This window comes from Somniosus microcephalus, chromosome 33 (assembly GCF_052327205.1).
Source record: "Somniosus microcephalus isolate GS21.2 chromosome 33, FLI_Smic_1.0, whole genome shotgun sequence".
Lineage (NCBI taxonomy): Eukaryota > Metazoa > Chordata > Chondrichthyes > Squaliformes > Somniosidae > Somniosus > Somniosus microcephalus.
In genome coordinates, this window is record NC_141019.1 from 20963566 (window position 1) to 21251923 (window position 288358).

Genomic DNA, 288358 nt, shown 5'->3' on the forward strand with positions numbered 1-288358 from the left:
TTTTTATATTTTTCGCTAATTTGTGCTCATATTCCATTTTCCCTTTTATCAATTTATTGGTCACCCTTTGCTGATTTCTAAAAAGATCCCAATCCTCAGGCTGACCGCTTTTTCTGGCAACTTTATAAGCTTCCTCCTTTGACTTAATACTAACTTTAATTTCTTTTGTTAGCCATGGTTGGATCACTTTTCCTTTTGGGTTTTTATGCCATAGAGGACTATATGTTTGTTGCAAATGATGCATTATTTCCTTGAATGTTAGCCATTGTATGTCCACCTTGATACCTTTTAGTGTAGTCTCCCAAATCTATTCCAATTGCACACCCCTCCCTACTGTCCCTGTTACACATACTTCTTCATTATAAGGCTCTCAGTTACAGAATCATAGAATGGTTACAGCACAGAAGGCGGCCATTCGGCCTGTCGAGCCCGTGCCGGCTCTCTGCAAGAGCACTTCAGCTAGTCCCGCTCCCCCGCCCTTTCCTCGTGACCCTGCAAATTTTTTTCCTTCAGGTACTTATCCAACTCCCTTTTGAAAGCCACAATTGAGTCTGCCTCCCCCACCCTCTCAGGCAGTGCATTCCAGATCCTAACCACTCGCTGCGTAAAGAAGTTTTTCCTCATGTCGCCTTTGGTTCTTCTGCCAATCACCTTAAATCTGTGTCCTCTGGTTCTTGACCCTTCCGCCAACGGGAACAGTTTCTCTCTCTCTACTCTGTCTAGACCCCTCATGATTTTGAACACCTCGATCAAATCTCCTCTCAACCTTCTCTGCTCCAAGGAGAACAACCCCAGCTTCTCCAGTCTATCCACATAACTGAAATCCCTCATCCCTGGAATCATTCTTGTAAATCTTATCTACAGTCTCTCTAAGGCCTTCACAGCCTTCCTAAAGTGCGGTGCCCAGAATTGGACACAATACTCCAGTTGAGGCCGAGCCAGTATTTTATACAGGTTCATCATAACTTCCTTGCTTTTGTACTCTATACCTCTATTTATGAAGCCCAGGATCCCATATGTCTTTTTAACCACTTTCTCAACCTGCCCTGCCACCTTCAACGATTTGTGCACATATACCCCCAGGTCTCTCTGTTCATCCACCCACTTTAGGATTGTACCCTTTAGTTTATATTGCCTCTCCTCGTGCTTCCTACCAAATATATCAGTTTGCACTTTTCTGTGTTAAATTTCATCTGCCACGTGTCCGCCCATTCCACCAGCCTGTCTATGTCTTCTTGAAGTCTATCAATATCCCCCTCACTGTTCACTATACTTCCAAGTTTTGTGTCATCTGCAAATTTTGAAATTGTGCCCTGTACACCCAAGTCCAAGTCATTAATATATACCAAGAAAAGCAGTGGTCCTAGTACCGACCCCTGGGGAACCCCACTGTATACCGTCCTCCAATCTGAATGATCCCCTTTTATATATAAGAAACTGCTCCACAGTATAAATGATAGCAGTAGACCTGCAAATGGTATGGCACAACAGTCACGTTGTCAATAAGCTGGTAAGTACTTTGTTTGCAACTCCTGGCCAAAGTTGGAAAGTAACTTGGCCATCTGGTCCTCTGCTAAAGACGTCATTGCTGTTAAACGGACGGTCAGAAAGGTTGGGATAAGAACTCAAGTGCAATATCCACTCCCCAGTGCAAGGATCAGTAAGCTGGGTAGAATAGTCAGCAGCATGTAGGCATAGAGGTAGGCTGTGATAGTGGTAAGGGTTAAATTGGATTAAACCACACCCTGGACATACAAAAATGCAAGACGAAGAAGCTAAGTGAACGATGGTATGAAAATGGAAAGTTAATTGCTGGACAGGCGCCCAAGTGCCCGGTAAGAGGTGTGGAGTGTGTGAGTGAAGAATAGGCCTCAATGTAATAAATATCTAGAGACAAGGACGCAAAAATTCTGAGGGCCAACCTTTGTTGATCGTGCATGTGAAATGTCTGGAGAACAATAAACAGATATCATTAATGAGTATGTGCGGGGGGCAGGGGAGTGGTCTGCGTGACCACCAACGTGCTTACATATTAATCCTACCTACTTCTGCACGTGATAGGAAACTAACACAATGCTCACCTTAGCCATACAGCACACTAAAGAACTCTTAAGCATTTTTGATGACACTACCATGACTGGTCAAAGAACAGAGTTCACGAGGCCCGATCAGTTCATTGCTTGTGATTAGTAGTGACGGCAAGCTGATAAGCACGGGGATGTGCTGGGTTTGTATTAGTGTTTATAAATAAAGATTATTAATCAGATGTCTCTCTCTCGTGAGTCCATGGGCTCAATTTTAACTCAGCCGTCAGGTGGGCTTTGAGGCGTGTGGGGGGTTAAAATCGCAGAACCTGGAGGTCGGGACCCCCTCCGCCTGGTTCCTGACACCTAGCCATTTTAACCCAGGCGTGTCTGATGGTCCTGAATCAGTCCCGCCTGCAACAGGCGGGACTGGCCTTTAGGGCCCTTAAACAGTACTGATTGGCCTTTATAATCCCATTTTAATAGGCCCTTACCTGTTTAACCCTTTTCCCATGTAAAACGCGCCTGGTGGGGATCATGCCTATGAAACCTGGTGTGAGCACTATTGGCTTGCTGACTATCAGCTGCAGGTCAACCATTAAAGAGGAGATTTGATCAGTCATCATTTGCAGGTGGCAGGACTTTGTTGTCTCAGGTCTGGGGCAACTTTTACCAGGCTTAACCACACCTGTGGAAGGTTGGAGCCGCACACACTTCTCCAGTGTGACCTCCTGCGAAACCCCTCTCGCCACCTTCACTCAGCGCTTCCTCAACGGAGGCATATACCAGAAGCATGGGAGCCATTTATTTCCTTCCCTTCTGGGCATTAGATGAGCTCGAACACCAGCCGCGGCACCAGCAGAACTAGGAACAACAGCAGCAGCAACAGGAGCGCCAGGCTGCTGCTCACCCACCTGAAGCTGCACAGGCCAGAAGTGGCCAGCGCTTGGAAGTGGCTTGAGAGCACCTTGCTGCACATCAGGGGGCCATGGGGACCTGTATCTGCACTGGCAGTCCTACTCAGAAGGACTTCCATGAAGGTCTGGTTTCTCTGTTCAATAGATGCCCATCGCTCCTCAAGAGATGTCATTCTATTATGAGCACTCACCATGTTTTCCATACCCTGGCGACTTATCTCCTCCATGGAGGTTGCCATCCTTTCCATGGTGATGCGTTCATGCGCCAATGACTCCACAAAGGCTCTGCTCATGGTCGCTATGGACTCCTCCATTCGCTCCACACTCACATCGACCCTGGAGGCAAAACCTGCCAGAGACTCCTGCATCTGTGCATGGAGTTCCAGCCCCGCTGATCTTATGGATGGACCCAGAGGCAGAGGGACGACATGCAGCTGAGCCGAGCTGGCAGAGTCCTGCGCCCTCCGACTAGCACTCTCCACTGCTGTCCCTGTCTCCACAATCTGCTGATGCTTACTTGTGAGCTGTGATACACCAGGTGACAACACTACTCTATGTCCCGATGGTCCCACCGAGGTGTGAGTGTCTGCGCTGGTGCTGGGTGCGCTTAATTTTGCTGACGCTGTGCCCTCAGAGGTTGCAGATTCCTCTGAGGAGTCTGGAAGCTCAGGCTCTTCCTCCTGGACAGTGGGGACAGGGGCTCTCGATGGTCTTGTGGGGGAGTAAAGGAAAGAGTTAGAGATGTGAGGTGAAGGTTACATGCACATTGCATATTGCAGATGATCATAGGTCCATCTGTTATAGCTTCAGAATCATTATCAGCGACTCATGCAATGTCAATGAGAGAGATGGAAAACTATTCTGTCATCAGCTTGCTGTGATGCACCCGTCTGTCCATCCCCCACTTGCGCCTCATCCTCCAGTCCTACGATCTCCAGGACCGCCTCCTCCCAGGGGGTGAGGCGGGCTACTGATGGTGGCCCTCCTCCTGTCCTCGCTCGTTCTCTTTTATTGTGAGCTCTCTTTTCCTGCAATGAGGGAGACAAGTGGAGTTTGAGTGAGAATGAAGGAGTGAGTGTAGAGAATCCATTGCATAGATGCTTAGAAGGAGACAAAGATGGAGTGAGGTGGCAAGACCAAGGGCCCTCCCTGTGTGTTGTCAGTTGTTTTCATAGCATCAGAGTGATAGGGAGTGTGAGGGCTGCATAGTCGAATAGTTATGTGAATGTGAGCATAGAGAGAGAGGGAATGGGTAAGGGTGCATGGATGTCAGTGTCAAGTGGGATGTGGAGGAAGAGATTGCTAAAGCTGAGTGCTGGTGAGGAGAGGCAATGGAGATCAGATTGAGAGTGATGGGAACTTCATACTTGCTTTTCCAGTGTGCTGAAGGTCATGAAATCTCTTCCTGCACTGTCTCCAGGTTCTGCGGGTAGCCGACAAGGAGTTGACCTCCTCTGCCACTTGCAGCCACGCAGCCTTTGTCTGCTGGGGAGGCATCTTCCTCCCTGATGAAGGGAAGAGCACCTCCTTGTGAGCTCTTGCTCCCTCCACTAAGGCCTGCAGGGCAACGTCGTCAAAACGGGGTGCAGACCTCGGTCTTTCACTTGCCATTCTGCTTCCAGCTCAGTGTATCAGCAAATGCCAAAAGGTTGGCAGCCTGCAGAAGAAGCGAGGCTTGTTGCAGACCCTAAATGCAGCAGCAATAATGACGTCATATTATGCGACTTTCTGACTGGAAATACTCATTTGCCAAGGGTTCCCACACACTGGAAATCAATTGGCCAATTGAGTTAAAATTGCATCAATCTCACACACCCATTTAGATTCGTGTGGGAAACACCAAATTCGGGGAACCTGCCAATTCCCCGCACCGGAGTTAAAATCGACCCCCATGTGCCTGTATCAACGTGAAGGATAAGAAATATCCTGAACCTAACACCCAGTGAGTGTTGGCAGGCTATTGAATCTATAATTGCTGAACCAGATCTGATCTTCACCTAACATCTCGCACGTACACTTCTCAGCAGGGTCACTGGATAGTGACCAGGAGCAGAAATCCTGGCTGTTCTTTCACGCCCTTCACAATTTATTATTTTAACTATTGCTGCTGTTTAAAACAAATACAATTTCACAGGTACAATGTCCTATCTCTTTCTCGTATCTAAAGATCACAATTTCAAAAAGAAATGAATATACTCAGTGAAGATCTCAGAACAAATAGCTGCAATAGCCACTAAATACCAGTCAGTGGTGCTGCTGAATTTCGCTGTTCTCAGAAACCCGCCCAGCCGGATTCTAAATCCCCCCAAAACTTGTATTCTCATCTGTGTGCACCTTAAATTTCATAATCAATTCAGTGAAACATGAAAATTATAGGCAAGCAAAATACAGAATCCCCAGGACATAGTTAATGGCCTCAAGCTCCCCTGACAGGGAGAAGCAGTATAATTATGGCAACAGGTTCGAACAGCATGGGGGATTAGAAGCCTCAACCACTGTCACAGTTGAGATGAGCTAATTCAGCACAGACCCAGGAATCAAACCGTTGATCTTCTGGTCGGTATGGCTCAATATGCGCTGTACTGGCTTTTGCCAACTAAAGGGGAGGAGGAGGAGGAGGAGGTGTGCGGGGGGGGGGGGCATCGTTTTGACAATGTGAAGTTGAATGAGTTAAGAGAAAAAAAATAACTCCAAGGCTGTAACGAAACCCCTCGAGATATCGTGAAAACTCATTCATTAAAACACCGCTAATTACATATGCAGGAGGTCCCAATAAAGCCAGAACGCCAGCTCGGGAGGAACTGCACATCCTGTTCAATTTGTCAGCTGGCCGACTTTGCTATTTCTCTCATCCTACACCCAAATATTTACGTGCTGGGTGATTTGGAATGGAAGCAGTCTGTGCCTGATTGACCATCAGAAGGATAAAGCTGCACGATTATTTTTTCAATAAAGGCAACACTGGTGGATCATTCAGTATTTTCAATGTGAAAGAGGAACTTGCTCTGTGTGTGTGTATGTGCGCAGGGAGGTGAATAGGGTCATTTTTGTATCCGCCTTTTCAGTTATTCCACTGCCAAGTATTTTGTTCTGAAACAAAGCTCCCCTACCTAATAGCAGAAAGCTTCCTTTAAACCACCAGCCCACAGGGATGCTAATCTCCGCTGATTCAATGGAGCTACTCGCTGTTAGGCGAGTGGCACTTGGGAGACTTCCTGACCCATAATGTCAGGTTTCCATGAGGCTCCAGGAGGGAATTAAAAGGAAGGTCTCCCCAATCTTCAGGTTCCAAGAGTCAGAGAAAAACAAATCGAAGTAGGAGGAGGGTGGAGTTTAGAGGAACTCGCCACTCCCTACAAAAAGAAGTAATTTCCTGTACTAATAGAGTACAAGACTGGTCGCGGGTAGGGAAATTCAGATTCACAATTGTTATGCCCAATGGCTCATATGTGGAAGGGAAGCGGGGTAGATAGATTTTTCCTCTACTTCTCCTGAAGGTGCTGCCTTCTTGCAGGGTTCCATGGGTATCAGCGACTTTTCAGTACCTCATCCGAGTTGCCATCCTTCAAGTGGCAGCCTAGGTAGTGAGAGTCAACAGTCTGTCTGACCATGGGAGGCATCACAGCAGAACCCAATCTTGTCCGCTAACATCCACTTTCCACCAGGAGTCAATGGATATTTCCCCTCTGTAGCCCAAGTACACTAAGGCCAATTGTAATGTTCTGACTGCCACCCAGGCTGTGATTAGCTAACTTGGCACAAACCAAGGATTCAACCTGGGCCCTTCTTGGTCTCTATAGTTCAGTACCACAACCAAGCAGTGCTTTTACTCACTGAACCATTCATGGAGTTCTACACTTTAAAAAAGAGTTAAGTGTGGTTTCCATGCTCATTTGGACCAAACTAGAGTAGGTTGTGCTGGTTATAATCTGCATCTGGACAAAATATGATATTGCGATAGAACAGCAAACAAAAAGGTTTCTTCTTTAAATTTCCATCAACATCCCATCTTACCACCAATGTAAGAAGATGTTTCTCCATCAACACGAATTATCCAGGTTTCATATATGTAGGAGATTGTCCTACATTTACTGTAATACTGCAGCAAGCATCAGCTTGGCTCAGTTGGTAGTACTCTTACCTCTGAAGAGAAGGTTTTGGGTACAAAGTCTAGTCATGTCCCTGCAATACCGAGGGAGTGCTGCTTTGTTGGCAGAGCAGTCTTTCAGACGAAATGTTAAGTTAAAGTCCTGCCTACTGGTTTGGGATGGATGGAAAAGATCCCATCAGAAGCTCTTTGAAGAGCAAAGCGTTGTCATGGCCAGCTCTCAAACTACACATACCAGCTAGTCATTCAACCCATTTTCTGTTTGTGGGGCCTTGCTGCACTAGTGTGTTTGGATAAGGTACAAGTTAAATACATTCTGACTGGAGTAAAGGGGATCTGTTAAAGACTGGAGTTCCATAGACAAAGGGGTTAGAGCACAAATAACGATTTATAAAAAGGCAGATGATAAATATAGAGGGTATAATACAGAAAAAATGAAAAATATATAAAAAGTATAGCTAGCAACCAAAATGGGAGAATAGGAGGGCCAAGACGGTATATGAACAAAGACGGACAGTCAATATAAAGGGAAGTAACAAGGGATTTTTATAGACACACAAGTAACAGGATAGTTAAAGAAGGGATGGCACCCAGTATGATTTGGACAGGTTGGGTGATTGGGCAGATGCAGTATAATGTGGATAAATGCAAGGTTATCCACTTTGGTGGCAAAAACAGGAAGACAGATTATTATCTGAATGGCAATAGATTGGGAAAAGGGGCAGTGCAACAAGACCTGGGTGTCCTTGTGCACCAGTCGCTGAAGGTAAGCATGCAGGTGTAGCAGGCGGTTAAGAAGACAAATGGTATGTTGGCCTTCATAGCGAGAGGATTCGAGTACAGGAGCAAGGATGTCTTGCTGCAGTTGTACAGGGCCTTGGTGAGACCACATCTTGAGTATTGTGTGCAGTTTTGGTCGCCTTATCGGAGGAAGGATGTTCTTGCCATGGAGGGAGTGCAGCGAAGATTCACCAGGCTGATACCTGGGATGGCAGGAATGACGTATGAAGAGAGATTGGGTCGATTGGGCTTGTACTCGTTGGAGTTTAGAAGAATGAGCGGGGATCTCATTGAAACTTATAAAATTCTAACAGGACTAGACAGACTAGATGCAGGAAGGATGTTCCCAATGGCGGGGGAGTCCAGAACCAGGGGTCACAGTCTAAAGATAAGGGGTAAGCCATTTAGGACTGAGATGAGGAGGAATTTCTTCACCCAGAGAGTGGTGAACCTGTGGAATTCTCTACCACAGAAGGCAGTTGAGGCCAATTCATGAAATATATTCAAGAAGGAGTTGGATATATTTCTTAAGGCTAAAGGGATCAAGGGATATGGGGAGAAAGCAGGGACAGGGTACTGAATTTGGATGATCAGCCATGATCTCATTAAATGGCGGAACAGGCTCGAGGGGCCGAATGGTCTACTCCTGCTCCTATCTTCTATGTTTCTATGTAAGAGATGAAAGGGGCCATCTTGTTATACTATACTTGAGAGTCAGGGAGTGGCAGAAATGCTTAAAAAAAGAGGCAAAATACTTGTTATGAGGAAGGTTAAGATGGCACTGTAGGTATACTGGGGGAGAATGTGGAAGAGCCTCTATTGGAAATATTCAAAAGCTATCAAAAAAGTTAATAGGACTGAAAGTAGCTAAGTCACCAAGCCTACACGAGATGCATACCATAATATTGGTGCAGATCGCAAAAGCGTGCACCAAAACAGAAATTATGCCAAAAGACCAGAGGATAGCAGATGTTACACCCCCGTTCAAGAAAGAGTAAAGAGATAAGGCAGAAAATTATAGACTAGTTAGTCTTAAGTCAGTTGTGGGCAAACTGCGAAGGATTTGTAAATTGCAAGTCATGCTTGACCTATTTACAGGAAACGCTCGCTTTACCGGCACCCAAACAACCGGAAATCTCGGTTAACCGGCAAAATTCAGGAGTAGGTTCAGTTAAGTTTTTCTTCATATTAGTGGCCGTTTCTTGATTCTTGGCTGTGTAATCGGGGGTTTCTGCACTTGTTGCTAAGCAACAGGGACGCTTGGTCTGTGGCCGGGGTTCTTGCAGCTGTTGCTAAGCAACAGGAAAGCCTGGATGTGTTGCTGTGTACGGAGCTCTCGTACCTTTTAACTATAACTCTCTGTAATCCGGACTTTTTGATAAACCGGCACCATGCCGGTCCCGTCGGTGCCGGATAAAAAAGAGTTTCCTGTAATTGAATGATTTGAGTAAATTACAGGAGTGTATAAAGGGAATATGATGGGAGTTGCCTATGTGGATTTCCAGAAGGCATTTGATAAGGTACTATACAAGAGACTTCTCAAAATTAAAGCACAAGGTAGTAAAGGAAATTTAGCTACATGTATAGAGAGATGGCAAAAAGACAGAAAGCAGAGAGTAGGGATAAATGAATGTTTTATTGATTAGCAGGATGTAGGTAGTAGTGCGCGCCAAGGATGTGTGCTGTGACCGCTTCTGTTTTCCATTTATATAAATGATTTGGACAGAAGTTCAAGGGGAATGAAATCAAAGGATTGCTGATGAAACCAAATTGAGATGCATGACAAACTGTGAGGAGGAATGTAGATTACAGGAGGGAAGAAACATGTTTGCAGAGAGGAGATAGGAGGTCAACTGCAGAGAACTATGAAGTACTACATTTTGGGGAAAAAAAGTGAAAGGCAAATTGTCCCAAACAAGACAGAGAGATCTAGGAGTGCAGATACAAGGGGGGGGGGGGGGGAAATTGGGTTGCTTTGTGCCTCCCGTTAGCACCCTTAGGGCACTAACCGGGCGCAAAGCAACTAGTGCCCGGGCGCAGCGCCGCCCACACCTCCCGTGAAATTCAGCGGGAGGTTAGCGGCGGCGCTAACCGGTAGCGCCCCACGCCGCTGGCGATGACCTCATCGCCATGCACAGCACCCCGGCCGCGATCTTCGGGAGCGCCCCCTGACTTACCGCTGGACGCTATGTTCGTCAGTGTCAGGGGGGCCTACCCACGGCCGGGGAGGTGCAATTTAAAGGCGAGGTGCGGGGCGGCCATTTTTGTTGCTGGCCGCCTGCCAGCACCTGCCTGCACTCCCGTCCCCGGCCTCCTCAACGCCCCCCCCCCCCTCCACGGAGTGCCGGCTGCGCTCCAAGAACCCGGCACTTCTCTCGAGTGCCGGGCTCTTTTGCCAGCACTCCCGATCACCGGGTTGCGCTGCGCAAGGCCCCTCCCCTTTAAGAAGGGGAGGAAGGCCTGCAATACCGCGGCGCGACAGTAGCACCCGGGCGAACAGGTACAGCAAAGGTTTAGTAGAACACCACGATTAAGAGGTTCTAATTATTTTTTAAAAGTCTCAAAAATTGGAGCTTTTTTCGAATGGAACAAAAAAAAGTTAAGGGTGGGAATCTAACAGAGGTTTGGAAAATTATGAAATGTTTTGAGAGGGTTGTGGTGATTATTCTTGTTTTGTAAGAAGCATTATAATTGGTTGCCTGTTTCCTGCCTTGAGAGATATGCTGTAAACTCATTGGTAGTTGATGTCATGTGATTTGTGGTGGCCATCTTAAATTCAGTTCTCTACAGCCTTGGTTGGGACTGGGTGTTGAAGATGTGCAGCTGGGTTTTTAAGGTTAATAAAGCCTAGATTTAGAAAGGCAAATCTACTCTTTATTTCAAGGGTAAATCGACTTCTTCTGGGACAAAGGGAAGCACTGGGTCTCTGCCGCGGTTCTGAGTCTCCCGCTTAGGGAGGGCGGTCAGGTGCTGGTGTGCCTTCGCACCCGGGCGGCGACTTTCCGTCTTCGGACCCTGCAGAGATACCTGTACGTGGAGAATCCTCCTCGATGGTGTGCGCTGGCGACGTATTTCTTCCGCCAGCTACACGGCCTCAACTACAACACGCAGCTCCTGTTTGTGGAATTGGGCCGTACGCGTGCCTACCTGCGGGAGCTGTCTGTCTTCTACCAGGAACTGCTATGGGTCTGGAACAGCGTCGCCTCCAGGCGGAGTTCTCCCCTGTCAGGAGTGGCGGCTCTCCTTTGGGAGCCGCTGCTCAGGTATCCGCACCTCCGCAACCGCTGGGTCGGGTGGCTGGCGGAGGGCAGGGCTGTGCCTGGTAAGGTGACCAGGGTCGGGGACCTGCTCGATGGCGGAGGGGCGGGCTGGATGGCGCCGGAGGAGTTGGCGCGGCGCCTGTCCTGGGCCAACGTCCGGCTCGCGGCCAAAGCCGTCGAGACGCTGAAAACGGCACTGGGCCCCGACTCCACTAGGTGTATCGAGGAGGCTCAAGCACGTGGGGCGATCCCATCCAAACTGACCCCCGTTCAGATGGAATTCCTCATCGGCGCGCGGCCCCGAAACCCCTCTCGGGAACCGGCGCCTCACAACTTGAGCTGTCTCGGGGAAATGCCCTCCGTGCCTTTTAGTTGTGCGCGGAGGGGTTTCCTGTACGGGCTGCTCCTGCACACTCTCCACTTTGTCATCTTCGCCTGCCGACCGTACTGGCGTGCCATCCTGCCGTCCGGAGGAGGCGGAGGTCCCCAATGGAGGGCTCTCTATGCGGGAGTCCTCCCTTTATCTATTGGGGACTTGGCCTGGAGGGTGCTGCACGGAGCAGTCCCATGCAATAAGATTTTAAGTAAGTTCACGGACTCCCAGGCGACTTACCATTTTTGCGGCCTAGAGGAGTCCGTGTTCCATATCTATACTGAATGTGAGAGGTTGCAGCCCCTGTTCCATCATTTGAAAGGGCTGTTCCTCGACTTTTGGCTGCACTTCAGTCCCACGCTCTTGATCTACGGCCACCCGGTGTGAAGGGGAGAGGGCGGGTCGGAGGACCTCCTCATAGGACTGCTCCTGGGCCTGGCCAAAGTGGCCATTAATAGATCCAGGCAGCAGGCGGTCGTTCAGCCCGATTGCCTGCCTCTCTTCCGCGGCTATGTTCGCGCCTGGGTGGCCCTGGAGATGGAGCACGCAGTGTCCGCCGGCACACTTGAGACCTTCTGAGACCGGTGGGCGTCGGGGGGACTGGAGTGCATCATCACCCCGGCCACTGTGATTTTAATTAAATTTGATAAATTAAAAAAATTAATCGTGTTTTTTAAGCTTCTTTACAGTCCACTTGTTCGGTCGGGAGAGCGAGAGGCTCCTCTCGGCGATGCAGAGAGCCCTGCAGATGGAGAAGAATGTCGGCCAGAGTATGTGACTTTGTACAGAGAGCCGAGACTTGAGCTCTGTAAATGTCATTCACTGTAAAAATGTTCAAATTTTAAATTAAAAAAAATGAAAGATTGTTTCCATTGATTGCCAAATTGCTAACAGGTAGAGGATTAGCACAAGAGCAACGAAGGGGGAAGTTAGAAGGATTTTTTTTCCCCCCGCACAGAAGATTATTAAAACATGGAATGCTTTACTAAAAGAAAGTTGCTATGGAGGCAGAGACTTTAACATGGGACTGGATAAGTATTTGAAAAAATATAAAAGGATATGGGAAAGGGAAGGGGAATGGGATTAAGAGTAGATATCTCTAGTTAAAGAGCCAGCACCAGCACATAGACGATGGGCTGAATGTCCCTCCTTCTGTACTGTAGTTTCTACACTTCTGCCTCGAGAAAAACCTGAGAGCAGGTTCTATTTTACACAGGCCTGTATAAACACAGAGCCAAGCACGCCTGGCCCCACAGGGACACAATCAAGTGCCTCCCATTAAAGTTAAGACACCACAAATATTTGGACAGAAAATTAGCCTACCCAAACTAATTTTTTTTTTTAATTAAAAAGTAAAATTGACAAATGAAATCAAAACAGTACAAACGTTTAGTTTAGGGCACGTACAGGACTTAAGTCCTGGCTTGTCCGGATACTCTGCCATCTATTTGCATTATAGGAATGACGAAAGAACCAGAAGTTAGTCGACACTAATATTTCCCATTATAAGGGCCATAGACAGAATCATGGAGGTTTACGGCCCAGAAGGAAGCCATTCAGCCCATCGGGTCTGTGCCAATCTTTCCAGATTGTCAATTCAGTGCTACATTGTGAGCTTATGCTTGGCAGGAACTGGGCTGAGATTGCCCAAAATCATGTCACGAAGGATCCTTGCAGCCAGCAGACTTTCATCCTGGGCCAGACTTAGCCCAGACCCAAAAGGTGAAAGGAGATCTTACTTGTACGCCATTGTGCGATCACATGATAATTCCCATGATAAATGCAAATATAGTGCAACACAATAAGCAAATAGTTAATTCATTTGAATCAAAGGGTTATTTATCATCTTACTTTATTAAAAGTGCACACAAATAGGTTATTTTTTAATAGTTTGTTTATATACAACATCAGTATGCTGACAGAAGCTTTTGCTCCTGGGTGGGACAGTGTCATACTTCTGCACAGAATTCTGGCTCATTTAAACAGAAAAAGCTTGTGGTTTATTTAGGATCGCAAATTCAGAATGTCAGGACACAGCGACAGAGCACAAGCAAGCAAATGAGGTCTCCCCCACCAGGAACAGGAACAGGCAGCCACCACAGCAAAGGCTGGCAAAATGAAGTTACCGGCCTGACAATGCACTGCAAGAAGGAGAAGCAATAGCTACAGATGGGCAAGTGGCATCATCCCACTGACAAACTCCAGGAAGGAGAAGCAACCATGTCCTCTAGTTGGCAAAATAAATACAAGTGCAGTATTACACAGGACAGCACCACATGATGCAAATTGTTTGGCACAGAGGATTGGGCTTGCGGGGGAACTAATCAAAATGTAATAGTTTGGTTTTCAACAGGGCAATATTCCACTGACTATTTCTACCACTAATGCACTCTGGTGTGTGATTTTAAAACAAAGTTTGCTGCTAGCAACCAGAGGCAAATACAAATTATTTTAGCAGTGAAACATGAAACAGACCTGCACGTATTTTATTCAAGGTCTTAACATTTGCACATTATCCTTTTTGGACAATCAAAAGCAAATGCAGGAAGTCCCAGATATCTGCATTCATTCTTAGACTATTGTAGTTAACAGTCATCACAGTGGGTGGACAATATATCATAGCCCTCATCTTAGTAAGGATCAGGAAGGGCATTCCAGCCTTACTGCAATCTTCCTGTTGGAAACCCTACTTTACATAGCTTGTGTTTAGAATGTCAGCTGTAAACTGTGAAGGCGCTTCAGCTTCTTCCTCACAAAATGCCCATTTCTCAGATCCACATTTGATGCATCATGTTGCAGGTTGTAGCTGCCCTTTATAGACGTACTCTAGGGCAGTGGCGATGGTCCTCATGTCCATCTCAATACTTCTTGCCCAGTTCTCCACATCACCAATTTCCTGCAGGGAAAACAAATATTCAGCAAGATCAGACAAAAATCAACATCCACTTGCTGCTACCTCTTGGCTGCTCAAGTCCGGGATTTTTTAACCTATTACACCCTTTATCCTTACAGAGCCCAATTCAATTTTATCTCGATAGAACGTCAATCAGCTGTCATCGATGGCCCTCTAAAAATAAATATTTGTGCAGCCAGTTTTTGACCATCTTCCACAGATGCCAGCCTTCCAGCAAGAACTTGCATTTATACAGCCCCTTTCACATCCTCAGGATTTCCCAAAGTACTTCACAGTGAATGAATTACTTTTGTTATGTCGGCAAATGCAGCAGCCAATTTGCGCACAGCAAGTTCCAACAAACAGTTGACATACTTGTTTTGGTTGAGGGATAAATATTGACCAGGACACCGGGGAGAACTTCCCTGCTCTTCTTCCAAATAGTGCCATGGGATCTTTTACGTCCACCCGAGAGAGCAGACCGGGTTTCAGTCTAACATCTCATCCGAAAGGCAGCACCTCCGACAGTGCAGCGCTTCCTCAGCACTGCACTGGAGTGTCAGCCTGGATTATGTGCTCAAGTCCCTGGAGTGCGACTTGAACCCACGACCTTCTGACTCGGAGGCGAGAGTGCAAACACTGAGCAAAGCGGACACTTAACTCAGGTGGCCGTTTTGCCGTGCGAGCCAGGACAGTTAATTTTGGCAAGATATTTGACAATAGGAGGGATCATAGCCAAGCCCAATCCTGTCCTCACACTAGAACTTTCCAACAGGGGTTACTTGATACCAATCAAGAACAGGAATTCTGGCAGATTATCTGCTCCCTAGCCTGGGGTACCGAGGCAACCCCAAATAATGTCTGGGAATCAAACCTGGGACATTCCAGTCTGTCTGGCTTAACATTACAGCAGGTAGTATCTCTACTCACGAGGCCATTGGACAGCTAACTACGTAAAAATTGGTGTTGGTGTTTATCTGCCACTCGATCAGTAGTCCTAATCCCATGGTCCTGCCCTGCTTCCAGATCCCTTCATTTAATTTTCCTTCAACCACCTCTTTAACCTATTCTTAAATGTTGACCTGGTCTCTGCTTCAATCACCAACTCTGGTAGTGAATTCCACAGCCTCACAATCTGTGTAAAACAGCATCTCCTGCGCTCGGTCCTAAATCACTTACATTTAATCTTATATCCAAGTCCCCTTGTTCTTGACCCCATAACAACTGGAAACAGTGGGGGTAATTTTAACCCCAAAAACAGGTGGGGTCGGGTCAGGAAGGGAAGCAAAAAAATGTAAAAAAATTTCAAACACGATCCCAATCCACCTCGAACCAACCCACTTCCGGTTTTAATGGAGGCAGGACGGGAGGCATGCGACCAAACAGCTCTCAGGAGACGGGTCAGTCGTTTAAAGCTTTTAAGGAGACTGCGTGCCTCCATTTTAACAAGGTTTCTATTTTTAACTACTGTCGAATGGGTTTCCCTGGCCTCGGGAAACCCAGCAGCTAAAAGGTGAGCAGGGCTGGATCCATACGGTAAGTGCCTTTCCAGCACTGCTTGTGGGCCAGGAGGAGCAGGAGTGTTTCCCCCCAGCCCCCCAAGCTGACCCTGTAAATCCCCCCCCACCACCGTTGAACTCCCTGCGATCTCCGACCAACCCAATCACGCTCTACTCCCCCCGCGATCACCGACCCCCGCCCCCCAACATCACTAAACCTACCTCCTCCTGGGCTGCAGCCTTGTGTTGCAGCCTTCCCCATCAGACAGGCAGCCAAGCCTGTCAATCAGGCTGGCTTTCAGGCAGAGAACCCGAGGGGGGGGGGGGGGGGGGGGGTGGGGAGGGAAATAAACTCAAGACACGCCCTGGAGTTAAAACTCCACGCCGTACGGGGAAACCTGCACTCCCTCCCCCGCTCCGAAACCATGCCCTGGTACATATCGGGGCCAGTCTTTTCTATCTACCTTATCTCATCCCTTCATAATTTTAAACATCTCTATCAAATCACTCTGTAATCAAATCAAATCAATTTTATTTGCCATATGTATTACTACAATGGAATGTTTTTACTCCCCGATCACTTCCACAATAGGCTGTGGGAGCTCAGAGGCACGTCGCTATTCTACAGCGCCATGTTCAGTAAAAGTCAATTCAATTGCGTCCAATGGCAGTGGGAACGCGATGTCCATCAGCCGCTCCGTCTCCGCGGACTCCTCCTCCCTGTTGCCGGCTCCACAATATGGTGTCCTTCTTCTCACGCTCACCGCCTGGCCTCAGGTCTCCATGCCCGGCTCTCCCTCCTTCCCCTCGAACTGCGAGCTTCCCGCACTGTCGCCGGTTCAAATTTGCAATGGCCCGGGGCCTGCCTCTCATGCTCACGTCCGGCCTCCAACCGCCATGCCCGGCTCCCCTCCTCCTAGTCCAAAACAGAAATTCATGACGAGGAGCTGCCGGGCGACGTGCCGAAGCGGGTCTTCGTGGCTGCTGCTGCCGCTTCCCGCTGCTGCCGCTTCCCGCTGCTGCGCTGCCTCCACCCAACTCGCCGAACACATCGCTCCGGCATCGGGAGCGGGCGGCGCAGGCCGTCCGAAGCAGGAGAGCGCTTAGCTCCGGACCGCCTCGGTCGCCATCTTGAATCGAACAACAAATCGAACGTAATCGCCTCTGTTCTAGCGAGTAATGCCCAATTTTTCCAAGTCTTCCTTTGTACTTGCGTTTAGTCACACCAGACAGCATCCTAGTGAATCTGGACTGTACCCCCTCTATTGTCTCATCATCCTTCCTATAGTGTGGAGCCCAGAACTGCACACAATACGCCAACTGTAAATGGTTTAAGGTGCAGGTGAGAATTAGTATTTGTCTTTTTGAATCGTGTTGTTTCCACTGCCCACCTCCTGTGGCAGAGAAAACAGATGGGTAGGTGACCTGCTCCCAGTCCTCTTTGTGATCTAGGCAAGAGTGATGGCCCACCACCTGATTTTCTGCCCTGCTTATATGGAAATGTCTGGATTAGATTCAGCAGATAATGTGGCTGGATTGGGCAATTAAGCAGAATGAGGATTGCATCTGCATTCCACCAGCCTCTTGCACTATGCTTTGCTGCTCAATATGCTGTTCCACCACATCTCTCTGAGTATTCACTGGCTAAAGGCCATGGAGGAGGTACAGGTGAGATGTAACGGTGAATCAATCTAAAACCTTAAGACTACAGTTGAGCCTGGCAATAACAGGAAATTGGTGATCTGGCTCTTTATATCCCATTTATACTATGGAGGGGTGTGTTTGAAAGAACATCTAGTACAGAAAAACTTTATTGGCTAGGGTGTGTCAGGTATCAGGTTTTGTGCTATTTATCTGACCGTCACATGGCTGCACGATGCAGCTGTTAGATTAAGCAAGCCGTTAAGCCAGTGTGTAAAAGGATTTTTTTTAAAAATCACAGCTCACCAAGTGGATCAAAACCCCGACTGGGTTGTCAATGGACATGGTATTTTATATTCTTTTTATTGCTGTTATTGTACTAATTGGTGCAACTTTAAGGACAAGATTAGTGCCAAGAACATGGGAACAGGAGTAGGCTATTCAGCCTCTCGAGCCTGCTCCTCCATTCAATGAGATCATGAATGATCTGCGACCTAACTCCATATACCTGCCTTTGGACAATATCCCTTAATACCTTTGGTTAACAAAAAGCTATCAATCTCAGATTTAAAATTAACAATTGACCCAGCATCAATTGCCATTCGCGGAAGAGTTCCAAACTTTGGAAACACAGTGTTCCCTAATTTCACTCCTGAAAGGTCTGGCTCTAATTTTTAGACGATGCCCCCTGGTCCTAGAATCCCCAACCAGCGGAAATAGTTTCTCTCTATCGACCCTCTGTTCCCCTTAATGTCTTGAAAACTTCAATCAGATCACCCCTTAACCTTCTAAACGTTAGGGAATACGACCCTAATTTTGTGTATGTGGGCACTGATGCCCCAACACTTGCTATCTAGGCTCACGCAGGAAGAATGGCAGTTGGACGAGATATCGGAGGGCTATCTGCCCCTTTGGAATTGTACCCCAGTGTCTTCAGCAGAAAGAGGGAAGAAAACAGATTCAAAAGCCTGAGCAACTATCAGAAGCAAGAGACTTCCATCTCATCTGCGGAGCTTGATTCAGTCAGGATCACAGACCTAGAAGCGTCAGCTTGGCTTAGTGGTAACCGCTCGTCTTGGGGGTAGATTTTAACCCACTCCTGCCCGGCAAGAACGGTGTGGGGAGGATGTTAAAGCAGGGGAGGGGTGCGGAGTTGTCCAGCCACATTCCCGCCCCCTACCATCTTTACTTACCTTAATTCAGGCACGGGAAGGAAGGACACACGACAGGCGGGGACCTACTTTACATTGGAAAATTGTGGCCCAATGGCATCATCAGTGCTGCAACGCCATTTAGACTTCTGGATTGGGGAGGTCCGCACGAGGCCAAGCCAGACAGCAGAGCCAGAGAGTGGCCAGAAGAGGCCATGATTAAGTTCTGTGGAATCCTTGTGGGATTCATGAGGTGCAGGAATGTTTCCCCCCGCCCGCCTCCAGATCCCGCAAGGACTCCCCAGCCCTGGCCAGGCCTCTCCCTCCCAGCGCGGCATCGAGTTCCAAAGCCCCCGCCCAGCGTTAATTTTATTAAGTGTTCACTTGGGTCCTGACATCCTCGGGCACCCGACCCAATACTTGCTCCTGCCCAACCAGCCCAGCCGGTTTTGGGTGGAGACTGTCCTGGATTATATAAAGGAGTCCCAGGAGTTAAAATGTCCCGGGTCTCACGCTGAACTCCCTGTGGGGGTTTCCTTCCCGCTCCGCACCGCCACCCACCGGCAGTTACCATCTGCAAGATGCACTGCAGCAACTCGCCAAGGCTTCTTCGGCAGCACCTCCCAAACCCGTGACCTCTTCCACCTAGAAGGACAAGGGCAGCAGGCGCATGGGAACACCACCACCTCCAAGTCACACACTATCCTGACTTGGAAGTATATCGCCGATCCTTCATCGTCGCTGGGTCAAAATCCTGGAACTCCCTCCCTAACAGCACTGTGGGAGCACCTTCACCACACGGACTGCAGCGGTTCAAGAAGGCGGCTCACCACCACCTTCTCAAGGGCAACTAGGGATGGGCAATAAATGCTGGCCTTGTCAGTGACGCCCACATCCCATAAAAAAAAAACGAATAAAAAAAAAACCTTTTGAAGCCAGAACGCAGTGGGTTCAAGCCCCACTGTCAGAGGTGCCGTCTTTCGGATGAGATGTTAAACTGAAACCTGATCAGTCTTTAAAAAGATCCCAAGGCGCCAATGGAAGAGGAGCAGGGAGTTCGCTCAGTCTCCTGGTCAACACTTATGCAATCAACACCACCTAAAGTAGATTAGCTGGTCATTTATCTTTGCCCTTTGTGGGACCTCAGTGTGTGCAAATTTGGCTGCTGTGTTAACATACTTAACAACAGTGACTGCACTTCAAAAGTCATTCATTGGCGGTTAAGTGCTTTAGGACATGACAGGTATTCTATAAATGCAAATTCTTTATTTTTTTCACTCTGACACCCAGGCCTTAAGGCTCCATTCTAAAGATAGCCCCAATAACAAAACTTAATAGGTCATAGCTGCAGATTGCTTGTGGAAGGGCTGAATTACAGCTTCAGAAAAGGGGAAAAGGCCCTGGTTTCAGCCACTTCGTTATTCGAATTCCATGGGAATGAGTTGATGAGAATTGATCCTCAATATAGGAACAAGTTTTCCAAATGGAAATCCTAATCTTTCCGGGTGTCTCATTGGTGCAACTGAGACATACACTAGGAGATTCTACATCAAACTGTTTCCTGGTTGAAGGGTCAGTAACCAGAGGACACAGATTTAAGGTGATTGACAAAAGAACCAGAGGCGACATGAGGAAAAACTTTTTTACGCAGCGAGTGGTTAGGATTTGGAATGCACTGCCTGATGGGGCGGTGGAGACAGATTCAATAGCAGCTTTCAAAAGGGAATTGGATAAATACTTGAAGGAGAAAAAATTGCAGAGATATGGGGAAAGAGCGGGGGAGTGGGACTGACTGGATTGCTCTTCGAAAAAGTCTCCTTCTGTGCTGTACTGTTCTATGGGGCACGTGAGACCTTTTGAAAAACTGCTGGATGAACAGAATTGAGGATTTAAAGGATAACTACAGATCTGTGGAGCATAATGGTTCATGAAACAGTGCAAGTGATATAGATCAAGCCAAAAACATAAGATTGCATCACTTACACATCACATTGCGACAAAAATGGCACCTGGCTCTCCTGCCTCCCTGAACAAACACTGCGGTGCCTCTTTTAAACACGTAATACAAGATGGCTACAGTCAAAACTGGATTTGCCAGGATCACGGTATCATTGATTTTATTTCTCTCCACAAGCCAGCAGATGGTGCTCAGTGCTGCATTAATTCAATGCTGCTCACTGAAGAGGTTTATCATTTTTCCCTCTATCTAGTTTTCTGTCCTTCTCCCCTGAAGCAGACTGACCCATGCTGGGGTTCAGTTCGAGAGTACCCGACTGCCCCCTGGAGTTAGGGTCGCCAACCCTCCAGGATTGGCCCGAAGTCTCCAAGAATTGAAGATTAATCTCCACGACACTGCTGGGAGCGACCCGGGAGAAAAATCCATAAGCATTAAAAAAAAAAGTGCCTTTTCATTTTCTTTGAACACTTCTGTTAATTAGTTATAAAAATATTGGCAGTGAAAAAAGGCTGTTTGGACAGTCAAGAGTCATCCAATTAGGTAACAGAGTGTCTTTTCGCTTTCCCATTTGCATGGGGAGGCGGGGGGGGGGGGGGCGCCGTGAGGACGGGCGTGTTAGGTGACTAATGGGAGCGTTTTTTTTAAAATTAGTTCCGGGATGTGGGCATCGCTGGCAAGGCCGGCATTTATTGCCCATCCCTAGTTGCCCCTTGAGAAGGTGGTGGTGAGCCTCCTTCTTGAACCACTGCAGTCCGTGTGGTGAAGGTACTCCCACAGTGCTGTTAGGGAGGGAGTTCCAGGATTTTGACCCAGCGACGATGAAGGATCGGCCGATATACTTCTAAGTCAGGATGGTGTGTGACTTGGAGGGGAACTTGGAGGTGGTGGTGTTCCCATGCACCTGCTGCCCTTGTCCTTCTAGGTGGAAGAGGTCGTGGGTTTGGGAGGTGCTGCCGAAGAAGCCTTGGCGAGTTGCTGCAGTGCATCTTGTAGATGGTACACACTGCAGCCACGGTGCGCCGGTGGTGGAGGGAGTGAATGTTTAAGGTGGTGGATGAGGTGCCAATCAAGTGGGCTGCTTTGTCCTGGATGGTGTTGAGCTTCTTGAGTGTTGTTGGAGCTGCACTCATCTAGGCAAGTGGAGAGTATTCCATCACACTCCTTACTTGTGCCTTGTAGATGGTGGAAAGGCTTTGGGGAGTCAGGAGGCGAGACACTCGCCGCAGAATACCCAGCCTCTGACCTGCTCTTGTTGCCACAGTATTTATGTGGCTGGTCCAGTTAAGTTTCTGGTCAATGGTGACCCCCAGGATGTTGATGGTGGGGGATTTGGTGATGGTAATGTGGGGGGCGTGGGGTGGTTGGAGGCCGGAGGACATGTGTTGAAACTGCCAGGAAGACATTCAACCAGAGTTGACACCCCTACCCCGGAGTACATCAAACAAGTGGCTATTCTGTGTGTGTGAGCCTAGACAGTTAGTGTCAATAGACTGTTTAATCATAGGGGGCATCCCAACATCCCAGAGCTTCCTTGCCTGTACTGCTCATGACTGCACCATGCAGCACATTTGCCAACTGAGCAACTGGGGAAAGCCTCAATTAAAAAGATTTTTAACCTTACAATGAAGACTATACTCGTAAAGCTGAAAATTCAACGTGTCTTTCTGCGCTGTTATTAATCTGAGTCTTTCCAATTTGGGGGAAAAAAAAATCACAAAATAGCTGCAAAAAAGCGACCCGAAGTGATCAACATTCTAAAATACAAAGAAAACATAAGAACTACAGCACTTTTATGAATTCATCGCATCAGGAGTCTGTTTTTACCTCAATGTGGTGCAGAAATACTACCGAATGATCAAATAGTCAATGTTATCACTTCCCAGTTTTTTCCGAAAAATTGTAACTTAATTTATTATTTTGACGTGTCCTTTTTAAAGTGTTGCTTTCCTGGATAAATGATTTACAAATAATGGTTTGCAAGCTGCAAAAAATGTCATTCACATTAAAATATCTTCCTAGGGGCTGTCAACGCTGGCTTTTTACTTGCAGAGTTGCAGTGTTCTGGCAGGTGATGGGTTACTGAAGCCACATCATCCTGAACAATCTCACTTATTAAATCACTATGATTGGTAGAGTGAAATCTTATAAATATTTGATCACTTCAAGTTAGGACAGCAGGTTGGAAGATTCCAAAGTAAATATCAACACCCCAATGATATATCGAGCTATATTTTCCACAGGAAAAAAAGCAGCCCTCCTGAAATGCGATTAGTGAACAAGGACCGAGTAGCTGAAGGTAAAGGCTGTTTATCCAGTTGCTTGAGCAGCAGCTGGGGAGCTGAAAATAATTATAGCGTCTATTGTAAGTCAGGCCTCTTAAGAGATGGATCGCCTTAACACCCACAGGTGTGGGCTCTGCTCGGAGGCAAACAGCATGCTTGTGTTGTCCCACTGCAGTGGAACATTTGTGAGGAGAACATTTGCAGTGAGATGTCATGAACGACTTCGGAAGTGGCCAGAACGCACAACAGAGTGATGGACATCTTGTTGAAATGCATCATCAGATGGACTTGTATACAATATTAAAATTAAAATAATACCTTCCTCCTCCACAACCAAATGCCATGTGCCAGCAAGAGGAGCCGACTGTGCTTTGATAGTGGCATTTCACAAAAAGTCTACCTGAAGTGGGGAAGGGAAGCATTCTACCCATTACCAGCAGTGTGGGTAGCATCAAAAAATAGATTTACCTGGCAGATGTTACAACCATCACAGAGGGGCAAGGTACTAAAAGAGCAGTGAATATGCCACCCAGTAGAATATTCAGTCCACCACAGACAAAGCATTCCAAGTTGCTGACTACCGTATATCTCTACTGATGGAAATTGAACTCCCTGACATGGGACATCAGTGGAGATAGTCATTAACCTGGGGTAATTAAATGATTATGTTGTTCCAGACTGAAGGCCGCAAGAGTCTCTCTGACAGCTGTTGGAAAGATATAGTAGCTCATTATTTCAAGGTTTAACATTTCCTGAGTGACTACAGTCAAAGCAGGTTTGGCAATAGGCCAGAAATCAGATACACTTAATTCCCTGTTCCCACAATTAGAAGCCAAATGTGTAAATTAAGCCGACTCCCTCCCCAACAAGGAAAATGAAAATGACAAAAAGCACATTTTGCACATCAGGTTCAGTCATGGTACAGTGTGTTCACATAGTGCTTACAGGGTCACACATTGATAGCACACACCAAAGTTTCCATCCAGTGCGCTAGCAATCTTGTACAGGCTTGGGCAGCACTGGGCACAGAGGTAGTAGAAACACTTGGTTGTGAATCATAGCTCAGCTCAGTGGGCAGCACGCTCACACAAGTCAGCAGGTTGTGGGTTCAAGGCCCCCCTCCAGGACTCGAGTGTCAGCTTAGATTATGTGCTCCAGTGCAGTACTGAGGGAGTGCAGCACTGTCAGAGGTGCCACCTTTTGGATAAGGCATTAAGCCAAAGTCCCAACTACAGGAAACTCTTTGGTATCTGGCACCGACGGGACCGGCGTGTTGCCGGTTGATCAAAAATTCCGGATGACGGAGAAGGTTATCTACCGAGGCTATTTTTAAACAAAGAAAAATTAAAAAATCAAGAAATGTGCAGTATACAGTAATTGGGTACTCACCTACAGAATGTTGTGTTAAATGGATGGTGGAAGATGCTTGATTAAGTACAGTACTGCCAGTTGATGGTAATGCAATGCAATGACTACCAGCAGCGTGGGAGACACACAGTACCCCTGTAAAATGGTGGATCAGAAGAGACTACCGGCAGCGCGGGAGAGTCAGACTCCTGTTATTGAGGTGTTCTGACTTCCGACAGCGCCAAGAAGCCGAGTAGTGGCAGTTTGGAGAACTACCCCCACTGACTCTCCCGCGGTGGCCGAGTTACTCGGACTCAGCAACATTGCTGGTTATTGAGGTGTTGTTTTCGGAGTGAGAATTTTGCCGGTTAATAGAGAATTCCGGATATTTAGGTGCCGTTTAAACGAGAGTTTCCTGTACTTGCGCAGGTGGAGAAGAGTTCCCACGGCGCTACTCGAGCAAGAATAGGGAGTACTCCTGGTGTCCTGGCCAACATTTATCCCTCAACCAACACCACCAAAACAGATTAACTGGTCATGCGTTTCATTGCTGTTGATGGGATCTTGCTGTGTGCAAATTGGCTGCCACTTTTACCTAAATAACAACAGTGACAGCATTTCAGGAGAAATCCACTGGCTGTGAAGTGCTTTGGGACTTTCTAAGAACATGGTAAGGCCCAATACAAATACAAGTTCTTTCTTTCACAGCCCCCCGCTGCTCCAACTGTACAAGTTTCATTTAAGATTCTGCTCAAAAGGTCAACTCTCTGGATTGAACTGTGACGGGATTAAATCTAAATGTTTGGAAAAAATAAAACGGCCCTAGCTAGTTTGAATTGAATTTGATTGAAAATCAGCTTATAAAAGAATCGTTTTCCTTTTTTTTTTTTTTTTTTTTTTTTTTGAGGGGGGGGGGGGGGGGGAAGAAAGAGAAGAGAAGGGGTAGAAAAATTGAGCCGAGAGGAACAGCGTACATTTTATGTCACAAATCATCACATGTAACTAATGTGACAAAGACAAAAAGCATTCTGCAAGATGTTAGTTTTAAAAGTACGTTTAAAAACACAATCAAGGTGATTAACAAGTTTTGGGATACATCAGGGCCTTCCACTGTTCCAATTTACCTTTAGCGCCTGGTTGAAGTTGTCCACCATACCAAGCCACTGCTGTGTCTGTTTGGCAAACTGGGCGGCCTGGATCTGCAGAGTTTTTACTTCATTATCCAGTTTCCGCTGATTCACATAAGCCTGCGCCACTCTGAAAGGGAGACAGCAACATATCAATCAGCATGCTTGCAGAGGTGATAAATGGCTGGTTACTTATGCAGCCAAGTAAATGGCAAAATACGCTCTTACGAACAATTTTATCACAATTGTAATGAAGTATTTATCTCACTGAACATTCTGAATCTATGATTTTGCTTAAATAAAGTACAGCGAACTTGCACGGCTCTTTTTTAAATGTACGTGCTCATGCAATCATTGCATTCTTCAAGAACACTTCCCTCCCCTGTGTAATCTACCATCGAGACAAACAAGGGCAGCAATGTTGTGGGAACACCATCTCCTCCATGTTCTCCTCTAAGTCACACAGCGGCCTGGCTTGGACATATTTTGCTTTTCCTTCATCATCGCTGGGCCAGTATCCTGGAATTCCTTACCCAACACCATCATGGGGGCACCATCATAAAAGGATCGCAGCGGTTTAAGGAGAAGGCTCACCACCACTTTCTCAGGGCAACTGGGGAAGCGCAATAAAAGCAACCTTTCCAGTGCCACCCAAACAGTTCAACAAAAAAAAAATCTGCTCCAGATAAAGGGACCCCCACCCCAAACCAAATTGAATTCTCACCCAAACAGGTCACTATTCCCATTCCCCTTGCGTTATAACCAAGTGCACCCAATCAGGACATTCCTTTACAGAAGGTGCTTTCAATGGTGCTATCGGGGTCTGGCACTGGGTTTAAATATATACAGGAAACTCTCGTTTAAACGGCACCTAAATATCCGGAATTCTCCATTAACTGGCAAAATTCTCACTCCGAAAACAACACCTCAATAACCGGCAATGTTGCCAAGTCCGAGTCTCCCGTGGTGGCCGAGTTAGTCAGTGGGGGTAGTTCTCCAAACTGCCACTACTTGGCTTCTAGGCGCTGTCGAAAGTCGGAACACCTCAATACCCCTGTAACAGGAGTCTGACTCTCCCGCGCTGCCGGTAGTCTCTTCTGATCCGCCATTTTACAGGGGTACTGTGTGTCTCCCACGCTGCTGGTAGTCATTGCATTGCATTACCCTCAACTGGCAGTACTGTACTTAATCAAGCATCTTCCACCATCCATTTAACACAACATTCTGTGGGTGAGTACCCAATTACTGTATACTGCACATTTCTTGATTTTTTAATTTTTCTTTGTTAAATATAGCCTCGGTAGATAACCCTCTCCATTATCCGGAATTTTTGATCAACCGGCAACACGCCGGTCCCGTCGGTGCCGGATACCAAAGAGTTTCCTGTATTGCCATCAATATTTAACAGCAGAAACCCTGACTGTAAATAAGCTCCACGTGATTTTGGTGTTCCAAGATGGGCAAACTCAACCCCCCTTTGCAGAGTCACCGCCACTGCCAACATTGGAGCGAACGCTGTAAATATAAAAGGGGAGGGGGGGGGCACTTCTGCTGTGTGAGAAGCAAAGAGCCTCCTCGAGGTGGTATGTGTCCGCTCCTCCAGGAGCACCAGTACCTCTGGCAGCAGCTGCTGGCACAAGACATCATCTTGCTTGGCTAAGCACACAACCTGTCTATACAGGCTGAGCATTGCGGTTTTCACATTGTTGGGCAGTACAGGTATTGAGGTGAAGGCCCAACTTCTGAAAATAAAAGCCTTGCGCTGCTGTTTGCGTGTTGCCGCCGGTGCTGTAGAATCCACCCACCGTGTAAACAACAACATGCATTCATATACAGTAGCACCTTTAACATAGTAAAAATCCCAAGGCGCTTCACAGGAGTGTTATCAAACATAAATTTGACACCGAGCCACATAAGGAGATATTAGGACAGGTGACTAAAAGCTTGGTCAAAGAGATAGGTTTTAAGAAGCGTCTTAAAGGTGGAGAGAGGTAGAGAGGCGGAGAGGTTTAGGGAGAGAATTCCAGAGCTTAGGGCCCAGGCAGCTGAAGGCACGGCCGCCAATAGTGGAGCGATTAAAATCAGGGATTCTCGAGGCCAGAATTGGAGGAGCGCAGAGATCTCGGGAGGGATATGATGAGGTGTATTGCAGAATCACTCCTCAGTGAAGTGAAGCGGTTCTGCAGTGTACAGGGGGCATAAGGTTGAACTGGATTTGGAGAAGGTTCGAATAATCCATTTGAGGATTAAACAGTTAACAACAATTCAAATCAAGCGACAAGCAATCCACCTCCAGAATGAAATACAACCAACAAATCAGCACTAATGGCGATGCGCAATAAGAAACAGCTGACAAAACGTCATTCCAATTAACGGGCTTAAACTGCAGTATGTGTACAATTATACCAGTCATACTTCTCGGCTGTGTTGTCCCCCCATAGTCAAACAGCCTGCCAGCACTCACTGCCAAGGCTCTTGCGTGTGGAATGATTCGCGCATGGGGAACTGTGCCCCAGCATGAGTCAGTCCTTTCAAGAGAAGAGGCGAGAAATTAGGAGAGAAAACGAGAGTCCTCATCCAAGCAGAATATTTCTACCAGTATTTATGATTCTCATGCTCACACATTGGATATTATCAATTCCCCAATTTCCCCAAATGATGTGTGTGTGTGCTGACAAATATTTTGCACTTAACTTTCTTGCAAATTCAGTAAATAAGCAATGGTTCTGCTTCAATGTTTAAGTTACTTTTTTCTCCTCCTTTCAATCGCCCCTCCCTCAATTTTATCTTCGGAAGGTGACGAGATAAAAATTATTTTGGATTTCTGCTTTCCAAGGCAAAATATTAAAATGCAAAATACTTCTAATGCAGGTGAAAATTTAAGAACCGTGTCACTTATTTTCCAGGGTTACTATCTCAGAAACCCTGAAGCGGTGGCATCTACTGTGACTCAAATCAGCAGGCGGCTGTACCGTGGGACATGATTAGTTCAGTGCCAGAGGCAGCCACTTCTTAACAATGTCAGCTTGTGAACGTGACTTGGGTAAACTTAGGCAGCAATGGGGAAGCTGGAAGGCATATGAACTGATGTGATGACGTGCGACATTTTAATTACGATTGCCAGAGGCTCTCAGACCGCCACCAGATTCGATAGTTTATACCTAATCAAAAAGCTTTGGTAAACTTGCATCATAACTCTCTAAATACTCAACCACATGCCCAGTTTTCAAAATTTGCCAATAAGTTTGCTAAATGATAAACAGCCAATCAAATATTCTAGCATCACAGTACAGGAAACTCTTTGGTATCCGGCACCGACGGGACCGGCGTGTTGCCGGTTGATCAAAAATTCCGGATGACGGAGAGGGTTATCGACCGAGACTATTTTTAACAAAGAATTTTTTTTTTAAATCAAGAAATGTGCAGTATACAGTAATTGGGTACTCACCTACAGAATGTTGTGTTAAATGGATGGTGGAAGATGCTTGATTAAGTACAGTACTGCCAGTTGAGGGTAATGCAATGCAATGACTACCAGCAGCGTGGGAGACACACAGTACCCCTGTAAAATAGCGGATCAGAAGAGACTCCCGGCAGCGCGGGAGAGTTAGACTCCCGTTACAGGGGTATTGAGGTGTTGTATTCGGAGTGAGAATTTTGCCGGTTAATAGAGAATTCCGGATATTTAGGTGCCGTTTAAACGAGAGTTTCTTGTACATAAATCAGCGAACTACCAGTCTGATGAAAGTGAGGAACTGAAAGAAATCAGTATTTGTAGGGAAATGGTGTTAGGGAAATTGACGGGATTGAAGGCCGATAAATCCCCAGGGCCTGATAATCTACATCCTAGGGTAATTAAGGAAGTGGCCCTAGAAATAGTAGATGTATTGCTGATCATCTTCCAACATTCGATAGAATCTGGAACAGTTCCCATGGATTGGAGGGTAGCTAATGTTACCCCACTATTCAAAAAGGTGGGAGAGAGAAAACAGGGAATTATAAGCCTGACATTGGTGGTGGGGAAAATGCTAGAGTCCATTATAAAAGATGTAATAGCAGAGCACTTGGAAAACAGTGACAGGATCGGACGAAGTCAACATGGATTTACAAAAGGTAAATCGTGCTTGACTAATCTACTGGAATTTTTTGAGGATGTAACTGGTAAAATAGATAAGGGAGAACCAGTGGATGTGGTGTATTTGGACTTTCAAAAGGCTTTCGATGAGGTCCCACATAAGAGATTAGCGTGTAAAGTTAAGGCACATGGGATTGGGGGCAAGGTATTGACTTGGATAGAGAACTGGTTGGCAGACAGAAAGCAAAGAGTTGGAATAAACGGGTCTTTTTCCGAGTGGCAGTCAGTGACTAATGGGGTACCGCAGGGATCGGTTCTTGGACCCCAGCTATTCACAATATATATTAATGATCTAGACAAAGGAACTAGATGTAATATCTCCAAGTTTGCAGACGACACAAAGCTGGGCGGGCGTGTGTGCTGTGAGGAGGATGCTGAGAAACTCCAGTATGATTTGGACAGGTTGGGTGATTGGGCAGAAGCATGGCAGATGCAATATAACGTAGATAAATGCGAGGTTATCCACTTTGGTGGCAAAAACAGGAAGGCAGATTATCTGAATGGCAATAGATTGGGAAAAGGGGAAGTGCAACGAGACCTGGGTGTCCTTGTGCACCAGTCGCTGAAGGTAAGCATGCAGGTGCAGCAGGCGGTTAAGGCGGCAAATGGTATGTTGACCTTTGTAGCAAGAGGGTTTGAGTACGGGAACAAGGATGTCTTGCTGCAGTTGTACAGGGCCTTGGTGAGACCACACCTTGAGTATTGTGTGCAGTTTTGGTCGCCTTATCTGAGGAAGGATGTTCTTGCTGTGGAGGGAGTGCAGCGAAGATTCACCAGGCTGATACCTGGGATGGCAGGAATGACGTATGAGGAGAGATTGGGTCAATTGGGCTTATACTCGTTGGAGTTTAGAAGAATGAGAGGGGATCTCATTGAAACTTATAAAATTCTGACAGGACTGGACAGACTAGATGCAGAAAGGATGTTCCCAATGGTCGGGGAGTCCAGAACCAGGGGTCACAGTTTAAAGATAAGGGGTAAGCCATTTAGGACAGAGATGAGGAGGGATTTCTTCACCCAGAGGTGAACCTGTGGAATTCTCTACCACAGAAGGCAGTTGAGGTCAATTCATTAAATATATTCAAGGAGTTGTTGGATATATTTCTTAAGGCTAAAGGTACTGAATTTGGATGATCTGCTATGATCTCATTGAATGGCGGAGCAGGCTCGAGGGGCCGAATGGCCTACTCCTGCTCCTATCTTCTATGTTTCTATGCAACATGAAAAAAGGCTCCAAAGCCCAGGGACAGATGGTCATTGTCCAAGTGCTAAGAGAGAGGATTTGTGAGGCACTGACAATCATTATCAGGAAGTCACTGGGCACTGGGGAGGTACCAGTAGATTTGAAACAGGCCAACGTGGTGCCCATACTCAGAAAAAGATGACAAAAAGACACACGCAACTACAGACCCATTAGTCTCACTTCCAATGCCATGTAAAATAGAGGAACTGATCAGGAGAAAGCTTGCGGTCAACTTGGATTCAGAAGGCGATGATCTTGCCTTACCAACCTCCTTGACTTCTTTTGAGGAAGTGACAACCCAAGTGGACAGCCCCATGTTGTACGATAGCAAAATACTGCGGATGCTGGAAATCTGAAATAACAACAGAAAATGCTGGAAAAACTCAGCAGGCCAGGCAACAGCCGTGGAGAAAATAGAGTCAACGTTTCGGGTCAAAACCCTTTGTCAAGACTTGGAAAGAGAATTGTGGGAAAAAGTGGAATCAGTTGTTCCATTACATCTTCAAACAAGAGTCACCATTACTGATGTGAAATGACTTCTTTGTTGAGGTTACGGAGATGCTTGCTTTGGAAGTCAGTCACACAACACTGAGCCATTGTGTTAACGGCACTATAAATTGTTCCCTTTATGAAAGAGCCCAGGATTACTTGGTAGCCAGTTTGTGTTATGCAAAAGTGGTCAATCACAGACAACACTAGACTTCGGAGGCGAGCAGCTGTATTTTTTTATCTTTTCAGTCAGCAGATTATTGCAGTGCCTGACATGGCTGTGCTGTTTTCTCAACAAGGTCAGTCATTTCAAACAGACGAGGATAAAAAAAAAAGAAAAACGGTCATTCTTGGGCTCAAAGCAATACTTTGCAAAAATCCAAGGAAGTAAAAAGGGTTCATCTCAGTAGAAAGGTCACGTAAGTTGGTTAAGACAATGGGCCTGAATTTGCAGTCGGAGGCTTCCCGCGGGGAAATGCCTCCAATCCGCAAATAAAGTCCTCGTCTACCTTCTGCCTCAGGATCCATGGAGACTGCCGCTCCTGGGCCTCTATGCGTAGACATGTGTAGAGGCCCAGGTATCCCAGAGGCGCAGGCGGTTCGCAAGCGCCCCTGGGATCACGTGGGCCGGCCCAACCAATAAAAAGGGGATCCCCATTCATGGTTATAGGGATTCCATTTTCGTACGGAATCCCCATAAGCATGAATGGGGATCACATAAAAAACGTTTACATACCAAAGAAATTTTAAAAATTTACATTTAAAATTAATTAAAATACAATTTCATTAAATATTTAATTAAAAAAGTAAATGTTTTAAAGGGGCTAAAAATAACCTGAACTTATTTTACAGGTTTTTTTATGTTTAAATAATTTTTTTAAAAATTTGGGGGAAAATTTGGGTTCTTTTGCGCCTCCTGTTAGCGCCCTAAGAGGGCACTAACGGAGCACAAAGCAACGAGCGCCCGGGCGCGGCGGCGCCCACGCAATTCAGCGGGAGGTTGGCGCCGGTGGTAACTGGTAGCGCCCCGTGGCGCTGCGCCGCCGGCGATGACTTCATCGCCATGCGCAGCGCCCCGGCCGCAATCTTCGGGAGCGCCCCCTGACTTACCGTCGGACGCTATGTCCGACGGGGTCAAGGGGGCCTACCTGCGGCCGGGAAGGTGCTATTTAAAGGCGAGGTGCGGGGCGGCCATTTTTGTTGCTGGCCGCCTGAGCACCCCTACCCCCTGCCGTGTGGTGCCGGCTGCACTCCATAAGCCCGGCACTTCCCGAGTGCCGAGCTCTTTTGCCGGCATTCCCGATCCCCGGGGGCCCAGCTGGGCCCCGGGTCACGCTGCGCAAGGCCCCTCCCCTTTAAGAAGGGGAGGAAGGCCTGCAATACCGCGGCGTGGCACGTAGCGCTGTGATATTGACTCGCAGTGCCCCAAGAGGGATGCGGGGCGCTTCCAGTAGCGCCCCGCTTCCCTCTTGGGGCGTAGCCACACATGTTCCGGCGCGGGGGTGCTAATTTTTCCGGGGTCCTAAAATAGCGCCCGGACGAAGTTAGTGCCCCAAATGGGGCACTACTCAATCTTTAGCCCAATATGTTTTATGTTCATTTAAACTTTTACGCTGGTAAAAGCAGGCATTTGCTGGGCAGTAGTTAGTCAAATAGCCCAACTCTCCGCCCGCGAATATCCATTTCCCGGAGATGCGGATGATCTGTCAAGAACTTGCGGGGTCCTTACGGGCACGTACACACCACGTAGGCACTCGTAAGGCCCCGGAAAATCCGGGGTCAATGATTGGAGGAAGAACTTGAGGGCAAGCCTGGAGTTCAAGTCGCTCAACACTTGGTGAAATCCTCATCAAAAAGACTGCATGTTCAGCTCCCAGGACTACCCTTCACGTCATCTCATTTGCTTTGGCTGGGGAGGAGGGTGCAGGGGGCAGAAGTGGGAGGAAATAAAAAAGTGCGAGGGAGGAAGGAAAGAAGAGTGGGTGGGAGAGATTCTGTAAAGGGATAGAAAACCATCAGAAGCAGTGGTGCAGGAATCAATGATACAGGAAAAAGTAGGATGGTGGTCCTACTGAGGGAGTTTGAGGAATTTGGCTTCAGATCGAGGTGCAAGACCTTGTAGATATCAGGATGATCCTGGTGCCGTGCACTGGACCAGTTAGGCAGACACAGATTAGATAGGTCAATGTGTGGCCAGACAGATGGCGTAGGAAAGAAGATTTTAGATTCCCAAGATATGGAGATACATTCTGAAGGAAGGGGAAGCTGTTTAGATGGGATGGCCTTCATCTAAATTTGATTGGTAGCAATGTTCTTACAGAGGAGGGTAAATACAGCAGTGTGGAAGGATTTAAACTTATTAGCCCCGGGAGAAGGATACAAACAGAACCAACCAACAAGAAAATAAAGGAAGGAATTTAAAGGTTAAATAAGAGATCTGCAAAGGACAGGCTTAAACATAATTGGGTTGAATTTCCTGATAAACTAGCATAACTGGGCCAGACAGGGGAGCAAAACCGAGCGGCGAGCCATTTTGCTGCTCCCCCATCACCGGACGGCACTTCTGGAACTTTTGCTCCAGAAGCAACACTGACCACACAATAAACCCACCCAAATGATGGGAATACATCATGCATTGTACAGGAAACTCTATTATCCGGCACCGGCGTAGTGCCGGTTTATCAAAAAGTCCGGATTACAGAGAGGTATAGTTAAAAGGTACAAGAGCTCCGTGCACAGCAACAAATCCAGGCTTCCCTGTTGCTTAGCAACATGTGCAGGAACTCCGGCCACAGACCAAGCGTCCCTGTTGCTTAGCAACAAGTGCACGAACCCCGGTTACACAGCCACAGATCCAGGAACTGCCACTAATATGAAGTAAAACTTACCTGAACCTACTCCTGAATTTTGCCGGTTAACAGAGATTTCCGGTTATTTAGGTGCCGGTAAATCGAGAGTTTCCTGTATTGCCAGTCATTTGCACCTTAGCAAAACTGGGCATGAAGAGTGCATGCATGTTCCTGGCAGCTCGTGTTGTTATGGGCCGGTTAAATTTTACAGGTAAGTTTTTACTAATGCAATAAATCAATGGCACTAGTCAGAGGAGAATGAAATTAAAAAATCTTTATCCGCCAATGTTAGCTATGCTATGGTAGGTGCTTCAGCAATTTCCCCTCCCCATCCCACCCAGGGGCAGCATAAATGGCCTCGGCACCTGCTCAAGTTTATAATTACCGAGCCTAGAAAAGCCAGGGTTAGGGATACAGGCATGAGGTGGACGGAAGTCCCTCACCACCAAAGATCAACGGCCATCATTTGCAGCAACGATTGAATTTTAGGCTGGGAACTACATTGCAGTCTCCGAAACATTGTTAACCCTAATAGATTGTACCTGACTAACGTCCTTGACCTTTCTGAGGAAGCGACATCCTAAATGGATGTCAAACAAAAAAAAAACAAAAAAAATCATACATCGTCTACCAAAGATTTCCAGAAACCATTTAATATGGTTCCAGGTGAAAGGCTCCACACAAGCCTGAGGCAATGGATAGCAGACATAAAACATGGAGATGGATGAGGAATTGGCTGACGCAGAAGCAGCAGCAAGTAGTAGGGCAGCAAAGGTCAGGCTGAGATGTACTTCGTGGAATGCCTCAGGAATTGGTGCCGAGATCCCCCCCACTGTCTCTGATCGAGAAAATGACCTGAATTCAGAAACACAATGCGAGTTGGCCTAATTTGCTGAGAACATCAAATGGGGAGGGAAAGCAGTGGAGTTTCAGCAAGTAGCTCAGCAGTTTCAGAAGGACCCAGACAATATTTGTAAGTGGGCAAAATTATGGCAAATGAAATTCAATGCAGATAAATGTAAGGTCTTACATACTGGAAGAAAAATGGCAGACATATTTCCATAATGAATGGTGTTGAACTACACAGAAGTTACAATATGGAAGCAGGCCATTTGGCCCAATCAGTCCATATCCTCCACACGAGCAAAGAGTCCTAATCACATTTACCCACCCTATTCCCACACCCTTTCATCCACCTATCCAATCTGATCTTGAATGTTGAAATCGTTTCTGCCCCAACCACTAATCCTGGAAGTGAATTCCACAGCCTCACAACTTTGTGTGTAAAGAAGTCCCTCTTGCTCTCTGTCCTAGATCTCTTGCATTTAATCCGAGCGAATCTGCAATGTATCCTCCCAAAGCCTCAATATCCTTCCTATACTGTGGAGCAAGGGAAGTGGCGGAGAGAGATCCAGGAGTAATAGTAAACACTGTCCATGTCATAGAAACATAGAAGATAGGAGCAGGAGTAGGCCATTCGGCCCTTCGAGCCTGCTCCGCCATTCAACAAGATCATGGCTGATCATCCAAACCCTAGCACCCGGTCCCTACACCGACAGCCATCCCACCCAAGCCCTGTCCCCGTAACCCCGTGTATTTAATCCCCCCTGTCACGTATTTAATCCCCCCTGTCATGTCACTGCAGAGCCCCAATTAACAAAGTAAACAGAATGCGGAGCTACATTGCCAAATCTGTAGCCAAAGGCTGAGGCAGTCAGGCTGACGCTGTATGGTGCTCTAGTCACGTCGCACTTTGAATACTGTATCCAGTTCTGGCCATTGAGGCACAAAAGGAATATGCAAGCTCTGGGAACAGAACACACACATGCTAGGCAATGAGGTAGCAGCCACTGAAATGAATGGAATGGCATTCCACAATGACACAATGTGGGTAAACGTCACCACCCAGTGTAGCACTAAGCCACACAAACCAGAAAATCACAAGTTTGATCCCCTTGTCTGCACTGAGTTAGCTGAGCTCAGGCGGGGGTGATAATTGGGAGGGGGGGGGGGGCGCACAGAAAGAGGCGAGAACACCAACCAGGATTCCCGCTTCCGATTGCCATCCTGCTGGAAAGTGAACTTGTGCGAGAGCAGTGTTGGGCGCAGCTGTGATGGCCCCCCACAGCTGAATAGCCACCTGACACTCGCGAAGCTCGCACATGGAAAGACCCCTTAAGTGAGGCAGCAAGGTGTACCCCGCACCCAGGTCGGTGTACCCCGCACCCAGGTCAGTGTTACCCCAGTACCCAGGTCAGTGTTACCCCAGTACCCAGGTCAGTGTTACCCCAGTACCCAGGTCAGTGTACCCCAGTACACAGGTCAGTGTACCCCGCACCCAGGTCAGTGTTACCCCAGTACCCAGGTCAGTGTTACCCCAGTACCCAGGTCAGTGTACCCCAGTACACAGGTCAGTGTACCCCGCACCCAGGTCAGTGTTACCCCAGTACCCAGGTCAGTGTTACCCCAGTACCCAGGTCAGTGTTACCCCAGTACCCAGGTCAGTGTACCCCAGTACACAGGTCAGTGTACCCCGCACCCAGGTCAGTGTTACCCCAGTACCCAGGTCAGTGTTACCCCAGTACCCAGGTCAGTGTTACCCCAGTACCCAGGTCGGTGTACCCCAGTACACAGGTCGGTGTACCCCGCACCCAGGTCGGTGTACCCCGCACCCAGGTCGGTGTACCCCGCACCCAGGTCGGTGTACCCCGCACCCAGGTCGGTGTACCCCGCACCCAGGTCGGTGTACCCCGCACCCAGGTCGGTGTACCCCGCACCCAGGTCGGTGTACCCCGCACCCAGGTCGGTGTACCCCGCACCCAGGTCGGTGTACCCCGCACCCAGGTCGGTGTACCCCGCACCCAGGTCAGTGTTACCCCAGTACCCAGGTCAGTGTTACCCCAGTACCCAGGTCAGTGTACCCCAGTACACAGGTCAGTGTTACCCCAGTACCCAGGTCAGTGTTACCCCAGTACCCAGGTCAGTGTACCCCAGTACCCAGGTCAGTGTTACCCCAGTACCCAGGTCAGTGTTACCCCAGTACCCAGGTCAGTGTTACCCCAGTACCCAGGTCAGTGTACCCCAGTACCCAGGTCAGTGTACCCCGCACCCAGGTCAGTGTACCCCGCACCCAGGTCAGTGTACCCCAGCACCCAGGTCAGTGTACCCCAGCACACAGGTCGGTGTTACCCCAGCACCCAGGTCGGTGTTACCCCAGCACCCAGGTCGGTGTTACCCCAGCACCCAGGTCGGTGTTACCCCAGCACCCAGGTCGGTGTACCCCGCACCCAGGTCGGTGTACCCCGCACCCAGGTCGGTGTACCCCGCACCCAGGTCGGTGTACCCCAGTACCCAGGTCGGTGTACCCCAGTACCCAGGTCGGTGTACCCCGCACCCAGGTCGGTGTACCCCGCACCCAGGTCGGTGTACCCCGCACCCAGGTCGGTGTACCCCGCACCCAGGTCGGTGTACCCCGCACCCAGGTCGGTGTACCCCGCACCCAGGTCGGTGTACCCCGCACCCAGGTCGGTGTACCCCGCACCCAGGTCGGTGTACCCCGCACCCAGGTCGGTGTACCCCGCACCCAGGTCGGTGTACCCCGCACCCAGGTCGGTGTACCCCGCACCCAGGTCGGTGTACCCCGCACCCAGGTCGGTGTACCCCGCACCCAGGTCGGTGTACCCCGCACCCAGGTCGGTGTACCCCGCACCCAGGTCGGTGTACCCCGCACCCAGGTCGGTGTACCCCGCACCCAGGTCGGTGTACCCCGCACCCAGGTCGGTGTTACCCCAGTACCCAGGTCGGTGTTACCCCAGTACCCAGGTCGGTGTACCCCAGTACCCAGGTCGGTGTTACCCCAGTACCCAGGTCGGTGTACCCCAGTACCCAGGTCGGTGTACCCCAGTACCCAGGTCGGTGTACCCCAGTACGCAGGTCGGTGTACCCCAGTACGCAGGTCGGTGTACCCCAGTACGCAGGTCGGTGTACCCCAGTACGCAGGTCAGTGTACCCCAGTACGCAGGTCAGTGTACCCCAGTACGCAGGTCAGTGTACCCCAGTACGCAGGTCAGTGTACCCCAGTACGCAGGTCAGTGTACCCCAGTACGCAGGTCAGTGTACCCCAGTACCCAGGTCAGTGTACCCCAGTACCCAGGTCAGTGTACCCAGCACCCAGGTCAGTGTACCCAGCACCCAGGTCAGTGTACCCAGCACCCAGGTCAGTGTACCCAGCACCCAGGTCAGTGTACCCCAGTACCCAGGTCAGTGTACCCAGCACCCAGGTCAGTGTACCCCAGTACCCAGGTCAGTGTACCCCAGTACCCAGGTCAGTGTACCCCAGCACCCAGGTCAGTGTACCCCAGCACCCAGGTCAGTGTACCCCAGTACCCAGGTCAGTGTACCCCAGTACCCAGGTCAGTGTACCCCAGTACCCAGGTCAGTGTACCCCAGCACCCAGGTCAGTGTACCCAGCACCCAGGTCAGTGTACCCCAGTACCCAGGTCAGTGTTACCCCAGCAACAGTCAGCGCCTTCAGAGAGGTGAAAAGTGGGACAAAAATAAAATGAAAAAACATAGCCCTGTATTTCTCCTCAGTCCAGATTTGTGAAATTATATACAATAATAATCAGCATTGTCTGTACTACTTGATGGCGCCTGGGACACTCTGACATACTCTATTCCCATGAATGTTTCAACCAAATTTGCTGTAATGACCAAACCAGATGTTTGTCACACAAGAACCAAGATTGCTAACAACATTTCACATTAGATAATTCAGCTTGCAGCACAAAACAAAAAGGCTGTGTGTTCTGGTAGAATCACGCTTTTTTTTTATATAAAGGAGCAATGCACAACTGTGAAGAACACAATTAATTTGGCTGCCAATTATTCTTCCTTGTTACAGTAATTCAACTGGACTCTTCTAATGCTCCGTGTCCTTTCAAAATCTGCATGGCTTCAGTCACACAACATCTGCCAAAGCATCTTTGTAGATTCGGTTCTGCACAACATTATTTTTTTTTTCAAATTGAGAAATCTAGTTGAAGCACAAGGCCTATAATGCAGGACACCAGCCAAGTTGAAAGGAGCTGCATATATGTTTAGAATCTAGGATTTATGAAGTACAATAAAAGTATCTGACTTTCGGATGAGACGTTAAACCGAGGCCCCGTCTGCCCTCTCAGTTGGATACAAAGGGGTCGATTTTCAGTGTGCCGTGAGGCGGGCTTTTAGGCGTGCGGGGGGGCAAAAATCCCGAATTCGTGGGTCCCGACACCATCCCGCCCAAAACCCGCCTCCATGTAAGTTTCAAAGGAGGCGGGTACCCGCCCTGCACTGGGACCCGCCGACCCGAGGCGGGAAGGGATTAGTGCCAATTAACTGCCTGTTAACAGGTAGTTAACAGGCAGTTTTTAGCCTAATCCCTATTTTGAGGGGCGTCGTGTGGGATTCCCGACGGCTCCAAACCACGCCAAGTTAGAGGAGTCGGGTCGTCGGGTTGAAGGGCTTGGAGGGGTCGCGATGTCGGTGTTCAGGTGAGTGATGTGTGCATGAGTGCAAAGGTAAGTGTGTTTGATGTGTGTAAAGAAGTTTAAATTACCTGTACTTACCTTTACAGCCTTCCTTCCTCTAGGTTTCGGGAGTCCATCATTCAGCCGGCACAGAAAGCAGAATGGCTGCGATCTGTCAAAAGTGACATCCTACAGCTTTCGATTTCTAACTGAGTCTGTGTAGAAGGACTCAGGTTAGAAATAAGACGGTCAGTGTTTGACAGCTTCAAACAGCTGTGAAACACTGATATTTCATCTGTCAACACGTCTTGACAGATGAAATTTCAGTCTGTGACGTCACCTGTTGCCGGGTGGCCCTTAATTGGCCTCCTGAGCCCGCTGGGCGGGCTCAACAAGGTCAATCAAGGGAAAATCGCGTGGATTGGCCGCATCTCGATGGAGGCGGGACGACAACCCGAAAGTTGTAGTCCCGCCTCCTTCCCGACTTCTGGAGGAAAATCCAGTCCAAAATAACCCGTGACACCATTCAAAGAAGAGCAGGAGTGTTCTCCCCGGTGTCCTGGCCAATATTTATCCCAAAATCAACATCACGAAAACAGATTATCTGGTCCTCATCAATACATTGCTGTTTGTGGGAGCTTGCAGTGCGCTAGTGACTACACTTCAAAAGTACTTCATTGGCTGTAAAGCGCTTTGAGACGTCCTGAGGTCGTGAAAGGCACCATATAAGTACAAGTTCTTTTTTTCTTTACAAGTCTCAAAAATGTATAGAATAGTTAACAATTCATTGCTTTGTACAGGAAACTTTGTGCTATCCGGCACCGACGGGACCGAGCTGCTGCCATTCCCTCAAAACTGCCGGACTCTCCAGAGCTAATTTTGAAACATACGGAGATTTTCATCTCCGTATGAATCAACAAACCCTGTTGCTTAGCAACAGCCTCTAAACAGTCGGCAAGCGTCTCTGTAGCGTCTCTAGCTGAAGCTGTTGCTTAGCTACAGACGTTGCAGAGCTTGACTGTTCAAAAAAAGCAAAGAAAAGAAACGAAAAGAATAAAAAACGGCTCCTGATTTTTGCCGGTGGCTCGAGCTTGCCGGACGGTTCGCCTCCGGATAACACAAAGTTTCCTGTATTTTGAAATCATCCGACGACCAATTCTTTTTCCCCATTTCTTTGTACTCCGTGTCAGCATTGAGCACACTCAGTTCAGGTACAGCAGAGTCAAACGCACAGTAAATGCTCCCTCTACTTACTGCCCAAACCAGATGTTCCAGCTTAATACCAACCTCAGATAGGACACTGCCTACTGCACCAATAGGACACCATTCTGATGTCCCACAGTGACCACCCTGAAGAAAGGAGGAAGATTGCTAATTTAGTATCAATTGGTATGCAGTTTTCTGCTGTGGGCCTGTGCCAACTGGGGACAGGACTGAGGCTCTCCAACTTCATTTCTTGCAGGACTTTTGTGACCAGCAGCAAAAGGAGACTATTATTTCCAAGACTCGAATGTAAACCCAGTTCAGTTCAGTTCTATTTTATTTGCCATATGTAACCAGTACAAGTACAATTACAATGGAACGCGTCAGCTATACATACAGCACCGCATTCAGAGAGTCAATACAATGGCTTCCCGTGGCAGTGGGAGCACGATGTCCCTCAGCCGCTCCGTCCTCCTCGTCACCGCGGCCTCCTCCTCACTGTTGCCGGCTCCACGTGTGGTGGCCTGCTTCTCCCGCTCACGATCCGACCTCTGGCCGCTATGCCCGGCTCCCCTCCTCCCAGTCGGACTGCGAGCTTCCCGCCATGGAGCTGCCGGCCGACGTGCTGCAGCGAGTCGTCGTGGCTGCTGCTCGTTGCGCTGCGCTGCCTCCGCCCGACTCGCCGAACACATCGTCGGGATGTGAATGCTCCAGTCGCCGCGGCCTCCTCCTCACTGTCGCCGGCTCCACGGTCCGACGGCCCGGGGCCTGCTTCTCCCTCTCACGGTTCGGCCTCTGGCCGCCATGCTTGGCTCCCCTCCTCCCAGTCGGAATTCCTTCCTGCCGGAGGAGCTGCCGGTAAAAAAAAAACCTGCACCATCCAATCCCTCTAATATTTACAGAATTAGTACATCATTGAACACAGGAAAAATGTGCAGGTTACAATAATGTAAACCTTGACTGCCAATGACCAGATGACTCACGCCCATGCTCAACATACACACAGACTCAAAGGTCTTTAAAAACCTGAACAAAGGTGGGATTTATGCATCAGGTACGGTGTATCAATTATTTCCCAGTCTTTTGCTGATGAGAAAGGGAAATAGAGCACTAGCAGTCTCAAATACCTTCAGGTCGAACATCATTATCATTTGCTACGCTTTCAGCCATGCCACATCACCTTTGGTGCACTCAGCATGCTCACTACCTCCCAGAAAGAAAAATCTCAAGCATAGCACCAACGATGCATCATTAAGGAACAATTAGCTTGCAGCAGGCTTCGGGCAATTATTCAATCTCTGGTCTCTCCTGCTGTTCAGGAGACTGCCTGAGCGTCACTCCTGTAGTTTCTTAACCCATCAGGACTACTTGATGGAATTAATGGTTCAAATCTTGCTGCAAATGATCTGATTCACTTACAAAAAGTCTAAGAAGAAAGGGGCATTGGAACTAATACAGCTGACATATATTTCGAGGCACCGTCTTGATGAACAAATTCACCACAGTGATTACTCTGCAGGCCACTTCTGTTTCTTAGATTAGTCACGTGCTTAGATTAGAGTAGGATGTTTTAATGTGCTGATAGTTGGGGGAGGGAGAGAGAAAAAGGGAAGAAAGAGAAGGGAAGTGAAATTTGGTTCAACTCAGCTGCCAACAGTTGATAATGGAGCAGGATTAACTGAAAAAGAAAGTGGGCACAGGTTCCTGTAATGGTTTGTGGGATAAATGAGCCTAGGTCGTGTGGACCAGAAGGTCTAAGATTCAGTCACCAGTCTGTGCTCAGTTAGCTGATAACACACAGTGCAGTAATAAGAGCACTACAATTGGGTTGAGCACCCCAAGGCTAGGAAGAACCAACCAGGGTACCCTGCTCCCGAATGCTATCCTGTGACCATCCCTGGAAAGTGCACGTGTGAATGTCACTGGAGGTCAGGATCGGGCTCTTTGATACCCTTCAGGGTTGAATGGGCCTATGGATACTCAGGGGGGTAGATTTTCCCCAGTGCCGACTTCAGGCAGCCAGAGTGTGCCCACCAGCCACCCGATAGTCCGGGCAGGAGGCCCGATCCATTTTGAGGGCTGCGCCTCATTGGTATCCGGCTGGTGGCCTACAGGTGGAAAACGAGTGCCCTGGGGCAGCCCGCTGACTCTGGGTCACCGCAATATCAGGCAATACGGCCAGCATCCAGGTCGGAAGAAGGTAGGTCCCGTGGGGGGAAGAGAGGAACCCGGTGCGACAACAGCCCTGGCTGGTTTTTGTGGCGCATTCCTGATCCTCCCGGCCCCACAAAAATGCAGTAAAAAAAAAAAAAATGTACCTGTGGGCTCCTCTTCGGTTGGACCGCCAGCTGGCACAGGGCAGAGCCTGCGGTGCCCACACTCCACCCAGTACTGCTTTAAAATGGCAAACGGAGTCCTATGAGCATTATAGGACCCCGGTTTGCATATTAAAAGGGCCTAGCGCCCAAGGGTAGGATTGCAGCGGCCACAGCGACAGTGCGAACGTCATACCCCACCATTTTCGGGGTACAGGCCTCAAACATCTAGCCCTCAATGTCGGGTCTTGAGCATGAAGACTGGCCGTGTAAATAAAGTGCTGGAGGGCAGCCAGTGCCCATGGAAGGGTTAATGCCTTTGTGAAAGGAAGGGGAGGGAAAGCAGAACAAAAATTGGAGAGACGAAAAGCAAGTTTTCACAGAGTAGATTGTCTGACAGGGACAGGGTGATAGTAAGCAGCTCTCGTGGAAGAAAAATTTATAGTTTTAAAGGATATACTTGCCATAGAGGGAGTGCAGCGAAGGTTCACCAGACTGATTCCTGGGATGGCAGGACTGTCGTATGAGAAGAGAGTGGGTCGACTAGGCCTGTATTCACTAGAGTTTAGAAGAATGAGAGGAGATCTCATTGAAACGTATAAAATTCTGACAGGGCTAGACAGACTGGATGCAGGGAGGATGTTTCCCCTGGCTGGGGGGTCTAGAACGAGGGGTCACAGTCTCAGGATACGGGGTAGGATATTTAGGACTGAGATGAGGAGACATTTCTTCACTCAGAGGATGGTGAACCTGTGGAATTCTCTACCACAGAAGGCTGTGGAGGCCAAGTCACTGAATATATTTAAGAAGGAGATAGATAGATTTCTAGACACAAAAGGCATCAAGGGGTATGGGGAGAGAGCGGGAAAATGGTATTGAGATAGAGGATCAGCCGTGATCATATTGAATGGCGGAGCAGGCTTGAATGGCCGAATGGCCTACTCCTGCTCCTATTTTTCTATTAAACAAAAATCACAGAGGATAGACGGCACTTTTTTTAAACGAGAGAAAAGCCTAGATTTGAATTCCTTTCCTGCAGATGTTTGCTATTTTTCACATGGGATTTCTTTTGTTGTACCACTCACACAATTCAAGCCATAAGGTCAGCGACAATGGTGAGTAACCCTGTTTTTAATCAATTTGTCCCATAGCAACTGACAGAATGGAGAGAGAACACTAAATCTTGGGCACGTTTGTATACATGGTTGTTATACAGGAAACTTTGGTTTATCCGGAGGTTAACTGTCCGGAATGCTCGATCCACCGGCAAAATTCAGGAGTCGGTTCAGTAAGTTTTTTTTCTTTTCGTTGCTTTTTTTTTTCCCACCAGTCAGGCTCTGCAAGGTCTAGCTAAAGCTGTTGCTTAGCTAGAGACGCTTGCAAGCTACGGCCGACTGTTTAGAAGCTGTTGCTAAGCAACAGGGTTTGTTGCTAGATACGGCGCTCAAAAGCGGCGTATGTTTTAACATTAGCGCTGGTTTGTCCGGCAGTTTTGATGGGACGGCAACAGCTCGGTCCCGTCGGTGTCGGATATCACAAAGTTTCCTGTAATAAACATTATAATCCCAGTACTTGCAGATGGCATATTGGCTAGGATAACTCAAAGTGAACTATCTTAAACATAGTTCCTTTCTACAAATTGGGTCTTAGTTGCTGAAAAGGGAAATATCCAGTAACAACTTGTATTTATACACCGCCTTTAATGTAGTAAAACGTCCCAAGGTGCTTTACAGGAGCGTAGTCAAGCAAAATTTGACATGGAGATGAGAGATTAGGACAGGTGACCAAAAGCTTGGTCAAAGAGGCAGGTTTTAAGGAGTACCTTAAAGGAGGAGAGAGTGGCGGAGAGGTTTAGGGAGGGAATTCCAAAGCTTAGGACCCAGGCAGCTGAAGGCACGGCCGCCAATAGTGGAGTGAAGGAAAATCGGGGATGCGCAAGAGGCCAGAATTGGAGGAGAGCAGAGATCTCGGAGGGTTGTGGGGCTGGAGGAGGTTGGAGAGATAGGGAGGGGCGAGGCCACGGAGGGATTTCAACACAAGGATGAGAATTCTACAATCAAGGCATTGCCTAACTGGGGGGCCAATGTAGGTCAGCGAGCACAGGGGTGATGGGTGAGCGAGACCGGGTGTGAGTTAGGACACGGGGGCAGCGAGCACAGGGGTGATGGGTGAGCAAGACCGGGTGTGAGTTAGGACACGGGGGCAGCGAGCACAGGGGTGATGGGTGAGCGAGACCGGGTGTGAGTTAGGACACGGGGGCAGCGAGCACAGGGGTGATGGGTGAACGGGACTGGGTGTGAGTTAGGACACGGGGCAGTGAGCACAGGGGTGATGGGTGAGCAAGACCGGGTGTGAGTTAGGACACGGGGGCAGCGAGCACAGGGGTGATGGGTGAGCAAGACCGGGTGTGAGTTAGGACACGGGGGCAGCGAGCACAGGGGTGATGGGTGAGCAAGACCGGGTGTGAGTTAGGACACGGGGGCAGCGAGCACAGGGGTGATGGGTGAGCGAGACCGGGTGTGAGTTAGGACACGGGGGCAGCGAGCACAGGGGTGATGGGTGAACGGGACTGGGTGTGAGTTAGGACACGGGGGCAGCGAGCACAGGGGTGATGGGTGAACGGGACTGGGTGTGAGTTAGGACACGGGGCAGTGAGCACAGGGGTGATGGGTGAGCGAGACCGGGTGTGAGTTAGGACACGGGGGCAGCAGAGATGTGGATGAGCTCAAGTTTAGAGAGGGTAGTAGATGGGAGCACCACCTTCACTCCTTCCAGTTTTTGCCCTGGACTTAAAGACTTCCCCATCCCCACCCCAGCTTGCCCCATCCACCTTCCCCTCTCAATCCTAGTCCTTTGTCCAACTCTCACAGCACCCCCAGCTTTCCCCCATCCCCACCACCCGCTTGCCCTCTGCTTCCTGGTTCCCCCCCCCCCCGGCACTGCTCTCACTCCCAAAGCTTTTCCCAGCCACGACGACTGCCACCCCCCTCATCCCTCGTCAGTCGACTGATCTTCGCCAGCATCCCAGTACTGAGCCAGGAAACAACAGTTTTGCTTTGAAAAGAATTCAAGTGAGGTAACAATGCTGGGAAATACATTAGAAGTGCAATGAGCGCGTTGAAAACTACATTGGCAGTCTCTCAGCTCAGTGCTGGCAAACCAGGGAATAGAACTAGAGATGGCAAGGGAGCCCGTGACACCAAGATTAGGCAGATCGGTCCGGTAAAGGGCCGGCAACAAGGCAGAATGAATTTGAGTTTACATAGCTCCTTTCATGTCCTAGGATGTCCCAAAAACGATTCACAGCCAATTAAGTACTTTTGAAGTGTGGTCAGGGTGGAATGTAGGTAAACACAGTAACCAAATTGCGCACAGCAAGGTCCCACAATCAGGAATGTCAGAAATGACCAGATAATCTGTTTTTGTGATGTTACTTGAGGGATAGATGTTGGCCAAACACAGGGGGCACTCCCTTGCTCTTCTAGTGCCATGGGATCATTTACACCCACCTGAGGGAGTGTCGCAGATCCCGGCCCAGGGATAGCTGGAATCAGGCGCAGGATTCCCAAGTGGCAGGAGGCTGGTGAATAGGAGGCAGTAGGCTCAATCCCAATCCTTCACAGAGAGGCCGAACACCTGTAGTTCTATATTATTTTAATAAGCCGGCTCAAGGGTGGTAGATGGCGAGTGGCAGGCAGTGGCAAATAAAAGTAAATGATATATAAAGATAGTTTGCGGGACGAGGAAAAGAAAAGGAAAAAAATAACTAAGTAAAACTCATCTGACTGTTGGAGGTGGGGGGGGGGGGGGGGAAAAAAGACCAAAAAATGCAATTACCTGCGGTACCACCTCGAGGAATGCACCTGGGAGATGGAGTTTGGAGGAGCAGCAGTACCATTGAATGCTGGGAGAACTGAAAGGCAAGTCGAATGGAAGGCAAACAAAGCTTATACAGGAAACTTTCTGGTATCCGGCACTGACGGGACCGAGCTGGTGCCGTTAGATCAAAACTGCCGTATAAACCAGCGCTAATGTTGAAACATACGGAGATTTTCAGCTCCGTGAGAATCAACAAACCCTGTCGCGTAGCAACAGCTTCAAAACAGTTGGCTGCAGCTGCAAGCGTCTCTAGCTGAAGCTGTTGCTTAGCTACAGGCCTTGCAGAGCCTGACTGGGGAAAAAAAAAGCAACGAGAAGTAAAAAAACTTATAGAAAACGGCTCCTGAATTTTGCCGGTATATAGAGCTTTCTGGACTTTTAACCTCCGGTTAAACGAAAGTTTCCTGTAGTTTAAAAGTAATATCCAGGTGTGACAAATTCGTGACACAAGAAGTGAAAACAGGAAGTGCATGCTCGATCAGCCATGATCGCATTGAATGGCGGAGCAGGCTCGAGGGGCCGAATGGCCTACTCCTGCTCCTATCTTCTATGTTTCTATGCTAGACACAAGACTTAATATACTGATGCTAAAAATTAATTTAAGTCGATAGTTTTGTTTAAAAAAAAGAAACAATGATGGGTTTATTAATTCTTTGTGGTTTGGTTTCATTGCAGCTCGATTAGTCTATTTAGTGTGGTACGGGTTTAGGATAGTTGTACTTTGAACATTCCTTTCAAGTGACTAACTCCTTTCTTGAAGGCACTGATTGAGCTGGGCACCTGCCACCCTGATGTATCTCGCTCAATTGGCACGGAGGTATTTAGCTAACCCAGCATAAAGCTGGGGCACCTGGGACCTTCTGGTATGTACGGCACAGTTACTCACTTCCTTTAACACTGAGTCATCAAGGAAGCCTCTGAAGTGAATACTTCCAGCAATTAAAATGCAATGTAACGTCATGTCCATGAAAGCCGTTTCAATAAAAATATCCTGTATCTAACTCAGGTTAAAATGCACCACAAAGCACACATTTCAACCACCCCAAACCATTCAAAGGCTGGGATTGTTCAGTGCCAAGTGGGGAAAAAAAAATATTCCTCAGCATTGCCTTCGATCTTGAGAACAGATTTCTCAAAACTCACTAGATTTCCTGCATCAGACAAATAAGCAGTCCAAGGTTTACTTCTGGGGCAAGGAGGGAAAAAGAATAGATTGAGATGGCAGTGAACAATTTCTTTACAATCATTATTTTATACATGGGGGAGAAATTGGGTTGAGGCGCCTGGGCGCTCATTTTTGCGCAGCGTTCGGAGCATTAACGAACGTCAGAAATTCAGTTTCAGCGCCCCTAGAGGGAGACGGGGCGAGGCTCGAGGCGCTCCGCGTCCCTCTTGGGGCGCTGAAACTGAATATCGCAGTGCAACGTGCCGCAGCGTACTGCAGGCCTTCCTCCCATTGTTAAGGGGGAGGGGCCTGCAACAGCGCGATCCCTGATCGCGAGTGCCGGCAAAAGAGCCCAGCACCGAGGAGAAGTGCCGGGCTCTCGGGAAACAGCCGGCAATGCCGCGGGGGGGGGGGGGGGGGGGGCGGTGGTGTCAGGAGGCCGGGGACGGAGGTGCTGGCAGGCGGCCGAAAAAGGCAGCCGCCCCGCACCTCCACCTTAACTTGCACCACTGCCGGCACAGCAAGGCCCCGTGAACCGGGCGCGGGTAGCGAACGGCGCTACAGCGCCGTTCGCTACCAAATATCGCGATCGGGGCGCTGCGCACACCGATGACGTCATCGGTGGCGGCACAGCGCAACAGCCTAACGCCACCATTAGCACCCCCGCTGAATATCGCAGGAGGCGCGGCCAGTGGCGCTACAGCCACTGACTGCCCTCTTTAGGCGATAATAGGTGGTGCTACTCACCCAATTTCTCCCCCATAATCTTTCTTTGGAAATTGCTGCTTGGACACCGTTTTGATAATCTGCAAGTGTGAGGGGCTGGAGAGTGAAATATTGAACCCATGAGCATAATGGTGGAAGGGTGAGATTAATATTGTTCACAACTTGCAGCAAAATCACAAACAGCAAACATAGGAGATCTGGAGGAAAGTATGAAGAGAAATAAACACCAACACTAGAACAGCGGCTAATGCTGGAGATGGAACAGATTTTAAGCGGGTGCAGAGGCAGGGAGAGGGGGAGGGGAAGAACGAACACAAGGGAAGGTCTGTGATAGGGTGGAAGGCAGGAGAGATTAAATGTTGCAAATGGGGATGGCAGAATCATCAACAGCTGCCGCCTGAAAAAATAGGGGGCAGAGGTTATGGTCTGAAATTGTTGAACTCAATGTTGAGTCCAGAAGGCTGTAAAGTGCCTAATCAAAAGGTGAGGTGCTGTTCCTCGAGCTTACATTGAGCTTCATTGGAACAGTGTAAGAGGCCGAAGACAGAGAGGTCAGAGTGGGAGTGGAGTGGAGTGGAGAATTACAAGCGACCGGAAGCTCGGGGTCACCCTTACAGACTAAAACTGAGGTGTTTCCGCAAAGCGGTCACCCAATCTGCATTTGGTCTCCCCAATGTAGAGGAGACCGCATCGTGAGCAGCGAATGCAGTATACTAAATTGCAAGAAGTACAAGTGCATCGCTGTTTCACCTGGAAGGGGTGTTTGGGGCCCTGGGCAGTGGGAAGGGAGGAGGTAAAAGGGCAGATGCCACCTCCGGCGTGATCCCACCACCAAACACATCTTCCCCTCCCCTCCCCTTTCAGCATTCAGCAACACCCTGATCCACTCCTCAATCACCCCCAACAGCCCTTCCCCTTCGCCTGGCACGTTCCCGTGCAATCGCAGGAGATGCAACACCTGCCCTTTTACCTCCTCCCTTCCCAGCCCAGCCCAGCACTTGTAGACTATACCCCAGCAGGAGTCAGTGCCTGAGGGGAGGGGGAGTGCATACATGTGGCATTTATTTTGAGTTTCTTCACAGCTTTTCATTTTAGATATCAATTAGTATTACAGAAGTAATGGGAACAGCAATTTAAGTTCTATGAGGGGGTGGGGATAATAGTTATGCAAATTAGATACTTCCTGAAATGGTGAAAGTAAATTAAAGTAATGATAACATTTAGACATAACGGGGCCGATTTTCTTAGTCCCGAGGAGGCGGGTATGGAGGCGGGACTGCCGGGAAAATGGCAGAATTTGGGGGCGGGTGGCAAACCCGCCCCCATGCCATCTTCCCAGGAGGCGGGTAGCCGTCCCGCGCCGGGTCCCGTCTCCTTGGAGGCGGGAAGGGATTAAAGCCTATTAACTGCCTGTTAACAGGTAGTTAACAGGCAGAAAAATAGGATTATCCCCTTTTTGCCCTCACAAGTGTGGGCTTCCCAACGGCTCCAAAACCCGCCAGCTCAGCGAGGCGAGTAGGGGGTCTGCGGGGGCGGTGCAAAAGTGTGGTGTGAAGGTAAGTAATGGATGCAAGAGTGTAGAGGCGAGTATCTGAGGTAAGTCCCAAGTGTTTTTAAAAGTGCACTTACCTTTGTTTCTTCCTGCAGGCTTCAGTCGGTTTGTATACGGAGAGTCTCACACCTCCATGTTGCAGATGAGAGATGGCCGTTGCATTCTCATACGCAAACATCTCATTTCTGTAAAAGAGCTGTCAAACGATGACAGTTCATCTGTCAAAAATTTGACAGATGACACGTCATATGTTGACGTGCTCTGCAACCGGCTTTCCCTTAATTGGCCTGCTAAGCCCGCTGGGCGGGCTTAACAAGGTCAATCAAGGGAAAATAGCGTGGGTTGGCCACAACTCGATGGGAGGCGGGACTGAAACCCGACAAGTGGGAGTCCCGCCTCCAATGCACCTCCATTCACAAAATCGCCGCCAACATTTTTCCTAATCAAGAGAATGTGACATTCAATTAGGTACCAAATTGTAAGTTGTCATTTTCCCTTCCCAAAAGAAAGCTTGGGGACCCCATCTCCAAGCATTCACCAATGCTGCTCTATAGTTTGTCACTAAGATGGTCATGAGAACTCTGGAAATCTGCTGCTTCTCATTTCTTCCCCAACCACCTTCCTGTGAAAGTATCTGGCTTTTGCGTGGCACATTCCCCGTGGCAACAGAATTGCGACCAGCAACTCATTACAACAACTTGCATTTGTATAGCGCCTTGGACGTAGGGAAACGTCCCGAGGCGCTTCACAAAAGAGTAATCATACAAAAATTGACACGTGGAGAATTGCATTCTTTCAATGTACTGCCCCTCACCTGTATGGTTTTTAAAAAGGAATATACTTCAGGAGAAGACCTTGAATGGTTTTCTCCATGAGTATGTTTGGAATATATACTCCTGTATCTCAGTTTTAAAAAAAGACTGCACCACACGGTGACTGGCCTCCAGATCAGGATTGCCATCTTTATCACTTAGCCTCTACTCCCAGTATCCCTCCCCCATGGTCACACAGCATAAAAAAATCACCTCCAAAAGGATCAAATATCAGAGGTGAATGACTCAACTACTGAAATATTCTAGATGTTAGAAAGAGGCGTTTAAGATAAAAATACTGAGGCTGCTGAATTTAAAACATTCCAAATATATTTTCTCACTGATTCCACAATTTATTGTTTGCCTTCTCTATCATCCCTGTCAAGACTGCTCGTCATTTTGATCAGCACTGACCTTGCAGTGATAGCAAGAAACCCTCAAAACGGAAAAATCAGGACTGTCTGAGAACAGAAATTCAAGACATTCACACACTCTAATCACAATCCTGTGCAGATAAAGATGGATCACCTCTAGAAACTGTTCCACCTGCTTTATTTCATAAGGGGGGGGGGCATGGTGGCATAGTGGTTAGCACTGTTGCCTCACAGCGCCAGGGACCCGGGTTCAAATCTGGCCTCGGGCGACTGTCTGTGTGGAGTTTGCACATTCTCCCTGTGTCTGCGTGGGTTTCCTCCCACAGTCCAAAGATGTGCGGGTTAGGTTGATTTGGCTATGACAAATTGACCCTTAGTGTTAGGGGATTAAATACGTGGGGTTACGGGGATAGGGTGGGATATGTGTCGGTGCAGGCTCGATGGGCCGAAATGGCCTCTATCTGCATTGTGGGGATTCTGTGATTTCGCTCATCCCACTTCATCTCCAACTGTAGAGTACTTTGTGGGCATCTTTCAACAGGTTTCCTCATTTTATAGTTGCAACAACTTTCTTGCTCACTTTAGCAGCCGGAGGAACATATATAGGCCTAGAAATTCAGGGGCGCCAAGCTCGCCTGGGCACCGGAATTACCGCTCCGGACGGAGCCGCTTGCGCCAGCCCGATATTCAGTTTCAGCGCCCCAAACGGAAGCGGGGCGCTGCTCGAGGCGCCCCGCGTCCCTCTTGGGGCACTGCAACTGAATATCGCAGCGCAACGTTCCTCCCCTTCTTAAAGGGGGGGGGCCTGCACCAGCGCGATCGGAGATCGCGAGTGCCGGCAAAAGAGCCCGGCACCGAGAAGTGCCGGGCTCTTGGGACACAGTCGGCACTGCCCGGGGGGGCTCAGGAGGCCGGGGACGGCGGCGCGAGGAGGTGCTGGCAGGTGGCCAGCAATAAAAATGGCTGCCCCGCATCTCCCCTTTAATTAGCGCCACTACCGCCGCAGGTAGGCCCCCCCTGAACCGGTTGCAAATTGCGACTGGCGCTACAGCGGAGGGCGCGACCAAATATCGCGATCGGGGCGCTGCCCACACCAATGACGTCATCGGCGGCGGCGCAGCACTACAGGCTAACGCCGCCATTAGCGCCCCGCTAAATTTTGCGGGAGGCGTGACCAGTGGCGCTAAACCCACTAAGTGCCCTTTTTGGGCGCTAACTGGTGGCGCAGCCCACCGAATTTCTAGGCCATAATCTATAGACACATGAAAGGTGTTGGTACCTCTCAGGGTGTGAATGTTAATTCTTTACTTCGCAGTGCGTCACATGTAATGTTTTGTCTCCACCCTTGAAAGGTTTATGTAAACATACTCACATTTTAAAAGCTCCAGATGTGCTCCAGTGGTGTCCATCCTTGAAGGACATGCCCTTCCCAGCATGGCACCCGACATGCCTAGTCTGTTTTCAGACCAACTGTGAGCAAGTTTTATTTTTGCCATCAATCTATATAACAATGTGTAATATAGTGCAACATACATTAAATGGGTATAACATAGCAGGAAGAAAATCACATGAGGTAGAGATACCCAGGTGAAAGGAAAGGGGGAAAATACTTCTGGAACTTTAATAGAGGGGTTCAAAATCATGAGAGGTTTTGATAGGGTAAATAAGGAGGAATTGTTTCCACTGGCGAGTTGGGGTCATTAACCAGAGGACACAGATTTAAGATAATTGGCAAAAGAACCAGAGGGGAGATCAGGAGAAATCTACAGGAAACTCTTTTATCCGGCACCGATGGGACCGGCGTGGTGCCGGTTGGTCAAAAAGTCCGGATTACAGAGAGGTATACTTACCAAGGTGGGAGAGCCCCGTACACGGCCACAGGTGCAGGAGTCCCGGTTACACGGCCACAGGTGCAGGAGCCCCGGTTACACGGCACTTGTGCAGGAGTCCCGGTTACACGGCCACAGGTGCAGGAGCCCCGGTTACACGGCACTTGTGCAGGAGTCCCGGTTACACGGCCACAGGTGCAGGAGCCCCGGTTACACGGCACTTGTGCAGGAGTCCCGGTTACACGGCCACAGGTGCAGGAGCCCCGGTTACACGGCACTTGTGCAGGAGTCCCGGTTACACGGCCACAGGTGCAGGAGCCCCGGTTACACGGCACTTGTGCAGGAGCCCCGGTTACACGGCACTTGTGCAGGAGTCCCGGTTACACGGCCACAGGTGCAGGAGCCCCGGTTACACGGCACTTGTGCAGGAGTCCCGGTTACACGGCCACAGGTGCAGGAGCCCCGGTTACACGGCACTTGTGCAGGAGTCCCGGTTACACGGCCACAGGTGCAGGAGCCCCGGTTACACGGCACTTGTGCAGGAGCCCCGGTTACACGGCACTTGTGCAGGAGTCCCGGTTACACGGCCACAGGTGCAGGAGCCCCGGTTACACGGCACTTGTGCAGGAGTCCCGGTTACACGGCCACAGGTGCAGGAGCCCCGGTTACACGGCACTTGTGCAGGAGTCCCGGTTACACGGCCACAGGTGCAGGAGCCCCGGTTACACGGCACTTGTGCAGGAGTCCCGGTTACACGGCCACAGGTGCAGGAGCCCCGGTTACACGGCCACTAATATATACAGGAAACTTTCGATTTACCGGCACCTAAATAACCGAAAATCTCGGTTAACCGGCAAAATTCAGGAGTAGGTTCCGGTAAGTTTTGCTTCATATTGTACTTGCCTTCCTCGATCTGTTGCTGTGCAAGGGTGTGGCTGCAGCTGTTGCTAAGCTACAGAGACGCTTGGAACTTGTGGCCATTGTTCTGAACCTGTTAGCAACAGGTTTGTTGCTTTTTACGGAGCGCTCAGCTCCGTATCTTTTACTATAGCTTTCGGTTATCCGGAATTTTTGATGAACCGGCACCACGTCGGTGCCGGATAAAAAAAAGTTTCCTGTAGTAAAACTTACCTGAACCTACTCCTGAATTTTGCCGGTTAAGAGAGATTTCCGGATATTTAGGTGCCGGTTAAAAAAGAGAGTTTCCTGTAATTGGATATATAACAATTTGCATTGATATAGCACCTTTAATGCAGTAAAATGTCCCAAGATGCTTCACAGGAGCGTTATCAAACAAAATTTGAGACCACACAAGGAGAAATTAGGGCAGGTGACCAAAGGCTTAAGTCAAAGAGGTAGGTTTTAAGGAGCGTCTTAAAGGAGGAGAGCGAGGTAGAGAGGTTTAGGGAGGGAATTCCAGAGCTTAGGGCCCAGGCAACTGAAGGCATGGCCACCAATGGTGGAGCGATGAAACTCGGGGATGTGCAAGAGACCAGAGGAGGAAGAAGTAAAGAATGGAAATGAAGAATTTAAAACTGCGGAGCCTTTTATTTGACAACTTAGCAAATCTAATATTTTTGGTCACTTGAGCACAACAACTACTGAGAGATATGAGCCCTCCCGGTCGAACTGCAGAAAATGAGGTTCAAACAAAATTGAACAAAGGACTCTTTCCAAAAGGAATCACAGAATGTTTCCATTCCAAGATTCTCAACAATACCATTTCTGCTGCTGGCTGATAAGCATGCCAAACCAATTACTGTATTCTGCTCCAAGCCATTTCTATCTGGAAAATGTACGCACAAACACATGCATGTACACAATTGGGTAGTCTAAACATCTCTGGTCAGCAACTGGCACAACTGCACATAAAATAAGAGATAACAAATTGACTGAAAAAGATTTGACTTGTATTTTGTTGAATACATTTTTGTCTCTTTCCCTCCTCCTATGCCCCACTCAACCCCATTTGGGAGGACCGGGTGGTCCAGCTCAGGGATATCATTAATGCCAAGTACTGTTGAACCCTGAGCATTACAATCACGCAAGGAAGTAAAGTAGGCAAACGCTAGGTGAAACTCCAATGTGGATTTGGATCAACAGCCCAGGTTTGAGCAGACTATCCTGAAATTTCTAAAATGGAAGTCAGATACTTGTATTCTTTTAAATAAAAGTACAATTTTCCTCCACGTACGCCTGTGTTTTGTGAACATGCATTACTGCATTACGGAGATTCTTAAGGTTTTTGATGAAGTTCACCAACAACAAACATCAGAACTCAAACTATAATCTCAAACCCTCCCTTGCCTCTGCCCCACCCTAGCACAGATATTCAAGTTGAGCAGAAAAGGCGAAGTTCACTTAAATATGTTAGCAATTTTAGATTCTCCTCTAATAAGCAATATTACTCATAGTTATGGCCATTGTTGCCCATTTAACGTACTCCAGCAATATTACTCATCATTGAATCGCAATTACAAGATACATCTATTTTTAAACTTCCTTCCTGAAACAAAAGTCAGAACAAAGGTTCGAGTCTACATCTGGACAGGCAGATAAAACAGTTGACTCTAGATAAATGGGTCTCCATCCAAGTGTCGTTTCGGTTGCCTTGAGAAGAAACAGGATTCTTTTAGTTGGCGACAACAGATATCCAAACTTCAGTTCTACACAGGAAAGTTTGAATGTAGGCTGCTGGTTGTTCCTTTAACCCTTACAGCACCAGACACATAAATCACTTTTTTTTAAAAAAAAAGAACTTTTCAAGGTGAAGGACACCAGTCCTGAGGAATGGAAATTCCTTCCACATCTTGCAACCGCTCTAGTTCGGTGTATCATGGTTTAGATGCAAGGTGAAGCTCTACTCAGCTCCTTTGAGGAAAGAACTCCCTCCTACACCAGTGTGACATTTCGATTTTCCACACCATCCATGTCGCTTCATTTTGTTTACCAATTTTCCTTAACAGTTTTTTCTCCTCTACTGAAGGAGTAGACTCCGAGCTGGGGCAGTGATCTACGGGTGCCAGTCGCCCTCCAGTATCTCATCCAAGTGGCTATTATTTATGTGTGGACTGCAACAGTGAGAGTTGGAGGGCTACTTGGCTGTAGGGGAGCCTGATCCTATACTCTGCCCAGCATTGTCACGCGTGTGCTTCCAGCAGGAATCTTTGGATAGGAATCAGGAGTGGAAGCCCTGGCCGACTGCCCTCCCTAATCCAGTCAAACCCCTACCTCCACTCCTAATGAGAGTAGCTAATTAGTGCCAGAGATTTAATCAGGGACCTTCCTAGTTTGTATGGCTCAGCTACTCGCTCACTGAGCTCTCGGGACAATCATACGTCTTTGTTGAGGCAATCTGAAGTATTAACTTGTGTGTACAGGAAACTCTCGATTTACCGGCACCTAAATAACCGGAAATCTCTGTTAACCGGCAAAATTCAGGAGTAGGTTCAGGTAAGTTTTACTTCATATTAGTGGCAGTTCCTGGATCTGTGGCTGTGTAACTGGGGTTCGTGCACTTGTTGCTAAGCAACAGGGACGCTTGGTCTGTGGCCGGAGTTCCTGCACATGTTGCTAAGCAACAGGGAAGCCTGGATTTGTTGCTGTGTACGGAGCTCTCGTACCTTTAACTATACCTCTCTGTAATCCGGACTTTTTGATAAACCGGCACCACACCGGTCCCGTTGGTGCCGGATAATAAAGAGTTTCCTGTAGTTTTGTGCTATGGTTCAGTACCCAATAGGAGCTGGGCTGAACTGACCAAATTTATTTCACGTCGAACCTTTAGAAGCTGCAGAACAAGGAAACATTCATACTGTCCTTCTAAGGCACAGCTCAACGCAGGTGCCAGTGCTACAGGACAACGTTCTGACTCACTGCACCTCACTCACTCTTTCCATACAGATTCCTGTTTATTCACGAGAATAAGGATTAAAATGCTAGTCACTGCATTTGTTGCACCAATAGTATGCTTGTTTATCCAGTATCCCATATATTCAATCATCCAAAGACTGTTTGTGCTCCAGTTAGTTCTGCCACAATGTCATTATCACATTTAGTAATCATGCATCACAAATTTACAAAGCACGCTAAAATACCGAGGAGCGTTTCTTCATTCTGACTCACCTAATCCAGTATAAGTTGTGGGAGCCTGAATAGATTCCTCCGATTTGCCTTACAGCTTTGGCATGGGTAGTAACACTAACTCCAACAGCAGCGCTGCGAGGTAAAACAGGCAAGGTAGCGGTCTCCAGAGATGCCAAGAATAAACCAAGGCAGCTTTTACTGGTGCTTCTGGAGGCGGCAGCAACACCAGCGGTAAACATAATTGCCGCTGGCAAGCGCCATTCTTCTGGCTGCTGCTGGGCTGAATGCTCAGCTCACGCACATAAGCCAGTGATGAGCTTTTCCTGTCACTGGGCTGCATGGGCCTTCTCCAGCCACTGGGAAGGTCTGGTGGGAAGAAACTTGCCACTGGTTTGTCTGGTGTACTAGTTCTGTGAAATCAGCCTACAAAATGTATGCAGCGTATTCCACAGCACCAGAAAGCAGAGAAAAAAAAGACTTCTCACAACCTCAGGATGTCCCAAAGCGCTTTACGGCCAATTAAGTACTTTTTGGAGTGTAGTCACTGTTGTAATGTAGGAAACGCAGCAGCCAATTTGCGCACAGCAAGCTCCCACAACCAGCAATGTGATAATGACCAGATAATCATAGAAAGTTACAGTACGGAAGGAGGCCATTTCGGCCCATTGTGTCCGCACCGGCCAACAAAGAGCTATCCAGCCTAATCCCACTTCCCAGCTCTTGGTCTGTAGCCCTGCAGGTTAGAGCATCCCAAGTGCACATCCAAGTACTTTTTAAATGTGGTTAGAGTTCCTGCCTCTACCACCCTTTCAGGCAGTGAGTTCCAGACCACCACAACCCTGTGTGTGAAGAAATTTCCCCTCAAATCCTTCCACCAATTACTTTAAATCTGTGCCCCCTGGTTATTGACCTCTCTGCTAAGGGAAATAGGTCCTTTCTATCCACTCTATCTGGGCCCCTCATAATTTTATACACCTCAATAAGGTCTCCCCTCAGCCTCCTCTGTTCCAAAGAAAACAGACCCAGCCTATCCAGTCTTTCCTCATAGCTAAGATTCTCTACTCCCGGCAACATCCTTGTAAATCTCCTCTGTACCCTCTCTAGTGCAATCACATCTTTCCTGTTTTAGTGATGTTGGTTGAGGGATAAATATTGACCAGGACACCGGGGAGAACGCCCCTGCTCTTCCTCAAAATAGTGCCATAGAATCTTTTACGTCCAGAGAGAGCAGACAGGGCCTTGGTTTAACGTCTCATCTGAAAGACGGCACCTCCGACAGTGCAGCACTCCCTCAGCACTGCACTGGAGTGTCAGCCTAGATTGTTGTTCTAACTCAGAGGCGACGGTGTGACCAACTGATCCACGGCTAACACGGTCTCTATGTGACTGAATTGCTTCTATTTGAGGAGGCTCCGTAATTAGATTTTTTAAAAAGCATTGAGTTGATGGTTCAAATATTATTTACAGCATTGGAGAACTTGCTGCGAAAATTTCACCCCACCCCTCGCAATCATTGAAGCTTTCATCATTCATTACAGATGCCATTGTCAGCACGCTGCCTCATTTTACAAATCGATTCAGTAACCAAGTGATTAAGTAAGGGACTGTACTGATACTGCAAATTGCTCATTTTTGTGTATACAATGCACTTTGATCAAAGTATAAAAGCTGAGCAAACTAGTTCCGTATTTATCAAGATGCAACTGAATGGCTTACAATAAGTACCAGATGCTAGTTCATTACAGACGCATGGTGCAAGTAATTATAGTCGGAGTTCAAAGGGTCCATATACAGGGTGAAAAACACATGGCAGATTCAAAAAAATATACGCATCATTCAGACTATTATTAGAGGTGGAATCCATTGGTACATAAATTAAAACAAAACTTGTTTTTTTCCAACAACAAAAATGTTCAGTCACAGAATAAAACTGAAAATGTAATTGGACACTTCTGAAACAAAAAAAATCGTAGAAAGTATTGCTGTATTAGGAACAATTACTGGGCAAGGTCCAGCAGGCAGAAGTGACATTTCAGAGAGTTACTTATAAATTTGTGAATTGTGACTTTCAACCAACGACACATTTCCCGGAGCTGGGGAAAATACAGAAATGCTGGTCTGCGTACTGTCGGGGTCCTCTCTCTGTACAGTGACCATGAAAGAAAGACAGACTTGCATTTCTATAACGCCTTTCACGGCCACCGGACGTCCCAAAGCGCTTTACAGTCAATGAAGTACTTTTTGAAGTGGAGTCACTGTTGTAATGTAGGAAACGCGGCAGCTAATTTGCACACAGCAAGATCCCACAAACAGCAATGTGATAATGACCAGATCATCTGTTTTTTTGTTATGTTGATTGAGGGATAAATATTGGCCAGGACACTGGGGATAACTCCCCTGCTCTTCTTCCAAATAGTGCCATGGGATCATTTATGTTCACCTGAGAGAGCAGACGGGGCCTCGGTTTAACATCTCATCCGAAAGACGGCACCGCCGACAGTGCAGCATTCCCACAGTACTGCACTGGGAGTGTCAGCCTAGCTTTATGTGCTCAAGTCCCTGGAGTGGGACTTGAACCCACAACCTTCTGGCTCAAAGGCGAGTGTGCTACCAACTGAGCCACAGTTGACACTATGCCCAACAAGCACTGGCCTTGGGTCCTCTGGGACTGGGAGGCTAGTCATGGTTATTGTGGTCTCCCAGACTGCAGTCCCAAAGGAGTCACGCCAAGTTTGCTTTTGCCTTTCGCACATCTGCAACAAGCACTCAGCTCGAAGAATATGTAGCTGTCTGACCAGAGAAGAGTACACCGAGATTGCTCGATGTGCTGCACAGCTTCAGGAAGAAGCAGCCTGCTTGTATTGTTAGGCCAATGTGCCCTGCCGCCATCCTACAAACATCAATTTGTGAAGCGCGTAACCCCTCAGGTGGAGTTGGCTGTAAATGGTAACCCTCATGCCATTCAAAAATCCATCTTTGAATCAGGTCACAGAATGGGAATTATCACTGCAGTACCCGAACAACAACTTGCATTTATATAGCAGCTTTAACGTAGTATAACATCCCAAGGCGTTATCAAACAAAATTTGACACCAAGCCACGTAAGGTGATATATGGACAGTTGACAAAAAGCTTGGTCAAAGAGGTAGGTTTTAAGGAGCGTCTTAAAGGAGGAGAGAGAAGTGTAGAGGCGGAGAAGTTTAGGGAGGGAATTCCAGAGCTTCGGGCCCCAGGCAGCTGAAGGCACGGCCGCCAATGGTGGAGCGATGAAAATCGGGGATGCGCAAGAGGTCAGAATTGGAGGAGCGCAGAGATCGCGGAGGGCTGGAGGAGGTTCCATTAATGAGCTCTTCTGATGGCTCAGGTAAATGCGCAATTGGCGCTTGTGGAACTGTACCTCAGAAAAGTACTGGCTTCAGGAGATGAGTGAAGAAAATCCTACATTCATGGTTTTGCTTTCCATTTATATGCTGTGGTCTAAGGGTTGGCAAGATAGGCTGAATGCATTTTTAAAAATTAAGTTATCTTGGGTAATATCCATGTCAAAATAAATTTGGAATTTTTGCATTTCCTCCTACTGCTATATAAAAAAATCTGACTTGTCAGATATGTGAAAACGTCCCTCCCTGAACCTTCTGTGGATAGTCTCCACTATTGAGCATGCTGTTTGAAATCATTCAATATTGCGCCTTGAAAATGGATTTGATCAATTGGTAATCCCTATGGATGTTCAAATAGGATACTTCTAGAGCAATCTTGTATCTATCGAAGGAAGGAGGGCCTGAAATACGTGCAACATGATTCAGTAGAACGACTGCGCCATATCAATAAGGCCTAAACGGCACACCCAGTCCCTGGGAGAAACACTTCTTTTAAAGCATTGTGTACTGCGCTCCTTGCAGTCTTGTTATTTGTCGTCCACATTCCACTCCCATTAGCCATCTCAGGCGAATGCCAATATAAACCAACATGAATGGACTAGGTGGACGCAGGCGGTCAGAGAATGCCCTTCCGATTTCCAGTACGCTACTTACACTTCCCACAAAAAAAGTGTCAAATCACAACGAGTGAAGTTTAAAAGATTACCCCGTTTCAAATGTTTCAGATTCAGAGACATGACAACAAAGCATTCAAGATATTTTAGGCTTTATTAATTTATTATTTTGCTTGGCATGATACTTCGTGTAGAGAAGATTTGCTTGATTTGTTTTTTATGGAGGAACAGTTCAAATCTGGAACATAAATCACATGAGAGTCACAGAAGCCCCTTGTGAAACATGCTTAGCATCTGCACCTCAGAACCAACAGCGATCTTTTCCCATTTATTTTAAGATATGGTCTTGGGATTAACAAAGTTTGTTCAGCTGCATACTTACAAGCTAAAGCGCAGCAAATAAAAAAAAAACAATTTCTCTGCTATTAGCTATAGTCATGTACTGTATTGTAATGTATTAATATTTACATACTAAAATTCCCCAACTCCAATGTTCTGCGCTCCTTTCCTGAAGGTGACTATTCTTGTTGGGCAGGAACATTTCACCAGTTCTCGACACCCAGGTACTGTACATTAAAAGCGCTATATAAATGCAAGTTGTTGTTGTCGGACAGAGTCAAACATTGCAGGGACAGGGCTAAAGGTACAAAAGCGGTGAGGGGGCTGAGCACCACTTCTTAAATTCCACGTCAAGTACCGTTGCTGGGTTGCAATTCTCCAGTGTCTCCCACAAACGTCTATTCTTCACGTGTTGAGTCAGAACAATGAGAGTCAAAAGACCGTTGCTAAAGCCTCACAGCTAAGCTCGATCCTGTCCTTACCCAACGTCCACCCGTGCTGCTGCACACTTTCCAGCAATAGTCACCAGATAGTAAGAACCCTGGCTGTACTTTGCAAGCCCAGGGTCATTGAGCCCACCTGTCATGCCCCCTCTGAGATTAGCCGACTCAGCAGAGAGCCAGGGCATTAAACCTTGCACATCCTGGTCTACATGGCCCAATACTCCAGGTGGTGTAGTTACTCACTCAGCCAAGCATTGAATCTACAGTGAAAGGAGATCTGCTTCTTGCATCTTATTTTAAAATTTGAAAAAAAGGATAGTTCAATAGGAGGACACCACGAGTTTATGATGTCCCTGTTAATTAGGAAGCTTTTTCTAAGGAACATCAGCTCCAATGTCAGGCGAACCCTTGCTCTCGTCTTCCACAAGGATTGTGGAAGGGTTTAATGTCCAGTTTAAAACATGGTTCCTCTGCCATTATAGTGTTCCCCCACTGCACTGTGGTGCAAGTTCATCTTGGATCCAATGCACTGGGATCTGAATGCTATTAAATATTAGCTTGTTGGAATATTAACTGGCATTTTTTTCCCCCCCAACATCTGGACCTTACTCAGGCGAGTTGGAATGACTAGAAAGATTCATCCACCATTTCAGGTGATGATTTTGCAGTTCCTTTCAAGACCACAACTGCACTGGTCTGGAAATTAAGCAGTCCAGATCTAGCAGTCTCCGGTAGATAATTTGGGACTGTGGGGCAGGGTTCTTTCCCATAGCATTGAAGAATACTATTTGACACGGTGACCAAAGACAGTTATTAATGGTGCAAATGAAGGTGGCAGCAGGCAAGCTAGAGCACCTTGTGTGAATGTTGGAGAGGGAAAGTGTGTGTGTGTGTGTGTGTGTGTGTGTGTGTGTGTGTGTGTGTGTGAGAGAGAGGGCGAGAGGGGGCAAGAGAGAGGGCGAGAGAGAGAGCGCGCGAGAGCGAGACAGTGTGAAAAAGAGAAAGGGGAAAGAAAATTAAAAATCTGTTGCGATTTTGATAGACCAAAAAAAGGGTCATCATGACCATCATGGTTTATGAATACCAGACAAAAAGAACAATCCCAGCCACATAACTTCAGAATTTTCACTGTCTCCCAAGATAATTTAGCGATATAGGAAGGAAGAGCGCAAAAGAGACTGCATAAAACAAAATTCAAGTATAGAGTTCAACTTCAGTGCAATTTTTAAAAACCACTAGTTCTATTCAGTAAACTAATGGTTAATTTTGTATGTTTTAAGAGGCTGACAGCTGTTGTATTATCCTGTAGTTCATTAGTGACTGAACACGGGATCTTTGAGACATTACGACGACATTCCCGGAGTTTAATAATCCACGCCACCCTCAGCTTCGCTTTTCCTAGCTCCAACTTCGGTTAGTCTGAGGCGGGACAAGACCGGCACCAGTTGTGGGATACCTGGTGTCCAAGAGTACAGTCAGGGTGGGCTGAAACTAAGTTGAAATGACTAAAGCAAGCTCAGTCCAGCTCAACCAAACTGACCCCCCAGCCCAAATACCCTGTAGCCAAGTTCAAAATAGTGCTGAACAAGTGAAATGTTGGCTCTGTTTAATGTTCTTTCCTCCGATGTAGGTTTGGATTTCTTGTTGGACAGAGAGATGTACCAGGTTACACAAAGCCTGAAACCCCAGTTCAGTCTTAATCACACTGGCCAAGTTCATGAGTTTGATTTGGCAGCTCTATTATCTGGTGGTCTGTGTCGAACAGTATTATAGCATTAGTTCATATGCATTGTATAGATAGATAAATGCATGAGGGAGAAAGGAATAGACGGCTATGCTGATGAGATGAAGAGGGGTGGGAGGAGGCTCGTGTGGAGCATAAACACTGGCACGGACCAGTTGGGCCGAATGGCCTGTTTGTGCTGTAGACGTGATGTTATCTTATCTGAGGAAGGATGTTCTTGCCATGGAGGGAGTGCAGCGAAGATTCACCAGGCTGATACCTGGGATGGCAGGAATGACGTATGAGGAGAGATTGGGTCGTTTGGGCTTCTACTCGCTGGAGTTTAGAAGAATGAAAGGGGATCTCATTGAAACTTATAAAATTCTGACAGGACTAGACAGACTAGATGCAGGAAGGATGTTCCCGATGGCGGGGGAGTCCAGAACCAGGGGTCACAGTCTAAGGATAAGGGGTAGGCCATTTAGGACAGAGATGAGGAGGAATTTCTTCACCCAGAGAGTGGTGAACCTGTGGAATTCTCTACCACAGAAGGCAGTAGAGGCCAATTCATTAAATATATTCAAGAAGGAGTTGGATATATTTCTGAAGGCTAAGGGGATCAAGGGGTATGGGGAGAAAGCAGGGACAGGGTACTGAATTTGGATGATCAGCCATGATCTCATTGAATGGCGGAACAGGCTCGAGGGGCCGAATGGCCTCCTCCTGCTCCTATCTTCTATGTTTCTATGTAATTCTATGTATCCATGTAATTCTATGTATCCATATCAAAGAGAATAAAACCTGATGAGTATTTTACAAGCCTTGTAAAAACCGGAGGGGTTTGTAGGATAGAACAAACTATTAGTGAAGTAACAAAAACTGCAAATGTTGGAATTAAGTAAAAACAGAAATGGTGGCAATACACAGCAGGTCCATCCAGCAGCTGCTTCGAGAAACGACAGGCTCGCGTCCCAGGTAAAGACCCTTCCTCAGGACTGAACATCTTCATGGGAAATACGAGCTGATCCTTTTTCTTTCAGATGTGGCAGATCTTGTGTAAACACAGAAAATGTTGGAAATATACACAAGAGTGAAGATTAAGCTGTTTATACAGTCATCTGAATCCCCAAGAGCACGACACAGTCCAGCAGCTAAAGTTCCCACATTTCTCTCTCCCATTTGAGCTTTCTAGTCACCAGACGATGGGAAGAGAGGATACGGCGGAAAAATAAATGGAAGTATGTGCATATATGGATACACACAGGAGGTTAATAGATAACGGGCAGTGAGACACATGACAGGAATTGAATGAAGGGGTCAGATGACAGCATAAATCACAGGGGCAAAACTTGAGCTCATAATGAAGCCTTGTCACTGTGATCTTACATTGAGAGGGAATTTAAAAGTATATACATTTTCCACAATACATGACAGTCACAATATATTCTGAAATATCATGGTTATTGGTAAATGACAATTATAATTCTTATAAAAACATCAATTTGATAGCAATGTCTGACAGGAAACAAAATTGATGCAGATTGTACACACCTCTGCTGCATTATGATCTTGTAAAGTCCAGTGCAAAAGGCACACCTCCAAAGTGCTACTATTAATTGTAAATCTGGGGGTGCAAACAAGGTTTCTCTACATAGAAACATAGAAGATAGGAGTAGGCCATTCGGCCCCTCGAGCCTGCTCCGCCATTCAATGCGATCATGGCTGATCATCCAAACCCTAGCACCCGGTCCCTGCACCGACAGCCATCCCACCGAAGCCCTATCCCCGTAACCCCGCGTATTTAATCCCCCTAACACTAAGGGTCAATTTATCATAGCCAATCAACCTAACCCGCACATCTTTGGACTGTGGGAGGAAACCGGAGCACCCGGGAGAAAACCCACGCAAACACGGGGAGAATGTGCAAACTCCACACAGACAGTCACCCGAGGCCGGATTTGAACCCGGGTCCCTGGCGCTGTGAGGCAACAGTGCTAACCACTATGCCACCGTGTTGCCCTCTGCATAAAAACGTATCGATGAGATCTGAATGCTGGCGGGACTTGGAAAACAAAACGGAGATAAACTCTTAAACCAGTAGCTAATACATTCACGCTACCCCAGCTGATTGTTCACAAGGGTCACTGGACAAACAAGACACATTCTAGTACTTCTATGTATTTCATTTATACTATGATCGCAGTTATTAATTCTCATTAGTTAGGAGTAACGCACTGCTTTATATCAATAGCTATAAATACTGGATCGACCGTGGCAACACGAGCACAGGCGCTAGCCTACCAGCCCCTCGAGTATGTTACAAGCCTTGCTTCCCATCTAATTCTCGTGCCTCTTTTCCTGAATGTACAGATTCACACTATGGTTTCAGACAATGACAACCCACCGCGGTTTGAACCCAGTGGCCATTTTTAACATGCAAGCCCAGATGGGGAGTATTGTTCAGCTATTCCACAGTGGGCGAATCATAGCAGAGACTGATCACGCGATCGCTGGATTCCCACATATGCACACATTCGGGCAGAGGTCCCTGAACAACACACACAATAAGATTCCTGATTTTCCACTTCTTAGCCCAGAGGCATTGAGACCAACTGTAGCACCCCCAACTGCTGCACTGTTCGAGATGAGCTAACTCAGCCAGACTGGGGATCAACTCAGGATCTTTTGATCTGTATGCTTTAAGACTACATAAGGAGTTTGATCACTGCAGTAGCAAATCGAAATGTTATTTTTATGATGGACTGCATTTTCAACAATGACTTTTATTTATATAGCACCTTTTTTTTTTTTTTTTATTCGTTCATGGGATGTGGGTGTCGCTGGCAAGGCCAGCATTTATTGCCCATCCCTAATTGTCCTTGAGAAAGTGGTGGTTAGCCGCCTTCTTGAACCGCTGCAGTCCGTGTGGTGAGGGTGCTCCCACAGTGCTGTTAGGGAGGGAGTTCCAGGATTTTGACCCAGCGACGATGAAGGATCGGCGATATACTTCCAAGTCAGGATGGTGTGTGTGACTTGGAGGGGTACTTGGAGGTGATGGTGTTCCCATGCACCTGCTGCCCTTGTCCTTCTAGGTGGAAGAGGTCGCGGGTTTGGAAGGTGCTGCCAAAGCAGCCTTGGCGAGTTGCTGCAGTGCATCTTGTAGATGGTACACACTGCAGCCAAGGTGCGCCGGTGGTGGAGGGAGTGAATGTTTAAGGTGGTGGACGAGGTGCCAATCAAGCGGGCTGCTTTGTATTGGATGGTGTCGAGCTTCTTGAGTGTTGTTGGAGCGGCACTCATCCAGGCAAGTGGACAGTATTCCATCACACTCCCTACTTGTGCCTTGTAGATGGTGGAAAGGCTTTGGGGAGTCGGGAGGTGAGACACTCGCCGCAGAATACCCAGCCACTGACCTACTCGTTTCCACAGTATTTATGTGGCTGGTCCAGTTAAGTTTCTGGTCAATGGTGACCCCCCCAGGATATTGATGGTGGGGGATTCGGCAATGGTAATTCCATTGAATGTCAAGGGGAGGTGGTTAGATTCTCGCTTGTTGGAGACGGTCATTGCCTTGCAATTATGTGGCGCGAATGTTACCTGCCACTTATCAGCCCAAGCCTAAATGTCGTCCAGGTCTTGCTGCATGCGGGCATGTACTGCTTCATTATCGGAGGAGTTGCGAATGGCACTGAGCACTCTGCAGTCATCAGCGAACAGCCCCATTTCTGACCTTATGATGGAGGGAAGGTCATTGATGAAGCAGCTGAAGAGGGTTGGGCCTAGGACACTGCCCTGAGGAACTCCTGCAGCGATGTCCTGGGGCTGTGATGATTGACCGCCAACCACCACAACCATCTTCCTTTGTGCTAGGTATGACTCCAGCCAGTGGAGTGTTTTCCCCCCGATTCCCATTGACTTCAGTTTTACTGGGGCTCCTCGATGCCACACTTGGTCAAATGCTGCCTTGATGTCAAGGGCAGCCACTCTCACCTTGTGGTAAACCACTTTTATCGTTCACTATCGTTACACTATAGTTATCACTGTTGTATTGTTATCACTGTTCTCACTGTTGTATCACTATACGAGGTCGCCTCTTGTCGCGCTGTTATACCTGGGCTGACCACCTCCGACTCCGCCCATGGCTCCACCTACCTGCCCAGGTATAAAGGTAGTCGACTGGCTGGTATTCCTCCTTGTTGGACCCGATCACCCACGAGGGTGGGCTCTGTTATTTAGTCAATAAAAACCTTTAGTTACGTTCCTAACTCGTCGCTTTTTATTGGACGAATTGATAGGTATATCAATTTTATTGACTAAATTTTAAAGATGTCTACTACTGGCCAGCCAGAAGCCCTCCCAGAAGCACAGCCACAGCAGCTTTCAGACACCGGGCTACACCAGCCACACCAGCCGGCTTGGCTGCAAGCCCTCAAACCACCGTACCTGGATCTAAACCCACAGGCAGCAAACTCAGCCCTCGACTTCAAACACTGGCTGGGCTGCTTCGAATCCTACCTGGAAGAATCCGGCGTCCCTCAGAGATCCAAACTAAGAGTTCTGAACGCCCAAGCGAGCCCGAGAGTATACGCACTCATCCAGGACACGACTACATACGAGGCCGCTATCAACCTACTGAAACAGCAGTACCGGAGCCCGGTAAATTACATGTACACCAGGCACCTCCTATGATCCCGCCCGCAACAGCCAGGAGAGTCTGTAGCTGAATTTTTACGGGCGCTAAGAGCACTCGGCAGGAACTGTGACTTTAAAGCGGTGACGGCTGTTGAAAATACGGAAGATAATATCCGCGATGCCTTTGTGAAAGGCCTACGGTCCGACCACTCACGGCAAAGACTGCTTGAAGCTAAAGACCTCGACCTGGACAAAGCTGAAGCCCTCGCTCTCTCCCTAGAGGTGGCCCATCAGGACCAGGAGGCGTTTTCCAGGTACTGCTCGCGACCCTGGGACTCGGGCCCGACCCCTACCGCAATACCCTTCGCAGCGCCGCCCCCGGGACCTACCTCAGCGTCGGCGTCCCGGACCCGACCGGGACCGCCACCGGCTCCGACATCGGGCACCCGCGATCGGGCCGCCGGCTGCTTCTTTTGCGGCCAGGAGAAGCACCCGAGGTCACGCTGCCCAGCCAGGAACTCTACCTGCTCAACCTGCAGGAAGAAAGGCCACTTCTCTAAGGCCTGCAGATCTTCAGAGGCCAGCAGTGCCTCATGCGAACTGTGGGGGCGGCCATCTTCTTTCAAGGCAACTGAGGCCAGCATCCCCACACGTGAGTCATGGGGGCGGCCATCTTTGATCAAGGCAACCGACCCCAATAGTGCCTCATGTGAGTTATGGGAGCAGCCATCTTCTCCGCCATTTTGTCCTACCTCGTGGGAGACGCCATTTTACCCACCACGCCCGACTGCCACCGGGCCTCCGGACCCGACGACCGCAGACGACAACGACTCGCTTACCTACACACTAGCCTCCGTCACTCTGGATCAAGCCCGCCCACACCACCTGTCCAAGTCGATGATGGACATCAAAGTAAACGGCCACGCCACGACCTGCCTGTTCGACAGCGGAAGCACGGAGAGCTTCATCCACCCAGACACGGTGAGCCACTACTCCCTCCCTGTCCTGCCAACGTGCAACCGAATCTCGATGGCATCGAGGTCCCACGCCACGGACATTAGCGGCTACTGTGTTGTGACCTTGTCGGTTAAGGGTACGGAGTATAAAAATTTTAAACTCCTCGTCCTCCCCCAGCTCTGCGCTGCCGTCCTACTAGGGCTGGACTTCCAATCCCACCTCCAAAGTGTAACCCTAGCATACGGTGGACCCCTCCCCCCACTCACAGTCGACAACCAGCGAATGTTAAACCGCCCACCGCGTAACACCTGCAGCCTATCCACCCTCAAGGTGCCGCCACCTTCCCTGTTCGCTAACCTCACCCCCGACTGCAAACCCGTCGCTACCAAGAGCAGGCGGTACAGCGCTGGGGACAGAGCCTTCATTAGCTCTGAGGTGCGGCGCCTCCTGAAAGAGGGCATTATCGAGGGGAGCAACAGCCCCTGGCGTGCCCAGGTCGTGGTCGTTAAGACCGGCGATAAAAATCGCCTGGTCATCGACTACAGCTAGACCATAAACAGATACACCCAGCTGGACGCATACCCCCTTCCCCGCATATCTGACATGGTCAATCAGATTGCACAATACCGCGTATTCTCGACCATCGACCTTAAGTCGGCCTACCACCAACTCCCTATCCACCCCGAGGACCACCAGTACACCGCCTTCGAGGCGAATGGGCGCCTATACCACTTCCTTAGGGTCCCCTTCGGTGTCACCAACGGGGTCTCGGTCTTCCAAAGGGAGATGGACCGGATGGTTGACCAGAACGGACTGCAGGCCACATTCCCCTATCTAGATAACGTCACCATCTGCGGCCGCGACCGGCAGGACCATGACGTGAATCTGGAGAAATTCCTCCGTACGGCCCAACGGCTGAACCTCACCTACAATAAAGGAGAAATGTGTGTTTAACACCTCGCGCCTTGCCATCCTTGGCTGTGTAGTAGAGAACGGACTCATCGGCCCCGACCCCGAAAGAATGCGCCCCCTCATGGAGCTACCCCTCCCCCACTGCCCTAAGGCACTTAAGAGAACCCTGGGGCTCTTCGCCTACTATGCCCAATGGGTGCCCAATTATGCGGACAAAGCCAGACCCCTCATGAAGTCCACATCCTTCCCCCTCACGGAGGAAGCGTGCGCGGCCTTCTCCCTCATCAAGGGAGACATAGCCAAGGCCACAATGCACGCAGTGGATGAGTCCATCCCCTTCCAAGTGGAGAGCGATGCATCCGACTTCGCCCTAGCCGCTACCCTTAACCAGGAGGGGAGGCCGGTGGCCTTCTTCTCAAGGACCCTACAGGGCCCCGAGATCCGACACTCGTCGGTCGAGAAGGAAGCCCAGGCAATTGTGGAGGCGGTACGGCGCTGGAGGCATTACCTGGCAGGCAAACGATTTACCCTCCTCACCGACCAACGTTCGGTTGCTTTCATGTTTAATAACAAGCTGAGGGGCAAAATCAAGAATGACAAGATCTTGAGGTGGAGAATCGAGCTATCCACCTACGATTATGATATCTTGTACCGGCCAGGTAAGCTGAACGAACCCCCTGATGCTCTTTCACGAATTACATGCGCCAGCGCGCATATTGATAGACTTCAGACCTTCCACAACGACCTCTGCCACCCCGGGGTCACCAGACTTTACCATTTCATTAAGGCCCGCAACCTGACCTACTCCATCGAGGAGGTCAGGACCATGACCAGGAACTGCCAGACCTGCGCCGAGTGCAAACCGCACTTCTATAGGCCGGACAGAGCAAGCCTGATCAAGGCCACCCGCCCCTTCGAGCGCCTGAGCATCGACTTTAAGGGGCCTCTACCGTCATCTGACCGCAATGTGTACTTCCTCAACATCGTTGATGAGTACTCCCGTTTCCCTTTTGCCTTCCCCTGCCCAGACATGACCAGTACCACGGTCATCAAGTGCCTGAACGACCTCTTCGCCTTGTTCGGGTTCCCGAACTATATACATAGTGACCGGGGCTCCTCCTTCATGAGCGAGGAACTCCGTCAGTTCCTACTAGCGAGAGGTATTGCAGCAAGTAGGACCACCAGCTACAACCCCCGAGGGAACGGCCAGGTGGAAAGAGAGAACGCGACGGTATGGAAGGCCGTCCTCTTAGCCTTAAAGTCTAAGGGCCTCCCAACCTCCCGCTGGCAGGAAGTCCTCCCGACAGCGCTGCACTCCATCCGGTCACTACTTTGCACTGCCGTTAACGCCACCACCCCATGAACGAATGTTTGTTTTCCCCAGGAAGTCGACTACGGGAACCACTCTACCAACCTGGCTGACCTCTCCGGGGCCCGTCTTGCTGCGAAAGCACGTGAGGGCCCATAAAACGGACCCCCCTGGTCGAGAGGGTGAACCTCCTGCACGCCTACGTGGCTTACCCAGACGGGCGGGAGGACACTGTCTCCTTACGAGACCTCGCACCCTCGGGCACTCCGGAGACACCACCTTTACCCCCCCCCCCAATTCCAGCCCAGGTAGACGGCATGCCGGAACCCCACGAGCCTTCGCCGACCACGCAGACACCAGCATTAACACCGGATAATGCAGCACCGCCGCTGCGACGATCGGAGAGGCTTACGAGGCCTCCGGACAGACTGACATACCAGAACTGGTAGTACACTTCACCCCGCCGGACTCAAATCTAAACAAGGGGTGAATGTGGTAAACCACTTTTATCGTTCACTATCGTTACACTATAGTTATCACTGTTGTATTGTTATCACTGTTCTCACTGTTGTATCACTATACGAGGTCGCCTCTTGTCGCGCTGTTATACCTGGGCTGACCACCTCCGACTCCGCCCATGGCTCCACCTACCTGCCCAGGTATAAAGGTAGTCGACTGGCTGGTATTCCTCCTTGTTGGACCCGATCACCCACGAGGGTGGGCTCTGTTATTTAGTCAATAAAAACCTTTAGTTACGTTCCTAACTCGTCGCTTTTTATTGGACGAATTGATAGGTATATCACACCTCACCTCTGGAATTCAGCTCTTTTGTCCATGTTTGGACCAAGTCTGTAATGAGGTCTGGAGCAGAGTGGTTCTGGCGAACCCAAACTGGGCATCATTGAGCAGGTTATTGGTGAGTAAGTGCCGCTTGACAGCACTGTCGACAACACCATCCATCACTTTGCTGATAATTGAGAATAGACTGATGGGGCGGTAATTGGCCGGATTGGATTTGTCCTTTTTGTGGACAGGACATGCCTGGGCAGTTTTCCACATTGTTGTATAGATGCCAGTGTTGTAGCTGTACTGGCACAGCTTGGCTAGAGGCGCGGCTAGTTCTGAAGCACAAGTCTTCAGCACGATAGCCGGGATGTTGTCGGGGCCCATAGCCTTTGCTGTATCCAGTGCGCTCAGCCGTTTCTTGATATCACGTGGCACATGGAGTGGAGTGAATTGAATTGACTGAAGACTGGCTTCTGTGATGGTGCGGACCTCAGGAGTAGGCGGAGATGGATCATTCACTCAGCACTTCTGGCTGAAGATGGTTGCAAACACTTCAGCTTTGTCTTTTGCACTCACGTGCTGGGCTCCACCATCACTGAGGATGGGGATATTCATGGAGCCTCCTTCCCCCATTAGTTGTTTAATGGTCCACCACCATTCACGACTGGATGTGGCAGGACTGCAGAGCTTTGATCTGATCCGTTGATTGTGGGATGGCTTCACTCTGTCTACAGCATGCTTTTAACATCTTAAAATCTCCCAAGATGGTGAGGCAGTGGGGTTTACGAAGGGCATTCCAGTAAGTGGGGCGTAAGCAGCTGAAGGTACAGCGGCCAATAGTGGGGCGAAGGGAGGAGGAAGCACAAGAGGCCAGGGTCAAAAGGAACAGAGGGGGAGAAATTGGGTGGAGCCGCAAACGGGGCGCCAAGCTCGCCTGGGCGCCGGAATTAGCGCAGCGATCAGAGCAGTTGCGACCACCGGAAATTCAGCTTGAACGCCCCAAGAGGGACACGGGGCGAGGCTCGAAGCGCCCCGCGTCCCTCTTGGGGCGCTGAAACTGAATATCGCAGCGCAACGTGCCGCAGCGCCACACGCTGCGGCACGGCGCGCTGCGGTACTGCAGGCCTTCCTCCCATTCTTAAGGGGGAGGGGCCTGCACCAGCGCAATCGGAGATGTTAGATTTTGAAGGAAAGGGTTAAAACCTATTGGCACGTTACTGGAGAATTTCCCTATTGCCAAATCTCAGTCTCAGCCTCCCACAGCTGCCGGCCACTGTAGGCAGCTCAAGACATTGTAAACCTCACTCCATTAAAGCACAATTGCAAGATTTTATTAGTGGGAAACTGGAAAAAATGACGAGAGCTGGGTCTGAATCAGTCCAAGGGTGGGACCAGCAGTATAAAAAAAAATGGAAAAAAAACTGGAATACCAAAAACAAACACCAGTCATGAGCACGAGGGAAAGCCAAGCCAGACGTGGGAACTTAAAAAGGCAAGCGGCTGTTTGTAGCACCGAATGGGCCTTGCAGTTTTCCAAAAACATGCACATGATTTCGGTCAGGGAACAGATGGAAAAAATAATTTTCTGTAAAAGGCAGAAGGTTGGGAGCCAAATACTTCCCACTGAGATAATCTTTCAACGTATGAGAGTGTAAAAGGGACATTTTATAGAAAGAGAAAATAAAACAAAGACGACTATGTGCCCCGGTGGTCCAGGTATAACTTTACTATGGGTCACAGGGTGTGGCACTCCACACCAAACGTGCGTAGAATGCTCCCATTTCTCAGAAATCACCAGTTTAGTGCCAGAAGCCAGAGGAGGAGGTGACCTCATACCACTTGTACTGTACATCAGCAAGAGGATAATTGCAAGTGATAACCAGCCAAATTTTTTTACTCTGAAGTTCAAGTGCATAAATGATCCAGGCAGTTGACTCAATCCCACTGGTTTAATTTTTCCTGACAACCTCTGGTGAAGGTACTGATTTCTAGTGGGGTCTGTCCGGTTCCGTGTATGTTGGTCACCTTCGGGTACTTCACCTGAATGGTCAATCTTCATGTGCGAGACCTGACAGCTAGTGCAAGCGGGCTATTCAACCGTGTGAGTCGTCGCCAGTGAGCCCAATCCTGTCTTCTCCTGACATCCACACATATGCAAGCTTTCCAACAAGGGTCAGTGAAGCCAATTGCAGCACCCCTGCTCCTGCCCTGGTTGAGATCACCTAACTCAGCTCAGTTGGTGCATGTGGGACGTTCCTAATTTTAACCGGGGGGGGGGGGGGCGCGGCTGGAAGTGGGGAGGAGAGGCACTCGCCTGGGGTGGCAAGTCTGGGGGCCTAAGTTTCCTTGTGGGGCCCACCAGGAAATGTTGAAAAAAATCAAATCAAATGACCTTTTCTACCCTCTTCTGGGTCAGCTGCTCCTTCGCACCCAGTGCTCCTGGTGAAGCTGGCATCGGGCATCGTACGCAGCTGCTCACTGCGAAAACGTCACCTGGGTCTGAATCAAGTCATCCGAGTCAGAAGGTCGTGGGTTCAAGTCCCACTCCAGAGACTGGAGCACAAAAATCTAGGCTGACACTCCCAGGGCAGCGCTGAGGGAGTGCTGCACTGTCGGAGGTGCCGTCTTTCGGATGAGACATTAAACCGAGGCCCCGTCTGCCCTCTCAGGTGGATGTAAAAGATCCCATGGCACTATTTTGAAGAGCAGGGAAGTTCTCCCCAGTGTCCTGGCCAATATTTATCCCTCAATCAACACAATGTGAGGCTTGTGTTTCAGTTACAGCATTTACCAACCGAGACACCAAGACCACTCAAAATATTCTTATTCAAAAAGAGTGGTGACAAACTCTTGGGTGGAAATGCTTTGGAGGGAATACTGGCCACAGACACACACGGTGATAATTCAGCTCCCACATGCTCTTGGGAAGATTGTCAGTATTTACTGTTCAAAAATATTACTTTCAAAAAAGAATACTTGGCAAAAATACTGGAAGATAAAAATATCGCTTTTCTTTTAATAGCTTGGAAATAAAAAAAATACAAAAGAAAAGGTTCTCATGGTGACACTCAGTTTTTATCTCTCAGAATCTCATTCCATTTTAAAACTTAAATGCTGCCACTATTCTCCAGGGACAGAAGAGATTGTGGGAGAAGAACTGGAAACACACAGCAAGTCCGTGAGCTTCTACAAAAGGAGAAAAAGGAGCTCATGACATTCCGAAGAGGAATTATTTTGGCCTGCCCGCCTCTGTTGAAAGAGCATACTCATGCTGGTTTACGATTCCACAGGCAGCAGAAGGCATCTGGTACACTGCCCGAGTGGCTGTTCGTGAGGCGGCACGTTGTTTGACCATGGGAAGGGGTTGAGGGGGGCGGGGGGGGGAAAAAAGAGAACGCAAAGCCAAGCGCAATTCTATCATCACCCAACATTGATGGACATGCACTTTGCAGCAGGAGACACTGAATTGAAATGTGAGGGGAAAAACCTGGCTGATTTTCCCCTTGCTAGTAAAGGGGCACTGAGGGCAAGAGTAGCATCTCTTGTGATAGCACAAATCAAATCAGCTAGGATATTCCTGGTCCATATGGCCCAGTTCTATGTGGGCAAGGGCATTTACTCATCAAGGATCCATAAAAAGATAAATCTAATTAGATGTTACAATCAAAGCAAACCCTCCCCAGATTCTTATGAGCCATACAAGAGTGTGTGATGGGCAGGCTTGTTTTACATGTTACAGGAAACTCTCGATTTACCAGCACCTAAATAACCAGAAATCTCTGTTAACCGGCAAAATTCAGGAGTAGCTTCAGGTAAGTTTTACTTCATATTAGTGGCCGTTCCTGGATCTGTGGCTGTGTAATCGGGGTTCCTGCACTTGTTGCTAAGCAACGGGGACACTTGGGTCTGCGGCCGGGGTTCTTGCACCTGTTGCTAAGCAACAGGGAAGCCTGGATTTGTTGCTGTGTACAGCGCTCTCGTACCTTTTAACTATACCTCTCTGTAATCCGGACTTTGATAAACCAGCAACGCGCCAGTCCCGTATAAAAAAGAGTTTCCTGTACATGGGTGGCTCACAATAGCACATTTAGCCCGAAGCTCTGGAATTCCCTCCCTAAACCTCTCCGCCTCTCTATCCTCCTTTAAGACGCTCCTTAAAACCTACCTCTTTGACCAAACTTTTGGTCACCTTTTCCAATATCTCCTTCTGTGGCTCGGTGTCAAATTTTGTCGGACAATACTCCTGTGAAGCGCCTTGGGACATTTTACGACGTTATAAAAGTGCTATATAAATACAAGTTGTTTATCTCCTGTGCGTACAGAATTCACTCAACTTATGCAAGATAACAATCTGATTTAAACCACTCTCCTGTGACTCACGGGTAGTTTAAAAAATACACAAAAAGCTGTCAATTTTCATGCAGTATTAGCTGCAAACACAGTAACTTCCGCGCCTTGACTGCCACACAGCATTCGGAAGCATCAGCTACCTCTCTGGTACGACACAGCTAAGATATGAAAAGAAAACATGTGGAACCCAGTACTGTGCGGACCCATCAAGGAAGTACAAAAGGGTTCTACAGATTTTCACGTCTCAGCTATGCAATACCAGGAAGTTCGCTGATGCTTCGAAATAAAACAAGTCCGTAAGGAAGCTCTCCCCCAAAGACTGAATTGACTCCACATCACCCTCAAAAAAGATGTAGCAAAATTCAATTTTTAACCTAAAAAAAAAATAAGTAAATACAAATCACAAACAGAATGCTGCATATGAAATTCTGATGAAGGACCATTACTTGAAATGCTAACCCATTTTATCTTTTCAGATGTAAATGTGCATTTCAAGCCTTTTCTTCTGTAGTTACTTATTCCACAGTGAGAGAGATTTGTATAACTAGCTTGAGCTACATAGTCTGCCTCGACCACAAAATACTCAATTTTAAACTTTTTCAGTTATAACAAAAGTGTGGAAGTTATGATGAACCTGTATAAAATACTGGTTCAGCCCCAACTGGAGTACTCATGTCCAATTCTGGGCACCGCACTTTAGGAAGGATGTGAAGGCCTTAGAGAGGGTGCAGAAAAGATTGACAAGAATGGTTCCAGGGATGAGGGACTTCAGTTACGTGGATAGACTGGAGAAGCTAGGGTTGTTCTCCTTGGAGCAGAGAAGATTGAGAGGAGATTTGATAGAGGTGTTCAAAATCATGAGGGGTCTGGACAGAGTAGAGAGAGAGAAACTGTTCCCATTGGCGGAAGGGTCGAGAACCAGAGGACACAGATTTAAGGTGATTGGCAAAAGAGCCAAAGGTGACATGAGAAACTTTTTTACGCAGCGAGTGGTTAGGATCTGGAATGTGCACTGCCTGGAAGGGTGGTGGAGGCAGACTCAATCTTATCTTTCAAAAGGGAGTTGGATAAGTATCTGAAGGAAAGAAATTTGCTGGGCTACGGGAAAGGGCGGGGGGAGTGGGGCTAGCTGAGAGTCGGCACGGGCTCGACGGGCCGAATGGCCTTCTTCCGTGCTGTAACCATTCTAGGATTAAGCTTTACAGAATTTAACACTAAAAATTCAAAGTTCACGTAATGAGCAAGGATACTGGCAACATTTATCTATGTTAAACTGCTATTTTTATAGGTATAAAAGGGAGCTGGGTGAGCCTTTACATACATTGTACCAGATAAGACCCAGGCACCAGCAAAGATTTTCCTCTGCATACGTGACCAGTATTTATAATGTACAGAATTTTCTAATAGTGTCCAAACATAAATCCTTTTCTTTTGGACTATCCTTCAGGTTCTTAGTCCAATGATGAGAGATTGTGTAGAATGGGCCTATACTCACACAGAATCACACACACAGAAACCCCACAATGCAGATAGAGGCCATTTCGGCCCATCGAGCCTGCACCGACACATATCCCACCCGATCCCCGTAACCCCTACACCAACACATATCCCACCCTATCCCTGTAACCCCACGTATTTAATCCCCCTAACACGAAGGGTCAATTTATCATAGCCAATCAACCTAACCCGCACATCTTTGGAGTTTAGAAGAAAACTCTCTGGAGTTTAGAAGAATGAGAGGTGATCTCATTGAAACATATAAGATTCTGAGGGGGATTGACAGGGTAGATGCTGAGAGGTTGTTTCCCCCTGGCTGGGGAGTCTAGAGCTAGGGGGCATAGTCTCAGGATAAGGGGTCGGCCAATTAAAACTGAGACGAGGAGGAATTTCTTCACTCAGAGGGTGGTGAATCTTTGGAATTCTCTACCCGAGAGAGCTGTGGAGGCTCAGTCGTTGGGTATATTCAAGGCGGACATCGATAGATTTCTGGACTCTAGGGGAATCAAGGGATATGGGGATAGTGCGAGAAGGTGGAGTTGAGGCCTACTCCTGCTCCTATTTCTTATGTTCTTCTGTTGATGTACTTATTGGGGCTCTTTGTGCCAACTCTTCAAAAAGGATACAAAGCGTCCAACATTTTACAAGGATAAAACGGTACTTTTATAGTTTTGCTTCAATCGTTTCCCTTTTTATACATCAAGGGCTTTTGTCTCTACAGAATTCTCTTTGGTTGGCAGATTGGGTGAGCAGTCTGTGGGCATTTCCAGTCTTGGTGCAGCTGTAATGCCATTGTTCCGCAGCATTTAGCAGACATACTTGCTGCTGAATAAAGTGGCTTGTGACAGCTTCCCCAGGAGGTTATCCTCCCATCGGCTTAAACCCAGAATTTAAAAATTATGAAGCGAGCAGCTTATCCACAACAGTACCCAGCCAACAAATGGACGTCTATTCCCTATCAAATGATAAGTGGCTATTTAGAATACGCAGAGAAACCTAGCTTATGATCAACCTTTCATAGTCAACGTAAGGCTATATATGGAACTGAAGCAGTTGAAAAGACCGTCTATGCCATAGGCATTGAAGAACCATTGGGAAGTAAAGGAACAAATGCAAGTGACATCTCAACGAAAGATGAAAGGGAAATTCTTAGTCCCCTTGGAAAAAAAGCTTTAATTTACCCGGTAACTCTACACTTTCTGGATATAGGTATTTAAAGGACATTTGGACAATATGGCTGAATTCACTCCCCCACCCCCACCTGCAAAAAGTAACATCGTACTAAACATTTATTTAATTAAAATTTTAATTGGCAACAGATTTTGAAAACTTTACTTCCTCCCCCACTTCATGATTGCTCCACTTTCACGCAAGAAATGAGAGGGGATCTCATTGAAACGTATAAAATTATAACAGGGACTGGACAGACTAGATGCTGGAAGGATGCTCCTGATGGTCGGGGAGTCCAGAACCAGGGGTCACAGTCTAAGGATAAGGGGTAGGCCATTTAGGACAGAGATGAAGAGGAATTTCTTCACCCAGAGAGTGGTGAATCTGTGAAATTCTCTACCACAAAAGGCAGTTGAGGCCAATTCATTAAATATATTCAAGAAGGAGTTGGATATATTTCTGAAGGCTAAAGGGATCAAGGGGTATGGGGAGAAAGCAGGGACAGGGTACTGAATTTGGATGATCAGCCATGATCGCATTGAATGGCGGAGCAGGCTCGAGGGGCCGAATGGCCTACTCCTGCTCCTATCTTCTATGTTTCTATGAGATGGACGAGGGAGACAGCAGACATCGCTGTTGCTCAGCGCCGATTGACAGGAGACAGCTTGTGTGGTAGGCCGAGGCTCCAGACCAAATTCTTCTTGATCCCCCTGACCCACCCCCTTCCTCCTGCTGATTGCTGGGCTGTGAGCTAAAGAATGCTCAAAGAATTGCAAAACCTCACCGTGGAGAGCGGCTGAAGTGGCGAGTCAATCAAGGGTGCAATTAAGGGTGGAATCTAGTTGGCACAATCGTTCTAAAAAAACCACAGTTTCATCTCCTGGGCCCCCATGTTCTAAAACAACTGGGAGCAGCTGCAGATGGCTCATTTTTTGATCAGCACTAATGCAGACGTTTCTTGTAGCAGCTGCTGTCGAGAGCCAGTGGCAGTCCACTGCTGGGAAATAATATTTTTCTGGTTCGAGTCACTCACTACTTAAACTGAGGCGGCAACAAATTCCTCCACGTCACATTTCTCCCGTGTGGAAAATCATAATGGGTCCGAGACTTTGCCCACGAGATAAATGAAATGCATGGAGGGATTTCTAGCAAAGACTGTACAAGTGAGCAGCCAGTATTCAATCACTTACCGAGCTAGACAGCAGACTGAATGCGTAAAACGAACTGAATATCCCCACCACAATAGCGCCCGTGCACTTATCTGCAATAAGTCGCGTTACTTTTAAGGCGAAGTATGTGATATTTTAATAGTGACTTGAGCCCTTGGTTTTCACTTTTTCAAACTTATAATGAGGAGACAGGGCAGGGGAACAGCATATTATAAAATGGTAATTTTTCTCATATGCATCCCATAAAAGCTTGATCCAAACATTTAAATTTCTTGGCAAACCATTTGTGCATTTATTTGGATTCAACTATATTACAACAGTTTATGCAGTATCTCAGTGCGTGCTTTACTCTCCAACAGTTTGGTTATTAAAAGGGGCTTTTGTTTAGTCTATTTTAAAAACTAAAAGTGTGGCTTGTTCTAAATATCATATAACTTCGATTTTGACCTTAATTTTGCAATTTAAATTCAAACAGGCTCCCTTTTGTATTCTGCAAAACAACACTGTCAAGACCAGCTTTTTCTTGCCCACCTACATCAGGATTTTGAGAACTGGCAGCGCCTACTTCATGATCCCAGTTCAGGGGGCACTGTATTCGGGCCGGAATCTGGTTGGCGTAGCAAGCTATTAAAATAGTTTTCAAAAGTGCTGTTTCATCTCCTGGGTCCCATGTTAAAACCGCTCCTAAAAAACAATTGGAAGTGGGCAGGCTGCTCCATGCTTTTTGCAGCATGTCTGCATGTCCACACGCAGAGAGTCAGTGGCACATGCCAGCGCTGGAAAAGAGATTTTGTTCTTGCATCGCATTTTTTCCCCCACTAAATTAAATCAGAGTTCCCGCTTCTGATGGTTAGCCAAATAATCTTAATGAGAAGTGTGTGTGGGTGGACACTGGGTGAGATTACGTAAATTTACAGCACAGAAATAGGCCATTCGGCCTAAGTGGTCCGTGCCGGTGTTTATGCTCCACACGAGCGTCCTCCCACCCCTACTTCATCTCACCCAATCATCATATCCAATCCAAAGATTGTGCTCAGTTGCGATGCCCTCCACAGTTTAACAGCCTGCAGACACGGCGGTCAATTTTAAATCCCGGGCGGGAACGCAGCCCAGCGAGTGTCTGGAGAAGCAGCGGGGAGGCCCAGGTGATTTGAACGGCCGGGCCTCATTAACATGCCACTGGCCGACTTCCCGATCAAAATGGCCTGGAAGTCAGCAGAAAGCGGGAGGGTGCTGCCGGGGAGCAGAGGGAACCGTCCCCGGCACGAAGGTGAGTGATCAGGAGGGGGGTCTGACAGGGATGGCGGTCAGCAGGGGTGAGGGGAGGCCAGAGGAACTATCCTGCTCTTGGCCCCACAAGGAAACAAATTTTAAAAAATGAATGTTTTTAAACTCAGCTTTGAGCCTCTTCTGGCCCCGGATGATCTTCCCGAAAGCCTGGTGAGGAAGCCACTACTGCTCCCACGCTCAGGCCTCGAGTCAACATTGCAGTCGGTCCTCGATGATGGCATCGGAGTCGGATCTGCACAATTAAAGAAGGAACCCGCTGGCTTCTGAAGGGTCCCCTTGCTGCCTGCAATGTATAATTACAGTCGGCGAGATTGGGGGGCAGAAGGCCAGTGGGCGAGTCCCACGCTCCATTTCAACTGTCACCCGCCTGGCAGAAACCAGGCGAGGGAAGAAGTTAAAATCCCCCCCCCCACCCCCCGACTCTGTCAGGACGAACATATGAAGGCTAGCCATTTGAGTTAAGTACCGGCGGGTGCCTGTTGTTTATAGAACTGTGCCATGAGTTAGGAGTGTGTGTCTTGAGGGGTGGGAAAATCAACTTCAACCAACCGTGGAAAATTAATCTACAAAAAGGAATAACGTCCACCCTTAATATAGAGGAGAAGTGGGGGTGGTGAAGACCTGCAAAAAGTTACAGAGGATCAAACACAACAAGAAGGTGCAGAATGAAACAATAGAGGATTGGAGATGATGGAGTACATAGCTGAAGGAAATTGGATGCTGGCCAGTTTTTGTTTTTCCGCTCACCAATACTGGATTTTAACTCGCCTCCGACTGGTTGGCAAGTGGAATGTTCCAGTCCTGGCCCGACAGCTGTTTCGCTCGGAGGGATTCAGCTACTGGACACTTTTGAGGCAGAAATCGAAACATGCTGCCTCCGTCAAAGAAGCAGCAAAGATCCATATAAACAGGTGACACAAACTCGACAATTCTCCCCGCTCTCCAAGTGTCTATTCTTGCGCACAGTTTTTGGCTTTCTTTTATTTGGGGGTGCTCGTGAGCTCGATCGCGACTGCCATTCTTGTTTTTGTGAAAAGCAGGTCCACTTGCGTATCATCAGGTACACAATGTGTTTGCATCCCATGATTTCTGAGCCCAGGTCTCGGTTCCCGTCCTTAGGTGCTCGCAGCCTTGCAATCAAATCCTTCTGTTCCCTCTCAGTTTTCGATTACCTTCCTATGAAGACTCCCCAACATTATGGAAAATGCTTTGTATACACGAAAATTCAGACTATTTTGGTGAAGGCGGCCCAGCAGCGCCTATATTTCCTAAGGAGGCTGAAGGGATGTAACCTGTCACCCCTGATCCTCTCTAACTTTTACCGCTGCACAATAGAGAGCATCCTGACAAACTGTATCACAGTATGGTATGGCAGCTGTAGCTACTATGACCGGAAAGCCCTGCAGCGGGTAGTCAAAACTGCCCAACACATTACCGGCACCCGGCTACCGACCATAGAGCACATATACCAGAAACGCTGTTTACGGAGGTCACGGACCATCATCAAAGACCCTACCCACCCCAGCCACAGTCTGTTCGCCCTCCTGCCATCTGGGAGACGCTACAGATGCATTCGCACCCGTACGACCAGATTTAGGAACAGCTTCTTTCCCAGGGCTGTCATCCTACTGAACTCCACAAATAAACTCTAAAGCCTGCACATCTGCCAATGCACTTTATTATGGTTATGTTTATGTTAATGTATTACAAGCCAAATGAATGTTGAATGTTTAAATGTCTTAATCTAATTGTACACTCTCAGGAGCCGCAAGCCTACATTTCGTTGTACTGCACTTGTGCACTAACAATGACAATAAAGTTGATTATTATTATTTTGTGTCTCCGAGCCTATATACACATAGGGGTAGATTTTCGCGAACCTGTCGGGAAGGCGGCGGGACTTCAACTTTCGGGTTTTTGACCCGCCTACATCGACGCCCGGCCAATCCGCGCGATTTTCCCTTGATTGACCTTGTTGAGCCCGCCCAGCGGGCTCAGCAGGCCAACTAAGGGCCACCCAGCAACAGGTGACAGCACAATCAGACATTTCATCTGTCAAGAGTTCTTGACAGATGAAATATCAGTGTCTCACAGCTGTTTGAAGCGGTCAAACACTGACATGTCAGAACTCAGACTGAGTCCTTCTACGCAGACTCAGTTAGAACTCTCACCGGCACTCAAAGCTGAAGGCTGTCACTTTTCACAGATCGCAGCCGTTCAGCTTTAAGTTCCGGCTGAGTGATGGGCTCCCGACGGCTACAGGAAGAAAGGCTGTTAAAACATAGAAACATAGAGATAGGAACAGGAGTAGGCCATTCGGCCCTTCGAGCCTGCTCCGCCATTCAATGAGATCATGGCTGATCTTCGTCTGAGATCATAGCTGATCTTACCAGTTCAGTACCCCGTCCCCGCCTTTTCTCCGTAACCCTTAATCCCCTTAGCCTTCAGAAATATATCCAATTCTCTCTTGAAAATATTTATTGAATTAGCCTTCACAGCCCTCTGTGGCAGGGAATTCCACAGGCTCACCACTCTTTGAGTGAAGAAATTCTTCCTCATCTCTGTTTTAAATGATTTGCCCGCTATTTTTAGACTGTGGCCCCTGGTTCTGTGCTCCCCGGCCATTGGAAACATTCTCTCTGAATTCAGCCTGTCCAGGCCTGCCATAATTTTATATGTTTCGATGAGATCCCCTCTCAATCTTCTAAACTCCAGTGAGTACAAGCCCAAACTATTTAATCTCTCTTCGTAGGTCATTCCCGCCATTCCAGGTATCAGCCTGGTGAATCGCCGCTGCACTCTTTCCATGGCAAGAACATCCTTCCGCAGATGGGGCGACCAAAACTGTACACAATACTCCAGATGCGGTCTCACCAGCACCTTGTACAGCTGTAGTAAGGTATCCCTATTCCTATACTCGAACCCCCTTGATATGAAGGCCAACATACCATTTGCCTTCTTGATCGCCTGTTGCACCTGCATGCTCTCCTTCAGTGACTGGTGCACAAGAACACCCAGGTCCCTCTGCACTTCCCCATCTCCCAATCTATTGCCATTTAGATAATAATCTACCCTCCTGTTTTTACCCCCAAAGTGGATAACCTCGCATTTATCCACATTATAGTGCATCTGCCACGTATCCGCCCATTCCCCCAACCTGTCCAAATCGCACTGTAGCCTCCTGACATCCTCATCAGAGCCCACCCCTCCTCCTAGTTTAGTGTCGTCAGCGAATTTGGAAATATTGCATCCAATTCCCTGATCCAGATCATTTATATATATTGTGAACAGCTGGGGTCCCAGGACAGATCCTTGCGGCACCCCGCTGGTCACTGCCTGCCACTCCGAAAACGAGCCGTTTATTCCAACTCTCTGTTTTCTATCCGCCAGCCAGTTCTCTATCCACGTTAATACTTTGCCCCCAATCCCATGAGCCTTAATTTTGCATGATAATCTTTTGTGTGGAACCTTATCGAAGGCTTTCTGGAAGTCAAGGTACACCACATCCACTGGCTCTCCCCCATCTATTTTACCAGTTACTTCCTCAAAAAATTCCAGATTAGTCAAACACGATTTACCCTTTGTAAATCCATGTTGACTCTGTCCGATCCTTTCCCCATTTGTCAAGTGCTCCGCTATTTTATCCTTAATAATGGACTCTAGCATTTTGCCCACAACCGACGTAAGGCTTACTGGTCTATAATTCCCTGCTTTCTCTCTACCCCCCTTTTTAAATATTGGGGTAACATTAGCTACCCTCCAATCCACGGGTACTGTTCCCGAGTCAATGGAGTTCCGGAAGATGATCCTTAGAGCATCTGCTATCTCCAGGGCCACCTCCTTAAGTACCCTAGGATGTAGTTTATCAGGCCCCGGGGATTTGTCGGCCTTCAGTCCCCTCAACTTACCCAACACCATATCCCTAGAGATACTAATTTCTGTCAGCTCCTCCCTCTCATTAGTCCCTATGTTTGCCGATATTCCTGGGAGGTTATTTGTGTCCTCCTTTGTGAATACAGAACCAAAGTATGAGTTTAATTGGTCTGCCATTTCCTTATTCTCCATTATATATTCTCCCGAATCGGACTGCAAGGGACCGACTTGGGATTTTACCAGTCTTTTCCTCCTGATATACCGATAAAAGCTTTTGCAGTCTGTCTTTATGTTTGCTGCAAGTTTACTTTCGTATTCTATTTTCCCCTTCCTGATTAATCCCTTTGTCCTCTTTTGCTGTATCTTGTACTGCCCCCAATCTTCCGGTCTGGTGCTTTTTTTTGCCAGTTGATATGCCCTTTTTTTTGATTTTATGCTGTCCCTAATTTCCCTCGTTATCCACGGTTGAGTCACCTTTTTAGGTTTATTTTTATGCCAAACCGGTATAAACATGTTCTGGAATTCTTCCATTCTATCTTTGAATGCTTGCCATTGTCTCTCCACTGTCAATCCCCCCAGAAACACCACCCAATCAATCTTACCCAATTCCCGTCTCATACCCTCGTAATTCCCTTTATTTAAGTTCTGGACCTTAGTCTCTGATTCAATTTCCTCACTCTCCATCTCGACTGAGAGCTCGATCATATTATGATCGCTCTGACCCAAGGGGCCTCGTACAAGAAGATTGCTGATAAGTCCCTTCTCATTGCACAATACCCAGTCTAAAATGGCCTGATCTCGAGTCGGCTCCTCGACATATTGGTCCAGATAAGGTATGCACAGGTAAGTAAAAGTTCTTTACACACTTAGACACACCAAACACACTTACCTTTACACTCATGCACCCATCACTCACCTGAGCGCCGACATCGCGACCCCTCCAACCCAACGGCCCGCCGCTCCAACCTGGCGTGGTTTGGAGCCGTCGGGAATCCCACACGACACCCCTCAAAATAGGGATTAGGCTAAAAACTGCCCGTTAACTACCTGTTAACAGGCAGTTAATTGGCACTAATCCCTTCCCGCCTCGGGTCGGCGGGTCCCACTGCGGGGCGGGTACCCGCCGCCCCTGAAACTTACGTGGGCCGGGGTTTTGGGCGGGATGGTGTCGGGACCACCAAATTCAGGATTTCCCCCCCCCCCCCCACACGCCTGAAACCCCGCCTGACGGCTCCCTGAAAATCTAGCCCATAATGTCTGCGTATAATCATTTGCCTTTTGAGCGCAGCATCTTTGAAGAAAATCAGACAAGTAAATAATTCTAAATACATGAGACACAACTTGGCTACTTTTAGAAAATAAACAGACAATTGTAATTCAAGTACTAAAGTATAAATAGTTCTTTAGAGATTTGGGGCCAATGAGCTGCTCAAATATCGTGGCCAAAGCCAACCTGGGATCATATGAGCAAACCTTAGTAATCCAGCCCATAGCAAAAACCCAAGAGTTTAAAACAGGCTGCCACTCAAGGGAAGCACCAACAGTATCTGAACTTGCAAATTTAGAAACACAATTCACCAAGCTTTCAAATGCATGGCAGACAGAACATAGAAAAATAGGAGCAGGAGTAGGCCATTCGGCCCTTCGAGCCTGCTCCGCCATTCAATATCATGGCTGATCCTCTATCTCAACACCATTTTCCCGCTCTCTCCCCATACCCCTTGATGCCTTTTGTGTCTAGAGACACTTCTCAAGCTTGGCTGTGCCATTCCCAGACTAGAAAGTCTTAAAAAATATGGCCTAGAAATTCAGTATCGCCACGTTTGGGGCGCTACAGCCGGGCGTTCACGAAATTGAGTTGCATCGCCCAAAGAGGTTGCTGCTGCGCTAAAGCAGGCAGTGCACGACTATCCTAAGGCGCTAAGCCGGAGAGGCGAGGCGCTACCACCGAGGGCGGGCGCAGCGGAGGTGCGGCCAGTTAGCGATTGCAGGCAGACACGCTGGCGCCGGTCACCTCTTAAAGGGGGAGGGTCGATTTGGCCCTGAAGCCAGAAGTACCTGTGCGAGCGCGGAGTCAATGCAGAAAGCTCTCTCCCTTTGTCTCTCTGCAAATCTCGCTCTCTCTCTCACAGAAGGAGTGGTCCAAAAATGGCTACCACTAAGAAGGCAGAAAGAGCCCCCTTTAAACAGCGCCCCCCCAGCCCCACAGCGACTGGGAACCGTTACACTCAACCAGTCGCTGGGAGCGCCAGGCGGAAAGAAGGGGGGCACCACTGAAGTTCTGGCTCGGGGCGCACCAAGGGCGTTGCACCATGAAGTGACGTCAGGATCTGCGCGCGCAGCTGAGCGGGCGCTGTGGTTTTGGGCCGCCGCTAAATCTTGAGTGAAGTTCGCGAGAGGCGCAGATCGCACCGCGCCCGGGCGCTAGCCACTTAGCGCCCCACTTCTCCTCCTCCTCCTAAGGCGCTAGCGGCTGGCGCTAACAACTGAATTTCTAGGCCTATAGCTCCTAAATGCAGAGTTACAGCAACAGTCCAAGCTATAGATAAATACAGACACACTAAACCAGAGCAAAATCACATAGTGGGACAATATTATGCGCTTAAGCAATATGTCACCGTGGTTTGTCCCCTATTACACCAAGGCAGGTGGAGATTAATTTGAGATATATGATGTGATTTGAGTAAATTACTTTTGACTGTAATTGCATTGTACTTGATGTCATACAAATCTAATCCAATATTCTTTTCAGACACAGGTCACCTAGAATCTTCTAACTGCAACAACAACTTGTATTTATATAGCACCTTTAACGTAGTAAAACGTCCCAAGGCGCTGCACAGGAGTATTTTAAGACAACAAATTTAACACCGAGCCACATAAGGAGAAATTAGGGCAGGTGACCAAAAGCTTGGTCAAAGAGGTAGGTTTTAAGGAGCGTCTTAAAGGAGGAAAGAGAGGTAGCGAAGCGGAGAGGTTTAGGCAGGGAATTCCAGAGCTTAGGGCCCAGGCAACAGAAGGCACGGCCACCAAAGGTTGAGTGATCATAATCAGGGATGCTCAAGAGGGCAGAATTAGAGTAGCGTAGATATCTCTGGGGGGGTTGTGGGGCTGGAGGAGGTTACAGAGATAGGGAGGGGCGAGGGCCATGGAGGGATTTGAACACAAGGATGAGAATTTTGAAATCGAGGCGCTGCTTAACCGGGAGCCGATGTAGGTCAGCGAGCACAGGGGTGATGGGCGAATGGGACTTGGTGCGAGTTAGGACACGGGCAGCCAAGTTTTGGATGACCTCAAGTTGACATAGGGTGGAATGTGGGAGGCCAGCCAGGAGTGTGTTGGAATAGTCGAGTCTAGAGGTAACAAAGGCATGGATGAGGGTTTCAGCAGCAGATGAGCTGAGGCGGGGCGGAGACGGGCCATGTTACGGAGGTGGAATTAGGCGGTCTTTGTTATGCTGCGGATATGTGGTCGGAAGCTCATTTCAGGGTCAAATATGACCCCAAGGTTGCGAACAGTGTGGTTCAGCCTCAGACAGATGTTAGGAAGAGGGATGGAGTCAGTGACTAGGGAACGGAGTTTGTGGCAGGGACCGAAAACAATGGCTTCGGTCTTCCCAATATTTAATTGGAGAAAGTTTTGGCTCATCCAGAACTGGATGCCGGACAAGCAGTCTGACAATTTAGAGACCGTGGAGGGGTCAAAAGAGGTAGTGAGGTAGAGCTGGGTGTTGTCAGCGTACATGTGGAAACGGACGCGGGCCTAGAAATTCAGCGGGCTGCGCCACCCGTTAGCGCCCTAAGAGGGCACTAAGTGGGTTGGACGCCACTGGCCACGCCTCCCGCTAAATTTAGCGGGACGCTAATGGCGGCGCTAGCCGTTAGCGCTGCGACCGATGACGTCATTGGTGTGCACAGCGCCCCGATCTCTAAATTTAGTTGTGCCCCCTGCTTTAACGCCGGTCGCTATTTGCGACCAGTTTAGGGGGGCCTACCTGCGGCAGTAGAGGCGCTGAGGTGCAGGGCGGCCATTTTTTTTCTGGCCGCCTGCCAGCACCTCTCTGCGCCGCCGTCCCCGGCCTCCTGAGCCCCCCCCCCCCCGCGGAGTGCCGGCTATGTTCCAAGAGCCCGGCACTTCTCCTCGGTGCCGGGCTCTTTTGCCGGCACTCGCGATCTTTGATCGCGCTGCAGCAGGCCCCTCCCCTTTAAGAAGGGGAGGAAGGCCTGCAGTGCCGCAGCGCGCTGTGCGGCAGCGTGTGGTGCTGCGGCACGTTGCGCAGCGATAGAGTTGCAGCGCCCCAAGAGGGATGCGGGGCGCCTCCAGTAGCGCCGCGCTTCCCTCTTGGGGCGCAGTGTCAATTTCCGGCGGGCGGCCGCGACTACTTCCGTGGCGCTACTTTTAGTGCCCTGGCGCCACTGAATTTCTAGGCCGCTGTGTTTTCGGATGATGTCGCCAAGGGGCAACATGTAGATGAGAAATAGGAGGGGGCCAAGGATAGATCCTTGGGGGACACCAGAGGTAACAATGCGGGAGCAAGGAACTACAACAGTAAGAAAAATAACTGAAAACAATTATTCACTACCATGTATGTAGATCCTGATCAACAATGGACATCTCTCAGTCATTCTAAAAGGTTCACCGAATCTTGGGGTTCAAATCACAACTAAAACCTGCCCAAACTCTCCTCGCAGAGTTTCAGGTGTCATCTCAACCCCTCGACACAATCACTGCCTTGTCATAACAGTGCTGGTTGTAACTCCCAATTGGAATGTCTGCAATCAAAAGGCAAGACAGATCAAGAAAATAATGAATTTAAAAAAGGTTCAAGGCAGCAGCCACTGAAATGCAATTTGCCCCACGAAACTCTCAATTGCACAGATTTTGAGGTCTGAATTGCCTGTGGGAATCACCAGTATCCGCCCAAAATGAATTGGTACAATCTTGAGATTGTTAACCAAATTTCAAATGACATGCAGCAGTACTATTAATGCAGTCTAGGGGCTTACTCAGAAGAGGAAGTTGCTGCTACCAGCTTCTTCCAACTGTTACAATTCAGGGCTCTCACTTGTACCACATTGGCAGGAAGGCCTATTCTGTTAAGGAGCACTTTTATGTTTTCATCCCATCTTGAAGTCTGCCTCATGGCCTCTTCTAAGTTGGTGGTGGTTTGGTGGTGAATGATCTGGCAGGGTCAGAATCAGGGTGATGCAGGAGGTGTCCATCCAGAGGGCTTGGTAACGATGAACCAGGAGAGCATTGCATATAGTTTCATGAGAGTTTATCCTCAGGTTTAACCTTTAGAAATGGGCGAAGTAATCTAGAATTGAATCCATCAATCAGACTATTCATTTCTTTGCCATATTTAAATATGGATATTATCAAAACATTGCAGAGCCACACTTTGAGATTGCGGAGCTCGCAAGTACAATGCACCTACGGCAGTTCGGAAGACAGCCCCCGTTGGAAGAAATCATGCTTCTGTAGAACTGGGGTTCCTAGCCGAAGAATTGAGATCGACTCAGAAAATCAAAAACAATAAAATTTAATGAACAAACGAAGCTGTACAGGAAACTGTAGGATACAATGCAAATAGGTCTGGTCTGCTTGAAAGCCTCTCTGGAAACGGCTAGAAGGTTCCGAGCTCAACTGCTAGCAGGTTCCGAGCTCAACTGCTAGAAGGTTCCGAGCTCTGACGTCATCAAGTCATCACGTTCTTCCCGCCATTGAGATCACGTGACGGACGGCATGACGTCATCACGCGGAGTACAGGAAAGAAGCCCTAGTACAGTTAACAGATACATTGAAGGTGCAGCCCCCAGCTGTACGACATTGCTGTAAAAGGAATTATATACAATTGTCCGTAATCCTCTGGTGGTTCCGCCACACTTCCCAAGTAAGTGAAATGGGTCACTGATTCCACTGTCTGGGATGGATCGTCATCTATTATGAAGGTAGCTGGAATGATATTGCGTCCTAGCGATTGCACTTTTGTCTTGTTCCAGCTGATCCGAAGACCAAAGCTAGCTGCCTCTTGGTCAAGAATTCCTGGGCTTTGGTGAGGGTGTCAACAGTTTCAGAGAAGGCCTCTACGTCATCAGCAAAGTCCAGCTCTGTTCACACACAGTCATTGTCCAGGCTGGTTCCACGGCCATTTTGTTCTGTCGTTGACTTCACGATGTGGTCAACACCCGGCACGAATAAGGTTGGGACGAGGACACAGCTCTGACGTACTCTGGTATAAAACTTGAAAGGCTCAGAAAGCTTTCCATCAATACAGACCTGGCTACTTGTATGGGCATAAAGCTCTCTGATTAATGATAGAATTTTGGTAGGAATACTTAGAGATTGTAACAAGAGCCGTAGGCACTCTCTATTCAGTGAGTCAAAAGCTATTCTTCAAGTCGATGTAGGCAACATATATCGGCAGAGAGACTATGGCCTAGGAATTGGGTATAGCCCCGCTTGGGGCGTTAGAATTGGCGCAGCGCAAAGTTTATAGCCAGACGCAACTTATCGCCACCTGGTGCGATATTGGGTTGCATCGCCCCTAAAGGTGATTGAGGTGCGAATTCAGACGTTACACAGGACTCCTAAGGCGGTAAACTTCCGGCGCAACCCAATATCGGAGCGGACGGGCGCAGCGCAGGTGCTCTCAATTACCAATGACCACGAGACTTCCAGGCGCCGGCCAGCTCTTAAAAGGGGTGGGTCAGTCAGCTTCAGCATCCACACTCTGTGCCTTGCAGGCCTCAGAATCGGCGCAGGCTCTTCTCTGGTGCTAAAAACTTGGACCAGATGGAGAAGGTGAGACAGAGAGCAGAGCGCTTCACCAGTGAGGCTCTGGAGCAATTGGTGGCCGCAGTGGAGCGCCGGCGAGATGTTCTCTACCCAGACAATGGCACGAGGCCGAATCATAAGGACTACCGACGAGCTTGGAGGGATGTATGCCAGAGGGTCAACTCCAGCAGCATGGTGACCAGTAGCCCTGTCCAATGCAGAAAGAAATTCAACGACCTCACTCGGGTCGTGAGGGTGAGTGTTGTTTCTGCAAACTTCAGCATCCCTTCATTTGCACCTGACTTTATGGCTACAGGGTGGCCTGTGCCCCATTGGCCATCTGCCAGCAAGCACCCATGGCCCTTTCTGGGCACACACATGCACATTTGACTCAAGGCGTCATGTAAGGGCTCTTGCACCATGGGGGGCATGAGATGATCACTCAGGGCATCAGGTAACATAACTTCCCCTCCTTTCCCCTGCAGTCCAAGCTGGCGAGGATTAGCAAAGACCAGCTTTGCACCGGTGGAGGACCTCCACAAGTGGTCACTCTCACGGATCTCGAGGAGAGAGTCCACCAGATTCTTGGAGGACGTCTGAGTGGTCCTGTAGCCACTGCAGCTGCCGACCCCATTGTCGACAGCGATGGTAAGGTTCTCACCTTTTACAACTGTCTCCTTCCACTTGTTCCCCCCACCAGCATGCTTTCTCACTGTGGACCCATGTCATAGCCTTGCCGCAATCTGGCATCCCTTGCTGCCAAGCTGTCCTTTTGCTAAAGCCACTCTTCCACCTCCCTGCGTTCAGATGCTGCATCACCAGCTCGGGAGCCGGGCCCTCAAGCTGCCAGTGCCAGTGCCTCCAAAGGCTCAATGAGAAAAGTACTGTCCAACAGAAGGTCAGCAACTCTCTCCAGCAACGATCAGAATGGCCAGCCCAAATGGCTGCAGCTTTTATACTAGTGCTGTCCCCTTTAAATAGCGCCACCCGAGTCCGAGAAGGGCCTGGGAACGCTCCATCCAACTGTCACTAATAGCGCCAGGCGGAAAGGTTGCGGGCGCCACCGAATATCCGGTTCGGGGCGCCAAAAAGGCGTTGCACACTGAAATGACGTCATGATCTGCCTGCGCCCGCACGCAGAGTTAGCGCCGGCGCTAAAAGGATACTCAATATGGGCGGTGGCGCTATATTCACTGCGCCCACCCGAAAATGGGGTAACGCCCCAATTCTTGGGCTCTTTAGGCGCTAATCGCTGGCGCTACCAACCGAATTTCTAGGCCTATCTGTTCGATGGTGAACCTATTTCTCGGTGAAGCCAGCCTGTTGTTTGTGGCGTTTGTCTGAGGGTTCTTGATTCGAGCAAGTATCATCCAAGCAAATACTTTAGTCGCTGTTGACAGTCTGCTTTGGATCCCTTGCCTTTGTAAAAGTACACAAGGCTGCCTTTGTGCCACCGTCGCAATGCAGTCGACAAAAAAAAAAAATATTATGAGCTCTGGGTGGAGAGGGGGGATGAACTTCTAAACAGAAAGATAAACGAATTGATGGTATGTATTCACAATACGGGATGGAACAATTAAGAACTAGTTTATCAAGAAAATAAAAGGCACCCCATGGGTACTGTAGCCCTGGTTCAGGTATTCAGTAGTGCGGCATTGTTTCTGTTGCCGCCGCTGTTTTGGGGCTACACTGATGGAGATGACAGAGCGGATTAGGCGGTGGTCTGTCCAGCAGTCGTCAGCCCCCGTCATGGCACGGGTGATGCGGACGTCCTTGCGGTCCCTCGCTCGGACGATGACGTAGTCCAGCAGATGCCAGTGCTTGGAGCGAGGGTGCTGCCATGAAGCCTTGTACTTGTCTCTCTGACGGAACAAGGTGTTGGTTATGACAAGGCCATGTTCTGAGCATTTCGACAGGAGGAGGGTACGGTTGGAGTTGGCTTTCCCTACCCCCTCTCTGCCGATCACACCACCCCAGAGGTCTGTGTCCTTTCCAACTCTGGCGTTAAAGTCGCCGAGGAGGGTCAGCTTGTCGCCCTTTGGGACTCGGGACTGGGATTGTTCGATAGCCGACAACCACGACGTGCGTGGATTCTTGAGCGCAGTGAAGACTATCTACAGCCCAAGCACCCAAGGTCCTACCCCACTGCGGATCAAGAACGGAGAGGTACTCATCAAGGACAGAGAGGCAGTCAGGGCCTTCTGGAAGGAGCACTTCGAAGATCTCCTTAACCGAGACTCTGTCTTCGACGCGAGTGTCCTCGACTCCATCCCACAGCATGCTACCCGCCACCATCTCAGCACAACCACAGCCCGGCATGAGGTTGAAAAGGCCATCCGACAACCGAAGAACAATAAGGCCTCAGTAGCAGATGGAATCCCTGCCGAGGCGCTAAAGCATGGCGGAGAAGCACTACTGGCACAAATTCATGAACTCATTTCTCTTATCTGGAAGGAGGAGAGCATGCCAGGGGATCTCAGAGACGCCGTAATTGTGACCATCTTCAAGAAAGGTGACAAGTCCGATTGCAGTAATTACAGGAGGAGTTTCCCTGCTGTCTGCCACAGGGAAAGTCATCGCAAGAATCCTCCTCAATCGCCTTCTCCCAGTGGCCGAAGAGCTCCTCCCAGAGTCGCAATGCGGATTCCGCCCACTAAGGGGCACAATGGACATGATCTTCACCGCACGTCAATTACAAGAAAAATGCAGGCAACAGCACCAACCGCTGTACATGGCCTTCTTTGATCTCACAAAAGCCTTCGACACCGTCAACCGTGAGGGATTATGGAGTGTCCTCCTCAAATTCGGCTGCCCTCAAAAGTTTGTCACCATCCTCCACCTGCTTCACGATGACATGCAAGCCGTGATCCTGACCAACGGTTCCACCACAGACCCAATTCACGTACGGACCGGGGTCAAGGAATGCTGTGTCATCGCACCAACGCTCTTCTCGATCTTCCTTGCTGCAATGCTCCATCTCACCCTCAATAAGCTCCACACTGGAGTGGAGCCAATTTACAGAACAAACAGGAAACTGTTCAACCTCCATCGCCTCCAGCCCAGGTCCAAGGCCGTCCCATCCTCTTGTCATCGAATTATAGTATGCAGACGACGCTTGCGTCTGCGCTCACTCGGAGGTCGAACTCCAAACCATCGTCAACATTTTCACCGAAGCGTACGAGAGCATGGACCTTACACTAAACATCTGTAAGACAAAGGTCCTCGACCAACCTGCCCCCGCCACAGAGTACTGCCCCACGATTATCAAAATCCACGACAAGGCCTTGGACAACGTGGACCACTTTCCATACCTCGGGAGCCTACTGTAAACAAGGGCAGACGTTGATGATGAAGTCCAACACCGCCTTCAGTGTGCCAGTGCAGCCTTCGGTCGCCTGAGGAAGAGAGTGTTTGAAGACCAAGACCTCAAACCCGGCACTAAGCTCATGATCTACAGAGCAGCAGTGATACCCGCCCTGCTGTATGCCTCAGAGACATGGACCATGTACAGCAGGCACCTCAATGCACTGGAGAGGTACCACCAACGCGGTCTCCGCAAGGTCCTGCAAATCCATTGGCAGGATAGGTGCACCGTCAGTGTTCTCGCTCAGGCCAACATCCCCAGCATCAAAGCTTTGACCACGCTCGATCAGCTCCGATGGACGGGTCACATCGTCCGCATGCCCGATACGAGACTCCCAAAACAAGCGCTCTACTCGGAGCTCCGACATGGCAAGAGAGCCCCAGGTGGGCAGAGGAAATGCTTCAAGGACACCCTCAAAGCCTCCTTGAAAAAGTGCAACATCCCCACCGACACCTGGAAATCCCTGGCCCAAGACCGCACAAAGTGGAGGAGAAGCATCCGGGAAGGCGCCGAACACCTCGAGTCTCTTCACCTGGAGCGAGCAGAAGCCAAGCGCAAGTCAACCCAAGCACCCCACCCACTCGCCCCTTCAACCACCGTCTGCCCCACCTGTGACAGAGACTGTAGGTCCCACATTGGACTCATCAATCACCTGAGAACTCATTTTTAATGTGGAAGCAAATCATCCTCGGTACCGAGGGACTGCCTAAGAAGAGAAGAATTCAGTAGATGGCAAAAATAATTATACAGTATTTGAATGCTGGAAGAGTTACAGCGGTACTTTTTTGGTTTGCAAGAGGCATTCCAGGAAACTTTATTTAAAAAAAAACTTTAATCTAAAAAACCCACAACACTGCAGCTTTATATTCAGGCCACATACCTTTCACAGACTTCCTGCACATAAATCTATCATCACGCTTAGTTATAGGTCAAGAAAAGGTATACCGTTAAGGTTGGAAGTGAAATTTAGACAACTGATTCCAACCAGTTTGCTACAATCCTTTATTACTGCACAAAAAGAAATATTCACCGCGGCAAGATTTTCACATTTCTCGAAATATGTTCCGCTGTAACTTTTCAAACTCAATTAAAATTGCTTCCCTTGGTCTCAGCTATGGTTCCGTTAAAAGTCCTTGGAATTTGACCCCCTAGTAAACAAACACCTCCTTAAAAAAATACTTGGCAAATTGCACACCAACATTTGTAGTGAATTTTCCCTCGATTGTAACACTGCCCAGCTGTAATTTTTGGCTCTGAAGAGGTGCCACGGCTGTAGAGTTTCCTGCATGCAATTTTACCACATGTGCAGCAACTGAAAACGGTGCTAAAATGTTCTTCTTGGAAGGGTCAAAGCAAGAAGAGAATCCAAAACTCAAATCTATATCTCAACAAAATGGTGTCCATGTGTCTGTCTCTGTCCATTTTCTGGCAATGCCCAGAAGAATTATTTTCCACATTTGTTCTCCGGACGTGGGGGACACAAACGGGGCCTAATTTATTGGCCATCCCTCGTTGCCCTCAGAAGGTAGTGGTGGGCCGCCTTCATTGTCATTTATTTTCTTTTGACTACTGAATGCTAGGCCATCTCCGAGGGCATTCAAAATCAACCACCTAGCCGTATGTAGGTCAGACCAGGTGAGGATGTCGGGTACCCTTCCCTGAAAGATAGTGGTGAACCATTTGGGCTCACTATCTCCCCCTCCCACCCGCCTCCCCATCTCCCCCTCGGCTCCCCGTCTCCCCCCCCCACCGGCTACCCCCCTCCCCCCCCGGCCCACCGTCTCCCCCCCCCCCCCCCCACCGTCTCCCCCCCGGCCCACCGTCTCCCCCCGTCTCCCCCCCCGGCTCACCGTCTCCCCCCCCTCCCCCCCCGGCTCACCGTCTCCCCCCCCTCCCCCTCGGCTCACCGTCTCCCCCCCCTCCCCCTCGGCTCACCGTCTCCCCCCCCTCCCCCTCGGCTCACCGTCTCCCCCCCCCCTCCCCCTCGGCTCACCGTCTCCCCCCCCTCCCCCTCGGCTCACCGTCTCCCCCCCCCCTCCCCCTCGGCTCACCGTCTCCCCCTCCTTCCTTGTAGAGCAAAATATAGCCACAAGAAAAAATCAAGCAACTATGGCTGCAGTTTGTAAACAAACTGGTCTATTAGGATAAATTGTGGCACAGCACAAGTCCAGTGGTGCAGCTGACTCGAGTGGGAGAATGCTCATTCGACAGTTCAATAGGCTCTAGGATCACAATGCATCGCTTCAGTGATGCAATAAAGAATTGGTAATTATTAAACTAGAAGGGAATAAGTTGAATTTTTTTAAATTTAACTAGGTCTCCTTTCAGTAACTAGATTATTGTGTAAGCCTTTAAGGATACAGATAATATTTTTGAGATTTTACTTGACATTCCAGGAAAGTGTGCAGGAATCAAATGGCTCCCCACCAGTCACTCACATTTAAACAAGCTACAAGAAAGGTGAGCAGGTTTCGGAGGAGGGCGGGGAAAACTAACCTTACACCAAAAATTACTGCAGGTGTCGTGTGGAATTATGCAATCATCACATGGCACAGTCTGGAGGAGATCATAATGGGGAATGTACACAACAGAAAATGCTGGAAAAACTCAGCAGGCCAGGCAACATCCATGGAGAGAAATTAGAGTCAACGTTTCAGGTCAAAACCCTTTGTCAGGACTTAAAAAGCACAGGAAATGAAACAGATTAAGAGGCCAGGCTGGGAGAGAACAAAAGAGAAGTGAAGAGACATTAAGAGGTATTCAAAACCAGACGAGATGGTGATAGGACAAGTGGAGACAAAAGACGGCTCTAGATTAGGTGTGAAATGCGCTGGCAGAGTGGGAGACAGCTGCCATGTGGGAGAGAGAAAAAAGGGAAAGGGGAGGGGGGGGAAAAACCAAAACAAAGGTGTGGATAAAAAATATAATAGGGGCCGAGGTTATGATCTGAAATTGTTGAACTCGATATTGAGTCCAGAAGGCTGTAAAGTGCCTAATCGGAAGATGAGGTGCTGTTCCTTGAGCTTACACTGAGCTTCCGTGGAACAATGCAAGAGGCCGAGGACGGTGAGGTCCGAGTGGGAATGGAGCGGTGAATTAAAGTGACAGGCGACCGGAAGCTCAGGGTCCCCCTTACGGACTGAACATAACGTTGTGTTGAGCCATGTTGTCCAAAAAAGTTAACTCCTTGATCTCTGCCGCGTTAGCGGATCTCAGCCAGTAAGAGCACTACAATAGGGCTCTGCATACCCAAGTTAGGGAGGAGATTTTTTTTTTTTTTTTTAATGTCAGCCAGGGGTCAGGCCTAATTGTCATCCACCACCATGCCCCTTCACCAGTCAACCAACTCCTTGGGCTCATACACGAAGAATTGGACATTTTGTGCACATGCAACGTCAGCCTGAATCACCATCAAAATTGAACCGGTTCAGCAGGTAGTTTAACTGGGGATACACTACGACAACCCTGCAATTCATAAACTGTTTGGACCTCTCCATCCTCAAGTAACTAGACGACCCAACCAGAACCTGAAGGATTGAATAGAGAGTCAATACCTTAAAGCTGAATGTGCAACAGAACTAACAGCTGCTGTGCATTCCCTATTACAGCACCTAGACTGCCCCACGTAATGATTGCATAATCCCACACCAGACACACAGCGAGGCTGCCATCGTCACACACGCCCCATAAATGCTCAGCTTTGGTTTGTACATTTCTCAAATCATGAGCGCCCTGCCTCCCCAGACTCGGCCTTGTAATTCTATTGACGGGCGATCTTTCTTCATCATACGATTGACCAAATTAGGTGGACGTGGTTTCAGACATTCGCCAAACATGAGGTGGGGGAGTGGGGGGCGGGCGGGGGGGGGGGGGTGGTGGGGGAAGAGACGGCAGCACACAGAGGAAAAAGAGGGGAAGCAGGACATTGTTAATCATAAGCACAGCTGTGTTACCAGGAAAGAGCAGGAGCTCACAGTCCATACATTCTGTGTCAAATGTGTGCCTGAAGCATTTCAGCACCCCCCCACTACACCTGCTTCACACAGCTGCTGTAGTGCTGGTGAGTGATAGGTCATGCTTAGGTTATGCAGATACCACTGCAGTGGATTTTACAGTGGAAATGAAACAATAACTTTATGCAGCGAGGCACAATCTTGAAGGCCACTGCTACTCGATTACTGCTAGAGCGATTTCATTTCTCAGTGTTGAAATATGAAACACCGAGAACATAAACAGTAACAGCGCACCCACTCACATTCACTCGGCTAATTTCACAAGACGTAATTACAACGTTTAACCCATTCTCTGGCTTGACTACTCCCGGTTAATGCTATTTGCACAGCTGGTACTTTTGAATGACATGCCATCCAATCGTCTCTATAAATATACCAGTTATTGTATCAATGAAAATGATACCGTTGTCAGTATTTAATATTCCCTACTTCTCTCTTTTGCCCTCTCGACACCGTGCTTCATTCTCCATATGTAAAAGCATGCCGATTTATTTATAAAATGAAAGCAAGTGAAATGGAAGATTTATCAAAGGCAATATACACTCTATCTTCAGACCCACTGGCTTCTCCAAGATTTCATCTGGAATCATGTGTGACTGAAACGGAATGGCACAAAAACTTAGCAGGCTGTTTCTGAAGGGTCAGATTAACACATTTAGGAGCTTTTGTTATGGTCCTCTCATCAATAGCTGAAGACCCAAAAACAAGTGGCTTCATTTGGTTATGAAAGAAAAACATTCTTGTTTCAAATGACTTGCCCAGTGTCAAGCCGACAAATTTTTCTCAAATGCTGTTTCAGTAAGAGACGCGTATGGCCAAAACGGGCGTGAAGTTGGCGCTGTGCCTGCTGCGCCCGTCCGCACCATTTTCAGGCTCGGGACTCATTAGAATAAGGGCAGTGAGCTGCCCGGTGGTCAATGAGCTCTAGTGGGCGGCTCGCCGTACTGGGGTGGGGCAGGGGAAACTGAAGTGGCGGCGGGGGGGGGGGGGGGGGGGGGGAGAAAGGGGGGAAGAGGGGGGGGCGAGTTACCCAGCAGTTGGCAGCAGTATTTCTGTGAGGCCAGGATTAACATTCCTGCTCCTCCTGGCCCCACAAAAATTTCCCCTCCAAAAAAATGACCCAGACAGTTTTTGGAGCATTTTGGTCTTCTTCATAGGCAGTCCCTCAGGACCGAGGATGACTTGCTTCCACATTAAAGATGAGTTCTCAGGTGACTGATGAGTCCAATGCGGGACCTACAGTCTCTGTCACAGGTGGGGCAGACAGTGATTGAAGGGGCGGGTGGGTGGGGTGCTTGGGTTGACGTGCGCTCCTTGCGCTTGGCTTCCGCTTGCTCCCGGCGAAGAGACTCGAGGTGTTCGGCGCCTTCCCGGATGCTTCTCCTCCACTTTGTGCGGTCTTGGGCCAGGGATTCCCAGGTGTCGGTGGGGATGTTGCACTTTTTCAAGGAGGCTTTGAGGGTGTCCTTGAAGCGTTTCCTCTGCTCACCTGGGGCTCTCTTGCTGTGCCGGAGCTCCGAGTAGAGCACTTGTTTTGGGAGTCTCGTATTGGGCATGCGGACAATGTGACCCGTCCATCGGAGCTGATTGAGCGTGGTCAGAGCTTCAATGCTGAGGATGTTGGCCTGAGCGAGAACACGGACGTTGGTGCGCCTATCCTGCCAATGGATTTGCAGGATCTTGCGGAGGCAGCGTTGGTGGTACCTCTCCAGTGCTTCGAGGTGCCTGCTGTACATGGTCCATGTCTCTGAGGCATACAGCAGGGCAGGTATCACTGCTGCCCTGTAGACCATGAGCTTAGTGCTGGGTTTGAGGTCCTGGTCTTCAAACACTCTCTTCCTCAGGCGACCGAAGGCTGCACTGGCACACTGAAGGCGGTGTTGGACTTCGTCGTCGAAGCATGAGAGAGCATGGGCCTTACACTAAACATCCGTAAGACAAAGGACCTCTACCAACCTGCCCCCGCCACACAGTGCTGCCCCCCGATTATCAAAATCCACGACAAGGCCTTGGACAACGTGGACCACTTTCCATACCTCGGGAGCCTACTGTCAACAAGGGCAGACGTCGAGCCTCTAGTGGTCCCTTTAAGGACAGTCAGTTAGTCCATTCACCGCCCGATACAGATGGGCCAGACCGTTTTTGGAGCAGCCTCCAGTGGTCCCTTTAAGGACAGCCAGTTAGTCCGCTCACCGCCCGATACAGATGGGCCAGAGCGTGCACGGCACAGGCTCCACCCGTTTGGACTTGACAATTGCAAACGGGGCCCTACAACTGGCGAAGGTGCCCGATCTGAATCAATTTGCAAGCAGCCTGCCACCGGTTTCGGGCAGGAGCGCCAAGCAACCATTTACAGGTCTACCTGAAAATCGCATCAGGTAGGCCTTGGGTGCCCAAGGAGCGGCCGCGGTTTCCCCGCCATTTTCAAGTGCCAGACGCCTCGTAAACAGGGCAGGCAGTAGGTGAAAATGGCCCCAACACACACCCAGTAGGGGTCACTAGATAGTAACCAGATTTCAACTTGCTAAGCAGGTATACTGATAACAGGAATATTCATACTACCACTCGAATGCCTATTTTCTAAGCATGGCCCCAAAACTGGTCGATTTTATTGCTCCATATTTTACAGATTGCCTTTGGCTTTTTACAAACAATAAGGATGAGTGCACAAGTGGCAATATTTACATCTCAGGGAGTGCAGATTAATGGATCCATCCAAACAGTACCTACAGCAGGACATAATCCTGTCTTGGGGCAATCAGACTATTATCCCCTTGTAATTACCGTGGGTGATTTGAATGGTCATAACGAATAACGAGCCTGTCAGAAAAATAATTAGTCAATCCTGCAACAGTGCCATATTGAAGGAGGGCGAAACATCTTGCATAAAGATTGCAAAATAAGTACAGAAATTTCTATCAATCATTTCGACAATTATTTCCTCCCGCCTCTTCATAAGTTCTGGAGAACTGTAGAAAAAAAGATAAATGTTTCCCTGGATTTGTTAGGTCACTGATAAAGGCGAATACCCACCCAACATTAAGATGATCCACCAGCGCTTCAGTGAGACGGGTAGCAGCTGCAACAGCTTCCCTCCTCCTTTTCTCTGAAAGGAAATGAAGAAACAAGATTGGTGAAGGACTGCATGGCCACCATGTTCTATCCTTGCCCTCTGAAGGAGGGAGGAAAAAAAACACCACACACACGACAATAAAATCTGGAATTCTAAATATCCGGTGCCGCTATCAAAATGCACACTTGGAATATCCCACGGAAGTGACTAACCCCACATCATTCATCCTCGTGTAGGAATGGGCTTGAATGGTATCCAACTGCTCCAATTAACCTCCGTACTGTCGCCAAGTGATTTTACAGTGACAGATAGAACAGTGGAGCGAATCGCAACTACCGCGCCACAACATGCTGGAAGCAGACGGCAAGCTGCCCGGAAAACACACCTACCGTTCCCCGCTCTCTGTCCTTGACACCAAACGTTTGCTGCCCACTTGCATCAAAAGATTGGTGGCGGGAACACTTGTCAATTTTCATTACTTTTGAATAAAACTAGGAAATGTGCAAAAATAATTTCCTAATGGAAGAATCGCAATATTAGAGATTCTACTGCCAATGCCATATCGAGATGCTGCAATTACTGCAGAGATCGAAATGCTTTCCTCTTTCTAAGAAAAACTTCCCCACACCCCCTCCCTCCCAAGCTGGGAAACTGTTCCATAGGCACACGCAGCTCTAGTGCCTCATCCCAACAGCCATTCTTTATGTACAAGCCTGAACAGTAAGCATTGACAACCTATTCAACCGTGGGGGGTATCACAGCAGAGCCCTAGCCTGTGCTCACCTGAAGACACCATCCAGTGGGGGGGGGGGGGGGGGTCACTGTAGGACGATCAGGAACAGGAACCCCGGATGATTTCTCCCTTCCCTAACACTGAAGCTTACTGGAGCAGCCCCTGTCACCCACTCCCCCAACTGAGATCTGCTCGCTCAACACAACCCAAAGGTTGAACCCGAGGCCTTTCTGGTCTCTGAAGGTCAGTACCACACCAGGTGGTGCATTTCCCCACTAAGCTATCTTGGAAGCTCCAGCACAGTGGTGTTTGAATCAACGTTGATTCAAATGCAGATTGGGTGACCGCTTTGCTGAACACCTCCGTTCAGTCTGTAAGGGGGACCCCGAGCTTCCGGTCGCCTGTCATTTTAATTCACCGCTCAATTCCCACTTGGACCTCACCGTCCTTGGCCTCTTGCATTGTTCCACGGAAGTTCACCGTAAACTCGAGGAACAGCACCTCATCTTCCGATTAGGCACTTTGCAGCCTTCCAGACTCAATATCGAGTTCAACAATTTCAGATCATAACCTCGGCCTCTATTACATTTTTACTTATTTTGTTTTTTCCGCCACCCCTTTGTTTTGGGTTTTCCCACCCCACCCCCCGCCCCTTTCCTCTTTTTTTTTACATGGCAGCTGTCTCTCATTCTGCCAGTACATTTCACACCTAATCCGAGCCGTCTTTTGTCTCTTTACTAGTCCGATCACCATCTCGTCTCGTTTTGAATACCTCTTAATGTCTATTCACTTCTTTTGTTCCCTCCCCAGCCCTGCCTTTCGATCTATTTCATTTCCTTTCCAGTTTTGAAAAAGGGTTTCGACCCGAAACGTCGACTCTATTTTCTCTCCACGGATGTTGCCTGGCCTGCTGAGTTTTTCCAGCATTTGCTGTTGTTATTTCGGAATTCCAGCATCTGCAGTATTTTGCTATCGTTGAAAGATGCCTTGTTTTGCCTTTTTATTTTGGTTCGGCTTACATGGCGGTAGTAGGGCGTAATACTGCACCACTGTATTGCACCACAGAGTGGGTTGATGTCTGCAATTCCCCACATGGCGCATTCCTAATCTTGGTCTTGCCACAGGAAAGGAGACATTAAAAAGCCTAAGTGCCGAGTGGAAGGCAACAAAAAGAGAGAGGAAAAAACACAGGAGAAAAAAAAATAATTAAACGAGTCACTATTGACGAGCTTAGCACGATTTCTCGCAGTAGGATCGAGAGAAGCTTATGAACGAGGTTGCGAAACCCAAAAGATGAAGGAGGGAAATAAACAATTCGAGTTGTCTTAAAGAATTAACATACACTGTTTACCCAAGTCTTATTTTCTTGCTTTGGAGGAGTAAAAATCTACATATCGCTGCTGCCTCTACATTGTCACTTCATACAGCAAGACCCAAGGTTACCTTACTAACTCACCATTAACTCAGTGGTTTTAACATCATTGTCTGTAATTCTGAAGAACATGTGGAGACTTCAAAGTGGGAGGAGAGAGAGAGAGTCATACAAGACCCACATGTCAGGAGCCAGCTGCAACAGCACAACATGCGCACAATATAAAAGCAGCTATGGATTCTGTCATTCCAACGTGAAGATTTTAAGCTTTATAACACTATGGTCGTCACAAGTCTGTCATTGGTGCTGGAAGTAACTAGAAATAATATAGTAAATGAATCACAAAAGAAATACAGGAAACTTTGTGTTATCCGGAGGCTAACTGTCCGGAATGCTCGAGCCACTGGCAAAAATCAGGAGCCGTTTTTGTTTCTTCTCGTTGCTTTTTTCCTCAACAGTCAGGCTCTGCAAGGTCTGCTGAAGCTGTTGCTAAGCTACAGAGACGTTTGGACTGTTTAGAAGCTGTTGCTAGCAACAGGGTTTGTTGACAGATACGGAGCTCAGAAGCTTCCGTATCTTTCAACATTAGCGCTGGAGAGTCCGACAGTTTTGAGGGAACAGCAACAGCTCGGTCCCGTCGGTGCCGGATAGCACAAAGTTTCCTGTATTGAGGCAGAAAACACTGGAAAATCAACAGCATCTGGCAAACCAGTTCTGACAAAGGATCTACATCTGAAATGTGACCCTGTCATTTTCTCCTTGGAGATACTGACCTAATGGCCCCGATTTTAACTCCAGGTGGATTCCCCGTTCAGGCCCGAGTTAAAATTAGAGTCGGGTCTCAATGATGTCATCGGGTCGCAACATGCATAGGTACAGAAGAACCCTGTTGGCTCCGGGCGCGTGTCCCCGCTGGCTGCTCAGGACAGCAGGTTAAAATTGGCAACTTTCGGACAGTTCAGAGCCAGGGCGATTGTAACTGCCCACCCGCCAGGTTTCTGCTGAGCGAGTAGGGTTAAAATCGCCCCCAACTGCCAGCATTTGCATTTTCTACTTTGCAGTTTTGCCCTTATTATTTGTGCACCAGGAGGACATAGGCTTAAGTGCAACATTTCCTATAGTGCGCTGGTACAATACGCTAAATAAGTCTGGTGCTGAACTGGTTTCGGTAGTTAGGTTGCAGAGGCTTTGTGGGACCAAATGGAGTGTGATGCAATGTGACTGCTTAAAAAAATGGTTAAATTTTTTTTTTTTTTTATAAAAAGAACCTTTCTGACCCTTGGACGCTGGATCTACAATGAATGACAACCATTTTGGGAGATTATTTTTCCCTTACGCTGACTGTGGGAAAAGATGCTGGCCAGGCCTGAACCTCTCTGCTGAGAGAATAACTTGGGTCTCCAGGGCCATTAGAAAAGGGCTAACTGAGACTGCGGAATCGTTTTATCTTCATTATGCTGAACAGCGGCTGCTCTGATCGTGTATTGGATGGCTACATTATTATTTTTTTCAAGGAATAAACCCGACGGGGCAAGAAGACCCTTGACGCATCAGCCCAATCAATCCAGTCAGAAACATTACTGCTGTAGAATCATCTTGGAAACAACGGGCAAATCGCAGCTGAATAACTTGGGGTTGACTTATTGTGACTTTTACTGTAACTAATAGCTTTTTAAGCAAACTGCTGGTGAAGGGAAAGCATTAAATATCATGCAGGCAACGTTTTGCTACACAGGACACAAAATGAAGAGTCACATAGCCAAATGTCCGAGTGCCAGGGTATATATATTTTTTTACTTGCTGTATTTTCTCCTCGAGAGCATTGACTTTTGCTGGGGTGCAACTTCACCACCATCCCCAAGGTGGCTTGTGCGACTGGTTACACCTCATGCGCGAGCCTAAACAGCGAGTGCCAGCCGGTTATTCGACTACCGAGGGCATCACAACGGAGCCAGCATGCGGCTGGAGTTACTGGGTAGGAATCGGGAGTGGGAACCCCCTTTCTGGACCGGGGCCATGCGACTGGAACTCTCCAAATGAGATCAGCTAACGCAGATCAGGAAATCGAAGCCAAAACCGTTCAGTTCATTTACCTACCAAGTCATTCGGGGAAGACCTGTACATGATATTTTTGGTGCCCGTGAGCCAATGCATGAACACATTTGTACAGTTGCACCTTGTTAATCCAACCGACCAACAGGCTGTTGGTTGAAAATCAATGAAGTATATATTTTTCTGTCATAGAAACATAGAAGAAGATAGGAGCAGGAGTAGGCCATTCGGCCCCTCGAGCCTGCTCCGCCATTCAATGAGATCATGGCTGATCATCCAAATTCAGTACCCTGTCCCTGCTTTCTCCCCATATCCCTTGATCCCTTTAGCCTTAAGAAATATATCCAACTCCTTCTTGAATATATTTAATGAATTGGCCTCTACTGCCTTCTGTGGTAGAGAATTCCACAGGTTCACCACTCTCTGGGTGAAGAAATTCCTCCTCATCTCTGTCCTAAATGGCTTACCCCTTATCCTTAGACTGTGGCCCCTGGTTCTGGACTCCCCGCCATCAGGAACATCCTTCCTGCACTTAGTCTGTCTAGTCCTGTTAGAATTTTATAAGTTTCAATGAGATCCCCTCTCATTCTTCTAAACTCCAGCAAGTAGAAGCCCAATCGACCCAATCTCTCCTCATACGTCATTCCTGCCATCCCAGGTATCAGCCTGGTGAATCTTTGCTCCACTCCCTCCATGGCAAAACATCCTTCCTCAGATAAGGCGACCAAAACTGCACACAATGCTCAGGGTGTGGTCTCACCAAGGCCCTGTACAACTGCAGCAAGACATCCTTGTTCTTGTACTCGAACCCTCTCGCTACGAAGGCCAACATACCATTTGCCTTCTTAACCGCCTGCTGCACCTGCATGCTTACCTTCAGCGACTGGTGCACAAGGACACCAAGGTCTCGTTGCACTTCTCCTTCTCCCAATCTATTGCCATTCAGATAATAATCTGCCTTCCTGTTTTTGACACCAAAGTGGATAACCTCGCATTTATCCACGTTATATTGCATCTGCCATGCTTCTGCCCAATCACCCAACCTGTCCAAATCATATTGGAGTTTCTCGGCATCCTCTTCACAGCACACACGTCCACCCAGCTTTGTGTCGTCTGCAAACTTGGAAATATTACATCTAGTTCCCTCGTCATGCATCACATTTTCATTATTATTTCCTCAGGAACACTAAACGCCAGCATTCAATAGGCTAGGAGAGGTGCCACGCTCGCTGCAAAGAATTGAAAGACCAAGGCAGGATCGCAAATCAATTTAGGCACAACGGATTGGCAGTTCTGCATTGGGAGATGTTCATCAGAGCCAGGGACAATTTTTTTTCTAATCTTCAAGGGTGTCTGCATACGCCTATCTCCTGCAGCAGTGGCCAGTTTTCACCCACACGGCGAGGTCCCCAGCGCAGGCTGGAATCCTGCCAGGAGCAGGTGTAAAACATTTACAGGAAACTCTCGATTTACCGGCACCTAAATAACCGGAAATCTCGGTTAACCGGCAAAATTCAGGAGTAGGTTCAGGTAAGTTTTACTTCATATTAGTGGCCGTTCCTGGATCTGTGGCTGTGTAATCGGGGGTTCCTGCACTTGTTGCTAAGCAACAGGGGCGCTTGGTCTGTGGCCGGGGTTCCTGCACCTGTTGCTAAGCAACAGGGAAGCCTGGCTTTGTTGCTGTGTACGGAGCTCTCGTACCTTTTACTATACCTCTCTGTAATCCGGACTTTTTGATAAACCGGCACCACGCCGGTCCCGGATAAAAAAAAGTGTGTTTCCTGTAAAATAAAGCTGGCCCCAGAGAGCTCACCGCAATCACTCGGAGAACGAAGCTGGAACAAATTTGCTCAGAGTATTAGAACATGGAATGCTTTACCGTTAGTTGCTACTGAGGCAGGGATCAGAACATAATTTAAGGGGAGGATTGGATAAGCATTTGAAAAGGGAGAATATAAAAAAGGGTCGAGAGAAAGGGGATTGGAACAGATAGCTCTGGTATAAGTGCTAGCACTGGCACAGATGCAATTGGCTGAGTGGCTTCCTTCTGCACTGTAATTTCTATTAAAATGATTTTATGATGTCCTAGGTATCACTGGCACGTTTACTGTGTACTGCAATCACATTTACAAACCACGGCAAGATATCCCTAATACACCAGGCTTCCGCTTTGATTTCAATACTGGAGTTATGAAAATTAGACAAGTAGTCCAAATGGCCTGGTTTCAGGATCTTAGATCTAAGCGATGAGACTCGAAATGTTTTTGCCAAGTATACTCCATTCAGGCAGATGTCCAAAAATTCAGATCTTAAAACTTCAAAGCTCAGAACTGCTACACTCTGCATTAGAAGCTATTCTACTTTAACGACAGTCTAAATTTGAAAGAAGTTCTGGAACTACTACTTCTATAATCAAATTTAGAAAATATAAAAAGATGCCCTTAGGGTGCAAGGTGCCACCAGAATGCAGTGCCCTCTACACAGCTCACAGAAGCGGACATTCAGTAGATGAACGCGGCATAAATCACACAGGAACTGTACACCATTTGTACAAGGAGCTTACACCATTTGTACAAGAGACACGGCAATTAAACCCAGTGCTCGAAAAATAAATACCAGCTTTCCCAACAGCGACAGCTTGTTCTGCTCTCCAATATCAGATCCTCTGCATGTATCCCAGTTAGAGCAAACACGGAACCAATGACACCACAGAGTGCCAGATGTGTGCAACTAGCTAACATTTACTCACTGTATACTGTATCAGTTTGTGTAAGTAGATCCACATTATTTAGCGCAAGTACAGCGATAAAGCCTGCCTAAAAACTTTCCCTCTATGCAGGATTCTGCCATCACCCTGGCAGCATCATTATGCCGTCACTTTCTGGTAGCATTACAATACCAGCAGTAATGGTTTTCTGAAATGTCCTCTGCAGCTTTCAATATTCACACACTTCCTCATTTTGACTGTACTTTGGGGGGGGGGGGGGGGGGGCGGAAGAAGGGGTGCAGATTGGAGGTCAACTGCTCCCACATTATGAGAGGGGGAAAACAGAAAGAAAATCAGCCCAGGTCAGTCCCATGCACCTCCTAATAGCCAGTTAAACAGCAGGTTCATAGAACCATAGAATGATACAGCACAGGAGGCCAATCCTGATCCCGCCATATTATAAAAAGGATATAGAGGCACTGGAGAGGGTGCAGAGAAGATTTACAAGGATGATACCAGAAATGCGAGGGTATACCTATCAGGAAAGGATGAACAGGCTGGGTCTCTTTTCTCTTGAATAAAGAAGGCTGAGGGGTGACCGAATAGAGGTCTTTAAAATCATGAAAGGTTTTGATAGAGTGGATAGAGAGAGAATGTTTCCACTTGTGGGGAAGAGCATAACTAGAGGTCATCAATATAAGATGGTCACCAAGAAATCCAATAGGGAATTCAGAAGAAACTTCTTTACCCAGAGAGTGGTGAGAATGTGGAACTCGCTACCACAGGGAGTGGTTGAAGCGAATAGTATCGATGCATTTAAGTGGCATTTAGACAAGTATATGAGGGAGAAGGGAATAGAGGGTTATGCTGATAGAGTTAGATGAGGAAAGACAGGAGGAGGCTCGAGTGGAGCATAAACGCCGGCATGGACTGGTTGGGCCGAATGGCCTGTTTCTGTGCCGTATATCCTATGTAAATCGGTCCATCGTGCCTGTGCCAGCTCTTTGGTAGAGCTATCCAATTCATCTCACTCCCCTGCTCTTTTCCCATTGCCCTGTAATTTGTTTCCCCTTCAAGTATTTATCCCATTAACCAAAAAGGTTACCTGCCTACAATCACAAGTGGGGAACAGTGATAAATTTGATTTTTGAGCTTGTTGCTGCAACCCTCAATCTTTACCAACCTGAATAATAATTAGAATTTTCAGTGGCTCCCAACTCTAATTATTCTTAACCAAGATAGCTTAGTAACTTTGGGTTATCCTGGCCAACACCATCAAAATGCATCAACTGGTCATTTAGCTCTCTGCTGTTTGTAGGACCTTACCATGTGCAAATTGGCTGCCACATTTGCTTACAAAAATAGACTACTCTTCAAAAGTAATTTGCTGACCGTGAAGCATATCCTGAGGATATGAAAGATGCTGGCCTAGAAATTTGGTGGGCTGCGCCACCAGTTAGCGCCTAAAGAGGGCACTCAGTGGCTGTAGTGCCACTGGCCGCGCCTCCCGCAATATTTAGCTGGGGCGCTAATGGCGGCGTTAGCCTGTTGCGCTGCGCCGCCACCGATGACATCATCAGTGTGCGCAGCGCCCCGATCGCGATATTTGGTAGCGCCCGCCTCTGTAGCGCCATTCGCAAATCGCGCCCGGTTCACAGGGCCTACCTGTGGCGGGAGTGCCGCAAATTAAGGTGGAGGTGCGGGGCGGCCCTTTTTTTTCGGCGGCCGCCTGCCAGCACCTCCGTCCCCGGGCTCCTGATCGCCCCCCGCGGCAGTGCCGGCTGTTTTCCGAGAGCCCGGCACTTTTCCTCGGTGCCGGGCTCTTTTGCCGGCACTCGCGATCTCCGATCGCTCTGGTGCAGGCCCCTCCCCCTTAAGAATGGGAGGAAGGCCTGCAGTACCGCAGCACGCCGTGCCGCAGTGTGTGGCGCTGCGGCACATTTCGCTGCGATATTCAGTTTCAGCGCCCTAAGAGGGACGCGGGGCGCCTCGAGCCTCACCCCGTGTCCCTCTTGGGGCGCACAAGCTGAATTTTCGGTGGTCGCAACTGCTCCAAACGCTGCGCTAAATCCGGCGCCCCGTTTGCAGCTCCACCGAATTTCTCCCCCGCTATATAAATGCAAGTTCTTTCCCTCCTCTAGCTGTCATATACAAGGAGATTGACACCTCCATATATCTGTGGCATTACTCATGGTCTTTCCTCTTCCTCCTTGATCTCGCCACAGTCTGACACCATCAATCACTCCATCCTCCTTCAATATCTCTCCCCATCCAGTGCAACAAAAACACAATCACCTCCAATGGCTTCCCCTTCTTTGGTACATGATTAACGCCAATATACCCCAAGGCTTCATCCTTGGTCTCCTCCCCTGAAACATTCTAGCCTTTGGCAATATCACTGGAACCACCAAATCAGTCTCCACATATATGGCAACGACAACAAGCTCTACCCCAGAGACTCTTCCATCGATTCAAAGGTTGTTGTTACACTCTCCAACTACCTACTGACATTAAGATCTGGCTGCGCCAAATTTTCCTTTCGTTTACCATTGGCAAAACCAAAGCAATTCTCTTTGGTTCCTGACAACAGCTCTGTACCTCCCTCTGGCTTTGGCTCCATGCTTAACCGAGCTGTGCTACTTCCCCCCCAAAACCACTTTCATCCATCGCTGCAACACTGCCAAACTCTACCCCTACCTCCTACTGCTGCTGAAACCATAGTCCATGCCTTCATCATCTTGAGTCGAGACTTCTCGAACTCTTTGCCAGCCCAAACTTCCCATGAACCACAATGTGACCTTATGCAAAGTCATCTGGAATAGAGGGTTGCAGGATGAACAATTAGCCTTTGGACCATTATTTCCCGGGAAAAATAGACAGCCTTCAGGATGTAATGGAGCCATTTTAAAATTTGCCACAATACAACCAATTGGCAACTTCCAATAAAGAAACATTACATAGAATTACATAGGATATACAGCACAGAAACAGGCCATTCGGCCCAACCAGTCCATGTAGTCGTTTATGTTCCACACGAGCCTCCTCCCACCCTACTTCATCTCAGCCCACCAACATATCATAGAGTCATAGAGTAATACAGCACGGATAGAGGCCCTTCGGCCCATCGTGTCCGCGCCGGCCATCAAGCCCTGCCTAATCTAATCCCATATTCCAGCATTTGGCCCGTAGCCTTGTATGCTATGGCATTTCAAGTGCACATCCAAATGCTTCTTAAATGTTGTGAGGGTTTCTGCCTCCACAACCCTTTCAGGCAGTGAGTTCCAGACTCTAACCACCCTCTGGGTGAAAAAGTTCTTTCTCAAATCCCCTCTAAACCTCCCGCCCTTTACCTTGAATCTATGCCCCCTAGTTATTGACCCCTCTACTAAGGGAAAAAGCTCCTCAGCATCCATCCTATCTATGCCCCTCATAATTTTGTACACATATCCTTCCATTCCTTTCTCCCTCATGTGTTTATCTAGTCTCCCCATAAATCCATCTATATCATTCGCCTCAACCACTCCTTGTGGTAGTGAGTTCCACATTCTCACCACTCTTTGGGTAAAGAATTCCCTATTGGATTTCTTGGTGACTATCTTATATTGATGGCCTCTAGTTTTACTCTTCCCCACAAGTGGAAACACTCTCTCTGTATCTACTCTGTCAAAACCTTTCATGATTTTCAAGACCTCTATTAGGTCACCCCTCAGCCTTCTCTTTTCCAAGAGAAAAAAAGAGACCCAGCCTGTTCATCCTTTCCTGATAAGTATAACCTCGCAGTTCTGTTATCATCCTTGTATGTCCTTTTTGCACCCTCTCCAGTGCCTCTATATCCATTTTGGCCCAGAAATTCAGGTCGGGGGCTTCCCGCGGGTGCAAGCCCCCGACCTGCACTTACCTTGCGCGCCAGCCGTTGAGCTGTGGGCCCCCGTGGAATTCCGATCCTGGGCTTGCTCCAGCTGCCGGCGCGCAATGCTTGCGTATCCCAGGGGTGCAGTTAGTTCGATGCGTCCCCTGGGATCACGTGGGCCATGGAGAGCCAATGGTAACAGGGAATGCTTCATTCATAAGTCTGACAGGAAGACCTGTCAAAACTTAGAAATACTACGGCCCCATAACATCACTAAATCTTCAAATAATTTTTTTTTTTTTTTTAAATCACATTTTTTAAATAAACTATAAATTACATGAAATAACTATTTTAAACAATAATTTAAATTTTTGAAATTTTTTTTTTATTTTCTAACGGGGCTAAAAATAAACTTACCTTTCTTGTGGACTTCAGGAAGTCTAAAGGTGGAAGTCACACCCCCATCCACATCCATGGGGCTGTGGTGGAAAGCTTTAAGTTCCTCGGAGTCCACATCACAGAAGACCTCTCCTGGTCCCTCAATACCTCCTCTCTGGTGAAGAAGGCCTGGGCCCAGCGCCTATATTTCCTAAGGAGGCTGAAGGGATGTAACCTGTCACCCCTGATCCTCTCTAACTTTTACCGCTGCACAATAGAGAGCATCCTGACGAACTGTATCACAGTATGGTATGGCAGCTGCAGCTACTATGACCGGAAAGCCCTGCAGCGGGTAGTCAAAACTGCCCAACGCATTACCGGCACCCGGCTACCGACCATAGAGCACATATACCAGAAACGCTGTTTACGGAGGTCACGGTCCATCATCAAAGACCCTACCCACCCCAGCCACAGTCTGTTCGCCCTCCTGCCATCTGGGAGACGCTACAGATGCATTCGCACCCGAACGACCAGATTTAGGAACAGCTTCTTTCCCAGGGCTGTCATCCTACTGAACTCCACAAATAAACTCTAAAGCCTGCACATCTGCCAATGCACTTTATTATGTTTATGTTTATGTTAATGTATTACAAGCCAAATGAATGTTGAATGTTTAAATGTCTTAATCTAAATGTACACTCTCCGGAGCTGCAAGCCTACATTTCGTTGTACTGCACTTGTGCACTAACAATGACAATAAAAGTTGATTATGATTATGATTCAAAGTATTTAAAAATAATAAACCTGTGGAAAAAATGTTTTAATTTTAATTAATTCACCACTTACCTTGTAAAAAGCAGGCCTTACGCCTGCTTTTTACATGTCTAACTTCTGGAGACTTACCCTCCCGGGAAAACCTGTAAAAGAAACCGAAGTTCGATGCGCACGCGCAGCCTCTCCCGCGCATGCGTTCGACCTCTGAACCCCTTCTTTCAGGGGAACGGAAGTGCCGGTTTCCCGCGCATGCAGGAAACCGGCACTTCCATTGGGCTTACGGGTGAGTACCCCGTGCGTACTCACCCGTGGAGACCCGAATTTCTGGGCCAATATGGCGACCAGGACTGTGCACAGTATTCCAAGTATGGTCTAACCAAGGTTCGATACAAGTTTAACATAACTTCACTACTTTTTAAATTCTATCCCTCTAGAAATAAACCCTAGTGTTTGGTTTGCTTTTTTTTTTAATGGCCTTGTTAACCTGTGTCGCTACTTTTAGTGATTTGTGTATTTGTACTCCCAGATCTCTTTGCTCCTCTACCCCATTTAGATTCTTATTTTCCAAGTAATATGTGGCCTCCTTATTTTTCTTACCAAAATGTAATACCGCACACTTAAGTGTTGAAATTAATTTGCCAATTATATGCCCATTCCACAAGTTAATGTCTTCTTGTAATTTGTTGCAGTCCTCCTCAGTATTGACTATCATCGGCCACCCCCCCCCTCCGCCCCACAAATTTGGTGTCATCTGCAAGTTTAGAAATTGTGTTTTTGATTCCAAAGTCTAAATCGTTAATATGAATTGTGAATAAGTGGTCCCAGCACTGAACCTTGTGGGACCCCACTTCCCACCTTCTGCCACTCTGAATAGGTACCCTTTACTCCTACTCTCTGCTTTGTCTTGCAGCCAGCTAGCTATCCAGTCTGCTACTTGTCCCCTGACTCTGCATGCTCTGACCTTATTCATGCGTCGATTATGGGGTACCTTATCGAAGGCCTTTTGGAAATCTAGATAAATTACATCTACTGCATTACCCTTGTCTACTCTCTCTGGTTACCTCTTCAAAAAATTCAATGAAGTTGGTCAAGCAAGATGTTCCCTTTTGAGATCCATGCAGACTATTCATTATTATATTTTTGGTTTCTGCTTGTCCAAGATCCAGCACTAGATGAGCAGAAATTTTCTCCAATTAAATATGGGGAAGACTGAAGCCATTGTTTTCGGTCCCCACCACAAACTCCATTCCCTAGCCACCGACTCCATCCCTCCCCCTATTATCTGTCTGAGGCTGAACCAAACTGTTCACAACCTTGGTGTCATATTTGACCCCGAAATGAGCTTCCGACCACATATCCGCAGCACAAAGACCGCCTACTTCCACCTCCGTAACATCGCCTGTCTCCACCCCTGCCTCAGCTCATCCGCTGCTGAAACCCTCATCCATGCCTTTGTTACCTCTAGACTTGACTATTCCAACACACACCTGGCTGGCATCCCACGTTCTACCCTACGTAAACTTGAGGTGATCCAAAACTCGGCTGCCCGTGTCCTAACTCGCACCAAGTTCTGTTCACCCATCACCCCCTGTGCTCGCTGACCTACATTAGCTCCCGGTTAAGCAACGCCTCGATTTTAGAATTCTCATCCTTGTTTTCATATTCTTCCATGGCCTCGTCCTTCCCTATCTCTGTAAGCTCCGCCAGTCCCCCCCCCGCCACTCGCTGATTTTAATCGCTCAACCATTGATGACCGTGCCTTCAGCTGCCCTAAGCTCTGGAATTCCCTCCCTAAACCTCTCTGCCTCTCTCCTCCTTTAAGACACTCCTTAAAACCTACCTCTTTGACCAAGCTTTTGTCATCTGTCCTAATTTCTCCTTATGTGGCTCGGTGTCAAATTTTCCGTCTTATAACACGCCTGTGAAGCGCCTTGGGACGTTTTACAACATTAAAGGCGCTATATAAATACAAGTTGTTGCTGTTGCAGTAGATGGTTTTCTATTTTCTCCTTCAGTCGGGATTCCATTATTTTTCCTACCACCGATGGTAAGCTGACTGGTCTATAGTTCCCTGGATGTGTTCTATCTCCTTCTTAACTACAGGTATAACATTAGCTATCTGCCAGTCATCTGGCGCTACATCTTTTTGTAACGAATTATTAAATATGTGCTCCTCCTGAGGTCCCCACCATCACAGAAGCCAGTCTTCAGCCAATTCGATTCACTCCACATGATATCAAGAAACGGCTGAGCGCACTGGATACAGCAAAGGCTATGGGCCCTGACAACATCCCAGCTATCGTGCTGAAGACTTGTGCTCCAGAACTAGCCGCGCCTCTAGCCAAGCTGTTCCAGTACAGCTACAACATTGGCATCTATCCGACAATGTGGAAAACTGTCCAGGTATGTCGTGTCCACAAAAAGCAGGACAAATCTAATCCGGCCAATTACCGCCCCATCAGTCTACTCTCAATCATCCGCAAAGTGATGGAAGGTGTCATCGACAGTGCGATCAAGTGGCACTTACTCACCAATAACCTGCTCACTGATGCTCAGTTTGGGTTCTGTCAAGACCATTCGGCTCCCGACCTCATTACAGCCTTGGCCCAAACATGGACAAAGGAGCTGAATTCCAGAGGTGAAGTGAGAGTGGCTGCCCTTGACATCAAGGCAGCATTTGACCAAGTGTGGCATCAAGGAGCCCTAGTAAAACTGAAATCAATGGGAATCGGGGGGGGAAAATTCGCCACTGGCTGGAGTCATACCTGGCACAAAGGAAGATGGTTGTGGTGATTGAAGGTCAATCATCACAGCCCCAGGACATCGCTGCAGGGTAGTGTCCTAGGCCCAACCATCTTCAGCTGCTTCATCAATGACCTTCCCTCCAACATAAGGTCAGAAATGGGGATGTTCGCTGATGACTGCACAGTTTTCAGCACCATTCACAACTCCTCAGATAATGAAGCAGTCCATACCCACATGCAACAAGGCCTGGACGACGTTCAGGCTTGGGCTGATAAGTGGCAGATAACATTCGCGCCACACAAGTGGCAGGCAATGACTATCTCCAACAAGCGAGAGTCTAAACACCACCCTTGACATTCTATGGCATTACCATCGCCGAATCCCCCACCATCAACATCCTGGGGGGTCACCATTGACCAGAAACTTGACTGGACCAGCCATATAAATACTGTGGCAACAAGAGCAGGTCAGAGACTAGGTATTCTGCAGCAAGTGTCTCACCTCCTGACTCCCCAAAGCCTTTCCACCATCTACAAGGCACAAGTCAGGAGTGTGATGGAATACTCTCCATGTGCCTGGATGAGGGTAGCTCCAACAACACTCAAGAAGCGCGACAAAGCAGTTTGCTTGATTGGCACCCCATCCACCACCTTAAACATTCACTCCCTCCACCACCGGCGTACCGAGGCTGCAGTGTGCACCATCTACAAGATGCACTGCAGCAACTCGCCAAGGCTTCTTCGGCAGCACCTCCCAAACCCGCGCCCTCTTCCACCTAGAAGGACAAGGGCAGCAGGCGCATGGGAACACCACCACCTCCAAGTTCCCCTCCAAGTCACACACCATCCTGACTTAGAAATATATCGGCCGTTCCTTCATCGTCGCTGGGTCAAAATCCTGGAACTCCCTCCCTAACAGCACTGTGGGAGTACCTTCACCACACGGACTGCAGCGGTTCAAGAGGGCGGCTCACCACCACCTTCTCAAGGGCAATTAGGGATGGGCAATAAATGCTGGCCTTGCCAGCGACGCCCACATCCCATAAAAACAAAATTTAAAAAATAGTGCCTCGGCTCTCTCTTCTCTAGTTTCTTTTAAAATGCATGGATTCAATCCTCTTTGGGCGATTAGTTTATTTAATATTTCTTCTTTTTATTTTAAATGCGGTTGTATCATTTCTAATCTCGTCTTCCGATGTCATGTCCACCAGATCTGTCTCCCTGGTAAATACTGAAACAAAGTAATTATTTAATATTTCTGCCATTTCGCAATCGCTGCCTGTAATTTTATCCTGTCCATCCCTTAGTGGCCCTATTCCCATCCCGAATTTCCTTTTTTTTTTAAAATTATGTGCCTGTAGAATATTTTACTATTTTGTTTTATGTGCCTTGATAATTTAATTTTATAGTTCCTCTTTGACTTCCTAATTGTTTAACTTCTCGCCTAATCTCTTCGTATTCTCCCTTGTCACACTTTCCCCTGCTGTTCATGAACTTAGTGTATGCCTCTTTCCTGACCCTCAATTTTTCCCTTATATCTTTATTCATCCATGGTGTCTCATTAGTGTTGTGTTTGTTTTTGTTTTTGTTTTGTGCCGGAATATATTTTTCCTGGACTCTGTTGAACACCATTTTAAATGTTTCCCATTGCTGTTCTACATCATTGTTTGCCAATATTGTTGTCCATTTCCCAAGTTCTATTCTCAGCCCCTCAAATTGGCTTTTCTCCAATCTATTAACCTGGTCTTTGTCATGCTTATGTCCTTCTCAATTATCTTAAAGCGTATATTATGGTCACTATTGCCTATATGTTCCCCTACTTTTACTTCTCTTATCTGCTCTGGTTCATTCCCCAGTAGTGAATCCTCCCTTGTTGGGTTTCTTACATACTGAGTTAGAAAGGAATCCTGTACACATTGTAGGAACTCCATTCCCTTATCCCCTTTACCTACCTCTACTGTCCAATTAATATCTGGGTAGTTGAAATCCCCCATGATTATTATTCTATGTTTTTTACTCATTTCCCTAATTTGTTTGCATATTTCTTCCTCCACCTCCCTTCCACTATTAGGTGGTCTGTAAACAACCCCTTTTAGTGTGATTGATCCTTTATTATCTTTTATCTCTATTCACATGGATTCTATTTCTGTCTTGCTGATAGCTGCATCACTTTTTTCTACTGCCATTGTTATCTCTAATAAATACAGCTACTCCACCTCCCCTTTTTCCCCCTCTCTATGTTTTCTAAATATATGTTATACCCTGCAATGTTTGATTCCCAGTCCTGATCTTTCTGTAGCCATGTCTCAGGAATCCCTACTTTATCTGATTCCTCGCAACGAATTATTGCCTCCAGTTCCCGTTTTATTACAGACACTGTGCATTGCTGTACAGACAGTTTAACTCATTTTTAATAGCAGTTCCTCTCACTTTATTTTTAACTATCGTTTCACACTCCTTTCCAGAACTCTATTTATTCCCAGGCCATTTATGTCCTCCCTTAGTCTGTCCTATGCTCTCCTTTCCGGTTTTGATTCTATTTAGGCTTGTTGCAGTTCTTGTAGATCCCTTTCGGCAAGGACACTGGTCCCATTCCGGTTCAGGTGGAGTCAGTCCCACCGGTACAGCTCCTTCCTGGCCTAGTACTGGTGTCAGTGTCCCATAAAAAGGAACCCCTCTTACCCACACCAGCCCTTTAGCCACGTGTTAATTCTCCTGATTTGTCTGTCTCTATGCCAATTTTCACGTGGCTCAGGCAATAATCTAGAGATTATTACCCTCGAGGTCCTGCTTTTTAATTTGGCTCCTAACTCCTGATACTCCCTCAGCAGGACCTCCTCCCTATGTTGTTTGTTCCAGCATGGACCATGACAACTGGATTTTCCTCCTCCCTTTCCAGATTCCTCTCCAGCCGCCTTGAGTTATCAATTACCCTGGCACCGGGTAGGCAACACATCCTTCAGGACTCTCGTTTGTGCCTGCAGAAGATGCTATCTATCCCCCTAATTATAGAATCCCCCAGCACTACATTTCTATTCTGCTCCTACCCCACTTAGACAGCCTTCTGAGCCACGATGCCTTGGTCTGCATTGTGGTTGTCCTCCCCGCAGTCTTTCTCATTGTCCTCACTGGCAGCGAGTACATCGTACCTGTTGGACAGGATCAGTGTCTGCGGGACCACCTTCTCAACCTCTCCTAAGTCCCCGCTGCCCGGCTCCCTGACAGTCAAGACCCTCCCCTTCCTGAACTTCTGGTTTCCTCTGGGGTGTGACGGTGTTCTGGATAAAACTATCCCGAAATTCCTCCCCCTCCCTTATGTTTCGGAGTGTCTCTAACTCGCTCTCCAGCTCAATGACTCTGAGCCGGAGTGACTGAAGGCAGAGACATTTCCTGCAGGTGTGGGAAGCCAGGACAGTCTCGCTGTCCACAAACTCCCACATACTACAGTCCCAACACATCGAGAGTCTTTTTATTGATGGCCTGAATTAAAATTAGGTAGACTGCTTTTGTTAAAAAAAATTACTTACTGTTAACTCACCAGATTACTCACCCTCAGAGCTCCTCCTCCGTGCTTGCCGTGACGTCACTTGCCATTCACGGGCTCCTCCACTCCATTGACTGTAACGTCACTTTTGCAAATTTACTCAGTTTGTTTTCCCTGCTCTCCCGACGCTCTCGTACATTAAACATTAATATTGAGGGGCCAATTTTCCTAGGAAAGTGCTGGCTGCCTCTTTACGGGTCCTCCAAACTGAGTGTTACAAACACTCAAGTTCCATGAGCATTCGATTGCTCGGGTGCGCGTCCAACTTTAGGCCCGCAAACTGACATGTGAGGCGCGATTACATCACTCCAATGTCATTAACACCCAATTTAAAAGCTCTCCCTTTTCCAGACAGGAGCTTTCTGCCCAGGCTGGAGATGCCCCAGGAGTTTAGAAGAGTGAGAGGGGATCTCATTGAAACGTATAAAATTCTGACAGGGCTAGACAGACTGGATGCAGGGAGGATGTTTCCCCTGGCTGGGGGGTCTAGAACAAGGGGTCACAGTCTCAGGATACGGGGTAGGACATTTAGGACTGAGATGAGGAGAAATGTCTTCACTCAGAGGGTGGTGAACCTGTGGAATTCTCTACCACAGAAGGCTGTGGAGGCCAAGTCACTGAATATATTTAAGAAGGAGATAGATAGATTTCTAGACACAAAAGGCATCAAGGGGTATGGGGAGAGAGCGGGAATATGGTATTGAGATAGAGGATCAGCCATGATCATATTGGATGGCGGAGCAGGCTCGAAGGGCCTACTCCTGCTCCTATGTTTCTATGAAACGTGCGCCAAGTGCAAACAGGGTGGAAGCCCAGCATTACAGGGCTGCACCCCTTTTTCCCTCTCTTTAACACCCAAGAAATTGGCACACACAGGGTATTAGGCAAGGAAAAATCAGCCCCAGAACGTCTCATGCTTCAAAGTAAGACCGATCCTTGAACCTGCAAATCTTTACGGATAGAGAGAGTAAACCATGAACGATGAACACTGCACGTCTGAAATCAAACAGAAAATGTTGGAAGTGCACAGCAGATCAATCAGCATGTGAGAGAGAAAGACAGGTTAGCATCTTGGGCTGGACTCGTTAAATTGAAGGGAATGAATCGGTTTTTTGTCTTTCTAGTGACCCTGACAATGCTGGCTTTCTATACGAAGAATGTAGCTCAAATCTTTCCAACTGCAACAGTCATCACAGCACAAAAAGTAACTTATTTTATGTCCCTTACAAAACAGTCAGCCTTGAACATGTCTTTCAGTGAAAGGTTGTAGAGTGAAATGGTCTTGTTACATTATGTATTTTATTTTACAAAAACAAGCCGAAAGTTGTCGCAAAAATGCATTCCATTGTGTAATACGTCAGCAGTGTGTGTCGCAGTGGTATACCAACAACAACAACAACTTGTATTTATATACAGGAAACTCTTTTTTATCCGGCACCGGCGTGGTGCTGGTATATCAAAAAGTCCCGATTACAGAGAGGTATAGTAAAAGGTACGAGAGCCCTGTACACAGCAACAAATCCAGGCTTCCCTGTTGCTTAGCAACAGGTGCAGGAACCCCGGCCACAAGATCCAGGCGTCCCTGTTGCTTAGCAACAGGTGCAGGAAAACCCCGGTTACACAGCCACAGATCCAGGAACGGCCACTAATATGAAGTAAAACTTACCTGAACCTACTCTTGAATTTTGCCGGTTAACAGAGATTTCTGGTTATTTAGGTGCCGGTAAATCGAGAGTTTCCTGTAGCACCTTTAAATGTAGTAAAACATCCCAAGGCGCTTCACAGGAGCGCTGTCAAACAAAATTTGACACCGAGCCACACAAGAGGTAGGCTTCAAGGAACGTCTTAAGGAAGGAGAGGCGGAGAGGTTTAGGGAGGGAATTCCAGAGGTTAGGGCCCAGGCAGCTGAAGGCACGGCTGCCAATGGTGGAGCGATGAAAATCGGGGATGCGCAAGAGGGCAGAATTGGAGCAGCGCAGAGATTTCTGCACGGTACGTCAGAGCGACATGCCTAAGTGGTATGTCAGCACCATGTGTGAGCCCAGAGAGTGGGCACTGGAAAGGAAGTTGGTTGACTGACAGGAAACAAAGGGTTAGGGTTAATAAATGTTGCTCCAAGTGGAGAAAGGTTGCAAGTGGTGCACTCCAAAGATCATTACTAGCTCCACTTTGTATATACTTTACTTGGACCGAAAGAGAACAATTTCAAAATTTATTGCTGAAACAAAAGTAAGGGGTTTGGCAAAGAACGTGGAGGACTGTAAAAGACTTCAGGTGGATGTTAGACGGGTTAGCAGAATAGGCAGACAGGCAAAAATGTGAGATAATCTTGGAGGGCCAAACAAGGAATGGGAGTACACACTCAATGGAAAGATGCTGAAACATAGAAGATAGAAGCAGGAGTAGGCCATTCGGCCCCTCGAGCCTGCTCTGCCATTTAATGAGATCATGACTGATCATCCAAATTCAGTACCCTGTCCCTGCTTTCTCCCCATATCCCTTTAGCCTTAAGAAATATATGTAACTCCTTCTTGAATATATTTAATGAATTGGCCTCAACTGCCTTCTGTGGTAGAGAATTCCACAGGTTCACCACTCTCTGGTGAAGAAATTCCTCCTCATCTCTGTCCTAAATGGCTTACCCCTTATCTTTAGACTGTGACCCCTGGTTCTGGACTCCCCCGCCATCGGGAACATCCTTCCTGCATCTAGTCTGTCCAGTCCTGTTAGAATTTTATAAGTTTCAATGAGATCCCCTCTCATTCTTCTAAACTCCAGCGAGTATAAGCCGAATCGTCCCAATCTCTCCTCATACGTCATTCCTGCCATCCCAGGTATCAGTCTGGTGAATCTTCGCTGCACTCCCTCCATGGCAAGAACATCCTTCCTCAGATAAGGCGACCAAAACTGCACACAATACTCAAGGTGTGGTCTCACCAAGGCCCTGTACAACAGCAGCAAGATATCCTTGTTCCTGTACTCAAACCCTCTTGCTACGAAGGCCAACATACCATTTGCCTTCTTAACCGCCTGCTGCACCTGCATGCTTACCTTCAGCGACTGGTGCACAAGGACACCCAGATCTCGTTGCACTTCCCCTTCTCCCAATCTATTGCCATTCATATAATAATCTGCCTTCCTGTTTTTGCCACCAAAGTGGATAACCTCGCATTTATATGGAGGATCTTTTCTCTCCCCCCCCCCCCGCCAAAGTTCACACAAACACTCTCCGCCATTCCAAGTCCACCTTCGCATTCTTCTCCCCCTCTCCTCCCTCCAGTTTATGCGAACAACAATTAATATTTATATAGCACCTTCAACATAATAAAACATCCCAAGGTGCTTCCCAGGAGTGTTATCAAAAAAAAGTGACACCAAACCATATAAGGAGATGTTAGGGCAGATGAGCAAACGCTTGGTCAAAGAGGCAGGTCTTAAGGAGCGTCTTAAAGGAGGAAATAGAAGTGGAGAGGCAGAACAGTTTAGGGAGGGAATTCCAGTGTTTAGGACCTCGGCAGCTGAAAGCACGGCCGCCAATGGTGGAGCGATTAAAATCAGGGATTTTCAAAAGACCAGAATAGGCAGAGCGCAGAGGTCCAGGGGGATTATAGGACTGGAGGAGATTACAGCGATAGGGAGGGGGCGAGGCCATGGAGGGATTTGAAAACCAAGGTTGAGAATTTTAAAACCGAGGCGTTGCTTAACTGGGAGCCAATTCTTCCTGCTTGATTCCCCCTTCATCACCACACACCAGACGCTGCAGCTCCCACTGATCAAACTTTACTGCACATTGAGGCTGGGAATTCATGATCTCGCACAACAATCCTGGAACAATAGGAGCAGCATCAGGTGGCAGTGACAGATGGAGCCAGGAGAAGTGACAAGGGGCAGACTAGGAAACACCGCTGTTTTTTGTCCTTTCGATTGAGATATTAAACCGAGGCCCATCTGACAGTGAGCTTGGCTTGGTAGTAGCACTCCCACCTCCGAGTCAGAATGCCATGGGTTCAAATCCTACTCCAGGACTTGAGCACATAATCTAGGCTCATATTTCAGTGCAGTACTGAGGGAGTGCAACACTGTCAGAGGTGCAGTCATTCAGATGAAACAACAACAACTTGTATTTGTATAGCACCTTTAATGTAGTAAAACGTCCCAAGGCGCTTCACAGGATATTATAAGACAAAAATTTGACACCGAGCCACATAAGGAGAAATTAGGGCGGGTGACCAAAAGCTTGGTCAAAGAGGTCGGTTTTAAGGAGCGTCTTAAAGGAGGAAAGAGAGGGAGAGAGGCGGAGAGGTTTAGGGAGGGAATTCCAGAGCTTAGGACCGAGGCAGCTGAAGGCACGGCCACCGATGGTTGAGCGATTATAATCAGGGATTCTCAAGAGGGCAGAATTTGAAGAGCACAGAAATCTCAAGGGGTTGTGGAGCTGATTACAGAGATAGGGAGGGGAGAGGCCATGAGATTTGAAAACAAGGATGAGAATTTTAAAATCGAGGCATTGCCGGACTGGGAGCCAATGTAGGTCAGCGAGCACAGGGGTGATGGGTGAACGGGACTTGGTGCGAGTTAGGACACGGGCAGCAGAGTTTTGGATGACCTCAAGTTTACGTAGGGTGGAAAGTGGGAGGCCGGCCAGGAGTGTGTTGGAATAGTCGAGTCTAGAGGTAACAAAGGCATGGATGAGGGTTTCAGCAGCAGATGAGCTGAGGCGGGGCGGAGACGGGCGATGTCACGGAGGTGGAAATAGGCGGTCATAGTTATGCTGCGGATATGTGGTCGGAAGCTCATTTCAGGGTCAAATATGGCACCAAGGTTGCGAACAGTGTGGTTCAGCCTCAGGCAGATGTTAGGGAGAGGGATGGAGTCGGTGGCTAGGGAATGGAGTTTATAGCGGGGCCCGAAGACAATGGCTTTGGTCTTCCCAATATTTAATTGGAGAAATTGCTGCTCGTCCCGCACTGGATGTCGGACAAGCAGTCTGACAATTTAGAGACCGTGGAGGGGTCGAGAGAAGTGGTGGTGAGGTAGAGCTGGGTGTCGTCAGCGTACATGTGGAAACTGACGGCATGTTTTCGGATGATGTCGCCAAGGGGCAGCATGTAGATGAGAAATAGGAGGGACCAAGGATAGATCCTTGGGGGACACCAGAGGTAACGATGCGGGAGCGGGAAGAGAAGCCGTCGCAGGTGATTCTCTGGCTACAATTAGATAGGTAAGAATGGAACCAGGCGAGTGCAGTCCCACCCAGCTGGACGACAGTGGAGAGGCGTTGGAGGAGGATGGAGTGGTTAACCGTGTCAAAGGCTGCAGACACGTTGAGAAGGACGAGGAGGGATAGTTTACCTTTGTCACAGTCACAAAGGATGTCATTTGTGACTTTGATGAGAGCCATTTCGGTACTGTGGTAGGGGCGGAAACCAGATTGGAGGGATTCAAACATGGAATTGTGGGAAAGATAGGCACGGATTTGGGAGGCGACAACACATTCAAGGACTTTAGAGAGGAAATGGAGGTTGGGGGGGGGTGGGGGGTAGTTTGCAAGGACAGAGGGGTCAAGGGTTGTTTTTTTTTTTTTTTTTTTTGGGGGAGAGTGGTGATGACGGCAGATTTGAAGGAGAGGGGGACAGTACCTGAGGAGAGAGAACTGTTAACAATGTCTGCTAACATGGGGGCCAGAAAAGGAAGTTGGGTGGTCAGCAGTTTAGTGAGAATAGGGTCGAGGGAGCAGGAGGTGGGTCTCATAGGCAGGATGAGTGTGAAGAGGTCAAGAGAGGAGATCAGAGAGAAACTGGAGAAAGATGTGAGTTCAGGGCTAGGGCAGGGGTGAACCTTAGAGGAAGTTTGGCCCAGTGGGCTAGGGGAAGGAAGGGAAATGGCTGAGCCAGCTGATCAGATGGTCTCAATCTTAGAGACAAAGAAGTCCATGAGCTCCTCACACTTGTTATTGGAGATGAGGGTGGAGGAGACAGGGGAGAGGGGTTTAAGAAGACGGTTAGCAGTAGAAAATAGTAGCCGGGGGTTACCTTTGCATTCCAGAATGATCCTGGGTTAGTGAGCATTTTTGGCAGACAAGAGTAGGCCGATAATGCTTTATGTGGTCCAGCCAGATCTGGCGGTGAATGGCTAAACCAATTCTCCGCCATCTGCGTTCCTTGGACTTGAGAGAAAGAGTAATGGTTTGAATAGGGACTAGGGCATCAAAGGTGGTGGTGAGGGGGTGGTTGAGCACATTGGTGGCAGCAGAAATGTCTTGGTGAATGGAGGACCAAAGGCTGGACAGTTGGGATTTCGTAAGTGAAGTTGTAAGAGAGTTGGGAGTTTTTTTTCCAGGGGCGGACACAGAAAAGTAGGGTTGGGTGGGGGAAGAGGGATGTGGGTAAAAAGCGATACAAGGAGTCATTCAGATGAGACAGTAAACTGAAACCTCATCTGCCCCGCTTGGGTGGATGTAAAAGATCCCACCCGCACTGCATTGCTCGAAAAAGAGCAAGAGCGTTCTCCTGATTAACTGGCCAACGTTTATCCAGCAACCAACACCACCTAAAACAGATTAACTGGTTATTTATCTCAATGCAGTTTGTGAGACCTTTGCTGTGTGCAAACTGGCTGCCACAGTTGCCTACAAAGCAAACAGCACACTTCAAAAGTATTTCATTGGCTGTAAAACACTTTGGGACATCTTGAGGACGTGAAAGGAGCAATATACTGACACAGTCCGTGTCCATATGCAGCAAGACCTGGACAACATTCAGACTTGGGCTGACAAGTGGCAAGTAACATTCGCACCACACAAGTGCCAGGCAATGACCATCTCCAACAAGCGACACTCTAACCATCTCCCCTTGACATTCAATGGCATTACCATCGCTGAATCCCCCACTATCAACATCCTGGGGGTTACCATTGATCAGAAACTGAACTGGACCAGCCATATAAATACGGTGGCTACAAGAGCAGGCCAGAGGCTGGGAATTCTGCGGCGAGTGTCTCACCTCCCGACTCCCCAAAGCCTTTCCACCATCTACAAGGCACAAGTAAGGAGTGTGATGGAATACTCTCCACTTGCCTGGATGAGTGCAGCTCCAACAACACTCAAGAAGCTCGACACCATTCAGGATAAAGCAGCCCGCTTGATTGGCACTCCATCCAGCACCTTCAACATTCACTCCCTCCACCACCGGCGCACTGTGGCTGCAGTGTGTACCATCTACAAGATGCACTGCAGCAACTCGCCAAAGCTCCTTCAACAGCACCTTCCAAACCCGCAACCTCTACCACTTAGAAGGACAAGGGCAGCAGACGCATGGGAACATCACCACCTACAAGTTCCCCTCCAAGCCACACACCATCCTGACTTGGACCTGTATCGCCGTTCCTTCACTGTCGCTGGGCCAAAATCTTGGAACTCCCTTCCTAACAGCATTGTGGGTGTACCTACACCATATGGACTGCAGCGGTTCAAGAAGGCAGCTCACCACCATCTTCTCAAGGGCAATTAGGGATGGGCACTAAATGCAGGCCTAGCCAGCCAGCGACGCCCACATCCCATCAATGAATATAAAAAAAAAATGCATTTTTTTCTTTTCTTTCTATCTGCCAGCTAAGCTGGACGTAGAATATCCCACAACACTATTTGAAGAGCAGGAAGTTCTCCCAGTGTGTTGGCCAACATACCTCCCTCACTACCAGTAAACAGATTAACTGGTCATTTGCAATTTGCTGTCTCCAAATTGGCTGCTCTGTTTGCCTACATAACAGTGAAAGAAAGACTTGCATTTATATAGCGCCTTTCACAACTACCAGATGTCCCAAAGCACTTTACAGCCAAGGAAGTACTTTTTGAAGTGTAGTCACTGTTGTAATGTGGGAAACACAGCAGCCAATTTGCACACAGCAAGCTCCCACAAACAGCAATGTGATAATGACCAGATCATCTGTTTTAGTGATGCTGGTTGAGGGATAAATACCAGGGAGAACTCCCCTACTCTTCTTCGAAATAGTGTCGTCGGATGTTTTACGTCCACCTGAGAGTAGACGGGGACTCGGTTTAATGTCTCATCTGAAAGGCGACACCTCTGACAGGGCAGCACTGGAGTGTTAGCCTGGATTTTTGTGCTAAAGTCTCTGGAGTGGGACTTGAACCCACAACCTCCGACTCATGAGCGAGGGTGCTGCCCACTGAGCCAGGGCTGACACAAGTAACTGCATTCAAAAGCAATTAATTGGCTGTGCCAATGTGAAAGATGCTCAACGTTGCTCACATGTGGCAATTCTTTCATTCAAACACAAACAATTGTATTGTGATCACTGCAAGTTTATCAACGTATGATTTGCAGTTCATTACTTGAGATAGAGGTTGAACATTATACCCAAGTAGTAGTTAAATATAATTTCTTTTCACCTACACACAATCCAACAGCACTTCCATTAGTTTGCGTTTTATCTGCAAAAGAAATTAAAACCTCAGCTGGAGCAGTATTGACAACTGATTCCGCCAATCAGGAACGCGAATTTATTGCTGCGCTCCATATATGGGCAGACCTTCCACCAATCAGCGGGAGCACAGGCCCGTCTCCATGGAGATCGGGGCCTGGCTCTCAGGTCGTGCGCAGCAGCCCAATTCCAGTACCGAGGATGAAGGGGGAGGTTCGGCCTCACGGCGAATAAACAATGTCCGGACCCACCTTGTAGTTCTTTGCGTTCGTTTTGCTTGACCTGATGATCTTTCAATAAGCGGGATAACATGGCGCAGCCGGAGTTGCTGAAAGCGAGGAGCGCCGCGGAGAAAACCCCTAAGCCGGGAATTCACCCTAACTCTCGCGAGAAACGCCGCCACCCTTGTCCAGAAACTGGGTTCACGTGAACAGTTCAGCAGGGCCCATTGGCTGCTCCATGAACCAGAGTTGTCAACCCACTGGCGCAGTATGAGGAGTGCCAGTCACCAGAGACCTTGCACATTGCGAATGGATTCAAACATATGCAGCTGGGATTATGTCCCCCTGTTCCAGAGACTTCAGTACATAATCCAGGCTGACGCTCCAGCGCAGTGCTGAGGGAGCTCCGCACTGTCGGAGAGGCAGTGCTGAGGGAGCGCCGCACTGTCAGAGAGGCAGTGCTGAGGGAGTGCTGCACTGTCGGAGGGGTAGTACCGAGGGAGTGCCGCACTGTCGGAGGGGCAGTACTGAGGGAGTGCTGCACTGTGGAAGGGGCAGTGCTGAGGGAGCGCCGCACTGTGGAAGGGGCAGTACTGAGGGAGTGCTGCACTGTGGAAGGGGCAGTGCTGAGGGAGCGCTGCACTGTGGAACGGGCAGTGCTGAGGGAGCGCCGCACTGGCGGAGGGTCAGTACTGAGGGAGCGCTGCACTGTGGAAGGGGCAGTGCTGAGGGAGCGCCGCACTGTCGGAGGGGCAGTGCTGAGGGAGCGCCGCACTGTCGGAGGGGCAGTGCTGAGGGAGCGCCGCACTGTCGGAGGGGCAGTGCTGAGGGAGCGCCGCACTGTCGGAGGGGCAGTGCTGAGGGAGCGCCGCACTGTCGGAGGGGCAGTGCTGAGGGAGCGCCGCACTGTCGGAGGGGCAGTGCTGAGGGAGCGTCGCACTGTCGGAGGGGCAGTGCTGAGGGAGTGCTGCACTGTCGGAGGGGTAGTACCGAGGGAGTGCCGCACTGTCGGAGGGGCAGTACCGAGGGAGTGCCGCACTGTCGGAGGGGCAGTACCGAGGGAGTGCCGCACTGTCGGAGGGGCAGTACTGAGGGAGTGCCGCACTGTCGGAGGGGCAGTACTGAGGGAGTGCCGCACTGTCGGAGGGGCAGTACTGAGGGAGTGCCGCACTGTCGGAGGGGCAGTACTGAGGGAGTGCCGCACTGTCGGAGGGGCAGTACTGAGGGAGTGCCGCACTGTCGGAGGGGCAGTACTGAGGGAGTGCCGCACTGTCGGAGAGGCATTACTGAGGGAGTGCCGCACTGTCGGAGGGGCAGTGCTGAGGGAGCGCTGCACTGTGGAAGGGGCAGTGCTGAGGGAGCGCCGCACTGTCGGAGGGTCAGTACTGAGGGAGCGCTGCACTGTGGAAGGGGCAATGCTGAGGCAGCGCCGCACTGTCGGAGGGGCAGTGCTGAGGGAGCGCCGCACTGTTGGAGGGGCAGTGCTGAGGGAGCGCCGCGCTGTCGAAGGGGCAGTGCTGAGGGAGCGCCGCACTGTCGGAGGGGCAGTGCTGAGGGAGCGCCGCACTGTCGGAGGAGCGGTACTGATGGAGCGCCGCACTGTCGGAGGGGCGGTACTGAGGGAGCGCCGCACTGTCGGAGGGGCAGTGCTGAGGGAGCGCCGCACTGTCGGAGGGGCAGTACTGAGGGAGCGCCGCACTGTGGGAGAGGCAGTACTGAGGGAGCGCCGCACTGTCGGAGGGCAGTACTGACGTAGTGCTGCACTGTCGGAGGGCAGTACTGACGGAGTGCTGCACTGTTGGAGGTGCTGTCTTTTGGATGAAACATTAAACCGAGGCCCCATCTCCCCTCGCAGGTGGATGTAAAAGATCCCATGGCACTATTTCAAAGAAGAGCAAGGGAGTTTTCCCCGGTGACCTGGCCAATATTTATCCCTCAACCAACATAACAAAAACAGATTACCTGGTCATTATCACATTGCTGTTTGTGGGAGCTTGCTGTGCGCAAAATGGCTGCCGCATTTCCTACATTACAACAATGACTACACTTCAAAAAAAATTACTTCATTGGCTGTAAAGCACTTTGGGATGTCCGGTGGTTGTGAAAGGCGCTATAAAAATGTAAGTCTTTATTCCTTTCTGTAGATATGTACCCTTACTGGGATGTGGCCCCATGAATTTTGGCTGCCCCTTTGCATTCACTCCAATGATTATTGGAAATGTGTTGGTCTAGTCATTTGAGTGTCAGCAGATTATAGCATCATCCAGAGTATTTCAGCCATGCCCAATCTTCTTCTACATTCCACACACACACACACTTTTCAACAGGGATTACTGGCAATCAGGAGTGGGCGCCTTGGCTGATTTTTCCCTCACCCACCACCCTCTCTAGCCGAGTGCCACGGAGGCCAATTGTTTGCTGCTACTGTTGCCCCAGCTGAAAACAATCCAACCTACAGTTGACTCGAGCCATGTCAAAGTGGATGCTGATATCCTCCTGGAAAGAATAAGAGATCTTCAAACGGATTGGGCTGGCAGTATTTACACAGGACGCTCAAAGAAATGAGTGCCATGCTCAATGAGCCCCTGGTTTGTATATTTAACAGCTCGCATGGCAGCAGGGACACTTCCCATGGACTGGAGAGAGGCCCACGTGGCGCCAATATTCAACAAGGGCATCAAGTCAGAACCAGGAAATCCCAGGCCCATTAGCTTGACTGTGGTTATCGGCAAGTTGCCAGAAGGGATCATTATAGATGCACTGCAAAACCATATAGACAGAAAAGGAGTTGTTGGAGTCTTTAAACATAGCTTCTGGAAAAGAAGGTCATGTCTTACCAACCTGGTTACTAAGTGGATGAAGGTAAACCCAGTTAGTAGTGTATACTTGGATTTTCAAAAAAAAACTCTCAACAACGTGCCACACAATAGGCTACTTAATAAGATACAGTCCTGTGGGATTGGCTGGCAGATCTTAGGTTGATAAGAAATTGGTTGTACTCTCCTAGCCAGAAGCTTGTTATTCATTGTAGTGGTTCTGCATGGATTACTAGTCGAGTCCCATAGGATCTGTAGTGGGACCATTGCTCTTTACAATCTTTTTAATAATTTGGATGAAATTATTGAGGGAACCGTCTGCAAGTTTGCAGATCATACAAGAAGTTGTGAACGTGCTAGAACCTTGGCTGAGGAGAAACCGCTACAATCCACTCTAGATGTCTCTTCTGCCAAAAGGCAGTGGATGCTGGATCAATTGAAATTTTCAAGACTGAAATCAATAGATTTTTGTTAAGTCATGATATCAAGGGATATGGAGTTATGGTATAGATCAGCCATGATTTGATTGATAGGGAAATGGGATCGAGGGGCTGAATGACCTCCTCCTGTTCCTGTGTTAGATGTGATGGGAGAATGGGCCTATGTCTGGCAGATGTCATTTAATATAGATAAATGTAGTGTCGTCCACATGGGTAGGGCTAATGCCATCCATGTATATACCATGCGGGGTTCTGAACTACGCTCTGTTGAGCGGGAAAGAGACCTAGGTGTTCTACTGTGCGAGTCTCTTGAGGCTCATGACCAGTGCTGCAAGGCTATAACAAAAGCAAAGAGTATTAGGATGTATTGCTGGGATGATCCATTATAAAACAAAGAGCACCATAGTGTCCTTGTATAAGAAATAACAACAGAAAACGCTGGAAATACTCAGCAGGCCAGGGCAGCATCCGTGGAGAGAGAAACAGAGTCAACGTTTCAGGTCGATGATCTTTCGTCAGAACTGGAAAAAAGCAGGAAAAGAAATAGATTGTGAAGCAAGTTAGGGGCTGGGAAAAGGGGAGGGGATGAAAGAACAAAAGGGAAGGTCAGTGATAGGATAGAAAGCAGGAGAGATTGAGAGACATTAAGAGATATTCAAGGCAAGAGGAGGTGGTAATGGGACAGGTTAAGGAACATAGGATGGCTCCAGATGTTGTGTGAATTGCGCTGGCAGAATGAGGGACAGCTGCCATGTGGGAGGGAAGAAAAAAGGCCAAACAAAAGTGGATAAAAAAATTTAAAAAAATGTGTGTATATATATGTGATAGGGGCCGAGGTTATGATCTGAAATTGTTGAACACTATGTTGAGTCCAGAGGGCTGCAGAGTACCTAATCGAAAGATGAGGTGCTGTTCTTCGAGCTTACGCTGAGCTTCCGTGGAACAATGCAAGAGGCCGAGGACAGTGAGGTTCGAGTGGGAGTGGGGCGGTGAATTAAAGTGACAGGCCACCGGGAGCTCGGGGTCCCCCTTACGGACTGAACGGAGGTGTTCCGCAAAGCAGTCACCCAATCTGCGTTTGGTCTCCCCAATGTAGATGAGACCACATCGTGAGCAGTGAATACAGTATACTAAATTGCAGGAAGTACAAGTAAATCGCTGTTTCACCTGGAAGGAGTGTTTGGGGCCCTGGACAGTGGGAAGGGGGGAGGTATAAGGGCATGTGTTGCATCTCCTGCGCTAGCACGGGAAGGTGCCAGGGGAAGGGGTGCTGGGGGTGGTAGAGGAGTGGACTAGGGTGTCACCGAATGCTGAAAGGGGAGGTGAGGGGAAGATGCGTGTAAGCGCAGGAGACCTTGGTTAGGCCCCCATCTGTGTCCAGTTCTGGTTCCCTCACATGGTGGGTGATCTCAACACTGGAAAAGGTTCAGAGGAAGGCCACGAGATCAATACCTAGTTTAAAGGCCCTTAGTTACCTCAATAGGCTGAGAGAACTGGGTCTTTTAATCTACAAAAGCAGAGACTTCAGGGAGATTATATTGAGGTCTTTACAATAATGAAGGGAATAGACTGTCTATGTGAATTAACTATTTAAAATACTCTGTGAGGTAGGCTAGGGGGACCCAGGGGACATGGGTATAAGTTATGTAAGCATCAAACTAGCTTGCATGTCAGGAGGTTTCTCTCTTCAGAGGATCATCAACCTTTGGTTAAAGCTGCCGGCTCGTGGAGTGAGTGCGGATTTACTGCAAGCGTTCAAAAGAGAGCTGAAGGAGTTCCTTGGTGTAGCTGATTGACAGTGTACAAAAGGATAATGTTCTCTCTAATTTATTTTGTGCGCGGTCCCTTTAAATTAGCTGCGCGGTCTATTTTCCAGCGGCAGCAGCTGGTGAACAACCTGCGCGGGAACCTTCCGATTTGGTGCGTGGCCGCACACCTCGGGGGAACATTGGTTGGGTGATGTGTCTCACGGTCACTCTGGGTTCCTGCATCTAGTTTCAAGCGCATTCCGGGTGTTGGAGAGGAATTTCCCAGATCTTTTTTTCCCTGAATTGGTCCAAAGGTTTTTTTCCCCCTCTCCCCATAGATTATGTGGCTACTGACGGATGGGGGGTGATGTAAAAAGACTACTGGGCACTTGGTTTGAGTATAAAACAAGGCTTTAATCAACTTTCAAAACCATGAGATTTCAACTAACATCACTAGTTCCTGGTTACAGAAACATCCTGAGCAAGCTGGGCCCACACCCGAGTATTTATACTCCTTGGACGGCGCCACCAGCTGGCCGCCCAGTGTTACTTCATGAGTCATGATAAGATTCATGACAGGGGGCATTGGGGATCATGATGCTCAGTTGCACCACGACCATATAGGAGAGGCTCGATGGACCAGCTGGTCTTTTCTTGCCTCACTTTTTTCTACGTTCGTACTTGCAAAGCCAAAAGTTGCACGCAAGTAGAATTCCATAAAAGTGTTACCATTTTTTTTAATGTAAAAACATGATCATAAAGTTATAGAAACATTGAAACATAGAAGATAGGAGCAGGAGTAGGCCATTCGGCCCTTCGAGCCTGCTCCGCCATTTAATGAGATCATGGCTGATCATCCAAACTCAGTACCCTGTCCCTGCTTTCTCCCCATATCCCTTGATCCCTTTAGCCTTAAGAAATATATCCAACTCTTTTTTGAATATATTTAATGAACTGGCCTCCACCGCCCTCTATGGCAGAGAATTCCACAGGTTTACCACTCTCTGGGTGAAGAAATTCCTCCTCACTTCAGTCCTAAATGGCTTACCCCTTATCCTTAGACTATGACCCCTGGTTCTGGACTCCCCGGCCATCATAAACATCCTTCCTGCATCTAGTCTGTCCAGGCCTGACAGAATTTTATAGGTTTTGATGAGATCCCCTCTCAATCTTCTAAACTCCAGTGAGTATAAGCCCAATCGACACAATCTCTCCTCATACGTCATTCCTGCCATCCCAGGTATCAGCCTGGTGAATCTTCGCTGCACTCCTTCCATGGCAAGAACGTCCTTCCTCAGGTAAGGCGACCAAAACTGCACACAATACTCAAGGTGCGGTCTCACCAAGGCCCTGTACAACTGTAGCAAGACATCCTTGTTCCTGTACTCGAACCCTCTTGCTACGAAGGCCAACATACCATTTGCCTTCTTAACCGCCTGCTGCACCTGCATGCTTACCTTCAGCGACAGGTGCACAAGAACACCCAGGTCTCTTTGCACTTCCCCTTCTCCCAATCTATTGCCATTCAAATAATAATCTGCCTTCCTGTTTTTGCCACCAAAGTGGATAACCTCACATTTATCCACATTATAGTGCATTTGCCATGTTTCTGCCCAATCACCCAACCTGTCCAAATCGTACTGGAGTATCACGACATCCTCCTCACAGCTTACCCTCCCACCCAGCTTTGTGTCGTCTGCAAATTTGGAGATATTACATCCAATTCCCTCGTCCAGATCATTAATATATATTGTGAAAAGCTGGGGTCCTAGGACCGATCCTTGCGGTACCCCACTAGTCACTGCCTGCCACTCGGAAAACGACCCGTTTATTCCAACTCTTTGCTTTCTGTCCGCCAACCTTGCCCCCAATCCCATGTGCCTTAATTTTGCACGCTAATCTCTTATGTGGGACCTTATCGAAAGCCTTCTGAAAGTCCAAATACACCACATCCACTGGTTCTCCCTTATCTATTTTACCAGTTACATCCTCAAAAAATTCCAGCAGCACGGTGGCATAGTGGTTAGCACTGTTGCCTCACAGCGCCAGGGACCCGGGTTCGAATACGGCCTCGGGCGACTGTCTGTGTGGAGTTTGCACATTCTCCCCGTGTTTGCGTGGGTTTCCTCCGGGTGCTCCGGTTTCCTCCCACAGTCCAAAGATGTGCGGGTTAGGTTGATTGGCTATGATAAATTGACCCTTAGTGTTAGGGGGGATTAAATACGTGGGGATAGAGTGGGATATGTGTTGGTGTAGGGGTTACGGGGATCGGGTGGGATATGTGTCGGTGCAGGCTCGATGGGCCGAAATGGCCTCTATCTGCACTGTGGGGTTTCTGTGATTAGTCAAGCATGATTTACCTTTTGTAAATCCATGTTGACTTTGTCCGATCCTGTCACTGCTTTCCAAGTGCTCTGCTATTACATCTTTTATAATAGATTCTAGCATTTTCCCCACTACCGATGTCAGGCTTACCGGTCTATAATTCCCCGCTTTTTCTCTACCACCTTTTTTTGAATAGTGGGGAAACATTAGCTACCCTCCAATCCATGGGTACTGTTCCAGAGTCTATCGAGTTCTGGAAGATGACCAGCAATGCATCGACTATTTCTAGGGCCACTTCCTTAAGTACCCTGGGATGTAGAACATCAGGCCCTGGGGATTTATCGGCCTTCAGTCCCATCAATTTTCCTAACACCATTTCCCTACAAATACTGATTTCTTTCAGTTCCACCCTTTCATCAGACCCTATGTTCCCCGGCATCTCTGGGAGGTTATTTGTGTCCTCCTTTGTGAAGACAGAACCAAAAAACTCTCATTTTTATCAACAAATATTTACTGAAGTATTAAATTCTAAAATACAATATGACATGCTGTACAGTTTCAAAAAGAAGTTGCAAGGTACTGTTTTCATACACTTTAGGTACTGAGATGTGACATTCTACATCTCTGTCATGGCAGGATCTAAGGTACCAGAAGAGAGAGAGAGATGTGACATACTGTTGCAATGCCAAATAGTATTAATTTGTTGTAATTATAAGCCGTTTACCGATATAGAAGTAGAATTTATACCCAATTGATGCTTACAATTTAAAATCTATTGCCAATTTTTGGGAATGTAAGAAAACTTCTACAGAAATGGGAACCACAAAACAATTTGAGTTGTATTGTAGGTGGCCTTGAGTGTGGACAAACCTGATCAGTGCTAGGCTTTTGCCTGGAGTGCTGTCAGTTGCATGAACACCCTTCCCAATTCAGCTTCTTAACTAAATTGCAAATATTAAAAATATTTTATTGTTTATTTCTTCCACCCAAATTTTGTCTCCTCCTCTCCTGAACGCCACGACTCGTGCTGGGCTATGGTTCCTTGGACACCAGCGGCCCTCTTGTACCTTGCCCAAGCGTGAGCCCGACAATGAGTATTCGGAGGCTATTTGATTGTGAAGGACATCAAAACCAAGCTCACCGCTGCCTTTGACAAAGATCTGCATGTGGACCTTTCTGCAAAAGGCACTGTATATGTTTCTTCCCCATGCTGAGGACACAGAGGTTGAGATCAACTAGCTGAAGTTTCCTAGCTGTATGGCTCAGTACCACATCGTGTAAGTATATCTACCCACTGAGTCTAAAATCTATATTTTATGCTGAGGGTCTTCCCTTGCCTTTCCTGAAAGCACTTAAGCTGACATACAGTTCTATACTCCTCTCACCCAAATGGCCATTCTTCATGTGGGAGCCCAGATAGTGAGTGTTGCTGGCAGGCTATTCCAACATGAGAGATATCACAGTCCAGCCCGATCTCCTCAACCAATGCCCACACGTGCACTTTCCAGCAGGACTCACTGAATAGCCATGAGGAGTGGAAACGCTGACTCTTTTTGCTTTTCCTAGCCTATAGGTGCCAAGGCCAATTGTAGCACTCCTAATGCCATCACGGTTGAGATCAGATAACTCCGAGAATGGGAATTGAACCTCGTCTGTACCACTTAAACTGTACTTGGCAAGTTGGGCATTTAGGGAGGCGGATCAAAATATATTTATAATACAATGCTGTGTGGCCCGATGATGGGAATCTGGACTAACACGGAGTCTAGTTCTTTCTGACCAGACTGATACCTGGGATGGCAGGAATGACGTATGAAGAGAGATTGGGTCGATTAGGCTTGTATTCGCTAGAGTTTAGAAGAATGAGAGGGGATCTCATTGAAACTTATAAAATTCTAACAGGACTAGACAGACTAGATGCAGGAAGGATGTTCCCGATGGTCAGGGAGTTCAGAACCAGGGGTCACAGCCTAAGGATAAGGGGTAAGCCATTTAGGACAGAGATGAGGAGGAATTTCTTCACCCAGAGAGTGGTGAACCTGTGGAATTCTCTACCACAGAAGGCAGTTGAGGCCAATTCATTAAATATATTCAAGAAGGAGTTGGATATATTTCTTAAGGCTAAAGGGATCAAGGGATATGGGGAGAAGGCAGGGACAGGGTACTGAATTTGGATGATCAGCCATGATCTCATTGAATGGCGGAGCGGGCTCGAGGGGCCGAATGGCCTACTCCTGCTCCTATCGTCTATGTTTCTATGAGCATTTGAGTGCAGTAGCACAGGGGTTGCCAAACGACATATATGGCCCCTGAACCCAGGCAATTCAGTCCTTTTTGTGCTTGCATTTATTTGCTGGTTTGTCCCGTTGGAAGTTTGTGGGCCTGGAGGTTTTGAAAGAGTTTTCCTCAGCACTGTTGCCTCATTGGTGGATAATTCCTAAGTCGGAGTACCAAAATCTGTTCGCATCAGCAGCTTGAGATATATGCCAATGAATGGGAACGCTGGGAAGTGCCGCAGGGTAGTGTGGCTGTCACTGACCGTAGAAGTAGAAAAAAAGTCATTTATTTTTTCGAATCTCCTACTTTTGCCTAGTGCAACGCCGAGCAATTGATTTGTGATAAAGTGACCCTTTAAAATTTAACCCTGTCTCTCCCCGCCCCCCCCCCCAAATCCCTTCCCTTCCAGAGCTCCATCGCAACACTGGACACCAGGAACACATGGTATTCTTAGTACCCAGCGTTGCTGTGGCTCAATTGAGGGGAAATCCGTCATATAATGTATTCCTGTCATTGGTGTCTCATTACAATATGCCTGCCCATATTTGGCTGCAGGTACTGTATGCCCAATGTCACTTCCAGTAGAAGATTGTGGAAGTAGCATTGGGTGGCAGGAACCGGAAAAATGGCTGCTCTACAAATTTCCCTTCTCCGCGTCCCCACCCCGCAAATCCACCAAAATTAGGCAGAATGGGAGAGGACAATCTGCTCCATTATTTTTAGCAGTTGAGCCATTGAAGGATATACTTGCGGGGAAGGTGGTTATTGTCTCCAGATTAACGTCTATGATATGAAAGGCCTCTTTTGGCATAGCTACTTAATTTTAGTTTAGTGTTCAATATTTTTGGTTTGTAATGATCTAAATTGTGAAACTATCTATTAGTTTTAGCTTGAAATTCTCATCCTTGTTTTCAAATCCCTCCATGGCCTCGCCCCTTCCTATCTTTGTAATCTCCTCCAGCCCCACAACCCCCCGAGATATCTGCGCTCCTCTAATTCTGCCCTCTTGAGCATCCCTGATTATAATCGCTCAACCTTTGGTGGCCGTGCCTTCTGTTGCCTAGGCCCTAAGCTCTGGAATTCCCTGCCTAAACCTCTCTGTCTCTCTACCTCCCTTTCCTCCTTTAAGACACTCCTTAAAACCTACCTCTTTGACCAAGCTTTTGGTCACCTGCTCTAATTTCTCCTTATGTGGCTCGGTGTCAAATTTTTTGTCTTAAAATACTCCTGTGCAGCGCCATGGGACGTTTTACTACGTTAAAGTCGCTATATAAATACAAGTTGTTGTTGTTAAAAGGGGAACCTATGACCAGTGTGTTTTTGCCTCCTTTCACAGTAGACATCCTTCATGATCCCTGGTGCTTTGTACTGTAACTAAAGGGTAATTGTTCATCCTGTGACATGCTATCTCATTCACGGGATACAAAAGGGCACAGGTTTTGGTTCAGAAGAAACTCTCTCTGTTTATGGGAACCTGCCTTTTTTGCTGTGGAGTGTAGAGAGAAAATCCAAATCGGACCATACTACTCTTAACAAATCACCAGGAGATGAACTGTTGGGCATGCATCCATCAGGACGCCGAGCACAAAGATTCCCAGCAAGAACCTTGCAATGTTTATGGCGAGTGATTATGGTTATTGTGACACAGTAAATGGCATTGGTCACAGCTCCATTAAAAGTAACATATCGGCCGTTTTCATTCTATGGTGTGCTGGAAAATTAGACCATGGAGGACAGATGTTCCCTTTCCAGAAATCCAGTGGCAACTGTGGTATCGTTTGCATGCCGGTTGTGTTTTAGATTGTCCCCCGTTAGTGCAGTACATTCGCCACGAATGCGAATTAGTCTCTCTGAATTCCAGCAGCCAAAAAATACATTCGAGTTGACGTAGAATTACATTGAAAAAGAATAGAATGCTGTAAATTCTATGTAGAAAAAAAATCCCATTTTACTTACTTTACAAATCAAGTGTCCGACAAAGTATTTTTGTGAACAAAATATTTTTAATAACAACAGAAAACGCTGGAAAAACTCAGCAGGCCAGGCAACATCCGTGGAGAGAGAAACAGAGTTAACGTTTCAGGTCGAAACCCTTCGTCAGAACTGAGAAAAAAGCAGGAAATGAAACAGATTAAAAGGCCAGTTAGGGGGCTGGGAAATGGGGGAGGGGATGAAAGAACAAAAGGGAAGGTCTAAGAGGTGAAGAGACATTAAGAGATATTCATAAATATTTTTAATGCTGGAAATATTAAAAAGCCGTTTTTATAGTAAGCTGATACAATAATACTTAGAGGTGGAGCTCCCAATCTTAATTCCTTCTGCGCTAATTTTTACACGCTGGTTAACAAGTGAGTTAAAAGAAAATTCTGAAACTGCTGGTTCTGCGAACAAAAGCCACATTAAATGTGCCAATAGACAACAGAACCATTACTTTTTAATCTTGCCTTCTCTGTAATTTTCAATTTTCCCAGTTTCCTATTTTTGCTCAGTAACAAAGTTCCTTTTGTAAAATCCAGTGACTTTTATTTATTACCACAGTATCATTTCCCTGCTTGCTCAATGGGTAAAATCATTGTGTGGCAATGATGCCGTGGAGACAAAAAAGGTTCTAAATTCGATTCCCAATCTATGCTGAGCTGGGTGATTTTTGGCTGGGACAGCGGTAGAAGCATTATAATTGGTCTCTGCATCCTTTGGACAAGGGAGGGGAAAAAATCAGCCAATGTTTCCACGCCTGATACCGTCTAGTGACTGGCACCAGAGATGTATGGGTATGGATGTTGGAGGAGGGCAGGTCACTGGTCTATGCTGCCACACCTGGGAAAATAGTCCGTTTACAATCGCTCCCACATGAAAAATGGTTTCTTAGGAGAGGTGCTGGCGGGCAGTGGCACCTGTGAAATCCTACTCCAACAAGAGATGGTACCTCCAGGAGAGGATGAGCAATAATTGAAGTAGGAGTGAAAAGAACTTTGGGGGAGTTCAAAAAATAGATCTGGATGACGAAAGCTATTTGGCTCGTTCTAGGTCATCCATCCAGAAAGAACCTACGATTGATCCTGTCCATCAAACCATCTAAATGTAGACTGAGTCAGGGTTTTTGCCTCCTGTTACCCAACCTGGAAGTTAAAATGTGTTTCCTTTGGAAGTAGTGCTGTACATGGGACGACTTGTGAGTCATCTGCTATTTTGGGTTCTCTTCCTCTTTAGTTCCCCCCTCCCCTACAACACACAGATTCCATTGTCAGCTGTGACTCAGTGGGTAGCACTCTCGCCTCTGAGTCAGAAGGTTGTGGGTTCAAGTCCCACTCCAGGGACTTGAGCCCATAAATCCAGGTAGATACTCCAGTGCAGTACTGAGGGAGTGCTGCACTGTCAGAGGTGCCGTTTTTCGGATGAGACGTTAAGCCGAGGCACCATCTACTGCCAGGTGGATGAAAAAGATTCCACGGCCCTATTTTGAAGAAGAGTAGCGGAGTTATCCCAGGGGTCCTGACCAATGTTTATCCCTCAATCAAAATCACCAAAAAAACAGCTTATCTGGTCATTATCTCATTGCTGTTTGTGGGAGCTTGCTGTGCGCAGTTTGGCTGCCGCGTTTCCTACAGTACAACAGTGACTCCACTTCAAAAGTACTTCATTGCCTGTAAAGCACAAGAGGCGTGTGGAAAAGTAGCAATACATTGTCGTAAAAGATGAACAAGATTTGAAACTTCGCCATTTTTTGGAATAATATCCTTTTGCATTTGCCAAATAAAATATTTATATTTTTACTTATCCCTTATGGTAGATATAGGATGTGGGTCTCGTTCATTTTGGGTGCCCATTAAATATTAATTCCCTCACTGCCATGAGGAGATTTTAAAATTTACATATTATAAATCTTGTGTATGCACACACTTCTTGTTCAACTTGCTGTTGTCATGATTTTTGGTCACATTTTTATGCCAACATTTAACAGTCAAACTGCTTATGTACCGCACCTCAGGAAGAATATATTTCCCTTGGACGGGGTGCAGCACAGATTCACCAGAACGGTTCGGGGCTTAGAGGGTTAGATTTGGCTTGTATTCTCTTGAGCTTAACGGATTGAGGGGTGATCTGATCGAGGTGTTTAAAATGTTAAAAGGATTTGATGAGGTAGATACAGAGAAACTATGGGGGGAAAATTGGGTCGCGCCAGCACCCTGAAAAAATTAGCATCCCGCGCGGCCGAAAATCACCAGTAGCACCCCAAGAGGGAGGCGGGGCACTACTGGAAGCGCCCCACCTCCTCCTTGGGGCGCTGCGAGTGAATAGCGCGGCGGCGCTGCGGCACATCGCGCCGCGGTACTGCAGGCCTTCCCTTATTAAAGGGGAAGGGCCTAGCGCAACGCGACCTTGGGCCCAGCTGGGCCATCAGGGATCGGAGTGCCGGCAAAAGAGCCCGACACTCGAGAACTGCTGGGCTCACGGAGCGCAGCCGGCACTCCGCGGGGGGGGGGGGGGCTGCTCAGGAGGCCGGGGGCGGCAACGGGGGCAGGTGCTGGCAGGCGGCCAGCAACAAAAATGGCCACCCGGCACCTCCCCTTTAATTTGCACCGCCCCGGCCGCAGGTAGGCCCCCCTGACACCGTGGGACATAGCGTCCGGCGGTATGTCGGGGAGCGCTACCGAAGATCGCGGCCGGAACGCAGCGCCGCGGGGCGCTAACGGTTACCGCCGCCGCCGCTATTCTCCCACTGAATTTCATGGCAGGCGTTGGCGGCGCCGCGCCTAGGCGATAGTTGCTTTGCGCCCCGTTAGCACCCTCTTAGGGCACTAACGGGAGGCACAAAGCAACCGAATTTTTAGGCCAATTTCTTCTGGTGGGGCAATCAAGAATGAGTGGACATAATCTTAAAGTTAGAGCTAGGCCTACTGTTTAAACAAATCAAGGGCAACAGTGTGAAGCCTGTGGTCATACCAGTCAACCAACACACAAGCAATTGAAAATGATAAAGGACCAAAGTGTGAGAAGCACCCACCCTCGGGGAAAGTGTCAAGTTCTAGCCACCAGCATCTTGTCCAAATTACCATTTTTAATCTGAGTCCGGCCAGTGAATGTTGGCAGGCTATTCAACTGTGGGGAAGGGGTGACACCAAGTCCACACCCAACCACTTGCTGGCACAGATCACTGGATATCAACCAGGAGCAGGAATCTTGGCTGATTTGCCCTCTCAATTGCCGCAGCTCTCCCTCCAATGTCCTAGCTGAAATGGGCTAGCTGCACAGGTGTGAAATTGAACCTGGAACCTTCGAGTCTGTGGTTGAGTTTCAAGCAGCGTTTACCAACTGAACTGCTGGCGAGTGAAGCACATTTCAATAAACGGGAGCAGGCAGGGTAAGGAAGGTTTAATACAATCGGCTGGTGCTGCAGATGAGAAGACAGCCTGAGAGAAGGCTGAGAGGGACAGAGTGCAGGAAGGAAGAGTTGGGCAGGAAGTAGGTTTACTGGACATGTGCAACGCCAAAGAGAGTTGCAAACTAAAGTTCCTGAGAGTGCTGCTGTACATGCAATATAGACAAACCATCTCTCGAAATTAGACTTGCGTCTGCCAAAGTAACTGAAGCATCTCCACAATAACTGCATTGTTTGTGCTGCAAAAGTAATCCCTTCATTTTATCCACCACAGGAAACGATTTCACCAGTCAAAACTTCCATGGGAGCTTCGAATGATACAATGACAAAACCTCAAATGGTCACAATAACCTCCCTTGCTTTTGCAGGGAGGGCGGGGGTGGCGGGGAGCTGAGAGAGAGGAATAGATCGTGATGAGATTTTAATGCTCAAAATTCAACTTCCTGGAAGCTCAATTGGGGGAAAGAGAGGAGTCTCGATCTATCCTCTGTGGTTTAGAGGTGAGAGTGCATTTATAGTTATTGCTAATGTGATAAAACATTGGCAAACAAGATCAAATAAAGCCAAACACATTGAAAAGGAACCCTTGCTAGAATTAGTCTTGGCTACATGACGTATCCAAGAAGATAACAAATCTCTGCATAATTTAATAAGTACATACAGCAGTGGTTTTCATACTTTCCTGTGCAAATATTGACACACACTCTGAGGCCCCTTGTCCTAAAAGATGTTTGCCCCAAAAATGCTTGAGGTGTGAACCTGCTGGTTAATCTGGGATTGCCCCACCAGTGCCCTCCAGCACTCTCCCCGATGGAGTTTGAGGTTTGAGAAGGCATGTTGTTTACATGGGTTAGGCAGGCGCAAGTATCACTATGGACACATCTCTGGTGGTCGTCTGATCCATGCAGATGGAAAATTCAGCACCTACCTACCATTGGGGGAGGTTGCCCAGTTCCTCTGCCCCGCCCGCCCAAGCTACAACCATGTCCTCTTTGGCCCCCTGAGTAAGGGGAGGGGGGAGCCATCAGATTTTAAAAAAAAAAGAAAAATTGTCCCTTTCTTCGGAAGTCGAAGCCACTTCACTGGGCTGAATTCCCCCACCCCTGGTTGGGCCTACGCCCACCCCCTGGAGACCAATGTGACTCGTCTCATTCTGTGTACCAGCTTCCAGCACTATAGTGGCTCCCACTGAGCCAGGCAAGCGGGAACTCCTAGCACAGGGAGCCTCTGTCTCTGCCCCCCCCGCCCCACCCGACGACATTTGCAGGACGAGATTCCGCCCCTTGCAAGGTAGGCTGGAAGATCGCGGTAACCTGGCACATAGAAACATAGAAGATAGGAGCAGGAGTCAGCCATTCGGCCCCTCGAGCCTGCTCCGCCATTCAATGCGATCATGGCTGATCATCCAAACTCAGTACCCTGTCCCTGCCTTCTTCCCATATCCCTTGATCCCTTTAGCCTTAAGAAATATATCTAACTCCTTCTTGAATATATTTAATGAATTGGCCTCCACTGCCTTCTGTGGTAGAGAATTCCACAGGTTCACCACTCTCTGGGTGAAGAAATTCCTCCTCATCTCAGTCCTAAATGGCTTACCTCTTATCCTTAGACTGTGACCCCTGGTTCTGGACTCCCCGGCCATCGGGAACATCCTTCCTGCATCTAGTCTGTCTAGTCCGGTTAGAATTTTATAAGTTTCAATGAGATCCCCTCTCATTCTTCAAGATCAAATAAAGCCAAATACATTGAAAAGGAACCCTTGCTAGAATTAGTCTTGGCTACATGACGTATCCAAGAAGATAACAAATCTCTGCATAATTTAATAAGTACACCCTCACCGGGTGCCTGCTGTTTTCTGGTGAGGTTACAGCGAGCGATCGGCAGAACCTCCCAAGGATTTTCAGGAACATTGTCAGTAACTCAAAGGAGGTAGCATGGAAAAGGTCTTAACAGTACTGACAACAAACCTTGTGCTTGGAACGCTGATCTGTTGGGATTGCAGTACACTGACAAAAATCCAGATTCTATGGTATGACCTTGCAGCTCTCCAGTTTGAAAACCCCTGGCATACACAGTGCTATAATCACATGAGTGTGTCATGCTCGTTAAAAGCGTTTGCGTTCAGATAGATATATCTAACATTTTTTTCAGTTACCAGTTTGATGTAAAGTCCAGTCCTGATAATACAAAGTTGTTTTTTGTCGCAGTAAAAAAAAACAGAATTATCCAATAATTTGAATGAAGCAATGTAGGAATCGGTGCTAAAGAATGATTTATCAGATCATTTGAATGAAGTGACTTTCAATCAAGAGAAGTAGAGTGTGTGTTGGAGCACCCAACTGCAGGAACTCCAACCTAGGCAGAGAAATCAGTGCGCTTCCAAGAACAGTGTGCTTCGCAGAGCAAAGGCTAGCCCTCCAGGCAACCAATAATCCAATAAGGGACAGATAATGCCTGTAGCTATGATTAGTAGTATGAGGAGGGATGAATCTGTATTCCCTGGTGGCCCAGGAAGGCTTCTGTGGAGATGGGATTGGATTTTTAGCTTCACTAAGCTCTCAATTTTAAGTACACTGAAGTCAAAGAGAAAAGCAAATGCTCTACCCTAGGTGACTTTGCTCAGGCTAGTAAAAACATACTGCAAATGTAATTGCTTTAAAACCGCACAAGGATGTGGCACCTCCCCTCCCCTTCTCCCAACGTAAATGAGAGACAAATTATAATATGGGAATCATGGTTTCAGACTACTTAACTTTAAACTTTCTACAGAATAATAAATATTTAGGAGGGTGTTGCAAAATGGATAACACAACTCTTGAGCAAGCTGTGCACGCAACTTTCTGTGCAAACCCCTCCTCGAAAAACCTCTTTCATTTTAAAGTAGAGTCTGAGATGAAATGTACGCCCCCTCCAGCATGTCAGCATGGTGGAACAGCGTGGATGGCCATTAGCAACATAATAAGATAACCCTGCTGTGAGCTTGTCAGTGCCACTGCTTGAGGAAAAATTGGCCAGGTGGTAAAAAGACCAGCAGGCTGAGGCAAGCAGAAAGAAATGTAATGAAAACGCATCCGCTCATATCAGAATCGGGAGCCCTGGGTCCCATGTCCCGACGCAAAATGGGTATGGTGGTGTCTGAAGCTAGAACGTTTGGGAAAATTTGACCTTGTAATGAAATCTGTTTGTCTTGCCTGTATTCGTTCTTGCCTGTATTCGTTTTGCACTCATGTATATTACCCTCCCCCACACGGTGTATAGTTTCACTTCCTCTTTCCTGACTAACCTGGAAGGTTCCAGGTCTTGGCTCTTGGCTCCGCCCCTGACTTCTCTTACATAAAGATCCCAGGATCTGTATGACTCATTCCTGCGAGCCAGTCAGTGTGTTGAGATGTTAGCTCTGATCTTAGTGATTAAAAGCCAACTTCTTAAAGTCTATAACTTCTAGTTTTGTGGTTATTGAAGGCACATCAATTTTAATCACTAAAGAATACTAGGATGGATCGACTCCTAAAACCAGAGCGTCTGGACTTGGATCCACATTCTGCTGAAGCATCAAATCAATTTGGACACTGGCTCAAATGCTTCGAACTCTTCGCGAGGGCCTCATCCGCTAGCGAGGTAGATAAACTGAGTCTACTGACTACTCACGTTAATCATCGGATTTATTCGTTCATCCGGGATGCCACCTCTTATACGGAGGCCATCACTATCCTGAAGGCCCAATACCAGAGGCTAGTAAACGAAGTGTACGCCAGACATCTGCTGGCTACACGCAGGCAGCGATCTGAGGAATCAATGGACGATTTCTTACAGGGCCTAAAGGACTTGGTCCGGGACTGTAACTGCAAGGCCGTGACGGTCAACGTGTACTCTGACGAATTGGTCCGCGATTCCTTCATCACGGGCCTCAAATCGAATTATATCCGGCAGAGACTGCTGGAGAAGGAGGTCCTGGACTTAAAAAAGGCAGTGGCCACTGCGCGATCACTGGACGTGGCCCAGAAAAACTCTGACTCTTATTCTTCCGGCCATGCGGCCCTCACCGCCTCGTGCGCGCCGAGCGGGCCGCCATCTTGGAATCAGCCATCTTCCCCATCCAGGTCTCAGACCAGCTCTACACCACCGGAGTCCCCACACAGAAGTTCACCCAGGAGTCCTACTACAGCGGCAATGTCTCGAGGCCCAAAATGCTACTTCTGCGGCCAGGCCAAGCACCCCAGACAACGATGCCCAGTGAAGGACGCTACATGCTTCAAATGTAAGAAAAAGGGGCATTTTAGCAAAGTCTGCAGGGGGAATCCGATTTCCAACTCCGTCACCGCCTCGTGCGTGCCGTGCGGGCCGCCATCTTGGGATCCGCCATCTTTTCCCGACTCAACGGCCGCCCAGGGCCCAACAGTGGCTTCGATCACGGTGGATCAATCCAGGCCACACCCGTTGACAAAATCCATGATGGACATACAGGTAAACGGGAATTTAACGAAATGTTTAATTGACTGTGGGAGTACCGAGAGTTTTATCCACCCTAGCCTGGTACGGCAGCACTCATTAACGGTAACCCCTACACGGAGCAGAATTGCTATGGCTGCTAAGCCCCACACTTCGGACATTTTGGGCTACTGTGTGGTAACACTGACTGTAAAAGGCACGGACTACAAGGATTTTAAACTCCTCGTGATGCCAGAACTCTGTGTTAATGTAATCTTGGGCCTGGACTTCCAGTGCCACCACGAAAGTGTCACGCTAGCATATGGCGGGTCCCAGCCGCCACTCACAGTCTGTGGCCTATCAACCTTAAAAATCAGCCCGCCCTCTTTATTCGCTAATCTCGCTCCGAACTGTAGGCCCATAGCGACCAAAAGTAGACGGTACAGTCTGGAAGACAGACACTTTATCAAGGCGGCACGGTGGCATAGTGGTTAGCATAGTGGGCAGCACGGTGGCATAGTGGTTAGCACTGTTGCCTCACAGCGCCAGGGACCCGGGTTCGAATCCGGCCTCGGGCGACTGTCTGTGTGGAGTTTGCACATTCTCCCCGTGTTTGCGTGGGTTTTCTCCGGGTGCTCCGGTTTCCTCCCACAGTCCAAAGATGTGCGGGTTAGGTTGATTGGCTATCATAAATTGACCCTTAGTGTTAGGGGGATTAAATACGTGGGGTTACGGGGATAGGGTGGGATATGTGTTGGTGCAGGCTCGATGGGCCGAAATGGCCTCTATCTGCACTGTGGCGTTTCTGTGATTCTGTTTCTGGAAGTGGACAGACTCCTGCGGGAAGGCATTATTGAATGCAGTACCAGTCCGTGGTGTGCCCAAGTAGTCATAGTTAAAAATAGCGAAAAGAAACGGATGGTAATTGACTACAGCCAGACTGTTAATATTTATACCCAGCTGGACGCCTACCCTTTACCCCGCATATCAGAAATGGTCAACCAGATCGCGCAATACCGAGTCTTCTCGACTATCGACCTCAAATCCGCGTATCACCAGCTCCCCATTAGAACGGAGGACCGCCCATACACCGCCTTTGAGGCGAATGGACGCCTCTACCATTTTCTCAGAGTGCCCTTCGGGGTAACAAATGGGGTCTCGGTCTTCCAACGTGAGATGGACCGCATGGTTGATGAGAATAAACTACAAGCTACCTACCCCTATCTGGACAATGTCACTATCTGCGGGCACAACCAGCAAGACCACGATCTAAATCTTGCGAGATTTTAAAAAACTGCCCTAAAGCTGAATCTAACCTACAATGAAGACAAATGTGTCTTCAACACAACCCGTCTCTGTATCCTCGGCTGTGTGGTGGAAGATGGGGTAATTGGACCGGACCCTAACCGATTACGCCCCCTAAAGGAACTGCCCCTGCCACACAATCCCAAAGCTTTAAAAAGGTGCCTGGGATTTTTTTCGTATTATGCCCAATGGGTGCCCAATTACTCTGATAAGGCCCGACCCCTCATTAAATCGACGTCCTTCCCACTATCAGCTGAAGCTCGGGAGGCTTTCACCAGTATCAAACAGGACATTGAAAGGGCTGCACTGTGTGCAGTGGATGAAAGCATTCCCTTTCAAGTCGAAAGCGATGCGTCAGACTTTGCTTTAGCTGCGACCCTCAATCAGGCTGGGAGACCTGTGGCCTTCTTCTCCCGAACCCTTCAGGGACCTGAAATCAGGCACTCTTCTGTCGAGAAGGAGGCACAGGCTATAGTGGAGGCAGTGCGGCACTGGAGACACTACCTAGCCGGCAAACGTTTCACCCTGCTCACCGACCAGCGGTCGGTGGCTTTCATGTTTAATAACAAACAAAGGGGGAAAATCAAGAATGACAAAATACTCAGGTGGAGGATCGAACTATCCACGTTCGACTATGATATTATGTACAGGCCGGGAGCCCTTAATGAACCCCCAGACGCCCTATCGCGGGGAATGTGTGCCAGCATTCATACGGACAAATTACAGGGTCTCCACAACGACCTCTGTCACCCAGGGGTCACCCGACTATACCATTTTATAAAGTCCCGCAATCTGCCCCACTCCATCGAGGAGGTCAGGGCAATGACCAGAGCCTGCCGCATCTGTGCGGAATGCAAGCCTTGTTTCTACAGGCCTGACCGTGCACACCTTATCAAAGCCACACGGCCATTCGAGCGCCTAAGTCTGGACTTCAAGGGACCCCTTCCCTCTGCCGACCGTAACGTATACTTCCTCAATATCATCGATGAATATTCCCGCTTCCCCTTCGCCATTCCCTGCCCAGACATGACCAGTGCCACGGTCATCAAGTGTCTCGGTAATCTATTCTGCATGTTTGGCATGCCAAACTACATACACAGCGATAGGGGGACGTCATTTATGAGTGACGAACTGCGCCAGTTCTTGCTCTCAAAGGGGATAGCCACTAGCAGAACCACTAGCTACAACCCCCGGGGTAATGGGCAAGTGGAAAGGGAGAATGCTACTGTTTGGAAGGCTGTCACGTTAGCCTTAAAGTCAAAAGGCCTTCCGACCTCCCGCTGGCAGGAAGTCCTCCCAGACGTGCTCCACTGCATAAGGTCTCTGTTATGTACAGCCACTAACGCTACCCCTCACGAAAAGATGTTCGTTTTCCCCCGGAAATCGACCTCGGGCATATCTCTACCCGCGTGGCTGACGTCTCCGGGGACAGTACTATTGCGGAAGCACGTGAGAGGCCATAAAATGGACCCCCTTGTGGAAAAGGTACAGCTCCTCCATGCAAACCCTCAGTACGCCTATATCGAATGACGGGCGAGAGGACACTGTTTCCATAAAAGACCTCGCTCCCTCGGGAAGCGGAGAGAACGATGAGAGACTACCCGAGGAAGACCTACACCAAAAAGAGACAGGACGCCCAGAGGTATCAATACCCAACTTTAACCTGGAGGACACTGCAGATAACCTGGAAGACACTGCGGAGGCCCGGACAGCGGAGGAACCAGAATCCACTCCCCTAGAGGCACCCCAACCGGCTTATACCAACTTTTAAGAAACATCACCCCGATGGACTAAATCTAAAGAAGGGGTGAATGTAATGAAATCTGTTTGTCTTGCCTGTATTCGTTCTTGCCTGTATTCGTTTAGCACTCATGTATATTGATGTGCCTCAATAAATCCGAGACTCAATGTTAACTGAACAAAGCAAGGCTTTTATTAACTTAGAAAGTAACACACAGTGGAGAAGTGTCTCCCATCCAGAGGTCAACTGTACTGGATGTGAGACACGCTGGGCCTGCCTAAATAGGGGCCAGGTATGGGCGGAGCCATACACACAATACAATACAAGGTGAGGAAATGGAACTGAGGTAAGGGAAATGAAACTGAAACTAAACCACAGTCACAGGTACAATCACACACAGAGAATACAGATGAGTGATGAATGGCATATTTCATCACATATATTACCCTCCCCCACATGGTGTATAGTTTCACTTCCTCTTTCCTGACTAACCTGGAAGGTTCCAGGTCTTGGCTCTTGGCTCCGCCCCTGACTTCTCTTACATAAAGATCCCAGGATCTGTATGACTCATTCCTGCGAGCCAGTCAGTGTGTTGAGATGTTAGCTCTGATCTTAGTGATTAAAAGCCAACTTCGTAAAGTCTATAACTTCTAGTTTTGTGGTTATTGAGGGCACATCAGACTTCTATAGAGATTTCACTCCGAAATTCATACCCACATGTAACAGCTCATCTTTTCCATTGAAAAATGCTAGTGGAGGGGAAAGACACTGCACGGCAATATATTATGTGTACAGCGGCCAAGATGACAGTGGGTCTCGGCTATTTAAGGTTAACAAACTTGGGTATGCGTTTGTCAGAAAAGAGGAGACCTCACGGTAACCTGATCGAGCCTACATAATAACAGAGAGATGGAGTCTACTGCAAATGTAAACTGTTTTTTTGAGGATGTAACTGGTAGAATAGATAAGGGAGAACCAGTGGATGTGGTGTATTTGGACGTTCAGAAGGCTTTCGATAAGGTCCTGCATAAGAGTTTAGCGTGTAAAGTTAAGGCACATGGGATTGGGGGCGAGGCACTGACTTGGATAAAGAACTGGTTGGCAGACAGGAAGCAAAGAGTTGGAATAAACGGGTCTTTTTCCGAGTGGCAGGCAGTGACTAGTGGGGTACCGCAGGGATCGGTCCTAGGACCCCAGCTATTCACAATATATATTAATGATCTAGACGAGGGAACTAGATGAAATATCTCCAAGTTTGCAGACGACACAAAGCTGGGTGGGCATGTGTGCTGTGAGGAGGATGTCAAGAAACTCCAGGATGATTTGGACAGGTTGGGTGATTGGGCAGAAGCATGGCAGATGCAGTATAATGTGGATAAATACGAGGTTATCCACTTTGGTGGCAAAAACAGGAAGGCAGATTATTACCTGAACGACAATAGATTGGGAGAAGGGGAAGTGCAATGAGACCTGGGTGTCCTTGTGCACCAGTCACTGAAGGTAAGCATGCAGGTGCAGCAGGCGGTTAAGAAGGCAAATGGTATGTTGGCCTTCATAGCGAGAGGGTTTGAGTACAGGAACAAGGATATCTTGCTGCAGTTGTACAGGGCCTTGGTGAGACCACATCTTGAGTATTGTGTGCAGTTTTGGTCGCCTTATCTGAGGAAGGATGTTCTTGCCATGGAGGGAGTGCAGCGAAGATTCACCAGACTGATACCTGGGATGGCAGGAATGACGTATGAGGAGAGATTGGGTCGATTGGGCTTATACTCACTGAAGTTTAGAAGAATGAGAGGGGCTCTCATTGAAACTTAGAAAATTCTGGCAGGACTGGACAGACTGGATGCAGGAAGGATGTTCCCGATGGCCGGGGAGTCCAGAACCAGGGGTCACAGTCTAAGGATTAAGGGGTAAGCCATTTAGGACAGAGATGAGGAGGAATTTCTTCACCCAGAGAGTGGCGAACCTGTGGAATTCTCTACCACAGAAGGCAGTGGAGGCCAATTCATTAAATATATTCAAGAAGGAGTTCGATATATTTCTTAAGGCTAAAGGGATATGGGGAGAAGGCAGGGACAGGGTACTGAATTTGGATGATCAGCCATGATCTCATTGAATGGCGGAGCAGGCTCGAGGGGCCGAATGGCCTACTCCTGCTCCTATCTTCTATGTCTCTATGTGTTCCAATAGCAGGAATTTCCTAGAAATGTATTTGTATGCCAGTTTGATTTCTGATATTAAGAGTTAGGTTGACTTTGAGGGAATTTTTACTGGTAGGCTTGATTCCTTCAATTTGTAATACAAACCAACCCAACACATCTGCAAGATAACATGATGGTGTCACCAAATGGGGAAAGTAGTCTGGAGAGATATCATAGCTCCTTTAGTGAGCTCATAAAAACAAATGGGACTCTCTTCCAATGCTGTCGGTAGATGATGGCTGGTTTCCTGATTGTGTTCCGACACACCAGGGTCTAATCAGTTGACACGGATAACTTAAAATGATCTCGACTTATCCAAAACATAGCAACAGTGTTGGTCCAAATGTAAATCAGTAAAAATCCTATGTTCTTCACAGGCTGTAGCTACAGAATTGAACCGGATATTAGACTCACTGACAGACTTGGTGCAGCTGTGGGCAATGTTGCCTTCATCCACCCGCTGACGCAATGCACTTGAACCAGCTTAGACAGACCAGCTCATTAATTCAACAGACATGGCCAAGATAATTGCAGAGGTCAAGCAGCTGAAAGCAGAAATTCGCTTATTCTCACAGATATTATAATCTATTATGGGGCAGAGTGAAAGATGGCTCAGTGACACTGCAGAGTGACTCTGCAAATATGGTGAGCAGCTTAAAGCTGGAAGCCACATGTTGTGTATGTACCTTTAAGAGAATAACTGGTCTCAGACTGCAGTACCGGCAGTGACCACCCCTGTATAAAAGGCGCTAGAGAGCCTCTGTTGTTTAGTTTCGTTTATGCCTTTCACCAGTAAAGATCTCTTTGTTTCTCTCCTGCTAGTCCGTGTCTCAATCATTCACGGACTTAACACTGGCGACGAGTTAGAAACGAACTTACCTGCAACTCAGCAGCAGCTCCGACGACGTTGTTGAAGGTCGGAGCCAGAAGAAAGAAGAAAAAAAAATAGGCTATTGAAACTCGAGGAACGGGCGTCGACCGTCAATCATCGATTTCAAAACTTGCAGGAGAGACTGTCCAGAGCCAGGCTGGGTTCCTCGGTCCGTGGTTTCCCAGCTAGTCGGGCTGGTGGCAGGTAGTGCTCTGATCCTTCCTGGGCTGCGGCGGGCTGAAGCTCGATCGGGTGGCCTTTCAACGGGGCCGGGCAGCGAGTCGGGAAGCAAGGAGAGAGAGAGAGGGTGGAGCACACAGGGCGCGGCCGGTGTTTCGAAGCTGGGCAGCGTTCGGACCTCAGAAGAGGGAGGGAAGTGTCCCAGAGGGTCCGCTCCACGACGGGAAAATAATAAAAGAAAAAGAATACACGCAAGAAACCGTGGAAAGCAGCGCTAACAACAGCGGGGAAGAAGGAAAAGCGCGGGAGACGCCATTTTGTTAAATCGGAGAAGAAGGCAAAGCGCGGGAGGCGCCATTTTAGATTTGCAAGATGCCGAAGACTGGCTGTATCACTGCTTTTGATAATACATTAGAGGACTGGACCACGTATGTGGAAAGAGTCGAGGTATATTTCGAGGCAAACGATATAGCGGAGGGGAAAAAGGCATCGATATTGTTAAACTTAATGGGCGCTAGAACGTACGGCCTATTGCGGGACCTGATTACTCCAGCCAAACCGAAGGCGAAGAGTTTTAACGAAATTGTTGCTGTTCTACAGGAGCACTTAAACCCTGCACCGCCGTTGATAGCAGAAAGATTTAAATTCCACAGGAGAACTCAGCACAAAGATGAGAGCAATGCTGAGTATCTTACGGAACTACGCAAGCTATCAAAGCACTGCCAGTTCGGAGCAGGACTGGCAGATACCCTACGGGACAAATTTGTCTGTGGACTCCTGAGTGAAGGAACACAGAAGAAGTTACTCGCAGAAAAAGAGCTGACGCTAGATAAGGCTTTCAGCGTGGCAGTATCGTATGAAGCAGCAGCCAGGGGAGCTGCAGAAATTCAACAAAAACCACAGGAATACGGCACCCACGAAATGACACGGGAATTTGCAAAATGTTATCGCTGCGGCAGAACTAACCATGACCAGAAGGACTGCTGGTCCAAAGACAAAATATGCAGACAATGCGGGAAGATTGGACACATTGCACGAGTTTGTAGGTCTGGGAAGAAGACCAGCGACAACAAAAAGGCTACTAAGGAACCGTACAAGAAAGTACAAAAGATGACGGACAGTAGTTCCGAAGACCAGATGAGCGATAGTGAATCCGGAAACAGGAGACTAAGCTGTCTCAAACTTCACAATGTAATCGCAAAAGAGGATCACCAAACCATTTGGGTCACTCTCACGATAGCAGGGTCCCAAGTTAAAATGGAATTGGATACAGGATCAGCGCTAACCGTCATGAATCGACGAGACTACGAGCGGCTATTTTCACACATACCCTTGAGAGAGACATCCATCGTCTTGACGACGTATACGGGGCAAAAAGTATACCCCAGAGGAAAAATAAGGGTGCCTGTCGAATACAATGGCAAGAAAATACGGAAATTGTATCTCTACATACTGCCAAATGGTGGACCACCGTTATTGGGACGGGAATGGATCAGGAAGATAAACTTAGATTGGCATTCCATTCATGCAATGACGGTGGACGGTAAAAAAGATGAAGACGTCACTCCTGGACGATTGTCAACAATCTTAGCTAACGCCAAAGAGGTATTTCAACAAGAACTGGGCACGCTTAAAGGCGTAACCGCCTCGATAAAAATAGAAGAGAATGCAGTTCCCAAGTTTTTCAAAGCGAGACCGGTACCATATGCAATTCGCCCAGCCGTCGAGGCAGAGCTGGAGAATCTGGAGAAGGCGGGCGTGTTGTCTAAGGTCGACTGGAGCGAGTGGGCGACACCCATCGTTCCTGTCATGAAGAAAACGTTAACCAATAAGTCCGGAGAGCCAAGGAAGATTCGCATCTGTGGGGATTTCAAGGTGATGGTGAACCCTGTCCTTCGCACAGTACAATATCCTCTTCCAAGGATAGAAGACATCTGCGCCTCGCTGTCTGGAGGGAAGCGTTTTACAAAAATTGACCTAGCACAAGCATATTTGCAGATGGAGGTTGAAGAGTCCTCTAGGAAGTATCTCACAATAAACACTCACAAAGGTCTTTACCAGTATCATCGACTGGTATTCGGAGTAGCATCAGCTCCGGCGATATGGCAAAGAGCGATGGAACAAGTCCTGCAAGGGATTCCGGGGACTCAGTGTTACTTGGACGACATCTTTGTAACAGGTGAAGATGACAGTGAACACCTTAACAACCTAGAACAGGTACTCACTAGACTACGGGAACATGGGCTGCGAGCCAACTGCCCCAAGTGCGAATTTTTTAAGAAACAGATATCGTATTGTGGCCATGTGATTGATGAAGAGGGGTTACATAAGTCCCCTGACAAAATTGAAGCGGTTGTTAAGGCCCCAGCGCCTGAAAATGTGTCGCAGCTGAGGTCATTCCTCCGGTTGGTGAATTACTATCATAAGTTTTTGCCGAATTTGTCGACAATTCTGCACCCACTGAACGCCCTGCTACGAACGGGGGTAGCATGGAAATGGAGCGATGATTGTAAGCGTGCTTTTCAGAAGAGTAAGGACTTAATCACTTCAAAGGAAGTATTGGCTCACTACAACCCAGCACTACCAATCAGGCTGGCATGTGATGCGTCTCCCTACGGCATTGGGGCGGTACTGTCACATAAATTCCTTGATGGTTCGGAGAGGCCGATAGCTTTTGCGTCACGCTCGTTAACTTCTGCCGAGCGTAACTACGCCCAGATTGACAGAGAGGCCCTCAGCCTAGTGTGGGGGGTGAAGAAGTTCAATCACTATCTGCACGGTCAAAAATTTACTCTACTAACCGATTATCAACCTCTTGTCTCCATTTTCAACCCTCAGAAGGGCGTACCGATAATGACAGCACAACGGCTGCAGAGATGGTCCCTTTTCCTAGGGGCACACCAATATGACATTGAGTACAAAGGAACTAAACAGCATGGAAATGCTGATGGATTGTCACGTCTACCGTTGCCGACGGTGGAAGAAGAAGACCTTGCAGTGGATCCAATGGAGTTATTCCACTCGACCATAGTCGAATGTCTCCCTGTGACGAATGCAAGCATAGAAAAGGAAACACGGAATGACCCGACACTATCACGGGTCTATGATTTAACGGTGAAGGGATGGCCAGCACATGGCGAACCACTGCTGCCAGCATTCTCGCCGAGAAGAGAACAGCTGTCAGTGTGCAGAGGAACTTTGATGTGTGGATCCAGAGTAGTAATAAGTTGACGGATAGAGTGCTCAATGAGCTTCATGAGGGTCATCTGGGTGGGGTAAAAATGAAGAGCTTAGCCAGAGCGTTTGTGTGGTGGCCGGGAATCGATAGAGAAATCGAAGAGATGACCAAGAGCTGTGCAGGATGCCAGAAGGTCCAAAACACCCCACCACAAGCCCCTCTACATCCATGGGAGTGGCCCTCATCTCCATGGCAAAGGGTGCACATTGATTTTGCTGGTCCCTTCATGGACTCGATGTTTTTAATTGCGGTGGATGCACATTCAAAGTCACTGGAAAACGTCAACTCCACACCACGATCTGATACACCTGGTAATGAAATCGACGTTTCAATTGCAGCTACCGCAGAACCGGTAATATTGGAAGCAGATGAACCAAACAACGACATTGATTCCGACTCAACATTGCCAGAAGAACCTGATACCCCAAAGAGGCGTTATCCAGACAGAATCAGGAAGCCTCCTCAAAGACTGAACTTATAATTGCTTAAACTTAACCAATGTATCTAGCAACAGTAATTGTGATTGTAATTCGTTATCATTAGCTGTTAAATGAATGTTATGTACTGTTTATCTAAAAGGGGAGGAATTGTTGTGTATGTACCTTTAAGAGAATAACTGGTCTCAGACTGCAGTACCGGCAGTGACCACCCCTGTATAAAAGGCGCTAGAGAGCCTCTGTTGTTTAGTTTCGTTTATGCCTTTCACCAGTAAAGATCAGTTTGTTTTCTCTCCTGCTAGTCCGTGTCTCAATCATTCACGGACTTAACACCACACCTGATGGCACAGTGACAAATATGGTGATCCTGATCACCAATGACCCAGTCGGAGATGATGGACGTACTACCTCATCTTGAGAGTCCAGTTTGTTGAGGGAGTCTACCTTGTGCCCCAGGAACCAAAACCGCTGGAGAAGCTCTGGTTCTCGAAATAAAATAAAAAATAATAGGAGAAATCCATTCGAGGAAAAGGTCAATGTTTTCAGCATTCTCCATATTTGCATTCATTTTATCATACTGAGGAGAGTTACCCATTTCGTTGTAAGAAGTTGGTGGATACCAGGAGAGAGCAGCACTTTCAGAGACGGAGCAAATCGGTAGCTCCTCTGATGGCTCAGTTGGTAACACCAGCACGCGTCTGAGCGACCAAAAGTTGGTCCCAGGTTCAGTTTTCCATCTGTGCTGAGTTAGCTGTGCGGAGGATGCCGAGAAACTCCAGTTTGATTTGGACAGGTTGGGTGATTGGGCAGAAGCATAGCAGATGCAGTATAATGTGGATAAATGCGAGGTTATCCACTTTGGTGTCAAAAACAGGAAGGCAGATTATTATCTGAATGGCAATAGATTGGGAGAAGGGGAAGTGCAACGAGACCTGGGCGTCCTTGTGCACCAGTCGCTGAAGGTAAGCATGCAGGTGCAGCAGGCGGTTAAGAAGGCAAATGGTATGTTGGCCTTCATAGCGAGAGGATTCGAGTACAGGAACAAAGATATCTTGCTGCAGTTGTACAGGGCCTTGGTGAGACCACACCTTGAGAATTGTGTGCAGTTTTGGTCGCCTTATCTGAGGAAGGATGTACTTGCCATGGAAGGAGTGCAGCGAAGATTCACCAGGCTGATACCTGGGATGGCAGGAATAACGTATGAGGAGAGATTGGGTCGATTGGGCTTGTACTCGCTGGAGTTTAGAAGAATGAGAGGGGATCTCATTGAAACTTATAAAATTCTAACAGGACTGGACAGACTAGATGCTGGAAGGATGTTCCCGATGGTCGGGGAGTCCAGAACCAGGGGTCACAGTCTAAGGATAAGGGGTAGGCCATTTAGGACAGAGATGAGGAGGAATTTCTTCACCCAGAGAGTGGTGAACCTGTGGAATTTTCTACCAAAGAAGGCAGTTGAGGCCAATTCATTAAATATATTCAGGAAGGAGTTGGATATATTTCTTAAGGCTAAAGGGATCAAGGGATATGGAGAGAAGGCAGGAACAGGGTACTAAAATTGGATGATCAGCCATGATCTCATTGAATGGCGGAGCAGGCTCGAGGAGCCGAATGGCCTACTCCTGCTCCTATCTTCTATGTTTCTATGTTTTTAGCTGATCTTTGTTAATGGTGGGCAGTAGGACAACTATAATTGGCCTCAGCATCCTTGGCTGGCGACAAGAATTTCAGTCTGTGCTCCTGCTCCTGATAGCCCAGTGAATCCTGCCAGTAGGCATGCATATGGAGATGCAGAGTGCGGACCATAGCTGCCTTGGTATGATACCCCTATAGTTGAATAGTCTGCCGTCAGTCACTGGCTGGGATCACACATGAATAGTAGTTTGAATAAGATTTTAGAGGGCCCCCTAAGAGGCCTGGAAACATACTCCAGCAAGAGTCTGTGCCTTCAGGAGAGTAGCTGGAAGAGAATTAACAAAGGTGCAGGGATGTACCTGGATGTGAGTCTATTTTTTTTAGGTTTTTTGCTCCCCTTTCTCCTCAAAGGTGGTGACTATTGCTGGGGTACAGCTCCACCACCAGGGAGCATCAGCAGCCCTCACACAGGTGACCATTCTTCACGTGAATCTCAACTGAGTGTCAGCAAGTTATTCAACTGTGGGGACTTGACCGCTGAGCCTGATACAGCCCTCACCCGACCTCCACACACCCACGATCCAGCAGGGGGGGTGGTGGGGGTCACAAACAAGTGCTCAATAGCAGGGACCCTAGCTGAGCAACAGTTGCAAAATAGCAAACACAACCTCCAGACAGCTGACCACTCAAGAACTGCCCTGTTCTTCAAACGTCTTTGGACATGCAAGTTTGAGTTTATTACATGGAAAGCTGCACAGTTGTTATGTGTTGGTCTCAGTTTTGTGAACTACAAGCCCTTATTTTAGATCGGCCAGAGTTGATTGGCATTCTGACATTACATTCCTTTGGACTGACCCAGAATTTTTACCTAAAGTCGATTCCCATTTTAATCAAGGTCAAGGAATTATTGTCGTTATCTGCTGCCACACAAGAAAGAACTGGAATGTTGTTTCCAATATTAGATGCTTCTAGAGCCCTAATTTTTGACATGTCTTGCACAGAGCTATGCCGGCAGTTGCAGGCAGTTGTTCATTTCCTATGGTGCAAGGACCTAAGTCAAACCAGTGATGCAACAGTAGGTCAAGCAATGGATGGTTGAGTGTATCCTTCACTGCTACCATCTTGCAAAGACAAAGCCCAGGGACAGCTACTTCCTGGGTATCTCGATCAGGTTTCAACTGGTAGCATACATAATACTGTCACACGGAACAATCTTCAAATATTTACTAAAATATTACTGTTTAGGTTTAACTGCGGCACACAACACTGGGACCGGCCAGATAGGTTGCAATTGTCCTTTCTGGTCCTGTACATTCCAATGCTCCGAGGCACCATTGGAAGATTGGCCCTAATAGCTGGTATTATGGCTCCTATGCAGGGGCATTCCCCTCTTAAATTTGTACAACCGTGGATATATGGAGGAAGCATAATGAAAGATGGATCACCTACCTCGTAAAGCATTCGTTCTTTGAATGATATGGATCCTCCACACCATGATCTCACCCATCTGTCCCTGCAGGCCCTGAGGAGTATTGTTTTTGAGGGGCATTAGTGTTAAGTGGTTAGTTTTAGTTCAGTTTCAGGGCAAAATGAATTGGTGTAATAACTCTGTTCCCAGGGTTTTATATGACACAGGAATAGGAGTTCATGGTGGCACTGGCAATCTGCAAAGTCATGCTTTGGGCACATGATTTCCCTCCAGCAAGGCTATGCTCCTACAGTGTGTGGATAATGCACATAATCTGAAAGAAATGAAGATGACCCTGCCAGGTACATGATCTATCTTTGTAATGATAAAAGCCAATTCATTGTATAACACGAGTCTAAATTACAGTAATGCTTCAGTTACTCTTTCAGTAACCAAGCACTATTTCTGTAATTCATTTATAATTGATGGAATAATAGATGAAGACAAGATTTCAGCACACGGTGCTGATGACATCATGAAGTAATTTTGCCCATTTTTTTTTCTTCTTTCACTTTGCTCCTCTTGTTGTTTTGCTCCTCCCTACTAAAGGTGCTGTCTCTATGGGGGGAATTTTCCCAGCCCTGGGGAGGCGGGTATGGAGGCGGGACTGCCGGGAAAATGGCAAAAACTGGGAACGGGTACCGAACCCGCTCCCAACCTGCCTCCGTGCCATCTTCCCGACTCGCGCAAGGACCCGTCTCCTTGAGGTGGGAAAGGGATTACAATCGCTTAACTACCTGTTAGAAACCTCGCCAGGGTCAGCGAGGCGAGCAGTGGGTCTGCGGGGGTGAGAGGGATCGAAAAGTCCGCTGTAGAGGTGAGTGATGGGTGCAAGTGTGGAGAGGTAAGTATGAGAGGTGAGTGTAAAGTGTTAAAAAAAAAGTTTACTTACCTTTGCTTCTTCCTGCAGGCTTCAACCCTTGGGGACCCGGAGGTGCCTCATCTCAACGGCAGAGATGACAGAATGGCTGCAGCATTCTCAGATGCAGCAGCCCTCTGATTTCTGCTGAGGAAAGAGGTTTTGGTGAGCCTTCAGTGCAAGGGCTCACCTTAGAACAGAGATTGTCAGTGTTTTGAGTGACAGCTTCTCAAAGCAGGGTGGGCTTAATAAGGCCAATCAAGGGAAAATAGCGTGGGTTGGCCGGATGTCGCTGGGGGCGGGACTGAAACCCGACAACCAGCAGTCCGGCCCCCAACGCGCCCCCATTGACAAAATCCAGCCTTTTCCTTGGGTATGGTTCCACAGTGCAGCAGTCCTTGGCACATGGCCATTCTCCACATGAGTACACGCAGAAAGATATTCAAATATGGACGGTATTGCAGCTAAGTCCAATCCTGTCCTGGCCCAATGTCCTCGCGTGCTACCTTTCCAGCACGGGTGACTGGCTAACAATAAAGAGCACGAACCCTGGCTGATTTTTCTTTCCCCCCCACTTTCCTAGCCCAGGAGCACAGAGGCTTATTGTGGCATCCCTACTGCTGTTCTGCCTGGGATTGGCTGACTCAGCACAGACCATCGGTGGAGTTGGAATTTTGCCATTTCTTTGCTAAGCAGAGGAGCCCCATATATATTGTGGTAGTAAGTTGTCTAACCCCCTTGGTAATGCAAAACCTGGCAGGACCAGATGATCCCACAAAAGTACACCTTTCAGATGATCAGTGAACAGAACTGATAGCAGCCATAGAGAAGTCCATGACCAAAGTTGTCCCGGAGTCTTTTCAGGAGGAAGTGCAAAGTAGCAGTGTGAACCTAAAGTGGCTATGGGTTATAGAAATAAATAGATATTTTATCCCAATATTCAGCAGTACAAGCACCATATTAATGCTTCTGAAGTGATATCAATGCTGTTACTCTGAACCGAAAGGTAGGCCATGCACCTTTCAGCGGCGTCAGCACGTGGAAATTGAGTGCTTCTACAGCTTATGCTATCATTGGAAGTGATAAAGCAGATGTATAATGGGTAAGAATTAAATATTGAATGGGTTATAAGCATTGGAACGTACATGGGTTATCCTTACTCCCCGCAAGGCCACAATATATTTTGTAAGGTGCAGTGCCCAAAACTGAATGCAGGACACAAGATGGAATCTGACCAAGGTTCTGTACAACTGAAACATAACTTCCTGCCCTTTGTATTCCAGCCCACTTGAGACATAGGCCAATATTCCATTCGCCTTTTTCTGATCACTTTTTGTACCTGTCCACTAGCTTTTAGTGATTTGTGTACCTGGACACCTAAATCTCTTTGCTCCTCCATTGCGCGCCATTAAGAAAATATTCCGATTTGAATTTCTCAGATCCAAAGTGGATGATGTCACATTGAATTCCATCTGCCATAGTTTTGCCCACTCATTTAGTCTGTCTATGTCTCTTTGTAACTTCCTGCTCCCATCTGCACAACTTACTGTGCCTCCTAACTTTGTCATCTGCAAACTTGGATATACAACTCTCTATTCTTTCATCCAAGTCATTGATATACATGGTGAAAAGCTGAGGCCCCAGTACAGATCCCTGGGGAACACCACTTGTCACATCCCGCTAATCAGGCTGAACTCTTTATCCCTACTTTCAGTCTCCTACCTCCCAACCAATTACCAACCCATGTCACAAGGTTACCTACGTGCGCTTTCATTTTTGCTAATAATCTCTTGCGAAGAACCTTATCCAATGCCTTCTGGAAGGCCATGTGGACAACATCCATAGACCCTGTGATCTCCTCAAAAAAATACAACTAGATTAGTCAAACATGAAATAACAACAGGAAACGCTGGAAAAACTCAGCAGGCCAGGGCAGCATCGGTGGAGAGAGAAACAGAGTTAACGTTTCAGGTCGATGACCTTTCGTCAGAACTGGAAAAAAGCAGGAAATGGAAAGCAAGTTTGGGGGCTGGGAAAAGGGGGAGGGGATGAAAGAACTAAAGGGAAGGTCAGTGATAGGATAGAACGCAGGAGAGATTGAGAGACATTAAGAGATATTCAAGGCGAGCGGAGATGGTAATGGGACAGGTTAAGGAACAAAGGATGGCTCTGGATGAAGTGTAAATTGCGCTGGCAGAATGAAGGACAGCTGCCGTGTGGGAGGGAAGAAAAAAGACCAAACAAAAGTGTGGATAAAAAAAAGAAGAAAATATATATATGTGATAGGGGCCGAGGTTATGATCTGAAATTGTTGAACTCTATGTTGAGTCCAGAGGGCTGTAGAGTGCCTAATCGAAAGATGAGGTGCTGTTCCTCTGGACTCAACATCGAGTTCAACAATTTCAGATCATAACCTCGGCCCCTAGCACATATATATATTTTCTTTTTTTTATCCACACTTTTTGTTTCTTCTTCCCTCCCTTCAGCTGTCCTTCATTCTGCCAGCGCAATTCACACCCCATCTAGAGCCATCCTTTATTCCTTAACCTGCCCCATTACCACCTCCTCTCGCCTTGAATATCTCTTAATGTCTCTCAATGTCTCTTTATCTCTCCTGCTTTCTATCCTATTACTGACCTTCCCTTTAGTTCTTTCATCCCCTCCCCCTTTTCCCAGCCCCCAAACTTGCTTTCCATTTCCTGCTTTTTTTCCAGTTCCGACGAAAGGTCATCGACCTGAAACGTTGACTGTTTCTCTCTCCACCGATGCTGCCTGGCCTGCTGAGTTTTTCAAGCGTTTCCTGTTGTTGTTTCAGATTTCCAGCATCCGCAGTATTTTGCTATTATATTAGTCAGACATGACTTACCTTTCATAAATCCAGATCAGACTGTACTTGTCCAAGTCCTCAGTCATTTTGAATGTTGTATTTGTCTGAGTGTCCATTTCTGTCCGGGGTTGAAGTTTGTGTTTATTTTGGCGAATGTATGTAAGTGGGTGTGTCACGTGGCACCAAAAACAAAGACTGGCAACAGAACTAAAAACAACATAAACACCAGAAACAGGAGTATAAAAACAGCGGGAAGAGAAGTAAAAAAAATGTTTAAAATACTGTACGCAGGAGTGGGACGTAATAAACCCAAACACCAGCGGTGTTTGGGAGCAGGAGTAAAAGAAAAATATTGGGAGTGAGAAGTGTCTCTTTCTCCCTCCCCCTCACACTCTCTCCCCTCTTCCCTCCCTGATTCCCAAATTTCCAGTCTGTTTCCTACCACTAGGCAATCATGCTTTTAGTTTTTATGAAGTGCTTACATTGTACTTGCAGTTGGCTTATCTCTACCTCTACCCCTACAACTTCTCTTGTCAGCTCTACCCAACTCTCTCCTCTGATCCTTTCTCAGGCGGATGTAAAAGATGCCAAGGCACTATTTCGAAGAAGAGCAGGGGAGTTCTCCCCGGTGTCCTGGCCAATATTTATGCCTCAATCAACATCACTAAAAAACAGATGATCTGGTCATTATCACATTGCTGTTCGTGGGAGCTTGCTGTGCGCAAATTGGCTGCCGCGTTTCCCACGTTACAACAGTGACTACACTTCGAAAGTATTTCATTGGCTGTAAAGCGCTTTGGGACGTCCTGAGGTCGTGAAAGGCGCTATAGAAATGCAAGTCTTTCTTTTTCCCTCCTCATTCTCCCATTCTTCCCACACACCATTACTCCTACACACCCTCCTTATCAGCCCTACCTCCTCTCTCATCACCTAATTTCCCTTCTTCTCCCTTTCCCCATAACATTAAAAAAAAAGCTTGTTCCCAGTGGTCTCCCTCCTCTCGCCCTGGTGCTGAAAAAAATCCATTGTTATTTGTCCTTGAACTTTCTTCAATTCATTTGTAAAAACAAACAAATGGATACATATGGTTAGAGGCAGAAGGGAAACATCCAAAGTACTACTGATACATCCTGTGATATTGAGTACCTCGCACAAGCTCGCACTATGGGGTCTCCCTTCAGCCAGCAGAATCATAGCTGTCGTGAAAAATATCGCATCCAAGCCCAAACATTTGAGGGAGGTTGAGGCCTGCAAGAACAAGCATTAATGAACATAAGAACATAAGAAATAGGAGCAGGAGTAGGCCATACGGCCCCTCGAGCCTGCTCCGCCATTCAATAGGATCATGGCTGATCCGAATCTAGACTCACGTCCACTTCCCTGCCCTCTCCCCGTAACCTCTAATTCCCTTATCAGCTAGGAAACTGTTTATCTCCATTTTAAATTTATTTAATGTTGCAGCTTCCACAGCTCTCTGGGGTAGCAAATTCCATAGATTTACTACCCTCTGAGTGAAGAAGTTTCTCCTCATCTCAGTTTTGAAAGGGCAGCCCCTTATTCTAAGATTATGCCCCCTAGTTCTAGTCTCACCCATCAGTGGAAACATCCTCACCGCATCCACCCGATCAAGCCCCCTCACAATCTTATATGTTTCGATAAGATCGCCTCTCATTCTTCTGAACTCCAATGAGTAGAGTCCCAACCTACTCAACCTTTCCTCATACATCAACCCCCTCATCTCTGGAATCAACCGAGTGAACCTTCTCTGAACTGCCACTCAAACATACAAAAGACAATTTTAAATACTTGAAGCTTAATTATGCTATTGTGAAATATCTGGGGTTTTCTTTGCTTTTGTTATGGTAGAAACTTAGGCCTGGACTTGGGGAGGGAGGGCGGGGTCTGGGGCGGGTGGGCCGCTGAGGGGGGAAATGATTTTTTTTGAAAAATGCTTTTTGAGCAATTTGATTGGGTTCCCCTTCTCCTTTCCTCAAAATTTTCATATGCAGTTTATGAATTGTTTTTAGTCATGTCAGCTGGAAGAGATTTGCACTGAGCTGCAATAAATTTGCATACCAACCAATCAACTGAGAGAAAGTTGCCTATAAGAACAAAATGCAATTGGAAGAATTTGAAGAGAAGTAACTTGCATACAAGACAGTGTGACTGGAGAAGGATCATTCCGCACTTCAACATCTCTCTAATACAAGATGACACAAAAATCCTTCTTTACAATATTAAACTGAGGACTCCCCCCCCCCCCCACCCCCCCACCGAAAGAAATCACAATCTACCCATGTTCCCGAGCTTGTAAGCTTGTTTCAACTCTTTCCTCTGAATCTGAAGGTGAATTCGAAGGTTGTGGGTTCAAGCCACATACCAGCAGAGCAGGCCCAAGCAAACGTTTCTGCCTCAATCAATACCACCAAAAAGAGAATCATTGGCTAGTCATCCCATTGCTGTTCGTAAGATTTTATATGTAGTGCTAAGAAATGTATGGGATCACACCATTGACAGCATAGTAAGGGTTTATTTAATGAAAAAGTTACAAGTATCATGGACTGAGTGAATTAGGACATCTTTCTGACTAATCACTTATGCCTAATGGAAGAAAGTGAGACACAGGTGACCTGCACACTTCACAGGAGGTCAAGACAACGTCGCCTTACTCTTAACACTGTCTGGAGTGATGCATTTCTGTCAACCATTGCCGCAACTGACTCTAGGTCAATAAATGTTGATGGATGTGCTACATAATACTGATGTTTTTTACGTGATTACTGACAGAGATTTGACGCCCTCTCTGTTTTGCACCTCTGATCAGCAACTCACTGAGGAATTCTGTAAACATGGCAGCTTGTTGTTTCTTTGCCGTCATGAACCGCTTTAAAGAACACAACGGAAACTTGTCAATATGTGAACTTCCTGCAATGTCCAAGATGTATTGAGTCCACACTAGCTGCACACAGATAACTGAACCACATATAACTCTGGCACACATATTTCTTCTTTCATTGCTAACTTGTTGGAACTTTCAACTCTTGTCCTTGAAAGGTTAGAGGTCAGAGGATTAATGCTGGAACAACAGCAGGGAATGAACCAATATGAACACTGAACAGGGTATTTAACAGGCACAACTGTGTGTGGCAGAGAGGTCAGGCCACCATGGTGTAGTTGGTTAAACACTGTACTTCAGAGTTGTCTACCTCAGTTAATCAGTTTTTTGAACAAGGTACCTAGCTTGATGTTGGCAGGCTATCCTGATTTTTAAAAATTCATTCCTGGGATGTGGGCGTCGCTGGCAAAGCCAGCATTTATTGCCCATCATTAATTGCCCTTGAGAAGGTGGTGGTGAGCCGCCTTCTTGAACCACTGCAGTCCGTGTGGTGAAGGTACTCCCACAGTGCTGTTAGGGAGGGAGTTCCAGGGTTTTGACCCAGCGACGATGAAGGAACGGCAATATATTTCCAAGTCAGGATGGTGTGTGACTTGAAGGGGAACTTGCAGGTGATGGTGTTCCCATGCGCCTGCTGCCCTTGTCCTTCTAGGTGGAAGAGGTCGCGGGTTTGGGAGGTGCTGCCGAAGAAGCCTTGGTGAGTTGCTGCAGTACATCTTGTAGATGGTACACACTGCAGCCACGGTGTGCCAGTGGTTGAGGGAGTGAATGTTTAAAGTGGTGGATGGGGTGCCAATGAAGCGGGTTGCTTTGTCCTGGATGGTGTCGAGCTTCTTGAGTGTTGTTGCAGCTGCACTCATCCAGGCAAGTGTAGAGTATTCCATCACACTCCTGACTTGTGCCTTGTAGATGGTGGAAAGGCTTTGGGGAGTCAAGAGGTGAGACACTCGCTGCAGAATACCCAGCCTCTGACCTGCTCTTGTTGCCACAGTATTTATGTGGCTGGTCCAGTTAAGTTTCTGGTCAATGGTGACCCCCCAGGATGTTGATGGTGGGGGATTCGGCGATGGTAATGTCGCTGAATATCAAGGGGAGGTGGTTAGACGCTCGCTTGTTGGAGACAGTCATTGCCTGGCACTTGTGTGGCGCGAATGTTACCTGCCACTTATCAGCCCAAGCCTGAATGTCATCCAGGTCTTGCTGCATGCTGGCATGGACTGCTTCATTATCTGAGAAGTTCCAATTGGAACTGAACACTGTGCAGTCATCAGCGAACTGATTAGCAATTCTCAACTGCATAACCATCAGGAGTGGGAACTCTGACTGAGCTTCCCCCTTCCTAGCTTAGGGAGGCTGAAGCAAATTGTGGTATCCAACTGTGATCAGCTAACTCCCCATAGACCAAGAACTGAACCTAGCACTTACTTGCCTGTGTGGCTTCATACTATTGAGAGGTGCTTTTTTGTCCACTGGGCCATCAAGGGATCTTCTATCACAATTGTTAACCCTTCAGTGTGGGTGTCATCATGCACCAGTGGTAAGTCCTGACCATCATGAACTGCCACAATACCTGCCACTGCCAAAAATATTTGTGTTTCAAAGGGATTAACTTGGCCTCTATCTCTGCGGCTGCTTTACAGTTTAGGTGCTAAATTAGATCTTGTGCAAGAGTCTATTGAGAAGGCCTGGAAATTGGACTTTCTTTTTAAAAAAGGGACCTTCGATAACTGTCCACTGTGGTTCAGTGGGAAGCATAAGAACATAAGAACATAAGAAGTAGGAGCAGGAGTAGGCCATACGGCCCCTTGGGCCTGCTCCGCCATTCAATAGGATCATGGCTGATCCAAACCTAGACTCACGTCCACTTCCCTGCCCGCTCCCCGTAACCCCTAATTCCCTTATCAGCTAGGAAACTGTCTATCTCCATTTTAAATTTATTTAATGTTGCAGCTTCCGCAGCTCTCTGAGGTAGCAAATTCCATAGATTTACTACCCTCTGAGTGAAGAAGTTTCTCCTCACCTCAGTTTTGAAAGGGCAGCCCCTTATTCTAAGATTATGCCCCCTAGTTCTAGTCTCACCCATCAGTGGAAACATCCTCCCCGCATCCACCCGATCAAGCCCCCTCACAATCTCGCCTCTGAGACAAAAGGTTGTGGGTTTAAGCCCCAACCAGAGACTTGAGTGTAAAATCTAGGCTGACGCTCCAGTGCAGTGCTGAGGGAGTGTTGCACTGTCAGAGGTGCCGTCTTTCGGATGGGACGTTAAAGCGGGGCCCTGTCTGCCTTCTCAGATCCCATGGCACTATTTCGAAGAAGAGCAGGGGAGTTCTCCCCGGTGTCCTGGCCAATATTTCTCCCTCAACACCTAAAGCAGATGATTTGGTCATTATCACATTGCTGTTTGTGGGACCTTGCTGTGTGCAATTGGCTGCCGCATTTCTTACATTACAGCAAAAAAGTACTTTTTTAAAAATTCGTTTTATGGGATCTGGGCGTCGCTGGCAAGGCCAGCATTTATTGCCCATCCCTAGTTGCCCTTGAGAAGGTGGTGGTGAGCCGCCTTCTTGAACCGCTGCAGTCCGTGTGGTGAAGGTACTCCCACAGTGCTGTTAGGGAGGGAGTTCCAGGATTTTGACCCAGTGACGATGAAGGAACGGCGATATACTTCATTGGCTGTAAAGTGCTTTGGGACGTCCTGAGGTCGTGAAAGGCAAATGCAAGTTCTTTTTTTATAAATTAATTAGTGAGGAATCTTTTCAGGCTAATTCTGGAACTTACCCCTATACAAAATGTTGTCTTTTAACAACCAATGGCTGGAATCTTCACTCACTATCCCTGTTCCCCCTCCTCCTCCCCTGAATGCTCTTTGGCTACAGTCTCGCAGGTGTAGACCGCCTTCCACTGCTTCACCTAAGTGGTCATTCATCAATTTGCACATTCTCCCCGTGTTTGCGTGGGTTTCCTCCGGGTGCTCCGGTTTCCTCCCACAGTCCAAAGATGTGCGGGTTAGGTTGATTGGCTATGATAAATTGACCCTTAGTGTTAGGGGGATTAAATACGTGGGGTTACGGGGATAGGGTGGGATATGTGTTGGTGTAGGGGTTACGGGGATCGGGTGGGATATGTGTCGGTGCAGGCTCGATGGGCCGAAATGGCCTCTATCTGCACTGTGGGGTTTCTGTGATTCTGTGAATTTGCACCCTCGATAGTGAGGGCAGCATAACAGCTGAGCCCGCTCATGTCCACACACATGCACTTTCGAGCAGAGGTCATTGGCTTGCGTTCAGGGACAGGAACCTTGGTTGCTTTTAACCCCTATAAATCCAGGGAGGGTGCGGACAGTTGTAGCTTCCAACTGCTGCCTCAGCTCAGATCAGCTAACTAAGTACTGACCAGGGATTGAATCTGAGCAGATCATTATGTGTATAAGAGCCTTCACTGAGCTGCAATGGTATGGATTGCCGAGTGGTATTGGTTGGATCACAACTGTTCACGTTCCTTTTAAAGGAAGTGCATTATACTGGCAGAGGTCACGGGTCACAGGCCTGGAGATTGAGACTAACTCCATGACATCTAACTTAAAGATAAATCTTTTTGAAATAGGAGAGCCACTCACTTTGTCACGGTTTCAGCATTAGATGGACCAGATTCTAGTGCAGTCCTGTTCCCTCTGATATTTCAACACTTAAATCATTGAATGTCGGAAAATATTGAAGTGTTTTTCTGTCATAAATACAAGTAATTCAGACTTTCCCATTGCATAAACTGTACACCATCTCCAAAAATAACAGCAGTTTGAGGTATTTCCATTTTCCAGAGTTCAGTGTGCTATAAATAGGGATCTGTCCTAACAGTTTGTTATAATTACCTTGTGTAATACTGTACTTGGTGTTAATTTGTTAAGCATGTTTGTTCGTGGGCTTTCGCATCTAAAATAATCTGGTGAGGTGTGAAAGGGTTACTGGAAGCCTGTCTGACTTCAGTGAGAGACTGTGTGTGTGTGAGCGAGAGCGAGAGGGAGTGTTTCACGAACACTTGCAGTGTTCAATAAAGTGGCAGCGGTACATTTCGCCTCCTGTAAACACGAGGTCGCACACAGACTCAGCCAGTCAGTGCCTCTCTTGTCAGGCTGGGAAACGGCTTCTCCTGCACCAGAGACATGACTACAGAAATGACACCTCTCCTGTGCATGTGTTGCCTGCTCTTGGCAGCCCGGGGCTCGGCGTTTAATCTGGAGACAACCAACACGATCGCAAAGGAAGGCGAGCGAGGGAGTTTGTTTGGATTTTCGGTGGCTTTGCACAAACAGACCAGCCCGGACGCACAGACCTGGTGAGTTGGAAATTGACTTTGTCGCGTCTCTTATCCGGGCCGGTGTCCCCACGGTGAGGTCCAGGCTCGGGAGAGAGAGGAAAGTGCAAATTGATCAACTATTGTGAATTGCAATACTGGGGTGGGGGGAAGCAGTAGAGGATGATGTTTACGGGAGACACTTACGCAGACGTGACGTTCGCCAGATTAACGGAATGGAATATTTTTGAACAACTCATTTGTCTTAATGTCAACTTTTTGTTTTGTTTTGTTTTTTAAATATGTATCTCTTTGGGAGTATCCAAAAAAGGCAATGCCTGCACTTCTGGGCACGTCAACTCAAATCTTGTATCCTTAACCCTTGTTGGAATATTGAAAGCAGAAACCCAATACTGTCAAGAAATGAATTATTTCTCCCCATCCTTCCAACGAAGCATGTCCACTTTTGTTGTACGTGTCATATTAACTAACGGTAGTATTCTTGTACATGTAACGGCAACCAGAGGACTAGTGAAGCGTTGCAAGGTGCAGGAGGAGTTCCAGCATGTCAGTCAGTGATTGTAGTGCAACTTGAAGGCTGGCTGCGGGCAACACAATATTCAGGTGGTGATTTATTCATTGCACTTTAATGTATAAATGCGTCGGATCTTTCGGGTGGCTTGAAGTGAACAAAGAATTGTTTGGTGAAAGTTAAAAGGTCGGTGCAGTGAGGGGGCTGGGCTGTCTCGCCTATCGACCTCAACCTGCAGGAGCTGCGTTTGGCAGCCTTCAACCCTCCCCACCCCAATCGCTTTCTGCTTTAAAACCCGAGCTGTCTTGGTGGGAACAGCTCATGAATTATTTAAGAGTGCTTGACAGAATCTACTGCAGCCAAAACAATTCCACAACTAATTGATAACGCCAGAACCGAGGTTGGTCTAATTTCAGGGTGATTGAGCTGGGAGGCAGGCGTGCAAGAAATTCATATTTACAATATTTATCGCCATGCAAATAACCAAAGACATAATGCATAATTTGGAATAATATAACCCAAGTTGCCCATTCAAAGTTTAAGTTAAAACAAACTTAAATCTTAACAGCTGGACTTTTATTGCAACAACAACGTGCATTTATATAGCACCTTTAACATAGTACAACATCCCAAGGCGCTTCACAGGAGCGATTATCAGACAAAATTTGACACCGATCCACATAAGGAGATATTAGGACAGGTGACCAAAAGCTTGGTCAAAGAGGTAGGTTTTAAGCAGCGTCTTAAAGGAGGAGAGGGGTGGAGAGGCGGAGAGGTTCAGGCAGGGAATTCCAGAGCTTAGGGCCTAGGCAGCTGAAGGCACGGCCGCCAATGGTGGAGCGAAGAAAATCGGGGATATGCGAAAGACCAGAATTGGAGGAGTGCAGATATCGCGGAGGGTTGTAGGGCTGGAGGGGGTTACAGAGATAGGGAGGGGGGCGAGGCCGTGGAGGGATTTGAAAACAAGGATGAGAATTTTAAAATCGAGGCGTTGTTGGTCCGGGAGCCAATGTAGGTCAGCGAGCACAGGGGGTGACGGGTGAACGGGACTTGGTGCGGGTTAGGACACGGGGCAGCCGAGTTTTGGATGAGCTCACGTTTACGGAAGGTGCAAGATGGGAGGCCGGCCCGGAGAGCGTTGGAATAGTCGAGTTTAGAGGTAACAAAGGCATGGATGAGGGTTTCAGCAGCGGATGAACATAAGAACATAAGAAGTAGGAGCAGGAGTAGGCCATACAGCCCCTCGGGCCTGCTCCGCCATTCAATAGGATCATGGCTGATCCGAACCTAGACTCACGTCCACTTCCCTGCCTGCTCCCCGTAACCCCTAATTCCCTTATCAGCTAGGACAATGTCTATCTCCATTTTAAATTTATTTAATGTTGCAGCTTCCACAGCTCTCTGAGGTAGCAAATTCCATAGATTTACCACCCTCTGAGTGAAGAAGTTTCTCCTCATCTCAGTTTTGAAAGGGCAGCCCCTTATTCTAAGATTATGCCCCCTAGTTCTAGTCTCACCCATCAGTGGAAACATCCTCCCCACATCCACCCGATCAAGCCCCCTCACAATCTTATATGTTTCGATAAGATCGCCTCTCATTCTTCTGAATTCCAATGAGTAGAGGCCCAACCTACTCAACCTTTCCTCATACGTCAACCCCCTCATCTCCGGAATCAACCGAGTGAACCTTCTCTGAACTGCCTCGAGAGCAAGTATATCTTTTCTTAAATATGGAAACCAAAACTGCACGCAGTATTCCAGATGGGCTGAGGCAGGGGTGGAGACGGGTGATGTTACAGAGGTAGTCTTGGTGATGGAGAGGGATAACATAGGAAAACATCCCAAGGTGCTTCACAGGAACGTAATCAGATAAAAAATTAACACTGAGCCAAAGAAAGAGATATTAGGATGAGTGACTAAAAGCTTAAAGAGGTGGGTTTCAAGTAGGGCCTTAAAGGAGAGAGAGGCGCAGAGGTTTAGGGAGGGAATTCCAGAGCTTACGGTTTAGACGACTGAAGGCACGGCCGCCAATGGTGGGGTGAAAGGAGTGGGGAATGCAAAAGAGGCCAGAGTTGGAGGAACTCGGAGGTCTTTGTGGGAACATTATAAAAGATGTAATAGCAGAGCACTTGGAAAACAGTGACAGGATCGGACAAAGTCAACATGGATTTACAAAAGGTAAATCGTGCTTGACTAATTTACTGGAATTTTTTGAGGATGTAACTGGTAAAATAGATAAGGGAGAACCAGTGGATGTGGTGTATTTGGACTTTCAGAAGGCTTTCGATAAGGTCCCGCATAAGAGATTAGCGTGTAAAGTTAAGGCACATGGGATTGGGGGCAAGATATTGACTTGGATAGAGAACTGGTTGGCAGATAGAAAGCAAAGAGTTGGAATAAACAGGTCTTTTTCCGAGTGGCAGGCAGTGACTAGTGGGGTACCGCATGGATCGGTCCTTGGACCCCAGCTATTCACAATATATATTAATGATCTAGACGAAGGAACTAGATGTAATATCTCCAAGTTTGCAGACGACACAAAGCTGGGTGGGCGTGTGTGCTGTGAGGAGGATGCCGAGAAACTCCAGGATGATTTGGACAGGTTGGGTGATTGGGCAGAAGCATGGCAGATGCAATATAACGTGGATAAATGTGAGGTTATCCACTTTGGTGGCAAAAACAGGAAGGCAGATTATTATCTGAATGGCAATAGATTGGGAGAAGGGGAAGTGCAACGAGACCTGGGTGTCCTTGTGCACCAGTTGTTGAAGGTAAGCATGCAGGTGCAGCAGGCAGTTAAGAAGGCAAATGATATGTTGGCCTTCGTAGCGAGAGGGTTTGAGTACAGGAACAAGGATGTCTTGCTGCAGTTGTACAGGGTCTTGGTGAGACCACATCTTGAGTATTGTGTGCAGTTTTGGTCGCCTTATCTGAGGAAGGATGTTCTTGCCATGGAAGGAGTTCAGCAAAGATTCACCAGGCTGATACCTGGGATGGCAGGAATGACGTATGAGGAGAGATTGGGTCGATTGGGCTTATACTCGCTGGAGTTTAGAAGAATGAGAGGGGATCTCATTGAAACTTATAAAATTCTGACAGGACTGGACAGACTAGATGCAGGAAGGATGTTCCCGATGGTCGGGTAGTCCAGAACCAGGGGTCACAGTCTAAGGATAAGGGGTAAGCCATTTAGGACAGAAATGAGGAGGAATTTCTTCACCCAGAGAGTGGTGAACCTGTGGAATTCTCTACCACAGAAGGCAGTAGAGGCCAATTCATTAAATATATTCAAGAAGGAGTTGGATATATTTCTTAAGGCTAAAGGGATCAAGGGATATGGGGAGAAAGCAGGGACAGGGTACTGAATTTGAATGATCAGCCATGATCTCATTGAATGGCGGAGCAGGCTCGAGGGGCCGAATGGCCCACTCCTGCCCCTATCTTCTATGTTTCTATGTTTCTATGTTTTTGACGATTGTAGAGCTGGAGGAGGTTACAAAGATAGAGAGGGGCAAGGCCATGGAGGGATTTGAACGTGAGGAGGAGAATTTTAAAAGTTGGTGGATCGGGAGCCAATGTAGGTCAGCAAGCACAGAGGTGATGGGTGAACGGGACTTGGTGTGGGTTAGGATATGGGCAGCAAAGATTTGGATGGTGGGTGGAAGCTAGGTGGCCGGCTAGGAGAGCATTGGAATAGTCAAGTCTGGAGGCTCATTGGAGGAAACCAGGGTGGTTTTAATAGGAACAGGAGTAGGTCATTCAGCCCCTCAAGCCTGCTCTGCCATTCAATGAGATCATGGTTGATCTGAATGCTAATGAGGTGACATATTAAAAGGATGTTGTTTTCTGGGCAGTGAGTTCAGTTGATAAGTGAGAAATCTTGTGACCTGACTTTTAAGATGTTTCTCAGAAACAGGCAACATACAGGGGCCCGTGGGAGTGTATCTATGTGCAGGGGGTTTCCAGGAATGTGTCCATGTATAGGGGTCCATGGGAGTGTATCTATGTGCAGGGGGTCTCCAGGAACGTGTCCATGTATAGGGGTCCATGGGAGTGTATCTATGTGCAGGGGGTCCCCAGGAATGTGTCCATGTATAGGGATCCTTGGGAGTGTATCTATGTGCAGGGGGTCCCCAGGAATGTGTCCATGTATTGGGGTCCCTGGGAGTGTATCTATGTGCAGGGCGTCCCCAGGAATGTGTCCATGTTTAGGGGTCCATGGGAGTGTATCTATGTGCAGGGGGTCCCCAGGAATGTGTCCATGTATAGGGGTCCATGGGAGTGTATCTATGTGCAGGGCGTCCCCAGGAATGTGTCCATGTTTAGGGGTCCATGGGAGTGTATCTATGTGCAGGGGGTCCCCAGGAATGTGTCCATGTATAGGGGTCCATGGGAGTGTATCTATGTACAGGGGGTCCCCAGGAATGTGTCCATGTATAGGGGTCCATGGGAGTGTATCTATGTGCAGGGGGGTCCCCAGGAATGTGTCTGTGTATAGGGGTCCATGGGAGTGTATCCATGTGCAGGGGGGTCCCCAGGAATGTGTCCATGTATAGGGGTCCATGGGAGTGTATTTATATGCAGGAGGTCCCCAGGAATGTGTCCATGTTTAGGGGTCCATGGGAGTGTATCTAAGTGCAGGGGGTCCCCAGGAATGTGTCTATATATCAGGGTTATAGAAACATAGAAACATAGAAGATAGGAGCAGGAGTAGGCCATTCGGCCCCTCGAGCCTGTTCCGCCATTCAATGCGATCATGGCTGATCATCCAAATTCAGTACCCTGTCCCTGCCTTCTCCCCATATCCCTTGATCCCTTTAGCCTTAAGAAATATATCTAACTCCTTTTTTGAATATATTTAATGAATTTGCTTCAACTGCCCTGTGTGGCAGAGAATTCCACAGGTTCACCACTCTCTGGGTGAAGAAGTTCCTCCTCATCTCTGTCCTAAATGGCTTACCCCTTATCTTTAGACTGTGACCCCTGGTTCTGGACTCCCCGACCATCGGGAACATCCTTCCAGCATCTAGTCTGTCTAGTCCTGTTAGAATTTTATAAGTTTCAATGAGATCCCCTCTCATTCTTCTAAACTCCAGCGAATATAAGCCTAATTGACCCAATCTCTCCTCATACGTCATTCCTGCCATCCCAGGTATCAGTCTGGTGAATCTTCACTGAAGTACTTCCATGGCAAGAACATCCTTCCTCAGATAAGGCGACCAAAACGGCACACGGGTCGATGGGAGTGTATCTATATGCAGGAGGTCCCCAGGAATGTGTCCATGTGTCGGGGTCCATGGCGATGCATCTATATGCAGGGGCTCTCCACATTAAGTTTGAAAACTGACATGAAGCATCATCACTATTGATGAAGTTGAAAGAATTTTGGAAAAATCCTTAATTGCTACTGTATCTGTAATGAGTACTGCTGGATGGAATTAATGTTTGTGGAAAAACACAAACTGCTGAATATTCCTTTTGAGGGTTCGGGATAGTTTTTCAATATTTTTGCAGGATGATTTGAAAGAGGAGGATACGTTTTTTGTACATTTAACGTTTCAGTTGGTCGAGGATACTGACGTTTGTCACACATTGTCGAAGCTCAGCAGAAGGGTGTTGAAGCAGAATAGCAAAATGCAATAAGGTAAAGTAAATATTCGTAAATAATTAGCGCGCACCCTGACTTAAAAGCACGCATCTGCTCCCAAACACTTACCTCGCCTGCTCGAGTGTTAATGCATAACTGGAAGGGGAGGTAAACATTCGCCAGGAGAGCCCATGGAGAGAGGCGCTCGGGATCCTCCCAAACACACCGCAATGTGGTTTCAAGCAAAGCTGTGAACCGGTTAACGTGCAGAGGGCGCTGCCATGAGTGCACAGGGCATTAACACGGGCAAATAGCCCCTTCAACCATAGACCCCATGGTCCCATTAAATCTGGTGAATTAATGGGGGCCGGCTGCCCATTTTTGGTAATACTGCATTCATTCCCATAGCTGATGACCGAGCGGAGTTATTTGAAGATTGTCTTATTTATTTTTGACTGACTCTAGGAACACGTGTCCTGTTAGAAACTGCAAAAATATCCCAGGGTCAGTTAGACTGCACGGCGTCCAATTATATATAAGTTGAGAATGTAGGGTGTGCATTCTGAGTCATTCATCCATCTATAAATATTTAAATGAAAGATTCCTTATTTTCTCTTTCCTCTGTTATGCTTATTTCCTTTTTTGGTTTATCTGTTCGTTCTGCTGCTTTTCCGTGTTGGTTGCTTTCTTTAAGGCCCCATCCTCCACTTTGCCTCCCGAAGGAGGGGCTTTGGCCGAGGCACCGCTCCAAACGGGTCAGCAGCCCTCTCCAGTCCCTCACTCAAACTGCCGTCCCTCCTGGATAAGCCGAGACAGTGAGTGTTGGCCAGGCTGTTTGGCCACGGGGGGCCTCACAGCCCAGCCCAGCCCAAACCCTGCCCTTGCCTGACACCCACACACTTGTGGGCTTTAGACAGTTGTTCTGTCCCCACTTCCTTTGAGGCTAGTTCTTATGCCTCTTTTCCCTTTCAAACGATCTCATTCCCTTTTATGTGACATTTCTTTTGGCTGTCTGTGACCTTTTTTTTGTTTTGTAAATGTATTCACTGAATGCTGGTTTGTTTGTGCTGTTGCTATGTGCAATACTGTATAAACGAGGCGGAGTTTAACTTCTATCCATCTGCCTCCACAACGTTCCCCTTTTAAACATCTTCTTCAGAATGTAAAGATTATTTTCTTGGCTGACTTTCCACCCAACCAAAGGCCACGTTTCGAGAAGAGCGATTTACCTCGGTGTATTCTGGGGACTTTCCATACGGATCAGCTGGATTGATTATCCAGTTCCCTGGATCCTTCCCAATAGACATTCCCTTGGGATGCAGTGAGAAGGAGCAGCCAGTCTTTAATTCTCTCTCTTTTATAAGACAGTGTTAGAAGGGCTACTTCAAACATCTGTGCCCAGATAATGTGACTGTCCCGGGGGTCCTGTTGCGAGACACCTCACTCGACAGGGAATTCGTTGAGGAACAGATTGCGGGAAATACGCTGTCAGATTCAGGGCTGTGAAAAGCGTAGTTTGTCGGCTGACACGTTCAATAACCAGTCAATTTTTCAAGAATTCATTGTAACTCTTAACAGCTGCTTACAACACTGATGTGCTTACTCCCACATTTCGCAAATAAATCATTTGCCCGAAGTGGGCCCCGGAGTTGTAAAGTGTTGAAGACCCTTTATCAACACGGACTAAATCAAGACCAGGCTGTTTGCAGTGGTGGCATCATGGCAGTGAGGGGGTGGGCCTGACGGTTTATGGCAGCTGACAGACACTCGGGGATGACGTCGTCATGCCAGGCTGTTTTTCTTTGCATGCAAGCGAAGAAAAGAGACGCCATATGGCGCTTTACGTTTGGTCACCAGTGTATCCCAGGCCTGGCTGGTAGTTGAATCCACTGTCTGGATTTGAACTCTGGATGAGACACTTCATCATAGAATGACATAGAGTCTACAGCACAGAAAATAGCAACTAATGCCATAGGATGCCAGTGAATTTTTCTTTGTCATTTGAACCATTCCGATTGCCAACACTCTCTGAATGTTAATGGAAACTCAGACTCTGGTGATATAAATTGTACTCTTCGCAACAGCTCATGGACACCTTGTGATTAAAAAACAGGTGCCAATTCATTCTCCAGACACTTTACAGTGTTTCTCTAATGAGGGGGTCTCTCCATCAGTAGAATCATACAGCACAGAAGGAGGCCATTTGGCCCATCGTGCTTGTGCCAACTCTTTGAAAGAGCGATCCAATTAGTCCCTCACCCCTGCTCTTTCCCCGTAGCACTGCAAATTTTCCTTTTCAAATATTTATCCAAATCCCTTGTGAAAGTTATTATTGAATCTGCTTCCACCGCTCTTTCAGGCAGCGCATTCCAGATCACAACAACTCGCTGCGTAAATTTTTTTCTCCTCATCTCCCCTCTGGTTTTTTTGCCAATTATCTTAAATCTGTGTCCTCTGGTTACCAACCCTCCTGCCAATGGAAACAGTTTCTCCTCATCTGCTCCATCAAAACCCCTCATAATTTTGAACACCTCTATTAACTCTCCCCTTAACCTTCTCTGCTCTAAGGAGAACAACCCCAGCTTCTCCAGTCTCTCCACATTACTGAAGTCCCTCATCCCTGGTACCATTCTGGTCACTCTCCCCTTAACTTTCTCTGCTCTAAGGAGAACAACCCCAGCTTCTCCAGTCTCTCCACATCACTGAAGTCCCTCATCCCTGGTACCATTCTAGTAAATCTCCCCTTAACCTTCTCTGCTCTAAGGAGAACAATCCCAGCTTCTCCAGTCTCTCCACATCACTGAAGTCCCTCATCCCTGGTACCATTCTAGTCAATCTCCCCTTAACCTTCTCTGCTCGAAGGAGAACAATCCCAGCTTCTCCAGTCTCTCCACATCACTGAAGTCCCTCATCCCTGGAACCATTCTGGTCAATCTCCCCTTAACCTTTTCTGCTCTAAGGAGAACAATCCCAGCTTCTCCAGTCTCTCCACATCACTGAAGTCCCTCATCCCTGGTACCATTCTGGTCAATCTCCCCTTAACCTTCTCTGCTCTAAGGAGAACAATCCCAGCTTCTCCAGTCTCTCCACATCACTGAAGTCCCTCATCCCTGGTACCATTCTGGTCAATCTCCCCTTAACCTTCTCTGCTCTAAGGAGAACAATCCCAGCTTCTCCAGTCTCTCCACATCACTGAAGTCCCTCATCCCTGGAACCATTCTGGTCAATCTCCCCTTAACCTTCTCTGCTCTAAGGAGAACAATCCCAGCTTCTCCAGTCTCTCCACATCACTGAAGTCCCTCATCCCTGGTACCATTCCAGTAAATCTCCCCTTAACCTTCTCTGCTCTAAGGAGGACAATCCCAGTTTCTCCAGTCTCTCCACATCACTGAAGTCCCTCATCCCTGGAGCCATTCTAGTAAATCTCCCCTTAACCTTCTCTGCTCTAAGGAGAACAATCCCAGCTTCTCCAGTCTCTCCACATCACTGAAGTCCCTCATCCCTGGTACCATTCTATTAAATTCTAGACTGCAGCGGTTCAAGGCGACGGCTCATCACCACCTTCTCGAGGGCAGCTAGGGATGGGCAATAAATGCTGGCCTAGCCAGCGATGCCCACATCCCATGAACGAATTAAAAAATAATTAAATCTCCTCTGCACCCTCTCCAAGGCATTGCCATCCTTCCTAAAGTGTGGTACCCAGGATTGGACACAATACTCCAGCTGAGGCCTAATCGGTGTTTTATAAAGGTTTAGCATTACTTCCTTGCTCATATAAATATCAAAACATCTTAAAGAATCTATCTATCTACCTACTTATCCATCTATCCAATTAAAATGTGTTCTTATGGCCATATATCATAATGCTCTTTAACCAATCAGAGACCACTGCCCCTATGACCAGTCACATTCTAGAATATAACCAGCCAAATTTCAGGCACCGCTGTCCCGTCAACCCTCCAAGGAGCTCATGGACTTCTTTGTCACTAAGATTGAGACCATCCATTCAGCTACCTCTGCTTTCCTCCTGCCTTAGCCCTGCACTTGTGTCTTTCTCCAGATTCACTCCGATTTCCCCTCTTGTCCTCTCCAAGCTCATCTTGTGTTTGTTGAGGAATAAACATTGTCCAGGACATCAGGGTAACTCCGCTGCTCTTTTTCAAATAGTGCCATGGGATCCTTTACGTCCACCAGAACAGGCAGACGAGGCCTCAGTTTAAAATCGCATCCGAAAGACGGCTCCTCCAACAGTGCAGCACTCCCTCAGTACTACACTGGAGCGTCAGCTTGGCTTTTGTGCTCAAGGCTCTGGAGCGAGGCTTGAACCCACGACCTTCTGACTCAGAGGAACAAGTGGTACCACTGGGCTAAGCTGACAACTTTACCTTACCTGTGTGAGTGTGTGTATATATATATATATAATTTATACACACTCACACGGCGCACGCACTTGGGGGTTGGAAAAAAGCCACCTAGATTATCTCACCCGACAATGAGCAATTTCTGCTGGCTAAGCAGTAAAAAGCTTTCAGATTGGAGTAATTGAGCTCGCTTGGCAATCGTACCAGCTCAACGAGGCTCGCTTGGCAATCGTACCAGCTCAACGAGGCTCGCTTGGCAATCGTACCAGCTCAACGAGGCTCGCTTGGCAATCGTACCAGCTCAACGAGGCTCGCTTGGCAATCGTACCAGCTCAACGAGGCTCGCTTGGCAATCGTACCAGCTCAACGAGGCTCGCTTGGCAATCGTACCAGCTCAACGAGGCTCGCTTGGCAATCGTACCAGCTCAACGAGGCTCGCTTGGCAATCGTACCAGCTCAACGAGGCTCGCTTGGCAATCGTACCAGCTCAACGAGGCTCGCTTGGCAATCGTACCAGCTCAACGAGGCTCGCTTGGCAATCGTACCAGCTCAACGAGGCTCGCTTGGCAATCGTACCAGCTCAACGAGGCTCGCTTGGCAATCGTACCAGCTCAACGAGGCTCGCTTGGCAATCGTACCAGCTCAACGAGGCTCGCTTGGCAATCGTACCAGCTCAACGAGGCTACGAGGAGTCAAGAGCCCATGAATGGAAAAATGACAGATGAGTCCTGGGCAAAAGTAAATACATTTACAAACTGGTGTGTATGGTGACGCTTCATTTGTCAGGCAACAAAAACCCAGCCCTGAAACTGGGGAATGGCTTCTGAACTATTGACCCAGTGAATACATTATGAGCACAAAGATAATTCATTTAAAATTAAAAACACAAAAATTACATCTGTCTCAGAAGCTGCTGAGCTGGTCATTTAGCTGTGTGTCAGAGCATGCCCGTCAATAGCAATTTCCAATTTCAGATGATTAGAGCGTGCCCTGAGTTCTGAAAGACACAGTGCAGGTTACAGGTCCCTGGAGTGTGCGATTTTCATTAAGTGAATGAAAGTCTTGGATCCCAAACTAATTTCTCATAGACCCATGCAATTTGCTCTTTCTATATGTGGAGCTAAAAGCCCATGCATTATTTTTGAGGGGGCACTAGATCATGCATTGAAATTTAGAGTTTTGAATTAAACACAGGCAGGTGAAATTCTTCATTGCGGCAGTTAATGAGTTGTGCCATCTTAATCCAATTGCGTTTCCAGTGGATGTGATTCCACGAGGCTCTCCTCATGAATAATTTTTATCTAAATGTAAATTTGGGGGTGATTTTAACCCTACTCGCTCAGCAGAAACCTGGCGGGTGGGCTGTTAAAATCGCCTTGGCTCTTTTTTTTATTTATTCATTCACGGGATGTGGGCATCACTGGCAAGGCCAGCATTTATTGCCCATCCCTAGTTGCCCTTGAGAAGGTGGTGGTGAGCCGCCTTCTTGAACCACTGCAGTCCGTGTGGTGAAGGTGCTCCCACAGCGCTGTTAGGGAGGGAGTTCCAGGATTTTGACCCAGCGACGAGGAAGGATCGGCGATATACTTCTAAGTCAGGATGGTGTGTGACTTGGAGGGGAACTTGGAGGTGGTGGTGTTCCCATGCGCCTGCTGCCCTTGTCCTTCTAGGTAGAAGAGGTCGCGGGTTTGGGAGGTGCTGCTGAAGAAGCCTTGGCGAGTTGCTGCAGTGCATCTTATAGATGGTACACACTGCAGCCACGGTGCGCCGGTGGTGGAGGGAGTGAATGTTTGAGGTGGTGGATGAGGTGCCAATCAAGTGGGCTGCTTTGTCCTGGATGGTGTCGAGCTTCTTGAGTGTTGCTGGAGCTGCACTCATCCAGGCAAGTGGAGAGTATGCCATCACACTCCTGACTTGTGCCTTGTAGATGGTGGAAAGGCTTTAGGGAGTAAGGAGGTGAGACACTCGCCGCAGAATACCCAGCCTCTGACCTGGTCTTGGCGCCACAGTATTTATGTGGCTGGTCCAGTTAAGTTTCTGGTTAATGGTTACCCCCAGGATGTTGATGGTGGGGGATTCGCCGATGGTAATGCCGTTGAATGTCAAGGGGTGGTGGTTAGACTCTCGCTTGTTGGAGACAGTCATTGTCCTGGGGCTGTGATGATTGACCTTCAATCACCACAACCATCTTCCTTTGTGCTAGGTATGACTCCAGCCAGTGGAGAGTTTTCCCCTGATTCCCATTGACTTCAGTATTACTAGGGCTCCTTGATGCCGCAGTCTTACCTGTCCGAAAGCCGCCATGATCGCAACATCTGCAATTTTAACCTGCTGTCCTGAGCAGGCAGCAAGGACACCCGCCTGGAGCCAACAGGGTCCTTCTTTACAAAGAGATGTTGCGGTCCAATGACATCATTGAGACCCAACTGTAATTTTAACTCAGGCTTGAGCGGAGAATCACCTGGAGTTAAAATTGGGGTCTTGTTTCTGACAGAAACCTCTGTCCATGGGAACAAAGGGGCCAAACAGAACCATTGACAGGGGAGATGCAAATATTGCCATAATCTGTAGAATAATATGGGTCTTGGATCATTCTGTACCCCACCCGCAGTCTTATCACGTTATCTCTCATACTTTCCTTAAAATGAGATTTAAGCTTGAGTATAGTCGTATGGCACTGGCAGTCTTTTGCTACATTACCCAAGTGGCTATTCTTCATGTAGGCTGGAAGAGGAAAGATCAGCCTCAGTTCCTGCTCCTGATCACTATCCAGTAACCCTTGCTGATAAGTGTGTATAAGTGGACATTGACATGAATCAGTCATTCATGAAAGAAAGACTTATGAAATAATACTGAGCTGCCTGCGGGTGGCGCTGTCCAGGGAGAGTATAAATACTCGGGCACGGGCCCAGCTTGTGCAGGACATTCTTAACAGGAACTAGTGAAGGACACAACTAGACCTCCATGTTGTAAAACAGTTGATTAAAGCTTTGTTTAACGCTTAGACCAAGTGCCTAGTAGTTTTCTTACATCAGAGATCAGATGATGACAGCATGGGATTTGGCTGTGGTGCTCACCATGGTGAAATAGCTTGCCAACACTCTCTGTTTACATGAAGAATTGCCAGTTGGTTGGGGTATTGGGGGGCAGACGACACCCATGGAACTGTTCCCCAACAACAGTCATAGAATCATACAGCACAGAAGGAGGCCATTCAGCCCATTGTGCCTGTACCGGCTCTTTGAAAGAGCGATCCAATTCGTCCCACTCCCTCGATCTTTCCCAAGAGTAAATATTTCCCTTTCAAATATATATCCAATTCCCCTTTGAAAGTTACTGTTGAATCTGTTTCCACCACCCTTTCGGGCAGTGCATTCCAGATCATAACAACTCACTGCACGAAAAAAAGAAAAATTCTCCTCATCTCGCCTCTGATTCTTTTGCAAATGATCCTAAATCTGTGTCCTCTCGTTATCCACCCTCCAGCCAGTGGAAACAGTTTCTCCTTATTTACTCTATCAAAACCCTTCATGATTTTGAACACCTCTATTAAATATCTTCTCTGCTCCAAGGAGAACAATCCCAGCTTCTCCAGTCTCTTCCCATAACTGAAGTCCCTCATCCCTGGAACCATTCTAGTAAATCTCCTCTGCACCCTCTCCAAGGCCTTGACATCCTTCCTAAAGTGTGGTGCCCAGAATTGAACACAATATTCCAGCTGAGGTCTACCAGTGATTTATAAAGGTTTAGCATAACTTCCTTGCTTTTGTACTCTGCCTCTATTTACAATGCCCAGGATCCCGTATGTTTTTGTAAGAGTTGGTGTCTTCAGGAGCGATGGGGGGAAAAAATTGGACGCTCCTCACAAGCTTTCACGGTATGAAAGGTTGTACTACGAATATTTTTTTTTTGGAAAAGCTGAAAAAAAGATTGATAGTTTGCAGAAACCTCTAATTTCTGCTGCCATGTTTAATTTTGTCAATTTGTCAATTGGAACGGTTGAGACTTTTCATAGCTGGCTCACTTCCCTGCTCCACAAAACGACCTGGGCCTTTACCACTTTCAACATATAAACTGATGTATCGTCAAACACCTCATTGAGGGATTAGCCTGATTGGTTGTAAACTGTAGTCCGGTGTTGCAGAAGTCTCAGGGTAAGCTACATGATCACCCAGTACTTCATAACTCACAGAGGAGCTTGCGCACTGCTGTCAGGCTGACTTGCTTTCTGTGCTGATGCTGAGCGGGTGACCATGCTTAGGCATGTCTCTGGAAAAGATAACTACCCCCCCTAACCCCGCAGCTTTCTGCCTGACGTAATAAAACTCACTACGCACTTGGTTTGAGTATAAAGCAAGGCTTTAATCAACTTGTTTCAGAACATGGAGGTCTAGTTGTACTTCACTAGTTCCTTGTCTTACAAAATGTCCCTGAAAAGCTGGGCCCACGCCCGAGTATTTATACTCCTTGGACGGCGCCACCAGCTGGCCGTCCAGTGTTATTTCATGAGTCGTTTCTTCATGATGATGAGATTTATAACACTGCCCATCTTTCCTAAAGGTGCTGAAGGATTCCACAGCCGAGCCTATTCTCACTCTCGCCTGCCTTCCGCACACTTGCACTTTCCAGCTATCCTAAAGCCTAGTTGCTTGTTTGTTCTCTCCCATGTCCTGGGGCGCTGATAGCCAATAGTAGTGCCCCTAACATGCATGCGCCTAAGCAGTGAAGCTTGGCAGGCCACTTGATCGCGGGATGCTTTGCAGCTGAACCCAAACTTGTCTTCAGCTCATGTCTCTGTGCCTTCAGCTGCCGAGGCCCTAAGCTCTGGAATTCCCTCCCTAAACCCCTCCGCCTCTCTGCCTCTCTCTTCTCCTTTAAGAGGCTCCTTAAACCTATCTCTCTGACCAAGCTTCTGGTCACCTGTCCGAACATCTCCTTATGTGGCTCGGGGTCAAATTTTGTCTGATAATCGCTCCTGTGAAGCGCCTTGGAACGTTTTGCTACGTTAAAAGGCGCTATATAAATGCAAGTTGTTGTTGTCTACACACATACCCTTGCTAGCCGGGATCATTGTATAGTAATCAGCAGTAGGATCCCTGGGCATTAAGGCCAGTTGTAGCCCCTCTGCCCCCTGCCCAGCTAAGATCACAGACCACGAATGAAACCTTCAGGCTCGATATGGATCAGTATTGACCCAGTGGAGAAGCCTATGAATGTCTTCTGGGGAATAGATAAGCTTGGAGACCACATTTGTGTGGGGAATAACTCTAATTTAAGGAGGGGATTCCAGTGTTTAATCACTTCCTATTTATTCCCAATAAAATAAAATACCCAAAACAGACGTAACACTTACAAACACCATTCCAATCTATGTATAACATTTCCCAACATATCATGTTTACGATGCCTTACAGTGCTTGACCCTGAATACTGTCAATCACGCTATTCACATATTGTACATTCTGTTTGTTGAAGTCTGTATCGAAGTTTTAATGAAAGGTTAAATAATAACATTTGCATTTATATAAGGCCGTATGCCAAAGTCCCAATGTTTTCATACAATGAGTTACTTTTTAAGTACATTGGCTGTTGCCACATAGGCAGATGTGGCACCCATTCTGTATCAGCAAGGTCCCACAAACAGCAACAGAATGATTGACCAGTTACTCTGTTAAAGTGATATTTGTTATAAATCTCATCATCATAAAGAAACTACTCATGAAATAACGCTGGACGGCCAGCTGGTGGCGCCGTCCAAGGAGCATAAATACTCGGGCGTGGGCCCAGCTTGTCCAGGGACATTTTGTAAGACAGGGACTAGTGAAGTACAACTAGACCTCCATGTTCTGAAACAAGTTGATTAAAGCCTTGCTTTACACTCAAACCAAGTGCGTAGTGAGCTTTATTACGTCAATATTGATGTGTCATTTTGGGGTAGGCTGTGACAATAATCTTTTTCAAGGCATGTATTCCCTTTGTAGTTCCCTCATTGGCCCAGAAATTCAGGTTGGGGGCTTCCCGCGGGTGCAAGCCCCCGACTTGCACTTACCTTGCGCGCCAGCAGTTGAGCTGTAGGGCCCCGTGGAATTCCGCTCCGGGGCCTGGCCCAGCTGCCGGCGCGCTGTGCTTGTGTGTCCCAGGGGCGCAGTTAGTGCGATGCATCCCCTGGGATCACGTGAGCCATGGGCAGCCAATCGGAGGAGGGAAAAGCCCATTCATAAGATTGACAGGTAGACCTGTCAAAACTTATAAATATTACGGGCCCAAAATAGCAGTAAACCTTCAAATAAATTTAAAAAAAAATCACACTTTTTAAATAAACTATAAATTACATTAAATAACTATTTTAAACAATAATTTAAATTTTTGAAAAAAATAATTTTATATTATAACGGGGTTAAAAATAAATTTACCTTGCTTTAAAGTATTTAAAAATAATAAACCTGTGGAAAAAATGTTTTAATTTTAATTAATTGACCACTTACCTTGCAAAAAGCAGACCTTACGCCTGCTTTTTAAATGTGTAAATCCCCTCCTGGGAAAAGCTGCAAAAAAAACCTAAGTTCAAAGCGCACGCGCAGCCTCCCCTGCGCGCGCGTTCGACCTCTGAACCTTTTCGTTCAGAGGATCGGAAGTGCCGGTTTCCCCGCGCATGCGCAGTGCATGCAGAAAACCGGCACTTCCATTCGGCCTATGGGTGAGTACCCAGTGCGTACTCACCCGGGGAGAGCCGAATTTCTGGGCCATTGTCTTCTCCAACCTCCCCAACAGGCCCCACCCCCCACACTGCTATGTTCAACATTCAGGCGATCTTTGGCACTGAGATTTGATCAAAAAGAGCAAGACTGATCCCAAAGCAATGAAACACCTCGAGCTTTATTTAATTTTAGGAGTGGGATGCATTAAAATAGGTTCAGTGAAATTCCGAGACCAAAATGAGTGGGACTTGATGGGTCTACCGCACATCTTCTGTGCTTTGAGACTGCAGCTGGACAGCCTACAGCTTGGCCACTGCAAATGTCACTGTTGCTCAGCTGCCAGCAGTTGAACGAGTGTGGTGAGGCCAAAATTCCTCTTTAGATTCTTTCCCCTTCTCTTCCCCCGCCCCTTGAAGAGGCGCCTCCCTACAGTAGTACAGATGACGTCAGGTCAGCATTATAGGGGAATTGAACCTGCATCTCCCCACTCTGTGGCACCTCAAATCACTAATAGTTGAACATTTTCACATCGTGTTAATAGTATTTAGATCCCTCCCTCTTTCACAAAACCCAATGAGACACACAAGTGGTTAAGGCACTGTCGTGTATTTAGAGTGTAAAAACATCTATGGAAGTGCGACCAATGTGTTGATTGCTGCTCCACAGTGATTGGATGTGTTGAGTGTCAAATCTGCTAACACCTCACGATCTCTTTCAACTTCATCCTAAGCTATTTCAATACCATTCACGCAGTATGCATATCACCCATCTTTTCCTTCCTATGTGCAGTATTTTACACTTCATCTGGCATTACTCTGCCTACTTGTGCATTTTGTCAAACTTATCTTATAGTTTAGAAGCTGCTTCTTCAGATTGAACTGCCCCTCTTACGATAGCAAAATACTGCGGATGCTGGAAATCTGAAATAACAACAGAAAAAGCTGGAAAAACTCAGCAGGCCAGGCAGCATCCATGGAGAGAGAAACAGAGTTAACGTTTCAGGTCGAAGACCTTTCGTCAGAACCCTCTTAGTTTGGTATCGTCTGCGAATTTGAGCAGTTTGCAACTCACCCCTCCCTATCTCTGTAATCTCTTCCAGTCCTCTGAGAACTCTGCATTCCTCCAATTTTGGCCTCTTGCACATCCTCCACTTCCTTCGTTCCACTATTGGTGGCCGTGCCTTCAGCCATCTAGGCCCTAAGCTCTGGTATTCCTTCTGGTATTCCGTGGCTCAATGGGTAGCACTCTCACCTCTGAATCAGAAGTTTGTGGGTTCAAGTCCTACATCAGAGATTTGAGCACAAAAATCTAGGCTAACACTCCAGTGCAGTACTGAGGGGGTGCTGCACTGTCGGAGGTGCCGTCTTTCGGATGAGACATTAAACCGAGTCTGCTCTCTCAGGTGGATGTAAAAGATCCCATGGCACTATTTCGAAGAAGAGCAGGGGAGATCTCCCCAGTGTCCTGGCCAATATTTATCCCTCAATCAACATCACTAAAAACAGATTACCTGGCTATTATCACATTGCTGTTTGTGGGCGCTTGCTGTGCGCAAATTGGCTGCCGCATTTCCTACATTACAACAGTGACTACACTTCAAAAAGTACTTCATTGGCTGCAAAGCGCTTTGGGACGTCCTGAGGTCGTGAAAGGTTTTCTTTTCCCTAAACCTCGCCACCTGTCTCTCCTTTTAAGACGCTCCTTAAAACCTACCTTTTAGACCAAGCTTTTGGTCACCTGTCCTAATATCTCCTTATGTGGCTCGGTGTCAATTTATGTCTGATTATTACACTCCTGTGAAGCACCTTGGGATGCTTTACTACGTTAAACTTGCTATATAAATGCAAGTTGTTGTTAATCCAAGTCACTAATTGTTTCCTATCCCTTCCCCCCCCCCCGCCCCCGTAGGTTTATAAAACATTGAATGTGGGTATAGTGCTTCATTTCGCTACAAATTTGTTCTCTTAACACAGCTGTATCTTATGAGTTTGACACCTGCCAATTAACACCAGTGTGTTGCGGCCACCTACAGATATTGCCGGTTTTGGTTAATTATCTTTCTTTTTTTGGCAGATGACTCATTTGTGAACATAGAGCTGTTCCTGTGGTGGCCATCATTATTTCACGCCCTAGTATAAATATGCATGAGGGCATTGGGCAAGCATTTGTCACGAGGCTGTTGCCACAGGGGAGTTGCAATGCACCACGGGTCTTCTGAGCCAATGCAGCCACACTCAAAGCTGCCCGTTTCTAGTTCTTGCCTGCATTCAGATTGGATTGACTTTTCTTTAGATGTACCTATTCTCTTGATTTCTCCCTACCTTACTGATCTGTTTGGTGGTAGCTGTGAAGTAATAGGTTCCCCCTTTATTTCACTCAACTTCACTGTGTTATTGGCTGACACCTGTGGAACTGTTACCACACTGGGGGGGCGGGGGGGAGGGTAAAATTCGACTTGGGCGGTGACACAAAACAGGCGGTATCGCATCTGGCGCCTGTTACGCGTCCTGTCCAATATTTAGTTGCATTGACTTCAATAAAACTGAATATCAGGCGGGGCGTTTAACGGGCGACAGATGCGATACCACGCGTTTTGCATCCCCAGCCAAGTCAAATTCTACCCCCATGAATCAGTGCTGGCTGGAGAGTTAGGGAAACATTGATGAATGGGGGCGGGGAATCACCATCTCTCTCTTCACTCCTTCCATGTGGTGCACCACCTATTGGTTTCAGTGTGTTCTTGTACTAATTTAATCCTGATAGGATTCTTTTTGTAAGTAAATTCTACTGGTTTTAATTTTGCTTTCATCAGTTAATCCTCCCCATCTGCCCTGCCTCGATCCCCAGTAAGGTCTCCATAGAATCACCTCTACCTGAGAGAACAGGACATTCTTGGATGTGGCCTCTTACAGCGCTAAAGGAGGCCTTTGTCCTAACTGACAGGAGAGGTGCAGAACGGTATGGGCAATGCTTGTTTTTTTTCCTCAGCTAAGGCAGACATTGACCACTTTGGCAAACAAGACACCTAATAATTGGGGAGACCAAACGCAGATTGGGTGACCGCTTTGCAGAACACCTCCGTTCAGTCTGTAAGGATGACCCCGAGCTTCTGGTCGCCTGTCATTTTAATTCACCGCTCCATTCCCACTCGGACCTCACTGTACGCGGCCTCTTGCATTGTTCCACGGAAGCTCAGCGTAAACTCGAGGAACAGCACCTCATCTTCCGATTAGGCACTTTACAGCCTTCTGGACTCAATATCGAGTTCAACAATTTCAGATTATAACCTCGGCCCCCATTACATTTTTACTTATTTTTTATCCACACCTTTGTTTTGGCCCTTTCCCCCCCCTTTTTTCTCTCCCACATGGCAGCTGTCTCCCATTCTGCCAGCGCATTTCACACCTAATCTAGAGCCGTCTTTTGTCTCCACTAGTCCTATCACCATCTCATCTCGTTTTGAATACCTCTTAATGTCTCTTCACTTCTCTTGTTCTCTCCCAGCCCGGCCTTTTAATCTATTTCATTTCCTGTGCTTTTCCAGTCTTGACAAAGGGTTTGACCCGAAACGTTGACTCTATTTCTCTCTCCACGGATGTTGCCTGGCCTGCTGAGTTTTTCCAGCATTTTCTGTTGTTATTTCATCTAATAACTGAGTCTTATTCTGACTAGTTCCGACAAAAGGTCATCGACCTGAAAAGCTGACTCTGTTCCTCTCTCCACAGATGCTGCCTGACCGGCTGAGTATTTCCAACATTTTCAGTTTTTATTACTGAGTCTTGTGTAATCCTGGACACCAACCTCATCCCCATCACCACCAGTTTGATAGACTCGCACTGCAATGGGTGGGTTGGAAAGCCACCGAGTCAGTCTACTTTTTTGCTCAACATATCTTTTTAAGAAGTGTCTCCTCCTTTCTCCCTTTCTTGGGTCACCACGTGCCACAAAAACATGAGAAAACATTTAACAAGAAAAGGCTGTTTGACCCATCAAGCCCAATCCTTCCCTAAACCATGTACCATCCACTCTATCATAGACGGTACCCTACTTATTTAATCACCCAGGGAAAGTCAAGCACCGATACTTCCTGATCCCCAAAGTTAATCAAGGAAAACTACCTTTTCACCTCCATTATTCAAACTTGGCAAGTGTGTTCCACAGATAATATTTCTATGATCCCAGAAGCAATCATTTCCATGTATAAGGAACACAAAAGTCCGCTTCTTGCCAAATTAAAAACCTGTGCTTTTTTTAGGTTTCACTTTTAGTGTAAAGGAAGTTGGAAACATTTGACCCCAAAAAACCTGGGTAAATTTGGAGACAATCAGTTTTTATTTTGAACGTCAACAGAACTCAAGAAATCAAGCAAGCAACTTAACAAAAAAATTACAGTCAAACTATACATTGGCAAACGTGGCGAACATTTAAAGAAATAATTTATAATTTGTAACGAATATACATTCCCGTAAGGAATAAAAACACCACGGGAAAAATGGTCCAACCGTGGATAACAAGAGAAATTAAAGATAGTATTAGATTAAAGGAAGAAGCTTATAATGTAAGCCTGAGGATTGGTTGAATTTTAGAATTCAGCAAAGGAGGACCAAAAGGTCTTGACAGATGAAATTTCAATCTGTTACGTCACCTGTTCCCGCTGGGCGGGCTCAACAAGGTCAATCAAGTCTAAATCACGTGGGTTGGCTAGAACTCGATGGAGGCGGGACTACAACCCCAAAAGTTGTAGTCCCGCCTCCTACCCGCCTCCTCAATGAAAATCCAGCCCTTTGTGTCTGTCTTCACGGAAGAAGACGTAAAAACCTCCCGGAAATAGTGGAGAACCAAAGGTCTAGCGAGAATGAGGAACTGAAAGAAATTAGTATTAGTAAAAAAATAGTACTGGAGAAATTAATGGGATTGAAAGCCAATAAATCCCCTGGACCTGACGGCCTACATCCTAGGATTTTAAAAGAGTTGGCTATAGAGATAGTGGATGCATTGGTTGCCATCTTCCAAAATTCCATAGATTCTAGAACAGTTCCCATGGATTGGGAGGTAGCAAATGTAACCCCACTATTTAAGAAAGGAGGGAGAGAAAAAACGGGGAACGACAGACCAGTTAGCCTGACATCAGTAGTAGGGAAAATGCTGGAATCTATTATTAGGATGTGGTAACAGGGCACTTAGAAAATAATAATAGGATTGGGCAGAGTCAATACGGATTTATGAAAGGGAAATCGTGTTTGATGAATCTGTTAGAGTTTTTTGAGGTTGTAACTAGCAGAATAGATAAGGGGGAACCAGTGGATGTGGTGTATTTGGATTTTCAGAAGGCATTCGATAAGGTGCCACACAAGAGGTTATTAAACAAAATTAGGGCTCATGGGATTGGGGGTAATATAACAGCATGGATTGAGGATTGATTAACGGACAGAAAACAGAGAGTAGGAATAAACGGGCCATTTTCGAGTTGGCAGGCTGTAACTAGTGGGGTACCACAAGGATCAGTGCTTGGGCCTCAGCTATTCACAATCTATATCAATGATTTGGATGAGGGGACCAAATGTAATATATCCAAGTTTGCTGATGATACAAAGCTAGGTGGGAATGTAAGTTGTGAGGAGGATGCAAAGAGGCTTCAAGGGGATATAGACAGGCTAAGTGAGTGGGCAAGAACATGGCAAATGGAATATAATGTGGAGAAATGTGAAGTTATCCACTTTGGTAGGAAAAATAGAGAAGCAAAGTATCTTTTAAATGGTGAGAGATTGGGAAATGTTGGTGTTCAGAGGGACCTGGGTGTCCTTGTACACGAATCACTGAAAGTTAACATGCAGGTACAGCAAGCAATTAGGAAAGCAAATGGTATGTTGGCCTTTATTACAAGAGGATTTGAGTATAAGAGTAAAGACGTCTTACTGCAATTATATAGGGTCCTGGTGAGACCACACCTGGAGTATTGTGCACAGTTTTGGTCTCCTTACCTAAGGAAGGATATACTTGCCGTAGAGGGAGTGCAACGAAGGTTCACCAGACTGGTTCCTGGGATGGGGGGATTGTCCTATGAGGAGAGATCGAGTAGACTAGGCCTATATTCTCTGGAGAAGAATAAAGAGGTGATCTCATTGAAACATACACAATTCTTACAGGGCTTGACAGAGTAGATGCAAGGAGGATGTTTCCCCTGGCTGGGGAGTCTAGAACCAGGGGTCACAATCTCAGAATAAGGGGTCGGCCATTTAGGACTGAGATGTGGAGAAATTTCTTCACTCAGAGGGTGGTGAATCTTTGGAATTCTCTACCCCAGAGAGCTGTGGAGGCTCAGTCGTTGAGTATATTCAAGACAGAGATCGATAGATTTTTGAATATTAAGAGAATCAAAGGATATGGGGATAGTGCAGGAAAGTGGAGTTGAGGTCGAAGGTCAGCCATGATCTTATTGAATGGCGGAGAAGGCTCGAAGGGCCGAATGGCCCACTCCTGCTTCTATTTCTTATGTTCTTATGTTCTTATATACAACAGCTGACAATTATTTTACATAGTTTACGGACACTACTTGAATGGGGCTCACCACCAGACTGTCGCATGGCCCCTAGATAGTTTATTGCAATTCAAAGTAAAGTTGAAGAACTTATGTTTATTATTCTGGCTCCAGCCACTGAACTACCAAATGATAAAAGAAAGAACTTGCATTTCTATAGCGCCTGCACGACCTCAGGACGTCCCAAAGCACTTCACAGCCAATGACGCACTTTGGAAATGTAGCCACTGTTGGAAACGTGGCAGCCAATTTGCGCACAGCAAGCTCCCACAAACAGCAAAGAGATAATGACCAGATATTCTGTTTTGGTGATGTTGGATGAGGGATGAATATTGGCCAAGACATTATGGTGGGATTATGATGGTGGAATATTAAAAATTGTTTGCGATTATGCACAGTGGAGCAGTTGTGATCTTGCTTTTTGGTAAACAATGCCTTGGTGTGTGAGTTGAGTCGGCCTTTGATCGATGACCTTGGTGCCCTGAAGACTCTCAGCATGGTAACCGTGTCGGTGCACTGTTGTCCTTGCTTCATAGCTGGCTAGGAATGAATGACTAACACGTGCTGTAGTGTAAAGATTGTGGTCCTCGCAGCAGTGCCTAAGGAAGACCCACGTCCCCATAACAAATCCGAATTGCACTGTTGTTTCATTTCTTGCCACTAATCAGCTCTATGGATGCGCACACATCACATAAGTGACCTCAGCATGACCCATACAGCACACAACATGCATGCTGACCTCATGGATATGATTTACACCTATCTCCAGATTTTGGGAAGAAAAGAATGGAAATTTGGGTGGGGGGGGGGGGAGTTTCCCTCTCAAATCGGGGAGGAAATTAGTTTCTACCAATCACCTCCCAAAAATAAATCCAGGAGTTGTTGGAAATCGATAACATCTGATCCATGGAGAGTGTTGTTACTTCTGTCTGTACTTATTCCTATACCCTTCAGTCCTGCTCCTCACCAGGTATTTACCCAGTGTGAGCTTTTTCAGCGTTAATTGAGAGTATCTACTGCTTTTGCTGTAAGTCCATTCCACATATCCGCTGGAGATGTGTGTCTGTGTGGGGAGGGTGGGGGAGGTTGGGGAGTGGTGGCCTGTTATTTTGTACTTCTGTCCTGTAGTGTTTTTGCTCTTGCATGTAGTGATTATGTGGAGTAAACCTCAAACTAAAGCAGTTGATGCTATCTTGGTTAATACCTTAAAAAAAAGAGCTGGATGCATATGTGGAGATACTGGCGTGCCGTGGCTGCAGTGTGTACCATCTACAAGATGCACTGCAGCAACTCGCCAAGGCTTCTTCGGCAGCACCTCCCAAACCCACAACCACCTAGAAGGACAAGGGCAGCAGGTGCATGGGAACACCACCACCTCCAAGTTCCCCTCCAAGTCACACACCATCCTGACTTAGAAATATATCGCCGTTCCTTCATCGTCGCTGGGTCAAAATCCTGGAACTCCCTCCCTAACAGCACTGTGGGAGTACCTTCACCACACGGACTGCAGCGGTTCAAGAAGGCGGCTCACCACCACCTTCTCAAGGGCAATTAGGGATGGGCAATAAATGCTGGCCTTGCCAGCGATGCCCACATCCCGAGGAAAAAATAGAGATGATCAAATGCTCTGTGAAACGTAATGGTTCATGAGCTGCTGGGATCATGGAAATGTCACACCAAAGGAGGGAACTGGTCAAGGGTGTGTAATATAGGATGGAGGGTTCGGCCTACTTTGCTTGATTTATCTTTGAGGGCGCTCGCAGAAACCTTGTAGACCTTTCCTCAGGAGATTAAATGGGTTGAGCAAAGTCCATGATGGAATAGATTGAAACATGGACCAAATCTTTTCTTCCATGCTTTCTCATGTTTTTAACACGTATACCCTGACGAACAGTTGCATCTTAAGTGTACTGGGTAATGGAGGAAAAAAGGCACTGTGTTAGGAGATTTCTTATAGAATATTGGCTAGCCTCCAATCTAAATGACTTACAAAGCCTTTTTATATCAAATAGTCCTTTTATTGAAACCATGATAAATTCAAAATGCTGAGTTAAGTGTACGTGTGTGTATGTAGCACAGTTATCCCTTTCAATGGCTTCAGAGCAGTTCCTAAAAGCAGACCTTGTCCAATAAGGTCTTTTGGATCTGCACTTGCAGAGGTTATGTGACCTGGGGTGTAAACTGTGTACGGAAAATTATGCAGAATTGTCCTAAATTAAACATGTGTATAACACAGTTATCCCTTTCAGCGGTTTCACAGCAGAGGTTGTATGACCTGGGGTTAATAATTACCACAACTGCAGAAAACTGTGTACTGAAAAGGATGTAGATTCCTCCTACGACTTCAATCATGTTAGTACAGTATGCGGAATATCCGAACACAGATCAGAGGTTTTACAGGCTAGAAGTATTTGTTTTACAATGTAAAGAACAAAGAAGCGTCACACAGCTCAAGATGCGCTTTTTGGAATCAAATAGCAGAGGCGCATGTTTGTTGGTGCAAGTGGCCCCAATATTTACATATGTACAACCAGTGATCAACCGTACTCCAAATCTGGCCTCCAACGCAATTCATACTTCAAACTATTGACCTGTCTCAATCACCAGACCAAAAAGAAGCCTCATTGATGTTTTACATTGGGGTGGAAATTTGCCTGCAGACATCTTGGATTTAAAGCGACAGGACATATGTTAAAAAATTTTTTTGTTACGTTAGATTTAAAAACGCAGCACATATCTTCAACTTTCATCACCATACCATGTCAAATCTGTGAGGCTTCCCCCGCCCTCCGTTTCCTCCCTATCCCTACACCCTATGTTTAGCACTGTGCGTTTGATATCCTCAAGTGGAATAGTTCACTTAAAGAGGAAAGCAGCATGATTTGTACAAAAATAGACAAGGCATTTTCTGAGAAACTGATGTTTATTAAGGGAGTATCTGGCTGTCAGTAGTTCTCCAGCCACTTCCAGTGTCCTCTCCTCGTTGTGCTGACTCTTGCTTCGGTACGGTTCCAAGGGTGCACCTGGCTTAAGTGACCATCCTTCAAGTGTGAGCCTCGACAGTGAGGCCTAGAAATGACTGTTGGTGATAGAAGTGGATCAACATTTAATGCGTTCACGTGACATTTCTCTGTCCATGATTTTAGCAGAAGCAATGCCTGTGTTCCAATAACAGACAGAGGAATGTGAACATGTTAAATATTTGTCTGCTAATATCACCAGCAGTCATTTCTAGACTGGAGAGTGGGCAGGCTTTTTTGACCATGGAAGGTCATCACATCCAAGCCTGATCCCTTTCTCCCCAAAATCCACACATGCTCTTTCCAGAAGGAATTACTGGATAGGGAGGAAACACCCTGGTTGATTTCTCCTCCCCCTTCACCCCACCGAGGTCCGGGGTGCTGCAGCCCATTGTCGGACTTTGCGCCTTCGCCACCTCCTCTCCGTCACCCCGGCTGAGATCAGCTAACTCGGCGCAGAGACCCAGAGATTGAATTTGGGACCTTCTGGGCTGTACGGTTTAGCCCCATACTGGGTGGTGAATTTATCCACTCGATCAGTGGGCCTCACCAATCTAATTAGGCAAAAGAGGGGGATTCACTCCAAGTGGATGTTTTTTCAACTGTGTAAAACCTTGGTTGAACCAGCGCACAGCTCGGCAGTTGTACCTGGGATGGACAATGGTGATACCGCAGTGCTGAATCACAGTGCTAAAGAAATACCAAACCACAAACACAAATGATTAACAGTAACTCTTTCTGCCTGTAAAACACACTATACAAGGACATTTTGTCGGATTAAAGGAGAAGATAGTCATTGCTGAGTTTAGGAGCTGTATAAACAATGACATTGAAACTGTTCGGAGCATTGTAATTTATGAGCTCTGTAGAGCAGCCCTGCTGCTTGGACTGTACTGCAGAAGCTCCCCTATGTTTGAAAGTCAGCAAGTGCAGGTGCTGACCGATTCGAAGCGCAGGTGACTCTGAGAAGTGAATACTTCTTCTGAGTGGACGGGTGGAAAATTCTTTTAAATTCATTCTTATTAAAGGGTGCGCTTCCCCATTAGTGTCCAGGGCCAATATTTATCCCTCAACTAACATCACCAAAACAGATGATCTGGTCATTATCCTATTGCTGTTTGTGGGAGCTTGCTGTGCACAAATTGGCTGCCACGTTGCCTACATTACAACAGTGACTACATTTCAAGAGTACTTCACCGGCTGTAAAGCACGTTGCGACGTCCGGCGGTCATGAAAGGTGCTATATAAATTCAAGGTCTTTCTTTTCTAAAGATTAGTTCCAGCTCCCCAATAACTTTAATGGTTAAATGCAGTGTCCAGTGTTAAAATGAACCATATGGAGCAGGAACATCCCATGTTGGATTCTCCATCTGTGCTGAATTACCTGATCTCATTTGGGGCAGCTACATTGACCCCTGGGCTACGAACATACGAATTAGGAGCAGGAGTAGGCCACTCGGCCCCTCGAGCCTGCTCCGCCATTCAATAAGATCATGGCTGATCCGATTACTCCACATTCCCGCCTACTCCCGATGACCTTTCACCCCCTTGCTTATCAAGAATCTATCTACCTCTGCCTTAAAAATATTCAAAGACTCTGCTTCTACCGACCGCCCTCTGAGGAAGGGAGAGGTAATGTTGGCCAAGGCCATCGCTCCTGATCGTTATCCAGTGGCCCCTGTCGGAAAGCGTGCATGCATGGATGCCCAATGAGCAAGTATCGGGCTTGCCTACAATCTTCCCCACAATCGGATAGCCAGTCACAGCTACTCACTGTGTGGGCTCATCATTGAATGGACATTTGAGTCAAATATTAGAGGATGCCACATCTTCATCCCCTACAGATCACTGTTTAGGTGAATTGCCTGGATTCCATTCACTTTTACTTGCTAGCAGGGCTGCGATCAGGGAGTTGCCATGTGAGGCAATCTGAAATGCAAATCTATAAATAACATTAAGATTTCTCCAGTGTGAAATATTGATCCATTCATTTTTTGAATTACTACCCTCACCCATACAAAAACCCTTCTGTTCATTTTCTAAAATCCTTAAACGTTTTTTCCAGCAAAAAAAAAAAGTCGGTTAATCTTTGCAGAACATGGGTAATTGCCCTTGGAGGTCTTGCGGAGTTTAGAAGAATTTCTGTTAGCCTCGATTGAAATGCAGGCATTCCGAGCGTGTCAAGTCTCCCATCAGATCGTACATTACCACAGCAATACGTGGTGCCTTTAGTTTGTGTTCTTCAATGGCTTGCCCGTCTGGATGCCCCAGGATCTGGAAAGAGGCAGTGACGCACCGAGGTCTGAGGTGCTAGAGTTTTTTTTTATGCTGCTCTCTCCTTTCTTGTTCTTCCTGGCATAAGAACATGGGAACAGGAGGAGGCCATTTAGCCCTGTTCCGCCATTCAATGAGAGCATGGCTGATCTGTGACCTAACTCCATATACCCGCCTTTGCCACATATCCCTTAATACCTTTAGTTAACAAAAAGCTATCAATCTCAGAATTAAAATGAACAATTGTCCTCGCATCAATTGCTGTTTGCGGAAGAGAGTTCCAAACTTCTACCAGCCTTTGTGTGTAGAAGTGTTTCCTAATTTCACTCCTAGGGGGAAAAATTCGGTTGCTTTGCGCCTCCCGTTAGTGCCCTAAGAGGGCGCTAATGGGTCGCAAAGCAGCTGGCGCCCGGGCGCGGCGATGTTTGCGCCGCTCGCAAAATTGACCAGACATTTTGTGGTGGCACTAAACATTACCGCCACGATCTCCTGCACCAGCAGATCGTGATGTCAGTCGAGTGTGCAACGCCCCAGTAGCGTCCCGGACCGGATATTGAGTGGCGCCCCCTGCCTTACCGCCTGCCGCTAGCAACGACAGGTTGAGGGGAGCGTTTTGCAGTTGGGAAGGGACTGGGGGAGTGCTATTTAAAGGCGACCGCTTCCTGAATTTTTTTGTCGGCGACATTTTTGTACCACGCATTCTGAGAGAGAGAGAGAGAGACTTCTGGAGAGATTCAACGCTGTGTGAAGGAGTTTTGGGTACTGAGCAGCACTTTGCAGGTTCATTTTGATTTGCCCTTCCTTGTATCGATTTAGAAGAGACTATGGGGGCTGCACTCTGAGCTCTTTCCCTGGGCCTCTCCATTGTTCTTTCCAGCAGATTTGACGTACAGGTCTGTCCAGGCCGAGATTCAAGGCTGCAATGAGCAGGGTGTGGATGGAGAGCAAGATCGACCCACCCCTTTAAGAACTGGCTGGCGCCAGTGTGTCTGTGTTCCATTGCTGACTGACATCACCTGAGCTTCGCCAGCGCTCTGAGGTAGCGCCTCGCTCCTCGGCGTTAGCGCCTTAAGAGAGGTGTGTAGCGCCTGATTTAGGGCTCCAATCACCTCCAGGGGCGATAGCAGCCAAGTTTGCAGTCGGAGACGATAATTAGCACCAGGCGCTAAACTTTGCGCCCGGCCGATAATTGCGCCCCAAACGGGGCGATACCGAATTTCTCCCCCCTAATATTTAGACTATGTCCCCAAATCCTAGACTCCCAACCAGCGGAAATAGTTTCTCTCTATCTACCCTAGGTAGTTGGAGCATTTAATATCTAACTGTTATTGGAAAAAGTTCATTGTTATATAAGCACAGTACCAGTGTAACATTTGTTCAGACATTCTAAAATGACATTGCTGTTGATAGATCCACTTCACTGAATAGCTCTTCACACCATTGCTGGTGATGTGCTGGAGCCGTCTTCTGCAATGAATTATAAAGCACTGTTATACATTCCTTGTTTCCCTGCTATTCATTCAGCGGAGTCAATGATAGCAGCAGTAAAAAATCCAAGCAGTAATGAACACATGCGAATTATCATTCGACACTTGGCAATGCCTTCTGCAGACTGACTGAGAATCCAAGAACTGATCTCTCCCCAAGAATAAACAGAATATCTCGCTGGTGATGGCGTGAATTCCAGATGTTTTCCCATGCCTGTGAAAGATTGTTCGAAGACTCTTTATGCTGGAGTGTTGCAGGCTCATACATGCACGTGAGAGGAGAGTTGGGGATGTCATTCAGGTGGTGCGATTCAATTCAATCCCCCCCTTTTATTTTGGCCTTTAACGATTCTCGGAATGAGAGTGATAGGAATATGGATGATACATACATATTGCTCAAGCCATACAGACTGGTAAGGTGCCAGGTTTCCATCTCAGATATGTATTTAGATAGCTCATCTCATTGGTGGAGGGGGGGGGCACAGAAAGGGTTGCAAACGTGTGACAATTAATCTTAACTGTCGGTGGTGCTGTCTTTTGGATGAGACGTTAAATCGAGGCCCCCTCTGCCCTCTCAGGTGGGCGTAAAAGAGCTCACGGCACCATTAAAAGAGCCAGGGAGCAATGTTCCCTCTCATTTTATTTTTGGGTGCGCAGCCCCTTTATCAGGCTGCATGGCCCATTCAGATTTCCGCGCATGCGTGGTTTTTCCATTAAAATGGCGGTGAGCGGCCTGCGCGAGACCTCCAGACCGCCAGCGCAGCTTAACCGAAACATTGCCGGGGAGATCTCCCCGGTGTCCCAGCCAATATTTATCCCTCAAACAACATCACTAAAAAAAACATGATCTGGCCATTAACACATTGCTGTTTGCGGGAGCTTGCTGTGCGCAAATTGGCTGCCGTGTTTCCTACATTACAACAGTGACTATACTTCAAAAAGTACTTTGTTGGCTGTGAAGCGCTTTGGGACGTCCGGTGGTTGTGAAAGGCGCTATAGAAATGCAAGCCCTTTTTCTTTTTCTTTTAACTAGGGAGGAAAAAACCAAATTGGTTTCAAGTCCTTGTTGTTAACCAAATTCGAACCCCCTTTCCTGAAGGTCAAGGTTTGCGTTTGTGGCACTTGTGAACAGTGGGACAATCACACTTGCTAAAGAACCCAAGTGACTCGATTTGTGATGACTGAGATGGCAAGGCCAATGTTTTTTTAAATTAGTTTTTATGGGATGTGGGCGTCGCTGGCAAGGCCAGCATTTATTGCCCATCCCTAATTGCCCTTGAGAAGGTGGTGGTGAGCCGCCCTCTTGAACCGCTGCAGTCCGTGTGGTGAAGGTACTCCCACACTGCTGTTAGGGAGGGAGTTCCAGGATTTTGACCCAGCGACGATGAAGGAACGGCCGATATATTTCCAAGTCAGGATGGTGTGTGACTTGGAGGGGAACTTGGAGGTGGTGGTGTTCCCATGTGCCTGCTGCCCTTGTCCTTCTAGGTAGAAGAGGTCGCAGGTTTGGGAGGAGCTGCCGAAGAAACCTTGGCGAGTTTATTACCCATCCCTAGTTGCCCTTGAAAAGGTGGTAGTGATACAACTGAGTGGATTGCTAAGCCATTGGAGTGAGCAGTTAAGAGATCACCATGCTGATGTGGAACTGGAGTCACATAGAAAGAAAGAAAAAACTTGCATTTATATAGGGCCTTTCTCATCCCAAAGCACTATACAGCCAATGAAGTTCTTTTGAAGCATAGTCACAGTTGTAATAGGCCCAGATCAGGTAAGAACGACAGGTTTAACTTCCCCAAAGGCCGTCAGTGAACCAGTTGGGTTTTTACGACAATCCAACAGCTTCACGGTCACTTTCACTGATGCCAGCTTTTTAACATCGAAACATAGAAGATAGGAGCAGGAGTCGGCCATTCGGCCCCTCGAGCCTGCTCTGCCATTCAATGAGATCATGGCTGATCATCCAAATTCAGTACCCTGTTCCTGCCTTCTCCCCATATCCCTTGATCCCTTTTGCCTTAAGAAATATATCCAACTCCTTCTTGAATATATTTAATGAATTGGCCTCCACTGCCTTCTGTGGTAGTGAATTCCACAGGTTCACCACTCTCTGGGTGAAGAAATTCCTCCTCATCTCTGTCCTAAATGGCTTACCCCTTTATCCTTAGACTGTGACCCCTGGTTCTGGACTCCCCGACCATCGGGAACATCCTTCCTGCATCTAGTTTGTCTAGTCCTGTTAGAATTTTATAAGTTTCAATGCGATCCCCTCTCATTCTTCTAAACTCCAACGAGTATAAGCCCAATCGACCCAATCTCTCCTCATACGTCATTCCTGCCATCCCAGGTATCAGTCTGGTGAATCTTCGCTGCACTCCCTCCATGGCAAGAACATCCTTCCTCAGATAAGGTGACCAAAACTGCACACAATACTCAAGGTGTGGTCTCACCAAGGCCCTGTATTTCCAGATTTTTCGCAAACTGAATTCAAGTTCCTAAACTGTCGCAGTGTGATTTGAACTTGCCGCCGGTTGGTTGCGAGTCGAGCAGCACAACCACTACGCTACCGTCCTCGGGCCCTTGCTGGCGATTTTACTTTGTAAAGAGGGGTCCTGCTGGTTATATCGGTTCTGCTGACCATGCCTGTGTAGAATATGTGAAAGTACATGCTTATAAATGATTCATGTGGTCGGCGAAAGCTGGGAGCAGCTGTTCTACAAATTGCTTTGTGGTGGAAGAGCCGGGAACTCTAACCTTTGGCGTCCCTGAGGACTGAGCTCTGCAGATAGTGGCATTTTCTTTTCAATGGCTATGGAATTTGTTTGGAATATATTACAGGCAGGAAACATTTTAACTCTTTAAACCCCCCTCATAATTATATGGCAAATAATAGGGAGCCATTCTGAGAAAATCTCACTGAGGAATTCAGATGGGCTTGGTAAACGGAGCGAAGCTTCGACCATTTGTCACTTGAACCCTGAGACGAGGGACCATTTACATTGTTATCGCTTCCAATTACCCGTTGTGTTTTGTGTAATGTGTATTCAGAAGGGTGATTTTCAATCATGAACCATCAGAATTAGCTGCAGGTGTCACAGCTTGCATTGTTATCCTGGAAGCTCTGTTCAAAATATCTGAATCAAATTTGTGATTTGATCGCTGTAAGAATTTAATCAGCACTGGGTTGCTAGAACATCAAAGGGCTCTGTGTATTTTCCCTCCCCTCCACATCAACAACAACTTGCATTTATCTAGCACCTTTAACGTAGTAAAACGTCCCCAGGCGCTTCACAGGAGTGACTATCAGACAAAATTTGACAGCGAGCCACACAAGGAGAAATTAGGGCAGGTGACCAAATGCTTGGTCAAAGAGGTAGGTTTTAAGGAGCGTCTTAAAGGAGGAGAGAGAGGCAGAGAGGTTTAGGGAGGGAATTCCAGAGCTTAGGGCCTTGGCAGCTGAAGGCACGGCCGCCAATGGTGGGGCGAAGGAAATCGGGGATATGCAAGAGACCAGAATTGGAGGAGTGCAGAGATCTTGAAGGGTTGCAGGGCTGGAGGAGGTTACAGAGATAGAATCGTTCCCTGATTGAGTGGTAGTGTGCAACCTAGGACCAATTTTCTGCCCGTGGTATTCCACAGGGTATGGTGTGACCACCCTGGCTTGGCTTCTCCTACACTTAGTTTTTAATTTTCATTTCGTCCTCTATCTTTGGCAGTGCCTTGTTTTGTTTCATTGATTGAGAAGCCAACGTGAAGGTCCAAGGCTCATAGTTGCAACTAAGGCTGAAAAGGGTGGGAGAGAAAATGAGATCAAGAAGCAGTGGCAGAGGTTCCGCAGTATTGAGGTACTGGGAAAGAGTACCTTAACGAAAAGGGAGAGTGTTGAAGGAGTGTAAAGGAGAGCAGGAAGAAGACGAATGGTGGAAAGGTACAGCATCTATCTGGCACTTCACCGCGATGGCCTTGCTTTGTAGGTCATTCTTCATGTGTGAGCCCAGACAGCAACTTTCTGTGAGCTGTTCAACTACAGTGGGCATTGCAGCTGAGCCTGATCCTATCCTAACTCAACTGGGCAGTACAGCCAGTCAGTGCTGGTTTCGCTGATCTCAACTAGTGTGGCAGTCGGTATGCTTCAGTTGGCCTCAGTGCCTCTTGATAGAGAAAGGAAGAAATTCGGCCAAGATTTCTGCTCCGGATCGGTTTCCATTGACCTCTGCTGGAAAGTGCACGTGTGTGGATTTCGGGTAAGGCCAAGATCAAGGCTGGACTGTGATGCACTCAATGGAAAGTTAGCTGACTAGCCTCTCAACACTTCTTGTTCAGGATTGCACATGAAGAATGGTCTCTTGGGTGAGGTACTGGAGGGAGCTCCACACCTGTCCCCTCGCACCTTCAGCATTGAGGGAGGAGAAATAAAGTGAAGGGGAAAAGAAGTTACCCTTTGAATAATAATGGACATCTCGGAGTGATTTCAAGGCAGTGTTCTAAGCAGGAGATGCAGTTTATGATCACGATTTAGGCTTGGACAGGAAGAGCATTGGGTGAAGGACTGGAGCAGCAATGTTGAGCTCATATGGAACGAGATTCATTTATCTCTGTCTAATTGGAGGTTGGGTGTCTGAGTGTGTCATTAACCACTTCCTTGCACATCAAGGGATTGGCTGGGTGGCGGGGGCGTGAATTCTTGAAAGACTTGACTTAAAGGTAGTGCCCACTGTGGCGATGACCTTACTGATGATGTAAACTGATTTCCGTCACCAATCCATGCAAATTGAAAGAGCAGTCAGCAGCATTTCTATTAATAAGGCATTAAAAGGAGGGAGAAAACACTGCTATTTCTGACATCTCCTGTGTGACCCTGCCATACAGGCGCCAATTGTTGCATGATTGCTGGTTCGGGCAGTGTTCCGCACTTGTATTTAGTTAGTGCTGATCCATCAGCATGTGTTGACCTGCGATGTTCAAGTCTTTTAAATGAGATTGTAATTGAATTCTTTGGGTACAAATAGCTGTGTCTGTATATGTGTGTGTGTGTGTATTTACGTGGCCTCATAGTAACATCAATACTCATGTGAAAGTCTTTTGCTATTAAGGAGGATTTATTGAACTGCTCTTGGAAAACAAAATGTTGTATGTAAGCTTCTCCCAATCTTTCTCCCCGTCTCTGCTGAAGGTGCTAACCCTTGCCGGCTCCCTGGCGTAATCCCAGCAGAATATGGCGCAAAGTTCTTCAAGCTTGCCCCCAGCACTTCTGGGATTTTCCACCCGACGGAAAACGGGGGGCAAAAATGCCCAATTTCCCAAAGGACGCCATATTGGCCTCGGAATATTTTCAGGCATCCAAGGTGGCTGCCCAACACAGGCGTTGGCTCTCTGGCATATGCTAATGAGAGCCCTAATGTCTGTTTTAGGACGATTGTGGGACGCCCCGGGCCCAGAGCGCGGGATGCCCCGGGCCCGGAATGCCCTGGGCCCGGAGCGCGGGATGCCCCGGGCCCGGAATGCCCTGGGCCCGGAGCGCGGGATGCCCTGGGCCCGGAGCGCGGGATGCCCCGGGCCCGGAATGCCCCGGGCCCAGAGCGCGGGATGCCCTGGGCCCGGAATGCCCTGGGCCCGGAGCGCGGGATGCCCCGGGCCCGGAATGCCCTGGGCCCGGAATGCCCTGGGCCCGGAATGCCCCGGGCCCGGAATGCCCTGGGCCCGGAGCGCGGGATGCCCCGGGCCCGGAATGCCCTGGGCCCGGAGCGCGGAATGCCCTGGGCCCGGAGCGCGGGATGCCCTGGGCCCGGAATGCCCCGGGCGCGGGATGCCCCGGGCCCGGAATGCCCTGGGCCCGGAGCGCGGAATGCCCTGGGCCCGGAGCGCGGAATGCCCTGGGCCCGGAGCGCGGAATGCCCCGGGCCCGGAGCGCGGGATGCCCCGGGCCCGGAGCGCGGGATGCCCCGGGCCCGGAGCGCGGGATGCCCCGGGCCCAGAGCGCGGAATGCCCCGGGCCCGGAGCGCGGAATGCCCTGGGCCCGGAGCGCGGGATGCCCTGGGCCCAGAGCGCGGGATGCCCCGGGCCCGGAATGCCCCGGGCCCGGAGCGCGGGATGCCCCGGGCCCGGAATGCCCCGGGCCCGGAGCGCGGGATGCCCCGGGCCCGGAATGCCCCGGGCCCAGAGCGCGGAATGCCCTGGGCCCGGAGCGCGGAATGCCCTGGGCCCGGAGCGCGGAATGCCCTGGGCCCGGAATGCCCCGGGCCCCGAGCGCGGGATGCCCCGGGCCCGGAATGCCCCGGGCCCAGAGCGCGGAATGCCCTGGGCCCAGAGCGTGGAATGCCCTGGGCCCGGAGCGCGGGATGCCCCGGGCCCGGAATGCCCCGGGCCCCGAGCGCGGGATGCCCCGGGCCCGGAATGCCCCGGGCTCCGAGCGCGGGATGCCCCGGGCCTGCTCTGCTCAGGTTTTCTTGCCGTGTAATTGGTCTCGGAACCAGCCCCACCGAAAAGGTCAAAATTCATGTGGAGCCAGGAGTGCTTCTCCCGGCTCCACAGCACTTCTGCCGGCCTCGACCTCTGGATGGTTTGTCCAGTACCATAACCACTAGGCTACTGCACCCTATCTTAAATGGAATCCTGCCCTGTGTACTTCTTGACGACAGAATGAAGGGCCCTGTTACCTCTTTTTCCGGCTTCCTTTTCTAATCCTGGCCGCAAAGACCAGTTCCGTTACTACGCATGGTTACTGCTATTGGCGCGAACCCACGCTCATGTCTGTGTGAACCGCGTATAATGATTTAAACACGGAATGAGAAGCTGTTCCAGGCGCGTTCTGGATCAAACCCGGGTCGTTTGAATGGGTGATTGATTGCTGCACCAATCAATTAAGCACTTAGTCCCACTCACTGAAAGCAAATCCATTCCTGCTACTGAGAGTGTGGGTCTGCATGCTGCAGTGTGCACCGACGATTGCTTTGCACTGATCCATGCACTCGCTTATATTGCAAAATGCGCAGCCTGCTTAAACCATTGCAGCTTTTATAAATATCGAAGCACGTGTTACATAAAGAACAATGGTGAAGTTCCTGTCAGGGATCTGACCGATCGGGTGCAGATGGTACTCGGAAGTGGGTTGAGCCCGACCAAACTCATGTCACGCAATGATCTTTCCAGCTGCCGGAGAATTTCCTCCTTGAGCCAAGTTCTCAGAGTAGCTCAGGATAGTGTTTTAACTCATTGTTTCCCTCCCCCGCCCCGACCCCTCCACCCTGGTCCCAGTTCTAATTCTCCGTCACAACTTAAGAACATAAGAACATAAGAAATAGGAGCAGGAGTAGGCCAATCGGCCCCTCAAGCCTGCTCCGCCATTCAATAAGATCATGGCTGATCTGATCCTAACCGCCAATCCACTATCACAGAACCATCTCCTGAATCTAACAGAATTAGACACACGAAATAGGAGCAGGATCAGGCTACACGGCCCCTGGGCCCGCTCCGCTACCCACAGGGCCATGACCGATCCGGACCTAGACTCATGTCCAAATTCCTGCCCGCTCCCCGTAACCCTTAATTCCCTTTACTTCTAGGAAACTGTCTATTTCTGTTTTAAATTTATGTAATGATGTAGCTTCTACAGCTTTTTGGGGCAGCATATTCCATGGACCTACCACCCTCTGAGTGAAGTAGTTCCTCCTCATCTCAGTTTTGAAAGAGCAGCCCCTTATTCTAAGACTATGCCCCCTAGTTCTAGTTTCACTTTCTTTGCCATTGTTTCAGTCCACACCAGGTAAAGCGACTGAACGTCAATCTGTCTATTTCTCCTGTGCCTGTCGGTTCTGGGATGGGGGGATTGTCCTATGAGGAGAGATTGAGTAGACTGGGCCTATATTCCCTAGAGTTCAGAAGAATGAGAGGTGATCTCTCTGAAACATACAAAATTCTTACAGGGCTTGACAGGGTAGATGCAGGGAGGATGTTTCCCCTGGCTGGGGAGTCTAGAACCAGGGGTCACAGTCTCAGAATAAGGGGTCGGCCATTTAGGACTGAGATGAGGAGAAATTTCTTCACTCAGAGGGTGGTGAATCTTTGGAATTCTCTACCCCAGAGGTCTGTGGAGGCTCAGTCGTGGAGAATATTCAAGACAGAGATCGATAGATTTTTGAATATTATGGGAATCAAGGGATATGGGGATAGTGCGGGAAAGTGGAGATGAGGTAGAAGATCAGCCACGATCTCATTGAATGGCGGAGCAGGCTCGAGGGGCCGAATGGCTGACTCCTGCTCCTATTTCTTATGTCCTGTGTGGAGGTGTTTCCAAAGGTCATGGGATGAAGACCAGCTATCTGATCTCAGCACTGGAAAAGGGGCTACCCATTTCAGATTCTACAAAGAGTCGAGGTGCAGAACCAAGAGCTCACGTACAGAGGGAAAGGGGAAAGACACTGGGCCAGCTCTGGGCTCCATACGTGTGACCACCAACTTAGGATGGTGGGTGTGAACTTCTTGACCTGCCACCCAGTGGCACTGCCAACAAGTGGCCCTGTGCAGCACACCACCTTCATGTCCTCTTGATCACTGCTATGAGTAGAGAATAGCGAGGAGGCAGACGACATGCTCTTAACAAACCAGGAAGTAAGAAGTGGTGTCACCGCACTGCGAATAAACGTTCATTATTCAAAGTGCCGGTGAGCTCCCTTCGTGACCTGTTGGCTTCTGGAACTGAGCTGTACAGACCAGGAAGATCCCCAGTCAGTGTTGGGCTAGCCATTCTCAGCCACAGTGGGGGTCAGGGGACTAAAATTGGTCTCAGGGCTTCTGCGTTCTGGAGGAGAAAAGTCAGTCACTGTTCCCTCTCCCGATTGCTATTCGGTGACTCTGGAAGTGCACCAACGTGGCTGTTGGGTAAGGGCAGGCACGGTTGTGATGTCTCCTTTCACACGGAGAATGGCCACCTGAGCGGGGTTTTGGAGGGAGGCTGGTGCCCATGGAACTACACCCCAGTTTGCCTCTCTGCCTTTAGGAGAGGAGGCGACAAAACAGATAGTTGCTCTGGTGGTGTAGCGTGTTGGGCCCTGAAATTGCGGTCGGCGGCGTAGCTCAGGAGTAGGCCGCTGACATCCGAATGAAATCCGCGCTTACCTCGTGCAAGGCCCCAAACGAAAACTTGCTTTGAAACGCTGCGGAGTTGAGCGCGGCGTAGAGGCCCGCGGATCCCAGGGGTGCACCGCTGTGTGTGAGCGTACCTGGGATAATGTGGGGCGGTGCTCCTTTCACTAGCCAATCAGGAAGCAGAAATCTCCGATGCCCGACATCAATCAACTTGTAAATTAAACGGTGTGAATATTTATTTGACAAGTGCAGTACTTGGCTTTAAAAAGCACAGGGAATACTTTGGAGTAAGTACAGTTATTTACTGGAAGACTCTGCAAGATTAAAAAAAAAATTAAAACAATCTCATCCCTCAAACCAAGCCTTCACAGCTGCCTGGTAGGTTGATACACGGTGCTTTTATGTGTTTGTTTTTAATTATTTATACAATTTTCTCATCCCCCCTCCCCTTACGCTGTGCAAACAGGCTCCTGCGCCTGTTTGCACAAGCCATAAGATTTTCCAGCGTAATTGATGTGCAGTTGGTGGGCAATTAGAAATCTTACCAGTAATGAGGATCTGACAGTCATAGCAGATGATCTGTCTAGTCGGAGCTTGACAGATCGGAAATTCGGGATTTATCGCTTGCGCAAGTGCAGGTCAATTTTAAAGGCAGTATGACAGCGTACTCTGAGTACGCTGTCATACCGACCACAAATTCTGACCCTTGGGGGGAAAAATTCGGTTGATTAGCGCCTCCCGTTAGCGCCCTAAGAGGGCGCTAATGGGGCACAAAGCAACTAGCGCCCGAGCATGGCGATGTTTGCGCCGCTCGCGAAATTGACCAGACATTTTGCGGCGGCGTTAAACACTACCGCCACGATCTCCTGCGCCCGCAGATCATGACGGCAGTCAAGTGTGCAACGCCTCGGTAGCGCCCCGGACCGGATATTGAGTCACGCCCCCTGCCTTCGCGCCTGCCGCTGGGAACAACAGGTAGAGGGGAATGTTTTTAAGTTGGGAAGGGGCTGGGGGAGCGCTATTTAAAGGCGGGCGCTTCCTGCCTTTTCTTGTTGGCACATTTTTTGGTTTTAACGCTGTCCTAAGGAGTTTTGGCCCTCAGCACCACTTTTGAGGCTCCTAAGTGCTGAGCTCTTTCCCTGGGCCTATCCATTAGTGCTTCCAACACAATTGCTTTCGAGGTCTCTCCAGGCCGAGATTGAAGGCTGCAATCAGCAGGGAGTGGCTGGCCAGCAAGATGGCCCCTCCCCTTTAAGAACTGGACGTCGCCAGTCTGTCTGGCTTCCATGGTAACGGACATCGCCTGAGCTTCGGTAGCGTTCTGAGGTAGCGCCTCGCTCCCTGACGTTAGCGCCTTGAGAGAGGTGTGTAGCGCCTGATTTAGGGCTCCAGAGGCTGAAGGATCGGTAACCAGAGGACACAAATTTAAGGTGATTGGCAAAAGAACCAGAGGCGACATGAGGAAACATTGTTTTACGCAGCGAGTTGTGATCGGGAATGCACTGCCCAAAAGGGTGGTGGAAGCAGATTCAATACTAACTTTCAAAAGGGAATTGGATAAATACTTAAAGGAAAACAAAATTACTGGGATACAGGGAAAGAGCAGGGGGTAGTGGGATTAATTGGATAGCTCTTGCAAAGAGCCGGCACAGGCACGATGGGCCGAATGGCCTCCTGTGCTGTATCATTCTATGATTCTAAGTCTCAGCTAACTGGTGAGTTAGCTGATCTCAGTTGGGCAACATTTGGGGCTTTGCATTTAGCCCCAGTGCTCCTGGGTTTGGGCGGGAGGAGGGGTGGAGCGGGGGGAGTAGATTGACCATGTTCCCACTGCTAATGGTTATCCAGTGACCCTTGTTGGAATACGTTTGTGTTGACATCAGACAAGGACACGATCTGGCTTCGCTGAGAAACCGCCAGGGTAAGCTGACTGGCTAACACTATTGGTGTGGGCTTGCACACAATGAATGATCCGAGGGTTGCTGGGTGTCCCTGGAACCATACCCCAGTCAGCACCTTCAGGAGAGAAAATTGAGGGTGGAGGGGCAGGTGGTCTCTTCACCCCGATGAGCAGTCTTTTGTTAAAATGGCGACCTTTCTCTTCATTACCCTCCAAGTTTTCTCAGCTGTGAAAGATGAAGACGAGGGTGAACTTTTGCTCACCAGGCTTGATCATTTTTTCCGGCGCAAAAAAACAATCTGTTTATGAAGAGAACATGCTGCACAGCCTCAATCAGCTGTGCTCCCCAACAGCTGTGAAGGAAGCTACCTTATCTCGGGCTTAAGTGACAGGAAACCTCAGAAAGCAGCAGCTGGAGCCGATGAAAGGAATGCAAGAAGGAATCCAGCCACAACTGGGACTCTGGGGTCGCTATGGTTGCAGGCTGGTGCATGTCAAGTGCAGTCACATTCTTTCTTAAAGCAGGACTATCATTTTCTCTTTTGAATCAATCCCAGTAGGTGAAATAGTTCTTTTCATGATGGCACTCCCTTTAACTACTGTGGATGCTATTTTTAAAAAAAGAAAAATTCTGGTCAGAAGATTCTGCGGCCGTTTTTTAAAAAATAACCTGGATTGCCATGACATTTCTTTCATTTGGTGTCAAAACTGATCAGATACTCCATGTGGTTGAGGAATCTTAGTGCATCACATGGGACGTGTAGGATAAAATGGCGGGGGATGGGCACCGAGGCGCTCGTGCATTAAACAGACAGGCCTAGAAATTGGGTTGGTAGCGCCGGCGCTGAGCGCCTAAAGAGACCTAGAATTGGGGCGAAGCCCTATGTTGGGGCGGACGCTATGAAGATAGCGACAACTCAGATATTGACTATACATTTAGCGCCTGCGCTAAGTGTTTGCGCACGCCCGCGAGCGCAAGCAGCTCATGATGTCATTTCAGTGTGCAACGCCTTTTAGGAGCGCCTGAGCACATATTGGGTGGCGCCCGGAGCCTTAGCGCCCAGCGCGATTAGTGACAGTTCGAGGGAGGGCTAACAGGCCCTTCTCGGAGTAGGGGGGCGCTATTTAAAGGGGACAGCTCTAGTGCAGAATCTTCTGCCACTTGGCCTGCTCATTGCGATCGTTGCTAGAGAGAGTTGGCGAGCTAATGTGGAGCGGAGTTCTGGGATTTGAGCTTTACAGTACTTGGGACCTTCAACCCTGTCCGAAGCACTTGCAGCACTGCAACTAAAAGCCTTTTGTCCAACTGGCATCGGAATGGAAGCTTGTTTGGAGGGCGACGGCCTCATCGCCCAACACTGTGAAGGGGCAGAGAGACGGCGGGAGAGAGGGCCGGGATTGGCCAGAAGGAGGAGGGGCAATGGAGGTCGGCCAATCCGACGGGATGCTGCGACGGTCTTTAGGCAGCAGGTGACAAGCCTTGACATGTCGGAGGAGCAGTGTTTGGGAAGGCTCCGATTCTGGAGGGACATTGTTACTGATCTGTGCCACCTGCTTGGTCAGAATCTGCAGCCGCGTGAACGCTGCAGAACCTCTCTGTCCGTGATGGCTAAACTGACTGATGGCCTCCGTTTTTATGCCAACGGATCCTTTCAGTCAGCCATTGGGGACAATGCGACTGTCGCTCAGGCTGCAGTCCACTGTTGCATCCGGCAAGTGACAGATGCCCTTTATAGGCGAAGGCGTCAATTCATTACCTTCCCTCGGACCCTGCACAAGTAGGCGGAGGAGGAGGAGGAGGAGGAAGAGCAGGCGCAGGAGGAGAAGGAGGAGGAGGAAGATGGAAGGGCTGCTGAAAGTGGAAGGTCCATACGTCAGAGGCTCCTCTGGACTCCTGTCGACACCCCTGTGGCAGAATGATGAGAGTCTTAACTCATGCGTACTTTGGATGTTTGAGGGCCTCTGAATGCCAGCATCACTGAAAGTAGTCACATGCACCATGCCACATTGAAACTTCTGTTTATTGGCACAAAAGTCTTTCATTACAGCAAAACAACGTAATGTCAGCAGAACATAACTTTCAAAATAACTGTGAACTGCTCGGCAAAGCCGCAAAACTCAACAAACCTTCTGCAAATATAACAGCAGGTGAGGGTGTCCTTGAATTTGGACAAACAAACGTCTCAGCACCTCCCTCTACAACTGGCTCCTTGAGGGAGAACGACTTCTCTTTCGCGCCCGGCCCCTTCCCTCCCTGCTGCTCCTACGTAATTGGACCCCAGTGGCGGCCTCAAGGCTGGGGGACACCTGCTGACTGTCTGGAAGCGCAGAAGCCCCTGAGGGACGGCCTGGCCGACCTCTGGGCTTGGAGGGTGCGGACGCAGGATGCTTGCTGTGACCATGGCTGGAAGCAGTGTGGCCTGCAGGTGGTGGCAGCTGCAATGCAGGGGTCCCAGCGCTGGCATGTGCAATAGTCTCCTGCCGAGAGAGGACACCTGCACCATGGTCGGACGACACACTGGCTATCTGAGGGGAGCGGCTCGGCTCATCCGCCACAATCGCATGCTCCACTGATTCCTGGCCTTGTACGGGAGTGGAAGGGCCCGGGGTGATCCTATCTGATGCAGAGAGGGTGGCTGCAGTGAGAGATCGCGTTGCGTCAATCTGGCTGTGGAAGAGCCCAGCAAGTGACTGCGTGGCAACAGTGAGGACCTGTGTGCCAGGTGCCAGTGCTTCGGAGAAGGCCTGGACAGTTCTTCCCATTGCTCCACTGCCTCGGACAAGCCCTGCACAGACCTTTCCAGGGATTGTCCGAAGCCCTGAACAGTCCTTTCCATTGCCAACTCAAAGCCGCTGACAGTCCTCTCCATTGTTGGGCCGAAGCCCTGGATAGTCCTGTCCATTGTTGCCCCGAAGCCCTGGATAGACCTGTCCATTGTTTCCCCGAAGCCCTGGATAGACCTGTCCATTGTTTCCCCGAACACCTGCAGAGTCCTCTCCATTGTTGCCCCAAAGCCCTGCAGAGTCCTCTCCATTGTTGCCCTGAAGTCCAACATACTCCTAGCCAATGAATCTATTGACTCAGGCATCTTCTCCACTGCAGCCATCAGCTCCGTGTGTCTGACCCGGGCCTGTTTGCTCATCTCAGCCAGGCGACGGACCTCATCTGCACTCTGTGCAGCAGTCATGACGACCTGCCTTGCCCTGCGGGGAGACGGTGGCCGAACTTGCCTATCCCCCGTGCGTGGCTGCATGCCGCTTGGTCCGGCAACTGGTTCATCCTCAGAGCTCCCCCCCCCTCCCCTCCAGGGGACTACTATCCCCAGTCTGTAGATGTGTCTGCTCCCCGGATTCTGCAACGGCTGGTCCGGATTCCTCCTGGTCCTCGCCTCCGGTGGCACTGGCACTGGCAGCTTCAGCGCGTGGAGCCCGAGTTGGTGCTGCTTCGTCTGAAAGTGGGAGGTGGAAGAGTGGCTTTAGCAAAAGGACAGCTTTGCTGAAAGGCATGCCAGATTGCGGCAAGGCTCTGACATGGCTGCACACTGAGGATGCATGCTGGCGGGGGGACCAAGTGGAAGGCAACAGGTGAAAAAGGTGAGAGTCTTACCCTCGCTGTCGGTAATGGGGTCGGCAGATGCAGTGGTGACTGGACCAGACAGACGTCCTCCAAGTATCTGGTGCACTCTCTCCTCCAGATCCGTGAGAGTGACCACTTGTGCAGGTCCGCCACCGGTTCGACGCTGCTCCTTCTGAATCATCGCCAGCTTGGACTGCAGGGGAAAGAAGGGGAAGTTCTGTAACATGATGCCTTGAGACCTCATCGCATGCCCCCCATGGTGCAAGAGCCCTTACATGAGGCCTTGAGACCTCATCGCATGCCCCCCATGGTGCAAGAGCCCTTACATGAGGCCTTGAGACCTCATCGTATGCCCCCCATGGTGCAAGAGCCCTTACATGAGGCCTTGAGACCTCATCGCATGCCCCCCATGGTGCAAGAGCCCTTACATGAGGCCTTGAGACATCTGTCCATGTGTGTGGCCAGAAAGGGCCATGGGTGCTTGCTGACAGATGGCCATTGGGGCATCATGGCAACAGGGTGGCCGAAGTCAGCTGCAGATGGAGGGAATCAGAAGTTTGGTAAACCATCACTCACCCTAACGATCCGTGTGAGGTCGTTGAATTTCTTCCTGCACTGAACAGGGGTCCTGGTCGCCATGCTGCTGGAGTTGACCCTCACAGCAACCTCCCTCCAAGATCGTCGGTAAGCCTTCTGATTCGGCCTCTTGCCATTGTCAGGATACAGAACATCTCGACGGCGCTCAACTGCAGACACCAAGTGGTCCAGAGCCTCAGTGCTGAAGCGCTCTGCTCTCTGTCTAACCTTCTCCATGATGAACAAGTTTGTACCACCAGACAAGGGCGAGCGCCGAATCTGAGGCCTACAGGGTGTTGGGTGTTGAAGCTCAGGCTGACTGACCCACCCCTTTAAGAGCCGGCCGGCGCCGGGAGGTCTCGTGGCTTCCCGTAATTGAGATCACCTGCGCTGCGCCCGTCCGCGTCGATATTGAGTAGCGCCTGAACTTTTGCGCCTTAAGAGCATCGTGCAACGGCTGATTTAGCGCCTCAATCCCCTTTAGGGGCGATGCAACCCAATATCGCGCCAGGCGGCGATAGCTTTCGTCTGGCTATAAACTTTGCGCATCGCCAGTTCTAACGCCTCAAGCGGGGCTATACCCAATTTCTAGGCCACACTCTCTACAGACCAAACCAAGACCGTTCTTGTTTCATGTTCGGACCTGGAGCATGGCTCAGCATTCTAATCTCCGCACAGGGATTTAGTGTAGCTGTTCCACTCGCTAGCAAGCATGCACAGGGCCAGATAACATTTTGCTGTGGGGTGGTACTGGGAGGAACAAACTGATGGGAAATTAGGGTAAATATCGTGGGGCTGTGGGTGGTTACAACAGTGAAAGTTTATCCTCAACCATGTACAAATCAACTCCAACAACAACTTTGCATTTATCTAGCACCTTTAATGTAGTAAAACGTCCGACGGCGCTTCACAGGAGCGATTATCAAAGAAACTTTGACACCGAGTCACGTAAAGAGATATTAGGACAGGTGACCAAATGCTTGGCCAAAGAAATAGGTTTTAAGGAGCGCCTTAAAGGAGGAGAGAGACGGAGAGGTTTAGGGAGGAGTGCGTTCCAGAGCTTAGGGCAGCTGAAAGCACGGCCGCCAGTGGTGGAGCGATGAAAATCGAGGATGCGCAAGACGCCAGAATGGGAGGAGCGGAGAGATCACAGAAATCACAGAAACCCCACAGTGCAGATAGAGGCCATTTCGGCCCATCGAGCCTGCACCAACACACATCCCACCCTATCCCCGTAACCCCACGTATTTAATCCCCCTAACACTAAGGGTCAATTTATCATAGCCAATCATCCTAACCCGCACATCTTTGGACTGTGGGAGGAAACCGGAGCACCCGGAGGAAACCCACGCAAACATGGGGAGAATGTGCAAACTCCACACAGATAGTCACGCGAGGCCGGATTCGAACCCGGGTCCCTGGCGCTGTGAGGCAACAGTGCTAACCACTATGCCACCGTGTTGGATCTCGGTGGGTTGTCGGGCTGGAGGAGGTTACTCCACGGGCAAATTTATAGCCTTTTGTGTTAATGCTGACTTTTGGGTTGTGGCTCTTTCAAGCCCAAATGGACTTCTCCTTTACCTTATTAAACAGGATAGATATGTAAGAATCTATCTTGGGCTTAGATGTTTGATAAGTCAGATAATGAAGGCTGGTGTCAAAGGGGTTAAGTCTTGAACAGGACAAAAAGGAGTGATGGAGACAGCCTTTCCCGTCGAGATGAGATGAGCTTTGTTCTTGATGTTTTATTTCTCATTGTGTATACAGTGGTGACCTCCATAGTAAAGCGACCTTGGTGCTTGTGTGTATAGCCTTGTGCTATTGAGCAACGTATATAAATATAACAGAATGTCATCAGTCTGAGCCTGGGGGTGGGTGGGGGGGCAGGGGAGAGGAATCCATGCTTCACTTCAGATTTAAGAATGTAAAATTTGTGATGGCTAATTCCTGTTGGTGTGACACTGAGGTTATTATTTTAGATGCTAGCTGCTATTTTCAACACTGCGTCGCTCTACATTGCAATATCGCTGTGAAAAGGGCTTCCTGAAGCGTTAGTTTCCGCACTCGTGAGCCGTGTTGGACCTCTGCGATAACGTTGCTGCCTGGTTTTAATATAGCAAATGCGACAAGACTGCATTTTCTGGCCCGTTTGCACATTGTTTGACAGTCTGTCAATCATGCCGTAGAGGTTGAGTGGAGAAGCTTACCATAGCAACAGTGATAAAAGTTAGTGACCTTGGTTAGGAATACCCCGCTATAGTTAATGAATATTAATGAATCTCTCAAGAAAAAGGCAGATGAGAGTCGTTGGTGCAGTAATGTGCGAGCTGGGAGACGAGGGCTGTGATCCTCAAATAATCTTTAGAATATTGTACTCTGAGAAAGAAGGATAAAGGGCTCTTTGTCCTTCATCAAAAGGAATTTAGTGCTGGCACTGATGGCTCAGTTGATAAGTTCACTGCCTCCTTTTGAACTGAGCCATATGGGTGAAGAAGTCTCGGGTTTGATCCCTTATCGTAGTTGAATTAGCCGATGGGTGGTGGTGTGTGGATGGGGCGCTGCGATCAATTGGCCTGAGCCCCTTCTCAAATAAGATGGGGAAAAGTCAGCCAGGGTTTCCACTCCTGATTCCTATCCAGTGACCTCTGGTGGAAATTGCGCGTGGACCACAAGTGAGGACAGGATCAAGCTCCGTTGTGCTGGCCCTCCGTCACGTTCAAAAAGCCGACTAGTCTGGGCAAGTTCACCGACGAAGGATGGGCATTTGGCCGAGTACCACAGACTGGGCAGCAAAACTGTACCCCACAATGAGTCAAGGCCTTCAGGAGGAGGTGGGAGCGGGGAGGGGAACATGAGGAACGTATTAGGCAAATCTCTTTGGCGTTGGGACGGAAGAGTCGTAAAAAAGAACCACACAGTTGTTGTAGCCATGGCGACTGATGTAGTGGTGTGGTTTGAAGCAGGTTATGCAGTTGCTTTTTGTGTTGGTAAACAAGTGAGCCTTGCCAGAGACTTTTTTTTGTCCAGTGAAATATTAGCTTAAAGATACAATCTGCTGTCAGTGCTAATCAACAGACTGGGGATAAATTTAACTTCGGGCAACAGTGTAACATTTTTTGAGGATGTAACTGGTAGAATAGATAAGGGAGAACCAGTGGATGTGGTGTATTTGGATTTTCAGAAGGCCTTTGATAAAGTCCCACATAAGAGGTTAGTGTGCAAAATTAAAGCACATGGGATTGGGGGTAATATACAGTGGCATGGATTGAAAATTGGTTAACAGACAGGAAACAGAGAGTAGGAATAAATGGGTCTTTTCCGGGTTGGCAGGCGGTGACTAGTGGGGTACCGCAGGGATCAGTGCTTGGGCCCCAGCTATTCACAATATATATCAATGATTTGGATGAGGGAACCAAATGTAATATTTCCAAGTTTGCTGACCACACAAAACTAGGTGGGATTGTGAGTTGTGAGGAGGCTGCAAAGAGGCTTCAAGGCGATTTAGACAAGTTGAGTAAATGGCAAATACATGGCAGATGCAGTATAACATGGATAAATGTAAAGTTATCCACTTCGGTAGGAAAAACAGAAAGGCAGAGTATTATTTAAATGGTGATAGATTGGGAAATGTTGATGTACAAAGGGACTTGGGTGTCCTTGTACACCAGTCACTGAAAGCAAACATGCAGGTGCAGCAAGCAGTTAGGAAGGCAAATGGTATGTTGGCCTTCATTGCAAGGGGATTCGAGAACAGGAGCAAGGATGTCTTACTACAGTTATACAGGGCCTTGGTGAGACCACACCTGGAGTAGTGTGTGCAGTTTTGGTCTCCTTACCTAAGAAAGGATATACTTGCCATAGAGGGAGTGCAGCGAAGGTTCACCAGACTGATTCCTGGGATGGCAGGACTGTCGTATGAGGAGATTGGGTCGACTAGGCCTGTATTCACTAGAGTTTAGAAGAATGAGAAGGGATCTCATTGAAACGTATAAAATTCTGACAGGGCTAGACAGACTGGATGCAGGGAGGATGTTTCCCCTGGCTGGGGGGTCTAGAATGAGGGGTCACAGTCTCAGGATACGGGGTAGGACATTTAGGACTGAGATGAGGAGAAATGTCTTCACTCAGAGGGTGGTGAACCTGTGGAATTCTCTACCACAGAAGGCTGTGGAGGCCAAGTCACTGAATCTATTTAAGAAGGAGATCGATAGATTTCTAGACACAAAAGGCATCAAGGGGTATGGGGAGAGAGCGGGAAAATGGTATTGAGATAGAGGATCAGCCATGATCATATTGGATGGCGGAGCAGGCTCGAAGGGCCGAATGGCCAACTCCTGCTCCTATTTTTCTCTGTTTCTATATCGCATTAGCCCCCCCGCCATTATACAGCCCGCCCTATTACCCCTGCCATTGACTGCACTGCTGCACAAAGGGCAGGTAATTCGATATCGCCCAAAGTTTAAATTACCCTCGATTGTATTTGTGGTTGTCATTGCTGTGTGCGATATGATCCATGGACTGAGCACAGTTTAAAGAACCATAGAACACGATACATCAATAGATAATCGCAATAACGTCACAGTGACACTTCCCAGTCTGGGACATGAAAAATGGCACCACGTTACTGGAGAACTCCAGGCTGAGATTTGCTATGCTCTGCTTTCTAGGATGAGGTACAGGTTACACAGTAAATACATAGCATTCAAAAGAAACTTTTGGCTTCAAGAGGTGTATCGCCCCTCACCTGATGGTTCAGTGAGTCGGTCCGCTGCCTGGTGTGCTACTGATCCACACAAACCAGGCAAGTCCCAGGTTCAATTCCTGGCCTGTGTGGAGGGGAAACATCAGCCAGTGCTGGCACTGTCACAGTGTCCTCAGGCTAGGGAGGGGAAACATCAGCCAGGGGTTCAGCTCCTGATGGATAGTATGCCTGTTGATGTCCTTTAAGGGACGGGAGCAGGCTCAACTGTGATGACCCCCGTGCCCGAATAGCCTGCTCACACTCACTGTCTGGGCTTGCACGTGAAGAAAGTGCATGAGGTACTGGAGGGTGGCTGGCACTGCGTGGAGCTGAACCTCAGGACATCTCATGGGGCTGAGGAAACAATTTGGGGAGCAAAAATGTGGATACCCTACATTTTGGAAACCCCACTTGAAGGTGATGCCGTTTTTCAAAGCCATCTTCTGTCTGAGTCCATCTCTTTTGACCACATTCCTCCCTGGCCTATCTGTGCCTAGTACAGGCGGCAGGAATGCGTAAGAAATTTGACCACAAGTGACTAATGAAGGGTAGCGCTCCCTGTGTCAGTGTTGCTAACAGATCCAAGCCCCAGAGCTCAGTATGTTATTCTTGCCGGAAGTTATACTTCTTACTTGCTAACGGTATTTCAGAAGCTCACTAACTGGAGCCGCAACTTTGCGGTGGGACCCTCAGACTTCCATATATGCACAACTTTTGTGAGGAGGGGGGAGGTATGCGAGAACTGTTCTAATCTCATGTTTAACTTGAGGATTGGTGACTTGAACTTGTGCTCTCTCGTTCAAACCCGCCTGCCCTCTCAGGTGGACGCAAAGGATCCCACGGCACAATTCAAAGAAGAGCAGGGAATAATCTACAGTTTCCTGGCCAATATTTATCCCTCAATCAACATCACTAAAACAGATGATCTGGTCATTATCACATTGCTGTTTGCAGGAGCTTGCTGTGCGCAGATTGGCTGCTGCGTTTCCTACATTACAACAGTGACTACACTTCAAAAAGTACTTCATTGGCTGTAAAGCGTTTTGGGACGTCCTGAGGGTGTGAAAGTTGCTAATAAATCCTTTCCTTCACTCACGTAGTCCAAGTTTAGTCGGTTGCTTAAATTCACGTTACCTATGTCACTTAGGGGGAAAAATTGGGTAGCGCCCATTTTGAGGCGCTAATATTGGCCGGGCGCAAAGTTTAGCGCCCGCCGCTAATTATCGCCTCTGACTGCAAAATTCACCTCTATCGCCCCTGGAGGTGATTTGAGCGCTAAATCAGGCGCTGCACACCTCTCTTGAGACGCAAACGTCAGGGAGCGAGGCATTACCTCAGAACGCTACCGAAGCTCAGGCCATGTCCGTTACCATGGAAGCCAGACAGACTGGCGCCGTCCAGTTCCATACCTCGGGAGCCTACTGTCAACAAGGGCAGACATCGACGACGAAGTCCAACACCGCCTTCAGTATGCCAGTGCAGCCTTCGGTCGCCTGAGGAAGAGAGTGTTTGAAGACCAGGACCTCCAACCCGGCACTAAGCTCATGGTCTACAGGGCAGCAGTGATACCTGCCCTGCTGTATGCCTCAGAGACATGGACCATGTACAGCAGGCACCTGAAAGTACTGGAGAGGTACCACCAACGCTGCCTCCGCAAGATCCTGCAAATCCATTGGCAGGATAGGCGCACCGTCAGTGTTCTTGCTCAGGCCAACATCCCCAGCATCGAAGCTTTGACCACGCTCGATCAGCGCCGATGGATGGGTCACATTGTCCGCATGCCCGATACGAGACTCCCAAAACAAGCGCTCTACTCGGAGCTCCGGCACGGCAAGAGAGCCCCAGGTGGGCAGAGGAAACGCTTCAAGGACACCCTCAAAACCTCCTTGAAAAAGTGCAACATCCCCACCGACACCTGGGAATCCCTGGCCCAAGACCGCACAAAGTGGAGGAGAAGCATCCGGGAAGGCGCCGAACACCTCGAGTCTCTTCGCCGGGAGCAAGCGGAAGCCAAGCGCAGGCAGCGCAAGGAGCGCACATCAACCCAAGCACCACACCCACCCGCCCCTTCAACCACTGTCTGCCCCACCTGTGACAGAGACTGTAGGTCCCGCATTGGACTCATCAGTCACCTGCAAACTCATTTTTAATGTGGAAACAAGTTATCCTCGGTTCCGAGGGACTGCCTAAGAAAGGGGAGGGGCCATCTTGCTGGCCAGCCACTCCCTGCTTATTGCAGCCTTGAATCTCAGCCTGGAGAGACCTCGAAAGCAATTGTGTTGGAAGCACTAATGGATAGGCCCAGGGAAAGAGCTCAGCACTTAGGAACCTCAAAAGTGGTGCTGAGGGCCAAAACTCCTTAGGACAGCATTAAAACCAAAAATTTTGCCGACAAGGCAGGAAGCGCCTGCCTTTAAATAGCGCTCCCCCAGCCCCTTCCCGACTTGGAAACGTTCCCCTCTACCTGTCGTTCCTAGCGGCAGGCGCTAAGGCAGGGGGCGCGACTCAATATCCGGTCTGGGGCGTTGCACGCTCAACAGACGTCATGATCTGCGGACGCAGGAGATCGTGGCGGTAGTGTTTAGCGCCGCTGCAAAACGACTGGTCAATTTCACGAGCGGTGCAAAAATCGCCGCGCTCGGGCACTAAGTTTCTAGCGCCCCCGTTAGCACCCCAGGAGGCGCTAATGGGGGGCGCTAAGCAACTGAATTTCTCCCCCTTAGTACTTTCAAACCTTTACTTCTGGAGATCAACCTTGTTGCATAACCGCCCATGCTTTATTGCTAATGGTATTAAATAATTTTTTTAATTGAGAAACCTAAGTGAAGGGCCAAGGCACAGCACAGGACATGAATAATAAGTAGACGTGCATTACAAGACTGTAAAGATCAAGGTGGCATTGAAAAATTGCTCAAGGTTCTGTCTTGTAGTTTTGATGTGTTCTAAATCCTTCCTTGACGTGTTACTACGTTGTAACATATCTAAGATTGAGTCACTATAGCCATTTGAACCCCATGATATAAAGGGGACCTTACTATGTGCTAAACCGTACTGCCTTCATTCTTTGTACCCTATGGTTGGTGATGATAATTCTAGCCCAGGAAGCTGGTAATTCACTGCTGTGGAAATGGGAATCGTGTGTAATAACAGGGAATCTCTGCCTTGCTTGAGATGCTCCTTAACATGTCTTAGGTAGCAATCCCAGCAAGGATGGCAACAGCCAACCCCAGTCAGATCACACTGCGCTGTTTACCAACCTCGAGCACTGAATGCTACCCTAAACTTCAACTCCGCTCCTCTTGCTAGCTTCAGGCGAGAATTTCGCTCACTCATTCCAAGCAAGAGTAATCTTTATTCAGGAAATTCCCAGACAATAGCCTTTGAGTGGTTGGTGATCCTTTTGAGATGCTGACACTTGGCCATCATGATGCATAGTGTCAAAGAATGGTGTCACAGAGAAATCTCTCCCCACCGTCTAGTTGGCACTGTGCAATATACTGGAAAATAACTAGTATTACACAGCAACTATGGTGAATTCCCAGAGTTTCTGCAGAAGTGCAACACATTGTAGCTCGTCCCCAGTTGTGGTACTCAAGGTTTACCTGCCTTTCTTTGTCGTGAAAGAGTCCCCATACTTTCCTGGCACTGGTGTTCCAGGCTGCAGTTTTATTCTTGTACTCAGGCCCCAAATGTCCAGGATTAGGTCTGATTTTTGGATCATGCCATTCTGTTCCAGCCAGAGTGAGTGTGGGGAGTAGCGCTGTGGGAGCACCTTCACCACACGGATTGCAGCGGTTCAAGAAGGCGGCTCACCTTCACAAGGGCAACTAGGGATGGTCAATAAATGCCGGCCTTGCCAGCGACGCCCACATCCCACGAACGAAAAAAAAAGGCAAGTCGAGAGGGCTCCCATCATTTTGCCTCCATGTCTGGCAGCAATACTTCTTGAAGTGATGCATGGGCCTGTTTCAGCACAAGCCCAGATACTGTTGTTCTGGTCCTTGGGTTGCCCCAGTCTGTAGTCCTCATGTTAACTCACCACCCCCCGCCACACAGCTTGCTCCCCTCTGTTCCGCCTGCCTGATTCTGAGGTAAGGTTCCACGAGTGACTGTCACTCAAGTGGCCATTCTTCATGTGTGAGTCGAGAGACTGAGTATCGGCATTTGTTCAGTCCGGCAAGGCCTCGATTTTCAAATTCTCAGCCTTGTTTTCAAATCCCTCTGTGGCCACGCCCCTCCCTATCTCTGTAACCTCCTCCAGCCCCACAACCCCCCGAGATATCTGCGCTCCTCCAATTCTGACCTCTTGCGCATCCCCGATTTTAATCGCTCCACCATTGGCGGCCGTGCCTTCAGTTGCCTGGGCCCTGAGCTCTGGGATTCCCTCCCTAAACCTCTCTCTCCTCCTTTAAGATGCTCCTTAAAACCTACCTCTTTGACCAAGCTTTTGGTCACCTGTCCTAATATCTCCTAATGTGACTCGGTGTCAAATTTTGTCTCATAATGTTGTTGTTGTTGATGTTTGATTATGGCAGGCATCAGCTGACATCCATAAATGTGCCATTCTATCAGGCTCGGGAGTGGAAATTGTGTCTGTTTTGCCCCCTTTCCCCCATTCCTGGCCTGGGGCACTGAGTCCAATTGTAGTGGCTCTATCGCGCTGGCTGACATCCTGGTCTGTGTGGCAGCCTATTGACTTGGGTGCCCCTTGTAAATCAAATGCCTATCAAGTGACTGGTGAGGTAACAGGGTATCATTTACCCTTTGAAGTGGTGGCTTTGATATTAAATTTTGTCCAAATTTTGTGGAAAATGGATACAATCCTGCTTTGGTACCATGCTGTCGGGAGATCCTTCAAGTAAAACTGACTCACCACTCCTGGAAGAAGTTTTAAAAAAACCTCATGATCAAAGTGACCACATCAGAGCACGTTCTCCTTTCTTAAAAGACTGAGTCAGATCCAAATTGTTTGTGTTCGTTCAGCCTTAGCACAGGTTGGAGCCTCAAATATACCGATATGATGTACTTGAGGTAATCATTAACCTGCTACCTTGCTACCCTACAATATTTAACGTCTACAAAGCTTGCCAACACTTTGCTGCAAATCTACAGGACTTGCACTGGCACTGAGTGTAACACCACTTGCATAGTGACACTGTGCTCGAACTCTCCGGTACTACGTGGAGATGTAGGTGTCAGGAGAAGAGGAATCCTGTTTCACGTACAGCCGGTGCTGTGTGTATTTTTGTTCCTTCCCTCCTTTCCTGAAGATGCTGACTCGTGCTTGGGGAAGCAGCAGTCCCACAGGAGACTGGCCACCCACCGGTACCTTCTCGTGTGTAAGTGTGGCCAAGACTTTATTTTTATTATTCATTCTCTGGGTGTGGGCATCACTGAGAAGGTGGTGGTGATGGGCTTTCTTCTTGAACCGCTGGTAGCGACCGGTTTTGGTACAACCGAGAGGTTTGCTAGGTCACTTCAGAGGGCAGTTAAGAGCCAACTTGGTCAGTGTGGGCCTGGAGTCAGATATAAGCCAGACCGGGTAAGGACGGCAGGTTTCCCTCCCTAAAGGACAATCTTGAACCAGTTGGGTTTTTACGGCAATCCAACCCTTTTTTTTTTTTTTTATTATACAGAGACCAGCTCTTTATTTCCAGATTTTAAAACTAAATTCAAATTCTCAAACTGCCATTGTGGTGTATGTAACCGTTCCACCTTTAAGAGAACTATTTTAAGAGATGCACTACTTGATCTTGGCTGCTGTATACTGTAATACCGGTGGTGACCACACCGGTATATAAGTGCTGTGTAATAATTTATTGGGCAGTTCAGCCTGACCTCCGACTAGTAAAGACCTGTTGAATTTACTCTTGTGGTCTGTGTGCAGTGATTCTTATTAACAATAACTAGAACACACAGACTTAACAGTGGCGACGATGACGATCTTACCCTGCGGCAGAGATATATCCAAGGCAGTTTAACGGGCGTCGAGAAGAGGCATCCGCCCTCATCATCCTGCTGAGAAAAGACTCGGGTCTGAAGAGCAAGGAAGAATCCTGACACGAAGCCTTCCATCAGCAACAGGCAGTGATCATCCCTTCTATCACGGTGGTGGGTAAGCCGATCAGCGATGAGCAGCAAGTCGGCCACGTTGGCTGTGAAGTAGGGGAGGGAAAAACGGAGGATATAAGGGCGGAGAACTCGACCACGGCCGGGGAAAAGAGCCGGACAGAAGTCGGGGCCAGAGGCGCTGAGACTGGGGCAGCGTAAGGCACGGGAGCCGCGGTGAATGCAAACGCAGCCGGTGTAAAAGACCGGGCTGCAAGCGGGCTGGGAGACGCAACAGCGTCGAGAGAGAGCTCGACCGCGACCGGGGAAAATGGCCGGGCAGCTACCGAGGCCGCGAGGCGCGGGATAAAATTTTAAAAAACCGCGGAGAACTCAGCCGCAGCCGGGGGAAAGGACCGGACTGCAAGAGGGGCTGGGAGGCACGATTTGAGAACCGCTGGGGAGGGCGAACGCAGCAATACGGCAATCGCCATTACAGCCAGCGGGGGAGAAAGGCAAACGCGGGAAACCGCCATTTTGAAAAAAAAATAAAAGAAAAATTTCTTTTTGTTTCTCAAGAAGATTGCGAGGATGCCTAAGCGTGGTAACATCAATGATTTCGATCCCGATGTTGAAGATTGGGCCACGTATGTAGAACGCATAGAGATTTATTGTAAGGCAAATAAAATATCAGATGAAGATAAAGCACTAACCTTACTAAACTCAATGGGTGCGAAGACATACGGGCTATTGAAGCATCTTCTATCACCAGCTAAACCGGCGGATCAGGCTTTCGCTAATATTGTTGCTGTCCTGAGAAATCATTTGAACCCCACACCGCTGATGTTAGCGGAACGATTTAAATTTTATGCGAGAACGCAACTGAAAGAGGAAAGCAACGCGGAGTATTTAATTGAACTGCGTAAGCTAGCGAAATACTGTCAGTTTGGGGAAAGACTGACAGAGGCACTGAGAGACAAATTCGTGTGTGGATTGTCGAAAGAAGGAACACAAAAGCGGCTGCTTGAAGAGAATGATCTTACACTTGATAAGGCTGTCACTATTGCAGCATCGCACGAAGCCGCAGCGAGAGGCACTGCGGAAATGCAGCTGAAGGCAGCGGTACTCAGCGTAGATCAAATGGCTTTGGGTACAGCGAAATGTTATCGTTGTGGAAAGACAACACACGATCAGAACCAATGCTGGTTTAAAAATCAGGAATGTAGAAAATGTGGCAAGCTTGGTCACATAGCTAAAGTATGCCGGTCAGGAAAGAAGACCAGCAACAAAAAGTCACCGCAGGAAAAGTGCAGAAAGGTACATAAGGTGGCTGAGAAGAGTTCGGATGAACAGAATTCGGATTCAGACTCCAACAGCAAGGAACTGGGTAGTCTGAGAATTCACAATGTGAGTAAGGAAGCTGACCTACAAACTATCTGGGTCACACTTCAGATAGCAGGAGTCCAAGTGAAGATGGAATTGGACACCGGATCGGCATTGACGGTCATGAATAAGCAAGATTACAAAAGGTTATTCACACATATTCCCCTACGGGATACGGAGATAGTATTGCAGACGTACACGGGGCAAAGAGTATACCCCATCGGAAAGATAAAAGTCAAGGTGGTACACAAGGGCAAAGAACACCAAGGAATGGACATATATGTACTACCTGAGGGAGGTCCACCACTTCTGGGACGGGAGTGGATCAGGAAAATAAATATGGACTGGCACTCCCTAAAAGCAATAACAGTAGATTCCGGAAAAAAAGATGTCAAACCTGAACGATTGTCCAGAATATTGGATGAGGCTAAAGAGGTGTTCCAACAGGGACTGGGAACACAGAGGAATTACGGCAAAAATCAAGATTGCAGAACATGCAAACCCAAAATTTTTCAAAGCCAGACCGGTACCTTATGCGATACGACCTGCTGTGGAAGCTGAGCTGGAAGGGCTAGAACATTCAGGAGTACTGTCTAAGGTGGACTGGAATGAGTGGGCCACGCCCATTGTTCCCGTCATGAAGCGTTCATCGAGTAACAAGCCAGGGGAACCGGGGAAGGTCCGCATCTGTGGAGACTTCAAGATCACGGTTAATCCGGTGCTCCACGCGGTGCAATATCCGCTTCCGCGGATTGAGGATATCTTTGCTTCATTGTCTGGCGGGAAACACTTCACCAAGATAGACCTGGCGCAAGCGTACTTACAGATGGAAGTTGAGGAAGAGTCGCGCCAGTATCTCACAATCAACACGCACAGAGGCTTGTATCGATATAATAGACTGGTTTTTGGAGTGGCTTCGTCTCCAGCAATTTGGCAGAGGGCCATGGAGCAGGTATTACAGGGAATTCCAAGCACTCAATGTTACTTGGACGATATCCTGATTACAGGAGATGACGATGAGGAACACCTTGCAAATTTGAAACTGGTGCTCACCAGATTGAAGGAATATGGGCTTCGAGTTAATCGCCAGAAATGTGAGTTCTTTCAGAAACGGATCTCGTACTGTGGTCATGTCATTGACCAGGAGGGGCTGCACAAGTCACCTGACAAGATCGAAGCTGTTGTGAAGGCTCCCGCTCCGGAAAATGTATCCCAGTTGAGGTCGTTCCTAGGGTTGATTAACTATTACCATAAGTTTCTGCCAAATCTATCCACGGTGCTGCACCCGCTGAACGCTCTTTTGCAGAAAGAAGTACCATGGAAGTGGAGCGAGGACTGTAAGAAGGCCTTTCGCAAAAGCAAGGCATTGATCACCTCAGAGGAAGTGTTGGCTCACTTCAACCCAATGCTACCTATTCGTTTAGCTTGTGATGCTTCTCCTTATGGTATTGGAGCAGTACTCTCACACAAGTTGCCAAATGGCTTGGAAAGGCCAGTCGCATTTGCATCCAGATCATTGACCTCCGCTGAGCGCAACTATGCTCAGATAGATAGGGAGGCTCTCAGCCTTGTGTGGGGAGTAAAGAAGTTTAATCATTACCTGCAGGGCCAGAAGTTTACACTGCTGACAGACCACCAGCCGTTGGTATCCATTTTTAACCCTAAGGAGGGTGTTTCGGTGATGACAGCACAGAGGCTCCAGAGATGGTCCCTTTTCCTAGGGGCACATCAATATCAGATCGAATTCAAAGGTACAAAGCAGCATGGTAATGCTGATGGGCTGTCGCGCCTGCCACTACCTACTGAGGAGGAGGCACCGACGGTTGACCCGGTGGAGTTATTTCACTCGACCATCATCGAATGTTTACCTGTCACCAATGCAAATATTGAAAGGGAGACTAGGAATGACCCGACACTGTCCCGGGTCTACGAATTGACAGTAAAGGGATGGCCAGCCCATGGTGATCCACTGTTACCGGCATTCTCAGCAAGACGAGAACAGCTGTCCATCTGTCAGGGAACATTGATGTATGGAACAAGGGTGATTATCCCTCCTAAGTTAAGAGAGAGAGTTCTAAAAGAACTACATGAAGGTCATCTGGGGGGAGTCAAGGTGAAAAGCCTTGCTAGGGCGTATGTGTGGTGGCCGGGTATCGACCAACAGATAGAGGATCTGACGAAAAGCTGCTCAGGGTGCCAAAAAGTCCAAAATGCACCTCCAATTGCACCGCTGCATCCATGGGAATGGCCTTCAACCCCATGGCAACGTGTACATATTGACTTTGCTGGTCCATTCATGGATTCCATGTTTTTAATTGCGGTGGACGCACATTCTAAATGGCCAGAAGTGATTAAAATGACTACCACTACCTCGGAGAAGACGATCGCGGTGCTAAGAACGATATTTGCAAGAAATGGATTGCCAGAGCAAATATGTTCAGACAACGGACCACAGTTCGTGTCAGAGGAATTCCAGAAATTCCTGAAGAAGAATGGGGTGAAACATTATACCTCTGCCCCATATCATCCAGCTACGAATGGGCTGGCCGAGAGGTTTGTACAGACGTTCAAAAAGGCAATAAAGGCCATGAGCGAAGATCAGATTCCACTGCAACACAAGGTGGACAATTTCCTACTGGCATATTGAAACGCCACCCATGCAACAACAAACCAAAGTCCTGCCATGATGTTCTATAACAGGAGGTTGCGGTCCAGGTTGGACTTGTTAAAACCAAATGTGCGGAGGGAAGTCGAAAACAAACAGTTCCAGCATATCAATAACAAGCCCACTCGGAGTTTTGAAATAGGACAACCGGTGTTAGCCAGGGACTATAAAAACGAGAAATGGCAATCTGGAACAATTCGGGCCAGACAAGGACCCCTGATGTACATGGTAGATGTTGGTGAAAACGCAATGCGACGTCATACTGACCAACTGGTGGGATCGAGAACAAGGGTCGAGCCCATGGTTACGACAGAGACAACCGTGGAGGAAGTTAGTGAACCTGAAGCATCTACCTCAGAAGTGAATATACCTGATGATGATGTCCTATCCATAGGGGATCAACTAGATGAGTCACCCCAGCAACGAGAACAAGAGACCCCTGAAAGGCGTTATCCGTCTCGGATCAGGAGGCCTCCTCAGAGACTGAATCTGTGAACTGTTTTTACATGAAGTTGTGTATATATGTTATTATGTTATGTTTAATGGGGAATATCAAATCAAATCAACTTTTATTGTCATTGTTAGTGCACAAGTGCAGTACAACGAAATGTAGGCTTGCGGCTCCCGAGAGTGTACAATTTGGATTAGGACACTTAAACATTTCAACATACATTTGTACATATATATTAGCATAAATATGACCATAATAAAGTGCATCGGCAGATGTGCAGGCTTTAGTGTTTATTTGTGGAGTTCAGTAGGATGACAGCCCTGGGAAAGAAGCTGTTCCTAAATCTGGTCGTACGGGTGCGAATGCATCTGTAGCGTCTTCCAGATGGTAGGAGGGCGAACAGACTGTGGCTGGGGTGGGTAGGGTCTTTGATGATGGACCGTGCCCTCCGTAGGCAGCGTTTCTGATATATATGTTCTACGGTCGGTAGCCGGGTGCCGGTAATGCGTTGGGCAGTTTTGACTACCCGCTGCAGGGCTTTCCGGTCATGGGAGCTACAGCTGCCGTACCATACCGTGATACAGTTTGTCAGGATGCTCTCTATTGTGCAGCGGTAGAAGTTAGAGGATCGGGGGTGACAGATTACATCCCTTCAGCCTCCTTAGGAAATATAGTCGCTGCTGGGCTGTTAAGCTAAAAAGGGAGGATTGTGGTGTATGTAACCGTTCCACCTTCAAGAGAACTATTTTAAGAGATGCACTACTTTATCTTGGCTGCTGTATACTGTAATACCGGTGGTGACCACACCGGTATATAAGTGCTGTGTAATGATTTATTGGGCAGTTCAGCCTGACCTCCGACAAGTAAAGACCTGTTGAATTTACTCTTGTGGTCTGTGTGCAGTGATTCTTATTAACAATAACTAGAACACACAGACTTAACAGCCATGGTGAGATATGAACTGCTGTAGGATGTGCGCGATTACCCCTCGCCCCGTCCAACAGGTTACAGAGTTCGGACTGTAGACTTATGAGAAATTACACCAGACACACGGGTTCTGTCTTTAACCTTTTATTGTTCCTAAGACAGATTCAAAACCCCACCCACTATTTGAGCAGTTCACCAATAATATTACAGGAAATTATACATACAACCGCCCGCAGATGATCAGCCCAGCCTTGATTGTAGGTCCTCATAAGCGAAAAGACTGGCCAGGCCCCTCCTTCCCACTGTAGCTTGATCCTCCTCGGAGAGATGACTGGCCAGGCCCCTCCTTCCCACTGTAGCTTGATCCTCCTCGGAGAGATGACTGGCCAGGCCCCTCCTTCCGACTGTAGCTTGATCCTCCTCGGAGAGATGACTGGCCAGGCCCCTCCTTCCGACTGTAGCTTGATCCTCCTCGGAGAGATGACCGGCCAGGCCCCTCCTTCCCACTGTAGCTTGATCCTCCTCGGAGAGATGACTGGCCAGGCCCCTCCTTCCCACTGTAGCTTGATCCTCCTCGGAGAGATGACCGGCCAGGCCCCTCCTTCCCACTGTAGCTTGATCCTCGGAGAGATGACTGGCCAGGCCCCTCCTTCCCACTGTAGCTTGATCCTCCTCGGAGAGATGACTGGCCAGGCCCCTCCTTCCCACTGTAGCTTGATCCTCCTCGGAGAGATGACTGGCCAGGCCCCTCCTTCCCACTGTAGCTTGATCCTCCTCAGAGAGATGACTGGCCAGGTCCCTCCTTCTGACTGCAGTGCTGATATTCTTTAGCCACCGTGTTTTATACAGCTTTCCTTGTCTTTTGCACTAATTCTATCATTCAGAGATAGTGAAATGTTCCTTTAATGTTGGTCTGAGCTGTTTGAGCTGTCAAACATTTACATTAACTCATTCTTATCACAGCCAAAAATTGTCCATTCACTCCTAAAGTTTACAAAGGTGATAGAAAACCACTTGGTTCGGTTCATGAGTTACGTCGTATTCTGCATTTCAAAACTTCAAAGGTTTGACTTCTCACCTCAGAAAGATCACCAGAGACACCGGGGGAGAGATTGGGTGGAGCCGCAAACGGGGCGCCAAGCTCGCCTGGGCGCCGGATTTAGCGCAGCGTTTGGAGCAGTAGCGACCGCCGGAAATTCAGTTTGAGCGCCCCAAGAGGGAGACGGGGTGAGGCTCGAGGCGCTCCGCGTCCCTCTTAGGGCGCTGAAACTGAATATCGCAGCGCAACGTGCCGCAGCGCCACACGCTGCGGCACGGCGCGCTGCGGTACTGCAGGCCTTCCTCCCATTGTTAAGGGGGAGGGGCCTGCACCAGCGCGATGAGCGATCGCGAGTGCCGGCAAAAGAGCCCGGCACCGAGGAGAAGTGCTGGGCTCTTGGAAAACAGTCGGCACTGCCCTGGGGCGGGGGAGATCAGGAGGCCGGGGACGGAGGTGCTGGCAGGCGGCCACCGGAAAAAACGGCCGCCTCGCACCTCCACCTTAATTTGCGTCACTGCCGCCACAGGAAGGCCCCGTGAACTGGGCGCCATTTGCGACCGGCGCTACGGGGGGGGGGGGGGTGCGACCCAATATTGCGTTCGGGTTGGTAGCGGGGTGCTGCGCACACCGATGACGTCATCGGTGGCGGCGCAGCGCAACAGGCTAACGCCGCCATTAGCGCCCCAGCTAAATATTGCGGGAGGCGCGGCCAGTGGCACTAAAGCCACTGAGTGGCCTCTTTAGGCGCTAACTGGTGGCGCAGCCCACCAAATTTCTAGGCCACCATCTCTACATTCTGAGAGGGTGTGTTTATCTCTGTTGTCTCTCACTACCTCCTACAGTCACAACCGTGTTTCCTGCCTCATCAGTGAAAGACTGCTTGTTATATTTACCAACTTTATTTCACTTTGAAAAACCTTTTTGCCTGGCAAAGTATTTCAAGAAATATTAAAATGGGTCTGCGTCATAGAATCATAGAAATTTACAGCACAGAAGGAGGCCATTTCGGCCCATCGTGTCCGCGCCGGCCGACAAAGAGCGATCCAGCCTAATCCCACTCCCAGCTCTTGGTCCGTAGTCCTGCAGGTTACAGCATCCCAAGTGCACATCCAAGTACTTGTTAAATGTGGTTAGAGTTCCTGCCTCTACCACCCTTTCAGGCAGTGAGTTCCAGACCCCCACAACCCTCTGGGTGAAGACATTTCCCCTCAAATCCCCTCTAAACCTTCCACCAATTACTTTAAATCTGTGCCCCCTGGTTTTTGACCCCTCTGCTAAGGGAAATAGGTCCTTCCTATCCACTTTATCTAGGCCCCTCATAATTTTATACACCTCAATAAGGTCTCCCCTCAGCCTCCTCTGTTCCAAGGAAAACAGACCCAGCCTATCCAGTCTTTCCTCATCGCTAAGATTCTCTACTCCCAGCAACATCCTTGTAAATCTCCTCTGTACCCTCTCTAGTGCAATCACATCCTTCCTGTAATGTGGTGACCAGAACTACACGCAGTACTCTAGCTGAGGCTTAACTAGTGTTTTATACAGTTGAAGCATAATCCCCTGCTATTGTATTCTATGTCACGGCTAATAAAGGCAAGCATTCCGTATGCCTTCTTAACCACCTTATCTACTTGGCCTGCTACCTTCAGAGATCTGTGGACATGCACTCCAAGGTCCCTTTGTTCCTCTACACTACTCAGTGTCCTACCATTAACGTGTATTCCGTTTCCTTGTTAGCCCTCCCCCAAATGCATTACCTCACATTTCTCCGGATTGAATTCCATTTGCCACTGTTCTGCCCACCTGACCAAATTATTGATATCTTCCTGCAGTCTACAGCTTCCTTCTTCAGTATCAACCACACAGCCGATTTTAGTATCATCTGCAAACTTCTTAATCATACCCACTATATTCAAGTCTAGATCGTTGATATATACCACAAAAAGAAAGGGACCTAGTACTGAGCCCTGCGGAACCCCTCTGCTTCCTGCCTCCGAGCCAGTTTTGAATCCAACTTGACACTTTGCCCTGGATCCCATGGGCGTTTAATTTCATGACCAGTCTGCCATGTGGAACCTTATTATTCAAAATTCAGCCTGCGGGGGAAGTGGGGTGGGGGGCGAGGCGTGTACAGAAATCCTAAACAAGTTCTTTATAGACGGATTTATCATTTTGTCACACACACAGTTCACAATGGAAGTCTTCCCCCACTGTGGGTCTGGTTTAGCAAAAAGAGGCAGGAAGATGGAAGTTGCTAAATGCAAAGCAACGTGGATTTAATGTGGCTGAGGTCGAGGGACCCTTATTATATTTGAATTTAGCCTTGCTAACGTCCATATACACTACATCAAATGCACTTTCTACACTGCCATTCATTGAATTACAGTATTAGCCCAGGCCTCTAGTTTACTAGTCCAGTAACATAGCCATTACGCTATTGCACCCCATGACCGTTAAATTCATCGCAGTAAGCCAGATCCTATCGTCACCCAAAGGCCACACTTGCACACTATACAGCAGGAGTCACTCTACAGTTTTAAAGTTCCATCAGCAGCAGCGACAGACAAGTGTGCAATTTCCCGCGACCTCCATTGTGAACTGTGTGTGTGACAAAATGATAAACCCATCTATAAAGAACTTATTTAGGATTTCTGTACACCCCGCCCCACTTCCCCCGCAGGCTGAATGTTGAACTTTTATTTAAGAGGGTAAAGTCCTTTTAAAGAAGTAAATGGAAGAGTCGTATTTCAATTACACAGACATTGGTAACAGACAGACCTTATCCAGTTAATGCGCTTCTAAAAGATGGCTAGCTATCAGGTGGCAGTAATAGCTGAGGATAAGGGTGAAATCTTGATAGCCAAGGTACAGGTTTGTACAGGCATTTGGTTGGTGCCGACCATTGTATAGTAGATCTATTCATTCATTGCCTGCGATTGAATGAAACAGACATTCTTCCAGCTTGCAGGGATGATGGGTCAGAGAGGAATGTGACAGCAGAGACTGAACTGAAAGATCGAACAACCTTATCTAAATTACATGGGAAATAAAATGACTTAAATAGCCATTGTCCAACTTTTAAATAATTATACATTCATTCTCGGGTTGTGGGCTTTGCTGGCAAAGCCGGCATTTATTACCCATCCCTAGTTGCCCTTGACTGGCTTGCTAGGCCATGTCAGAGGGAAGCTAAGAGTCAACCACGTTGGCGTGAGACTGGAGTCACATATAGGCCCAGACCGGGCAAGGACGGCAGGTTTCCTTCCCTAGAGGACATTCGTGAATCAGTTGGGTTTTTCTCGACAATCCAACAGCTTCAGGGTCACTTTTTTACTGATACTGGCTTTTTATTTCCAGATTTTTTTTTGTAAAAACGGAATTCAGATTCTCAAACTGACCACTGAGAGAAGATTCTTGAAGGTGTTTGTGTGGTGGCCATTGAGTTCAGCTGTTTTTATTGGTTGGCTGTATTCTCACTGCTAGAGCATTTTACTGTTGCATGTTAAAACTGTTAAGTAATTCTGATTAACTTTAACATCTTGTGCTTGAGAGGAGCCGATTAGCTGGACAAGTGCAAGGGAGCAGAGGGAAGGTACATGGTTGAACTGACACCGAGTGAGGTGGCCTGGGCTAATGGCTGTGTCTTCACTGCTGTTAATTCAGTTCCCTCGCACTGTTAGGCTCAGGAACTGATCTTGGCCGGTTAGTTTCCTGATATCTTCGTCAGAACTCGCAGTTCTAAATAAAGCATTGAAATAAATCAACCAAAATAGTCTAGTTTTTAAAAATAGGTTTGGATGGTATATCTCCCTCCGTAAACAAGACAGGCAGCAGGCAATTTCTAATTGGAGACTATATCCAAAGATGATCACGCAGATGCAGTCAAAGGGAAGCTAGATAAGTACGTGAGGGAGAACGGTTATGTTGATGGGGTGAGATGAAGAGGGGTGGGAGGAGGCTCGTGTGGAGCACAAACACCGCCATGGACTAGTTGGGCCGAATGGCCTGTTTCTGTGCTGTACATTCTATGTAATGAGGCAGCAGGTTGGTGTATTAACATGAGGTGTTACAGTGCGGTGTGACGCAGTTTAGCGCTCATGATTCTTGCTGTGGGCAAGCTCTTGATCTCGGCGCCACTGTGATGCAAAGGCGCTGAGCTGATGTGATGCGCACATGGAGGAGTGGAGAAGGAAGTAGAGAGCTGAATTCAGTAAAGTACGGTTACACACGTCCGCGATGCCCTCCAACACCTTGCCCCAATTAATCGTTCTTCAGGGGCAGGCCTGGAAAAACGAATGTTAGTGAGTGATTTATCTCTAGGGAGGCTGATCCTGACGTCTTCCGACATTTTGTTCTGCTTTCTTTCCTTCGCTGCACTGTACACACTGAACTCTATTGGAGTGGTGGGACTGTTGCACGGCCTGTGAGCAGTCAACTCGGCACAGACCAAGGATTGGATGGGAGACCTCCTTGATTGGCTTGGCCCAGGAGCACACCACATGGCGCATTTACCCACTGGGCAGTTAGCCATACTAAGCAGATCCCATTTGGCTGGGAGATGGTATTTTTTTTATTCGTTTTTTTATGGGATCTGGGCGTCACTGGCAAGGCCGGCATTTATTGCCCATCTCTAGTTGCCCTTGAGAAGGCGGTGGTGAGCCGCCTTCTTGAACCGCTGCAGTCCGTGTGGTGATGGTACTCCCACAGTGCTGTTAGGGAGGGAGTTCCAGGATTTTGACCCAGCGACGACGAAGGATCGGCGATATACTTCCAAGTCAGGATGGTGTGTGACTTGGAGGGGAACTTGGAGGTGGTGGTGTTTCAATGCGCCTGCTGCCCTTGTCCTTCTAGGTGGAAGAGGTCGCGGGTTTGGGAGGTGCTGCTGAAGAAGCCTTGGCGAGTTGCTGCAGTGCATCTTGTAGGTGGTACACACTGCAGCCACGGTATGCCGGTGGTGGAGGGAGTGAATGTTTAAGGTGGTGGATGGGGTGACAATCAAGTGGGCTGCTTTGTCCTGGATGGTGTCACACTTCTTGAGTGTTATTGGAGCTGCACTCATCCAGGCAAGTGGAGAGTATTCCATCACACTCCTTACTTGTGCCTTGTAGATGGTGGAAAGGCTTTGGGGAGTCAGGAGGTGAGACACTCGCTGCAGAATACCCAGCCTCTGACCTGCTGTTGTTGCCACAGTATTTATGTGTCTGGTCCAATTAAGTTTCTGGTCAATGGTGACCCCCAGGATGTTGATGGTGGGGGATTCAGCAATGATAATGTCGTTGAATATCAAGGGGAGGTGGTTAGACTCTCGCTTGTTGGAGATAGTCATTGCCTGGCACTTCTGTGGCGCGAATGTTACCCATGGGGGGCGAATTATTTCACAGGGGAAAACAAAATCTAAAGAGATAGTATTTTGTATGTTTTTTTTTGATGGGCGAATTGTCTTCTGGGGTGAAAGGCTGAGATATAACAGGATGTGGACAAACATAGACAACACAGATGTTCGAAATGAGTCCTACTGAATGGAAAAACATGCCCTCATTATTATTTTGTTCCGTTTCAAGAAAAACATTTATTCAGAGCACTTTATCACTTAATCCTCTTCCCTCCGAACTAATTGACCACAGAGAGCCATAAAACCGTGCCGTTAATTGCTAAACAGCAGTGCAGCAACACTGACCTAGCCTGCGTGTGGAGGCTCTGTTCAGTCAGACTGGCGAGCCCTTCCCGTATACGGTGGCGCCGTCGTCACCCCGTCAATGTTCTCTCTCGCCTGGTTACAAACACAAAGAGCAATTACATTAATGATAGCATCACATTATCGTGTCGCTTGCCTGTGACGGCATGACAACACTGACGCACAACTCTTCTCTCCCACCACCCCCGCCCCTACCAAACGGCTCGTCAGACTCTGAATATTCCCTTTGAACTAACCCAATGTTGGAAGCAGGGAGGTCCAACGCCGTTTTGTTCAGGAGCAGATTTGCTTGCAGGTTCTTGGCCCGTTGTTTCCGCTCGGTTAGGCTGGTTTTCCGGCGCAATTCGCCCGCAATTGGCGTAACCAGCGCAAACAAAAATGCGGAATTTGAAGCGCGAATGACATCCAGCGCAAATCGAGTTTCCGCGATCTTTTGCACCAGTTTAACAGACATCATGCTGGTAGCCAGCTCCGCCCACAAAACTGGCTTCCCCCCCCCCCGGGACCAATTAATCACCATTGGGTGTTTGCACTAATTGCGCTCGTTTGCAGGCCTTCGAAGAGGCTCAAAAAATGAAACTGGTTCTTTTGGTAGGTTGGCCAACTCTGGTTGGATGTATTCCTGGAGGTAACATGACCCCACCCCTCCAAGTGCCTCACCCAGGAACAACAGTCTTTTTCCCCATCTCCAATACTTTTATAACTAATCAACACAAGTGTTCAAAGAAAATGGGAAGAAAAACCACTTCTTTTTCAACGTTCCGAAGATTTCTCTCCTGGGTTTGCTTGCAGCAGTGTCCTGGAGATTGTTGTTAATTCATGGAGACTCCGGTACAATCCTGGAGAGGTTTTTTTTTATTTGTTTTTTTTATGGGATGTGGGCGTCGCTGGCAAGGCCAGCATTTATTGCCCATCCCTAATTGCCCTTGAGAAGGTGGTGGTGGGGGAGAAAGTGTACAAGACTAACACAACAATATAACAAGGAGTTTACAAGGAGTTATTGTCAATTATAATTACAACAATGTTAAACAACTCCAAACCTCGTGCAGTTCAGAAATCTTCCTTGTGGTGAGTGATTCATAATAGGGCTGAATCCATTACCACCTGTCACCCAAATAAGAACATCTTTATAAAGCTACAAGTTGCCTTCTTTCTCTCAGCATCTCCAGCGATAAATCAACCATGTTCCCATTTGTCTTGTAATCTGCCTATTCAACGTGTGTGATTAAATTGTCCCTCTAAGTGCTGATTGATCTGTTCAGGTTCACTCTATCAGGTCTTGTGTGACTGTGACAAGTCTGCACTTCTTGCCCAGAAATGTCTGAACCTAAGCTGGCCTACTGTTGTGTCCCCCCCACAATAATCCCCTCAGCATGCTGATCTCTTGGGACCTGGTTATACAGAGGGACACCCCAGGATAACAGTTACTACACTTCAAAAGTAATTAATTGGCTGCGAAGTGCTTTTGAGACGGCCTGAGGTCGTGAAATGCGCTGTATAAATACAAGCCTTTCTTATCTGGCTTCTTTCATTTAGCATGAAAGAGATAGAGGGTGAGCCGTGATTATTACCTGAACGGCAATAGATTGGGAGAAGGGGAAGTGCAACGAGACCTGGGTGTCCTTGTGCACCAGTTGCTGAAGGTAAGCATGCAGGTGCAGCAGGCGGTTAAGAAGGCAAATGGTATGTTGGCCTTCGTAGCGAGAGGATTCGAGTACAGGAACAAGGAGGTCTTGCTGCAGTTGTACAGGGCCTTGGTGAGACCACACCTTGAGTATTGTGTGCAGTTTTGGTCGCCTTATCTGAGGAAGGATGTTCTTGCCATGGAGGGAGTGCAGCAAAGATTCACCAGACTGATACCTGGGATGGCAGGAATGACGTATGAGGAGAGATTGGGTCGATTGGGCTTGTATTCGCTATAGTTTAGAAGAATGAGAGGGGATCTCATTGAAACGTATAAAATTCTTACAGGACTAGGCAGACTAGATGCAGGAAGGATGTTCCCGATGGCGGGGAGTCCAGAACCAGGGGTCACAGTCTAAGGATAAGGGGTAAGCCATTTAGGACAGAGATGAGGAGGAATTTCTTCACCCAGAGAGTGGTGCATCTGTGGAATTCTCTACCACAGAAGGCAGTTGAGGCCAATTCATTAAATATATTCAAGAAGGAGTTAGATATATTTCTTAAGGCTAAAGGGATCAAGGGATATGGGGAGAAGGCAGGGACAGGGTACTGAATTTGGATGATCAGCCATGATCTCATTGAATGGCGGAGCAGGCTCGAGGGGCCGAATGGCCTACTCCTGCTCCTATTTTTCTATGTTTCTATGTTTCTATGTTTCCATGAAAGGTTGCTCATCTGCCTTAAGAGCTCTACTGCCCTCTTCTAAGCCATCACATTTCTTGTATTGCCGTTGCCCAACTAGTATCCATCCCCTTGGGTGGATGGTAAGAGGTGTCCCTTTGGGGTCAAATTGGTTTCAAGGTGACATTGGAACTCAGTCTCTGTGGCAGGCTCACTGATCTGCTACTTAAGAATCGTGCTGGTCTGCAGTACTGCATGGTGCTGTTAATTATCGACCAGCCAGTCTGGCTTACTGATGCACGCTGAAGGGGCAGACCTGTCACTGGGGCTGGGATTCTTCCCACTTGGAAGATAACCCTTCAATCCAGTGGTCTGAGCTGGACAAGCAGTGCTTAGCACTGTTTCAGTGCATGGTTTTAGCTGGTTAAACTCCAGCAGCACCCCTGAGCATGCTCGAAGGCCTGTCGACCTTGCGACCCGTGCTTAAGTTCTCTGGGATCAGGTGGGGATGTGTCCTTATGGGGAGAGAGTGTGCGCTCCATAGCAGGTAAAGAGAAACTCTACTTGTGTGAATTCCTCAGTAGCTGGGTTTGGAGGCTCTGAAACATGGGGATGGGTTTCTGTATGTGTTCGAAACTCGGTCGACCAAAAAACAAAGCTGCAGGGGGAAAAATTTGGTTGCTTTGTGCTTCCTGTTAGCGAGGGGGCGTTAACGGGGCGCAAAGCAACTAGCACCCGGGTGCGGCGCTGCTGATGCCTCCCATGAAATTCAGCGGGAGGTTAGCACAGCACCCCGGCCGCAAACTTGGCTCGCGCCCCCTGACCTACCGCTGGACGCTGTGTCCGACAGGGTCAGGGTGCCGTGTTTGCGGCCAGGGTGGCGATAATGAAAGGGCAGGTGCCGGGCGGCCATTTTGTTTTGGGTCGCCTGCCAGTACCTGCCCCCTCTGGCCTCCTCCTGCGGGGTGCCGGCCGCGATCCGTCAGCCCGGCGCTCCTCTCGAGTGCCGGGCTCTTTTGCCAGCACCCCGCTCCCCGGTGGCCCAGCAGGGCCCCGGTGCGCCCCTCCCCTTTAATCAGGGGAGGGAGGCCTGTAGTATCGCGGCGCTACGTGACGACGCGGGTGGCACTGCTGCACGTAGCGCCGCGATATTCAATGGGAGCGCCCCAAGAGGGAGGGGGAGCGTTTCCAGTAGCCCCGCCTCCTGCTTGGGGCGCTACCATTCAATATCCGGCGCGGGGGCGCTAACTTTTCCGAGGCGTTAAGTAGCGCCCGGGCGAAGCTATCGCCTCAAAGGGGGTGCGAGCCAATTTTCCGTATTGTCTTAATCAGCTGTCTTAAGCATTGGTATTGTTTCGATCTCCTGTTCTCACTTAGCCTGCCATGGTTGGAAGCAGTCATGAGTGCTGTGGGATGGTGTGGGACACATATCCACTGCGTTCGTCGCCGAGCAAAACAATCTTTTCTGTTCTATGATACGCACTGAAGTGAATAACAGTGTCAGCCGTGGCTCAGTCGGTAGCACTCTCACTTCTGAGTCAGCAGGTTGTGGGTTCAAGTTCCACTCTAGAGACTCGAGCACAAATCTACACTCGGTGCCAATACTGAGGGAATGCTGCACTGTTGGGGGTGCTGTCTTTCGGATGAGACGTTAAATTGAGGCTGTGTCAGGTGGACGTAAAAGATCCCATGCCACTATTTTGAAGAAGGGCAGAGGAGTGCTCCCTGGTGTCCTGGTCAATATTTATCCCTCAACCAATGCCTAAAAAACAGACGGATCTGGTCAGGATCACATTGCTGTTTCTGGGAGCTGGCCGTGCGCCATTTGACTGCTGCGTTTTCTACATTACAACAGTTCATTGGCTGTAAAGTGCCTTGGGGCGTCCTGAGGTTGTGTAAGGCGCTATAGGAATGCAAGTTCGTTCTTTCAAATCATGGGGAGGTATTCAAACTTTCACGGTGGAGGTGGACTTCAGGAATGTGTGGTTTGTGTCCTTCCCCTCTCATGCCACTGATCTCTGCTGTGGTGTTGGGGTTCGAGTATCTGGGGGTGATGAGCAGCGGTCAACGATATGGAATTGCCCTCCGCCGTGAACATGTCATAGTCTTCATAATGGCTGGTATTAGAAAGAAATGACTTGACAGCTCAACGCCTTTAGCTGTCACTGTATGTGTTGGAGGCGAATGATTTGGTGACCGTTAGGAGCCCCTCTAATTAATCACTGGTCAATGCTCCATATTTGGGTGGGGGCAGGGGGGTTTGCTCCAAATGATGTCAGAGTTTTTAGTCTCGTCATTTCTGATTTTTTTTTAAACTCTCTCACAGTTAGGGTTCTGGGATTATTGCAGACACGCTTGTCAGCCTTGCGAAGTCTCAACAGCTGTGGCCACGGCAGCTGGTTTCATCGCATACACAATGAATTCTTTCAGAGGGAAAGGTTGCAGACATAGTTAAAACAGTATGGAGCTGGGAGCCCCATGGACCCAGATTCCACAGTATACACCATGTATCTAAATCTTCCTTTTCCTTCTTTCCCTCCCTCATTCTCTCACGTTCTCTCTCCCGCTACATGTCTTTCTTTCTCTTCCCCTCTCTCTCTCTCTCTCTCTCTCTCTGTGCTATCGTTTTTCTTCCATCCTCTTTTTCTCTTTCATTTTTGCTCTCTCTCTCGCACGCACTTTTGCCCTCTCGCTCTTCCCCTCTACCTCTATCTCAACAGTCTATTTACACACACAGACTGGAAGTCTGGGGTAATCGGACTCCCCAAGCATTCAAATAGCTCGAGATCAGTGAATAGCCTCCGATTTCGTTATGGACACAGTATATTGTGCCGGTGATAATTCACAATATGATGCAGTGGAAACGCTGCAACACACAGTTAACCCTTTCTAACTGGGGCTGGGGCTGGGGCTCCACTGGACCGGATTCTGTTCTAACAGCTGCTTTGAGAATATTGTCTGTACTGGTAGCCTTACCGATCACGTTGCGACTCCCAAAATAGCTAGAGGGTCACGAGTGCACACCTCGTCCTTGGCCAGTATTTGAACCTCTGCTCGCTGGGTTGAATTTTGCTGGGTGGCAGGATGGCAGCTATCCTATTGAATAGACCACGTCCCAACATAGGGTCGCCAACTCTGATTGGTCACATGACCTCCTGCCGCCAACCGCCCCGCCCCCAGACTCCCGCCATTGGTCGCCCAACATGTCCATCCTCCCAGCTCCCCGCCTTCCTATGCCAATTAGATAGCGAACAGACTCTTCATTACCCAATTGGGTGATTCTTGACTGTCAGTTAAACAGACCTTTTTTCCCCCATCTCCAATATTTTTAGAACGAAGTGTTCATAGAAATATTTTTATGAAACGCACCATTTTTTAACGCCCCCGATGATTTTCTCCCGGGTCGCTCCCAGCAGTGTCCTGGAGATTAGTCTTCAATTCCTGGAGACTCCAGGCCAATCCCGGAGGGCTGGCAAACCCTATCCCAACAGCGCAGCACTCTTAGTTCATGCAGTGGGGTAGGAGGAGAGGAGGGAACAGCCCGACCACACTGGTTCTGCAAGTGGACACTTTTTTGCTGGCCAGACACAAAACAGCACTGATAACATAAGAATTAGGAGCAGGAGTAGGCCATACGGCCCCTCGAGCCTGCTCCGCCATTCAATAGGATCATGGCTGATCTTCGACCGCAACACCACTTTCCCGCCCGATCCCCATTGACTCCCTTAGCACCCAAATATGTGAGCATAGCTGGCAATATTGCCCATTGCTAATTGCCCTTGAGAAGGTGGTGGTGAGCCGCCTTCTTGAACCGCTGCAGTCCGTGTGGTGAAGGGGCTCCCACAGCGCTGTTAGGGAGGGAGTTCCAGGGTTTTGACCCAGCGACGATGAAGGAACGGTGATATATTTCCAGCAATATATTTTCCACTGGTGGGGGAGTCTAGGACAAGGGGACATAACCTTTAAATCAGAGCCAGGCCATTCAGGAGAGAAGTTGGGAAACACTTCTTCAGGCAAAGGATGGTAGAAGCGTGGAACTCTCGCCTACAAAAAGCAGTAGATACTAGCACAATTAATCATTTAAAATCTGAGATCGATAGTTTTTTGCTAGACAAGGAGATATGGAACCAAGGCAGGTGGATGGAGTTAGGATACAGATCAGCCATGATCTCATTGAATGGCGGAACAGGCTCGAGGTGGTATTTACAGGGGGTCCCTGGGAGTGTGCCAGTATTTACAGTGGGTCCCCGGGAGTGTGTCAGTGTTTACAGGGGGTCCCCGGGAGTGTGTCAGTATTTACAGTGGGCCCCCGGGAGTGTGCCAGTATTTACAGTGGGTCTCCGGGAGTGTGTCAGTATTTACAGTGGGTCTCCGGGAGTGTGTCAGTATTTACAGGGGGTCACCGGGAGTGTGCCAGTATTTACAGGGGGTCCCCGGGAGTGTGTCAGTATTTACAGGGGGTCCCCGGGAGTGTGTCAGTATTTACAGGGGGTCCCCGGGAGTGTGTCAGTATTTACAGTGGGTCCCCGGGAGTGTGCCAGTATTTACAGTGGGTCCCCGGGAGTGTGCCAGTATTTACAGTGGGTCTCCGGGAGTGTGCCAGTATTTACAGTGGGTCTCCGGGAGTGTGTCAGTATTTACAGGGGGTCCCTGGGAGTGTGCGAGTATTTACAGTGGGTCTCCGGGAGTGTGTCAGTATTTACAGGGGGTCCCTGGGAGTGTGCCAGTATTTACAGTGGGTCTCCGGGAGTGTGCCAGTATTTACAGTGGGTCCCCGGGAGTGTGTCAGTATTTACAGGGGGTCCCCGGGAGTGTGTCAGTATTTACAGTGGGTCCCCGGGAGTGTGTCAGTATTTACAGGGGGTCCCGGGGAGTGTGTCAGTATTTACAGGGGGTCCCTGGGAGTATGTCAGTATTTACAGGGGGTCCCGGGGAGTGTGTCAGTATTTACAGGGGGTCCCCGGGAGTGTGTCAGTATTTACAGGGGGTCCCCGGGAGTGTGTCAGTATTTACAGTGGGTCTCCGGGAGTGTGTCAGTATTTACAGGGGGTCCCCGGGAGTGTGTCAGTATTTACAGGGGGTCCCTGGGAGTGTGTCAGTATTTACAGGGGGTCCCCGGGAGTGTGTCAGTATTTACAGGGGGTCCCTGGGAGTGTGTCAGTATTTACAGTGGGTCTCCGGGAGTGTGTCAGTATTTACAGGGGGTCCCCGGGAGTGTGTCAGTATTTACAGGGGGTCCCCGGGAGTGTGTCAGTATTTACAGGGGGTCACCGGGAGTGTGTCAGTATTTACAGGGGGTCCCAGGGAGTGTGTCAGTATTTACAGGGGGTCCCCGGGAGTGTGTCAGTATTTACAGGGGGTCTCGGGGAGTGTATCAGTATTTACAGGGGGTCCCGGGGAGTGTGTCAGTATTTACAGGGGGTCCCGGGGAGTGTGTCAGTATTTACAGGGGGTCCCCGGGAGTGTGTCAGTATTTACAGGGGGTCCCTGGGAGTGTGTCAGTATTTACAGTGGGTCTCCGGGAGTGTGTCAGTATTTACAGGGGGTCCCCGGGAGTGTGTCAGTATTTACAGGGGGTCCCTGGGAGTGTGTCAGTATTTACAGGGGGTCCCCGGGAGTGTGTCAGTATTTACAGGGGGTCCCCGGGAGTGTGTCAGTATTTACAGGGGGTCTCCGGCAGTGTGTCAGTATTTACAGGGGGTCCCCGGGAGTGTGTCAGTATTTACAGGGGGTCACCGGGAGTGTGTCAGTATTTACAGGGGGTCCCCGGGAGTGTTTCGGTATTTACAGGGGGTCCCCGGGAGTGTGTCAGTATTTACAGGGGGTCACCGGGAGTGTGTCAGTATTTACAGGGGGTCCCAGGGAGTGTGTCAGTATTTACAGGGGGTCCCCGGGAGTGTGTCAGTATTTACAGGGGGTCACCGGGAGTGTGTCAGTATTTACAGGGGGTCCCAGGGAGTGTGTCAGTATTTACAGGGGGTCCCCGGGAGTGTGTCAGTATTTACAGGGGGTCCCAGGGAGTGTGTCAGTATTTACAGGGGGTCCCCGGGAGTGTGTCAGTATTTACAGGGGGTCCCGGGGAGTGTGTCAGTATTTACAGGGGGTCACCGGGAGTGTGTCAGTATTTACAGGGGGTCCCCGGGAGTGTGTCAGTATTTACAGGGGGTCACCGGGAGTGTGTCAGTATTTACAGGGGGTCCCCGGGAGTGTGTCAGTATTTACAGGGGGTCCCCGGGAGTGTGTCAGTATTTACAGGGGGTCCCCGGGAGTGTGTCAGTATTTACAGGGGGTCCCCGGGAGTGTGTCAGTATTTACAGGGGGTCCCCGGGAGTGTGTCAGTATTTACAGGGGGTCACCAGGAGTGTGTCAGTATTTACAGGGGGTCCCCGGGAGTGTGTCAGTATTTACAGGGGGTCCCAGGGAGTGTGTCAGTATTTACAGGGGGTCCCAGGGAGTGTGTCAGTATTTACAGGGGGTCCCCGGGCCGATGATAACACAGAAAAGTTTGAAAATCACTGGTCTAGCTTGTGTTGCGGAGGTTTCCCAACCGTTCAACTGTAGAGAACGTCACAGTATTTGTACTAGTGACTGGAAGCTGAACAAAGTGCTCATTCAGCTCCAGTCTACACTTAAAATAGAATGAAAGGTTTAGTCAGATTTTCCCCCTCGCTCTTTTCGCACCAATTTTCTCCCCTCCTCTCCTGGAGGCAATGGCTGTCTCTTGGAGGGAGGCCTGTCCCCTGGTCTTCCAGCACCCTGTCCAAATGGCCTGTTGTTCATGAGCGAGTGTTGCCGGGCTACTTGACTCAGCTAAGCAAAGTGCTGTCCTCGCTTGGCATACCTGTGCTTCCAGCAAGGGTCACTGGATAGCGATCGGGAGCAGGAACATCGGCTGTGTTTTTGTCCGAGTCCACGGGCACTGAGGCCAATTGGCGCACTGCTGGAGCGGCCCCTGGGATCTCCCTGCCCTGTAAGGTTCGGCTTTCCATCAGGGAAACCTGCTGATCTGGCGGCGAAGTATTTCGTCCCTTTTTAAAAGCATCATTTGAACACGGTGTTGACTGAGCTGGGAGGGGGAGGGGCCTGCCAAGCTTTGCTTCATTTCAAAAGAACCCCTGTTCCTGTAAAGCAAGTGACACGCGCACGAATTGCCTCCTTGCTCACTGACTGCCTAAATGTTGGCTTTCACAGACTTGTCAGAATTAACTTTGCAGCAACCAAATGCATTACCTTCCCCTTTCCCCACCACCAGCCCCATTTAAATGTTCTCAAATGATACTTTTTTTTTTAATTGCCTTCCTTTTCCCACTTGATGATCCTTACGGAGAAAGTGGGCAGGCAACGTGCTCCCAAACTTCTGTGGGTGCCCTTCTCACACCAGTTGCTATGAGTCGCGGAAGGAGCAGCCTGGTTTGACCTTCTCCCCGGTGGGAAAGTGCCTGGTCCCCGCTTGGCGCCTCGGCTTAACATTGTGGTGTCGTAGAGGACCCATCCACCTCATTCTAGACAAGTCCCGCTCCGGAGACTTTAGCACCTAATCTAGGCTGACACTCCAGTGCAGTGCTGAGGGAGTGCTGCACTGTCGGAGGTGCCGTCTTTTGGATGAGGCGTTAAACCGAGGCCCCGTCTGCTCTCTCAGGTGGATGTAAAAGATCCCAGGGCACTATTCGAAGAAGAGCAGGGGAGTTCTCCCTGGAGTCCTGGGCCAATATTTATCCCTCAATCAACATCACTAAAACAGACGATCTGGTCATTATCACATTGCTGTTTGTGGGATCTTGCTGTGCGCAAATTGGCTGCTGCGTTTCCTACATTACAACAGTGACTCCACTTCAAAAAGTACTTCATTGGCTGTAAAGCGCTTTGGGACGTCCTGAGGTCCTGAAAGGTGCTATATAAATGCCAGTTCTTCCTTTCTCAATGGGCCAGAAATTCGGGTCAGGGGCTTCCCGTGGGTGCAAGCCCCCGACCTGCACTTACCTAGCGCGCCGGCCGTTGTGCTGTGGGCCCGCGTGGGATTCCAATCCTGGGCCTGCTCCAACTGCCGGCGCGCAGTGCTTGCGTATCCCAGGGGCGCAGTTAGTTCGAAGCGTCCCCTGGGATCACGTGGGCTATGGAGAGCCAATCGGAGCAGGGAATGCCCATTCATAGATTTGACAGGAAGAGCTGTCAAATCTATGAATAGAGATCAGCCCCAAAACATCACTAAAACTTCAAATAATTTTTTTTTTAATCACATTTTTAAAATAACTATAAATTACATAAAATAACTATTTTAAACAATAATTTAAATTTTTGAAAAAATGTATTACAATTTCTAACAGGGCTAAAAATAAACTTACCTTTCTTTAAAGTATTTAAAAATAATAAACCTGTGGAAAAAATGTTTTAATTTTACTTAATTCACCACTTACCTTGTTAAAAGCAGGCCTTGCAACTGCTTTTTACAAGCGTAGCTGCTGGAGACTTACCCTCCCGGAGAAACCTGCAAAAAAAACCGGAAGTTCCAGGTGTACGCGCTGCCTCTCTGGCGCACGCGTTCGACCTGTGAACCCCTTCCTTGAAGGGAACGGAAGTTCCGGTTTCCCGCGCATGCGCAGTGCATGCACGAAACCGACACTTTCGTTGGGCCTACGCGTGAGTACCAAGCGCGTACTCACCCGTGGGGACCCGAAGTTCTGGGCCAATCTTTACTGTATTCCGCTCCATATTTTCTGGCGTGCACGGGGGATTGAGACAGGAAGAGTAGGGTATGAGCTCGGAGCGCGCAGCCGAGACAAGTACTGCAACCAACGGCAATGCACAATCTACGGGGGCGAAGCAAGTCCCGCACAGCCGGTGCGGCGGCTTTTAAATAGAGAAACCGTGCATGCGTGGAATTTTGAATGGCCGTTAAAGAGGTCGGGCAGGCCCAAAAAAAAGTCAGAGGGAACAGTGCACAGCAGGTCAGGCAGCATCAGTGGAGCGAGAAACAGAGTTAACATAGAAACATAGAAAACATAGTAAAATAGGAGCAGGAGTAGGCCATTCGGCCCTTCGAGCCTGCTCCGCCATTCAATATGATCATGGCTGATCCTCTATCTCAACACCATATTCCCGCGCTCACCCCATAACGTTTCAGGTCGATGACCTTTCGTCAGAACTGGATGTCTTTTAATCTCTCCTGCCTTCCACCCTGTCACAGACCTTCCCTTTTGTTCTTTCCTCCCCTCCCACCGCACCCTTTTCTCTGCCCCTGTACCTGCTTAAAACCTGTTCCATCGCTAACCTTTTCCAGTTCTGACGAAGGGTCATCGACCTGAAACATTAACTCTGTTTCTCTCTCCACAGATGCTGCCTGACCTGCTGAGTGTTTCCAGCATTTTCTGTTTATATTTCAGATTTCCAGCATCCGCAGTATTTTGCTTTTCTACACTGTATATATTTGTGTATAAGATGGCCTGAGAATAAGTCGATTTCTTCCCCCAAAATTTGCGCTGTCCACAAATACATTTTCTCTCTGCTCTTCCTCATTTCACCAGCTCGTTCTTGTCGTCTGTTGCTCCACTCCCCCAGTGCCATTTAAATCGCAACTGACCCTCCAGACTCCAGTCCAGGCTCTCTCTAAATCTCTCCCCCCTATCATACTGTGTCTGATTTTAAATCTCCTCTCCCTGTACCTACCCCACTGGACTGTGTCTGATTTTAAATCTCCTCTCTCTGTACCTACCCCACTGGACTGTGTCTGATTTTAAATCTCCTCTCCCTGTACCTACCTCACTGGACTGTGTCTGATTTTAAATCTCCTCTCCCTGTACCTACCTCACTGGACTGTGTCTGATTTTAAATCTCCTCTCTCTGTACCTACCTCACTGGACTGTGTCTGATTTTAAATCCCCTCTCTCTGTACCTACCCCGCTGGACTGTGTCTGATTTTAAATCCCCTCTCTCTGTATCTACCCCGCTGGACTGTGTCTGATTTTAAATCCCCTCTCTCTGTATCTACCCCGCTGGACTGTGTCTGATTTTAAATCCTCTCTCTCTGTATCTACCCCGCTGGACTGTGTCTGATTTTAAATCCTCTCTCTCTGTATCTACCCCGCTGGACTGTGTCTGATTTTAAATCCCCTCTCTCTGTACCTACCCCACTGGACTGTGTCTGATTTTAAATCCCCTCTCTCTGTACCTACACCGCTGGACTGTGTCTGATTTTAAATCCTCTCTCTCTGTATCTACCCCGCTGGACTGTGTCTGATTTTAAATCCCCTCTCTCTGTACCTACACCGCTGGACTGTGTCTGATTTTAAATCCCCTCTCTCTGTACCTACCCCACTGGAGAGTGTCTGATTTTAAATCCCCTCTCTCTGTACCTACCCCACTGGACTGTGTCTGATTTTAAATCCCCTCTCTCTGTACCTACCCCGCTGGACAGTGTCTGATTTTAAATCCCCTCTCTCTGTACCTACCCCACTGGACTGTGTCTGATTTTAAATCCCCTCTCTCTGTACCTACCCCACTGGACTGTGTCTGATTTTAAATCCCCTCTCTCTGTACCTACCCCACTGGACAGTGTCTGATTTTAAATCCCCTCTCTCTGTACCTACCCCACTGGACTGTGTCTGATTTTAAATCCCCTCTCTCTGTACCTACCCCACTGGACTGTGTCTGATTTTAAATCCCCTCTCTCTGTACCTACCCCACTGGACTGTGTCTGATTTTAAATCCCCTCTCTCTGTACCTACCTCACTGGACTGTGTCTGATTTAAATCCCCTCTCCCTGTACCTACCCCACTGGACAGTGTCTGATTTTAGTCTGGTAGGAGGGGCCTGGACTGAAGTCAGGAACTGGGAGATAAAGGGCTGGATTTTGTGAATGGAGGCAGGACTGCTGCTTGCCGTGTCAATGTCCCGCCTCCATCCTTGCCTGACCAACCAGAGGGATTTTCCCCTGATTTACCTTGTTAAGCCCGCCCTGCGGGCTCAGCAGGTCAATTAGGGAGGAAGTCATTGGCAGATCACGTCAACGTCTGACGTGCCATCTGTCAAGACTCCTTGAAAGAAGAAATGTCAGTGTTTGACAGCTCTCTGAAGCTGTCAAACACTGACATTTTCTGTAGTTTGATGAGACCTTGTGTTCAGGACTCATCAAACCTTTCAAATTTGTAAATTTCACATGGCTGTTGGTTCGGAGGTTCCAACAGCCAGTCTGTGAAATTGACAAGGAGGATGTCGGCTCTCCCGATCCACCGCGGCTGAAGGCTGTTGGAAGAAAACAAGGTAAGTTAACATTTTTTTAAACTTATCACTCACCTTGCATATTTACCACTCCACACTTGCACCCATCACTTACTTCTACATGTTACTTCCAGGTGCCTCCGACCGCTGCAGACCTCCTTCACGTCTCGTCCAACCCAGCGGGGTTCTCCGAGGTCGGGAAGCCTTCACCTGTGAAGGTAAAATGCCACTAATCCTTTTTTCTGCCTGTTAACTACCTGTTACCAGGCAGTTAAAGGATTAAATGCCTTTCCCGCCTCCAGGAGACGGGACCCGAAGCTGCACATCTTCCCGCCTCCTGGCAAAAGGGCACGGAGGCGGGATGGGGGTGGGTTTGCCATCCGCCCCCACTTTCTCCGAATTTACCGGCAGTCCCGCCTCCTTGCCCGCCTCCCCGGGGCTTGGAAAATCCAGCCCAAAGTTGCCACTTTACTCTCACAGCGCTGGGGGCGGGGAGCAGAGCAACAGTTGACAGCAGGGAACTGGAGCGGATCCATGTCTGTGACGAGATTGTGGCCTGGAACCTGGGATTTGCGAATAAGACGACCTCTTGGCTTTTAGCCCTAGACAGGGACAGGGTTTCTGGTACATGCACGGATATATACGGCACATCAGCTGATACGACATCCAGTTCTTGACTGTGCAATCTGCATTAAATCTGTTTGCATTGACCTGAACTCTCTCCGACATTGGCCAATTTGGAAAGAGATTGCTACATATCTCAGCCATGCAGTTGGTACGGTTCTGCAGTAACTGATTACCAAACTGATTCACAGAGTTGCTTTCAAAGTGGATCTTATCGGGCTGCACTCGATGGCTCAGTTCGTCAGTTAGTTGAAATGGAGCAGTTCAAAGTTCAGACTGGGCAGAAGCATCTTGGCCTGAGTTAGCTGACCCCAACCTAGGAACAGGAGGGGAGTTCCAATCGCTGTCGGTAGCCCTGGGCGAGGTAGTGAACACAAATCAGCCAGGGTTCCCAGTCTTGATCACTGTGCAGTGACCTCTGCTGGAAAGTTCAAGGATTGCCAAGCCTCCAGGATTCTCCTGGCCCGTCTCCAGGAATTAAAGATGGATCTCCTGGGCACTGTTGTGCGCAACCCAGGAGAAAAATCATCAGGGAATTGTGCGTGTGATTTTTTTTCCCCCATTTTCTTTGAACACTTTTGGGTATTAGATATTGCAGAGGGGGGAGACTGTTTGACCGGGCGGGGCGGCTGGGCGTGGGAGGGTCATGCGATGACCAGAGTTGGCGACCTTACCCCAACCTCAGGAGAACGCTTGGATTCAGCTGGGCAGACCTGCACGGTTGACTGGGTTATTGGCACCGACTCACACAGATTGGCCACTCAGCTCAGGTGCTGGAAGGTGGCCAGAACCCTTTGAACTGTATCCGAGCCAGAGCCAGTCAGCCAAGGAGGGGAGAATTTTTTTGTTTGAATGACAAAGAATCCGATTGCTGGGGGAAAAAAAAAACCAGCAGCTGTGTATTCCAGCCATAGCTTTACCTAAAAAGGGCTCGAGCTGGATCGTGTATTTTTGGCCAATGCCTCCTGGAACGCAGCTATCTTAACACACGTTCCACAAATTCAACTGTTTCCACCGAGCCCTGGGGCTGGCTGTCAGGTGACTGAGCCGGCAAGGGTTAAAGGTCTGCAGATTAACGAAAGGGGATCTGATGTCATTCCTTACCAATCAGAATCTCCCATCACCCAGGTGGCAGCATGAGGTCAGGAGTATTACTTACTGAGTCCAGTCGATTTGCGTTAAGTGGCAGTATCAATTTACAGCATATTTCTATCACTTAGTAATTTGTGGTTCTTTTTCTCAACTTCACCTGCTCCCATTATAAGCACTTCACTCATTTTCAAAGGCCACAGAGCTTTCTACTGTTGCCGTGGCTATTTATCGAAGGTGCCTTTCGTTGATTATGATCTGCCCACCTTTTCCCTTTTCTCAGCCGAACATGGTTTCCCTTGAGCAGGAGAGTAGAGCATTTCAGGTGGCTGAATGACATAGAAATTACAACATGGAAAGAGGCTAACCAATCCGCCACTCGATCCATAGTCCTAATCCCACGTGCCTGCCCTGTTTCCATATCCCTTTATGCCCCTTTTCCTTCAGCCTCCTATCTAACCTATTCTTAAATGTCGACATGGTCCGTGCTTCAATCACTAACTCGGGTAGTGCGTTCCACAGCCTTTCAACCCTCTGTGTAAAAAAAAAAGTTTCTCCTGCTCTCTGTCCTAAATCTCTTACATTGTCACCTCATTCTGGTCTCCTCAACCACTGGAACCAGTCTGTTTCTATCCACTCTGTCCCATCCTTTCACCCACGACCTCCACCACCTAGAAGGACAAGGGCAGCAGGCGCATGGGAACACCACCACCTCCAAGTTCCCCTCCAAGTCACACACCATCCTGACTTAGAAGTATATCAGCCGTTCCTTCATCGTCGCTGGGTCAAAATCCTGGAACTCCCTCCCTAACAGCGCTGTGGGAGTACCTTCACCACACGGACTGCAGCGGTTCAAGAAGGCGGCTCACCACCACCTTCTCAAGGGCAATTAGGGATGGGCAATAAATGCCGGCCTTGCCAGCGACGCCCACATCCCATGAATGAATTTTTTTTTTAATCACCTAGTAATCTCTGTTCTGATGAAAACAGCCCCAATTGTTTCCAAGTCTTTCTTCATATCTGTATTTCCTCACACCGGGCAGCATTCTAGTGAATCTGCACCGTACCCTCTCTTGCATCAACATCCCTCCGACACGGTACTCCAACTGTGGTCATACTCTTGCTTCAGTTGATAGAAGGTCTCCGTCAGTTTTGAAACCCGGCTGCTTTATCTGCCGTCTGCAGCTGTGGTGAGGGATTTGTTGAGTCACCATCCTGACTTGGAAGTATATTGCCGATCCTTCCAGGAAATACCAGCCAGGGTTCCCACCCCTCGCTGCCGCCCAGTGGTCCCTGCGTGGAAGTGCATGTCCGTGAATTCCAGGTCTGGGCTGCGACGTCCTTCCACGGTCGAATAGCTTGCCGGCACTCACCACGCGGTTCTGAAGGGCCGCTGGCATCCATGGAATGCACCCTATAATGATTCGCTGCCTTCAGGAGATAGGGGGTGGGGCTGGCGGAAATGAAGTGTGATGCTGTGCATTTGTGTGGGGGAGGGAGTGGAGATGAGACACACGGTGGTCAGTCGCAGTTCGATTCTTGATTTCGTTCAGCTTTAATATCACTCCTGTCTTATCCCCTCCCCCTCCCCTTGCCATGCAGCCGACCAGAATAGGTTCCACCGATCCCAGCCATGGCAAATGGGCAGGAACTGCCAGCTAACTGAGAAGCTGGCACTGCCCTTCCAAGTCTAATGAACCATGGTATGAGGTATTCTTATGAAGGGTACTCCTGGAACAGCACCTCATCTTCCGGTGGCATAGCGGTTAGCACTGTTGCCTCACAGCGCCAGGGACCCGGGTTCGAATCCGGCCTCGGGCGACTGTCTGTGTGGAGTTTGCACATTCTCCCCGTGTTTGCGTGGGTTTTCTCCGGGTGCTCCGGTTTCCTCCCACAGTCCAAAGATGTGCGGGTTAGGTTGATTGGCTATGATAAATTGACCCTTAGTGTTAGGGGGATTAAATAGGTGGGGTTACGGGGATCGGGTGGGATATGTGTTGGGGTTACGGGGATCGGGTGGGATATGTGTCGGTGCAGGCTCGATGGGCCGAAATGGCCTCTATCTGCACTGTGGGGTTTCTGTGATTCTGTGATTCTGTGATTAGGCACTTTACACACTTTACAGCCTTCCGGACTCAATATCGAGTTCAACAATTTCAGATCATAACCTCGGCCCCTGTTACATTTTTACTTATATTTTTTATCCACCCCTTTGTTTTGGTTTTTCCCTCCCCACCACCCCCCCCCTCCCCCGCTTTCCCTTTTTTCTCTCTCCCACATGGCAGCTGTCTCCCATTCTGCCAGCGCATTTCACACCTAATCTAGAGCCGTCTTTTGTCTCCACTAGTCCGATCACCATCTCGTCTCGTTTTGAATACCTCTTAATGTCTCTTCACTTCTTTTGTTCTGTCGCAGCCCTGCCTTTCGATCGATTTCATTTCCTTTCCAGTTTTGAAGAAGGGTTTCGACCTGAAACGTCGACTCTAATTTCTCTCCACGGATGTTGCCTGGCCTGCTGAGTTTTTCCAGCATTTTCTGGAGACTCCTGCCTGTCTATAAGATCAGAAGAATTGTATCACAGACAATATTTGGCTGGTACCGGCTTCCTCTAAGTGTATGTTGTTGAAGTGTTTAATCCTCTGAAGTATTCTAAGGGTCTGACTGCATCATGATTTATTTTAACTACTAACTGAGGTCACTCACACTTGAGGAAGATGAAGGTCTTCAATGCAGTATTTGCAAAGAGGTTAACTGTTGTGTAATTTGCGGGCCCAGTATATACATGTTGTATAGTTATATAAAGCTCTGGTTAGACCCCATCTGGAGCACTGCATTTAGTTCTGAGCACTGCTATACTGGCCTTGGAGGGGAGCAGTGCAGATTCACCAGAATGATACCGGGGCTAAAAGGGTGAAATTATGAGGAGAGGTTAGACAGATTAGGCTTGTATTCCCTCGAGTATAGAAGATTAAGGGGTGATCTAATTGAGGTGTTCAAGATGATTAAAGGAGTTGATCGGGTGGATCGAGAGAAACTATTTCCTCTGGTGGGGGGGGGGGGGGGAGTCCAGAACAAGGGGGCACGACCTTAAAATTAGAGCCAGGCCGTTCAGGGGTGATGTCAGGAAACACTTCTTCACACTAAGGGTGGTGGAAATCTGGAACTCGCTCCCCCAAAAAGATGTTGACGCTGAGGGGGTCAATTGAAAATTTTAAGACTGAGATTGATGGATTTTTGTTGGGTAAGGGTATTAAGGGTTACGGAGCCAAGGCTGGTAGACGGAGTTAAGATCCAGCTCAGCCCTGATCTATATGAATGGTGGAACAGGCTCGAGGGGCAGAGTGGCCTAATCCTATTCCTACTCTGATTTCTATTGACAGTGGAACTCCTTTGACTTTTGCATTTTTTGCCTGCTCAGCTACTTCAAGGGGAAATCACCACTTTAAATCAATTATTTAATAACACGAAGAAAGAAGGAAAGAACCTACCTGTATATAAACCCTTTAACATCTTCAGGAGCTCCCAAAGCGCTTCACAGCTAATGAATTCGCTTTGAGGTATCATCACTGTTGTTATGCCAACAAATGCGGCAGCCAATTTGCACACAGCCAAGTCCCACAAACAGCAATGAGATGAATAGCGAATTAATTTTTTTGGTGTTGGTTGAGGAAGGAATGCTGGTCAGGACACTGGGGGAGCTCCTGTTTTTCTGTAAATAGGATCCTGAACGGCGAGTTGAGGTCTCTCTTTAACGTCTCATCCAGAAAGACAGCACCTCCCGACAGTGCAGTACTGAGGGAGTGCCAGCCTAGATTGTGTGCTCAAGTCTCTGGAGTGGGACTTGAACCCACGAACTTCTGACTCAGAGGTACTCCAAACTGGGGAAGAGCGTTAACATAGCCTAAAGTTAAAGTTACATCTAAGGTTCTTGGGATGGGTAATAGTGAGTTGGCATGGGTATAACAGGAAATAAGAGGTTGTCAAGAGGTGATTCCTGGTTCCTGGGATGGGGGGATTGTCCTATGAGGAGAGATTGAGTAGACTGGGCCTATAGTCTCTCGAGTTTAGAAGAATGAGAGGTGATCTCATTGAAACATAGAAAATTCTTACAGGGCTTGACAGGGTAGATGCAGGGAGGATGTTTCCCCTGGCTGGGGATTCTAGAACCAGGGGTCACAGTCTCAGAATAAGGGGTCGGCCATTTAGGACTGAGATGAGGAGAAATTTCTTCACTCAGAGGATGGTGAATCTTTGGCATTCTCTACCACAGAGGGCTGTGGAGGCTCAGTCGTTAAGTATATTCAAGACAGAGATCGATAGATTTTTGGACTCTAGGGGAATCGAGGGATATGGGGATAGTGCAGGAAAGTGGAGTTGGGGTAGATGATCAGCCATGAATTATTGAATGGCGGAGCTGGCTTCACAGAATCACAGAAACCCCACAGTGCAGATAGAGGCCATTTCGACCCATCGAGCCTGCACCGACACATATCCCACCCGATTCCCCGTAACCCCTACACCAACACATGTCCCACCCTATCCCTGTAACCCCACGTATTTAATCCCCCTAACACTAAGGGTCAATTTATCATAGCCAATCAACCTAACCCGCACATCTTTGGCCTGTGGGAGGAAACCGGAGCACCCAGAGAAAACCCACGCAAACACGGGGAGAATGTGCAAACTCCACACAGACAGTCGCCCGAGGCCGGATTCGAACCCGGGTCTCTGGCGCTGTGAGGCAACAGTGCTAACCACTATGCCACCATGCTTGAGGGGCCGAATGGCCTACTCCTGCTCCTATTTCTTATGTCCTTATGTTTTAAGTGTGAGTTTATTTAGTTTCTCAAGTTAAATTTTAGCGAGGTGGAGAACTGTCGTAAATGACTATACCTTCTTGTTTAGTGGAGTGGTACTTGAACCCACAACCAGATATCTGCACGCTCCAGTGCCTCTTGGCTAGTTGTGTGAACAGGGACTTATCAATTCTGACTGAACGATCTCTGGCCTTGCAGTTCTGCTCTAGATGGATACGCTGAGATGAGCTGTATCACCTTCCTCAGTCATATTTATCATGGGATTTCTTTTTTTGTGTGTGACTTTTTCCCCTTGGTGGTGCTGGAAGCTGGGGTGCGTGAGGCTCAAATCAGGTTGGTATAAAGGGCAGATGCTAATCTCATGTTGGTTTCAACTGAGAAGGCAAATCTGCAGGCATGTCGAACAGGACATTTAATACAGCCTGTTACACAAATCGATTGGGAGGAACACTCAGGCCTGGGGGACAGAGCTGCATTATGTTTGTCATTCTGACAGTCTGCCCTGAACTGAATACAATCCCATTGAGGGATGAGAGGAAGGAGAAAGAGTCTGAAGATGACAGCTTCTTTTGGACATTTGCATTAATAGTGAAATATGTGCCTCTATGCATCAACACAGTTGCCCTTTAGAAGCAACTGATTGCAATCAGATTTATGAGGAAGTTCGACAATGTAATTTTTCATTCTTTTTATCTCGCTCTTGTAGTCTCTCTCTCAGTTGTCCTCCTTCCTCCAGCTTGGAAGATGAGCAATCCCAGGTATTTGCCGTATCCACTGTTTAGCAGGCCATAAGGAACCCATATCTAACCACTTCTTTAGCCAGAGAGTGGTTGGAATGTGGAACTCATTACCACAGGGAGTGGTTGAGACGAATAGTATAGGTACATTTAAAGGGAAGCTAGGTAAGTACATGTGGGAGAAAGGACTATGCTGATGGGGCGAGATGAAGTAGGGTGGGAGGAGGCTCGTGTGGAGCATAAACACTGGCATAGACCAATTGGGCCGAATGGCCTGTTTCTGTGTTGTAAATTCTATGGGGGAAAAATTCGGTTGCTTTGCGCCTCCCGTTAGCGCCCTAAGGGCGCCAACAGGGCGCAAAGCAACTAGCGCCCGGGCGCGGCGATGTTTGTGCCGCTCGCGAAATTGACCAGACATTTTGCGGCGGTGCTAAACATTACCGCCACGATCTCCTGCGATTGTGACGTCAGTCGAGTGCGCAACGCCCCGGTAATGCCCCAGACCGGATATTGAGTGGCGCCCCCTGCCTTTCCGCCTGCCGCTAGCAACGACAGGTAGAGGGGAACGTTTTGCAGCCGGGAAGGGACTGGGGGAGTGCTATTTAAAGGCGGCCGCTTCCTGCCTTTTTTTGTCAGCGACATTTTTGCACCACGCATTCTGAGAGGAGAGAGAGAGACTTCTGGAGAGATTCAACGCTGTGTTGAGGAGTTTTGGGTACTGAGCAGCACTTTGCAGGTTCATTTTGAGTTGACCTTCCTTGCATTGATTTAGAAGAGACTATGAGGGCTGCTCTCTGAGCTCTTTCCCTGGGCCTCTCCATTGTTCTTTCCAGCAGAATTGATGTACAGGTCTCGCCAGGCCGAGATTCAAGGCTGCAATGAGCAGGGTGTGGATGGAGAGCAAGATCGACCCTCCCCTTTAAGAACTGGCCGGTACCAGTGTGTCTGTGTTCCATTGCTGACTGGCATCACATGAGCTTCGCCAGCGCTCTGAGGTAGCGCCTCGCTCCTCGGCATTAGCGCCTTAAGAGAGGTGTGTAGCGCCTGACTTAGCGCTCCAATCAGCTCCAGGGGCGATAGAAGCCAAGTTTGCAGTTGGAGGCGATAATTAGCTCCGGGCGCTAAACTTTGCGCCCAGCCGATAATTTGTGCCCCAAACGGGGCGATACCGAATTTTGCCCCTATGTAATTGCATGTTTTGGGCTCCTGTTGTTTTCCACCCAATTCCAAAATGGCAGCCTAAAATGGTTGTGCACCACTGAAATAATGATAAATATAATTGCAGCAATTTTGTTTCGATACTTGGTACGCGTGTGCAGGAAGTTGATGGTGCATTTGCAGCATATGATTCTGACTTTGGCCATCCCCGGAGAACTGAGAACTTAATTTCCATAATGGGATTTCTTTACTCCCCAGCCTCTATTGGTTTCACTGGGTTGTGCACTCACGTAGCCAAGAGGATGACCATGCTCCCTGGCCACCTTTAGTGCTGCTATGTGACATTCATCATCAGCTCAAGAATAGCTCTTCCACTGGCCCAGAGGAGTATCTCAGTAGAGTGGGCCAGTGCTTGTCTCTTCTCAGCATCTCCCTAAGTGGGGTGTTACAATTTTTCTACTCTTACTCTAGATTGTTGTTGTTGTCCACCTTGACCTTGAGATCTAGGCAAGCCTCCAGTTAGGTGCTCAGGAGATGAACCAGAGACGGGGCTAAAATATCCTTGCCCCGATTCTCTGACTCTCACTCATTGCGATCACAGCTCCACACTGGAAGTGAGGAATCACCATTCTTGTGTCATGGTGGTGCATCCATCATAAAATCTATCTTTAAATGTTCTTTGCACACTCATACCTTTTTGGAGCACAGCAGAGGCTTCCTTCCTACCATTAACAGATCTTTGCATTTCCATCCATACCCTTCCTCTTGTGCTGTTTGCATGAGGTGAACGGCACTTGGGCTAAAATACTGTCCCTTCGGTTTGCCGTGACACAATTCAGGCACTCAACCGATTCACTGGGTGCCTTCACTCCTCATGGATCACTGCAGTCCAATTAGTTTTCACATGGAAAATGTGGAGGAGAGTTCTTGGCTCCCCACTGTAAAATGAGTTAATGCTCGGTATTTGAAACATTTCAAAAATGACAGATCACCATGAAATTCCATTATGACAATGAGTTCAGTTAAGCCTGTGAAAAACTTGAAAAGCACAGCTGATTCTAGTCTGAGTGGATTGGTGAGTAGTGAGTAGTCAATAGAGGGCAAGAATATTTAACTTCCAGATTATAAATGCCACCAAGCACTGCCCCTTCCTTGGCTCATGAGTTTTCCCAATTTGACTGAGACTGAGATGTGTCTCTTGAGGCTCGGGTTGGCGATGTGTCAAATTTTGTTTGATAACGCTCCTGTTGAAGCGCCTTGAGACGTTTTGCTAGGTCAAAGGCGCTATATAAGTGCAAGTTGACGTAATAAAACTCACTACGCACTTGGTTTGAGTATAAAGCAAGGCTTTAATCAACTTGTTTCAGAACATGGAGGTCTAGTTGTACTTCACTAGTTCCTTGTCTTACAAAATGTCCCTGGAAGCTGGGCCCACGCCCGAGTATTTATACTCCTTGGACGGCGCCACCAGCTGGCCGCCCAGTGTTATTTCATGAGTAGTTTCTTGATGAATGATGAAATTTATAACACAAGTTGTTGTTGTTTCCTCTGCTCAGAGCCCTGATGTGTCCTGTGCTCGTTCAGCCATTGTCCACTTTAGGGTCCGATTCAGGATACATTCCCCGCTGGGTTGGCTTATCCTCATGACTGAGCTCTTTATTTATCACACATCAGAATGTACCGAGCCTGAAAGCCTTGGATTGCTGCTCCGCTCTTATCTGTAGCGGTCTATTTTTACCCAATTTTTAGTGAATTAAAAATGTCACATCATTAACTTCTGGTCTAAACACTAATCGTTCTCACTGGCAGATGTATTTGGGAGCACCGCTCTCTTCTCCTTTAGGACCCTGCTTAAAACCCACCTCTTTGCCCAAGCTTTTGATCACCCCTCCTAATATCTCCTTCTTGGGCTCGATGTCGATTTTTGTCTGCGTATGCTTCTATGGAGCGCCTGGAACATTTTTCTAGGTTGAAGGCGCTATATCATAGAATCATAGAAAGCCAGAGCACGGAAGGAGGCCATTTCGGCCCATCGTGTCTGCGCTGGCCGACAAAGAGCTATCCAGCCTAATCCCACTTCCCAGCTCTTGGTCCGTAGTCCTGCAGGTTAGAGCATCCCAAGTGCACATCCAAGTACTTGTTAAATGTGGTGAGGGTTCCTGCCTCTACCACCCTTTCAGGCAGTGAGTTCCAGACCCCCACAACCCTCTGGGTGAGAAATTTCCCCTCAAATCCCCTCTAAACCTTCCCCCAATTACTTTAAATCTGTGCCCCCTGGTTTTTGACCCCTCTGCTAAGGGAAATAGGTCCTTTCTATCCACTTTATCTGCCCCTTATAATTTTATATGAATGCAAGCTATTGTTGTATACGTTGCCACATAGCGTACCCTTTTCTGAACAAGCTGGGCGAGTTTGTCTCAGTAAACTATGTGCGTGTGTTTCTCCTTGTGTCTGTCACTTGTTGAACTGGGATTATCTCCGGATATTTTGGCTCGCACCTTCTGTTTTTCGCCCTAGTTCAGCTTTCCAAAAAAGTGCAGAATTTGCACGCTAATTTGCGAACTCCACCATCCGCTTTCAACATGAATTGACCCGACTCTGCCAGCGCCTGTACTCTGCGTTGACCAAGACCTACGTCGATTATTATTATCACTCATAGGCCCTGATTTTAAAGGGGAGACGGGTACGGTGCGTGCGAGCCCCAAAGTGGGCGGCGCACCTGGGGAGTCCAGAGCCGAGGAGGACCGGCCGATCGGAACAGTCGGGCCTCATTACCCTAAATTTAATCGGAGTCCCGCCCGAATCCGGCCAGATGCAGAACCTGGCTGGCGGGAGCGGAAAATTGCGGGCCAGGGACCCGCGGTCCCCACAGTCAGGTGAGGGGTTGGAGGTCGGGGGGCATAGGTAATCAGGTGAAGGGGGGGCGCGAAGCCCGGGGTAAAGGAGGCCCAAGGCTTCCTCATGAAGCCCGGAGGAGCACTCCTGCTCCTCCTGACCCATGAGTAAACACAAAAATAAATTTAAAAGGCTAGATTTTGTGCTCAAGTCTCTGGAGTGGGACTTGAACCCACAACCTTCTGACTCACCTGACACTTGTTCATAACTCTCATTATGGGCCCTCTCCCACCTTGCGTGACCTTGGCTACAGCTAATGAAGGCCCAAGAGGGTGGTACAGAAATGACCTTGAAGTGATCGCACTTCAACCATCATAAAGGGTGCGGGGACGTGAGGAAGAGAAGTCGCTGTATCTGATTGGCAGTGTTCCCAATTTTAAAATGGATTGCCAGAAAATTAGGAGCCCTGGAAATCAGGGACGTTGACCTCAGCGTCTGATTGTCTGATCAGTGCTCCTGTCTAGCGAGGTCCCGCACCATTTACCCTATCGTGTGAGCGAAACCCACCTCGAATAAACCACGACATTATCATGTTACACTGTCGCCCACTCCTGAATTCCACCTGTAAGAAGGGTTTGTTTTGAAATGGCACTTTTTTCCAGTCAAATTAAGCGTAAAGAAATAAGTTTCACCTGTAGCGTCCGTAAAATGCACAGCTTCAAGAGTGGTAAATTGCAAGACAACAGTCGCACAAGGTTACTGATGTAATGCATTCATTTCTGCTCAGCAATTATACCCACAGTGACATGAATCAGTCATTCATGAAAGACTTATGAAATAACACTGAGCGGCCTGCGGGTGGCGCTGTCCAGGGAGAGTATAAATACTCGGGCACGGGCCCAGCTTGCGCAGGAAATTCTTAACAGGAACTAGTGAAGGACACAACTAGACCTCCATGTTGTAAAACAGTTGATTAAAGCTTTGTTTAACGCTTAGACCAAGTGCCTAGTAGTTTTCTTACGTCAAACAGCACTCCATTTATTTTCTTAGCTCACTATTTCCCAGAATGTAGCGTCATTGCACCATCATTTCCCTGTATTATTTCTCCAAAGTGGTGTATAATTTACTCAGCATGGGCTTTCGCTGGATTGCTCTTCACTGGATGAAGCATCAAAGGCTACACATTCTGTCCTCCCAGTAGCATGACCTTCTCTCATGGCCCTTTGGCACTGTAGCTAACGACCCAATGACCTTTCGCTCCGTTGGGTGGAGACGGGAATGGCAGGACACGTGTCCCAGTCCGACTGGTGCGCAGAGGTCAGATTGGCTCAGAATTCATCTGCAATCCAGCTATAGTTGGGCAATATTACCAGCCTGAATCTTGAGTGCTGAAATGGTGCCAGGGTGACCAATGCCTACTTTGGAGGTCAGTTTCAATTTGGACGTACGCCAGTGTGACCTCATGGCGTACTATACTGAGAGTTCCAAACCTGCTGACCAATCATTCCCTAGCTCTGGCCACCGCATCCCCACTCTTTACCATGTGCCAGACCCTCCCCGTTCCACTAATCATCTAGTTCACTCCCACTGCAAATGAAAGTTTAGAAAATATGGTCTTGTGAACATAGAAACAGGAGGAGGCCATTCAGCCCCTCGATCCTGTTCCGCCATTCAATCAGATCATGGCTGATCTGTATCTTGACTCCTTCTACCAGCCTTGGTTCCATAACCCTTCACACCCTTACCCAACATAAATCTATCAATCACAATTGACATTTTCAATTGACCCCCAGCCTCAACAGCTTTTTGAGGGAAGAGAGTTCCAGATTTCCACTACCCTTCATGTGAAGAAGTGCTTCCTGACATCACCCCTGAACGGCCTGGCTCTAATTTTAAGGTTACACCCCCCCTTGTTCTGGACTCCCCCCACCAGAGGAAATAGTTTCTCTCGATCTACTTCTTTCCAAACTTGTTTGTGTAGACAGGTAAAACTAAGACTCCAGTAAGGTTGGTGTGGTGCTGCTTTCTCAAGACCACCTGTACGACTGGGGGAGCCCAAAACCACACTTACAAATTCAATTGACTGATTCCTATTTCTGGTAATAGAACCCAACAAAGCTCAATGGTGCCAGTTGATGATTTAAGCCTATATTACCTTAAGGGTGGAGTGAGCCTTTGGGTTGACATCCAGCGGATCCTCACATCTGGTGGTTAACTCGTCTGCCCGTGTCCTAACCTGCTTCAAATCCCATTCACCCATCATCCCTGTGCTCGCTGACCTACATTGGCTCCCAGTTAAGACACACCTTGATTTCAAAATTCCCATCCTTGTTTTCAACTCCCTCCATGGCCTCGCCCCTCCCTATCTCTGTAACCTCCTCCAGCCCCACAACCCCCCCGAGATATCTGCGCTCCTCTAATTCTGCCCTCTTGAGAATCCCTGATTATAATCGCTCCACCATTGGTGGCCGTGCCTTCTGTTGCCTGGGCCCTAAGCTCTGGAATTCCCTGCCTAAACCTCTCTTTCCTCTTTTAAGACGCTCCTTAAAACCTGCCTCTTTGACCAAGCTTTTGGTCACCTGCCCTAATTTATCCTTATGTGAATCAGTCAAAATTTGTTGTCTTAAAATACTCCTGTGCGGCGCCTTGGGACGTTTTACAACGTTAAAGGCGCTATATAAATACAAGTTGTTGTTGTTATGGGTGCAGAAATACTCCCCGATCCCCAATGATATTCAAGTAAACTCCAGAATATCTCCATCTTCAACCTTGATGGTTTCCTGTCACAGATGACTTCTCCCCCTTGCCCAAGATCTCCAGCAGCAGAGGTCATCATGTTTCACGGGAGTGTTCATTCATCTCCTTGTTGTTTGTGGGACCTTGCTGTGCACAAAATGACTGCTGTGTTTGCCTACATAACAGACACTGCAGCATCAAGCAGAATAAAATAGAGCGGGCAGAAAGAACATTATAGGGCTTGAATGAAATATATTGGCATCGTTAACTACAGTACATTAAGTCTGAGTGGGATGAATTTGTACCCAGTTTACAGGCAGTGGCTGTAGACAACTTCAAAAGTCGGGATATCAGTTGATTTTTAACTGAGGCTGATGATTATTATTTGTTTAACTAAACAGTCTCATGTACCCGCAGTAGCGACCTAAACACTGCCGTGTATATAAATCACTTATTTTCCAGAAAATTATACTAGCTTCCAAATTGCTGCTGATTTTTCCCAGCAGAGGTGCTGGGCTCACAGCCAAACCAAAATCTCACTGTGTGCCGGTCATAAGACTGCTTGTTAATTTTTTTTCCCCCCGACTTATAAATGTCATCTCAACTTGTAAAGTCAGTTAACAGTGAGGAGATGACCACTGTTTCTTTTCCTTTCCAGCTTCTCTTATCTACTGTGTCGGAGCACAAAGGCCAAATATTATTACGTATTGCATAGAATTACGTAGAATGACAGCACAGAAACAGGCCATTCGGCCCAACTGGTCCATACCGGTGTTTATGCTCCACACGAGCCTTCCACTTCATCCCACCCTATCAACATATCCTTCTATTCCTTCCTCCCTCATGTGTTTATCTAGCTTTTATCCGTCTTTATAATATTTGCATGCACGTACATTGACTTGACTTTGAAGCTAATTTTATCTGCAGCCTGCATTTCCAAGACCTGCGTTCCTCACTGAGTTAGAAAACAACAGACGAGGGCCTGATAATCCCTTATATGTACGTTTAAGGGGTAAGCCATTTAGGACAGAGATGAGGAGGAATTTCTTCACTCAGAGAGTGGTGAACCTGTGGAATTCTCTACCACAAAATATATTCAAGAAGGAGTTAGATATATTTCTTAAGGCTAAAGGGATCAAGGGGTATGGGGAGAAAGCAGGGACAGGGTACTGAATTTGGATGATCAGCCATGATCTCATTGAATGGCGGAGCAGACTCGAGGGGCTGAATGGCCTACTCCTGCTCCTATCTTCTATGTTTATGTTTCTGTGCATTGAAGGTTCGGTGTCTGGAGGCTATCAAAGTGCTTAAAGGTGCTGCAGACAAATCGTCGGTTTCGTGCTGATGGTAGTTCTCTGCGGAGGGATTAAGTTGAAGCCTTTACACGGGTTTGAAGCCATCGATGTGCACAGTACATTGACATACCCTGTAGATTAAGCCATACCTGTGAAGGATCACAGATATCAAACCTGGAGCTATTTCGACAGAGATTAGGGAGGGACATACCAAATCTGGAGATTCCCTAAGGATTGGAGTATAAATGGATATGGAACCGATGTGTTCCTCGTGGTGCAGTTCAGGGGACTTTTTAGAGAGCTGTACACTTCTTGTTTTTTGACGAAATTTACATTCTCTCACAGCTTCATCAAATTTCACACAATGTTGGTCCTCTCCATTGTTTCTGTCTTCACTGCTGAGTGGAGGATCTTCTGAGACATTTCAGCTTGCTGCCTCGCATCTTTCTCTCCCCTCACTGGGAAATCCAGTCAGAAGCTGAGGAAGACATGAGGCAATGAGCCAAAATGCCGTGGAGGAATTTCCACACAGTAATGAGGTTTCTTCTTAGATCTCTGACCCCTTTTATTCCCTAATTTTTTTTCCTCATTCTTGTAGCTGGAGTTTGTATCTAAGGAAGTTCTGTAAGAAACAATGGGGGTGATTTTATCAATGGGGACACGATGGAGGCGGGAAAGCTGCTTGTCAGGTTTTAGTCCCGCCTCCATCGACGTCCGGCCAACCCACGCTATTTTCCCTTGATTGACCTTGTTAAGCCCGCCCAATTAAGGGAAAGCCGGTGACAGAGAACGTCAGCGTATGACGTTTCATCTGTCAAAATTTTTTGACAGATGAATTGTCATCGTTTGACAGCTTTGAGAAGCTGTCAGACACTGACAATCTCTGTTCTTTGGTGAGTCCTTGTACTCAAGACTCACCAAACCTCTTTCCTGAGCAGAAATCAGATGGTTCTTGCATTTAAGAATGCAGCGGCCATTCTGCTTTCTCTGCCAGTGAGATGAGGCAGCTCCGCAGCCTAAAGGGATGAAGCCTGGAGGAAGAAGCAAAGGTCAGTAATCTTATTAAAACACTTTAGAGTCACCTCACACACATACACACTCACACACTCATCACTCACCTGCACAGCGCACCTTTCGACCCCGCCAACCCCCGCAGACCCATGGCTCACCTCGCTGACCCTGGCGGGGTTCGGAGCTGTCAGGAAGCCCACACTTTAGGCAGTTAATTGGCACTAATCCTCTTCCCGCCTCGAGGAGACGGGACCCGGCTCGGGTCGGGTACTTGCCTCCTGGGAAGATGGCACGGAGGCAGGTTGGGGGCGGGATGGGTATCCGCTCCCAGATTCTGCCATTTTCCCGCCACCATATCCGCCTCCCCAGGGCTGGCAAGATCGCCCCCTTAGTGTCAGCATGTAGACCAGGTTTAACACTTAAGAGCTATAGACTAAACATTTAAGATGTAGAGGAGAGATGTAAGTTAAACAGTATGTCATGGGACGATGCATTAACAAGACGCTGAATCCAAGGTCGTTCATTTCACCCACAGACCAACATTTCTATCAGATACTTCCAAGTTCCAACAGGGCAAATCCAGGGTTTGCCATCTTCCCAAATATTTGAGAGGCTCCTGGCAACTGATATGTCTCCTCTGGTTTCTATATTTTAGCCTTTAGCTCCTAAATTTAAACCTTGTCTCCATGTTGACCTTGTAAATCGCACACAGAGCGCCCTGTGAGACAATGCCAGCAAGAAAGACCCAGCTCCCTTCTCTATTTCCAGGCCAAATGTTCTGTGGGATAAATTGGGAACCGTTAAAACTCTCCATCAATCCATATTCAAAAGCTCTCCTGATAGCTCAGTATGTTGTGATACTGAGCTGTACGGACCAGGAAGAGTCCCAGGTTCAATGCTGAGTTAGCTGACTTTGACCAGGGCAGCAGTTGGGGCTATACAATTGGCTCAGTGCTCCCACGCTAGAAGGCGGGGGGGTAGAAATCAGGAAGGGTTTTTCCTCCATGAGGTTCTCTCTCTCCCTTCTCTCTCTCTCTCTCTCTCCTCTCTGTCTGTCTCTTTCCACTCTTTGGGGTCGATTTTCATTGACCCGTGGAGTCGGGATTGGAGGCGTGCGGGGGGTTAAATTCCCGAAATCGGGGGTCCCGAACCCATCCCGCCCCCAACCCGCCTCCATGTAAGTTTCAAAGGAGGCGGGTACCCGCCCCGCACTGGGACCCGCCTACCCGAGGTGGGAAGGGATTGGTGCCAATTAACTGCCTGTTAACAGGTAGTTAACAGGCAGTTTTTAGCTTAATCCCTATTTTAAAGCTTGAAGTGTGGGATTCCCAACGGCTCCAAACCACGCCAAGTTAGAGGAGTCGGGCCGTCGGGTTGAAGGACTTGGAGGGGTCGAGATGTCGGTGTTTAGGTGAGTGATGTGTGCATGAGTGCAAAGGTACGTGTGTTTGGTGTGTCTAAAGTATGTAAAGAAGTTTAAATTACCTGTACTTACCTTTTCAGCCATCCTTCCTTTAGGTCCCGGGAGTCGCTCATCTCACCGGCACAGAAAGCAGAATGGCCGCGAACTGTCAAAAGTGACAGCCTGCAGCTTTCTGTACAGGAGAGATTTCTAACTGAGTCTGTGTAGAAGGACTCAGGTTAGAAGTAAGACTGTCAGTGTTTGACAGCTTCAAACAGCTGTGAAACACTGATATTTCATCTGTCAAAACGTCTTGACAGATAAAATTTCAGCCTGTGATGTCACCTGTTGCCGGGTGGCCCTTAATTGGCCTCCTGAGCCCGCTGGGCGGGCTCAACAGGGTCAATCAAGTTAAAATCGCGTGGATTGGCCGCATCTCGATGGAGGCGGGACTACAACCCCGAAAGTTGTAGTCTCGCCTCCAACCCGACTTCTGAATGAAAATCACCCCCTTTGTCGCTCTCTCTATCCTCTCTTGCTCGCCATCATGAGTAGTGCTGGATAAACCTTTTTCCTCCTTCACTCTAGCTTATGATTGAGTCTGGTTGCTTCCCCCACCCCCCATTTTCTGCAAATAGATAGTGGTTGGTTATAACTGAAAAGCAGGGGATGTAATGGCTAGACACTGGGCAACTGTGGTTCACAGTAACTATGACGAGGTGAGTAATCTCCTTGGTTAAGACAGTACAAATTAGAGGTAACTGGGAAGAAGTGAGTTGCAGCAGGGGACAGGTTATTCCTGATACCTTTTGAGGGTGCTGCTGGTTGCTAAATTAGGAGCGCTTTATGTTACAGTACAGGAAACTCTCGTTTAAACGGCACCTAAATATCTGGAATTCTCTATTAACCGGCAAAATTCTCACTCCGAAAACAACACCTCAATAACCGGCAATGTTGCCGAGTCCGAGTCTCCCGCGGTGGCCGAGTTAGTCAGTGGGGGTAGTTCTCCAAACTGCCACTACTCGACTTCTAGGCGCTGTCGGAAGTTGGAACACCTCAATAACAGGAGTCTAACTCTCCCACGCTGCCGGGAGCCTCTTCTGATCCGCCATTTTACAGAGGTACTGTGTGTCTCCCACGCTGCTGGTAGTCATTGCATTGCATTACCCTCAACTGGCAGTACTGTACTTAATCAAGCATCTTCCACCATCCATTTAACACAACATTCTGTAGGTGAGTACCCAATTACTGTATACTGCACATTTCTTGATTTTTTAATTTTTCTTTGTTAAAAATAGCCTCGGTAGATAACCCTCTCCGTCATCCGGAATTTTTGATCAACCGGCAACACGCCGGTCCCGTCGGTGCCGGATACCAAAGAGTTTCCTGTACCTTGAACCGATACTTAACCCTTCTCCCACATTCGTTAGCAGTAAGATACATGTCCTGATCGGTTCATGTTAGGCTTTAGCCTCCCACTTCACTGAAACACATGTTCCTTCCTGAGCTACAGTCTGCTAGAATATCTCGCTTTCATCTCAGAGGCCTGAGTTCAATTTATGCGCAGACAAAAAAAGAATGCTTGGGATTAAAAGAAGCGGAGTTGGATGGGCTCTCTGTTCAGTGTCCAGCAGATATGCAGCACAAAAATAACTACATTTCAATAATTTGACAACTTGTTTAAGTTCAGATTCGAAAAAACAGGGTTCCAGCCACATTAAAAAAAAAAATAACATTCCAATAGTTTGCTCATATACAAACTCCTCTTGCAAGTGATGGCCAAATCCTGTTGCGTTTCAGTGTCTCACTGTACGGGGGTGGCAGTGAGATTGGGTGCTGCCACTGGTTGGGGTAAAGTTGGTGGATCGGATCACAGCTTCAAGTGTGCCCACAGGGCACAGAACAAAATTGCACCAGGGTCCACCTGGGCTTCTGTACTTTGAAACATTTCAGCTGGGTTCCTAGGTAGGATTGCCACAGAATGTTCTTCTAGTTTGCACAGGATTCTCCAGTGGAATGTCTTTAAAAAAAATTCGTTCATGGGATGTGGGCGTCGCTGGCAAGGCCAGCATTTATTGCCCATCCCTAATTGTCCTTGAGAAGGTGGCGGTGAGCTGCCTTCTTGAACCGCTGCAGTCCGTGTGGTGAGGGTGCTCCCACAGTGCTGTTAGGGAGAGAGTTCCAGGATTTTGACCCAGCGACGATGAAGGATCGGCGTTATATTTCCAAGTCAGGACGATGTGTGACTTGGAGGGGAACTTGGAGGTGGTGGTGTTCCCATGCGCCTGCTGTCCTTGTCATTTTAGGTAGAAGAGGTCGTGGGTTTGGGAGGTGCTGCCGAAGAAGCCTTGGTGAGTTGCTGCAATGCATCTTGTAGATGGTACACACTGCAGCCATGGTGCGCCGGTGGTGGAGGGAGTGAATGTTTAAGGTGGTGGATGAGGTGCCAATCAAGAGGGCTGTTTTGTCCTGGATGGTGTCGAGTTTCTTGAGTGTTGTTGGAGCTGCACTCATCCAGGCAAGTGGAGAGTATTCCATCACACTCCTTAATTGTGCCTTGTAGATGGCGGAAAGGCTTTGGAGAGTCAGGAGGTGAGACACTCACCACAGAATACTTAGCCTCTGACCTGCTCTTGTTGCCACAGTATTTATGTGGCTGGTTCAGTTAAGTTTCTGGTCAATGGTGACCCCCAGGATGTTGATGGTGGGGGATTCAGCGATGGTAATGCCGTTGAATGTCAAGGGGTGGTGGTTGGATTCTCGCTTGTTGGAGATAGTCATTTGCCTGGCACTTGTGTGGTGTGAAAGTTACCTGCCACTTATCAGCCCAAGCCTGAACGTCGTCCAGGTCTTGTTGCCTGCGGGCATGGACTGCTTCATTATCTGAGGAGTTGCAAATGGCACTGAACACTGCGCAGTTGTCAGCGAACATCCCCATTTCTGACCTTATGTTGGAGGGAATGTTATTGATGAAGCAGCTGAAGATGGTTGGGCCTAGGACACTGCCCTGAGTAACTCCTACAGCGATGTCCTGGGGCTGCGATGATTGACCTTCAACCACCACAACCATCTTCCTTTGTGCTGGTTATGACTCCAGCCAGTGGAGGGTTTTCTCCCCGATTCCCATTGTCTCACTATTTCGGGCCTTTTAAAAATACAAATATATTACATCTACTGCAATACCCTTGTCTGCTCCTTCTGTTGCTTCTTCAAAGAATTCAATAAGGTTGGTCAAGCATGACCTTCCCTTTTGAAATCCGTGCTGACTGCTCTATTATATTTTCGGTTGCTGAGCTTTCGAAGGTTGCCCAGAATTTTGGATCGTGATCAATGATTCCGATGAATTTCATGAGCCACCAAAAAGCTGGAAGACATCCATGGAGCACAGGTTGGCCAGCATGATGTCATTCTATCCAGAATGCTTTGCAGGAAAGATGGCGATGGTGGAACAATGGGCTTTTCGACACCTGGGGTTGAGGGCACTCCAGGTGGAACAGCTTTGTGCCAAGTAAACCGGTTCATTTGAGCTTTTTGTCTTTGTAAAACGGGGCTGTGGTTATCGTATTGAACATGAAGAAAATTTGAACACCCACTAAAGTAAAACACGGCCCATGATGATATGAGTGTGAAGGCCTGGTCACGGTAAAGGAACTCTGCAGGAATGTGCTTCAAATAGCACAACAGTGCTCAAGGCCCAAGGCTGTCCAAATAAGGCAGCAAGTTTTAACACAGTTGAGGGACAGTAAACTGCCTAAAATACCACCAGCACAATAGGGCTCTGTACTACAGCTCACTGGGGAATGCCAAAAGAGAAAAAGCACAACACTTGCCCTTAAACTGTGTTTACAGTACAGTCAACAGCAGATAAACACATACCTGATCCAGTCCAAGCATAGAATTCCAAACTGCTAAATCACTCACTCTTGTCACGCGTGACTTTTGATCAAGGAGTCCTGTACCGTCTAATCCTGATCCAAGCTGTCCAATTTATTGGTCTCCTCCCCGATGGATAACGGCCCCCACCACTGAGCCAAACAGGCCAAGAGCAACCCAGACTTCATCCCCAGTCTGTGCTGAGTTAGCTGACCTCAGGGCAGGGCGTTCGTGAGGGCACTATGATGGGCTGGCGGAGGTGGAGGAGAAATCAGCCAGGGTTCCTGCTCTTCATCACTATCCCTCCCCCCCGGAAAGTACATGTGTAGACATCTGGTGACAACAGGAGCGGGCCCAGCTAGGGTGTTCCCCCCCGACATTCAAATAACTTGCTGGCATTCACAGTCCAGGCTCATCATACCTGAAGAATGGCCACTGTGGTGAGATACTGAATGGCTTCAGCAGAGGAGCGGGGCGGGGGGGGGGAGAAAATTAAATGGAAAAAAATGAATCAATGATGCTGCTGGAACCTCGATAAAACGTGAGCCACATGAGAATTTCAATACCTGGATGAGAAATTTCGATATTTCTTGAGGCTAAAGGGATCAAGGGATATGGGGAGAAGGCAGGGACAGGGTACTGCATTTGAATGATCAGCCATGATCTCATTAAATGGCGGAGCGGGCTCGAGGGGCCGAATGGCCTGCTCCTGCTCCTATCTTCTATGTTTCTATGAGATAAGTGTGGTTTGTGTTCAAGTCCAACAGCAATTCACAGTCCATCACAGATCTGCCGTTCATTCCTGTCCATCTATTGGTTTGTCTGATGGATACAGAACAGATATGTTTGTTTCTCTGTCCCTTTCTCCCCCACCGCCGCCCCCCCCCCCACCCTGTCTCCATTTCTGTTGGTAAAATGTGACTGGCATCACGCCTCAGTGAATTGACTGCACACGTGAGGAGGTTGTTGGTCATGCAGGCCAGTTTGTGTTTGTTTGCACTGTGCCATGACCTGGCATCTGTCATTCATGGGGCAAGATTACCGGAAAGTAATTTCCTAATGCACTAACGGGAGGAGATAAAATGCCAAGGGTATGTGAGATAAGGTGTGGAGACAGGATAAGTGTCTTGATAGGAGAAGGGCACTTTATAAGTCGGCACTATTGGCAGCCGTGCCGTCAGCTGCCGAGGCCCTAAGCTCTGGAATTCCTTCCCTAAACCTCTCTGCCTCGCTTTCCTCCTTTAAAATGCTCCTTAAAACCTACCTCTTTGACTAAGCTTTTGGTCACTTGTCCCAATGTCTCCTTCTTTGGCTCTGTGTCAATTTCTTTGTCTGATAACGCCCCTGTGAAGCGCCGGGAGACATTTTACTATGTTAAAGGCGCTGTATAAATGCAAGTTGTTGTTATATTAGAGAAAGGAAAGATAAAGGGATTGGCAGACAGTGTAACTCCTGGTGATGTAGCTTAATTGGACATTTTAAAATCGGTGTAAAGTAAAACTGATTTCTGGAAGAACGTCTTTACTCAATAATTTGCCAGCTGGTGGGTAATAGAGGCGAAACCATTCGGGTGAGTTTGGATACTAGCCGTGTATTTGCATTGTTCCATAACAGGCACAAGGAGCAAAATTACAGGAGAGTAATCTTGTGGCAGAACCACTGAATGACTCTGGCTAACTGTGTATAATTCTCTTTAACGAGGTTCTAACACCAGCCTAAACCTGTACCATTGTGTTAGGCAGTACTGTGTTTTGTATATAGAGTTTGCATGTACGGGGCGTGGCCCCTTTAAGAGCGCAGGAAAACGCGGGCAAACGCGATGACGTCACGTCGCAAACCACGGGGCTGCCCAGGCAGTCCTCGTGGCATCTCCGTTGAGTAAAGACCTGTTTAGTTGTTCTCTTGTGTCGATCTCCGTTATTCGTAGGAATTTGTTAATTCCTACAATCTATTCTTTCTTCCAGAACAATACAGTATGTTGTTTACAAGAATATCACAATTGCCAAGTTTGATGGGCCCACTGTTTTTTTTGTCCTCAACATTTTTGTATGTCATCTTTTGATGAATGTAGGCTCATAAATGCCATCAGATGGTTTTAACTGCTGAATCAGAGAGGGATAGAGGAAAAGATAGCAATTTACTTTATTGCTTCTGTTCGCGTTTACGAGCGAGTTAGAAGAGAAGAACACGGGGAAAGCCGGCATGGATATTATGTTAGCACACTTCTGAAACGTAAGCCGCTATCGCAGGTGGGTTGTTATGACGACACTCTGGCAGAAAATCCAGTTGTTCCCATGATGCTCACATGACAAAGAAAGACTTGCATTTCTATAGCGCCTTTCACGACCTCAGGACGTCCCAAAGCGCTTTACAGTCACTGAAGTACTTTTTGAAGTGTAGTCACTGTTGTAATGTGGGAAAGGCAGCAGCCAGTTTGCGCACAGCAAGCTCCCACAAACAGCAATGTGATAATGAGCAGATCATGTGGGGTTTTTTCTTTAGTGGTGTTGGTAGAGGGATAAATATTGGCCAGGACACCGGGGAGAACTCCCCTGCTCTTCTTCGAAATAGTGCCATGGGATCTTTTACATCCACCTGAGAAAGCAGACGGGGCCTCGGTTTAACGTCTCATCTGAAAGACGGCACCTCCCTCAGCACCGCACTGGAGTGTCAGCCTAGATTATGTGCTCCAGTCCCTGGAGTGGGACTTGAACCCACGACCTTCTGACTTGGAGGGGAGAGTGCTGCCCACTGAGCCATTACTGACAAGTTCCTGATCTTGTAGCGACTCGGCGCGCTTTCCCTCTGGAGAGATGGGAAATCAGTGGTCGAGTCATCTCTGCAGCTCCTCGTCTCTTTCTGGCCTATTACAGTACAACATTGGCTGGTGCCTTGGAAATGGATCCCCAAGCAGACTCGAAGATGTTACATGAAAGAGTTGGGTGGCAGATTCCAGTTGCAACTGGTCCATGGCCGTGTCATTCAGGCCTCGTTGCAGTCTAGCATTGGTCTGCATTCTGGTGCTGTTCTGCGGCAGAATCACACAGAGTCATTAGTCCTTGGCTACGCCATACAGTTTGTTAGCGCTGCGCGTTAAAAATCTTTTTTGTTGTTGTTCCTTTGCAGGATTCTGGTGGGAGCACCTCAGGCCCGTGCCCAATCACAACAGCTCGCGAACCGCACTGGAGGACTCTTTGCCTGCCCAATAATAACTGAAGACGACGAGTGTGATCAAGTCAACATTGATAATGATGGTCAGACAAACTCTTTTTGTTGTTTGTTTCCCCCCTCCCCCATTTTGTATACATACACCTTGGCTGTTTTTACGCTTAATCCAGGGCCTTGAGCACTTAAAGCTAGGCTGACACTCCAGTGCGGTGCTGAGGGAGTGCTGCACTGTCGGAGGCGCCGTCTTTCGGATGAGACGTTAAACCGAGGCCCCATCTGCTCTCTCAGGTGGACGTAAAAGATCCCATGGCGCTATTTCGAAGAAGAGTAGGTGAGTTATCCCCGGTATCCTGGCCAATATTTATCCCTCAATCAACATCACTAAAACAGATGACCTGATCATTATCACATTGCTGTTTGTGGGAGCTTGCTGTGCGCAAATTGGCTGCCGCCTTTCCCACATTACAACAGTGACTCCACTTCAAAAGTACTTAATTGGCTGTAAAGCGCTTTGGGACGTCTGGTGGTCGTGAAAGACGCTATATAAATGCAAGTCTTTTTCTTTTAATCATTTTATAGAACACATCACCGATTTATCTTCAGACCTTTAATCTATTATTTAATACATTTATCTGTTGCTCGAGCTTTCTGATTGAGTCAGTGTACACTCATGTCTGAGCTTCCTGATAGGCTGTTACTCAGGATAGAAACATTGAACCGATCAGATAGCCGGGAAATTCAGCTCTCTTTCAGTTCCCCGCTTTAATACCCAAAGCCAGACCCCACCCTCCCGACCTACAAAAAGAAAATGAATGGATGGAAAATCAGATGGGAGATGTTACGGGCGGCAATCCACCGCGCCTGATTTTCCTCTTGGCGCGTCACCCACGCGATGCATCCATTCTGAAGGCACTGACTCATGTCTGCTCCCTGGATGGCTTTAACCAGTGGCTTTGAAGCGTAAAGCAGAGGAACAAGAGACAACTTGCCTTTAATTATACAGACATTTCCCTACATCATGTTGGGATTATGTGAAATTCTTTACAATATACAACAACAACAACTTGCATTTATATGGCGTCTTTAATGTAGTAAAACGTCCCAAGGTGCTTCACAGGAGCGATTATCAATCAAAATTTGACACCGAGCCACATAAGGAGATACTAGGACAGGAAGAGGTAGGTTTTAAAGAGCGTCTTAAAGGAGGAGAGAGAGGTAGAGAGGCGGAGAGGTTTAGGGAGGGAATTCCAGAGTTTAGGGCCTCGGCAGCTGAAGGCACGGCCACCAATGGTGGAGCGATTAAAATCGGGGATACGCAAGAGGCCAGAATTGGAGGAGCGCAGAGATCTCGGGTGGCTGGAGGAGGCTACAGAGATAGGGAGGGACGAGGCCATGGAGGGATTTGAACACAAGTATGAGATGCTCTTGTGCCTATGTCATTCCACCTCGAGGATGTAGTGAATGTAATGCCAAGGGATATGAAAGGAGATTTGAAAACCAGGATGAGAATTTAAAAGAATTAAAATATACTTCCCCTTTGAGCGCTATTTATCTGTGATCCCCTCCTCTCCATAATTGAAGTGATTCTGCTTTTATCTGGTGGCTCAGCTTTCTGCCTGAACAGAGCCTAGAGGGTTGGGGATTATTTCTAATTGAGAAACCCCGGGGGAAGGGTCAAATACAGGACTCCTCCAAAGTTGAAATGGGTAGAAGAGAAGATGAAGCAAGTGACGAAGTGGTGGTTGGGTGACACCAAACTTGGGTTTTAAAAGAGATTTTTTAAAATTCATTCATGGGATGGCAAAGCCAGCATTTATTGCCCATCCCTAATTGCCCTTGAGAAGGTGGTGGTGAGCCGCCTTCTTGAACCGCTGCAGTCCGTGTGGTGAAGGTACTCCCACAGTGCTGTTAGGGAGGGAGTTCCAGGATTTTGACCAAGGGACGATGAAGGGTCGGCCGATATATTTCCAAGTCAGGATGGTGTGTGACTTGGAGGGGAACTTGGAGGTGGTGGTGTTCCCATGCGCCTGCTGCCCTTGTCCTTCTAGGTGGTAGAGGTCACGGGTTTGGGAGGTGCTGCCGAAGAAGCCTTGGCGAGTTGCTGCAGTGCATCTTGTAGATGATGGGCAAAGCTTTAAAAGAAAGAAAGACTTGCATTTCTATAGCGCCTTTCACGACCTCCGGACATCACAAAACACTTTACAGCCAATGAAGTATCTTGAAGTGTAGTCACTGTTGTAATGTAGGGAAATGCAGCAGCCAATTTGCGCACAGCAAGCTCCCACAAACAGCAATGTGATAATGACCAGATAATCTGTTTCAGTGATGTTGGTTGAGGGATAAATATTGGCCCAGGACACCGGGGAGAACTCCCCTGGCCTCTTCGAATCGTGCAGTGGGGTCTTTTACATCCACCTGAGAGGATTTTGGTTTAAGGTCTCACCCGAAAGACACAGCGTTACTAAGAGGAAAATGCTTCTCTTGCTTCTATCCCTCCAGCTGCAGCCCACCCAAATCACGATGTCTGTTTAATTGAGAAACGCTGCTTTTATTTCGAGTTAAAAGTTCCCAGGGAGCAGGTTTCCTTTGCTTCTCTCAGATGCTTTTCCCTTATTCTCTGTCTCGTTCTTGCTTGCTTCCCCTTCCACAGCTGCTGGTACACCCCCAGTGTGGAGAGTGGAGACATGCGTAAACCAGCTGTGGCATGTTCAGCGAGCGCTTGTCTCTCTCTGCCTCGCCTGCCCCAGAGAAACTCTGTGTCCCAATGAAGATAGTTTTGCTTCGATTTGTGCTCAAGGCAGGACAAGGATGAATCATAGAATCATAGAAAGTTACAGCACAGAAGGAGTAGGCCATTCGGCCCCTCGAGCCTGCTCCGCCATTTAATGAGATCATGGCTGATCATCCAAATTCAGTACCCTGTCCCTGCCTTCTCCCCATATCCCTTGATCCCTTTAGCCTTAAGAAATATATCCAACTCCTTCTTGAATATATTTAATGAATTGGCCTCAACTGCCTTCTGTGGTAGAGAATTCCACAGGTTCACCACTCTCTGGGTGAAGAAATTCCTCCTCATCTCTGTCCTAAATGGCTTACCCCTTATCCTTAGACTGTGACCCCTGGTTCTGGACTCCCCCGCCATCGGGAACATCCTTCCTGCATCTAGTCTGTCTAGTCCTGTTAGAATTTTATAAGTTTCAATGAGATCCCCTCTCATTCTTCTAAACTCTAGCGAAAGAGCAGTCGTGCTTAATCCCACATTCCCCACTTTTTGTCCGTAACCCTGTAAGTCCCTCATCCTCAAGTACCTGTCCAACTCCCTTTTAAAATGATTTCTGGAACCAGCTTCCACCACCTTTTCAGGGAGAGTGTTCCAGATCCCCACAACTCACTGAGTGAAAACATTTCTCCTCATCTCCCCTCTAGATCTTTTGTCAATGATTTTAAATCTATGACCTCTGGTTATTGACCCACTCGCCCCAGGGAATAGTTTTTATCTACTCTATCAAAACCTCTCATCGTCTTGAACACCTCCTGAGTGTTGGATCCATCGCAAACCGTGCCTCTGTGTCCCTCAGGGACGCACACTTAAGCGATGGTACGTGGGAGGGGTTTCTTGATCAAAATAAATCCTGTGAGTGGGCCGGCCTCATAACCCATTCCAGATCCCACCTACCATGAGCTGAGAAGAAAATTGTGAACTCTGGATCTGACGTAGAGTGAAGTAGAATGGAGATTCCTCAGAACTGCTTCCTGACATGCCTAAGCGGGGTTCCCGCCGCACTTTTTTGGTGAAGTAACGCTGGCGGAGTGGGAGTTGCTCCTGAGGAATGTCCCAGCCTTTGAATTCACTTCTGGTCATTATTCAAGGTGTTTAAAATGCTAAAAGGATTCAAGCGGGTAAATGCAGTGAAGTTGTTTCCTCTGGTGGGGGGAGTCCAGAACAAGGTGGGGGCACAATCTTAAAATTAGAGCCAGGCCATTCAGGGGTGAAATCAGGAAGCACTTCCACACACAAAGGGTAGCGGAAATCTGGAATACTCGTCCCCAAAAGGCTGTGGATGCTGGGGGACAATTGGAGCTTTCAAGACTGAGATCGATGGGTTTTAGTTAGGTAAACGTATCAAGGGATATTGAGCGAAGATGGGTAAATGGAGTTGGGGTGCAGATCAGCCACAATCTAATTGGCTGGCGGAACAGGCTCGAGGGACTGAATGGCCAACAACAACAACTTGCATTTAAATCGCGCCTTTAACATAGTAAAACGTCCCAAGGTGCTTCACAGGAGCGATTATCAAACAAAATTTGACACCGAGCCACATGAGGAGAAATTAGGACAGGTGACCAAAAGCTTGGTCAAAGAGGTCGGTTTTACAGAGCATCTTAAAGGGGGAGAGAGAGGCGGAGAGGTTTAGGGAGGGAATTCCAGAGCTTAAGGCCCAGGCAGCTGAAGGCACGGCCGCCAATGGTGGAGCGATTATAATCAGGGATGCACAAGAGGCCAGAATTGGAGGAGCGCAGAGAGCTCGGAGGGTTGTAGGGCTGGAGGTCACGGAGTTGTCGTGGGGTGTTTGACACAGGGGTTGGGCCTCAGCTGGGTGGGCTGGACTGTGAAGTACAGGAGAAGAGTATCGCCGTGATCAGGCATCTTCATGGAACCTCCTCCAGCCCTACAACCCTCCGAGATCTCTGCGCTCCTCCAATTCTGGCCTCTTGAGCATCCCTGATTTTAATCGCTCCACCATCGGCAGTCGTGCCTTCAGCTGTCTAGGCTCTAAGCTCTGGAATTCACTCCCTAAACATCTCCGTCTCTCTACCTCTCTCTCCGCCTTTAAGATGCTCCTTAAAACCTACCTCCTTGACCAAGCCCTGCCCTAATATCTCCTCATGTGGCTCGGTGTCAAATTTTGTTTGATAATCGCTCCCGTGGAGTGCCTTGGGACGTTTTACTATGTTAAAGGCGCTATATAAATGCAAGTTGTTGTTGTTTGAAGACGGACTTGATTTTGTTTCAGAAGGGTTTTTATTATGTTATAACGTTATTTTGTTTTTTTTTATAGTGGGTGGGTGGGGAACTGTCACGATGGTTGTAACTCTGAGAACATTTGTTTGCTGAAATGTGATTGGGCAGAATTAGTTTTTACTGAAACTTAGGGCTGGATTTTGCCAATGGGGAGCTTTTGGAGGCGGGACTCCCACTTGTCGGGTTGTAGTCCCGCCTCCATCGACGTCCGGCCAACCCAGGCTATTTTCCCTTGATTGACCTTGTTAAGCCCGCCCAATGGGCTTAGCAGGCCAATTAAGGAGAAGCCGGTTACAGAGAACGTCAACGTATGACGTTTCATCTGTCAAAAATTTTTGACAGATGAATTGTCATCGTTTGACAGCTCTGTGAATCTGTCAAACACAGACATTCTCTGTTGTTTGATGAGTTCTTGTATTCAAGTCTCATCAAACCTCTTTATTTAGCAGAAATTAGATGGTTGCTGCATTGGAGAATGCAGTGGCCATCTGTCATCTCTGCCGCGGAGATGCGAGACTCTCCGCATACCCACCGACTGAAGCCTGCAGGAAGAAACAAAAGTAAGTAAACTTTTACTAACACTTTGCACTTACCTCAGATACTCACCTCTCCACACTTGCACCCATCACTTACCTTCACCGCACTTTTGCACCCCTCCGACCCCCGCAGACCCACTACTCGCCTCAGTGACCCTGGCGGGGTTCGCAGCCTTTGGGAAGCCCGCACTTGTGTGGGTAAAATGGGGATAATCCTCTTATCTACCTGTTAACAGGCAGTTAAATGGCTGTAACCCCCTTCCCGCCTCCAGGAGACGGGACCCGGCGCGGGTCGGCTACCCGCCTCCTGGCAAGATGGCACGGAGGCGGGTTGGGGGCGGGATCGGCACCCGCCCCCAGATTCTGCCATTTTCCCGGCAGTCCTGCCTCCCCAGGGCTGGCAAGATCGCGCCCAAAAGGTTTTGTGTAATTGGTCAATAATGAAATCAAATAACCAATTAGAAAAAACACAGACTTAAATACTTAACCAACGAAGGGAGAGATGGGAATTGAGCTGGTCTACAGCCATGACATGGGGAGTGGACTCGATGTACACGACAAACACAAGACATTTTGTTCCAAAGCCAAAACCGTAGTTATTTGGTGCAGCGCAGTGTGTTCAGCGGGGAAGCCGCGTTGGACAATCAGTTGGTGTGACCAGATTAATAGGGTGCAGTGGCTGACACATTGTACATTCTTCTGTCTTTTCCAGTTGATCTGAAGAGGGAGAGTAAAGAAAACCAATGGCTGGGGGTGACGGTCAAAAGCCAAGGAATTGGAGGGAAAGTTGTGGTGAGTTGATAATGAAAAGCCAAGGCTTTGGAGGGATTATGTAAAAATAACTTATCCGATGGAAGACGTAGTTATCTTGAACTATGTTTTTGAACAGCTGTGAACTGGTTACAGGTCATGCTAATAGAATTACTGAATTCAAAATCAATTTAACCCTTCAAGGTTTCTTAAATGGATTATTCAAGAGTGGCATCAGAAATGATGATACAGTGCTGGTTACAGAAATATAACAGCTCTGCTTTTTGCTGACACTTACCTCAGTTATGAGGGAGATGTTCAATTCAGAGAGTTTCTGTGAGGAGTTTAGGTGGACATTTACTTGACAGGGGAGTCGCTCTGGTCGTCCGGTGGCAGCAGTTGGAAACCTCGAATTGGCCTCAGAGCCTGGGGTGGGGGGCGGGGGCGGGGGAGGAGTGGTAGAAAGGCCAGTCAAGATTCCCACTCCTGGTCGACCTCCAGTGACTCCTACTGGGACGTTCACGGATATGGAGGATTGGCTTTGACGGTCCCCAGCCTGTTGACAGTCACTGCCTAGGCGCACACGTGAAGAGTAAGGAAATAAAGGGTCTGCCGCCAACTGAGGAACAGTATCCCAACATGAATCAGCCTCGCCAGGAGACATGGGGTGTATAGAGAAGAATGTCGAAAGGAGGAGAGGGTTCGTTTAAAAAAAAAAAAAATGTTTGACACTCTCGGGATCCCTTTTAAAAATTAAACAATAAAACTTACTGAGCCTGAGGGAGCTGACTAACACAAGAGAGTGAAAATGATCTGTTAGCAGAGGCACCTCATGGATAACCCATGTCTCTCCCCATATTAACTGAACTCCCTCACACTGTCAGGCGCTCCCCTCCCCCCAGCCAGTTCCCCTGACAATGTCATCAGCATCCACAATTTAAGCAAAAGGGGAAACGGAAATAAAATCAAAAGATGTCAAAATGAATCATTTTCTTTTTAAACTGTTTGAACTTGAAAAGGCGCCTTGATCATGAGACTTCCCTCTGTCAAGAGAAAATAAATGGGGAAAAAGTCATTTTAAAAACACACGCAACTACTTGTGGCAATCTAGTTGCATAATCAGCATAAAGCTTATCCCATGACTGGATGCTTGTGGACTCAAATCCCAGTCTGGCCTGTTATTTAAATTTGCCTGTTGCTGTTTGTTGGGATCCAGTTTTACCCAAACTCAGCTGGGCACAGTTAACTGACCCACTCATGTCACCTTGGTACAAGGTCACCTCTTATTGGTTGGCTGCACAGCATCATTAACTGCAACTGGCCACAGTTGAAAACCAGCCCACACTTTGGGATCAAGGAGGTTGCAGTGGAACAGGCCACTCAAGTACAAAAACAAGGATGGGAATGGCAGTCGAGGTCGAATAACCCCGGGGCTGGACGGTGTGGTGACTTTGGACACTATTTCATTTCCGTATTGCTGGTTTTGAATCCATCCCAAATTAGTGGGAAGATATCTACTTGCTGCAAGGATCCCAAGTGAAGGGAGTTGGGCATGCAGCACAGTTTCTAGTGGCCATAAGTTAGTAACATATGGCACTAAACAGGATTAACTAGCTGCCCCACTCAAGCAGGGTGGCTGTTGATGAGAATGGACAGTTTCTGAGGTTGAAGTTAAAATCCATTGTCAAGGCAAAGTTGAGTTCCTAATGTTGATGTTGGATCCCAACAGCAGAAAATTATTCCTCAACACTGACAACTCTCACCTTGATGAACACAATTCCCCACTCCCATCATTTAAAAAAAAAAAGTGGTTTAAAAATGTGTTTTTCTTA

The 288358-nt window shown here is 48.1% G+C and overlaps 2 protein-coding genes across 5 annotated transcripts in view; one reads left to right on the forward strand and one right to left on the reverse strand.

The window, feature by feature from the left end:
- Positions 1–13297: 13297 nt before the first annotated feature.
- bloc1s1 (biogenesis of lysosomal organelles complex-1, subunit 1) lies at positions 13298–130192 on the reverse strand. Its single transcript, XM_085972712.1, has 4 exons — positions 130045–130192; positions 103158–103230; positions 25357–25489; positions 13298–14358 (listed from the first exon to the last, which is right to left on the reverse strand). Exons 1-4 carry the CDS (start codon positions 130103–130105, stop codon positions 14251–14253), a joined length of 375 nt encoding a protein of 124 aa, XP_085828838.1. The 5' UTR covers positions 130106–130192; the 3' UTR covers positions 13298–14250.
- A 42838-nt stretch (positions 130193–173030) lies between these two features.
- The window catches only part of LOC147096996 (integrin alpha-7-like), a 277843-nt gene continuing 162515 nt past the window's right edge, over positions 173031–288358 (forward strand). The window contains exons 1-3 of one of the 4 annotated variants that reach the window (XM_085972716.1): positions 173031–173418; positions 280176–280303; positions 286489–286568. In XM_085972716.1, the coding sequence (XP_085828842.1) occupies positions 173246–173418; positions 280176–280303; positions 286489–286568 (381 nt within the window). In that variant the 5' untranslated portion in view covers positions 173031–173245. The remainder of the gene's footprint in view (positions 173419–280175; positions 280304–286488; positions 286569–288358) is intronic. The other 3 variants (XM_085972713.1, XM_085972714.1, XM_085972715.1) reach the window with 3 other exon arrangements.

What these genes read in the sequence shown, in the direction of transcription:
- bloc1s1 (XM_085972712.1), bottom strand. Translation starts at nt 130,105, where the DNA reads ATGTTATCCCGCTTATTGAAAGATCATCAGGTCAAGCAAAACGAACGC. An exon ending in CGAACGCAAAGAACTACAAG is followed by an intron (nt 103,231 to 130,044) that starts GTGGGTCCGGAC and finishes ATTTCCTTTCAG; the next exon opens with AGAAAAGGAGGAGGGAAGCT. An exon ending in GTGGATCATCTTAATGTTGG is followed by an intron (nt 25,490 to 103,157) that starts GTGGGTATTCGC and finishes TCTCCCTTTCAG; the next exon opens with AGTGGCGCAGGCTTATGTGA.